This window comes from Athene noctua, chromosome 4, assembly GCF_965140245.1.
Source record: "Athene noctua chromosome 4, bAthNoc1.hap1.1, whole genome shotgun sequence".
NCBI lineage: Eukaryota > Metazoa > Chordata > Aves > Strigiformes > Strigidae > Athene > Athene noctua.
Window position 1 is genome coordinate 49,611,787 of NC_134040.1, and position 287,552 is coordinate 49,899,338.

At 45.5% G+C, this 287,552-nt stretch overlaps 6 protein-coding genes and 1 long non-coding RNA gene across 16 annotated transcripts; 4 read left to right on the forward strand and 3 right to left on the reverse strand.

The window, feature by feature from the left end:
* Positions 1–13,380: 13,380 nt before the first annotated feature.
* CCNG2 (cyclin G2) lies at positions 13,381–20,451 on the reverse strand. Of its 2 annotated transcripts, XM_074905280.1 has the most exons (8): positions 20,198–20,451; positions 19,857–19,994; positions 18,741–18,878; positions 17,529–17,779; positions 17,293–17,371; positions 17,109–17,207; positions 16,015–16,220; positions 13,381–15,519 (listed from the first exon to the last, which is right to left on the reverse strand). In XM_074905280.1, exons 2-8 carry the CDS (start codon positions 19,965–19,967, stop codon positions 15,387–15,389), a joined length of 1,017 nt encoding a protein of 338 aa, XP_074761381.1. In that variant the 5' UTR covers positions 19,968–19,994; positions 20,198–20,451; the 3' UTR covers positions 13,381–15,386. The 2 variants fall into 2 exon arrangements, with proteins under 2 accessions (XP_074761381.1, XP_074761382.1); XM_074905281.1 differs by lacking the exon at positions 17,109–17,207.
* Positions 20,452–36,884: 16,433 nt separating this feature from the next.
* CCNI (cyclin I) lies at positions 36,885–71,049 on the forward strand. 2 transcript variants are annotated; one of them, XM_074905284.1, is made up of 8 exons: positions 49,807–49,947; positions 50,063–50,145; positions 53,708–53,864; positions 63,532–63,666; positions 67,331–67,405; positions 67,559–67,699; positions 68,495–68,725; positions 69,368–71,049. In XM_074905284.1, the coding sequence occupies exons 3-8, from the start codon at positions 53,751–53,753 to the stop codon at positions 69,824–69,826; spliced, it is 1,155 nt and encodes a 384-aa protein (XP_074761385.1). In that variant the 5' UTR covers positions 49,807–49,947; positions 50,063–50,145; positions 53,708–53,750; the 3' UTR covers positions 69,827–71,049. The 2 variants fall into 2 exon arrangements, with proteins under 2 accessions (XP_074761384.1, XP_074761385.1); XM_074905283.1 differs by lacking the exons at positions 49,807–49,947; positions 50,063–50,145 and adding an exon at positions 36,885–37,223.
* On the reverse strand, positions 68,732–136,113 carry SEPTIN11 (septin 11). Its single transcript, XM_074905282.1, has 10 exons — positions 135,975–136,113; positions 106,113–106,227; positions 102,155–102,350; positions 99,497–99,683; positions 97,129–97,290; positions 95,244–95,340; positions 93,258–93,426; positions 88,352–88,484; positions 87,100–87,287; positions 68,732–68,988 (listed from the first exon to the last, which is right to left on the reverse strand). The coding sequence occupies exons 1-10, from the start codon at positions 136,002–136,004 to the stop codon at positions 68,820–68,822; spliced, it is 1,446 nt and encodes a 481-aa protein (XP_074761383.1). The 5' UTR covers positions 136,005–136,113; the 3' UTR covers positions 68,732–68,819.
* A 5,071-nt stretch (positions 136,114–141,184) lies between these two features.
* Positions 141,185–143,341, forward strand: SOWAHB (sosondowah ankyrin repeat domain family member B). The gene has a single exon (XM_074903929.1). It carries the CDS (start codon positions 141,185–141,187, stop codon positions 143,339–143,341), a length of 2,157 nt encoding a protein of 718 aa, XP_074760030.1.
* A 17,093-nt stretch (positions 143,342–160,434) lies between these two features.
* LOC141959698 (16 kDa beta-galactoside-binding lectin) lies at positions 160,435–163,543 on the forward strand. Its single transcript, XM_074903930.1, has 4 exons — positions 160,435–160,564; positions 162,015–162,094; positions 162,231–162,402; positions 162,861–163,543. The coding sequence occupies exons 1-4, from the start codon at positions 160,556–160,558 to the stop codon at positions 163,011–163,013; spliced, it is 414 nt and encodes a 137-aa protein (XP_074760031.1). The 5' UTR covers positions 160,435–160,555; the 3' UTR covers positions 163,014–163,543.
* A 4,165-nt stretch (positions 163,544–167,708) lies between these two features.
* LOC141960221 (uncharacterized) lies at positions 167,709–173,533 on the forward strand. Its single transcript, XR_012633578.1, has 3 exons — positions 167,709–170,058; positions 171,987–172,109; positions 173,427–173,533. It is a non-coding gene; the product is annotated as an uncharacterized LOC141960221 (long non-coding RNA).
* On the reverse strand, positions 172,874–224,820 carry SHROOM3 (shroom family member 3). 8 transcript variants are annotated; one of them, XM_074905287.1, is made up of 11 exons: positions 224,158–224,270; positions 206,185–206,313; positions 203,020–203,200; positions 195,594–195,725; positions 189,320–192,578; positions 186,214–186,290; positions 181,805–182,713; positions 180,236–180,757; positions 179,244–179,394; positions 174,504–174,776; positions 172,874–173,860 (listed from the first exon to the last, which is right to left on the reverse strand). In XM_074905287.1, exons 4-11 carry the CDS (start codon positions 195,650–195,652, stop codon positions 173,501–173,503), a joined length of 5,610 nt encoding a protein of 1,869 aa, XP_074761388.1. In that variant the 5' UTR covers positions 195,653–195,725; positions 203,020–203,200; positions 206,185–206,313; positions 224,158–224,270; the 3' UTR covers positions 172,874–173,500. The 8 variants fall into 8 exon arrangements, with proteins under 8 accessions (XP_074761388.1, XP_074761392.1, XP_074761391.1 ...); XM_074905291.1 differs by lacking the exons at positions 203,020–203,200; positions 224,158–224,270 and adding an exon at positions 224,787–224,820; XM_074905290.1 differs by lacking the exon at positions 203,020–203,200 and having other exon boundaries at positions 224,227–224,331.
* Positions 224,821–287,552: the final 62,732 nt, after the last annotated feature.

Genomic DNA, 287,552 nt, shown 5'->3' on the forward strand with positions numbered 1-287,552 from the left:
CTGAAAAAATTCAAACTGCCCTTATTATTTCCTTTTTTTTCTTGAAGCCTAATTCCCTGAAAATGCTAATGAAACCACAGGATAAAACATATGACTTCCAGTTGATTATTTTCTTTCCTAGCCTCAAAAGGCTTTGTTTTTCTTAGTACAGATAACATGCACAAAGAAAACTTTAGGAAGTTCTTGATAGGAAAGCCCTACCGCAGGATTAGTCACATTCATAGTCACCCACTCCATCAGTGGGCTGCTAGGCTTGGATGTTACATTCGTCCACAGTGCAATACCCCAGATAAATGCAATGCCTCGGTTTAAAAAAATCCCCTTATAGGCTGCATGTAGAGGCTTGTCAAGCCTCAAGTGCCCTGCAGGCTGCACTTTAAAAACCTCTGTCCTAGATGATATGTCTGTCAGATAGGTTCTTTTTTCCCCCAGCTCTCCTTATTTGCAGGTTGTTTTCATCTGTGGACGTTTCATTTCTGCTGATGCTAATGAAGCTGAACCCTGGGAGAGGAGTCTGATTTCTATCAAGCCCTCAAAGTCCCTAGAGATCTGGTGTGAAGTCAGCTAAGAAATCATTTCTCTCAACATCTATTGTCTTCTTACAATTCCTTCTCTTAACAGGCTTTTCTACATGAAAACATTTCCCTATTTCCCAGTAACTGCACATGGAAGAAAAGACTACCATTTCCTTAACCTTTGTCTTGCCTCTGCATTAACACCCAGTCCTCCCTCAAATTAGCCCCCACCATTTAAAAAGTACAGGCAGTCACAGCCCCCTTTTAATGGGATAATCTGCAGCTGCGTCTTTAAACATGCAGGGTGGCTGAATGACTTCTCTTTCCCTTCCTCCCCAAACGGGCTATTTTATTGTGACAGCCATCACTCAGCACTTCTTCCCTATATAACCACTGGCCCTGCAGGTTTGTCTCTTTATCCCCTTGCAGAAGTGGCTCTATTATCAGTCTAGCATGAAGCATAAGCAAACAGGGAATGTCTGCATCTCAGCTTGAGCATGCTGCACTTCACCAAGAGGACATTGTGGGCATCCTTTAGCCAGCTCTTAGCTTGCAGAAGATTTTCCACCTACCCATGCTATTTCAAAATGATGAGGACCGATTTGGCAGAGCATCAGTGTGAGATTACATCAGAACCCTGTTCTCTGGAAGGCACTGACCCTGCACACTTTGTTCGGGTTTTGAGATGAGTTGATGTTGCTGGTGTCAATCTGGCTGAGAAACACATGTGCAAAGTGAATATGATGTACTGTAAAGACTATTCTGTGGGCACATCATCACCTGCTCCTATGAGGACAGGCCAGCCAACAACACAACTGATGAGGGGGTAGGTATGGGTGAAGGAGTCAAACCATCTGTAAAATCCAAAGGGGGGGGGGGGGGATTGTGGATGTAAACTGGGAATCAGGGAGGAAAAGAAAGGTTTCCTCATTTTGTAATACACTCCAAAGTGACTGGCTTGATTTTGCAAAATGGCTGCATCTGAGTAATCAAGTGTGCTTGAAAGAAAGGGCTTGAAAGGCACCCAAGTTACATCAGATTGGATCTTTTGCAGCTGTCAGCAGCAATTTCACTGGAAGACTGTAAATGAACATCCCTGAAGACAGCAGTTGCTCTACGAGGCTAGGCACAGGCACCGCTGGTGGTGTGAGACATGGTTCATCTTGTTTGCTTACATCTTTCTGACTAAGGGAGTAACAGTATCCCATCAGCTTCTATCTGCTGCTGCAAATCACCTGCCACAGGTGAGCAAGGGCACATTAATCAGCAACTACCTAGTGTGTTGATCAACTTAAAACTACACATTCTACCCCTGAGCTTGAATTTCTGTCCAAATCTTTCTCATGGAAACAGTCTGATAGTTTACCCATGGCAAGTGATAGTATTTTGCCATTATCAAGTGATCACATAAATAGCAAAGGCATCCTCTGTTGCTTTTTTTGTCATATAGGAACCTATCCTCCAAGAGTTTCCCAACTCTGGGAAGGTAAAAAACCCACCAAGTTCCCATCTCGCTTCTCTTCATTTTTCTTCATTTGTCAAGAGTAGATCATTGCTGCCCTTAACAGCATAGAACATTTTGAGAGTTTCAAACCACTGGCAGGATCATAAATCATCCTGATTTTTTACCCAGAAGGGTATGGCAGTGCTATCAGGAGGTTCAAGTAACTAATCATGGTTGGATATCTTTTCAAATGTGTATGAGAAGGATTTGCATGCCTTACTTAAGCTAGAAATGGGGGAAGAACTGCTCCCCCAGCTTGGGTTTTCATATCCCATGGAAGCTGCTATAAACCTTAACAAGCCTGTTGCTCAAGTAAGAGCTTACCTGATGTAGGCCAGGGAAGGCAATAGTGAGCTGAGGAAAAAATACTGTACTGGAGGCAAATAGGAAAAAAAAAAAAATACAGCTGAGGTAAAAGAAAAGCAAAACCAAACTATTTGCTAATACTCTGCTATTAGGACACAGCAGAGTATGTTGCAACGCAGGACAACTGACCTCCTTCACAAAGGTAAGCTGATCAGGCCAAAGTACAGAGCTGGAGATCAGGCTCAAGGCTGTTCCACAGGGGTATAAACTGGACTTGTGCAGCTTGACCAAGTTAGCATTTTGCTAAGTCAAGATTTTGGGAACCAAATTCTAGCATAATGGATGACTACATGGAGTAAACTGTCACACTTTCATGGTATGGGGGACCCATGTTTCAAGGATTGGCTTGGCTGCACGCCAGATTGGAGATGAATCACCCTTCATCCTTTAAAATTATTTTTTTTTAAATGCTTCTCAAAACAGTTTATTTTCAGACCTTTATTGAGAGAATCTTATGTCTAGAATCTGACATTCCTTTTCTGGCCTTTCTAGGGCATGGGAAATGGCTTCTCCTAAGCCCCGACTCTCCGGAAATTGTGCTCCAGCCTAGATCCTCGTCCCTGCACAGACACACAAAACAATCAGCATCACTAGTCAGCTCTAAAAATGCTTGCAACTAAAGATAATATGGCAAAATAGTTATTCTCCATCCTATACTTTGTGATCTGTGCTTATATCTGTCTGCTCAAAACTTTCTGTTAAGACACTAGGTCTGGCCAATTACTCCTGGCTCAATGTACTGCAGGGTATTTCTGCTTCTGAAATGGAAATTAAAATACTGGCCCAGTCTCAAAGTGCAGATGTGAATTTCAGACTTCCTCAAGTTCAGGAGCATTCTGACTGTTTTAAATCAGCCCCCAGTAATGCAGGACAGTTTGGCTCGCTTGTTTGTTTTCAAAAACCTGTTACTAAAGATAAGAACTTACCCAAGCAAGCATTTGCAACACTCAGGTGTTGATTAGGTACTTTACAGCTGAAGTTCTCCCTCTGGCATAACCCTAGGATGTACAAGACCTGAATTTCAGAGCTCATGAATCTCTTCAACTCCTTCAGAAAGTAGTGGCAGATGGAAGTGTACAGCTACCAGAAAAAAAATCACCCTCTCAGCACACAGGTGGAAAAATGCTGCTCCTGTTTCACATTCAAATAGAGTCTGTATATCTCCTCTGTTAGGAACTTGAACAGTATTCTTCAAGAGTTACATAGAACATGTATGTATCTTGTTGGAGAAGCAAGCTCTGCTTCAACAGCAAGCTCCTCGATTACAGTCCAGCCCATGTCACTGTTGGAGGAGACAGGTGATCTGCCAGCCTGAGTTTGGTGCTTCCAGGCTCCAATGGAGGTGGACCAGCAGCCAGAATGCAGACTGGTCATGCTTCAAACTTGAGATTTATTGTGAACATGTTGTAAGAACTGTTGAAAAACAAGTCCCTGTAGTTACCTACCTCTGCTTCTTCAGAAACAATGAATCCTGGGTATCCTTGACTGATATAACTGATCCAGTCCTTTCACTATTGCATAGCCAAGATGACACTACAAGACTGAGCCTGACACACGCAACATAAACAGAGGCAGGAGCCTGGGGATGTGCAGCTTCTTTTATACAGAACTAGTTGCCTTGCAAACGACCAGATCAAGTTTTAGATGCAGATGTGTGGGGTTTTCCAACCAGGCAGGAAAGTGGCTTTACTCAGCTGAGTAAACTTCCATAGCATAAACATGCTTCTCAAAAAGCAGCCTCTTGAGGTCAGGTTTGAAGCGGGGACAAGAGGAAGTACAGAGAAGTGTTTGCTGCTCTTAGCTACTTGAAAAAGGACTTTGATCTCCAGAGCTGACAACCTAACACCTCCAAGAAGCAATACATTTCACAAAGCATTTTATTTGCCTTTTATATAATGTCAGGCACACAGGACATCAGTTGAGGAATAAGTACCAGATACAGAGCACTGTCATCTACTACTGCTTATTAAAAAAGGAGTTATTTCCTGCTCACAGCTCAAGAAATAATGCTAAAAGATATAAACTGATCACAGAGCAACAACATCAAGCTATGGCCAGCACAGAACTAAATGCTTCACACACCACACCGTCTAAAAGATTGGCCTGGAAAGATCTAAAGAAAGCAATAACATAAAAGCTTGGACCCCAGTGAAGCAGAAGATGATTTATGACCAGAGCCAGCATGGCTTCAACCCTCTGAGGACTGAAAGCTATACAGAAAAGAGTTCAGCCCTGTGCCTTCAGGTAGACCTTTTGTAACAGATGAATCACAGGGGCATTCAGAAGGCAGGCTTCTATGGCAACTGTGGTCAAAGCCCATTAAAGAGAGTAGGGGAATTAGCAAATTCTGTTACAGAATGTCTCTTTCCAATAACTGTGGCAGTACAAAAAAAATTTCAAAATAAACACTAATTAAAATGTACATCAGTATACCCAGCACAGTGTAAATAGGATTTCATTTAACAGACAAGCCTTTAGCTGCTTTCTGTAGAAAGCTGAAGCCATCCTAATCTCTTTTATTGAGAATCACATGCCAGTTACAGGTTGGCCTCTAGAGCATCCTGTATTAAATGCAACCGCCCTCACCAACCTTCTTGCAACTGCATTTGTGTGTAACAGGTATGCATTGAAGGGGTACATTGCTTATGGAAGGAGAGTTAGGCATGTAAAGGTGGGACCTTTAAGCAAGCCCTCAGTGGCATCATGGAGGACAGCAGGGCATACATTAGTGCTCAGCACCTGGTGAAAGCCCAGCCCTGCAAAACTTTAACAATGTTACTTGGGCTTATTTAGACATAGTTGGGAAAGAGAGAATATTGTCCCCACCTGTACAGCAATCTGCTACTCCGATGGTAAGAAATGTCAAAAAGCAGCAGTAAGTGACCCTGGTTCCCCCTCAGGGTGCATCTGGCAAACCCAGCTCTGATGCTTTTTGTGGATTGCAGCACAGATTTACCCTTGTTCCTGCCACAGCCCAACTTTTCTAATGCTAACATCAGTCTCCATAAACTGAGAAGGCTACAAGGCCTCTTTTTCATTCCAGGGGCACTTCAAAATGCTGGCTACTGGGATTTTTCTTCAGACTGCTGAATTGAAGACAAAGGCTTTCCACACTGCTCAGGTCCTTGATACAGTGGCACTGGTGGCTCATGCTGCTCCCACTGCTCCTGGTATTCCACCATGGTGCTCTTGGAGCTGCAGCCACTGTCTGCTCTTTCCTTCAGGCCCAGAGATGTGTCGATTGGTTTTAATAGCAGGGCATATCTATAAAATTGCACACATCCAGTAGCCTCTGCAAGTACAGGTCCACCCTAAAGGAACTAATAGGACACATGTGAGCCGTTTGCAGTCAGTCTGACAGACATTGTCTCTTTTTGGAGAGGCTAAAGAGAGGGATCCAAAGTGGTTCACTCAGAAGAGAGATAACATCCTAAAGAAATGTTTTCTAAACGCAGACATTGAATAGTAGCATTCTCAACAGGAATGGCTGGTCCTACTTCCTGCTTAACTGCATCTATTTCCCCAAACTTATATTTGTGAATATGTGCTTATTGCATGTGCAGTTGCCAGCAGCCTATCTGATCAGTGAAGTAGGAATAAAAAGGTCCCCTCTTTCCACAGTACCACTCTCTGATCAGACAGGTTAATTGCCTGCTTTTTCTTCAACTACACATCTGAGATCCAATGGTTGTTCTGCTTTGTAACTATGGCCTGGGGAGATCAAAGCTTATCAGCAAATACCCTGGGCCAAATCCCCTGCTGAGTGAAAGCTGCCAGCTGCACCTATGTTATCATAAAACCTAGTTGAGCTGGGCACAGCAGGCTTGGCCCTGCTAAGCCTGTAGTCAGCTGTTTTGATTTTGCTCTCTCTCAGACCCTAGGAGTGCTGAAGTAGTCCCTGGGGAAGAAGGGAAGCAGGGGACAAAAACCAACACTAACCCCAGCTCCTGGTGTCTGTGGTAGCTGAATCTGGCTGGAGGCTGTGGGCCAGTGAGACTCAATGTCCACTCAGACTGAGGTTTTACCTCCAGGACCACCTTGCTGGATGAGCTGAAAGGTGGAAGAGGGTAATACTGGAGAATGCATAGTGACATATAACCAGGAACTGTGGGCTAAAAGCTCTGATGTTAAATCAGCCCAGAGAAGACAAGCTGAAGGATTACACTTCACTGTAGGTGCTCAGGCATCAAGTGTTGCTGCCAGGTTACTTGAAGGCAGGGGTACCATCACAGATTAGACAATAGTGGAAGTTAAAGCTGCTGTTATTTCCCTGGAAGGAAATTAATCCATATTCATCCTGGAGATCTGAGAAGAGTGAGTGCTAAGCTACCACCACAGCTGCGTTCTTGTTTATTAAATCAGCTAGTAGATGAAAGGATAAGAAGCCAGACATCATTATAGCCTACAAAACAGTCCTTAATTATAGTTATCTTTTGTATTTAGCTGTATCCAAAGATACCAGGTGAGACTGCTATATGCAAATGTAAATAAGATATACTATGTACACAGCAAGTAAGCACACAGCACTTGGTTCACTGCAGTAACATGCCAAGCACACAAAAAAAAGATAGGGAGAGATTATCACTCATTTTGCAAATGGGTTGGTTGATTCACTAAATTTCTACAGGGTGGGACAGCAGCTACTCAAAACTCATGCTGAAAACTCAAGACAAAGCTAAAAATCCAGTTATCTTTATGTCAGTCAAATGCCTTAAGCAACCTTTCCAGTCTATAGAAAACCACACCCCCTTAAAAGCCATGGATGACAGCAAAAAAGATGGGCCCTTTTCTAGAAGACCATGGTCACAGCCTTAGTAAACTTGCAAGCAGTGACTGTATCAGTACACAAGTAGTATATACACGAAGATGTTGTAAGCAAGATCCAACACTTAGTACAGCATTCCTTCTCCTTCCCTCTTCCTTTTTATGAGTACAAAGATGTATATCTGCAGAGTGGAAAGAAATTCAACCCTCCTGCCTCAAACTCTGCTCTAGAAAACCAGAATAATCCTATAGACTGCCAAAGGGAAAAAAAATTAAATGGTCTGTTCACATTAGAAACTTGTGGAAGGTCACCAGTATTCACCATTTTCTGCACTGCCTCACTGCAAACCAGGAAGCCTCACAGTGCGCTCAGCACTGGGAGAGCTCTCTTACACACTGACCCTTGTTGTATCAGCTCCTCAACCAAGCCATGTGAAAGAAGAATGGAAGTGCATTTCACCCTGCTGGGATATTTAAAACATGGTAAACACTTTAAGAACAGTCTATAGGCTGCCCATAAAAATAGAATGCCTCAGTCTTAGCTGGTTATCCCAAAATCAGCTTCAACAGCAAATAATGGGCACGTATAAATCAAAGAAAGAATGTTTTTAGTACAGTCACAATATTAATACTACAGCTACCTTATTTGGAACAAGTTGCAGAGAAAAGAAAACGGTACTAATTTTTAAGCATACTTTTGAGCAAGTCCATGAGATACACTCTGTTCATCCAGGTAAGAAAGCATCAGGACCCAGACCCTCAGGTGGAAGCCACCCTCATGCCAAATGTTCACACCAGGGATTATTTTCAAGAGAGCATTCCCCCATTTAACATATCTTGGAGAAAGGCATCTCCCATCCAAATGATAAACACAATAGCTGCCTAGCACTCAACAATGAACAAACATTTGACATGTTCTATGACTGAGCATTCCTCTCTGTTGGCAGGATAAGATGTACATGTTTTTTACATTGAAACAGAAATCCATGTTTTCGTAAGCATTAAGAGCCACACAGTGTACAGATCAGAGGAGTATGCATCATCACCCTCACTTCCTTGATGTTAAAGAAAACAACACCGTAACAGTTTATGTGGAATTAGAGAGTTTGGGGTGCAAGAGAGAATCCCTAACTCAGGCTTGTAAGAATACTACAACAGCTATTTCAGTAGCAATGGTAGGTTGTGGAGGTAACTGATCAAAGCGCATATCCTAGGAATAGAACAAAGCCAGATTCCTTCAACAGAGCCACATTTGATTTCACAAGTGATATAAGCAGCTCACATTGCATTTACAGCACTGAGTGTGTGGCTTATCCTGATTGCCCAGACAGGATAAAGGTGGCAGGATTACATTTAATGGAACAATAAAAGCTTAGAAAAGAAAAGGCATCAGACAGATGACCTCTGGATGCACTGGACAGTGACTCTGGTAAGACAGCACTGCTGAATTTGCTAAGTGGCATTCCAAGAAGAGGAGGGCTTGGCCTCATGAGCAATACACCAAAATTGCTTCTTACAAGCATGGTTTGAGTGAGGGACAGCACACAGCTGCTGCAGGAGCACAGAGCATCAGCTGGGACCTGCAGTGTCCCTCTGCCCTCCTGATACAGCCAGGTAAGAACACGCTACTTTGCTCTTTGTCACAGAACAGCTTTCCCCTCCTGTTTGTCTGAGACTGTGCCAACGTCCTGAGCAAGGAGTTGGCATGCAAACTGTACCTAGCTTCTGATCACCTGCAGCACAGACCATTAGACTACCAGCCTTTGCTTTTGTAATCTTGGCAGGACAGCAAGCCAAAGCCAGGGATCACCTCAAGTCCTTTTGCTCCCTAACTTAGTTAATAATTGAACTCTGGGTGAAAAAAAGACTTCCTAGATCCCTGGCTCAGCTATTTAGACCACAGTCATGTTTTCCAAAGTTCCTTGGAGACTTGGGACTAAAAATGCAACTTTAACCTTTGAAACATTTCACCCACAGCTACATGAAATCCTCAAAAAACAAGCATACAGACCCTTGCAAAGTAAACAGATGTTGCATTTCCACCACTAACTTGCACAACTGCAGCTCTCTTTGGCTTGGTCCACATACCCACTTGTAATGCACAGTGGGCAAAGCTCTAGGCACACACACAAGGCTGTTAAAGAAATGGTACCCTTCAAGGCACAGCACAGGACCTTCCCAGCTAACAGAAGGTAGCTGTACTGGGAAAATGCTGAATACCTTCCTCCCACAGCAACCAGAGCAGATGGGGGATGTTATCAACTGGTCGTAACACCAGTCCTGTTATGCTAGCAAAGGCAACATTACATTTGAGCGTAAATCCCTGCCTTGGCACATCTTTATATAGGAGCACTGAAATGCCCTGCTGGGAAGAAACGGGTAGCCTAGCTCCACTCCCACCCGAGTGCGCAAGCTCAACTTCCTCATGGGCCCATACACATCCCGCCTTCCCACAACAGCTATGCAGTTGTCTGTTTTCAGCTGATCTATCCCTGATAACTGAGAACTACAGCAAGGAGCTATTCCTATCGTTGTTCTGCTGAGGGGGAACAAAGGAAGCGAGAGCTTCAGAAATAGAAGGTCAAGGAGGAAGCGTGTGACAGGAGGAGTTGCATTTGCCTTTCTAGGTCCAGGACAAAATTTCTCACCATAGGCTAGTTCTCCCATTGACTTCACTGGGTGGGAATGAAGCCAGCACCGAGCACTCTGGAAATCCGATCACGAACGCTTCCTTCATTTAGATGTTTTAATAGGGTTCACATCTCTGATGAAGACATACTTGCTGCAGCCAAAAAAAACCCCACCAGCACTCTTTGAAGGAGGAATGAAATGCTTCATTAATTCAAAAATTGTTGAGATTGCAAATCAGGAACAGAACATACAGGTCTAGAGGCAAGATTACTAATAATTCATGAGCAAAATGCTATGTTTATGCAACAGTAAGGATGAGATTTTAATTGCTTATTACTCTAATTGATTTCATTCAGTTGTTATGGCAACTTTCTCCTTTTGGCATATGCATTACACTTAGACATGTGGCTTAAGCCACGAAGTAAGGCTATGTAACACACCACAGTTGTAACATATAAGATAAATAATACTGATTATCTGCTCACATGACACACAGTAGACAGAGACCGTAGTTAGAGCTGTCTAATGTTTTATTATATGCAGTTTCTTTCAGCTGTCCCAGCTGATGAGTTCTGTGCTTATCTCCACCACTATCTATTCTTGGTTTACACTACTTGGCACCCTGCTTAAGCAAAAACAGTGGCCATTTTGTGAAGGAGCTGGTTAGTAATGGCAGTTTTGTTAGCACATATGTTAGACATTATCTCATCTATATTCTGACTCTTTCCAGAAAAGCTTTTACACAACAGGAATTAAGAGCAAGAACACAAAACCTGAGAGTCCAGCCCTGAAGTCAAAACCATGCCTTTTGCTATTTAGAAGGTATGCAGTTCAGTTAGAGAAGAACACCCAGTACAGGCTCTGCTCAGCTATACTTACACATCCACTCCTATTTATTGGTCCTGTCCAGTCTCTTCCCAGAGATGGTGGAACTGCTGCTCATGGGCAAACATAGCCTTTAACTTGTGCACAGCAAAACTGATCTTGCTCTCCAAGCACGTATGTTAGCAAAGCACATTTTGCTTGTCCCTGGAGTTCATCCTTAAAACCTCTTGTGAGTCATTCATCTCACATGCATCAAGTTTTTAGGGAGCTGAAGACAGCAGCTGCAAGTTTAAAAATGATTCAGAAATGGAAACAACCATTTTCCCTTGTTAAAGGTCCTATGCAATGTACACTGAACTGAAAGCTGCAGAAGCTGGTTTCTTGTCTTGCCCCAGTATCTACTGATTCACATTTTGCTGAGCTTCAAAGCCCTGATAGCTAACTTATATCACAAGAATAAGGCATTCACCTATTAGCGCAGTCCCTTTACAAGTAAGCAAAGAAAAGGTATGAGATGGGGGAGCAGCACCGCTTTTTAGATCAACAGTTTGCTTTACCATATAGTTCAGACTTTCATGCTACCATCATGCACAGAGCCCACAAAAACATATTACTTATTCCACCAGAAAAAATGGGGAGCTGTTAAAGACCAGAGCCTGAACACACCAGCTGATTTACACTACAAGACTTCATTGCTCCATGCCGCTTGTTAAGTAATCAAGTGGCTGAGAAGTCAAGTTTCCTGTTTAAGAGGCCATTACCATTATGTAATTATGGAATGACAATTCACTGGGAACATAAGTGGTCCCACTACTGATTCCTTGCGGCTCAGCTCAGCCACAGGAGAGCAGGTGAGCAATACGATAACATCTTGAGATCCTCTCAGAAATTGGGGCTCGTCTACACCGATGTGAACCTTCAGCTCTACATTTTAAATAGGTTAGGCAACACGCTCTCACAAAGGCTCAGGGAGGAACATACAGAAACTGTACAGGGAACTGTCCTAGCAGATGTCTCCCCCAGAGAAGCATTCCCTCTCAGCCCCTACACAAACCAGTCTTACTGACAAGGCAGCTATGAAAATGAGCACAAGTTTAAACTCTTGAGACTGTAAGCATTCCAAGTCTCACCTCATGGTACAAGAAATCCCAAAGCAGCATTTAGAAATCATGCACACCTCTGCTATTAAAAACAAGCCAACCACCAAAAGCCCCATTCTTTGAACAAAGCCAAGCAAACCTCCTTTGAGGGATACACAGCTATCTGACCCGGCAAAAATCAAAGTTGAGTCTAAATTATCAAACCACAGAAGTAAACCTGACAACATTCTTGCAAGCAAATTTCTTTTTGTGCTGGGACAAACTTGAAAGGGGCTGAACAGTACACCTCAAGCTTTATTAAACAGACTAATCTCACAAGCTGTTAGTAAACCCAGGGCCATTGCTCATGGCTTCCTACCTTTGTAACAGCCCACCTACACAGCACACGCATTATCTGCTGACTCCCGAGCAAGGTAGTTGCTGTACTGAAGCGACCCGAGTGGGCACCTTTGAAGTAGAAGCTGAACACCTTTGCTGCAGTAGCTTTCATGTTCAAAGCGGTCACAACAGTCAGCAAGGAAGCCATTGCTCTTAAAATATTACTGACCGTGCTTCAAAGATGAACATGATATAATTGACTTTCAGTGGTACATGTGAGTTATTAGAAGGGATTTCCTGCAGAACTCTTAATATCAAGTGTCCATCCCTCATCTGTTGCATGTGGGAAGTGAGAAGCCTTGTAGCATGTTCCTGTACTTAGAAAAAGTAGCAAAGAAGGCCAGAAAAGACTGAATATTGTTATTACACTCAGAAGATTATTCTAACAGTAGCAGTGACCCTACTCTTCCTATCTGTGAGCAACAGCACTCCTTGCCAGCCCCACAGCACCTTATTTATTCCCATCCCCAGGCCACACACACCACCCCAACACAGGGACATCCAAGGCAGGATTTCCCTTCGCAGCAGCAGTGGCCAGAGCTGGAAGACAGGCTGCCCTGGCAGAGGGAGCACCTTTGTGCTTTCTCTCACTCCCATTCCTTGCACAAGAAAGGTCAAGAGGGAAGATGCATATCAAGCTACAAGTTGCAGGAGGTCGATCGTGATGCCTACAGCCACTGCAGAAGGTAGCTGAGTGCAGGTCCTGGCTCCCTCTTTGTCTTTCTAGGGTTGGGAACATCTTTCCAGCAAGAACCATTTACACCCCCTCATTCCTTAATTTTTTGCAACACAGGCATCATTTGGAAATACTTTGGCAAGATGGGCAGGATGAAACAAAAAGGAAACAAGCTCAAGTTTGCCTTTGATGAGTTACTGTAGGTGTTTTGGATTGCCAAAACACAGACACATCCTGAAACCAGGTTTAGCACGGAAGACTGGGAACACAGCAACCGCAAATCCAGCAAAGCAACACTTTGCCTGTAATGACCCCTAACTTAACCACTAGGTGGGAGCTCCTACTTGCCAGATGTGCAAACGCGCCATTCCCGACACTCATCCCAGCACGACAAAGCCTGGCTGGCTGCAGCTGGGTGATAAGCAGATACCTCACACGGGCTTTTACAACTTAAACGAGCCAAGGTCCAGCAGCAAGCCATACAGAAGTCTCTTTTTGCAAACTGCTTACCAGAACTTCCTGGGAAGCAGGAACACAGCTGCAGTACCATACAAGCGATACAGCAAAAAAAACCCCAAAGCCAGGCAAAAGCTTCAAGTAACCAACCATAACTCACACCAGTTAACAAATACAGCACTTGGTTTATTTTTGTTCTCAACTGAAACAAGACTCAGTAGGTTTGGTACCTGCAATTGAAGCTCTCCATTTCAGAAGGGAGCTTCCAGGCATAGAAACTTGAAGTAGGAAGTCTTCAGATGTACAGTACTTATATAGAGTACACAATAAATTACTATCTACATGCAACATACCTACAAAAAGTTACATACAATGTAAAAAAATACAGTATTTCCTGCTCATTTTGTTTTAAATTTTTTTCTGTACATTTTTTAATTTACATTTTTATATACATTTTTGTAAACTTTTTGTATTTTTATAAAACAAATCACATAACTGTTATGAACTTACATCATTGTTCTTACCATTCTAAAACAATGCTTGCATCTACAAAACAGCCTTTAGCTTGTTTGCTCCTTCATTTCTACTTTGGCACCAACACACTTCACACCATTATTCTGACCTATTTAGTCCACTTGCTACCTAGCCATGTTCTCAATATGGAGAAACACAGTCATATTTCAAATTTGTGCTTCAGTAAAAAAGTTCAGAAAAAACATTACATTAACTACTTCATCAACATCACATTTATCTGATATTACTGCATACCAACTTTTCCTGCACTAACTGCTTTACATAAGCATGCAAACAAGTCTTGATTATGACTTAATAACATGAATATACTGAAAAACAACTACAAGGGTTAAATATTAAAAGGAATGTAGACTTAAAGATTTACCATGTTAATAAGTCTATGCTAATAGTATGGATTGACATGTTAACAGTCAAGATTCTAAACCCACTGAAGCATACAATGTGAATTTCAGTGTAAAAACATCTGTATTAAAGAAAATATGAAATTATTCCCTGCCACACACTTCATACCATCCTTCAGTAAAAACTAGTATTGACTAGAACCCTCCTTCCTGCCATGCATACTACTATTATGAAATAGGGATTCCTGAAGTTTATAAAAACCAAGCTTCAAAAAAAAATCTACTTGGACTACACGACTCAAGATCCTGTTGAAAAGGAGCACATGTGAAGTGTTAAAGCAGTTTCAGTATTTGGCCCATTTGACAGTAAACTATTTCAGCCTGCTACTTTGTATGTGTATCATTCCACATAACTTAGCCAATTTGATCTAATCCCAAAATAGGCAAGAGCGGAGGTGCCCTCAAGAGGACTCTAAGTCCAAGCTCCCACTCAAAGCAGGATCAGCGCTGCTCAAACCAAAGCTCAGGGTTTTGTCATGTTGAATCCTGAGAACCTCCCAGGACAAAGACCGCACAGCCCCTCTCGGTCCACTCCCATGCTTGACTGTCCCCACTGAGCAAGCTTCTGCCATTAACCGAGAAATTCACATTACAATTTAATGAAAGCCTCTCATTCTTGCACCATGCCTCCCAGTGAAGACCCTGAAGTCACCTCCTCAGCAACCTCCTCTTAGATACCAAAAGGCTGGTGGTACTTCAGTACTGTGCCAGGATGAATAAGCTCATGTTGCTTAGCCTCCCCTCACAGGTCCTGCTTAACCATCCTGGCAACTTCCTGTTGGACTTGCACAGGTTGATCAACATCTTGAGCCCCAAAGTAGACACTATCACATGAGAATGAATGCCAAGGAAAGGGAAGAAAAACCCTGCTTCCCTCAATCTACGGCTACACTCCTGTAAACAGAGCCCAGTTTGCTGTCAGCCTTCACTGCTGCCAGGACATACTGCTGGTGTTTAGCTGCTAAGCATTTTGGATCACCAGGCACACAATTATATTCATGCTAGTTGACAAGAGAACTATACATGAATATTTTTGCTGAACTGGGGACCTGAATGGGAATTTTTTTTTCCTTCCTTAAAATTATAACAAAAAAAACAGGGCAGGCATTCAAAGCATTGATAGAGCACAGCAATTCTTGCCTTAATACAGTTTACAGATTACCATCTCATTTATTATTGCCAAAAGACTCCATGGTGCCTAAAAAAATCTCAACCTAATACAATCAAGATTTAATGCTAAGACCGACAGCTAAGAGCTTGCCACTTTGTTTTCGGTTCAAGTTCAAAGAAGAAGGCGCCTTCCAGATCACTTGGAGGAGAACTGCTAAGACTTTCTTCCCCGCTGCTCATATCTTCACAGGAGTCTTCACTAGAAGGAACAGTACAAAAGATAATTCAACAAAGCCCAAGCCCTTGACAGTGGCAAACTATTCCTCAATCCTATGTTTTCCTGCATGCTTTTCCGTTCCTAGTGTTAACATCCCAGATCTAAACACTTCTCAGCACTAAGGCTTAAATCATAACATCCTTTCCTCTAATGACAAAAAACCTCCTACCAAGAAGCCAGTGTTCAAGATGTCAAATATAAATTACTTTAGAAGACTTAAATGCTTTGTAAGCCTTCCTGCCTTAAAAAAAAAGGAATGAGTCCCTCTCCACCCTTTTAAGCACTTGGACTTAAAATACATCTTGAACATCAGAAAAAATGGGGAACTGTCATTGCAGTGTTCAAAAAAGTATATCAGTATTTTCAAAGCTAGCATTTTTCCAAATAGTCATGAATAAGCCTAGTTATACAGAATTACCATTAACATTTCTAGAAAAGTTAGAATTCCCAAATTAACCACCTGGTCTTTTTACTAACCTCTCACTTTCACTGAAACATCCACCCTCTGGAATTGTTGGCAACTCAGGAACACTGTAGTAACTGTTTTGTAGATTCTGGGCTGTACGTCTTGAAACAATCCAAACTAGCTTTTTATGATCAGGCTTGCAACATTCAGGAGAAGAATAATCTGCTAGGCATTTTGAGACCAGTTCCCTCCAGTAAAGTAGGTCATTATCACTTATCTGAAAAGCAAAAAAAATAACCTACTTAGTCTATTACACACTCTAAAGATAACCCCTCCCTCCATTTTACCATCTTGGAAGAAACTTAAATATCAGTTCAAGATATGAGTCATAACTGATACCTTTGTCAAAGTTGGACTGCTTTTGAAGGTGAACTGCTGTACACCTTCTAGAAATGTCCACCTTGAAGTCCGAGTTGACAGTTTGCCTGTCAGCTGCAGTTAAGATTTTTCATTATCACTTCCAAAGGAAAAATGAAACTAAGATTATTCCATTTTAAAATGGTGTAATCTCATACTTCAAGGAACTGCTTCCACCCCTCAAGAAGCCACGTTAGTTCAGTTTGACTATGGAAGTGAAAAGCTTGTTCTAGACCATCAACTGATACAGCACATAGCTAAAAGCTGTAAATACCATGTTAGTTATTCAGGCAAAAAGAACAACCATCTCAGCAGTTATTGTAGTCATATGAACCAGCTGGAAGTTTCTCTAGAACATACAGCTAGAACTGTACAACTTAAATCAGCTGCTTGTTAAAGCATGGATTATGTCGGCATTAGGTCAGCATTTCTTCTGATTTTATACATTTAAGCTATTTTTTTCAAACCAGCTAGGCAGCTGCCAAGATGTGCCAGTACAAAATGACTACCTGACCTCATTCTCTAAGCAGCAGCTTTTTGCATTTGGCATTCTACCAATGAAATCATGTTAGTTACAAGAGTTGCACACAGACACTTAAAGACCCACTTCATTGTTTATTTCAGCTGATGCCAGACAATACCTGTAAAGATTGTACACTGACAGCAGGGGTAGCTTAAATGTAACACTGTACATCGTTAACTGCACCAGTCCCAACAACCACAAAAACAGTCCACAGAAAATATTTACCTTTGAATGCTTTTGAACACGCAGAAGGATCTCAAACAGCTCAACAGATTTCAAAGTCTGAACTTCTAGAGTGAGAAGGCACAGGGCCAAGACAGATGGCTAGAAGGACAAAAAAAACCCCCACTGCTCAACATAACATGAATCAAAACCTACTCAGAAGTCAAAGAAAGCTACTTCAACTTACTTTTGCTTTAGAAAAGACTAGGCGACAGTTGCAAGCTTTTAGCTGTGCTTCCAATTTGTCAAGATTCAATACTTCTTTCCTGTAAGACACCCAAGAGAAAAGTATGTGTCAACAAGCATTCACGTGTCAGGAAGTAAAAACTAAGCTGCCTCCTCTAGAGCCCATGGCATAATCATTTAAGTGGCAAATAAAGAGAAAAAGGGCTTATCAAACCAACAACATGCAACTCAACTCACCTTTCTGAGGTATGACAAAGTACAATAGTATGGTACAAGTGCAAGAAGGTTAAGGCAGTAGTAGCTTTAAATTCAAAGTGCAACTTCTCTGAAATTATCTTCTCCATCCGTTTCAGGTCAGACACAGTGCATTTACACTGGCTGATCCGGATGATCTCATGAGCAGATGGAATATTGCATTCTTCTTCAACTACTTGGGCAGCCAGTTGGAAACAACAAACTCCAATGCAAGACAAATGCTTCGGTTTCACCTAAAAAGAAGGGGAAGCACTTGAATACTTCCCCCTGCATAAACACCACACCTGTCAAACAGCAACACCAACAGCTCACCCAGCCTAGGTGAGCTGTTTTGAATATTCAGTTCAGTAGAAAGATTTGCTTAACTCAGGTTGACCTGATGTCAGTCTACTCATACACCTCACCTAGTCATAACAAGTTACATCACTTAAGTCTCAGTGAAACAGAGCCAATAAAGCAGTATCGATCAGCCATAGCCAAGTCAGAGGAAGTGAAGTTCAACAGCTGAGCACCCTCTATGGAAATTGTTCCACATCACTACACAACAAGGAAACTCCAGTAAGAACTGCAATACCCCGCTTCTCCAAGTGGCAGTGCTCACTTACCCTCATTTAAAGACTACACAAATCCAGCCCCAGCCTGTTCTAGGCAGTCCTATCCCTCCACAACTTGTTCCTACCTCTGCTATTTTCTCCTATGTACCAGCATAGCATTTTGTGCAACATCAAGGACAGTCAGACCAGATAACTGATGCAACTTAAGTTTTTCTGCCAACTTAATAATGGGGAACTGGTTTATGCTCAAATTGTCTACAATAAAGCAGTACAAACACAGAAAGTTCCAAGTGATCATTCGGTATTACTTCTGGCACTAAGCTAAGCTTTAACACAGTACCTACAAAGTTACAAATTGTATTCCTTCCTAATTCCTCCTTTCTTAGTCTTCTATGTCCACCTGATAACAGCTACAGATTAAAGGAAATAAACCATGCCGTTACTTGCCTTTAGAGGTAAAAAGAACTGTACTCAATGCCAAGTTTACAAAGGAGGTCTTCAGAAGTGTTGCTAGCATAGAACGAGTAAATAGCTGCAGTTATGTCCTAGATCACAACCTTCTTTGTCAGACAAGACAGTTCACAGAAGATTGCATATTCTCAATTGACACTATATAGCAGGTACTCTCCCCCCAAAATACCTTCATAAGAGCCAAGAATCTGTCCAAAATGTTAACAGCCAAAACAAACGTTTCAGTTGCAAAACCAAAAAAGTTGGTCAGACTCCAAAGATCTTCCACCTTGGTATTCCTTTGTCTTGGGCACAGAGTATTTTCATTCTATGGCAAAATCAAAGACAGAATTAAGTGGCAGCAGCGATGACTGTGACCACTCACTCCCTACACCACCTTTTGCTTAGATCAAAAGGAAGCAATTCTTTTTTCCTTAAATACTTTATTTCTCTTTACTTAAAAATAAATAATGTAGATACTTGAGACTCAAAACACACCCTTGGTACATGAATTACAGCCAGGTCCTGAGTCTCACTGGTGCAATACCCAGCACAACCACATTTCCAAGTAGGCACCTGTTATTTTAAGACAATAGTACGAAGTGCATACATAGTGACTCCTGACCTTACAGAAAGAGAAATTACCAAACCCAGCTTATTCTCCTCTTTGCCTGCATGTCAATATTTAAGTGACAGAAATTCTGCTTTCAAAACAAACAAGCAGACTGATTTCAGAGACTTTTTCTGTTAAACGTTAAGGTCCTTTCCAAAAACCTCACAAAAAACAGAAGGAACATAAGCCTGCCCTAAACTCTGTAAGGAACTCTAGTCATTAACATGAAAATATTTATGCTTACTTATTGCTGTTAAGCACTGTTTCTAGGTTCATTTCCCTAGACCTTGCTAAGGAAAAGCTGGTCATTTCCCCATTTCTTGTCTCCTTGACATCCCAGCTTTCCTGCAGTGGGTACAACACAGTGCTACAAAGCTCCGGAGATGAAAAGAAAACACTTCTCTTGGTTCGGTGTTCACTCGAAGCTTAAACAATAAATATTAAACGCTTAAGTATTTGACTTGTCCTGTAGGTCATAGTTCTTTGATAATGTAGCCTATGTTAAGAACTACAGATTAAGGCAGAATTAAAACAAAACTGACGTTTACAGGGGAAAGAATTAACTTTCCGAAGTTGACGAACGTCTTTCTTCCAGCAAGAAGATTTCTCTTCTAAAACGCTTCTTTCCTGCCCTGAGGTGGCTGTCCTCCTCCCTCCCTCCGAGTCTACCCCAGCCCAGATCCCCCCCCTCACCTCGGCAGCGCACTCGATGAGGCTGAGCCCCCTCTCGCGGGGCTGAAACCTCCCCTCCTGCTCCAGGTGGAGATTCAGCTGCTTGAAAAGCCACAGCGCCTCGCTGCTCATCTTCTCCCCTGCCTCCGGATCCTTTACCTTCACAGCAGACACACCTCGTCAACGGCCGGCAACATTCCCTACCGCCGGACAAAGGGAACCAGGCGCCCCCCGCCCGAGGCCTCTCCTCCGCTTCCCCCCCGGGGGGAACCACCACCCCTTCCAGCAGTGTGGAGACGAACAAAGGGGCCCGACAGGACGCCTCAAGGAGAGGGCAAGCCCTGCCCTGCCGGCACACTCACCTGCGGAGGTGGGGAGAGTGCACCGGGCACCCCCCGCGGTCCTCACCGCTCGCTTCCTCCGCGGCGGGGAGGGGGAGGCGAGCCCGGCTCCCGTCACCGCACGGACGCGGGTCGGTTCCGCCGCTGGCCCCGCATCCAGGCAGGGCCGCCTGCGCCCCCGCCCGCAGCCGGCCCCGCTCGCCTCCCCCGGCGAGTCACGGCGATGCCCGAGGCAGCGGCACCATCCCCAGGCTCCAGACACCGCCGCCGCCCCAGCCCCGTATCAAAATGGAGGCGGCGCGGCCCCGCCCCCTTGTTTTTGTTCTGGCGGCCCACAGATGGCCCCGCGCGGAGCGCTCCCCGCTAGGCCCGGCCGGTAAGGCGCCGCGGAGAAATAAAATAGTCCGCCTCCAGCCGCGCACCCTGGCGGTGCCCCGAGAGGGCCCGTAGATCAGGGCACGACGCGCCCATCCCACGGCACTCGCGCTCGACGGGAAGCGGGGCGGCACCGCGCGTCCCCCAAGGGAGCGCCAGACACAGGCGGAGGGACACAAGAGCAGGGCGCATCACTCCTTTAAAGGGACGCGAGTGCAGAGCCTCGGTGGCGTCTGAGCCGTTTTAAAAAGTCCGCCCAAACCCTCCCCCGCCCTGATTGGCCCGCGCTCCCCAGCCGCTAATTGGCCAGCGGCGCCGCTTCCCCACCCCGCGGGGGTGTGTTATTGGCCGGCAGCGATTGGTCGCTGACGGAGGGCGGCTCTCTCAGGATTGGCCGGTTGAGTTCTACCTCTGCCCCGCCTACAGCTCCGGGCCTTAGCAACCGTGGCAGAGCCGGGCGCGGGGCGGGCACGGGGCCCAGCACTCGCTCGGCTCCGCAGCAGTGGCTGCCGGGCACCGCCGGGCAGTTAAGCCGCCGACAAGCATCTCCCGTCCCCACAGTTCTCTTGTGCTGTAATAAAGGATAAAGATAAATGCTGACCTACGGCCCGAGTGGGGGCGGCCTGAGGTAGCTCAGCTCCCGTGGGTGTAACTCCGGGTGTCTGTGTAGGACCTTTCTCATACTGTTTTTTGAAGGTTCAAGACGCCCATCTGGATTTAAAAGCTCCATCTCAAAGCTTCAGACCAAGAGTCAACTGGTTTTAGTCTGGCGTTCTCAGTGTTTTTAGGATGTGCGCTTCCAAGCTTCTCTATAATCAAAGTCCATTTCTGTGGAGTGTGAATGCAGGGTCCGATGCTTCAGGTAGGAGATGGCTAATAAGCCTTAATATATAAGGTGTGTACTACATAATACGTATATAAGCTGCCTATCGAGCCCCTAGCAGATCGCTTGTCAGAGGTTTCATCAAAGGGCTTCTCAGCCTGCAGCTTGACAGAGCCCAAATGACAAAATAGGATCTTGCAAAGTAAATCATCGTCTGGAGGATTTGTGGGGCTGTTTCAATGCGTTCCATGTTCTGTCTGTTTTTCGTGGACAAACACAAAGGAACAAATGTCATAGGACAAAACCAATTAAACCACAGTGACTCGTGCTGTGTACATACTGGAGACAAAAGTCTGTAGTGGCGACTTGAGCAGATTAGCATTCAGTTTGATCTAGTGAGGTTCTGCAGTTTCAACAAACAGAAAATGTTTATTAAATGTCACAGTCTGGAAAAATAAGCAGTCTTCTCTACAAAACAGTCAGCAATGTTGCTATGCCAATCTCTATTTCTAGGCATAGTTCCTGTCTGCTATTCCACTGATGACGGCCGACAATTTCTTCAAGTTTATTTTGATGACAAGCGCTCTTAGATTCCCATAAACACACACAACTTCTCCTTGGGATATTCCTGACACAGACCAGCACTTTTCTAAGTACCGTCGGATATATCTGAGCACCCTTAAATACAGCATCCCTGCAAGGTGAATGAACTGGCATAGTGATTTATTTTTTGGAGAGATACAAATAGTTTTAGGCTCAGATGTAAGAGTTGTGGATCTGCTCCAGTTTGAACACCACTGATTGCTGTTAATGGAATTGACTTGTGGCGTCATCTAGGTGATGTTTCCAGGATGAGGCTCTGAGCTCCAGCCTCTGTTATCTAAATGCTCTTGGCAGTCACCACTTCCTCCCTCCCCATTTTGCCATCATAGAGATGGAGTATGGATATTTCTCCTCTGACTGCTGTATTGAGCCACACAGTGGAACATGTTTTGGCTTACCTAAATGGCAATAAAGGTTCACTAAAAATGCTAATTCCAACATCTACTTGAACACATGCATTGCTTTTCCTTTACTAATTTAAACCTAATAGAACACTCTGCAAAATTGTCATTCATATATCATGTAATTTGAGGGGGGAAATCTGTTATAAGAGCATGGCTAAACAGCACTTTCTCTTCAGCCTTGCAGCAGAAGGGTTCATCTTCTGCATTAGGAGACAAGGATCCCTGTCCCATCTTTGTTCCTCTGTTGCAAAAAGCTAAGTAAGATTGAGAAAAAAACTCAACCGGACCCCAAGGATCCTCACTGTAAGTGATGCATTCATCAGCTTTGGGATTATAAACAGGGAAAATTAGCCGGCTCCTTGTGCTGTCTAGACCTGGCAGAACAATCAAGGGTTGTGGGCAAAGAAGGAGTCGTGGTAAGGTCTACAAATAAAACTTTTTTTTTTTTTTAATTATTATTTATGCAAGGAATAATTTTCTTTCAATGTGGCATTTATTTGTGATTAAGGGAAGTGTGTATGTCTGGCAAGAAATGAGAGGCATTTCCAGTATTTTGAGAAAACACAATTTATCTATTCTGTAACATGCTGTGCTTTACAGAATAGCAATTCCTTCCTGACATTCTTTGGGAACGTAAAGATGCAGTAAGTGAAAATAAGTTATAAATTCTGCAGATGCAGATGCTATAGCACTCATTATTTAGAAACAGTGATGACAACCTTTGAGAGGGGAATTCTTGAGTTACACTGAACCAGATGGCTGGTGTGAAATCAACAAAAAAAAGAATTAAAACTGGACGAGAACTCATCTGAAATCTTTTGTGATCCTAATAAAAGTGAAGATTTATACTGAAGCCTTAACATCTGCAAGGCAAATTTTAAACTAAATAAAACTATTTGTTGTAAGACTTTCCAACATTGTCGCATTAAATAGGTATTATTTTAACTAGTCTTGCTAAACTATCTTCCAATATGGCTTGGCAAAACTTATCCTGGCATGTCTGCACAGCAATTCATTGGGAATAGTTATGCATGGCTAATAGCTGTGTATTGACTAGCAGGTGATGATATCAGAGATGTTAATTGGGCCTTGTGGCATGTGGATTTCCAAACTGAAATAGGATTACAAACCCTCATGATTAAGGGACACGTGGTAATTAACACTCTAGACACAAGCAGTCTGCCCGTGTGGCAATTGGACACCCAGGTAAGAACAATAGGGGTCACTTAGAACAATAGTTTCCTTTGAACCACTTAACCAAAGAGCTCCACCCGCTTTACAGCTACTAATTAACCTAAGTGTCCCACTGCTATCCCATTATACTGGTAGGAGGACAGCCACACCAGGAAAGCAGCAGTGCTGAAAACTGGATGGCAGAAGTCAGAGAGTTGTGACTACTCTTCCCGTAAGACCTAACTGCTGCTGTACGATGATTAAGGACTTACGACCTAATTCTGGGGGGAAAAAATGTGTCTAGTTTGGCCAACGTCGTTTTTTTGGTTTTCTGCCATGATGGAAGAGACAACAGCTCATGCGTGAATTAGCATTTTCTTCAAATATAATTCGAGCTCATTTGAGAATATGGGTAAAGTATCAAACATCAAGAGAGCCTGGTTCAAATGAGATTAGCCCCAGAATCCTTTCCCCCCTTGAGAGCTGCTTATTCTTTCATAACTCCTGAAGAGGCATCATATGAAAAAAAAATTATCTCTGTTTTAATTAAATGGGATGATTTGACAGTTGGGTGTTTTCTGGTTAACTGAGGGGAGTAGAAGTAGCTTCTTTAAGCAAATAAAATTACATCAGTGTGTAGATTTTATTTTTATACAGAAATATGCATATTAGAAAACACATATAAAGGCTACTCACATACGTATATGCACACACACATATATATATGTGTCTGAGAAATATTTTGCAGATTCTGTTGCTTTTTAGAAGCAAGACCAGTGCCTGGTGATAGAAGCTATCAAAACTGAAGCCTTTTCATAGGCTTCCTGTCACCAGGCCCTTTGTGAGGGAACAAGTCTAGGAGATGAAATGATTCACAAATCTGCCAGAATTTAAAAACTTGTTCCCCTGACAGAAGCCCCTAAAGAAGAATGGCATTTGATCCTCTAGTAGCCATAGGAGTTAATGTCCACACTGGTACAGCTCCTGTCTTCAGTACAAAGGAGTGTAATTTCACACTTTTCACCTTGTGCTCGTGGAAGCTGGTCAAGTTCAGAATTCATAAATGAATTAATTTATTCAGATTTATGACACACTTCCTAAAAGACAGAAGGAGACCAAGGCTTGCTGATCAAGGATGAATGTAAACATGAGGTTGTTGGGGAAAAGGTTCACTGGCAACATGAACAAATCTAGAGACAAGCAATGGCAGTGCATGTATGTCTTGGTGACCACACCCCCGAGTTCAAAATAGCTGTTGAAATTAGGAAGGGAGGCTGCAGAAAAAAGAAACCCAGCTTGTTTGCTCAGGAGAAGGGAGCTATACTTAGCAGAAAATATTCTGAGCCGACAAGACCCAAACACAAATCAATGGAAACTTAATAAATTTAGGATAGACTGTAAGCTGTTAGAGATTGTGATTTTTGACTTGCTGCTGCAACATACAGAAAACTAGTGCAGAAATAGCATCTAACAGTGTTAATAGGTAGGTGTCGCGGATGAGTAGAATGCACCTCACTCAAAAGATAGAAACAGCAATATGTATTACTGAGGTAAAATAGTAATTTGACTGAGTTCAATGAATTTGATGGAATTTAACAAAGTTTAACAGGGGTTTACCAAGGTTCAGTAAGTTTGATGGCAAGGTTTATCTTATTAATTACTGGATGGAAGAAACTTACAATGGAAAATTGATTTAGAATCAAGTTAGAATGATTCACACAGAGACCAGAGACACAAAGGGTGAGGAAGACCCTGCCGTTGAGTCATGAGGTTCAGAGTGGACTCCCTTGTTTTCTAAACTCCTTATGGAGCTTAGGTGCGGCTAGGTCCAATCTTAGTGTTTGACTTAGACTATGGTTTATGTCTAATGGAATTATCTATACAAAGCTTGTAACTGAGTAGCTACATGGATCAGTAATGTTTCATTAGCATTAATCCAGAACGCTATCAGTCACCTACTGAGGATCTGTTGCGAGTAAGGGGTCTCTCTGCCTTGGGCAAGGAAGGATCTCTTAGTCTCAGGTACAGAATCTCAGACCTTGAGAGGCATCCTGGCTCAAGGGGGGAATCATCTGGAGTTCAGTCCAGCTGTAATTCAGGAAAAGCTCAAATTGGGACCACCCTGATGGTAATATTTATAGAGTGAAGTAGTTGGCTGCTAGTCAATACTATAAACAAGGTAGATGTTTTTGTTTAGGTCTGGTATCTTGTTCTGTACTGTGGTTATCTCGCATTTTGGGGCTTTGAAACCACCTTTTGAAATATTTTTCTGAGGCACCTTCACTTCCTTGTATGTGAGCCAGGAGCTCCCCAGCTCGCAGGTTCACTACAAGGTGTGAGGCCCGTTGCTCTTTATTCAGCTTAAACTGAAGTAGGGGTCAAGTGTATCCATCAAAGTAGGTGAGAGGAATTTCCACGACAAGAGGAAGCTCACCACAAAGGAAAACACAAGTTAGCCTACAGAAGAAAATTTGTAACAGCAGAGCTAGGCTGTATAGGTGTACTGCTTTGTTTTGCAAAGGTAAAGTTTACATGTTTTTTTGATAGGCATCCAGAAACGCTTTTCAGATTCATCCAGAGAGTGAGCCTGGAAGCACCATTCCTTTGTTGGGATCTTTATTAAGCTGCGAGGTCTGCCACAGACGGCTGACTTGCTATTCTGGGACAGGCCAAATGCAAAGAACCCTCGTTGTATACAGAGCTGGTTATATATAACCTAGAACTCCGGTGCATATTTAGAGGAAGCATATTAGAGAAGCATATTCTTGTACATATTATAGATATTTATGTACACATAAAATTAGGTATGCATTTAAGCTGGTATAAAGCTGCCATGTACTGATACCACATACTTTGTTTACTGAAAAAAAAAGCTAATGTATTTATGCCATTGTATGAATGTATGTACCCCTATACCAGCACAGCTGCATCGAAGTCCTGGACAAGAGGAAGTGCATCTGTATAACTTAAACTGGAAAACTTCCTACTATAAAGAAGGCAAAACTACAGCTAACCACCAAGGGAGCAGCATCAGACTTCTAGAGGAGATGAAATATTGATGCAAAGTGCTGAAGGGGACTACTTCTGACTTCCATTTTCACTGCCTCAATTAACATTTGGTCTGTTTTCATCCAATTTATGTTGTTTTAATGAAGTGTTCTCCTGCCCATCCATTTCATCATGTTTCATCAGAGATACTTTTGACATTAAACTGTCTCTGCAGGCATTTCTGAATCCCCTTCTGACAACAGAGAAACCTAACTTCTGACTCCCAAGATGAGGTTACTAGAAGAGAGAGATCAGAAAGTCTATTGGAAAACAGATCTTTCCTAGAAAATACTCTTACTCCCTGTGTAGTAGCTGGCATAAAACTTGTAAAATGCAGCTAAAAATTGAATTGCTTGTAGTGCTAAAAATCTTGATTCATTAAGGAAATTCCGAGTCTTCATTGAGAATTTTCACTGATGTGAAAGGATTTTGTTCCGGAAATAACACCTTGGACAGGCCCCTGTCTATTATTTCATGGCTCTGAGCAAGCCCATGTACAGTGTGTTGGTAGCCACAGATATCCACAATCCGCAATACTGACAGAGTGTGAGGAAATGGCTGGAGAGTGAATGGCATTCTTCAGCAAGCCCGATTCTCTGCCTGTGTTTTCATGAAGACCTCTCTCTACACAGAGCTGAAAAGATCTAGAGTGGTGATAAGGAGCTAACTGCCAAGCTTGCAAGCACAGTATCCAACGCAACCTACTTTTGTAACATCATCAAATCTCATCTTGGAGGCCTTGAAAATGGCTCTGACATGAGAAGAGGAAGGGGGAACTACACCCCCACACCCATGCAAACCCTCACGTAAAGACAGCGAGAAGGGCAAGGCACTTGTGGATGACTTCACTGGTGCCACGTCAATAATATTTGCATTTTGTTGCTCACGGGTTGCTGTTGCCCCACCTTGTTCAAATTCCACAATCTGTGTGCTGAGAAAAAGGAAGGAACCAGAAAAGGCTCCAAATGTGTCTATGACACATTTCGTAACTTATCCAGTGAATACAATTATTATTCATGATTTCTGCATTGGGTGGGTTTAGGTGGCCTTTGTTTTAGTTCCCTTGCAGCTCCTTTGTGAGCCGGCTCAGTCTTACTGTTTTCCATTGCAGCTATTGTCAGAAATCTGTATTTCATCTTCAAGTCTATTAAAATATTGCTTCTTGACTTTTTAAGATAATAATATCAGATGTGTCTATCAGTTTTCTGCAGGAAGACATTGCAGGCAATATTTGTAATGGCAGCTGAAGATGCAGATCCAATTCTGATCCCACTGACGTTGTGCAGCAAGGGTAATCTTTTAGAAGCCAAGAGAATTACATCAAAGGCCTGAACAATGTGCTTCAGTGCTTTTAGGGCAACAATTTGCCTTCAGTGCAAGTTAAATCAGCTGAAAGGAAGCTGTATGTTTCAATAACCTTGTGCTTGCCTAAGCATGACCATGTAACTAGCAGTTTGCTTAAAGGTCTCTTTTAATAACGATTTGTTACTGTAAGGTGCGTTTCATTCACTGTGTATTTTTGTCACTTATTTCAAGTGGGTTCTTTTATTTAATTGACAAGATAATTCTAGGCAATGTTGTACTTAAGGCTTTTTAAAGTATTTTTTTAGAAAGGTAGTTGTGCATAATTTCAGAAGGCATTTTCAAAATCATAGGGATTCTGCATAAATGGAATTTAAATTAGTCATTAAAAGTTAAACCAAGAAAAAAGAGCAGTCACCTTTCTGACTGTAGAACCAGGCAGCTGTTGAGTAAAATGATTTGCTAGGAGGCATTCAGTTACAAGGACTGGGAAGGGATATTTTAAATTTATTTTCAGATTTAACATGGTGCAAATCAAACAACTTGGATTAAATGCTAGGAAGCTGAAAGACCCTTTGCACAAACCATCCATGAAACAATAGGAAGATACTTCCATCCTGAGTTGTGGTTTTTAATCATGCAATGCAAGTATCATGAGAGAAAATAGGTAAAATAGCAAAGTATTTATGTTCTGTACCACAGAGGCCATACATTGCTATTGGGAGATGACGTGGTGGGTCACACATTGCAACTTAGGCCTCATTGGCTCTCAGCAGAAACCCGACCTCGGTAGCAGTCGGTGACAAATTTCTGGCCACCGGTCAGATATCCCCCCACCATTTCTCACCGTGACTCTCTTTGCTGTGCTACCAAAGACTCCTTACACACTTGCTTTTCATAGATTATCTGACCTTTTGAATACAACTGGACGTTACACCTTGTAATGACCCAGGCTTAATTTGAAAGCCTCAAGAGATGAAAGATCCCTTAATTACCTAATGTGCTGTAAACAAAATACATCTCATTGTCCTTTCCCAGGGTTTCTCGAATTTACCTTTGTGTATGTCTTTTGCTAAAATTGAGTTCTTCAGGGAAATGTCTTTTATGCTTTGCATAGTGATAACCATTAACTGTAAATAAGAAATCACGTCAACCTCTATATTCTTCCCTTTATCAGACTATACAAACACAGACTGTCACAAATTATCACAGATGGACCTTTTTTTCCAACTGTAAGTATAAAAAATATCACCCCTCCAGTCTAGTGGACTGGTTATTCTTACTCAAATGACTACCTGTTGGAGTTTTAGAAGTCTCGCAGAGTCTGCCAATCATACTCTATTTCCTGTGCCCGAAACGGAATATTCTTTTTTTTTTTTTTTTTTTTCATTCTTTCCAAATGGTAACTACCTCTAGTCATTTCATGTCCATTGGTGCATAATGTCCTTCTCATATTTCCCAATAATAATTGATACTTTGTTTCACAGGATTAATTGCTCTGTGCTAGTGTGAACAGAGATGTACAAATTTCCATGCACAGTACCACAGATGTTTTCCAAGTAACAGCTGCAGGAACATGTCCAGCATAGTTCTATCTTAAGCTACCATATCCAGGCACATTTCACTAACATACTTTTGATAGTTGCCAGAAGAAATAATTCAGATGTACTTCCTCAGATGTACAGCCAGTAGGTAGCTCTGTCTGGAAATATCTGGGTCTAACTCAAGAGTTCAAACTGCCTAACCTTGTATCGAAGATCACATATCACATGATTCCCTAAATACTTACAGAGCATGCAGAAAATCCTCCAACACCTTGCTTAATCTGTGTCTGCCCTCCTCCTGCTGTCACTGCAGTCTATAGCAAAGCTCCCTTCTCCCTTCAGTGGAAAAACAAGCCAGGCCCCAAGAGCAAGGATTCCAGAGCGAGGACAGGAAGGGAGGACTGCTGTATCCAGTTCAGCTGCCAGGTGATTTTTAGCAAACAGGAGCGTATGTCACCTCTGTAAAATCTGCAACCTTTCTTCTATCCAAAAAAGCATCAGTGAACGTGATGCTGACCCACACAGAAAAGTGCAAGTCACTGTGTTACTGTGCAGCAGATTATCCATTTTAAAAGGCACGTATACAAGTGTCACAGATACACCATATATTAGATACACTATATATTTTTCAAGATTATAAACTCCTACAGTGCTGATATGAACTCTCCAGGACATAGAATATCCAATTCTAGATGTTGTTGTCTATAGTGAAGTATAACCACTGTCAGGTAATTAGCGTGAACTGCCTTTAAGTAGTCACATGGCGAAAAGAAACAGAATTTTTATGTTCTGGAAGGGAACAATGTAAGAAACCCTGTATTAAATGAGTCAGAGAAAATGAGTTTTTAAGGTACTGTTACTCATATTTTCTCCCGTCCTGAAGACCATGATAAAGTTGCTTTAGCTGAAAGCTTGTTTGGAGTAGCTATGCTCAAGAGTACACAGCTGGCGTTGCCTTGATTTTCCTTGATGTCCATTCCCATGCACTTACCCATTGTCTTTGTTACATGCAATGTGGAAAACTATTCAACATCATTTAACTTTGAAGTAAGTCCTGCTCTGAGCCGTAGTTTGGCCTAGAAAACCTCCAGAGGTCACTTCCAACCTCAGTTACACTTCAATTTTATGACTATTTATTGCAGCTAACACCTTTGCATTTATAAAACCCACTTACTCATTGACCTTGGATTGTGAAAGTAGGTAATTCTGCTTCTCCTGTACTGCTGTATTACCACCGGTTTGCTTCTAGCACTATTAAGAAAGGTCATAAGAAATTACATTGCAGTTTAGAAAGCGATTCAAGAAAACACATCTCTTCAAATCAAATTATAAAAGAATTAAACTTTATGCCAGATGATGACCCACTGAAAAGAGTTTTTCAAAAATTGGGCACCCTTTTATCCTTTAGGAGGGCAGGTCAAAAAGGCTCAGATACAGACAGTTAAAGTAAGAAAGATGTTTTTCCCTATAGTAATTTGGATTCAGGCATGTAGATCATATATATGAAACAAAATTAAGGAGAAACGTGCATGAAATACTACTATCAGCGAGATGTTCCACTATATCATTCACGCTGCCAATACTAAAAGGGTAAAATTGGAAGTGCCGTAGAGGAGAACGAACGTACATTCCTCTATGCTGTTGGCGTTCTTGCATGTTGCAACGTGCGTTTCTGACTAGTCATCTATTTTCTAGGAAGAACGACTGATTTACAGGTGTGATCCCTAGGGTAAGGGACATGGTCTGAAGGTTTTACTACTTCCAAGTTAAATGGAATAGATGAGAACGTTTCCCAAACAGTAAAGCAAACGGCAGAAAATATCTGTTCAGGTTGAGAAAATTACATTATGGGGTCATTAATTTAGTAAAAATAAAACAGGTAAAAAGAGTAATTTAGTGCCTGCAGTTCTCATCTCTGAATTAATCACTGAATGTGAAAGAGGTACTTCATTTGCTAAACGTAAGCATGTATTTCACTGTTCTGGATGAAAGCAGAAGTGTGTTTCAGTGTCTCAAGCAGCTCTGTGGTGGGAACAAGCAGCTCTGTGATGGGAAGAGATAGTAAGGGAATCTTCTTCAGCTCAAATAGCAAGGTTTGTTTTCCTAGTAAATTATTTAGGTTTCTGCTGTTAGGAAGAAGTTGCGAGAGACTGTCAGAAAGCAGCGTGGTAACAGCTATGAAGTCCTGAGGGGCTGTGGAGATGTTACACTTGATCCGGCACTCCTGTGATTCAGCTTACGGTGATTTCTACTGTCAACAGACTTCTTTTACCATGTGATTCTGCAGACTTAAAATCAAAACCGAATGGCTACATACCTGAGATTGCCTCTTCCTGCATGACAGGTGATAGTTTCTGATAAGGGAGAGCACTAAAACTGACAGTTGATTCAAAAGAGACAGAACAGATTGCACAGTTGCAGAATTTGTTGTCTGTGCATGCTACACACAGCCATGGCTGCTCTTTCTCTTTATTAAAAGTGTGCAAGAGAGTGTGCAAGCTGTTTTATTTTTTGTTAAACTTTTTTTTTTTTTTTCTAAAGCTGACAAGTATTTGGATAGGAAATTTATGTTGTTTTTTTTCTCATCTGTTTTGGAAAAAGTAAACCAACTTTGAGTACACTGGAAAGGGGACTGGCTTGCTGCTAGTCTCTCTCACTGGCCAGATGCTTCTTCCTGTTCCACGCCAGGACAACAATTTAGCTTCAGTTTCATGCATGGAACAGCTGAATTCTGCTTGTGAAACTGAAGCCAGGGTTTGTCTGTCCAGCTGCAGTGGAAATCTACATTTTAAGCTGAAAGAAATGAAGGAGACTGCATTTAGTTTATTTTTTTCCTTTGCCACATACTTCAGAAATACTAGATAATTTTTTTTTTCAAAGGGCAATTCATTATTGTCTGTAAGAACAAGCATAGATAATGTACTTATAAGGTAGAACAGTCTTATAATTTGCAAAAATAACTAGCGATTTTGGATAGTTCATTTTTCACAGAGGTCAAAGACAGTTCAGTGTTCAAACCCTTTTCATTCCTCTTTGAGAGTTCCTATGTGCTGATGATTTTTATTTGATGATCACTTGCTCCCAGGAATCTGGGCAAAGTCTTGTTAGGTAATTTCACTATAAACTATTTTTTAGGATTCTCCTTGGTTCCTTCTGTTGCGTTTCCCACTGTTCCACAATATTGTTCTGCAAACTGTGCCTCTAAACAAAGAAAACAGAGTGTAACTTTCTTTGTAACTTTAAAAAAATTGCTTCCTGAGAGTCTGTTTCATTCCAGTCTTTGAAAAAAGAAGCTCCCTCCAAGATAAGTTTTTCTGAGCCCTGAGTGTGATATTTCTTTAGTGCTATCAGCATACATATCTTCCTTGATTGCTTCGATGAGCACTCAGATGCTGCTGTGAGGGTTTCCTCCACCAACGCCCCAAGCTCAGCCTGCCTACGAGCAGGCAGCAGAGACGCTCTGGGCCCTTCCTCTTTTGTGAGGAACATGATTTCTGACGACAGCTCTGCTGCTCACCAAATTTCCTGAGATTGGTTTGGAAAAAGAACAATAGGACTATTTATTTTTTTTTTTAAGGTTTTGTGTGGTTTGTTCTCTGAACCAGCGTCAATATTGCCTTCTCTGGGCTGACTGAAACTCGCTCGTTATTATGAAGATCTCAGGTTAGCAATAAATAGAGGTAAATTATATAATGGCTGGAATCATATAGTTGCAGGAATAACTAAACGTATTCTGCCACACTGTACTGAACTTGACCAGCTAAATCCAAACAGCAATTATTATAAAAAGTTTGCATGTCTCTAGCCCCTCAGGATATTCAAATGCTTTACAATAATATTTTAATTTAGCCTCACCACCAACCTGACATGAGGGTAAATTTATCCTTGTTCTGAAGTTGCTGTCTGCATACATATATGAACTCATCAAGCCTGCTTGCCCGTGCTGGACTTTGTGTGCACGTAAGTTGAGTGGATATGAAAATTATTGTTAACCTTTGCATCTGTGGGTTTAACTGGCTGGTCAAAAGTCATGCAGTGAATAGTGCTTGGGTCTCCAAAGCAGAACACAGAGCCAAACCACAAGACCATCTGTTTTTCCCTCTGAAGGGTGTTTAAACAGCACAGACAGAAATGTCTGCTGCAAAGATTCATGTCCTTCCCTTTTCCACATATTGGGATTTGGCTGTGAATCCTGTAGCGTCTCCTCTTTCCCTCCACTCAGCAGTAGAAAAATCAGGCGTTGCGTAAGCTGAAAGGCAGGTATTACAAATGCCTTACATGTGGGATTTTCTTGTTTCCACTAATGTAGATCTCTCACTGGTCTAATATTTACTGGTCTGCCTGTGTAGTTACACTTGCACACGGTCACACTGCCTTGGGAGCCAGACTGGGACACATTTCATTTTGGTATGACCAGAGCAACCCATATTGCCGTAAGTGCTTCTGAACGTCCTCACAGCGAGTCCACTGAATCTGTGACAATGCAGTTGTCCTGTCAGGTCTCTTTAAAACAGACGCGCTTCCTTTCCCCACACAGTGATGAACAGGCCTTCTCCCTGCTACCAAAGTGTATTTCATCTTTGGATGACATGGCACTTGGACTCTTTATACTGTTCCAAGGCATCAGATTTTTGTACAGTGTGTCAAGTCCCTGCATGCGGAACACCTGCGTGTAATGGTGCAGTGGCCTTCCTCCAGGTGTGCTTCATTACACTCACCAGCTTAATATTTTTTTCAAGGTTTAATATTGCCTCTTCTGCTTTCTCCCCAGGCTACAGGCCCAAACACACAGAGTTCTTGCTGGTTGCCTCTGTCTCTTTCTCAGCAGTCTCTCTAAATCCCTTGGCCTTGGCAGCCCCTTACTTATGGCAGCCTGCCCGCCATAACCCTCAGCTGCTCTGGGCACATGCTGTGTCTTTCTTTTTGGAGTGTGTACAACTGTGCTGCTATTTTGACCCCTGGGCATTTGTGTCCAGACTTAGGCCACCTCCTGCAGAGGCTTGAAGTGGTCCTGGGAGACCCTCGCCTTCAACTGACCCCCCTGCTAGGACGACCTGCTCTGGGGTCCTTCTGTGCCAGGTGATTCACTCCTCAGTTTCCAGGATTTCCTTCAGAAGGAGGATCGATCCAGTAGCTGACTAGTTTATTGTGCTCCTTTTAACTCAGTTGGGTGCCGCCTCAACTGTCCCTTCCTACTGTTACTGAGGACAAAGGACTGTAATCCTATGTATCCAGCTGAGGGCATATTCATCACAAGACGAATAAAAGGAGCTCTGTTGTGGTATGTTAGCACTAGAGGTTCCTGCCAAACCATCATTTCCACAGTCTGCTGGTCTGAAGATGTGCCGCACTGCCTCAGGCTCCCAGTGCTGACATGCGAAATGTTCTGGGAAGCGCCCTGATGGAAATCCCTTGAGCAAATCAGTCAGAATATGCAATTTTGTAGCTGCAGAAGTGGAACAATCTCAGGACTGTGTCGGTCAGACCTCCAGCAAGAATTTCCCAGCTAGGAGCATCAGCTCAATTATCTTCCCTTGGTCACTGCCACAAACTACTAGTGGGCCAACCGATTCTGGAAAACCGTAACAGCTTCAGAGTCTTCTTAAACACTGATCCTTAAACAATGAGACCCAGAAGAATTAGAATGAAATTAGGAAAGCTAGATAAAATTCCAGTGGGACTTGCCCTTCTCTGCACCTTCTTAGTTCTGAAAGGCATATTCTATTTCAAGATAAGAAGTAAGAAAAATGGAAGGGAGCAGCACACAGAAAGCTTTGATTCAAAGATCAGTTGCATCCTCTATGCATAGAGGACTCCAGTTGCTACAATAAAAATTCGTTTCAGTCTTATAAATGTAGCCTGAGAATTACTGAAGAAAGGGTTAAAAAAGCTCATGACGTGAATTTTTAGCAAGCTGATTCAGACTTCATTTGTCAGGAAAATAAATAGAAAAAAACCCCATGCTCTCTCTATGCTTGATTTATGTCACTGTGCTTATTATCTCTAGAGGAAATCCTCCTTTGTGTGCTGTCTGAACAGCTAATAACTACAGATACTGGAAGGAGTTTAAAGAAAAGAAGTTGCCTTTGCTCTGAACTTCTTGCTTTTATCTGTTAATTTCAACCTCTAGTGGTATAGCAAGGTTTTGCCACTCATCTTCACAGTGCCAGGATTTTCAGGCAAAGTATTTATTCAGTTCCGGGTCTCTATTGTACAGTATTATAATACACCCCCAGTCCCCTCCAAAAAAACCCCAACTTACGATCCAAAAAATTTTAACACTCACAAGTTTAAGTTGTCTGGTTCTTGAGTGGACAAAAGGAATAAATGGAGCTGTGAGAAAACATCTCAGCTTCCCTGGCACTTCGGACATCTGTCTTCTGCTGTGTCAGTGGCACCACCAGCGCGAGCCTGCCATCTGGAAGCGAGGAGGACAGTGAATCCCTCCTGCAGGCCTTTATGATGGGGAAAGGCCCAAGTAAATAAAGCAAGTAAAGGGTAAATTCCTGGTTACATCTTGCACGGCAGCAAAGCAACTTTAAGGGTGAGAGGGATCTCTGTCCCAGCAAACACAGGCCGGGAGGCAGGGTACGGACAGAAAAGCTGCGAGAACTCGACGCTTTTGCTGAGCATCTGCACAGGAATGTGTTTGTAAATAAACCGCCTTTGCTTATTGTTCCCCGAGTGTTTTAAATGAGACTTTAAGGCTTTAACCTGCCTGCTGCCAAAGTGCCGCTGAGGGGGCGAACTTTAAATCTCCTTTGATGTCGGGGCTGTTGGAAGGAGCAGACAAACGCCGTGGGCACCCACACCCCCGCTTGAAGGGGAAAGGTGTGCGAAGGGCGGCGGTGACAGCTGACCGGCGGCCTCGGCTCCGCTGCCCCCGGGGGAGATCCACTCGCCCTCCACGGCCACCGGCCGGGCAGGGGCCCACGGCTCCGTCACACCCGAAGCCAGGGCCGGGAGCCTCCCGCCGGAGCCGGCCCTCAGCGCCGGCACGGAAACGGCGGCAACCCATCCCCGCAGCCGCGCAGGCGCCGCGGGGAGACGGCGGGCAAGCGACCTGTGTCGCGCTACCTCCGCGCGATCCTTCCGCCGGCGGACCGGGGAAACAGAGTCCGTGTGCCGTGCCCCCCCACCCCCCCTGCTCCCGCACCGGAGCGAGCGGCGAAGCGTGTGCCCGCGGGCAGCGGGGGTAGCTGTTCGGGCGGGAACCGAACGGAGCGGCGGCTCCGTGGCAGCGACCCCGCCGCCCCGCGCGGCGGGGGGTGTGTGTGTGTGTGTGTGTGTGTGTGTGTGTGTGTGTGCCCCCCCGCGGCGCTGCTGAACGCCAACGGCCGCCGCGCGCGCCGCCCCGCCCCACCCCCGCCGCGCGGGAGGCGGGGATGGGCTGAGGGGGGGCTGCCCCGCCGGCCCTTCTTCCTTCCCTCCCCTGCTCCCCCCGGGAAGCGGCTGGCTGCGGGCTGCCTCTCGCTCCCCCCCCCCCTCCCCCTTTTAATTTTTATTTTATTTTATTTTCCCCCCCCCTTCCCTCCCCGCGCGGCGGCGGCGGCGGCGGCCCGCCTTTCCCTCTTTCCCCCCCCCCCCCCCCCCCAATCGCCGCGGCCTCGCACCGGCTATGGCGACATGAGCCCTCCGGCCGCCGCCGCCGCCGCCGCCCCGGACATGGGGCCCGCACGGTGCTGAAGCGCCGCGGAGGAGCCCCGCCGCCGTCGCCCCGCCATGGGGTGCTGATGGCCGGGCCCCGCCGGGCACCCCGCCGCCGCGCAGGGGAGGTGAGCCGTGGGGGGGGAACGGGGGGGTCCCCGCGAAGGGATCGGGTGTGCAAGGCGCCGGGGGAGGGGGGGGGGGGGCGGCGGTGAACGCGTGTGCAACGCAGCTCGTGCACAGCGTCAGTAGGGAGCGCGCGTGCTTTGCACGGGGGTGTGCAAAGCGCGCGCTGCCGCCGCGCATCCTGCGAGCGGTGCATTGTGTGTGCGTGTGTGTGCGTGTGCGAAGCGCCGTGCGTGCAGCGCTGCCGGGCGCTGTGCAGCGCTGCTCTGCGTGCGTGGGGGTGCGCGCAGCGGGTCGGCGCCGCCGGCGGGTGTGCGCGGTGCGCGCCGTGCCCTCTGCCCCCTGTCCCGTCCGTGCCGGAGCCCGGATGGCCCACCTCCTGTCGTCCCCCGGCCCCCCCCTTCGGGCCTGGGGCCGGTTGGGGTCTAAGCAGCACATCTGTGCCCCAGGTGTGACTTCTTGTCACAGCACCGGGCCGGACAGCTCTTCGTGGCACACGTAGTTTGGTTTTTGTTCTCTTGTCCTTCGTGTACTTCGTTTGCAGAGATGGGCTGCGCTCTCCTCCCTTCCTTCCTTGCCCTCCCATCTGCTGTGAAAGAAGTTTCCTTGAAAGAAGAGTGGCGTTACGTTCTGTAAATCTATCTCCAAAGGGCTGAACTTAAAGGAGTGAGGTTACTGTCAATTATTTCATGCAAGTGGTAGAAACCAGACATGCAAAAAATCCTCCTGGAAACTCGTCCATCAAACACAGGAAAACCTGTTCCCTTACCCTCCCCTTTTGACCCTGTGAAGGAGGGAAAAATGAGCACTCCCCTATTTCCCACTCTTAAAAATTAAGGAGTTAGAAAGCAGACCCTTTCGAGCCTGAATTTAAAAGTGATTTTCTGCGTCAGCCTTTGTGTGCTCCTCAAACATACTTTCTGTGGTGTGCTGCAACAGCCTGTACATGGCACAGCTCCTTTTAAAGACAGGAGGGTGAGATTTTTTTTTTTTATTAACTAGATGTTTAAAATTGAGCAACTTGCATGCTGTTGTGAAGCTCCCCTTTCTGGAGCATCTCACCTTTTCCCCGCAGGGGTGGCAGATGTGGCTGATGTGGCTGTGGCTACCCCCTCCCCTGGGGCTACCCCTCTGGCTGGGGCTGACTGCTGCTGGGGGGTGCGTATGGAGCCCAGGTTTTGCAAGGTGAGCCTAGGTAGGAGTTTGTCTCAAAAAGCAAATCACAACATCGTTTCCTTGTCTCGAGGGTTTGATTTTGGAACCTTGCAAATGATTCAGTTTTGTTTTTGAAGTAGTTTGGCTGGCTCGTGTAACTGGGGGACGGCTTGCTCTCATCTGTGCCTGCACCAGACCTTGGCGTGGGATGTGGAAAGCTGATCTTTTGGCTTCTCCCCAGCAGGAATTGAACTTTCACATGGTATACATACAATTATCCTTCACCCCTATTTAGAGCTTGTGTATAGCTTGATATGACAGAGCTGATCTTAGATGCTCCTTTTACTATGTCTGTTCTGTATTATTACCGAGTCCTGTGCTTTGTTTGCTCTGGATCCTTATTTAAAAATACTCTGAGATTGCTTCTGTTATTGCATGATAAGAGCCTTGCTCTATTGGGGCCCTCTTCACAAAAGATCCTGCTCGGGGGATGCCTGCTGAGACGGGCCTTTCCCACTGTTTCATGTTTGGGTTGTCACAGGGCTGCAGCCGGTGTGGAATGAGAGCCAGTGGTGAGCAAAGCAGTGCTCCTGTGGGGTGTTTCTGCTCTGGTCTGGCCTTCGGTGGCCTTTTCTGTATGCAGTTGAGGACACTGACATACCTCAGCAGAGCCTGAGGTTTGCTGGTAGGGCCTACTCAGAGCAGCCTTGGCCCCCCAGGGCAACGAGACCTCCATTGTCGGCCCTGCCACATGCCCTGGCCTTTGCCAGTTGTCCCCTCCTGGGTCTATCAAGGACTGCAGTCGGGCCAGCTTCATGGCTTGTTCAGGCTGGCTGTGCAGCCTTCCCTTTTGGACTCTTCTGCACAACCAGGTGGTAAAGCAGAGTTCGGTTCAAGTGTAGTTTTAGGGAAATGGTTGTAGCTCAGTGGTCCATATTCCTGCATGCTAGAGGCCTGGCACAAACTCTGTCTGAGGGAATGGACAAGTCAGGTGTTGGGACCTGTGTTTTCCAGGGCCATGCAGTATCCAGAGCTCTGTCTGTCATATGAATACTTTGATGCAGTCAACATTTACTTTCTAAAATGTGTTATTTTCCTATTTACAGATTGTTATATTTATTGACCTTTATCAATTTAAATAGCCTTCAGTCCAAGTGTGAGACTGTTCAGCACCACTACCTTTGCTCGTGTCATTGCCCTGGGATAAACTTCTCAAGTCAGTAGGTGGACCTAAGTGTTTAGCTTTTTATAGCTTTGAGCATCTCCCCTGTAATTACAGTCTCTTACATTTTCCCTTCTCAACTTTTCTGTGCTCAGCTGCTTCTTAGTGTACCTGGTGCAGGCCACAGAAATGAGAACGAGTGGTGTTCATGTGGTGGAATGTGCCTTCCCCCAGGGCCTGTGTGCAAGATGCTTTCCTTTGCACACCCGCAGCAATGCGCTGGTTAAAGTAATTAACCTTGACCTGACGCTGAACTGGCTTTTTGGGAACACATATATCCACAGGTTTAATCTTTGTGTTTTTACATGGCACTTCTTTGAAATAAGGTTTGATGCAGCTGTCACACCGATAGAAATTGTCCAGCTAAACAGGATGGTAGAATGGCTAGATACACAATCTGCAGTTTACTTCACACTCTTCCATAGCCTGCCAGGGATAGATTTTTAAAAAGGCTGGGCAGGACCAGTGGGTTCAGGAAAACAAGACATCGTATGTTGACCGCCAAATGATAACCCTTAGCATTCCGTTGCCCAAACAGGGAGCAAAATGTGAATAAAAGAGAAGACATGTCTCCAGACTGAGTGGAACAGTTGTGGGATCTGAAGGTCCTTTCCTGCAGGATGTAAAATGGGCATCGAGCTAACCTACTGAGGAACAAATTGTGTCTGTTTTCCTTCTCTCCCATGACTTTCAGTGGGACTAGAGAAGGTACAAACCCATGTATTTGTCACCAGGACACTTTGATGAAGCAGCAGGAAATCCAGGCTGGGCATTGAGGAGGTAGATTTCAAGGGGAGTTCTGGTTTGAGAATAGTTTCTTCGAGAATTCAGCATGATAGCAGCTGTTTTCAAATGCCAAAAAAGCAAGGTGAAGTCATTCAGATGGAGGGAAAATGAAAATCTCAGGTGTCTTCCATCTCGATATGAAGCAGACATGGTCTGAAATTTTCACTTTCTGTGTGTTTGCTAACTGCAAAAATTATCAGCACTGATTTATTAACTTTAATGGGTATTTGCACTTGCTATGCAATAAATTCAACTAAAAGCTCACTCATGAGTAACATGTTACTGCAGATACTCTATTTTGCTCATCAGCCCAGACATCAAGCATTTTCTTCACTGGGATGATGGGAGGTGCTGGATAAACCCATTTGCCAGAGGCTTTTGTGCCTTTTTGGTGATATTTTGCTGTATACAGGAGATCCTATTTCTTGGCTGGGATAGCTCTTTACAGTTAGACAAGAACTTGTGTCCCAAAACTTCAACCTTTACCTTACTAACAATTTTGACTATAAATCTTAGGGTTTAACTGCTCCTAACTGCTTCCTTTAAGGATGCAACTGCTGTAATCACACAACCGTCAAATGCAGCTTAGTCTCCATTTATGAAAGCACTGCAAATGTGCCAGTACCTGCATTGATAGGAGCAAAGGAGGTCTGCACAACACACTTTGTGGAAGCATCAGCACTCTGCCATTACATACTGCCTCAGACATAGTGTTCTCTCTTTATCAGTACCCTCCCCCCCCCCAAGTTTCCTTCCCTGGTTTATTTTCTTACAGGCTGAGGACTGTTGTTTTCCGGTTGTCCAGAACTAGAGATATCAAGGCTGTTTGTTACACTCATACTGGTTGGACAGGAGAGATCAGTACATAGGGAAGAGCCAGGACTGTGCCTGTGCCATCCCATTTTTGAAGACAATTGGAATTAGGTCCTTTTCTGTATTGTCTCAACAAGAGGCTAATTAGTCAGCAAGCTTGAGCTCCTAGAGGATAATTAAGTTTTATAACTGTGGGTTCTCTTTGCTTGATGAGAAAGAGACAGTACCCTCAGAGTGTAAGAATGCTGCTCGGCAGCTACTGTGCTGTACCTCATAATTGATCTATTGTTTCAACAGCAGATAATTCCTTATTTCCACATAATTATCTCTTTTTAGTGCCTCACACTGTATCCTGATATTAGCTGTAATCACTAATAATTTACCCTGAAGCCAATCTGAATCTGCAAAGCACAATATTGGCCTTGGTGAGCATTTATGCTTTCAGATAAAATTCTCTTTTGTTGTTGTGAAGAGGAACCAAGCCATTGTAGTTACATGCTTTTTTGGATGAGGGTGTTGAACTGGATATAAACTTGTTTGGTTTTGTTGCTGTTCATTTATGTTAATAACTGACTACTGCCAAAAGACAAAAAGAACTACTGCTGAATCCTGTTTCTGTGTTTTTGCCCATAGAGGCATTGTATTTATTTGGTTTCAGGGTATCGTATTACTCAAGAAGTGGTGCATGATGCTTTAGATTCTGAATGCCTGTTGGCCCTTGCCTGTACAGAGTTAGCTTTTGTGAGCTTGAAAGCCTCCGGCCCTATTTTATAAAATTACTGCTCACTCATACTTTGAGCTTGATTTTCCTCAGAATGACTTCCTTCAAGTTACTGTTGATTTATAACAGGTTCTATTGGTGATGGGAGAAGTGAATCATACTCTGCATGTGTTGCTTTTAGGAGACTAGCAGTGAGACATTACATAATGCCAGGTTTGGTTTGCCTTTTTCTTTTACAGCCTTCCTGCTCTGCTTTCAGCATTTGCTGCCTGAAGAACCAATGAGCTGCTCTGGGCATACAGCTGAGGCCTCACAACTGTGCTGTTTTGAGCCTAAATCCCTTAAGGTTGTAGAGTGAGGCTGGAAGGGACCTCTGAAGGTCATCTTGTCCACCCACCCCCCCCTCAAGCAGTGACACCTAAAACCATTTGTCCTGTAGCATGTCCAGATGCCTTTTCAATATCTCCAATAATGGAGACTCCACAGCCTCTCTGGGCAACCTCTGCTAATGCTCTGTCACCCTCACAGTAAAGAATTATTCCTGATGTTGAGAGGGAACATCCTATGTTTCAGTTTATGCCTCTTGCTCCTGGTCCTCTCACTGGGCACCACTGAAAAAAGCCTGCCTCCATCTTCTTTGCACCCTCCCTTAAGGTATTTATATATATTAGCAAGATCCACCCCACCCCCAAATCTTTTTCCAAGCTGAACAGTCCCAGCTCTCTCAGCCTTTCCTCATAGCAGATATGCTGCAGTCCATATTAGTGATTCTTTACTGGACTCTATCCAGTATGTCTGTGGCTGTCTTGTTCTGGTGAACCCTGAACTGGACACAGCACTCGGGTGTGGCCTCAGCAGTGCTGAGTAAAGGGGAAGGATCACCTCCCTCAGTCTGCTGGCAACACTCCTCCTCATGCAGCCCCAGATACCATTAGCTTTCAGTGCCACAAGGCCACTCTGCTGGCTTATTGTCAACTTGGTGTCAACTGGGATCCCCAGGGCCTTTTTCTGCAAAGCTGCTCTCCAGCCAGACACCCCCTAGCATCCACTGGTGCCTGGGGTTGTTTCTCCCCAAGTGCAGGACTTTGCATTAAGCCTTCATGAGGTGCCTGTCACCCCATTTCTCCAGCATGTCAAAGTCCCTCTGGATGGCAACACAACCCTCTGGCATATCAGCCGCTCATTTGGTGCCACCTGCAAACTTGCTGAGAGTACTCTCTGGCCCATCATCCGGATCGTTAATGAAGATGTTGAACAGGACTGGATCCAGTATTGATCCCTGGGGTACACCACTTGTCACCACCTCCAGCTAGACTTTCTGCTGCTGATCACCACACACCAGACACAGTCACTGGGCCAGTTTTCAATCCACCTCACTGTCTACTTTTAGTAGTCTGCCCAGGTTTTCCCTGCCCTTCCTTTCCTTCAAGCCCGTCTTCGACATACCTTGTCAGATACAATTTCAGCTGGCCTTTGGCTGTCATAACCTCGCCTCCAGCTGCTCAGTGTTTCTGTGTTCCTCCCAGGTTACCCATCATGGCTTCCACCCTCTGTAATGCTTACTTCTTCTGTCTGAACTTTGCCAAGAGCTCCACGTTTATCCACACAGGCCTCCTGGCACTTTTGCCTTACTTGGTATTTGTTGGGATTGAACCCTTGAGCTTTGAGGAAGTGACCCTTGAATACTAAGCAGCTTTTTTGAGCTCCTCTTCCCTTCAGGGCCTTGCCCCGTAGGATACTTCTAAGCAGATATTTGAAGAGTCCAAAGCCTTTTCACCTGAAGTCCAGGGTTGTGAGCATGCTTCTGACCTTCCCTCTTTGCCTTTAGGATCCTGAACTCCACTATCCCATGGTCACTGCAGCAAGGCAGCTTTTGACCTTCATATCCCCAAGCAACCCCTCCTTGTAGGAAAGTATGAGGTCCAGCAGAACTCCTCTCCTTCAGTTTCTCTGTCACTTGGGTCAGGAAGGTGTCAGTGCACTCCAGGAACCTCCTGGATTGCTTATGCTCTGCTATGTTACCCTTCCTTCATGTCAGGGTGGTTGGAGTCCCCCATGAGGACCAGGGTCTGCAAACATGAGGCTGCTTACAGCTCTCTGTGGAAGGCTTCATCCACTTGTTTTTCCACCCACTACAGTGTCACCCTTACCTGTTTTCTCTTTAATCCTCACCCATAAGCTCTTGCCTGGCTCCTCATCCATCCCCAGGCAAATCTCCACATATTCCAGCATATCTTTCCTATAGAGTCTGTATCCCTCCATTGCAGCACTCCAAGTGTTGCAAGTCATTGGAGCCACCTCACCGTGTCTCTGTGATCCCAATAGGACTGTAACCTTTCAACTGCACACAGGTCTTTTTCACCATGTTTATTCCCCACACTGTGTTCATAAGCATTACATGTACTTCACAGACACGCCCTAACATGCTTCTTTACCAGAAAGGGTCTGGGGGGATTTCTCTGTGGTGGTACCTCATGGGTGCATCCTTTCTTACATACAAATGCTGGAAATGACCCTGCTTAAGCCTCATTTTTTGTTGACTTTGTGATACCTTCCTGTCATATCAACACAGGCCCTTTGCTTATCAACCCTGTCCATCATTCTCACAGGGCTCTTGGTAGCTCTGTCCCTGCCCTGCCATACCTAGTTTTAAGCCATCCTTACAAGGTCAGCCATCCTTTTGGCAAATACACCAGTGAGGTGAGGTGGATCCCTGCTCTCCCAAGCAGATGCTGCTCCACAGGCAGGATCCCATGGTCAACCCAAAACCCTGTCACCAGCACCAGTTCTGCAGCCAAGTGTTGACCTGCACTGAGGAGAACATCACCAGGGACCCCAAGCCTTTGACTGCCATCCCCAGATGTCTGTAGTCACTTGACACTCTCCAGGTTACCTCTGATGCCCAGATAGAAGAATAGCTGGGGTAGCCATCAGAAGGTTGGATAAACCCAGGCAGTCCCTCCACAGCATCCCAGATCTGGGCCCCCAGCAGGCAGCAAACCTCTCTAGATGATAGGTCAGGTTGGTAGGTGGGTACCTCTGTCCCCTGCATCAAGGAATCACCCATTGCAAACACACCTTCATAGAGATCCTGTGTAGTTTAGAGTCTGGTGGCCCATATCTTTTGCTTACAGGCACATCTGGTTCCTCTTAATAAGTGTGGTCAACCTATTTTGTGGTTATAAGCCTTTAGGTGCAGCAGGAATTTTTCTTTTGTGCCAGAAGTCACCTACTTCTATCTTTCTCCTTCTCTAGAAGTTTCACTTACCTTGATGGTGGGGGTGGAGACGGCTGCTCCTCTATTGCAGATGGGGGCTGAGGCTCTTCAAGTTGCTGAGTCTCAGAGAAGATTCTGTCTGTCTCCCGTGAACTTTCTGTAATGCTGCGCAGCCTTCTCACTTCCTCCTATAACTCCTTCACTTGGCACCACAGCTCCTCTACGACAACTTACCTCCTGCAGGACAGAGCACCATCTTGCCCAGCTTCAGAGAATGGCCCTAGGCACCCCTTGCAGCCTGGGGCTTGGAGGCCTGTGCTCATCATCCAAAGCCCCACCTGCATCAAGACCTCTACCCAAGCAGCGGCAGCAGCTCCAACATCTGCTAGGGGAACTGCCCTGTAGTGTATTGCTACCATATCTGAGTCTGTTTCCACTGGAACAGAACAAGCTGAGTCCGCCATCCCCCTTCACAGTAAACTTCTGTACTCAGGAATGGTGCTTTGTGCCTGGCTCTTACATGGACCTCACCCAAGCACTGGCTAAAAGGTGCTTGACCCTCCCTAATTAGCATGCAGCTGCACCCTGGGTCAAGGGCAGCCGATCATGCTCGCTAAAAGCTGCTAGAGCTTTCTCAGGCCCATTGCCCCATGACTCCCCTTACCTTGTCCTTACTTAGCAACAGCAGCACTTTAAAGTTTCTTCAAGGGTTCTCAGGTGTTCCCCAGTGATCATCAACCTTGTCCCCAAAAGGTCCAGAAGGTGCCAAAGCAGAACCCAGAGACTGCTGTACAGAAACCTTGGTTGGCTGCCTCTGGGACCTCCGCTTGTGCCTTTGCCGAAGTTGTACAGGCGGTTACGTACAGGGCTCAGCTGTTGCTTTCTTGGATTTACCTGTCATTTAGGTTGGAAACAGCATAAAAATAATAGGTATTGCTTCAGCACTCTTTTATATCTGTCTCATGCTTCAGTTCTGAACAAGGAGGTAACACCATCTTTTCAGCATATGATCACCAGTTGTCCCATAGAGGGCTGTCTGCCCTTGATGTGATACCCCAGTGCACACAATAAAGACTCACATTCCTGACCTGGCAGCATGGCTATTTCTGAGCATTGAGATCTCTGTGCTGAATGATAGAGGGGCCCATTCCTGCTGGAATGTTAGCCCGAGTCCCTTGGATGATTTTAATAAAAGTTGTGAGGAGTTTACATCTTCAGGAGGCATCTTGCATGCATATCAGCAGCCCAATGATGAGCCCACAGTGTTGAAAGAGTACAAAATGTAAGCATTTCTTTTGCAAGTGTTCATAAAATGGCATAGAGGGGTTTTGGTTTGCAAGGGTTTTCTTTTTGCTTAATTTAATCCATGCAAGCAAACACCCTCCATCAGTTAATAATTTTTCCTTTGATTTTTAGGTTCAAATAAACCAAAATCTCAAAGCAGAACTCATTAAAGTAGATTGAGTTTCATCTCCTCTTTGCCATCAAACGCATACGTTATGCAGCTGGAGCTGGTCTCCTAGGGCTGGATTCTGAGTTTACCTTTCATCCACAGTTTACTTGGTATGTTGCCACACACTGCCTCAAAAGGGAAAGGAGCTGTGATTGAAACAGCTTGTTTGCATCGCTTGCGAGCTGTGGCGCGGAAAATTTAAGCCGTTGCTGACCAAAGGCCCTTCTGGGCAAATGCTGCTTGGACGGGCTGATCCTGGCAGTCGCCGAGACAAAAAGGAAATGTAAAGCTCCTCTGGCATTTCCAACCTGAGCCATTATAAAACTTGGTAGGGCAGCCATGTGTCTGGAAGCGTGCCTGTCTTGCCAGTAGGGAAGAATGGTGACATTGTCTGAAAGTTCAGTCAGGAGTTCATCTTCTACCTTGTTTTTCAGACGTCCCTACTTTGGAAAATACCATTTAAAGCTTCCCTTAAATAGCAAAACGTAGTGTCAATCATGAGGCTTGGGGAATGAAGTATGGCAGAGATTTCTTAGAACTAGTCTGGTTTATGGGCCCTGGCTGTGGGAGACAAAAGGCAGGGCAGCGGGCATAGATTTTACATAGTGGTGACTGCAGTAAAAAAAAGAAAGAATGGCTTAGGTTGTACCTGCAGAAATCCCCTTAGTGACAGCCATCAGACAGCAGCTTCACCAGTGGCTCTGTGGCACCCTCCCTCCTATTTGAAAATGCCCTCATCCAGGTTTTTTTTTTTTTTCCCCTGAATTGTTCCCCATTTTCTTTGGTGATTTTTTTGAACCCTTAGGGAATACTGTGAGGAACCGAAGATGTTTGTTTTCTACAACACTGCTCTACAAATCTAAAAGTGCTTTGACAAATTCCATCTGAGCTTTCCTTTTTGAACAGAATAGAAAGAGAAGATGGTTGTGGGAAGAGTGTACTGCTGCTGGTCTTGATGCAGCCCTCTCCAGAGGGCTCCTGCTCCTCCTCCGTAGTTGCTAAATAGGCCTTGGGATTTCTCTGTTTCAAAACAAACTTAAAAACGCCTCCTTCCTTCCCATCAAAACATTGCTTTGCCTTCTCTTTTTGCAATTTTTTGCAAGTCCATGTTTTTAACTGCCAGGTTTCTTTAAAATGTTTGGAAAAATTCTTCAGAAAATCAACACTAAAATGAGGTCAACTTTGTTTGCAGTCCCAGGAAAAATCTGGTTGGAGGAAAAGAAGTGGCAAGTGTGTGATGTACACGAGCCTGCCTGAACGATGCTGCCAAAATATATCACAGACTTGCCTTTGTAGCAGGTTGTGGGAGTTAGCCCTGGGTGAGTCATAGACAAATGGCAAGGGCCCTCTTCATCTCCCAGCCTGAATAAAATTACCTTTTTTCCGAATTTAGGTCTGTTGGCTGGCTTTTACACAAGTCAAATACACTGCTTGTTAAAGGTGCAATATCTTATGCTTACCTGTGGCATATTTATGTTTGATACTAACACATTTCTCATGGGGGAACACTTTTAATGTATATTAGTATTCATTCCATAGAAGTCAAGTTTGTTGCTTCAAATACACTCGCTTATATAGATGTTGAAATTTGAAACTATATTCCCAAACATCTTTTTCCCAGTCATTTAACTTGAAAAAGATCAAACATTGTCTCACAAGTCTGTCAAGCTATTTCCACTAACCAGACTACAACATGATTTACTTTCTCCAGGTCAAAACAGTTGATTGTAACCCACCAGGTCCTCTCTTTACTGCTATCACATCAGGTTGTGCTTTGGCAAGTTGAAAAGATGGAAAGCTAAGCATTGATTTCCAGTAGCAAGGCAGTCATGGGAAATTTTACTCTCTAAAGCACAGAAACACAGTCCTCTTAGAACTGTTATGTGGCACAGAAATAATGTAAAATTGTAAAAGTAGTTTATCCCTGCTGCTTTTTTCTTCTCAGATGTAAGCAACACTTTAGGCATTTACCTCTGTCATAAATTTCCAGACTGCTTTACTGGCATGGGGTGAGGAAAGAGTTAAGCTAAGAGAAAGCCCCAGATGCTAAAATTAACATCCATCCCTCCACCCCCCACCTCCCCTCAGCCCACAGCTTTGAAATTTCTAATCACAACTTGCAGTTAGACAATTTCTATTAGCAGTGCAAACTGCAGTTTTGATCATTTGAAATCACAGATGGCTGGCTGGAGCTCGGAGGAATTCAGTCTCCTTCCTCTCTTCCTTCTGCTTTGTCTTCCTCCCCCGCCCAGAAAAGTCTGTTTTCAGGTCATCTGTAAGATTATATTATTTCTTGCTAAAGCTGAAGCAGATTTGGCTGCTGGTCGCTGAAAATACTTACAAGGTCTGCAGAAATGTGTGTGGTGATTAAGCTCTATTGGAATTACCCAACTTGTCCAGAATACCTACGGATTTGTGTGCAAAATAAAGTAAGTAGTTTTTAGGGCTCTCTAGTCCTAGAAATCTTGTTAATTGTTTATGAAATTATCTATATTTAAAAAAACCCCCCCACACCAGAAAAACAACTCACAATCAAAACAGAAGAGGTTTTTATTACTGCCATGAATGATTTCAGTGGTCCTATTTACAATGCAGTTGTATTGGCACAGCTGAACTGCAACTGGAGGCAGAGGAAAATCAGGAACTGTTATGAGCTTGTTCTGCCGGTGGATAATACGTTCCTGTAACTGCATCTTTTGTCTGCAGGAGGGATGTTTTGTTGTAGGTGCGAAGCCTAAAAAAAAAAAAAAAAATCGATTATTGTGCACCCTACACAAATGCACCCCCCCCCCCAACCAAAAAGTATTTCTAGCTAGTTAGCTGTCTGCCCCAATTACTGCAGACACGAAACTGCTTTGGAAAACTGTAGCCTCCAGCACTCAGCAGCCTAAAACTTCTCTAGGGAAACTGAAAGTCCCTCTTTAAGTAAAGTTAGCTATGAACTTGGATCAAAAAGAGAGGTCTTTATGAGATGAGTTAAATTTTATGGACCAAGTCAGGGTATTTTTAATGGGTAAGCATGTGATTCTTTTAATGCCTCTCACAAGTGAAAACCTCACACCAAAGTTTTGACTCTCTAATTTCAGAGCAAGATTCAACCTGCAGCTTGTGACCTCACTCACAGGAGATGTCAAAACAAAGACAATGTGTTGACTTGGCTCACTTCTCCTTTACTAACTTTTCAACTGTTCTTTAAGGGATTTCAGTGCAGCCAGTTGACCTTCCAGTGGAGATTAAGAAACCTGAGGAACTGTTTGACCAGTGGTTTAAGAACTCCCGAAGTGACCACAAAAAATCCCACCACCACCCTGGAGCTAATGTTTAATTTTAAATCGGGGAAACAGAAGCAGAAAGCTAGGGTGAGTTAGTTTATGGTGACTGTCACAGCTTCAGCAGTTTCTCCAGTTGTGCCTTTCGGGCTCAGTATCTTTACTGCTGATGGGAGTCTTGACGTTGCTTTTCTGCGATGCACAGGTTTTGTCATCTTGATCTGAGCAGAGAGAAGAGAGTCCGGTTCCTCCCTGGTCTTCACCTGACTTCAATGTGCTGGATTTCAGGTAGCTGTGCTGGCCATCCTGGTTCTCATCCTCTCTCTGCAGTGGCTCCCTTCACAAAACGTGAAGCACTTCATACATGTAGATGCTGGCATTTTTTTTTAAATGGCGTGCATTTATCTGATTAAGAGCTATGTAAATTTAGATGCAAACTCATTTCAGCCCTCAGGGTGCTTGGCGAGTTGCCTGGTGTGCTCTCGGTGCTGGAAAAGTCTGTGCACCACTGTTGCTCCAAGGGAAACTTTCAAGCGTGTCATTCCTCTTCTTTTTTTCCTTATAAAGGTTATTGTGCCTCAGCCCTCATTAAATTACCTCCCTAGTTTAGAAAGGAAAGGTTATTTTTCCCTCTCTCTTCCTCTTGGCAACTCAAGAAGAGTTGCCATCACTGCTCACTAAAAATGTCCCTTGCAGGGCCACTGGTATTTAAGGGTGCTCCAGGGATGCTCCTGAGCTCTCTGCTGGGGTCACTGACCAGTTGAGGCAGTACAGGGACAACCTAAAAAGGGATCAGGGAAACTTAAAATATCTTTTCTGGGCCCAGAGACCTGTGAACCCATTTGTAGTGTAAATGGGGTGGGAATGTTTGGCAGTCACCACAGGGAAAAAAAGGTGCCTTGAGGGTGCTCACTTTGGCCTGATATTTTTCATGTGTTTTCTCCAGTGATTTGAGGGGTGGCTAATTACTCTCTTTCCTGAAAAACCAAGAAAGGACCATTAATATTTCATATTAGGAGACATTGTCAGGCTAAATATAGCTACTGCTTATTTCTGACAAGCGTGCAGCGAGGAGCTCACTGTCTACCAGCTCTTGGTGCTCAGCGCTGGTCCCCCTGGCTTTGGCCTCTGCACTGGCTTGGCCAAGCTTTGGGTCTGGTCCTAACCTCACCGTTTTTCTCCATGTATATATTTCACCTTGTGCAATGTCAAGCGCTCGTGCACACCTTTAGTTGCCATCTTCTCCAGGTGTGGACTGAGGGACCATAGCTGATACCGTGTTGGATGTTACCCAGTTAGCATTACCTGGTACATAGCAACTGACAATCCGCAGGCTCAGTTAAACAAACAAAAAATCACCCATCCTTTCCTCTGCACAGGCCTGGAGAAACGCCTTTTTTGGGGCTCTTGAGTTGTAGGGTGGGAAGGCTACACTCTCCGATATGGGGTCCACCAGCTCAAGCCCTGTCTGTCCCCCCCGCATACCGGAGGGGACAAAATATTTCACCTGCGTCTGCAGTTTTGGCTGCTTTCTTCCATCAGTGCGGGGGTGCAGCCCTCATCGCTGCTGTCCTAATTTCCCAGGGCTTTACACTTCCTTTGGAAGCGCTGATGGCTCTGGAAATAGTGGGTGATCCGGCCTTGGGGAACCAGCCCAGCCCACACGGAAACCTGTAGTGCCTGATGGGAGGATAATGAGATGCTAATGAAGCCCCCGAGGGAATGAGCTGAGGGGGGAGGCTGTAAACGTGCATCCTTCTTTCCCCTTCAGCTTCACAGGCAGCCCCATTTACGGTGGTAGGAGTGTCATCAGGATCACCCCGGGGGTTAAAAAAGAAATGCAAAAATGAGGAAATGCGCATCAATTGGTGGTTCAAGCCACGGTTCTGTTTAGAGGAACATAGTTTCATATCTTCCCAAGCAGAGTCTCCCTCTTGTCAAGTGAGGAACCATTAACAGGGATTTTTCAGCCCACAGCGATACTCAGCCATTTGGGGGCTGATTGGAAGTGATTTTGAGTCTGTTCAGCACTCTGTATGTGGCCCCAGTCACCTTGGGTCATTACAGTGACAGGCTGGAAACCTTGTGTAGGGGTATGCCAAGCCAGTACAGCCTCTCTTTTCTTCATGGAGAAGCATTTGTTTTATAAAAAATCTAATATAAAAGGGGTTTCTGTTCAGCACTGAGAGGCTTGACGTTTATTTGCCACTTAAAACCTGCTTGGCTGTAAGTGGGACTTGAGTGTGGTTTTATGCCTCGTGCAGGTTCTGTGCTATTTGTGTCCATTAAAAACTCCTGTAAATTGATAAAGAAAAATATCTCTTCTACAGTTTCCCTTAATTCTGTGAAAGCACTCTGAATCTTCATTTAGTTCAGAGCTGCTGCTGTTATTTATAATAAACTGATTGTTTTTATTGTGAATTTTGTTTATTTTCTCTGATTCAGCATGTTGCCTTATTTCCTGTAAATACAGCATAAACTGTTGTGTTAACAAACTGGTCCTTATAAAATAGCCTGCTAGCATTTGGCCAGTATCCACCTGTTGCAGATTTCACAAGAGCTCACAGAAGGAACTCAAAGTTGTAAATAACTTTCCCATGGATTTACCCTTCAGGGTTGAATTGTTTTGCCTAAGTGATTTAATACTGTCAAGAGATTTGCAGCCAGAGTAATGGTAGGCAGCAGCAGAATAATTAGAATAACCTTTTCAATCAGATCATCTTCTACATTTGAAAGCATGTGGTGGAATCTGTTGTATTTAAAATAAATTTTAGAATCTTGCCTCTGCTTTGTTTTTAATTTCAAATTTACAAGTTTCTTGACACATTGTTACTGGTGAGTGAGGCTGCACTAGGGCCAGAACCCCCTTTTTTCTGTTGTGTAGCGAAGTGTTTTGCTTTAAATTGTGTGATTTTTATAATCACTGCTACCAGTGGAAGCAGGTGTTTCTCAATACAGTAGGCCATGCAGAAATTTTCTGTCACTTACGTGGCCTGTAGTCAATTTATGCTTTGCAAAGGCTGTCACTGGGTTTGCCGCATTTTTCCTCCTTTGAAACACATTTCCTAAATCTCTAAAATTAGAGATGTGCCCTCAAGTTTTGTGGGTCTAACGTATTTTCAGAGTGAGTAGACCTGAGAGGAACCTTCCTGAACTCCCTGGTACATTTGCATTGCACATGTAACAGGTCACAGCTTCTGTGAGAAGCTACAAACCATACTGTGCAGAGGGAAAACATTGATCTTTTTGTCAGGCTTCAGCTTGTAAATCATTTAAATTCTCAAACAAGTGTTCCTCTGTTTTGCACAGAACTTCCTGTTGCTGCTGAGAGTACTGGGCTAAGGCTGGCATAAACCAGACTCCGAGGTTGGGACTTCTGAAAAACATTTGAATGTCAGTCTTAATGTACCTTGAAGTCAAAGGTAGAAAGGTTTTAACTTCAGCAAGCTTTGGGCCAGGGTGACCAACTTACTGAAACCCCCTTTATATTTGCCATATTGTTCCTCTTCTCAAGGATTTTTCCTAAAACACCCCTACGTTCTAGTGCTGCTGAAGAGGGAGAGGTCTTACCTGATTGCCTGCCTAACAGAGAGGCAGAAAACCTCCAAGCGGCAGGACTCTCCAGCCCACATAGGTGTTGGAGACCTGGAGACGATTTTGGCCCAGCTTCATCTGAATCTGAGCCGACTGGTTTGGGTTTCCTCGCGTAGGTTTGCCAAGTACCCGATCACTGTCTGTTACAGATGAGCCTGTTCTTTCTTGCAGCTTTAGTCAACTTTGTGCTTTCTTTTGCTCAGTTTACCAGACAGGGATGGCTCAGTATTTCACCAGGCTGTCTTTGGTTTTGCAGGTAGCTGTATCCAGCTGGGTGGCAGGTGGATCCAAGGGTTACCATGAAGTTTTCAGGACCCCTGGAGAGCCAGAGGTTGTCTCTCCTTCTGGAGATGGCAATCTCTAGGGAAGCTCAAATGTGGAAAGCACATGTGCCGAAAATTCAGCCCAATCAGGTAATGTCTCTTCTTCACATCATTCATCTTAGTAAAGGCATGAGAGTATCCTCTGGTGTATTTTGATGTGAACAACTGAAGTTGTTGCATGAGAAGTTACTTTCTGCTTGAGACCTCGGAAATTAGCCTCTGAAATAAATGGTTACTTTTTTATTTGAGGGACATACCTGCAGTCAGGGCTACAGAACACACTGTACAGCATACACTGTTAGAACTTTGCTGTTGCTTGTGAAAGCATGTATGTATATTGTCTTAATTAAAGTAATTTTACAAATTGTGTGGATAATTAGTGCACATTTCTAGTGGGCACCAACTCTGCAACAGTTCTTAAAACAAGCTTCATTTTCTTGGACTGAGTTCACTAATAACAGCATTGAAATGCCGGTTGCTTTCCACTCTCACGTGAACTGTCACCACTAGCTTAGCTCAGGCCTCCCCCTGAAATAGCATATTCACAGCGAAAGCCTGACTTTGCCACCTTTTCCCATGCTGAGCCAGATTCTTCCCTGGTTCCGCAGGGTAGGCTGTAGCTGTATCAGCTGAAGCCAGATGAGGATGTGCCATGGTCAGGCACTGTCTACTTCAGGAAGAACCCCACTGACTGCAATAGGACTATTTATGGAGCAGGGTGCAAGCTCGTGTCAGGGGAAGCAGAGCCAGGCGCTGGCTTGTTCCTGTGAGGAATGTTCTCATAGGACTGGAGAAAAATTCAGGGTGGAAGGAACCCCATGGGATCTGTAGTCCAACCTCCTGCTCAAGTTTTGCAGCAGGGCCAGCTGGGAGGTTGGACCAGGTCACTCACAGCCTTACCCAGCCTGAATTGCTTTTGTGCTCCTTGCAGAGGAGGTGCCTGTCTAGCACGCAGACTCAAAAATGCCTGTGAACTCCACCCAGTTTTGTTTAAAAGAAAATGTGAAATGTGAGGACAGTTGTAGAGTTTCTGGTACTTTGTCTCTGGGTTGGACAGAAATAACCACACTAATGCGCTTAGATTCAGTTCATATGAAATGTTCACACAAATATGTTAGCTGTTGTCAAAGCTAATCAGTGTGGTGTTTGTTTCTTCTCTCTGGTGAACAAGAAACTGCTGTTGCTGTGGGGTTAAACCACAACAAGGAACAAATATGTTTTTAAGGGGCACAGTATTAGTTTTGTTAATTCACATTTAAGTTTCCAAATAAGTGACCTGGTTATCAGAGGTGTTGAGTATATTGTAGCCATGGCGTTCTTTGGGCATGTTCAATTTAAGACCCTGGTTTATGGTAAACCAGCCTGTTATTCCATGCTGGCAGTATTCCTGGGTTTAGTGATTATAATGTAGGGAGATAGGATTACAGTATAACAAGATAGGTTGGGGACTCAGGAGAGCGTAACCAAACCAGATTCTTGCGTGAAGATTTCACAGGAACAAGGCGCTTGCGTTTTTGCCTTGGTGAAGTCAATTTTGGTGGCTCAGAAACCACCATCTGCATTAGACAGACTTCCTCGCAATCCCTGCCTTTGGAGGTGAGGTTCACCTCCTGTGCCACATTCGAGTTGCGGCTGCAGCAGAAGGACTAACTTCAGCCCTATCTGTGGAGAAGAGAAGTTGTCCTGCTGCCAGGGACCTTGAGGGGGTCTTAATGTCACTGGGGTTGAGGTTTGCAGTACCTTGCAAAGCGTTGTCCTCAGTGGTAAATACTCAGGGAAGTTAATGGGGCTTTTGGCAGTGTGCCGAATATGAAACCGGGGAGGCAGCTCTGTTGCCTGCCGTGAAAAGTCAGAGTAGGATTGAGTATGGAGACAGCCTGATGGCTAAAGCCAGCATAAAGTTTGTGCTCAATAGCAGAGTCTCAGGTCTGGCCTGGATGAATACCAGGCTTGTTCTTTTAGTGTGCAATTATGTTATGATGATGAAGGATCTCTTCTCCTGGCTCCTCCCCTGTGCTTTGACAGTGTCGCTGAGGTCTAGGCTTAGGGGTGTTTTCTGTCCCTCTCTGTTTGTCCTCTAGGATTTCTACTCTGGATTTCCAGCCCCAGAACTGTTGTCTTTGTAACCTTTTTATTTTCTTATGTGTCAGTTCAGACATTATCAGCTAGAATGCCATACTATTAAATGTTTTCTAGCAGTAAATAATCATTAAATTGGATTGAAATCTCTGTGCGCGTATGTGTAAAATGTACGCAGGTCAGATTTAAAAGAGAACGTAAACACAGCTGTCTGCTTGCTCTGGGGAAATCCTGACTTGCAATGCCACGGTGCAGCTGAAAACCCTGTATCTGTAGTCACGTATTTCTCTCTGTTCCTACAGTTTGTGACACCCAACTTTTCAAACTGTCACGTTCCTCCACTTCTGCAGTGTTCATTTTGGCAATGTTCCAGTCACGGAGGTTCAGCGTGAATTATCCTATTTTCTGTAATATCTGGAAGATGGTCATATTCCCTAACATCTACCGCCTTCTGAAAACAGCTGCAGTAACCTAAAACCTCACTTGTATGAAATTGTTGTTTATTTCCCATGACAGTCAGGAAATCTGCATCCTTCTGTATCAGACCTGGCACCTCAAAACCTGTGTAACTTTCCATTCCTTGCTACAAACAAAGGTAGACTGACTACAAAAAGGGTTTTAATGAAGTCATCTGGTGAGTGCATCTACAAAAATCTAATGATCAGATTAGAGATAGACCGTAACTATTTTTCAGGAGTAAACTTTCAGTTTTGGGTCTTTAGGAGACATTTTTGATTCTAGTGTTTAAAACCGGAACAAATTAAGTTTCTAAATATGTGTCAGAGTTGAGATCTTTGAAAGGAAGAAAGAAACTTGTAATTGCTACATTTTTAGTACAGGATGCAGAATCTGTCGGGGACTTATGACATATCATAATGTATATGATTTTTTCTGTTTCATTTTTACTTTTTGTCTGAAAACTCCCATTTCCTACTGACATAATTCTTTTAGTTTCCCTCCTTTAAATGTAGGCCACTGGCTCTGGGTATTTGCAACATCTCAAAGCCAGATCTCACAAGGGTTTTTCAGCCTGAAAAAATAGGTGGGCTGAGTCTGGAACCCTCCTAGTGCTTTTGAGTGTATTTGGTCTTTTTTTATTTTTTCTCTTTATTTCCCCCCCCCCCCCCTTGGGTTATACAATATGCAGATGACATTCAGAAGTTTTCATGTGATTAAGGCTTGGAGGCTTGGGAAATCGAGCAGTAAAGACTGGTCAGAGGTTGATTTGTGCACCTTACCAAGTAACTCTGCAGAACCAGAGGTGTGTAAGTCAAGATACATTTTTATAGAAACAGAGTATCCCTTCTATCAATTCTCCTTTCTTGCCTGTTCTGGCCCTTTCTTTCTGTTTTCTCATTTGTTCTCTGAAGAATCTTTTGAAGAATCAGGAGACCTCAGTTGATTTCCAATTTTTCCACTGTCTCACCACATGACCTTGGGTCAATCTTTTAACCTTCTGGTGCCTGTTTTATCCTGTGGGAAAATCAGAGACCGACTTACCATTTTGTAAAATACTGAGGTTAATGCATCCAGCTCTTCTGGTGTGCTGAGCAGTAATCTCTCTGCCCAGTGTTTGTGCACATTACAGTGCAGATGGCAGAGGCTGTGCTGCTTGAGCTCTTTGCTGCACCACCGAACCATAGGCAAAACGCCACTTTTGAAAGGTATCAGGAAAGCACCTCTAATTCCCAACTGCTACAAGTGAAAAGCAACCCAGTGGGTGTCAGCTGGGGGTCGCTCTGGCATAAAACAAGCCATCCTGAGACCCAAGGAAGGACCGATTTGGCTGTGATGTCGACAGCTGCTCTTTTCAGAAGGTTCCCAGTCCTGATAGAGGTCACCTGCTTGCTCTCCAAGAGCTCATACCAGGACCAGGCAGACACAAATAGGGGAAAGAGCAAAACATCTCTGCCTGGGACAGCAGACACTGAAGAAAAAAAATTAACCAGGTAAGGTGTTTTTCCTAGATTAGGCAGCAATAAAATTGAGTCATGTTTGAGTTCACAGATAATATTTTTTTTGACTGCATTTTCCAAAAGCCTCAAGGTATTGTTAGAGGTGATTTGTACTGTGCTTGCACTCTGGAGCCTGAGTGACTGCCTCGGGCCCTCCTAGCTCAGGCAGTGAGCATGCAGTGGGCCCCGCGGCAGGGTTGCCAGGTTGGGGACGGTAACAAGGCAATTCGGCTGTCGGTCAGTGGGAAGCACAACAGCAGCTTTGTGTGCTTCTCACCATCACTGAGGCCTCACAGGCAGCTTTCTGGCAGAATGCCTAAGAAATGGCGTTTGGGGCATTGATTCAAGAATTGGACAAGTAAGATATTAACCATTGCAGATGCTGGAGGCCTCTGGTCTGTGTGTTTTGTATGGGGCACTGTGTTCCCTCCCTTGGGCAAGATTACTGACCTCTGCGGTTGCTCACTCGAGAGTGGTAAAATAACGGACACAGTGAGCGTGGTGCTGCCGTTATTCGGTACAGTCACCTGTGGTCCCAGTGTGTTGGCTGGCCTCATGTCATGTTATTTAAAATACCTGTCAGGAATCCTTCACAGAAGCTTCCTGTTTGCTGAGAGCAGGTTCATCGATAAGAGCAAGTGACAGACAAGATATTTCTTGATAAGGAATCAAGCAATCAGTGGCAGGAAGCAGATCAATGCGATGTACCCCTGCTTTATGCAAGGATGAGAGAGGAGGTGACATCCCTCTACTTCCCCATTTGTGTCTCAAACACATTCCATTAGCTCTGTAGTTCCTGCAAGGTGGCTTATTTGTGTTCATGCTGAAACAAACCTGGTGGGTTTACACAAACTGTTGTGCGCTGAAAAGGTAGGAATTAGCATCACGTCTTCCGCTTGGAAAAGAAGTTACAGGTCTGTTGCTCGCACGTGGATTTGGAATAGCTTTGATAGGTTTGCATATCCGGTGGGCCCGTTGTGTTCTTCGAGTATCCCACTTCAAGCTGATATTGGCAGGGCTCCTCATGGGCACCATCCTGTCCGTTGCTCCTGCTGGCCTCCTGAGGGACAGGGGTGTTTGTGTGATGCACAGGTGGAAGACAGGAAAAGAGCTGTGGAAACCTCTTCTGCTACTTTATGGAGGTGCCAAGCAAGACTAAGCAGGATGGAGAAGGAGGAGAGGAGGAGTGGCTGAGCTTGCACTATGCAGGAGCTTTTACATGTCACTGTCGGTCCCAAGGTAGATGAAGAGATAGCTGTGAGCAAACGGCTGTGAGTGTGCAGGGCAGTTGGTAAAAGTTACTCTGAGGCGGAGCAGGAGCAGCACCGTGTCCCTTCACGCTCAGTAGAACTCTATTGCACCCTTTTGTGAGGGTCCTGCCTGTGTTCTGTGGGTGTTTCCTGCGTAACAAACCAGTTCTGAAATCCCTCATGCTTCATGCAGCTGCCCGCTGGCTTCCTGCTGCAGGCGAGCCAAGTGGCACCTCCTGCCAGTATCTGCACGGGTGTCAGTCCAGAGAAAAGCTCTTGGGCACCTGCGTGGGCTTGGTCTGCGATGGCTGGTGTGGGAGGGGGGCAGGTAACATGGGCTCCCCCCTCAGCAGCAGGGAGTTGGGCTGCGGCTCAGTCAGGCACCTGGGCCCAGTGGCAACACACAGCTGCTAACCCTTGGTGTGGGACAGGCAACCAGATCGGTAGGTCAGGGCTTGCTCTGATCTGGCCTCCCCTTGAAAAAAATAGAGGGGGGAAAAGCTCCAGCCAGAGGAGGTGGATTGTCCATCAGTCCTGAGGATGGTTGTTAGGTCTGTCTCAGAGCAACCTCCTGCTGCTGTGTGAAAATAGAATCTGCCATTGCTGGGCTTGGGTTAGTTTTCCCTAATTAAAGCTGTCATACTAGGCTAGTGCGCTCTTCCACCCCAGGGGTTAAGTTCTGCTAGGGTAGATTTGTGGCGACAAAACAAAAGAGCTGGCCACAACGGACATAGCGAGTGGCAGAAGGCGATGCGGTCTATGGGAAAGTACCTCCACACCAAAGAGGAACTTCTGCTTTCCAGCCCACAGGGACTTTTTTTACTTTCAGCCGCTGTAGTGTCTCATTTTTGCTTTTAATTTTATGTAACTAAGGACTAGCAACCTCGCTGCTTAACCAGTTTTACTGTGCTGCATTTCTCACTTGTGTTACTAAGATGACATAGGTACAGCTTCAAAGGAGAGGATACATTTGTGTGGGAAAATCTTTGCTCTGCTTGGAAGTAGCAGCAGGGTTTGTGGGTGCAGTGGGACCAGTTCTCATTCCTGCTGCCCATCTCTTAAAATGAACCATAAAAAAGTTTCTTAGTGCTGATGGAAGGAGGTTTAAATTCACCTGGTCTTTCCGTGTGAGGGAATTCTCCCCCTGCCCTTGTGCTCCTTTATTTGCAGTTAGAGGGTGAAGTAGACAAACCTTTTGTAGGACTTGATATTATTGCAGAGAAGGGCTGGAGATCCACCTCCTTTCCTTTGCTTCCCCAGCTAGTTCGTCAGAAGCCAGACTGCACTGTGAAGCCTTGCTTCTGCTCTGCATATACTTTGACCTTGCTTTGCAGTTGTCCCTTTCTATTATAGGAGCATGGTGCTCCGAGTGGGGGCTGACTTTTCTTTGATCTAATAACTTGCTTAGATACACTGTTGTGTTTCAATGGTTTAGATTAAAGACCGTTTTCTTTTTCACATGGAAAGGGTCTGAGTGTGCCGTTGCTGTCTTTATGTTACACCCTGGCCATTTAAAGCTAACTCCTGAGGCTGAAATGTTGCCTTTTGGCCTCAGAGTGCCCATGAAGGGTGAGAAGCTGTAAGGACAGATCTTGGGAGGACTGAAGACCAAGAGGCAGCCTGGAAAGACAATCTTACCTTTCCCACCCATGCTGTTTTTAGGAGAAGGCCTAACCTTTTGTTTCAGCAGGCACAGGGAGAACAGAACTGAGCCAGGACAGACATCGCCAGGAGCCATTGAAGCTGAGGCCCATTTCTGCTGGGATCTAGCATGAATGGGATTTGCCAGGAATGGAAAGGGATGGGGAAAATCCCCCCATGCCACTGGGGCCCAGCCCTGCCTCCCCAGAGGGGAGCACAACAGATGCTGTTTTTGCTCCTTCCTCCAGAGCAGCCGTGGCCCGCAGTGGGGATCGCAGGGGAGACAAAGGCTGCTGCTCCACTGATGCAGCCCTGATGAGGCAGCTCCCCCCTTGCTGGCCAAGGGCCCACACCTCTTCCTGCTGGCTTCACCATAAAGCTGTGGCAGGACCAGGGCGGTGCCCTAAGAGTCAGAGGCAGGTTTTTAAAGTGAAGTTTATTTTGTCTGTTGGAGTGGTTTCAGGTTGGCTTTTAGCAGGTACACACAGAGCTTACCTGCTGGATTCACCCAGATACTGCACTTCCAAAATAATCCCTTAAGCTGTTTGAAACCTTTTAAGTCCGTAACATCCTCCAAGCCTGGCTGTGCTTACAAGCCCTTCTGTACGGCTTTGTCTCCTTCCATCTAAAAACAGGCGCAGTAAAGCAATAAGGAACTTCACCTTAACTATCCTCCCTTTTCTGCCTGTTTCAGGTTCAGCCATGCAGATCTGGCTTTGCTACAGAAATATGCTCTATAAGGACAGCCAGTGTTTCACACAGTGGAAGTCTTTTCTCCCCAGATACATTCTAGATCCCTATCCTGCTGTCCAAAAGATGCTTGTAGTGGAGCATTTAATAAAACTTGTTACTGCTGTGTGGTGCATTCATTATACTCTCAGTACACATTGAACTAGCATTTCTGGAAAGAGTGCAATGTGTTGCAGGCAGCAAGTGTCCTGCCTCTTGTGGGGCTCAGATTTCACCCTTATTGTGATATCCATTTTAGAAAGAATTGTTATTTCTTGGAATTGAGAAAACTAATTTTTTATTCTCTCCTGAAAAATGGTTAGTGCTTTTTAAAAAGCCACACTTTTTAAAGAGGCAAGTGGCATCCAGAGGTGCCAGCTGAGACCAGAGGCCTGCCTGGATCAGACACAGTCCTGCTGATGCTGTTGCACCTTCAGGAGAGGAAATGGGGCAGGATTTTTTCTCCTCGGGGGATCCCACACCTGCTAGAGCACTGAAGGCACATGTTGCAGGCAGAGGTAGTATAGCTTTATTAGCTGAGCTAGTACAGCTGGAAGAAATGGCACAACCCTGGGTCTTTAGAGTAGATCCTTGCTCCAGCAGCACTTGTGACTACTGTACTTTTTCTAAGGGAAAGGCATGGCCACAGTTTGGCAGGACATGTGTCTGTGTGCCCCCGCTAGCAGAGCCCAGAATTCAGCCCCAGGGCTCGAGCCCTGCCACCTTCCCCACCCCTCCTGTCCCACTTGGCAGGGAAGGTGGAGCTCAGCACCAGTGAGGAAGTTAAGCACAGAGTAAAGATGTCATGCTGGAAGTAACACCAAAAGGTGTGAAGCTGCTGTCCTGGTGGTGTCTCTGCTGTAATTACAGTTCTGCCTACAACACTGCTTTCACATATGTTCACAACTCCAAGGCAGGACAGGCAGTAGATCTGTAACAAAGCGCATTACTGTCTGTGTAAGGCAGGTGGTAGGTACTTGGGTGACAGATGTAGCCTGAAGTATTTATTTTTGCATCGATGTTGGGTATTTTTATTTTCTAAAATTCTGCTACTTTCTCCCCCCTCCGGTTACTGAGGGGGGACAGCTAAACCCAGCCCAGGAGTGCTGTTTGTTTGTGCAAGCCCTTAGCTTTCTTTTCCATGGCAACTGGTCAGCCAGCATTTCATTTGGTTTCTTTCTCTTAAACCGCCTCAGCAGTAGCCAAAAGAGCACAAGGACCACGAGCATAGCAGAAGAAAGCAGTTTGGTTTCACTTCTCAGTTCTGGATACATCCTTGCTAATCACCCGAATAATCCCCGTTGTAGTGAGACCAGACATTTACCTGGCTGAGTTGAAAGGCTCTAGAAAAGCTGTAAGTACTTTTGAAGAATGTCAGAGAGAAAGATTTTAGATCTGTGACTGATCTGTATGTGTGATTGAAATTCAGATGGACAGTGGTGACTCAGGCAAAAAAGTTTTTAAAAACAACCCTAAACCCAAACTGTTTTTTGCTAAATGGTACCTGTTTTACTACAGTTCAGAGTTAACTACTGCTAAAAGGTCTTCTGTAAGCTGTTTGGAATTTTCTTTTTTAAATGTATACTGAGCTAAAAAATATGCCCATAATTTGAAGGAAAAATAAACCTTTCCTCTCAAAACATCTATTCAGTCCCTCCCCTCTTCTGTTTGTCAGGAGCTGTGCACCCATCTGGCTCCAAGAGCATGTCTGGTTTTTTTTTTTCAAGCTGGACATTTCTCTGTATCTACATGGTTCTAAGGAGGTTAAAGAAAACCCCCCAAACAATCTTAGAGCTAAGCTAGAGCATACCCTGTCAGTACTGAAGAAACTGCAAGACATCCTTCCTCTTTTCTCCACTGTGCAGTGAAATTTGAGTGGTGTTTCAGATTGCTGTAAGGAAAGATGTCTTTTACAAAAGGCAGATTTTTTGGGATGGAGTAAGTAACTGCAAGAACGAAGGAATGATTCAGGCTGGCTCAGGGCCCCCCTCTCCAAAGGAGGCTTTGTTTCCATGCTGAGTAACTCCTGCAGAGGTAAAACGTTTGGTCTTTTCTGACTTGCTCAGCCTGTGTGTAAGAATAGTTTGTTTTTCTCTCTAACAGGATGTAGCCATTTCTCCAAAGCAGAGGGATGAGGTCATTCAGTGGCTGGCCAAGCTCAAATACCAGTTCCACCTTTATCCAGAAACGCTCGCCCTGGCCATCAGCCTTTTGGACAGGTTTTTAGCTGCAGTAAAGGTAAATATTTGCAGAAACATAAACTGAAATAATTTATACTCAGCTCTTTCTGTGTACAGTCCTAGTGGTGCGGCTGTACGGAAATGCTTACTTCCCCCCTTGGCTCTCATGCCTCTTCCTTCTCACATGTGGTTAGGATGGCACCTGCACTACTCCAGGAGCTTAACTTGGGGGTGGGGAACTGGCAGCACACACTGCCACCCGGAGTTTTCAGAGGTAGATTTTTTTCTGCAGTAATTTTTCACCCAGTGAAAGTAGCCATTGCTTTAACAACAACCTGCAGTTGTCAGGGACCGGACCCCATGCTTATTCCTGCCAAGAATATTTTCCCTCTTTCCTCTGTTCTGCCTATTTCCTTCATGTAATGCAGCTCATTATTTTAATGGTATATTAACTGAAAAGAAGCACCCTTCAACTATGTGCTTGCTTTTAACCTGGTTTGAACGTTGAATTTGCCTCAGCAGAGTGCTTGTTCCTTTAAGCAAACAGAAAAAGAGGCTGCACAGAGGTTATGCTTCAAATAAAGAGAACAGTCTCTACCTTAACCTAAATTGTCTCACAAAGCCAAAGGAAATGCCTACTAGCCCACAGTTAGAAACCTAGACCTACTGCCCTCTGATAAAGTGAGGGAAAGTCCTTGCTCACCTCTTAATTTCTCTGGTGTTTTAACTGCATTTAATCTCATTTGTACCACCTAGAACTGCTGAGAGCACCTCCTAGCAGTGATCTAGCTGCAGGTAACATAAATGTTTGAGGACAGGTTTGAGCCTGGCAAGTGTCCTAGTGCAGGGAAATGGAAAAAAAAAAAAAAGGAGGGGGTGAGGGTGGGGAAGATAGAGCCAGAGGGGATCGCTTTCTGGGGGAGTAGTTCACTACGAACCTGCTCTGTAGCTAGTGTGACAGAGAGCTTAAGTCAGACAGACGTTGTGGGGAGGGGGAAGAAAGCAAGTGTGGGGACAGGCTGAAGCGACAGCCTGTCCACTCCTGCTGCACTGAACACAACGAAGAACATATACACCCATTTGGTTTTAAGGCTGTTATGCTGTAAGAACTGTTTAAAACAGATGAGTTAAAAATCAGCATTTGGGCAGCCTGAAACCGGGATCTGCTGCTCTTCTGTCCCTGCACGTCTGCCACGGAAGGAAGTTAGTGCTGTGCTTTGGCCTGTTTGGGACTGAAAAAACTGTGGGTCAGCCTGAAATCTCTAGCCTTGAGTTGTGAAGTCAGGCTTTGGGTCGACTTATCTCTTACCATATTTGCTCAGTTGCATTCTGTGCTCAGCAAATTTGCAGTTTTATCTGCACGTGCATCTGATCTCACCACCAGCACTGTTAGGTAAGCAGTATCACTTGGGAGATTTAAGCAGAAGAATGGATTCTCAGCCTGCACACATATATTTCAGTTTCGTAGAATGCAAGTGACATCATCCGTTACCCTGCTCTTTAAATATTAATAAAGTATGGATAATGTTTTAATTACAAGCCATGGAAGTTTTTTTTTTAAGGAGATCTTAAAGTAGCTGATTTACTGAAATGGGAAATACATTTAAAAATCTCAACAGCTAATGCCCTCGAGTACAGTTTTTCTTTCCGTAATTAGCAGCAGACAAGGAGTCTGCAAAGAAAGTATGAGAACATGAGTCAGGAGTCCACAGCGTGCTTCAGGCAGCAAGCAGCAGTGTGGAAAGGTGTTTTGTCTGGGTGAGCATTGTTCAAACAGCTCAGGGCTTTGTGCTTCCCTCCTCCAGTCACCCTCTCTCATAATGCCATCATTCCTCTGGTGCAGCTTAACTCCTGTTTTTTTTACCCGGTGCTACCGTGTAGGATTTTATTATTAAGACCACTTGTCTCTTCCCTTCACTGTGAACATGCTGTGAAGTTGCTCGGACTGGCTGCCCCCACAGCTGTTACCCTGGCTGCTGTGGATGCCCAGCCAGCAGCGTGGCATGTGACTTGGGGCATAGCGCTTGTTAACCCTCAACAGAGCCAGTCTTGGGCAGCACTTGCCCATGGGCAAGGAGCTAGCAAGGCTGAGAGAAGCTCCTGTAAGACACCAGGATGGGGGACTGTGTTTTAACACACTTTGGCAGTTGTTCCCTCCAGGTCAGTCTTTAGAGGGGAGGCACAGTTATTCTTAAAAATAACAGAATAAGCATTCCCGATGGTAGGAACCTGCTCTAGACACCTGTTCCCTGAACACAAGGTGTCCTTCTCGGCTGTACATTATTTTGTGCTAACTTTACAGTTTTCTTTGAACCTGCCTGCGTGGTCAAGCACAAGTACCAGTCTTGCCCTAAGGGAATTTGTTCTCTTTGCTTTCAATGACCTCTGGATGCCCAAGCAGACATGTGCATGCACATCCCTGCCCCCAAGTGTGGATTATCTACACATTTAAGTTGAAGTTTAAATGGCACTAGAAAGTTAGAGCTCTAGGCAGAGCATGGCCTTTTTTAAGTAACTGAGGCTGAATGTAGGTAAAGATTTTCCATTTGGACACAATCCTGTGTTCTTCTCTGGTTGCTTTCTGGAAACAGCGTTCCAGATTTCGTGACAGCTCATTGCATGAGCATAACGTGCAGCATCTCACCCTTCAACCACCCTGCAGCTCTGTTGCATCTGCTAATGTTTACCTAGCGAGAATAAATCATGGCAGCAGTTCAGGTTGTAAGTAGATTTTCACATTTGGTGCAGGATTTTCACTTACCTTTGCTTTCAGCATCTCCTAACATGGACAGAAGTTGGAGGTGGGGGCACAGCGCAGCAGCTGCCCACTCACTGGGCTGTGACAAGGTCTAGAAAGGTGCCTCTGCGTTTCCCCGGCCACTATGGTGCAGGTGGACACATCCTGCGGTTTTCATGCTGACATTGGAAACACAGTCCTTTGTCAGTCACATTGAGAGAGATGGCTGCTAAGCAAAAACTCCAGCAGGTGCACCATGTTCAGAGCATGTGCCTAGACAGTCCATCACAGGGACTGTCCAGATACGGACAGCCCGTGCAGCCTCCTTCCCTCCTCACCCCCCACAACCAAGGCCCACAAAGGGAGTTTTTGATGCACAGGAAAATTCACCCTTTCCCCTCCGTTTCTCTTACCTCGCCTAAAAAAAAACTGTAGAAGGGACCAGCTCTCCTTGGATAATCCCTGGGCCACAGTTTTGAGAACTGCAGCGTGAAATTATGGGTGGTGATTTTTATTTTATAGGTGTTTTATACCTCCCTAGGCAAGGACAGCATTTTAAAATTCTCTTCTTTTCCTTCCTGTTCTGTGTCTGACCCCAAGCAGCACTAACAGCAGAGCTCTGCTGAAGCAGGTGGAGTGGCAGTGGGTTTTTGCCAGGTGACAACCTGGCCCTTCTGATTTTCTCCTTCCTATTCCTACTGCACTGCCTAAAAATGAGCTCCTCCCACTCCAGCACTGCACATCGGTGGGTGCCAGTTATAATCACGGGGCTGGCAGATCACTGTTCTACCTTACGTCATGGAGGCTGGATTATTGCTAGGCATGGCTTGCCACCGCCATGGCGTAGCGGAGGTCAGCCCACTGATCCAGACTGCGTTGCGTGGGCAGCTCATACCCTGGGGCTCAGGGTGTCCAACCAGAAAGGATTATGTATAATTTTTCTATGACATTCACACAAAGATGTCTCTGCTCTTGTCTACCCTAGGCCCGTCCAAAATACTTGAACTGTATTGCAATCAGCTGCTTCTTCCTCGCTGCAAAGACCATTGAGGAAGATGAGGTAATTTTCTTGCTCTTACTACCTTAGTATACACGCTTCCAGTCCTGCCTTTGCTTGCACATGGTGGCTGATGCTTGCCAGGACAGGAATGAAGTTTTTGTGTGATTTCTATAATGATTGGTTTTCTTCCTTTTTTTGCATTGGCTTTTGCAGAGGATTCCAGTACTGAAGGTGTTGGCTCGGGATAGCTTTTGTGGTTGTTCTCCAGCTGAAATTCGCAGAATGGAGAAGATTATCCTGGATAAACTGAACTGGGACCTTCACATGGCAACGCCACTGGATTTCCTCCATATTGTAAGGAGCTGTTTACATTCTTCTGGTGTCTTGTCAGTGTAAATAACCTATCAAGAGGTACCTAGACAAAAACCTCTACCTGTAGGGGAGCGAAGACCTCAGGATATGTTTGTAATTCCTCTGTAAAAGCAGTCTCTGAAAGAAAACATTGCCAGAAAATTTCAGAGGAGACTTGCAACACTTTGGGTCCAATTTCCAAGATATGGGCCTGCCATCTGACCATCTGGCCTGTTTTGAGGCATGTTAAGACACATGCTAAGATTCATGGCTCCTGAAAACCTTGTCCGAGTCTTAATTGCTCATGGTTTTGCTCAAAGCTAAGTACCAGGCAGCACAAAACCAGTAAGTAGAACCAAGGAGAAAGTACTTGCTGCAGAAAGGCATGGCCAGAGAACCAGATTCAGATAAGACCAAGGGGGGAAGCAAAGCATCCTGAGGTTCTCTGTTGAATTTCATCCCTTCTGCTTGCTCAGGGAGTTTTTGTCTAGGACCCTTGAGCTACCAGACCTGTTGAGAGGAGGGTGGAAGGGGACAGCCTTTTGCAAGCCCTGAGAAGCCTGGTCCCCAGGCAGATGAGGTAGATGGTGGCAGGTCCCACCAGAAAGGCTGTACCAGGCTGTTTTGGTGGGTTCAATGTTTTGGTTTTTTTCGACGGTGTGGAAATTTCCTCAAAGGTTAAGCTGGAGGATCCTTGTGTGTCAAAGATGTGTCACATGCCATCCTTGAGGTCTGACCTGGCTTCGCCTGCGGGTGACACCAGCTGCCTCATGTGCTTGTTTCCGCCCCCCCCCCCAGTTCCACGCAGTTGCGGTGTCCAACAGGCCTCAGCTACTGACCATCCTGCCCAAGCTGAGTCCCTCGCAGCACGTGGCGGCGCTCACCAAGCAGCTGCTGCACTGCATGGCCTGTTACCAGCTGTTGCAGTTCAAGGGCTCCATGCTGGCACTGGCCATCGTCAGCCTGGAGCTGGAGAAGCTGCTCCCCGACTGGCTGGCTCTCATCATCGAGCTGCTGCAGAAGGCCCAGGTGAGGGGGTGCTGGCACTGCGCACCGTGACGGGGAGGGACTGGGGGCCACACGAGGCTGCATCCTGCTCGGTGCTCCACGCTGGACGGGGCTTTCAGGTCCCCAGCGGCTGGTCCCTGCCTGCAGTTAGGCTTTTGGGATGACAGCTGTGCTTCAGCCTGAAGGGACGGGTCGGTGGGACAGCTCTGCCAAGTCTTGATCTTGACTGCAGCCAGCAGGTGACAAAGTGGGGATCTGCAGGCCCTGATGTGTACGGGCTCTCTCTGCACCAGGGAGAAAATAACACACTGGGAAGAAAATCTTAGTTAGCCGCTCAGCCATCCCTTCTAAGCATATGGATTGGTCTGACAAACTCTCAAGCTGCTAAAAATACGCAGTGAAACCTTTTAATATCTGAAAGGTTTTTGCCCCCACTATTCCTGTGAAGTGTAAGAAGGGGCGGGGGTCTGTATCGTAAAAGCCATTGTGCTGGGGGTCTTTTTCTTATCACTTCCTTCCTCCTGCATCCAGCATGCCACTGAGAAGTGAGGTGCGCGGGTGGCTGGTGTGTTCAGCACGCTGGCCCTGCCCCGGCTGACAGCCTCTCCTCGCTGTGGCAGCGATGCTGCAATACCGGTACTTTTGCTTGTCTTCCCCCTGCAGATGGATAGCTCGCAGCTGATCCACTGCCGGGAGCTCGTGGCACATCACCTTTCCACTCTGCAGCTTTCTCTGCTGCCCAATTCTGTATATGTCTACAGTCCCCTCCAGCACACCCTGGTGACCTGTAACAGAGGAGCGTTCAAATGCCAGCCCTCCTCTGTCCCAGGGCCGGGTTTCTCCAAGGACAACGGCAGGCCAGAAGTGCCCGTCACAGCTACAGCCGCGCTCTACCAGCGTCTGCCAGCTCCCAGCGGTTGCAAGCAAGCCTCTGCCAAGCGTAAAGTGGAAGAGATGGAAGTGGATGACTTCTATGACGGGATCAAGCGTCTCTACAACGAAGACATTGCTCCAGAGGTAGTGGCTCTTGAAAACATGGGCTCTGTGTGTGGCGCTGATGTCTCGAGGCAGGAGGGCAACGTTTCCCCTTGTCCACCTCTACAGCCAGTGTCTGTCATGTAGCTGTGAGCATGCACCACCCGCTCCACCACAGCTACTCCAGAAACCACGCAGAACCTGGCATCCTCTGTCCGCAGCGGGGGGAGAAGGGGCCATACCTTGTCAGGCTGAACTGAAGGGAGCCAAAAAACAGAAAAAAAAAAATTCCCAACCCTTTTTTGAATTTTTTTCTTGTGCGGCTAATTATAGTTCCACTATTTAAGCACTTAAAAACACAAAAAAGTATAAAAATCTAAAAAAAGACCCAAAAACCAAACAAAAAAAGTAGCAAAAAATTGTTTCTTTCTAGTGTTGTCAGTTCCACTGTTTTTCTGCTCCTGTGTATTGTAACCCATTCTCCATGTCCAAGAGCTCACATCAGTTGTGCAGAGTTGTTCCAGGTTTCCCAGCCAACTAACACTTCTGATCCGATTTCCATCTGCTCCTTGCTCTCTCTGCTTGCTCCTCTTTTAATTCTCAGCAAGTCTCGTGCATGATGTTCTGTACTACCTGACCTTCACGAACCTTTCTTTTTCATTTTGAAAAAGGCCTTTTTTGTTTTGTTAGCACTTTGGTGTTTAAATGTGATAATATTTAAAAACTGGATTTAAACAAAAGGTTAGTCAGGGAAAAAAACCTAAACAAAACAATGCTTGCAAGCTGCTCCACACTTCAGTGTTAACGTATTCTAGAAGAACACTAGGGCAGCCAGCCACTGTGCTCTGTACCTTACACAGAGGCTTCACCAAGTTAAAACAGTTTGCGTTTTCAAACACAGAAAGCAGTTAATGGATCGTGTATCACTTGAACAAAACTGGTATTTTTTCTTGTTTGCACCAAGAAATGTTGCACTCAGTGTGGATTTCACCAACGCTTGACTCTTGACGTCAAGTGGAAACCTTAAATTCTGCAGAGTCCGTTTTTTCCCATATGTTTATCAGCTTAGCCTGTGACCAGCGCTGCTCCGTGAGGTGCTGGGGCAGCTACGTATGCCTGAGGTTTGAAAGGTGTGTAATTAGCAGCCACAAAACCAAAAGAAAAGACCCTAACCCTAAAGTTTTGTGTTCATGTAACTTCTAACCACGAGTAAAACCTTTAAAAACTTGTCTCTTCAATGTTACACCTCTGTTTCTCAGAATGACCTGTCCCAATTGTAAGCTCTCTCCACAGCCCTGAGGAAGGTATTGTATTTGGAGCCATTGTACTGATGAAAGCCTTCTGGTAGCAATAAAGAAAGTTGTCCTGGATTCTGAGTCTTGTTCTGTGCTTTTCACCCGAGTCCAGGATCAGTTTTTACCTGGTGGCTGCACGAGAGCTGCTCTGTGCCAGAGCTGTGAGAAAGTGGCTTTTGGGGTGCTGGGCAGCCAGGGTGCCAGGGCAGTTGCACAACATGTTGCCTCTGCAACAAGTCCAGCTTTATCCCTGGCTCTGATGCCCCTCAGTCCCTCCCCTGTCCCCAGGCTGTTGGAGTAACCATCTCCTCCTCCGTATCCTGAGCATCCCGCCAGAGAGCCAAGTTCCCCACGCCCAGGCCGGCTGTAGATCCCTGCTTGCCTGACATCCACTGCAGATCACATCTGATAACGAGAAGGTTGGTACACACGTCATTTCTGCTCTTTTTGTAAGCTCAGATTACCAAATGAATTCTGTCATCTCGCCTTCTTCCTGGCTGGCTTTGGTCTCATGCGCTTCAGGAGGAGCCGGCCCCTCCTACCTTGTGTGTTCTGAGGTGCCGCCCTTTTTGTTGTGCATGCTCCACTGGGACAAACTTCCCAGGATTCAGCCCTCTTCCTGCCTGTGTCCTGCAAACCTCTCGAGGCCACATTTCTCAGAGGGGTGTACACCTTCCTTCCCTTCCAGCCCTTCCTGGCAGCCTCAGACCTTTTCTCTCTTGCTGCTTCTCAGTTTTGTCCAGCCAGGCTGCTGTGCAATCCTGGGGCATCACCTGGTGCACCCTTAGCAGAACACCCCGTTGCTGCAGTGTTTCCACGATACTGGTGCTCACTTCCCCTCAAGGTGCACATCTTTTTCAATTAACTTGCACAACATAATGGCTCTAAATAAAAACAACCACCCCAGTTTCCAGCACTAGATACAACAACATCAGCATGGGAAAGATGAGAGCCGGGTAATTTTCACACCCCTTGACAGCCACACCAGGCCCCCGCGGTTTCTGCGCAGAAGGGAGCCTTTGTGCGTGCCTGTGCTTGCTGCGTGCCAGCAGCCCTACAAACGATCCTGCTGATCCCAAGGGGAGCGGCTGCTGGGAGCTCCACCTGTGTGCACACTCAGGGACAGGGGAGCCAGGGCTCTCAACTTCCAACGATACTGGCCTGCGCAGTACAAAACTGTGGAGAGCTTTGTGGGACTGCAGCTTATTTCAGTTGGCTTCCAACAGCGTGAGACATGCTGGGGAAGAAGAGAAGGTGAGGACCAAAGCGCCATGGTGCTGCCATCCCACAGCAGCCCCTTCCACTGGCAGCTCCCCACGCCCCGTTTAAAGGACGCCTTCCCCCTCCCCCCGCACAGGCACTCCTGAGGATTAATGCCCAAACCTCTTTGCAGACATGCACAAGGGGGGAGTTGGCACGGGGCTGGGAAAGGAAGGTGTTCGCTTGTGCCAGATGGCGGGGGCCCGGCTGGAACAGAAGGGAGAGAAGCTGGGCCTATGGAGAAAGATGTAGGTGCTGCGGGAGCAGTTCTTCTCTAACAGATGTGCTGCAGCCATGGCTGCGAGTTGCTTTGTGAGCAGTTTTCCTTCTCACGGCTTTCTCCTCCCCAAAAGTGACAGGGTAAGACCAGGTCCTGCACAGCCCCACACCAGGCACGTCCCCGTCTCCCACCAGCCCTGGCAGAGAGCTCTGCTGAGCCAGCTGCTGAGCTTGTCTCAGCCCCAGGCGCCCCAGGAGAGGAGCCTCTTTTTTCTGTCGTTGCTTTGGATAAAAAGCAACATTATGGCAAAGGGGCAGGGGCATAGCTCTCTAGTGAGAAGCAGCTTGTGAGAGTCACAAAGTTAGATTTACTGTATCATCAACTGCCTTCAGAAAGGTGCCTGATAAACAGCGTTACTTCTGGCTCTTGCAGTACTCCCCCAGAAACCTTCCCAACCTCCCCCTGCTGCACAAAGCCAGCCAAGCCACAGGCCCAACACGACACACCTGTAAGGCCAATACCTACAGGGGAAGGACTCAAAGCCGTCCCTTGCTTCCACCACAGCTTTCGTGCTCCTGAGCCCCAAACACACAGGTGCTTCGCCAGCCCGTTTCAGCAGATTGCCTTTTTATTTCATTAGCACTATGCACAAATCCACACTGATTGTCTTTCACCTGGATACAAGCAACTCCTGACCCCCATTTGACCAACCTACCTCCTCAGGGTCCTGCTGACGGGCTGCTGCCTGGCTGCCCTTGCGTAGGCCCTGGGACGCTCGTGGGCCAGCTCTCTGGCTGTGTTGCCCAGCAGCACCCTGTTGCCTTTTGTTCTCCAGGAGGAAAAGGAAAAATCCCATCTCTACAACTGCAAATGCACCACTTGAACTTGGCTCTTTCCTTTTTCTCTACATTTGCTGTGAACACACTAGTTTTCAACACACCCTTTCAACCCACCACCACGTGTGGAACGCATCCAGTAAGGGAACGACTAGTTGTGCCTGTGGTACCTTGATCCACCCAAGAGCGTGGTTGCACCACGCAGGTATATGGACTCAGCAGGGTACAAGGATTAACTTTCAGAACCCACCAAGGCCCCAGGCATCACTGTCTCAGCTCCACTGTGAGCCACAGGCCAAATGCAGCCAGACTCATGGCACCAGCTTACCCCTCCCGCCCCGGTGCCCACTTGGCCACGGGAGAGCAGCACTTTGAGGACTGGCCAGCCCAGCTCTCGGAGGCCCGGGCTGGCACACAGGCCTCCGCAGGGAACCACAGCAGCGTCACGTGGTGGCTTTCAGCTTTGCTGCTCTCCTGCTGGTGCTGCGGCCACCTGTGTCCCAGGCCAGCTGGGGTCAGTGAGGAGCCCAGGGAACACAGGTCTGCATTGCTGCCTCACAGATTTACAGTATTTTGCTGCTGGAAAGATGATGCTCAAAGACAGCCTTGCCTTTGAAAATGAGGCACATCCCAGCAAGATCAGCTCTCCCACGTAGCAAGGTCCAGCTGATTTGGAAATAACCTGCATTGCCAGAGAGAAAAAACATTTCCCACTTCCTACGTTTCCTTCCCAGAAAAAAACCCAGGCAATGACGCAGACCAAATGCAGCCCCCACCCACTGCCTCGCTATGACAGTAGTGGGCTGACTTGTAAGCTGCCTCTGCTGTCAAGAGCACAGGACTGTCCTGGGGCACTGCCAGCTCTCCCCAGTGGCCACAGGAGGATATCCCCTGATGCCTGTGACTTCTCATCATAGTCATGGGACCTCCCCACAAGCTCCACAGCTGCCCAGTGCTTCATGCCACAGACCTGCCAAAGGCACTGAGCACAGGGTCTGCCTGCTATAGCCATCCAGCAGAGGACACAGGTGAGGTGAATGGCCAGCTGGAAGGGAAACCAGTTTCAAATTGCAGGCTCAGTTCCCTGCTGCCTCAGGTTCCTCAAGAGCACTGGGATAAAACCATCACATTCATAAAACCACACGTGCTACTACTCAGCACAGTCCTCCAAAACCCAGGGAGCACCCGAGTGCCTGGCAGCCATGTTTTCACAGCACACTGCTCCTTGTTTCAAATGTCTTCCAGCAATAATCCCCACTCACCTTTACATGCTGCACGGCCGTTATTCTCTGACTGTTTTGCTTTGAAGATGTGACAGCAGTAACCCCTCTGCAATTTTCTCCACAACACTGCCTCAAGAGATACCGATACGCCTCCTCCACCCACCCTACCTTGCCTGGAGGACCATTCATGAAGTATTTATCTCTTACACAACACCTGCAGGTACTGAACAGGGAGGAGATGGTCGTTTCTTGAATAGCTGGTAGGTCGATCCCTCAGACCCCTCTGCCAGGCTGTGAGCCAGCCCCAGCCCATGGTGGCCAACAGCAGCATGGCACCGCACCCCCCCAGCTCCTGCCATGGGGCACAGCCAACCTGGAAGCTGTTCCTAGCTCTGGGTTTGGGAAACCAAAGTTCCTTTTTCCTATCCAGCAGTGACAGGAGGGTTGAGCCCACAAGCATGATCTTAAACTTGGGCACCTTCTCACTCCTGTGTATGAAACAGCTTTCCCGGCTCTGCTGGGGACATCTGGTGACACTGAGTGACAAATAACCTCCCCGGGCTGTCCAACAACAGGTTTCATGCTGCCTTCCCCTCCCCACGCCGACACCTCTTCCCCTGACAGCTGCACACCAAGGAGGAAGTGAGCCAAAGGGCACTTCGCCATCCCTTCCCCCGCACCACACCAAGGTGTGGGAAAGTCTGTGCCACACTCCCTCAGCTCAGCCCCTTCTCCGACCCGTGTGTCTGGCTGCAAACAACACTGGCAGTGCCCGTACGTGCTTTCTGTTCTGTTCCCTGCCCTCTGCCTCAAGTATCCACCACCAGATTATGGATGTCAGATGTTTCATCCTGGTTTTCTGCCTGCCCACCTTTATAGTTCTATTCCCCCATAAATTCAACATTTAAAAAAAACCCCAACAAACCAACCCCAAACACCCTTTTGCTGACACCATCTGCCTCAACAACCCGAAGCAACAAATTTCTGAAGTTTATTACCTGCTCTGTGAGAAACTTATTCCATGCTCTGAGCTGATTTCCTTCTAGCTAAGTGCCCCTCTGGTTCTAGTCCCAATGATTTGGTAACTAGCAGGTCGGCATCCACCGTCATCACAGCTCAGCCGACTTTCTAGTGCAGAAGCACAAGTAAATATAGGCTGGAAGGGACCTCTAGAGGACATCTGCTGCAACCTCCAGCTCACAGCGGGGCTGATCCTCCCTCTCATCTCAGCCTTTCCTTCTCCAAACTGAGGCCTCCAAGCCTTTGCAGTCTCACCTGGCAGGCTGCTGCTCCATCCCGTTTACCATTAGTGCCCTTCTCTAACTCCACTATGTCCTTCTGGAGACATGAAGGCCAGAGCTGCATGTGGGACTCAAGGCACCAGCACAGCAACACTCTAGAGCTGCAAAATAAAGGCAGTTCACGTAAGTGTTGGCATTTAGTTTGTGCCTATGTTTCTGCTTCTCTTCATATAAAGCTTTACAAAAAAATATTTGTATATGGAGTTTAAAAGTCAACCAACAAAAGGGTTTTGCCCCTCTTCAAACCTTGAGGCAGCAGCACTACTGGTGGGTCATCTAGCCCTGAGCCCCTCCAGCTGACGAAGGATCTCCTCCTCCGGTACAGCCCAGCACTTGCCAAGAGCAGAACTGCCCTAAAAGTCAAGGTTTTGAGAGCTGCTTAAAAAGCCTAGGGCTGACCCGGTGAATGAGAATCCATCAGGATACTCCTTCAGTGCTGTCAATCTGCAGATGTGGTCATGACTTCCTACTGTCACACACAAGATTTCAGAGTCACAGGGCACAGCTACAGGGGTAAGATGGGGCTAGCAGCACTTGCTATCTATCCTCTTTTTAGGTACGGGGTAGAAAAACCCCACCACCACCTTATTTTTTTCTTCTTACTTGCAGTGAACAATGCCCAGCCACCCATGATCAAGCCTGGGTCCCAAACCACTGACATCAGCACAACATGGGTGACCTGACATGAGGTAGAGCCCCGCAGAATAGCTCTATGCCCATGCAGGAAAATAATAACAAGTGACTGACTTGTCAGAGCAAGAGAGAGGCTATAGCACAGTGGTGGGATTTTACACACTAGACTCCTACCACCAGATAAACCCATGCTACAATTTTTAAATGGAAAGAAAAAAAAAAGTTGAAGGAATGACCGTCACATAAGGAGAGGATTCCCCGCTTCTGTAAACAGGGGCGCTGGGGAAGGTCTCACCACGCAGAATGCTGCAGGAGCCATCCGACGGGTGGGCTGGCCTCTGGGCAAGTAACCAGCAGGGTATTTTAGCAAGTTGGAGGCTACCATGGAGAGGACTGCAGGGATGAGCCACAGCAAGGCCCCAGGGCCTGAGGCAGCGGTTCCTGATGCTGCAGATTGGCCCAGGCACCAACACAAAAAAAAAATAGACACAGCACGGGTAAACTGTGCATTTTAATGGGCAAGACATTTTCTCAGTAAACAGCGACCACCTTCATGCGCAGAGACCCTGGACTGGAGATGACACTTGCCCTGCATGAGGAACAGGGATGGCTCTAGGACCAGCATGCCCCCAATCTCACAGCAGCCCTTGGCTGCAAACTTAGTGACTGATTTCAAAAAATACATGTCTCAACCCATTGTTTTTTGCTAAGTATGAGTGGCCCAGTGCACATAGAGCACCACTGCCTAAGCCCTGTCAGAACAAAAAGGATTCCCTTCTGCAAGTAGTGCAACCTGTTCCCAGTTAGCAAAGCACCCAGAGTTTTGCAGAATAAGGAGAGGAATTAACACGGGCAAGGCTTAATTCAGCAATACCCTCAAGGCTTCAACCCATAAAGCATTAGCTACTCTGTTTTGTCCTCAGAAGGCTGAATGTCAAGTTTTCTAGATTCAACTACCTTGTGGTAAGCACTGGCAGGTGGTGAGCAGGCCCCCGGCAGGTATCCCCTGAGACCACTGAAGCCTACAGAGACAAGCAGACTCCCTTTTTGGTATTAATGCAGATTCTGTCCTAAGCTACATTTGTGCAAATATTCATATCCCTTCAGTCTGGGCAAGGGTCAGAAATTCCATTTGCATACCAGGTAAATCATTACAGTATTCGCACAAGGCCAATATTTAATAATTTTTCCAACTGTATAAAGTAACTGGTTGCAAAGATTTCAAGGATAAACAGGTGTTCTGCCACTTTAGAAAAATAGCTACCTGGCTGCAGGGAGCTTTTGTTGACCTAACTTGTCACCAAGAAGTAAGTGCTGAGAAATATTGTGCTTTGCAGAAAAACCCAACTGATTTCAGCAGAGACCCATGGCATCTTGCACTTCGTGCACAGATTGGAAGAGGCAAAACCCAGACATTTTAACAGTACCTTTTCCATGGGAGGTTAAAGGAGACAAATTCCTTGACTAAGGTTCATGGATGAAAAAAAATAAAATCACTAGTATTTAGTTAAAAAACAAGTGCATCACCCCATATGAAAAAAACATCCAAAGAGGATCAGGCTGTCTCCTTCCATCCATCACAAACCAGCTAGAGGTCACTACACACCAAGTTTACAAGCTTTGTCTTTACCTTCAAACAATCTCCGGCACTTCTCAAGCTTTTTATCTGAATTCACTTCCAAAGTAAAGAAGTTAGAAAGTTTAACTGTTATCCCACATCCAGGATTTTAAAAAAAATAATCGCTATTTAGGCTTCATGAAAATAAAGTTCTCAATCCAAATACAAGTCAGTGCAGTTCAGTTGTACAAGAAATATCTACTTTGCTCATACAGAGGCAGATCAGCCAAAAAATAATAAGGCGGTGACCATCCAGAACAGGCTGCATCAGTGCAACAGTACGCAACATCGGCCATCTCCACTTCATGCGACTGCGTACTGAAAACAGTCACCTAGGTCTAAGGCCTTATCTTCAGCACACATTAGAGGAGCACAGGACATACTTGTGATGAAGTCGGGGTGTCCAAACCAGCCAGACTTGATCTTTAGAGGCAGAAATGAAGTCCTCCACTTAGGCACATTCACCCTCAACCACAGTCTGTAATTCTATTTGTCATCAGCAACACGTGCATATTATGGCAAAAGAAAAGAAAATGGAGATGGAGGAAAAACCCCAAACACCTAACCCAGTGCAGTATCTCACATTACGGCCAAGCTCTCTCCTCCAGCCGTTACCTCTGTCATTTCTGGTAGCCTCAATTCTGTCGGAGATAGGCCAGGAGCAGACAGATCCCACACAGAGACACACAGCACAGCGCACCCTCAGACGCACAGGTGAAAAACAAAAAGGGAAGGAGAGAAGGGCAGACGTGATGGAAGAATGAGATGGCTCTTCTCCTGGTGGAGGTGCCCACAGCCGCAGGATCTTCCAGTGCCCTACTGCCCACTGGGAGAGAGGGTGTGGGGGCTTTGGCAAGATGACGGTTACATAAAGAAGAAGCTACAGAAAAAGAGAAAAACAGAAAAGAAAAGAAACAGACGTTCAGAATTTAAATGAAAAAGTGACAGAGAAAAAAAAAAAAGGAGGAACAATATTTTAAAGAAAGTAAGCCATGAAGGGAAGAGTGCACTGGGGAGGTGTCATGCAAACCAACTACACCAACGAGGCCCAGACCTCTTCAAGACACTGACTGATTTGGAGAACAAGATTACAACCACCACAAAAAGTGACCAAACACCAGCACAGACCTAGAGAGGCACCTCAAAGGCACAAAACAACCTGTCAAGAAACCTCACATTTCCTCAGCCCCTCCTGTCACATCGTTACAAAATGGCAACAGTAAAACAAAGTCACAAAGGCCACGTGAAGACCAAACCATTTGGGTAAAAATATATTTCTTCTCCCCACTTCACGTGTTGGCACTACTTGTATATGTAACCTAAAGCATATAGAAGAAACAACTGAGCTTATGCTATAAGGTTATTATTCAATTTGTAATTCAAAAACGGAAATATTTTAACATCAAATAAAGTGACAATATCTAACAGATGCATACATATAATTTGCATTAACACTGTATGTAGGTTACACAATTATTTAGTTACAAACATGGGTTATTTTCAAATAGCAAGGTAATAAAGTTCTACATCTATAGTTTAAGGCAATCAGGATATTAAAAATGTATACAAATACAATATTTCTATGGCTGTTCACAGCTTTATTTTCTGTTAATTAAAAAACCCTTCATATTTGTACAGTCCCATGCTGACACACGCTGATGAGAGCGTCATGGATATCATATACTGCAAATGCAACCAGGGTCCTTGGAGAAGAAACAAATACGCTCTCTTCTAACATCTTAGAAGGGCAAATGGTAACCGGATTCAGATGGACATATCTGATATGATCACACACAAAAAGACATTTCCATTCTTACTTCGACGTTTTTAGGAGAAGCAGAATGAGAGCTACTTGGAGAAACACTGGTCATGTTAAATAAAGACATGCTTAAAGAGAGACACAGAGATACACATCTCCTTGACGGGATTTCAAGGTGTCAAAAGCACACAGAGGGGGTGCCACAAGTTGCAGTTTTCAGGCTGCAGAGGAGCCCGGGGTGGATGCTTTCCCCCTCCCCAGCAGCACCACATGCCGCAGGAGATGGGAGATGGCCATTAAACACATCATCTTGCATGAGCTCAGAGGGCGCCTTCCCACTTACAGCCCTCCTGGAAAGTAACTGTGCAACCCCAGTGAGGTTCTGGGGGAGCGAACCCTTATTCACCTCCTCCTTTTTGGCTGGCTGCCAGACACACACATGCCCAGAGCAATCGCAGCCCCTCTTAGTGACCTCCATTTTGTTTGTTTTCCCATTCTGGGGGTTTGTTCCACTTCCTGGAAACCCATCATCCCAGAAACACACATTACAGTGTGCTTTCCTGCTCCTTTATATTATTCTAAGGTTTGGAATCCACCTTGTCAGGGACAAGCAGCGTTACCAGCTAGTTACCATCACTGTCAAACACACAATAAAGGCTGCAGTGCCTCTCAAGCAAGGCTTTTTACCTATGCAACTGTCTGTCCACAGCTTCAGTACTGGCTTGCTAGCTCCAAGCGTGCAGAGAAGCTGTGCAGGGTTGCTTTAGGTATTCAACAGGAGCTGGATGTCATGTTCCCTATGGCTTCTTCTCAACATCTCAGCAAAAGCAGATTATTGCAGGAATTTTTAAAGTAATTTTAACTGTGCCACTTGTAAGTAAGCGGACTTAAAGGACCCCCCAGAATAACACAACTGGTTTCATATCAGTTGAGAAGCAGAAAAGGTGAAGTCTCTTTCTACTGTACTTACATGCAAAGGTGAAAGCATATCCAACTAGATTTGAGTGTATCATTTACTCCATGCAGAATCAAGGGCTACTGTGAAAAAAGGCATAAGTAAAGAAAAGAAAGTAGTGCAGCAGTAACAAGCTAAACATGGCCCAGGGGTTTAAGGAGAAAAAAAATAAAAATCATTAACATCTCCTTTGGCAAAAAACCAAAACAGTACCTTTAACATTTGCAGATTTACAGTTTATTCCCAGTTTCTCCAAAACAGCTTGCTTTTTGCTGGAGAAAGAAACCCAACCAAAAATACATTAATGCATTTGGCCACAGCTTTCTGTCAAAAAAAAAAAATAAAATAGCTAAGACTCAGCGGATTTCCCCTGCCAAGTGTCCCTTGAAGGGCTGTTAAATGAAGCAGGACAAATAAATGTTAAAATTAAGTTTTTCTACTTGGCACCAAAAGCTTGTAATTAAGACGAGGACATGCATAGAGGCAGCTGAAGCAAAGCATACCGCCACAAGCATTCAGTGATGTGCATATGATGTGACTGTAAAAAACTCATGCCAAAAAACAAACTTCTTCCTTGATAACTCAACATTTTAAAGTTGGGTTTGCCAGAAGCTATAAGAACCACAGTTTCATTTTTCCAAACAACCCCCTAGCAAACCTCTTTAACTGGACAAAAAGTTTGTTATGGTTGATAAGACCAGTAGGTGTGATTTAAAAAAAAACCCAAAACCAAACAAAAAAAACCCCTAACAAAACACAACAAAAAAACCCAACAATTAAAAAGAAAAAAAGAAAAAGCTCAACTATTTTATTTGCAACTCATTTATCTCAAACCAATTTTTGCTGGCTGTCCAAGACATTGTATTTAGATGTCTTCTTCCCAAAGCCATGTTTAAGTAGTGAGGGTTAAAAAGCAAGACAACCCACATGCTGACCTGCAAACACATTTTCCCATCCAACATTTCAGAAGATATGATAGTTCTGCCTTTTTTTCCCCCCTTCCCCAGAGAGGCAAGAAATCCCATCCTGGAAACAAGCAAAGAACTGCAGTGCGTGAGACTGAGGTGGAAAGAGTTATTTTTAAGAGTGCTTTAAAGAAAGAAACAGAAGACTACCTAGCTAGGAGCAGTGGAAATGATGGCTGTACATCAGCAGAAGAGAAAGAAATCCAGAAGTCATAGGGTAAGCATGACTTGCCACTTCTTGGGAAGGAAGAGAAAGACTCTGTCCGAAAAGCAATGGCATAGAAAACACACATTAAACAGACCAATTTCCACAGAGCGAGGCCTGGCTTGTGCTAAATCTCCTTTGCACGTTCAAGGGACGTCTAAACGGGATATTGTCCCTGGTGCAGGAGGGCTGGGGAGGAGCACAGGGAATCTGTGTCCAGGTACTTTCTCTCCCTTGACATGAAATTTGGGATCCCACAGCTTTGAAGTCTGTATTTAAGTGTGTGCAGGAATCCTCTTGAAGACTCTAAAAGGATGCTGAAGGCTATGCCTTCCCCTCAGGCCCAAGTATTTGATTCCATAAGGGCTGCTAAGTCTTGCTACGATCATGCATATTGGAAACCAGGTACTATTTCAAGCGAGGTTTCAAAGGTTATGGTTAGGCAAGTAATACATGGAAAGCAGTAATGAGAAATGGTCCTTCTCCCAGGCACCTGCAGCGCCGCTTGGCTCCCACCGCAGCATTCAGCAGGTAGCTACTACACTGAACGGGAAGGGTGGCTGTAAAAATATGCCAGCACATGACAATAAATCCAAAGCCAACTAGTATGATCAAGTCAGACAACAAAAACGGCAACTAATAAAAAATATCATGCAAGTGTAATAGCATGCAAGGTCAGTTAAACTTTTGTTATCTACACACACACACCCCCCTCCCTCTCCCCCAACAGCGGGACTCACATTGCTCTAACACATTAGCTATTGAAGGAATGTGGGTCGGACTGAACTCCAGGGTTTAGCCATGCTGGGGACTGGGCTGTGACCCTCATAGAGCAGTAATTCCCTGAGGCTGGTTTCTGCAGACCCAGGGACACCTTCAGCACAGGGCTATTGCAGCCAGCCCTCTGAGAGCTGGGTAGGCCAGCAGCACTGAGGACCTGATCCAGACAATGATGCTCACTTGAGCTGCTGGCATCCAGCCCTGACACTCAGTTCAAATTTGGGGCCAAGAATGATTTACTGGTGATGGTTTTGATGAGAAAAATATACGGTATCGTTACCTTACCCCTCCACCCTCCCCTGAACTTCCAGATGCATACAGTCCTGTACCCAATCCTTCTTCCTTCTTGTTCCCACTATGTTATTAGATGAGTTAATAGTTATTCATGTTAAAAAATGAAAAAAAAAGAAAAAAGAAAAAAGAAAGAAAACAGATGGCAGAGACACATTACTGCAAAAGCAGGTGAATGCAGGAACATCCTTGGCTTGACAGGCTTTATGTGAAGCTTGCACTGCAAGTTAAAAAAAGAACAAAAAACAAAAAAGTTAGCAATAATTGAATTCAAAATAAAAAAAAAAACAAAACCAAAACCAAAATCAAAGAAAGCTGGGAGAGCCGACACCAGCAACCCGCTCTGGTGGGTGGGCATGCAGATGGATTATGGAATTATCAAGAAATTAAACCTCAAGACTGGGCTCTACTGCAGCCTATGACAAGCAAAAACAAAAAGAAAATTTGAAGGGGCAAAACAACCAGCCACATAAGTTAGTCAAGGTTACAGTCTGTAACCACAAAGTGGTTGGTGTCTTTAAGCTTCATTTTTTGGAGTGTACGTGGCTGGAGGGTATAGCTGCAGGTGTCCAGTTTGGGTTACTTTACACAGGCCCTCCTGCAGAAGGCCTTGTGCTTAGCCTTTGCCCAAACTTGTGTATTTCATCTCCAGGCACCACGATGTCTCCCAGCACTTCAGCCTTCACACCCAAGTCAGATCCTTCAGACATCAACACACCCCTCTTTATACAGGGTGTTGGGCCAGGCCCCGATATAAGTGCTACAGCTCAGGATATAGCTGTGTGCTAGAGCTTAGGGACTGCCCTGGGACTAAGCATGGTCCACGATGGCCAGACCAGTCACACACTGGCCTGGAAACAATTATACAGAAAGGAAACCAAAAAAAAGTTTTTCATCTGGTTTTCAGAAGTAGCTTGAAATAAACAGAAACAGAGCCCAAACAGATGGTCCCGGCTCCTGGGGGGGGTTGAGGGTGAGCAAGTAACACAATGGCATGTGTTGAGGCATGCATGGGGCCATCTACCAAACAACAAGCAAGCACCAGAAGGCTATTTGCTGTTCCTATTTGGTTTTGCCAAGTCCATTGCCAGGAACCATCTCTAGATTGTTCAGATTTGAAACAGTCCCATCCCAAAATTATGGCATGGGCTTGGTAAGTATGCTTAGCCCCACATTCGGGAAAGTACTTGAGTACATGTCTACTCTACAGTCACACAAGTGTCTCGGGTACACAGATGTGCTGTCCTGAAAACAGCAACACTTCTGTTATCAGGCCAGAGCTGCAACAATTTTAGATGAAAAAAAGCATAAGCTACAGGAATCTGAGAAATCCATTACAAAAAAAGTATAAAAAGACAAGTTGCTCCTATAGGAATAGTCTGGAAATCAAAGTGCCAAGATCTCCCTCATGGAGCTTGGCCAGCAGCAGATTTCACCCCGAGCCTTCCCTCCGGCTTGCACAGCGCAGTGGAAAGTCTCTGTTGTTCAACTTGGAGAAATCTGATCCCACCCTGAGAAAAAAGCATTTCTGGGGAGGCTACAAGGATCGTGCATGGCAAGGATTTCCTCTGGCAACTGCACAAGAACCACCATGTCGGCACAGAGAAAAGATTGAAAGCCTTACCTATACAAACTGCAGCTTTTCATTAGAGTGCAAGGAGAAACTTAAAGCCTTTAGAAAAACCAAGGTGTACTACAAGGCAGAAGCATCCGCATTTCCATTTAAAGCCTCCGTTAGTAATTCAGACACTAAAGAACAATTAAAGCAGTTACAGCACCTGGTGTGGAGCGACACTGAAAGGACACACTAAAACACGTGCATGTTCCTCATGACTGGATTTCTGTGAATGCATCAGCAAAGCAGAGACTGTGTTTGTCATGGTCGCTAGAAACATCCATGTATCACACCCACAACATTGTGCATGTGCCAGCCAACTTCACAGAAGCAAACAGCTAACACTGACTACCAAAAGTTACAAAACTCCCCAGACCATTATATACTGCACTGGTCTTAGATATAAGAGGTGAAAAATCTGACTGCAGAGTTCTTAAAAATATTAAGCTATCAACTCCATTTAAGAGATAAGAAAAAGGGTCTTTAAAATTTTCCATTCTGTCTTGGAAACAGGTCACCATGTCTGAACTCTCATGTGAGAGAAGACTGGTGTTTCAGCCTATCCTATTTACAGGCATCGTCAGAGAAGGGTATTTCAGCATGCTTGGAGGTTAGCTGCCGACACTTACTGTTTCTACAGTTCAGCATGACACTGATCGGTCAAATGATTTCTTTACCCAAGCAGAGCATGCAGCACACAAGCACTCTGTATTTCAGCGGGTGCCAAAGGCCAGGTTCTCAGTTAGCATAAAGCAGCATGGCTCCATAGGAGCTACATCAATTTACATCAGCTGAGGAACTAGCCCTAGGCCCTCCCCACTTTCCCTGGGGAAGCCAGGGGCAGAAGCGACAAATGGGCACCGAATCAGCAGCAGAGACAGGGAACATGCAGTGAGTGTCAGCGAACTTCCCAAAGTATAAAAATATACTAGTATATATGCAATACAACAGAATCTCATAGGCTCACACACTGTAAGACAGCTCAGACCTGACTTAAGTTCACAGGTTAGCAAGGGAGACAAAAGTGTCTGTACCATATCCCTACTAGCATTTTGGTTCTTTCAATAGTGACAGCATTAATTCAGTAGATTACTCTGCCAGAGTCTATTAAGGAATGCACCCCTTCGCTATTGGCTATTAAGAGAAGCGTGGAACTGTCATTTTTGTGTGTGGGTTAAAGAAGCATTTTCCAGTGAGATTTGCTGCATTACCATCTTTACAGCTTTCCCGATTGCAGTTATCAACTACTGCCGTTATCTCAAATGACCCAGACAGGACTTGCAAAAGTACCCCCTTACTAGGTACGGCAAAAGCAAATGGGAATTACAACAGGAGGCCTCAAAGAAGCCTCTGTTACAGTAACCTGTCTCGCTGTGCTAAACAGTCTACTTCACCTCTGCAGGGTTGGTCTGGCTTTGCTGTACATATATCTATATATGTATAGATATATGACCTTGTGTTCTGGTTTTTAAAGCACACTGAAGTAGCCAGTATCATGTAATAAATAGGGGGTCTCTTGCACTAATAGCAAGCTATACATAGCCAGCTCCAACTATAGGCTGCAAGAAGGAGACTGCATCAATTTGGATCAATCTAGAGCTCAAGGTTTACAGTGGAGCTCTGCAGTGACTTAACTCTGAACTGAAGCCAACAGCAATTTCCTCCAGTTTCAAAAGAAGCAGAGTTAGGTCCAAACTGAGCTCATCTGAAAATCCTGCCTCCAAACACTGACCATGGGACAGACTATGTCCACAGATGCATTTGGTGCCTACTAAGCTGCTGGAATCCCAGAGTACTGGAGGCTATAGGATTATACTCCTAGCATACAAATAGAAAATAGTAGAAAACAGCGCCGTTATCTTTACTAAAAGGTAAGGTTTCTTAGCTTATTATGTCAAGTCGATGTAACCACAAATGCCGTTTACCTGAAATCACAGTACCATAGTAGTTTGTATTTTAAAAAAAAAAAACTAAACCAAAACTTCTTGTCTAACACAAGCTTCCAAGTACTCACTTTTGGCACTGGCATTCCCCATGTAAAAAACCCATGGTGGTTTTAGTTTCTAATCTACTTCTACTTAAAACTATAACCTTAAGGAATGAGAACAGGAACTGAAGACTACTCTTGGATGAAAGAAAGGACAGGTAGACACCCCCTTAATTTTGGCTCAGGCAGATAAATCTGAGTCCAGAACATCCCAGAGCTGTTCCAGAAGATGCTGGACAGATCACAGGTCAAACCCCCACCATCCGATTGCTCTCCCATACCAGTCAGACTTCAGCATAAAATTAGATGTCCCTGGCCCACCCTTTAGAAAAAAATATTTTATTTGATCAGGCTGATAAAAGCCCAGTTTCCAGTCTGGTAATGGGGAAAAGCAAATACAGACATGCAGCAAAAAAGGAAAAACAACCTCCCAAACTGTAATAAACCCTACAAAGGACGTGGGTGACATCCGCTTACTTTTTCTTGTCCTTGTCTTTCTTGGTTTGTTGAGAACCTGCCTGCTGAGCCTGTGACTGTAATAGCTGAGCTGCTGCCTTCTTCTTTTGAAAGTTGTTCAGCTCTTCCTCAAGTTCCTTCTTTTTGTCTTCCACTTTTTTCTTCTCTTCTTGGTGAGTCCTCTTTAGATGGTCAAACTTTTCATGAAGCTGCAGAGACAGAGACAATGATAATTGGACGGGAAGAGAAAAATGTTTCACCCTGATTACTGGTAATGATGCCTGAAGCGGTTCTGCTGGCACTGAGGCCCCACTGTATTATTAACAAGATTTTGGCCTGCCTCAAGCATACCTGACTGTGAGAAAGGCCCTGCAATTAACACACACTTCACACACAGATGGCGGGGGTTTAAGTTGCTGTAGGAATATGACAAGTCTCTGGACACCTTCAAATCCCCACGTTCCATCCCTCATTGCTTTGTACCTAGCAGACTCTCTCATGCTTATGCAAAGCAAGAAAACGTGGTCATTCAGGGTGACACACATCTCTGGGGCTCTTTGGACCTCTGTAAAAGTCCACTCTCCTCCATGAGGCCCAAGAAACAGCCCCATCCCCTAGGGAGGCATGTACATTTTCTCTGTCCCCCAGTAATCACTGCTGACCTACACACACTGAGCAAGGTGCTGGTAGGGCAGCTCTCAAAAAGTTCTGTCACTCCCTCTACAGCTATGCTGAGAGGGACTTACTGCCCTCTGGGAAGTCCTTATCTGCTTACTGAAAGTCTCCAGAAAGGTGTGACTGCTAAATGGCAGCACTGGCTATACCATAGCTGAAGATCCACTGCAAATTGTAGCAAACCTGTTCTCTCCTTTGGGTGGGACTGAAGAGGTGAGAGAGCAGAGAGGACTTCTACAGCACAAGGCTGGCATTTCTGTGGGATATGCAGCACCTGCCACTGTTACTGTCACAGTGCAGCACCTGCCACTTGCTCCATGGTATGTGTCCTCCTCCAGCTGCCCAAAACCAGGGAATACTCCTGCTCCTTTTTATAGGCACAGAAAAGTGGCAGAGGACTTGTGTGATGGGCTCACACCACAAGTCCGTGGCAGGACTGGGAACTGAGTTCATATCTGCTTCTTGCGACTGTTTATGCACAGCAATCACCTTTGCAGGCTTGATGTTAGAAATCTAGATGCCTACCTTCTCAGAACTCTCTTGAAGAAGCCCCAGCCTAAACCCTCACACACAGTTCTCTGAGTTACAATATACTCACATCTTTCTCTGCTTCCTTCAACTCTGCTTCCTTCTCCTTCACTCGCATGACGAACATCTGCCTCATTTCATCCTCCTTCTTCTGGAGTTCGCCCAGGAATTCATTCCTCTTTGCTTCATAAGTCTCCTGGAGACTGTTAAAAACACAGAAAAAACAAACAGTCAGAGCTGCGTTTCAAGCTGAGTCATGAGTTTCCAGCCTTTGGGGATCTTACTACATTGTCTTGTCACAAAACATTGTCAGAGGCCCCTGACTACAGCAGAGGCATGATCACCTCTAAAGAAACCAGTCCTAGCTTGCTAGGGGGCAGCAGTGGGAGACAAACTGCCAAGAGAAAAAAAAAGCACACTGGTCAGGACCCTGTAAATCACTTGGCAGGCAGAAGGACTGTCCTCAAAAAGAAGCAGCCACTACATAAGCATCTACAGCAATCCCTGATGCTCACATGGATTGATCTGCTTGAGTTGCACCTTCTCACTTCTCCCACTGTTGGTGCTGAATCTCTTCATTTGAAGTGCAAGATATGTGGAACAGACATGGGCATATCAGAGTGTGAAATCTGGCTTCATGTAGTTCATTAAGCGTGACACTGACCCAGAGCAAAACTAATTTTCACTACTCATCGCTAATGGATTCAGATCAGGGGCTTTATTTAGATAAAGCCACTTTGGGAGACCTCTCTTTCTCCTTTAGCTGTCAAGGGAGGCTAAGCCTTTGCGAACGAGCAGCAGTGTTCCTCCCCCAAATAACCACATTACTGGATTCCTTCATTCATTTTTTTCCCCCTCTACTTCTTGGCATTCCTTCATTTCCCCAGCACTGAGATACTGCAGCAAAGATCTGGGACACAAAATATGTGGTCCATGCACCTCTGAGATTTTCAGAGCCTCTTAGGAACTCTGGATGCCAAATTCCTCTTCATTTTATTCCTTAAATGGATTTGGATATTTCAGCCATAATGATAGTGTGGGAATGATAACTATTTCCCCCTAGATGTTTTTTTGAAAATGCCTTTTTTTAAAATGAAAACTTCACTGATATCCATTGCATCCATGCACCCAAGGAACACATAAACCACTGGGCTAGTACAATATCTTAATCTCATTAAAGCCAAGCTTTTGCCTTTCCTGGCACATGGTAGAGGTTTTGGTGGCTTTTTTGTTTGTTTTCCTTCTTTTTTGGGGTGGGGTGGGTGTTGAGCTTGGGAACAAAACTTGACAGATAAACCGAAGTATTGGGTTTAACACTGCTAATTGATGGGCACTTCAGTTGCCTCCTAAAATACTCCACAGACAGGACACCCAGAGCTGCTCTTGCAGAGCACTGGCCACCCTGGAGGAATCACACAATTCCAGCTGACCACGCCAGCTTTCCACATGTTGAAGCAAAAATGCTGATTCTAAAAATGACAAAAATCTTTTCATGGGAGAACAGGGCAAGAGGTATTTTGGATTCTTAACCGAATCAAGGACCAGAACACTCACAGCAGATACACATCAAGATAGTCGAATCAGAACGTCCCTAAAATTCAGTCTTGGATTTAATCCTCTGACTGTGGACACAAACTTAAGAGTCATAAACCCTTCTGAAAGGTCTGGCTAGCACCTAGGAAAACCCTAAGGGCAGATCAGTGTTCACTGCTCAGTGAGCAAAAATTACATCTGCAATTAGTGACACACTATACTAGGGAGCAGCAGAGCTTTACAGACTAAACCAGAAAACTCTGCAATACAGGATATGATTAGCAGTGTGCAAACAATTCCTTGCAAAGTTCATTTCCAAAACCACAATGTTGGGTGAGGGGCAAGCAGGAAAAGGTTGGCAGGAGTGAGGTTGGCAGGGCTTGCTGTTAAATTGTCCCAGGTTCAATGCTAATCCCAGCTTCAAGCTTAAAAATTTACCACTAACCTAAAGCCAGAAAGCTTAATTCTCTACTGAAGTGACTCTGACTTCCAGAGAAGCAAAGTTCTCAGAGAAACTGGCCCAGCAACTCCAGTCTGCATATGAAAAAACCCACTTAGAGCCCTAAGGAATAACAGTCCAAACCAACTGGGATGCCTGCAGCTTCTCACAGACAAAGACAACAAGGGAATTTGCTTTTTAAGTATACAAACATACGAAACTAGATTACAAGAGTAACTGGATTCTCCAACACACACCCCCACACTGAATAATGCCCTTGCAAATAATATTCTTTTAAAAGAAGTATTTTGAGTAAATTAACCTGAGCAGCAGAGAAACCAGACCGCAGATGAAGGACAGCAGAAGGTTCTTCGTGCAACACAGGACTCCATTTCATGGAGCAGATGCCTACATGGGCACTGGTACTCCCTCCTCATCTCCTGCAGCTTGAACAAGCAGTGGGGGCTCTGGCAGCAAGGTGGGTCTCACAACTACTGACAGCCACCCTTTTTCACACCTCGCACAAGCATCCACACAGCACCAAGGGTTTGCTGGAGTTTTTAGCCCTGCTCACTTCGAGATTTACAAAAGGCTCCCTGCTCCTGGCTAAAGAGCGGCGGTCCCTGTGGCTCCCAGGGCCCAGACCCAGGGAAAGGCATGCTTTTGATCCCTGGTCTCAGAAGGAAGAACAGAAAGAACCAAACCTACTGTTTTCCTCATTTCAGACATACATCAGCCTAGGCCAAACAGCTTGGGATCATGGGTTTTGTTTGTTTATTGGAGGGAGAAGGCACCCAGAGAGAACTGTTCTGAACTAGCACGTACCAGATGGAGAAATGCTGTACATTTTCATTTCCTTTCTACTTATAGCTTGGTCAAAAGAGGCCTCGTGTACAGGAAGCAATGGAAATTCCTCAGATTCCTCAAAGGGAAGGGCTGAGCCCATCTTAAGTCATTGCTCTCCAGAAAGGAAATCCAATAAAGCTTCACACTTGGGCTTTGTAACAGAACTGGGCTCGACTGCTTCCAGAATTTCTATGCCTCAAAAGAAATGCAGCTGCATAAACTCAGCAAATCACAAATAAAACCCTGAACTGATGCAAACTCCATGTCATAGCACAGACCTTGCCTGGCTCATCATGGAGTGCTGTGTTCCAGAAACATGAACACAAGGCCCCCAACTCTGCCTTCTGCTCTGAAGCCCACCTGGCTTTCCCCTATTGAGGATCAGAGATGAACCATGTCTGCAGTGATCTGTACAAGACAGCTGCGTGGCTGCTGTCTCAGGGATTGGCACACCAATTCCCAATATGCACGTGTGTTATGGGGGTAAACCCACACTGGCGCACATTTCATTCTGACCGCCTTCCCCTGGGGCAGAGAGGAGCGTGGGATGCTGCTAGGGCAGCGGGTGAATTTACTGGGGAAAAGCTGAGGAGGAATGGGAAACAGGAAATGAAAGGAGAAAACAAACACTCCCTCCCAAATTCCCACACAGCTGTTGTCTCTGGCTAATGACTTGGGCTTCAGACCAATAAAACTGTCGGACAGCATAAACACTGTATGAAGTGAAAAGCCAAACCTCAAGCATCAGACCACAGCACCCTATTCACAGCACACTTTGGACCAGCTGTGAAAAGCTCTAGGAGGGTCAACAAGAACATTTATCTCAGGATCTTCCCTTTGGTAACCAGTGATATACCTCAACACATGAGTTACTGTCACCTCAGCATGGACACAGCTGCACTTTTCAAGCCCAGCGATTTTATGTGGCCCTGACTTGCAGTCGAGCAAGCTGGTTGCAAAACACAGTTAAGTCTGCAGTGGAGGAAAGGGGGCACTAATGTATCACCTGACCATCTCAAGCCCTGACCTACTTCAAGGGCAAAGCATTGAGTGGAATTTCTGAAGTGAATAACAAACTCACTATTCAACAGATTCACTCAAGTCTCCACAAGGCTCGCAGTACTGCCAGAAGGAAGAGGAATGCAAGCTTCACTTCAGATTGGATAATTCACAGGTTTTAGGAAAGCAAGAGCAAGGAAAGCAAGAGCAAGGGTGGAAGAAAAAATAATATTAAAAAAGTCAGCTTTCCAACAGCAAAATTAAAATCTGCGACTTTAAAAAAAATTACGTCAACAGTGTGAACAGTTAACTGATGTTAACTGTTCCCACTAAGACATGCCTACAGGCCTTAATTATATACTACAACCAACTCTCTCACTGCATTTTACAGAAACTTGTCCTCTTCCATGATGCTGAGGACACAAAGAAACTAGGAAACAGTAGTGATCCTCATGGAAGGCTCTGTATTACAGCAGCCTCTCACCCATGTGGAGCAATGGACAGTTTCAAACATGGACAGCAAAATCAGTTTGAAGAGTCCAGTGATGAACTGCCCTCCACACCGAGAGTGACAGGAAGAGCATTTGGAAGTCAATCCTTTTGACACTTTTTAGTACGGGCTGACAGATAACAGGTGGGAGATAGACTGAAAAGCACACACTTGTGAGGGCCAGCAGCTTATATTTAACATGGCAGAGCAAGGGATGCTCAAACAAGGGCACAAAGAAAACTGATACAACTTAAGCAACAGGGTACAGATAGATCCATGGACATGTGCTTCTTCCTGTGAAGCTTTCCAAGTTGATCTGAAATGGGTCATATTCTGCCCTCAAAACACATCACCTTCAAGCACCCTGGTGACATTTTACAGGCTCCAGGAAGTCTGTATAGCCCTGCTGCAGGGTTGAAGGCATTTTCAAAATCTTAAGGCAAGAATCGGCTTTCTCAGCCAACCACCCAAGCTTTTCCTGGGCTGATCCTGTACAAATTCTAGGCCCCGAGGGCAAGATTGCATTGCACAAGGTTTTCTTTCCCAGCCACACTTCAGATCTCTGCTGCTCTAAGTGACCATGGCTATTCCCTCCCTGGTTCCTGAAAACGTTGGCAACCCCAACCCCAATCTCTCTGACTGTACAAGACCTGAGTTACACCTTCCTACCTGAAAGGCTTGCTGTCTGGATCCGTGTCCTTGAACCCCATCTCTTCAAGTTTGCATCGCCTGTACAACTCATAGTGTCGGGTGTGCGTCTGCTCTCTCAAGTCCTCCATGTTCACTCGGATCAGCATCTCCCGCAGCTTCACAAAGTCACAGTGATTTTCATTTTCAACTGCAAAAAAAGACAGACCATCCATAGAGAGAACGTTAAACCCAGGGTACAGGCTTCCCCTCTTTCCCTGGACTTGGGCCCTGGTTTAGCAAGCCCGAGAGCTCTTCAGGCACACATGCAGAACTCCAAGTCAGCCTGTACCAAAATGCCTTGCTGATCTGGGGGTGAAACTATCCCATGCCAGCACACAGGCACCAGTTCAAGACCCTTCAGAGGATATGCAAGATGTCTGTGTTGCCCATCTATCACAGAACTCCTGTCTTCCTGTGCACTTCTGCACCAACAAGGTGATGATCCACTTGCACAGAGGATTTCACTTCCCACTCAAATCCACTGTAAATCCAAGTGACCAACAGTGGGCATCAAAGTCTCAGTTTGTAGCAGTGGTGAAAGGAAAGCTTATGAGACGACCCCACCAGAGAGGCTGTACCCTTTCCATGCCAGCTAACCTTACAAAAGAGCCCTAAACCCCTGTTCCTGGCACTGAAGGGAGGCAGCACAGAGCATAAGATAGCTTCCCATAACAACTTCTATTCAGAGCAGGGTCTGGTGTGCCACGGTCAGACCCTGGCTGAGGAGGATGTTCAGCCTGCAAAGGGCCTGAGGCCAGAGGGCTGCATGGTTCAGTGCAGGCAAACGGTCTGGGTATGCTTAAAGACTACGGGTGGAGATTCCATTTGGGAGGCAGTGGCAAGCAGCAGGCATCTCTGCTGCTAACCAACAGCTTTGCAGCATGCCTCCAGGGACATGGCGAAGCACTCCAGCTGCTCCCCTTCAGACCACAGCAGCTGTCTCTGCAAAGGGGCAGTTCAGGGCCAGATCTTCAAAGTCTCTCTGGTACTCGACTAAATCTCTTCAACTATCTGGTCCTAGTTTCCTGGGAACAGCAAGTACCCAGCAGGGTATGTGTCAAGTCCAAGACTTCCCAAACATACCAACTTCTTTCCTAATTGTGAGTTATTCCCAGTATTATCCTCTGGTGTATGAAGCTAAAGACAGTAAGTCTGAAGCTGCTTCAGGATCAGCTCGTACTATTGAGAAAAACTCAGTTGGTTTTGCAGAACTGAGCTGCGAATGTTCCTCTGCAGCTTGCTGGGCCATTCTCCAACTGGATACACAGCTGAAGCCACAAGCAGACCACCACCATCTCAACCCTGTACTTCTCAGCACTGGTTGGGAAATCAAGGACCAGCTCTATCTTTGGCAGCCTCAGTCCAGCCTGGGTTGCAAACACAGCCCTAGCCAAACTCTGCTCTCTGACAGAAAGGAGATTTTCGTTGACTTTATGGGGGGTTGCTACTTAGGCTGTATGTCTTGTCCTGGTATCCTAAACTGTGGACATGCTAAGGAGTCAGGGTTAAATTAATTCCACTCCCACTTCAGGCTGAGAGCTCAGAGCACCTCCTGACCTCCCTGGAAAATCCCCCAGTTCCAAGTCTGCCTTCAGGCTTGTGTGCAAGGTCCAAAATGAATTACTCTGCTACCCAAGCCTTCCCTGTTGCTCATGCTTTTTTGCTGGTAAAGCATAAGGAACAGAAAATGGCAAGTTTTTATTTTTCAAGCTAGTTATTTAACATCTAGTAATGCCACCCTGCTCTTTCCCAAAGCAATGGCTAGGTTGCCATCAACACCCTGACACCAAACCCCCTCTCTGTCTAGATCTAGATCGCAGAGCCCTGATTTTATAGAGAAGTCTCTTAGAGCTGTGATCTTCCTTTCTCAAGACAGATTTTGGTAAGGACCATTCAGAGATCAATGCATCTTTCATCAGAATGAGACAGGATGACAAGGTCTTATTTGTGCTTTTAGTAACATACCCTGCACAACACCCCAGGGGTACTGTCTGGCTTTTGCCATCTTATTGCCAATCTTCACTTCTTCAGTGCTGCCAACTACAGCAAAAGGAAGGTGGACCTACAAAAGGAAAGGGACAATGAGGTTAGGGATTTCCTTTGTTGCCATGCCAAGGATTGTTTCTTAAAGCAAGCTGTTTACTGTGGCAGCTGTGCTAGATTTAAGTTGCTTCAACGTCTTTGCAATTTATCTGGTGTTTTAGAAAGACCAGCAGAACAAGCTGGATGGGAAACCTGCTTGGACTTAAAGTCCAAAATTCTTAAGCCCTAAAAATACAAGAGATGTGCATGTTTTTCATGTAATTACAAAGCATGACTATCTCAAGCACATAAGTCATTTTATAATCTGGAATTAAGTTTGAACACTGAGCAAAAATAACTGTCAAATAATAAAAAAAGAAAATAAAATACATCTTCCCAAGGACAGTAGGCTAAAAATTCAGGGGGTTTCTGCTGCTAGAAATAACTGCTAGTGCTTCCTCTCAAAAAGGGCAAAGCTGTGAGCAAGGGGAAGAGTGGAATCGACCCAGGCCTGGGCCAAGACATCTGAGTCACCAAGCTGTGCTACGTCCCAGTCTCTCCATGGGTGTGGTGGCGACAATTGGGGATCTACTCCCAGAAGCATGCCTGCTGCCAGGAGAGCGCCTTCCTCTGCCACCAGCCCACCCCCGGCGGTGCTCTCCCTTCTTTAACGGCATCCAAAAGGGCTGGATGCAAGCTCTGGCAGTGGGTGCCATGTTGGCCACGCTGTGGTCACAAACTGGGCGGGAGGGGAAGAAGCCAAGTGGCAGAGGAGATGTGATTAACTGGCCAAGGAGTTTCTCAGCAGCTGGGCTGCACCACAGGAAGCCAAAACACACCCTGCACATGCTGCACCCTGGCAGAGCCATGTCCTTCTCTATGTCAGCTTCTCTTTGCTGAGAACACCACCAGACAGGGAAAAGAGGTAATACAGAGGTCTGGAGAGGGTTTGATATCTGGCTGGATGGGACAATTGCCCTTCTACAAGCAGTTGTGCAGGAAAACTCATAAAAACCTTCATGTTGTAAGGAAATTGCTTAACGCTGATGTCTCTGTTCTCTGCAAAAGCATGGATAACTCAACCTTGTCCTTGCACTTGCTTTTGAGTGCACTTGCTTTGGGGTTGGGACATCCTCTCGGGTGTTATGTGCCCTGCTAAAGCCACTCAAAGGCCCTGTCAGCACTGCTGTGATGCATGACACTGCCAGAAACCCTGAGCTCAGTTTCTTCCCCTTGGGCTCCAAGTTAGTCCCATGGGAAACAGCTGTTTCCCTCTGTAAACCCCACTAAAACATTTGGTCTACCCCCACCCTGCTTGCACTCAAATCCCATTCCTATTGTTAGAGGAAAGGGAAAGGAGGTGAAAGCCAGAGCCCTCCCCACCGATGGCCACTGGCCCTACAAAGAGCTGGAACATCACTGATGACACCCCCTCTCTCATCGGAAACTGAAACAAAGGCAGAAGTGAATCACCCCCGCTAAGCAACAAGTGGTCGTTTGGGACAGGAAACCGAAACCCCAGCCCTTTGCCCTGACCCCACTGGGGCCCTGCCTCCCATCCTCTTCCTTTCCCAAGATGGGAATACTGCAATAAGGAAGGATATAAAAAACGCTCAGAGAAGAATCATTTGTCAGACAATGAAGTATATCAGGCCAAGCAGCCCACATGCGACAGGTATCTCCAGCTCCAAAAGCCTTCTGGTCAGTCTAATGTCTGTGCTTAAACTGCAGTTTTAAAGCCAGAAAAAACATGGTACAATATGCCCTACCATCAACAACGGGCCCACGCAAACCAAGGCAAGCAAAACCCCATCAAAAAAACCCATACACTCATTGTGGCATTTATCTCAGCCACTGTCTCTTCATCCGTTGGGAACTGGTAGATCTGGACACCGTTGCTGACCAGCTCACTCATGATTTTGCTCTTGAACTTGTGCAACTCATTTTTTGCAATGGTGTCAGCCTTGGCGATGATGGGGATGATGTTCACCTGCAAGACAGAGACAGCACCTCCACATACAGGACTACACATGTTGCATGAGTGGGAGAGCACAGAGAGCAGCACACATCCTGCGGCAACGGCCCTATAAATGCCACCAGCCACCACCCCCGCAGCAGAAGACCTTCCCCAGGGCTGCTACTGACAGCACTGCTGCTTGCACAGGATTTTCAGGCAGCAGCAACGATGGCCTTAAAAAGAAGTCAAATGCTCTTTTCTGTCTGTCATGTTGCCCTCCTCATCCGAATTGGCTGGACAGGAAATGCCGTCATAAATTATTATAAGCTGTTCCAAGAAAAAAATTTAAAAAGGGTGGGGGGGGATATTACCAGCTAGGCTCTAGGCACTTCTCCATGCCAAGAAGTTACTGCAAGAAGCACACTCAGACAATAGCCTCTCGTGGGTGTTTGCTTGGGTGTTGTTATCAGGCACACCTGGGTGGGCAGCGGTGCTGCGGTTACCCCACTGGAGGTGGGAGCAGATGGTCATATCCAGCCAAGCTGCACACAGGGTGGGGGCTGGCAGCAACACAGGCACACTTCCTCCACCTGCATGTCCTCACATGCTCCCATACATTACTGTACTGCAGGACTGGGGTTGATTTATCCCTGCACAGCTCCAAGACAATCATCCAAAGGAACCGCACGATGGTGTTAACACAGAAGTGAAAGATGAGTTACTGACTCTCTTCCCTAGACAGGCTGTTTGCAACACTGGCAGCAGAATGACTCTCAGTGTAGCTGAGTGCACAGCAAGCACTGCACAAGCACCCACTTTGCTGGGAGAGGGCAAGAATGCATTAGGAGGAGGAGTCCTGCTTTCTTTCCCTTTCTACTCCCCACAAAGAGACCATTTCTGCATTTGATCTTGCAGGACTTGCTTTTCCTTGCAACAGCAGAAGAAATTGTAGGGAGGAAGATGTTGATATTGACCTATATGAAGGGATTTTAACTACAGTACTTGAAAATCCTCTTACATTACATCACTTAATGATATTCAGAGGATGGCCTGGAGTTATTAAATTCCCCTTTGCCAAAAGACAGAACATGAATGTCAATAAACTCACTTTACCTAAACCTCCATAACCCTATTTTAAGTTGAACAGAGCAGGGATCCTTCTCCATCACTGCATAAAACCCAATCGATAGGTCATGCCAGGAAATAAAGGACCATTGTCATCATTTATCTTCTGCAGAACCAGGGTCCAATGAGTCAAAGGCTAAGGTAGACTGATTTAAATTGCTTAATCATGATGTAAAGAAGCACAGGGTAAGCTCAGTTTAAATACTCAGGTTTTACATTTGTAGTTTGCTTATTTTCCCAAAAAGAAGAAAGATTAAACCTTCTTGCGAGTATCTAGTAAAACACCATGGTTTAAGCCAAACTCAGTTCCCATTCTTGCTAGTCAGAAGGATGACTGAAAAAGCACATGCTGAGTAACATATTTATTCAGATTCTTCTTGTTTATCAGATCATGGTTAGAATAACACTACATTTGCCATAGAAGACCAAATCACTGTTTGTGTCTAGCGGGATGCAGTCAGAGCATGCAGATGCAGCATTTTGATTTGTTTTTCATTGATTAGTAAGATGATCTAAAATATTTTAGATGTACCTCTCATCTCATACACACTTACCAAATCAGGTTTTGTACAAGAACCTAATTAATCTGTTGGACAAAGTGAAATAGAGATGGCAATCATGTCTGAGTACTAGAACTAGTTCAACTTTAACCTCTCATCTCTATTTATGCATTTAAAGAGGAAAACACACTTTTCTCTCTTTTTCAACAGCCAACCAATCCTTCAGTTGTCAACAAACCTGTCACTGAACTTGGCTGAGTTAACCCACAGGAAAGCAAAAAGAACAGTAGTCTTCTAGCACATACTCATAAATACAGTTTCCTGCTCTCAGATTGCTAATTTCATAGCATAGCTGGGGAGCAAGCAGCCAAATTTCCCGGCCCAAGATGGGACTGGAGAGGGTAGAAGCGCAAATTCTTAATAAATCTCTGCAGCATGTCAGTGATTAGTGACATATTCTAGCAGCTAGCCCAAGGTGAAGTTTTCACACAGCACCTCTGCAATTCCCTGCTGATAAAAACAGTGTTTTTCTGAACAGGTTTATCTAAGCCTGTGGCAAAATCATAAAATCACTAGTAGGGCCATGCAAGGGTCATAACGTGAGCAGCAAGTACCTTACTGTCGAGCTTCTTCATGGTGACCAAGTCTAGGGACTTCAATGAGTGTCCAGTTGGTGCAATGAAATATAGGCAGGCGTGAATCCTGGTGTCATGGTAATTGAACAGGGATCGTTTGATCTTCAGCTCTTCTTGCAAGTAGGCTTCAAACTGTGCATCGATATATTCTACTATAGGCTTGTAGCTGAAGAGAGAAAAAACAGCACAGAGAAAACCAGGGCATTCACTGTTGGGACAACAAAGGTCACTGATCAACACTCGGGAAGCTTCATGGGTACTCTACATTATGGGACAAGCACAGCTGTTAGGACCCTCCCTGCCCAACCTAAAGTCCCTCCTTAGCAAGCATGTGTTTCCACTTGGTACACAGGGAGAGTATTATGGACGTATTAGCAAGATCAAGTGTCAGAGACCCTGGACTTCAGGTGCATGGAAACCACACAAGGCTGCTACCCTGGAAAGAATATATTTTGTAGTCACTCCAGTTAAAGTCTGAGCTGCTGCTCTGTCAGTCTGAGAATCATCTGATACAAGAAAACATAAACTCAGAACCACCACCTACCCTAGCTTATCCAAAAGATTTTTTTTTGTGATCTTAGAAGAGGGAAGGGAGATTCACAGGGGGATAAAAGGAACTTTTTGGTAATTGAGTCTGTGAGCAAAGGTCAGGAGACAACTGCACTGTTCATGTACTCTGAGGGGACCACTTTGCTGGAGAAGAAAAAGCTGGTGCAGTGTAGCATGCCCTGATCTAACCGATTGTGGTTCTGGAAAGGCAACTTCTCAGTTTGTTTCTCCCTCCACCAAGGGCAGCCTCAGGATCTCCAGCCCAAGGAAGCTCTTGAAGGGGGGCACTGAGACCAAGGCATCAAGAGAACACTGCTACTGCCTCAAGCACTGGATTCACAGCAGTGTTTAATGCCCTCCCTCAAAAGCAGTTGTGAGGAGGAAATAAACCATCAGGAGTTTTCAGGTCTTCCAGAAACACCCTTCTGACAGGCAGCCAGCAAAGCTCTGGTCTGGCCCCTCTGCTTCGGATGCCAGAGCAGCTGTTCCAGCAGTTGCTCAAAACCCTTGGTGAAGCAGAGCAGACTCTTACTTGATTTACCAAGTGAGAGCTATAGCAAAAGACAGCCAGTGCTGCATGAGGGCAGACAACACCAGAGACCCCGCAGGGTGCTACCGCACACAGTTTGTTAATTTGCAGGCACAGAGGGTGTCATGAATATCACGGTGGGTTTGTAACACAACTGCTGCTCTCTTTTTTTTGCTTTTGGAAGTTCTGTCTCTGACCACGAGATCCCAAAAATCTCAGGCAGGGGCATGTTGTAAAGAAAGCACTGAGGCCTTACATGGGGAGATTGTACTAGAGAAAGCACTGTAAAAAAGCAGAGCAAAAAAAGGACTGGGAGGACTCAAACCAGGAGCACAGAGAAAATCCCACCCACTGCAGCCACACGTGTCGGCACACAGCAGGAGGACAAAAGCTGTCCCTAAGCTCTGCTGCCCCGTGACTGTCCCTCTCTCCAGCTGCCCAGGAGAGAAGTTGGAGGGGCTTCACCACCAAGACTGTCAGCTCTTCTTCTCTGCTGAATGAAGCAAATGCAAAGTGACCCGACAGTAACAAGCTGCAGAGCATCCCCACTCTGAGCACCTGCTCCTCCTCTGAGCAGCTTCTGTTCTCGCCCGAGAGCATATGGCAGTGTCTGACGTGCAGAGCTCACCCTCCAGCCAGCACGTGCCCCTTGCCGTTTTGGCTCTGTAGCATTAGTTAGGAGCAGGAGCCACAGTTACATTTTGATGTCAGGTCAAACAGCAAAGAAGCATTACAGAAATAAAGCACTGTTAAATCTTTTTTTAAAATCTACAGAGTCTTCCTTACAAAACAGGAAGCAGAACCTGCTCAATCTCCATGCTAACAGGGATCCTGAGAGCAACTTTGATGTTAAGCTTACATTCACTGTCTATCTACCTAGTGTTCTAATAGCTTTTGGTCAGCATGCCCCTCACTTGGCAAGGTGCAGAGAAGAGAATCACAAACAACCCTCCAGAGGGAGCTGGGATTACTGCAACAAGGGAACGTATGGCTCTAATGTATAGGAAATGTATTAATTAGCACATTAGCCATGACCACAGAAGGACTAGTATTAACACTACTGCACGAGTCCATATGGATGGACACAAGGGATTGGGTAGGCTGCCCAGAATATTTACTTTGTGCACACAACATGAAAATCAGCATCTAGGTACAACATTAAAGTAAAACCAACTCTGACTTGAACATTGCAGGATGGTATGAACAGTAACTATGATCTGAGGTCCAGCTCCCTAAAAGATGCATGTAATTGCAATTTGAATTTGTGATTTCAAATATTTACATGTTTCAACTCAAGCAGAGACTTCAACTAAGCTGCACAGAGACAGGAGGGCAGAAACACAGTTTCTGTTCTGTAGCCTAGTTGATCTCTTTGTTCTTCACTTCAGTTTCCCATCACTTCTACCCATCTCTTGGGGTGAGTGATACTAGCTGCCACACTTGGATCAGGAAACACCCCCAGGAACAGTGAGGAACCTACTCCCCACACAGGGTCAGGCAATTCTGATCTAAGAGCACATCAGCATAAGGATTCCTGCTCCTGACAGAAATAAATTTACCTGTCATCTTTGTTAATTTGATCGCCAAATCCAACCGTGTCGACAATAGTCAGCTTCAGACGGACATTACTCTCCTGGAGTTCGTAACTCCTGGCTTTCAATCTCACACCAGGCTCGTTGTGCGTCGCAGGTTCACTTTCAAACTTGGTATTGAACAGAGTGTCCATCAACGTTGACTTGCCAATGCCAGTTTCGCCTAAGCAGAGAAAGTCAACATTAGTATGGTCCAATTACTCACCTCATTCTCAGACACATTCACCAGGCTAAGGAGTTATTCCATTTGGGTAGCAATGGAATCAGACTACGTGCACACAGCTAGGCAAAACAATCCCTGCAGGAACAGATGTCTTGAGACAGTCCCCATCTTTACAAATCCCCCAGGACTGAACCAGGGACTCTGTGGACATTGGGAGGTGACAGCAGCTCTGCTTTCTGCTGCTGGGCTCTGACTAATTTCCTCCGCAGGTCATAGTGCCTGGGTCTCTGCAGGACACCTTGCAGATATACCTGATTAAAGCACCACACGCTGGGGATGCAATCTGAAATGAGCCCCTGCTATGTAAAATCTGCTACCCTGACAGACACCGTGATAGATCAAATGCCTTCAGAGCTAAAAGTCATCACCCACATGTGAAGAGCTAGGCTGCTGTGCTGGGAATGGCAAGAGAAATTTGTGGGCTGGGTTTTCAAGGGAGGTGTACCACAACCACAGGCCAAAAGGGGCATGACCAGAGATACTAGCACCACTGACCTCAGGGATTTTTCATTATTTCAGGGAAGGAAAGGCTTATTTCACACATACAGAGAAGCACACAGTCTTTTCCGGTAATATTACTGTTAACATTTCCCATGAGAAATGGAGGAATTGGAGAGGACAGTTTGAGGCTTATGAGAGTCCCTGAAGAGAAGGTACTAAATGGGAAAGAAGGGGACAAAAAACAAATTAAAAAAAAATTTTTAAAACCTCCACCATAACAGTTTAAGAATAGTTATTCAGACATTTGCTGAGTGAGCCCACCTCCTCAGAAAAGGGAAGAGACTCCTGCCATGACGAACCAGCAAATGCTGGTAACTGAACCCTGTTACTGGACTTGCTATACTGGCAGTGCAAGAGAGACAGTAATTAATTTCCCATAAAAGCATTTGCTTCCAGCAGTCTTCAGCTGTTGCCCATGGTTTTCACATTGGTATGACGTGACTGATGATGTAGGCTCCCTCCTGCTTGATGGCATGAAGAGCCCCAACCTCCTCACTTTGCAAGTGACATCAGTAATCAGGACAGCAAGAAGCTGTTCTTACTCAAGAAATATTTAATTATCTTTTTAACAGTGTAGGCTCTGTCCTAGTTCTGCTATAATGTTCTTTACAGAAGCAAGTTGCAAATCCTCTGAACTCTGAGTTTGATTCCCAAGAAGATATCTGATTCTCTATGTGGTTTTATGCCTTTTTTTTTCAGCTCAGTTTCCATTCCTTTTTTCAAGAGGATCACAAAAAAAACATAGTGCAACTTGGGCAATGAAAGCTTGAGTCAGAGAAATACATTAAAGGTGTAAAAAAAAAAAATAATCTAAAATAGCATACTGCTTAAACACCAACTTTAAAACTATTAGAGGCTCACTAATCCCCAGTGCAATTAGTAACATGGATGAAAGCATTAGCCTAAATCCCATTTTTAAGTCAAAAGTGTTTGGTTAGCAATTACACCCTCAAATTGCTACTGCTACCTATGCTGTGAGTAGCAGGGGCTGAGGTAACATCCTGAAGTTGCTCCAGCCAAAGCGATGCTGGGATTTGGGACAGACCTCCTGGACAGCAATATGCAGCTCTGGCATTTGCAAAGTGGGCTTCTGAGGAAGTCCTGTCCTAACCCCCCAGAATATTAAGAAGTGGTGAATAATAGAAAAGTAATGCAAAATATCAGGTGGGAGAGGAGAGCTTGCAGCTGGGATTGCCCTCAAGCACCTTTCTGGGTTGTATACAGCTCTCCTAGCATGAAAATCTCTCTCTCAACGTATGCAACCCCCCCTCTTAGAAAACCTCAGAAAACCATGTAGTCCACAGAAACAAATATGACTAATCAGCAACTGCCTGTTGCTCTGTGATACTCGACAGTTCATTTTGCTGGCTTTGACCGTTTTCATGCTAGGGTCAGGAAGGTAAGTGATTACTTACAGCCCAGTAAAATAATCAAGCAGAGATATGCTTGTCACAGCATTCCTACCCTGTAAAGCGGCAGGACATAAAGCAAGCTTTAAAAAAAAAAAATTAACAAATGAAAGAGGGGGAAGACAGAAAGTATACATCGACGTTATAGCTCAAAATCTATGCCCACATAGAGCACAACCCACATGAAAAGATCAGTCCTAAACTGATGGCACAGACTGTTAATCTCTGAAGCTACATATTTTAGCGAGCTCCTGATGTGCATGCAGTGGTGCTGCATGCTGTGCTAGATGGGCTTTGCAGCGTTCTACCCATGCACACCACAATTAGAAATTACAATGCCAAAGTTAATTATGTCCTTTCTCAAAACACAATTTCGAAAGTTGCTTTGTTGTTTGTATCTTTTCAAAGGGGGAGATTTCTATTCCTTGGACAACTGCAGCAATTTGTGTGAAATTTTAATTTGGGGCAAAAAATGGTTGATCAGCACATTTTACAAGAGAAAACGAGTTAGACTAAATTGCTACGTTAATGGAGACATATCAAGTCACACTAAGAGAGGAATACTTATTGCAAGATAAAAAGGCAATTAATTTATGCCATTTTGGTCAAAGAGCCGCCTGCTAATCAAGCTGTTCCCTGCTAAATTTTAAATAGTTTCATGCTGCTAGGAGAATCACGTGAGGGTTGGTAGCTCGAGTGTGCAGAAGTACAGCTATTCTCTTGTCTCGTTCTTCAACATGCAAGGCTACAGAGACGAGTCTAGTTTGTTTGCCAGATTCCTTTTCAAACAGCTCACCCTGCACTGCAGACAGAAATTCTCAACTTACTGTAGAAAAAAAAAAAAAAAAAAAAAAAAAAAAAAAAAAAATCACAGTCAGAGGGTTGTGGGTTTTTTCCAGCTAATTAATGTAACTAATTAGAAGGGACAATACTCCCTTCTTGCAGGCTTAAATGAACAACGAATGGATGGATGACATTTGTAGACTGCTCTGGCAAACTAAGAGTAAAACCCACAATTTCTGTCAATTTACAGAACCACATTCTGGGGGCATCATGAAGAGGTGTACCAATAGGTCAAAGCTGTTCGGGCACACAGCTTCCCAGGGCTCAGCAACAGACTTCCAATCGTATAGTATCCATAGAGTACCAAGACAGCAGATATCTCTCTACAGCCAAGAGAGGAAGTCACCTCCCCATATTTCACCCTCTGAACAATTTGGGAAAAGTAACACAGTGAGTCAGGCTATAAAACCAGCTTGCAGCACCCAGATTAAATACAGCAGAGAACAGGTGACAGGCTTTGTTCTCAACTACATCATTTGGAGACTAAAAATGGCATCGCTTCCAACTGGAGAAACTAAGAATATAACGAGACAGACTGGCAAAGCCTGGAAGGGAAGGAATGCAATTTACTGAGAAACAGCCTCCGCACCCGACCCAGAGAAAGGCAGATTTAAGTTAACGTTCTTTTAAAAATACATTTAGTTCCCAAGTTAGCTCAGTTTCCTTATGGACAGCCCTTAAGGAAAGCAGAATTATAGGACGATCAAAGGGTAGATTTTAAACAGCTAGAATTTCCATGCTTTGACTCAGGGGACAGGGTAGAGAAAAGGAAAAGAGGGATACTAGATCTCACCCCGAGGCAGCTCTGGGAAGAAACTGTCACTTCCCTGCCACGATGGTCCCCACTGGCTCAGATCTTACCCTTTGCAGGAGGGAGAAGGTGCCAATTTGTAGAAACGTATACCCTCCTTGGTGTGAACTTACTGCCCAGCAGCGCAGGATGACTTACCCACACAGAGGATGTTGAAGCAGAAGCCCTGTGATGTTGACTTGTTGACCAACTGATCAGGGAGGCTGTCGAAGCCCACATGGCCGGAGAGGGACAGGTTCCTAAGGTCATCGTTCTGTAAGACCAAGAAGAAAGGCATTTAACAGGGTTGCCACACTCCTGTCAAGGAAGAAGGTTGTGCCTAGCCCTGTTAGAACTGTGTAAAGATGCACGAGTTTAGGGACACAGGATCCTTCTGTCTTAGGTTTGCCTCCCAGACGTGTTCTCCTTTTACTTCTATCCAGCTCTCTGCTGTGGGGCTCAGGAGCTAAAACATCCCCAACACTAAGGCATACAAACACCACCAGACCATCTCCATGCCTGCAACTAATAAACCATGATTCTGTACCAATCAAACACCCAAACATTGTTTCTGAGGCCTCAGCATCACATATCCCTAATGTTATCCCAAGATTATTTAGGCAGATACCTAGAAGGGACACAGTCAAACATGGTCATAGCTTCAAGCAAATCCATTCCTGTTTAATCGGTTAAGCAGCTGACTCTGCCTCCTCCATGTCCGCTGTACAGCTCTACAGCGGAACCCAGCCAACCTTCCCTTTCAAACCTCCCCAAAGCACTTCCCCAAACCACACAATAAGGCCAGCTCTCACAAACAGTACATGAAAGAGCAACACAGGTTGCAGTGTCATCCTGGTTGCAACTCCAAAATTTATTCCTAATAGAAATCTGTGTAGGCCAGCAGAGAGCCAAGCTCGTGCTCTTCTTGGCTCAGTTTGTTAATGGGAAGGAGCAGCTCTCTTGAACTTGTTCTATCCTCCCAGCAGAACAAGGGAAACACCATCACTCCTGCACTTTTGCTGCAACCCTTCAGCCTGACTACAGCAGGACATAGCTTAGATGGCGACACTGTCTCTAAAGCCAGCTAAATCTCTTTCCAGCTTTTACAGGCCTGGATCAGAAGGGGGAAAAAAAGCGTGCATGCTGCTCTGCGGATGCCCTGGTTTACAAATAGCCTTATCCGACACGAGGTGAGAAAGCAGGACACCATTCCCAGCATTTCCTGTGTGACCTACAAAGCCCATGATGCTGCCTCTTCAGCAGGAAAAAAAAAAGACAGACCAGGCACCCGGAGGTGCAAGTCACCCCTCATGACCTGCACTCCTCCTCTAGGCTGCCCAGGGGGCCTAAGCTGATACCATCAAACACCTCAAAGCTGTTTTGTGGAGGGTAATGGGGCAGCACAGATCTCAAAAAAGAGAGGTTTGAAACAACTCCAAGATTAACTTAGGACTTTTCCACAAGAGCTGTACACTAATTCACAGACAGGCTTGAAAAAGCAGCCAGCCCAGTTATCTCTTCCTCAGATTGGCAAATCAGTTATGCCAACATCCTGAGCACACATAACAAGACAAAAAAAACCCCACCAACTCCGTCGACCTAGAGCAGCTCTGCTGTTACTTTACGCAATGTTTTTCTCCAAAAATTTGTTGCCTTAAGATACTAACCTTTCTCCAAACCCAAACATTTCCAGCACAGTCATTCCACCGAGGCCATATTGCTGAGCTAAATTAAAGTTGTGGGCAGTCTCAGCCTGGTTTAAAGACGCCAGAAGCACCAGCTTCTTTTCCACAAAATCAGTGGGCTTTGGACCAGACACGGAAAAAGACACTCTCTGGTTATTAAAATAAGAATCAGAACTGGAGGACAACTTCTTACTCTCTGCAGCACAATTGCTGAGCATCTCCACTTCCCTCCCCAAAACACACAGGCCAGCCATCCATTGCAGGAAGCAATGAGCTACATCTCGGTCAAGTACTGATAAAAATACCGCTCAAAAAAAAAATTATTTGAGAAGAACAACATCTCAGAGTAAAAACGTCTAAGTCTGTGCCATCACTATAGGGCACAAAGGGGCAAAGGGCTCCTTTTTGCCATGCTGGGACACAGAGCTCGACACCTGTACTAGATACCTAAACCTTCTCTTAACATCTGAACTGGGCGTGTCTAAAGGCTTAGGGCCAGTACACCAGACTTCATCCCTCCATTTGCCAGACAGCTCTTCACCAGCACTGTATCACAGAAGATTAAGGTGATTAAGAGATGCCTCTCCTTCACTCAGGCTAGGTAAAAAAAAACCCAACCAACCAACCAACCAACAACACAAAAGAGACCATCACTTCATTTCCCTGCAACTGCGATTTTCCTGGAAAAGCCCCAGGCAATGGAAGGAGACTGTGGGATTTACACATGATGTGAATGGGTTAAACTAAATATTTGTAACGTTAGTATTTTTAAAATGCCGGTGGGCTTGAGTTCATGATTAAGTGAAGGTAGCTCAGAGCAGATCCCAAAAAGCAATAGGTGCCCATGATTCACAGGCTTCACAGAAAGTGGTGGGTGTTGAACATCTTTCAGCACAGCACCAGTATCTCTTTCCCTGATATATTTTGGGAAAGCAAGTACTGCCTCATCATCAGTTACTCAGCAGGAACAGGAGTTGGACTCATCTCTTGCATCTGTGTCGGTTATTTTTTGCTGCATACCTTCTTTGGTTTAGATGCCTCCCCCCCCCTTTTTTCCCCCCAGTAAGTGACAAACATCAACAGTAGAAAAAAAAAATCAAAAACAATCTCTACACTTTTCAATGCCAAGTATTTTTCACAAGCTGTGCTGCATAACAGGAGGCAGAAGTGTAGTCTAATATCTGCCCAAAACACCAAGACAATCATGAAAAGCTCAGAGGCCCAAGGCATGGGCAGAGATGAAATGCAAACCCTTGTCTCCACCTCCTTCAGTATTCCCCAGACTGCAGAACATCCCATTGATTGGGGCAGAAAGAGAAAATATGTGCATTTCTCCAGAAGATCACAGATATGCATTTTGGACAAGGCAGGAGAGGCCAAAGGGACTAGAATTTCAAAATATCTCCCTCCATTCACAAATGAAAGCATCATGCAACATAATGGTTGGTTCCAGCACACAAATGGACTTGGAGAGACGGCACTTTTTGGGGGGAGATGCAGGCTGCTTCTCTTTGAGAAGGATTAAAGGGAGGTGTGCACACCGCATAACCTCTTGCCACTGCAGCCAGGCCTCTGCTCTTGCTTTCACCCTCTTCAAGGGGATAGCTTACTCCCACTCAGTAACTACAGGGATGCTAACAGAAGGAGAAGCAGCCTGCCCCATTTCTCTGCTCTCCCCATAGCAGAGCTTTGGACAGCAGGCTGGAAGCCGCAGGACTCATGAAGCTCTGGGGCCCCTTTAGCTAAGGCACAGGTATGCCAAGGATGCCAATCAGCAAAACCACAATGGGCAATTTTACCAATTAGCCCGATTGCATTGGACTGGACAGTTCTGGCTTTATGAGCTCAACAGTGCTACAATCTTCAGCCCTGAGGCTGCCTGGGGAGGGGGCAGGGACTGAAATCACTGCAAATTCAAGAGCAGCTCATGAGCTCAGGTTTTGTCCACATGGAAAGGAAACCTCTGTTGGAGAGCAACAAGCATGATTAATGCTCAGTGTATAATTAGCAGAACAGGCAAGTGATTCACACACAGAGTCTGGCAAAACAGAAGTGTTTTAAAAACAACGGGATGCTAAGTCAGATGGCCATGCTGCACTGGCTGTGAATTGCTGTGACAAGCTCCTGAGAAGAGTCAGTGGGCTGGGTTTTGATCTCAAGTGAGTCATCCCACTGTGAACTGGGTGCCTTCAGCTCAAGAGTGATCAAAGGCAGACATAGGTGAAGGCTCCTGCCCCACAGAAACAAGCCAGAGCCCCTGTGTGCACCCAACAAGCCAGGGGAGAAATGCTACAAGTACTGATTTATCCCTCCTGCCACAAGGCTCTTCTTCCAGAGGAAGGCAGCAGTGCTGTCCAGGCACTTCACCCCCGTGGAAAGACATCAATCACCCTGACTCACCGGCTTCTTCCCAAGGGTATTCCTCATTTTCCCTCAGAAGATGAGCAGAGCTCAGGATGCCTTTGAGTTCAGCACAACTCCTCTCTTCCCCAACAGTGCATCTAAATACAGCCCTGGACTAAAACAGCTCCTCAGCTGTCACTCATAGTAACAGTCCTAAGAGACGGCTTATTAACACACAGGCAAGTCGCTCTATCTGCAAGCACTGACCTTTTAGAAGCATGCTAAAAGAACAACTGTTTGCCAAGCACCCCTCCTTGCCTGCAGCTTCAGGAGCAACAGACAAGATTGGCATGGGTAAAACTGCAGCTTCGCAGACTTCTATAAAGATCAGCCAATTTGCACCAGATACGGTGCTAGACTTGGGTGTCTGAATGTTCTCAGATTTCAGAGTGCTTAAGACATCCCAAGAAAAGTCTTTATTTTTAAACTCTTCTTTAAAATAGTCGTGTCTCCTTTACTGAACGCCACATTATAGACCAAACCTTCCTTCCCTTTTCACATACCATCCACATGATCAGAAAGCGATTCTGAACCTCCATAGCTGTATGCTAACCCCTACAAAAACTACAGAGTAACACAAACAAACAAATGCTTGTTTATTGGGAAAGATGCTGATGACTTTACTTTTCTTTGCAGAGTGACCTACAAAGCATCCCACAGTTGATATTTCTTGGGTCAATAACAATCTTTCAGATGCTGTTATCGCAGCTGCTGGTTTTAACTCTAGCAGGGGAAGGGAAGGGGTAAGTAAAGCAGAGACAGGTCTCCAGAGGCACAGCATCTACTACATACCATCACTATAAAGAGATTAATTACCAGGACCCCATGTTCTAGTGCTCTTAAGGGGAAGAAAAATGCCTTGCAAAAGACAAGAAAGGCTTTGCAATCTCAGAGCCCTGTCAAGTCTACTTCACATCTGGTTTTCTTCATACATAGCTCCTGGTGGCAAAGGTTTTAAAGGTCAAGCAATGCTGTAACGGATGCTCTGTGGCAAGCTGTGGGTTTGCCTGGATGTAATTCAGTGAAGCTTTATAAAACAATTTGGCTGACGAGGCACGTGCAAGGAGAGAATCAGCTCATTCCTCCTAAGCCACAGTGGCTTGGCAGAGCTGGCAGGAATAAGGGGAAACTTATTTTCCTCATTGGAGTCAGCAACAGTGCGCCTGTGTGCGGATGGGGAGGTGGATATAAAGGTGGGTCCCACGATTAGAAGTGCATCACTTCTCCATAGACAGCACAAAGCAGAGCCACGTCCTTACACTTCAGTAGGTGTGTGGTAGCTGATCTGAGGAAAAGCAAAGTTGCTTTTCTCCTGGATAGAAAAATAAAGTGTCACTCCCAAAAGGCTGAGGAGAAAGGGTCCAAAAGGACACCTGCTTTTATTGCCCCTATCTGCTCTCCTCACTCAAGACTTAACTATGATGATGGCTGTTCCCTCAACCCAGCAAGCTTCTGGCTGAGCCCCTTCTGCTTTAAGGCTGCTGGCAAAATATTCCTCTTCAGCCCCTCCTGGCCCACTACTCCTGGCAGCTGGGGTCAGTTTCACACAGCCTCCAAAGAGTTAAAGAAAACAAAAACGAGCCTCAAATTCAAGAGGGGAAAAATGCTGGTATGCAAAATATTGAGCTCAACCACAAATATGAAGCAAGTGTTTAGTTATTTGAGGCCACACGACTTAGGAGGCACCTTTTAGAAATTCTGAAAGCTTTTATTGTTGTCAGCAGCTCAGGCCAGCTACATTTTTGCCCCGTTACTAGGCTAACCTTCCCGCGTTTTTGAAGTAATCTTAGATAATGCATCCAAGCCAGGGACCTCAGAGATACTTTAGTCTGCTCAGGCAAAAAGGTGGCTCAGAAAAGAGCAGTGAGCACAGAAGCAAAGAGTAGCTGGCGAGAGACAGATCTATCATACCCTCTCTCCCTGGGAGCTGGAGTCCCTGCTGGCAGGGCATGACGTATTCCCAGCACCTACACCAGAGCCAAGCTCACTGTTTAAGCTCCTTGAAACAGCACCCACAACTCCCATTCTTTTCCTTATACAAACTTAAGTGATGGTTAAACCCTTAATTCTTGGACAGAGGAACTCAAATATAATAGTATGGGGGTAACACAAAAAGGAAGAACAACTCCTTTCCCCTCCTTGCCACAGCTAGTGCCACCACGGCACAAGAAAACAGTCCATAGCAATCAGTCCGTTAATCGAGAAAGGAAGGACTTCTTTCTTGTTGTTTTAGGCTAGGATAACCATCAGTGTCACCAGCAGAGGAGGGGGAGTTCCTGTCTCCATGCTTCTGCTGCTGGCTGGCTGCAGACTCGGGCAGATGTCTCTGCAAGCTACTGAAGTCTGGGAGGTCTTTTTTTATTTTTTTTCCCCTCTCCTTTTTTCCTTCTCTCTCAACAGAGAGAGCAGACCCCTTTGGAAGACATATCCTCATTATGTAAATAAATGTGTCAAGCAAGCCATGAAGATTCATCAGAGCGCTAGGCAAGCTGGATGGCTAAATGCCTCCTGCCCTGCCACCAACCCACCGAGTGACTCACTGCTGCAGCTATTGCCCTGAAGGGCTGGACCTCAGTAATCTATCTTGTTCTTCCTGGATAAAAGCTGGCACCAGCAGTAGCTGCTTAGGAGCACACAGCTTCTCCACAGAGTGTGCTTCATTCCTTAAGTCCCCTGCCTCAGCCCTCCAGCAATGTCTGAAACAAAAGCAAGGAGCCAGGTCTCCCTACTGCCAGTAACAAGAAATACTGTCAACAAAGTGTTATGCCACAGCTGGCTCCCTTGCTCAGTAATCATGGAGGTCACAGGGAATACAAAAAGGCTCTCCTTAAATGTGCTGGGTTTTTCCTTTTAATCCCAGAGAATTGGGATAGCAGAAAATGTTATTTTCTGGGAGGAAGGGTGGAAGCAATTTGGCCAACAAAGCAGCTGCAGCAGCAGATGGGGAAGGGTAGGTGTGGGTCTTGTGCTGTCCCTCCTCACACAGAATATTGCTCGACAGATACATGAGATTTTATCTGGGGAAATCACCAGCCAAAGGCGGCTGTCAGAGAAACAGAGTAAGGGGTTCCCCTGAGGAGACAGCCTCAGAGACTGGGTGATGCTGGACATGCTTACGTAAGTGCCGCAATAACACGTGCAAGAGATGGGAAAAGCCTCTCTCCAAGGCTGGCTCCCTAAATCTATCGCAGGATGACACCGGGGACAGTGAGCAGGCATCACAAGCCAGCTCCTGCCCAGGTGCAGCCCACACAGCCCATGCCTGCCAGAGGAAAATCCGCCCCAGCAAAACCCCTGCCCCGATCCCAGTTACCCCAGCACGGATGCAGCACAAGGCCCATCTCCCTGACATCTAGAGCCAAGTATCCTGGTTGCCAGAGGCTTGTGACTGCGAGTCACAGCCCCTGCCATGTGGCAGGGACACGCTCCCAGCAGCCGAGAGAGCCGCTGCTGTTCCCGCGCCTCCATGGCACACTGGCAGGGAGGCGCGGGGAATTGCTTACATTGGCAAGCTGCAGCAACTCAGCGGGAGGATGGAGAAAAAGGATACAGTTGCATTCTTCTGGGAAGAGGGAAGTCAGCAAAATCTGACAATTCAGAAGTGGCTGTAGAGAGTGGGAATGAACATTTGTGTTCCAGGCAAAATGTTTGGCTAAAGGTCAGCACAAGCTCAGAGCACTAGCAGTACCATTTGTGCCAAGAACTAACATAAAAGACATTTTCCTTCACAGGTTTCCAAAAACCACGGACCTTTCTATTTGGAGTAAAAGTGACTAATGCCTCTAACAGCCCCTGATGTCACAAATTGCTAACCAGCAGAAAAAAAAAAAAGCTGGACTTTAGGGATGATAAGGACCATATGTGCATTCCAGCAAGGCTTGTAAACTTACTGAAGGGAGAGGGGAAGGGAAAAAAAAAAAAAAAAAAGGAAGAAGGAAGGGAGGGGGGAAAAGAGACAATGTGACAAACAAGAATGAAGACCATCCAAAGGCAGAGCCCAATGAGAACCAGATGTTCTTTGCTTCTCTGGCCAATCTCTCTCCTGCCAGGAGGATGACATGTAACTAACTGCCTTTCTGACCGCTCGTATGAGGTTGATGAAATAAAATGGGAGTCGTTATTCAGTGCTAGGCTCCCCAGGCTGAAATGCTCCACTCCTCCCATTTCAAAAAATGGTGTGCTATTTACTGCAATTTCCCCACATTTTGTCTTCTGAGGTGCCACATGTGGGGAAAGGCAAATATATTCCTTTTAGCATCCCCAGCCATCCTCTCTCAGTCAGGCACAGCTGAGAAAGTTGGAGGATCCTTCACACCAGCCCTGAGCAAAATGTTTTCGGTGGGGACGGCTGCCCGGCAGACCACCAGCTGCTGCATGGCAACACGGCATGTGTATTGGTCTGTGACACTAGGCCAGTTTACACCATCAAGTATTGGAGAAGGTTGAGTTTCCGTCAGTCTTGAGAACATGTAATCTTAAGAGTGAAAAACAACTTCTTGCCCTACTGAAATGAATTAACTGGGAGATGGCAGGAAGGCATGTCACTATATGGACATTAGAAATATTTTTTTTTTTCCCCCCCAGTCCTTTTGACCTTTTCCAGCGCTTCTGGCTAACACAGTCCCACACCACCACAGATATAGTCCAGCAAGACATCAGAGAGGAAAAAACCAACAACAGCCATTTCCTTCTGTATACCACTGTCATGCACTTAAAATAGCCTTGAAACAGCTGCATAACTGGCTGTTAAATAAGTGGATTTATACTTTGCTAAAAGCCTTTAGCTGGAGGCACAACACAATATGGGACTCGACACAGATGAAAGTGTGATATATGAACTCGGCAAGACTCCCGGTTACACTAACACAGAGGCCGTTTGCAGGGAGCTCTCTGGGACACTTACCCTGGGCGCAAGAAGGCAGAATTAACACAAACCTGGGAACAGAGCAGCTGATCCCATTGCCAAGTTTTCCTCAAACCTTCCCCAGGCTTCCACCAACTCCAGTCCAGTTAGGGGTGTGAACACAACCAGAGCAAAAATACAGAGATTTTTAGAAAGGAAAGCAGCCCATAGGGCTTGCTTATAAAACTCTAACAAGGCAGCACTGTTCCAATACCTGAATCAAATTAAGGGCCACTCCAAACATAAAAAGCAGCAGCTTTCCTTGAGAGGTGGCGCAGGCACAGCCAAGCAAGGGCTGGCTTGCAGTTTCTTAACCCTGTGTTTTCTTTCCTGAAAAACCGTAGCTGCACATCAAGGGCACATTTTGTCAGCTCCCATTCAGCAAGCTCCAGGACTGAAAGGTGCCCCACATCGTGCTCTGGATAATTAATTAGCCCTGGGACTTACTACCACAATCTGCATTAATACTGTGCCCTGCTGGCTTGCTCAGAGGCAGGTGGGGGACACCAAGGCATGGACATGCTACAGTTGTCTGCACAGACCCAATTTCCAAGTAGGGCAACAGAGCTGTGTATATAAAGACATACAGCTTCATCAGATCATTTATTCTCTAGTTCTCTTAAGTCTGGACTTAAAGTGTTCAGATTTATCACAGTAATTGTCTTCCTATCAAAATCCTAAACCAACAGTGATACACACAGATACACGGTTTCTGCAATGCCCACGTACAACAGCAGTGAGTATGAACAGGTCTCGACTTAAAAAATAAAAAGGATCATCATTCAGATATATGATTTCCCATGGTCAGTGCACTGGCAACTTGTCTTGGGCTTGAAGTTACTACAGAACCTAAAAGAAGCTGGTGCATCTACTCCTTGGAAAATCCCTACCAGGACTTTTAGGGTCCCAACAAGTGCTAGATAAACACTGCAATTGGTCAGGGAAACTTTACTGGTCCAGCACCACTAAGGAAGTGTTGATCCACTATCAACCAGACTGAAAGAGCTGGCTCAGACCAACTCCTCTTAAATTCATATGCAACATGTACATGCACATAGGACACTAAGGATATTAAATAAAAGGCCAGAGAAAACATTTCAAATTTAGACAAGGTCCAGTGTTTTTAGTCTCACTAGCAATGTGTACACTTGAGCATGGTTCTGACAAAGTAATGCAGACAACAACAACAAAGCAGGAAAACCAGATTTTAACGCATTCACTGTATGGTCTACTTTTCTGGGTGTTAAGTCATAGCCCTCACACCTGCTTAGAAAAAGAAAAGGGAATGTGCATAGCCCCTTGTGGTACATGAAGCTCTTCTAGGACGCCACAGAAGTCATTGATCATGGATAAGAAAAGGTCAACAATCAAAGAATACAGAGGATTACAAATAATGTGTTTGCCTTAGTGTGCAGTTTTCTGTCTTCAGCAGGAGCAAAAGTGGAATTAAGTTGAACTGAATCTGCGTGCAGAGGAAAAGGTCAAGGTTTATTGAATTATTTAGATGACAGTTTTGAAACATTAGTCCATAGACTTTAAACTCTCAACTGACTCAACAGCAACAATGTTCCCTACTTCAGCAAGACTTCGTTTTCCTGCCTTTAACAGGGAAAGCCTATATAAAAATTTTCATAAATAGGACTTAGGTTCAACAAGCAATTCCCCATTTTATCTGAAGTACTTCCTTCCCTCCGCTTCATTGATTCCAAATTTTTGTGGTTGCCTTGAAAGACTGTGTTTTGTCTTTCCAAAAATATTAATTGGCCAGAGTTCTTCCAGAGGAAAGCACATCTAATCTAAGTCTGCAGCACAGTCATAACACTGGCATCATTAGGAGGAGATGAGACTAGAAGGCCACTCTACACCAGGCTTTTTACTCCCCTTGCGTTTTGCTGTGCTGATAGACTGCTACAGAGACTTAACATTTCTGGACTCAATAGGCGATGCAAGACAAAACATTTTTCTCACATGCAGCCAGCAGAGAGGAATGTTCCCACAGTCCTCTCCACATCCATCACTTGCAAAGGGGCAGGATCACAAAGGCATCTGATGACCACTACAATCCTGGTGAGGCTCCACATCATAAAGAATCCCTGGACAGTACACCAGCAATTGCCCAACATACACTCAAAAATGTTTGAACTCCATAGACGCATAAGAGAGAGTGCTAAATAAACAATTACAGCACCAGAAGAAAGGATTAACTCTCTAATCACAAGGAATCCAAGGATGAGCTTTACAACTCTGTTTTTTGGGTTGTGGCAGACATAAGCCTTTTATTCCAGAGATCCAAACCAACTCACATAAATACGAAGCGTCCCACTCTGCCCCATACCTGTTTTCTGCACTGTTAAGCTATTCCTCCACATGTAATGCCAAGGGAGAAGGCCTTCCCTTGCACTCTAACTGCTCGAGACTAACTACAAGTAAAACAATCTAAAAGATGTTACAGAACTGCAAGTCCCCACCACAGCATTAGGCCAGCAAGGCCTCTTACGCAGCACAGCCAAACTTCATTCTGAAGCTGAACATTTCTGTTCTCTCCAAAACACATCTTCAGTCTCCAGTGCAAACACACCAGCAAGGAAATCCAGTTCCCAAGACTATTTTTTTGCCTGGACCAGAGGAGCTAGTGACAAAGTCAGAGATATTCCACCAAGCGACTGTCTCCAAGAGGGAAGTGAGAGCCTTGAAATCACATCTCTCACTGGAGTCAGCCTGGGCAGTGTCAGCTAGCACCAAAGGAGTAAAACATCCCTTTTTCTCCCTGTACTTCTCAAACCCTAATATATCAGGCCTCCATGACCGCAGACAGCAAAGCACGGGTACCATCAACTTCATCTGCTAATTAACTCAGAAGGAGCTCATGTCAGCAAGCAAGTGAAGACAGCCCAAATTAAGCCCGCTACCTACCATCTGGAACAAGTCAGCCAGAATGAGGTTTTGCAGACACTACAGCCAAGGCAGAGAAACCTCATGCCGCCTCCTTGCCCTGTGCCATGCCACAGCACAGTAATTCAAGGGGATCTTGGTGTTGCCAACCAGCACCAGCAAGAGACTCTTGCAGCCCCAACTGTTCTCACCTCATGCTTCACTGGCTGCAGGTCATCCACAGACAGGGATAAAAAGGAGTGGGCTGCCAGCGAGGCTGAATCCCTCTGAAGGCACTAAAAAAGCGGAAGCTTTTTCATCGAAACATCTTTACACCATTCACAAAGCAGACAGGCAGCAATACTGTTTCCTCCCCCCTCCAGACCCTCCAGGTGCTCTCACCTCCAAAGGTGGCTCAGGCACACACCATCACCCTAAAACAAAAGCAGGGTTTTCCTGCAGGAGACAAGCCTGGGAACTTGGCCCAGCAGGGAGGGATCTTTCCCCCAATTACAGACATCCACACCTAACATTAGGCTTGTCTAACAAGTTTCTTTTGCAGGGACCTATTTTCCAAACACTTCTATTACCGAGGCAGGAATTCCCGGGGAATAAAATAAATAGTTTCACTGGTGCAATTGGGAATATATTATAAAGGCAACGAGGCCACAGCACAGCTCATTGGATGTACAAAGGCTCCCAAACTGAGCATAGCTTCCACCCTGAGGCTGGATCCTGGCAAGAGGCAGTGGGTCTGTGCCAGCACAGAGGGTAGAGCGCTCACCTGCAACCCCCAGCTTGCTAAGATACATAATAGGAAGGCAGGGTCAGCACCAGACCCCTGATTCCTGCTGTATGCCCAGCCCCAGCACACAGAATGCTCCCGGCAGAGCCTCTGAGACTCCCCTAGGTGCCCCCTGACCAAGGACACACAGCACCTCCATGGCTTCTAGCTGTATTTTAGCTTGCCAACAGCCTCTTTCCCACCAGACCAAGCTCAGAATGAACTTTGATTCCTGTAGTCACCCCAGCTTTCCTTACTCTTTTTAAACAAGCTGCAATTCCCTTAACACAGCTTGCTTTGCAGTGAGGTGCTCCTTAGCAGGTGAGGTGCTTCTTAGCAGGAGAAGATATGTTTTAGGCCAGCTGCAAAACTTCATTTCTGAAGGCAACAATTTTATCACCCTGAGTGAAAGCAGCAACTTTGTCTGTGTGAGAGATGTCTAGAAGGGAAAAGCTGCAGAGGTGACAGGACCTGGATAAGCAGATAACTCCATGGCATTCAGAATAAGAAAGAGCCACACAATTTGCCTTTATTTTCTTGTGCCTTTACCTGTAATCAGGCAGGAACAGCTACTGAGACAACTGAAATTACAAAGCCTACCCAAGGTGGGGGAAATCCAGGTCTTCTCAGCAAAATGCTTGAGCACAAACCTGTCATTTTAAAACTGCAGTGGCTACACACCCACCTGACTTGAGTGCTATAAGCAAGCCTGGCAATCACTAAGAGGTTTGGTATCATGAACTAATACGAGTTGTGGCCTCAGCTAAAGCTTGGAGGTGACTTGTACCCTTCTCCCTTCCTCTGTCTTCTCTCTTCCTTTGCCAGAGCTCACACTTGCCCCAAGACACTAACAATTCCTAAGAAGCCAGGCTCAAAACAGAGCCTACTGCATGTTCTCCATGTCAGTCTCGAGTATATTTCTGTGGTCTCCAAGCAAACACGTGCACATCGGACAATTTTGGACAACTGAAAACTGCCTGCCAGCTGCCACTTAAAAAAAAAGCCATGTAACAGCATGTCTCTGAAAGACAGACAGATGGGTAGTGTCTTCAGCGGTGGTACTTAACTAGGAAATCACTGCTGTCTTCTGCAACAGGACTCAGTCCCTTGCCCACTGACTATGCAGTATTTGGAGAGAAGACAATAAAGCACAGTCTCAGTCTCTGCGGGGAAGACACAACTCGGAGTGGATATGTGTGTGTGCAGGGGTGTTCACCCAGTCAGGCTGCCAAGCAACAAGTCAAGCGATCAGGTAGTCATGCATAGGTCAAGGGCAGCTTGAAGCCTAGCACGTCCCCAGTCTCCCTGGAAATCCCAAGACACTGCCTTGGCTGTGAGGTTAAACTCAACACTGTAAATGAAATTGTCTGTACACAAATGCAAGCCAACAGAACAACTTTTTACTGAAACCTATGCAAACTCTCCAACAACAATCCATTTTATAACAGACACTGTTACCAACATCTCTAAAGCCTGCAATAAAGGCAGATGCCAAGCTTAATATAAGAAGCTAAGTCACAGGTGATAGCCCACCAGGAAGTGATGGACAGAGCATGAGTGGGTGGTACAAGCTTTGCAATCTATCATGCAGATCAGACACCCAGCCTGGAGAAAGCCTTTCCTCAGCAACAGCGCGCTGGCAAATGGCAATTTCCCAACATCAAGGATTTAAAGCAGATTTATTAGTTTAATCCTAATAATGCAAATAAAGCCAGATGCAAAACTGGCATAAGTCCCTACATGTGGAAAAACCTGCCCATGACCCCCCTTCATGAATCTCTCATAATAAAGCACAAGCCTGTACAGTTACCCTTTCCTTCCTTCCCCATCCTCTGGAAGCTGAGCCAGCCCGGTGCTGCCAGGCTGGGTGTGCAAGGGGGACAAAGGCTGGCATAGGTCCCATTTCAGTAACTCATTTCTCTCCCAATCAAGGTGTTTCTGCACCTATATCTATCTGGATGTCCTAGCACTTGAGACCAAACTCAATGTCTGCATGCAGGGATATACCTTAAGGGGTTGGAACTTCTTCTCTCTTAAAATTCATTCCCTGACAGGGAAGCTCCAAGTCCCCCTGTTAACTGCAAGAGCTTCAGAGGCTCAAGTGATACACCCAAGTCACACTCCATTTCTCTTGCTTCATCCCACTCTCTGGGGTCAGACAACCAGCAGTTAGGATCCTGCTCACAAAGGCAAATGCAAGGACACTGATTACTGTTGGCTAAAGGATTGAGAGGGGGGCTGGCACAAGCAAGGAGACAGCAAAGCCTCTCATGGCCCAAGCAGCTGCTTGGTCAAGGCCAAATGTCACCCCCTGCCACCACAGAGCACTCAGGAGGCTCAGGTGCTCTGGGCACGAAGCGCAGACCCATGGCATTACCACACCAGACCTAGCAGACACCAACTATCATTAGAGGTTGTTCTTGCTCCAGGCAGTTTCATGTTTTACAGCCTGAATCTGCTTGCACATATTTCAAGCTCAGCAGTGTTAGAATCTTGCTGGGGGTATTCACTAAGAAGCATATCATCTAGATTTCAGGGGAGGAAGAACATTCTTTAAAAAGATGAGACGAATCCTACATTCAGTTTCCCACAAACACCAGTTATGCATCAGCGTTGATGAAAAGGCCCCACATTAAAATCCTGGGGCAAGAAGGGGAAAATCTCTCCAAGACTGTACAACATGAAATGAAAAATAAATAAATAAAACCTCAAGGTCCCACACTTTCCCTCATGCAAGTAGGTTCAGATGCTACCAGGCCCTGACCCTTCAGCCAACTGGTATGCTTTCATAAGCTTAGCTTTTCTTGGTGGACCATTTTAATTTTTGCTCTAGAAAAAGCAACATACATACCCCAAACCAAAAAGCCCGAATGGGAATAGTGTGCAAATCCACAGCATAAGGAAATAAGCAAGGAAAAAATATTTTTCTTTTGGCTGTTGCTAAGTTTTATTAGCACTAAGTATTATTTTGAACAACTACATGTAGAAAACAAAAACTCTAAAAGGAAAATACTAACAGCATTTCTATACACAAATTTAGATTAGTGGCTAAATTCCAGACACTCATTAAATGAATCCTGTAACCATAAAATCCTATTTTTACTTATAAATAATTCTGAGCCCTTGATCCAAAACCTACTATCAACTTTAGAAGGCCCAGTGCTCCATCAGGAAAACAAAAACAAACAAAAAAGGAAAAAAAATCCCCTAAAACCTCAGGAAGCATAGTGCACACTAACCTGACAAAACACACAAGTGTTTTCTAGTACTAAGAGTCCGACAGTCAGCAAGTCTGTTCTCAGAAAACAGTCCCAGGGTACACTGGCAGGAAAGGAAATGGCTCTGTCTTCCCTGGGCTTATTCTTGAATTTCCCCTCAAGTCAGCAAGGAGAATCGGCTCCTGCTGTGTACTCCAAGAATACATCCAGTATCACCCATGCAGTAAGCTGCTGAAAGATGTTGCAGTCACATATTTAATGGCACAGAAGACTGATTTATAAACTCAGGAGGGGAAGCAGCTACTGATGTATAAACTCAGGAGGGGAAGCAACCATGTGTCAACACTGCTATATACACTTAATCAAATTAATTCATTTAACGATGAGTAACTGTCTAATAGACCCAGCTATGCTCTGCATGGTTTCCCATGACTATTCTAAGATCCCTCTGATAAAACAAATGCATGTCCATAACTTGGCAGCAGGTTCATCATGAAGGCCGTAATCCTATGGGCTCTATGAGTGATTTGCCATTTTCCAGGTGCTTAAGAGAAAGCGGGTCCTATGGCCTTTGGCCAGCACCCAGGAGCAATGTACATTAGCAGGCACAGTTCTCATTTGGTAGCTCTCTAAGAATCTGATAGAAATCCCCTTAGAATCTGTTACAAAATGTAATACACTGCTTTATACTTTTTGACCTGATCAAAGTATGAAGACTTGTATCTCTGAAACAAGAAAACTTACTTCCTAGTCATTGGATGTTTTCCCCACACCTATTAACACCTGTAAGGGGGTTTTCTGTTTGGTTCCCCCCACACCTCAACCATTCCAGAAACAGCCATCCTACATAGCTATCTTTTCAAAAGCTCTCTGTCCCAGCAAGGTCCCTGGCAGAAGAGCTGCATGTTCAGTCATCTCATGGTATATGCCAAAGCTCCAGAACATTTAAGGACTATGTGGCATTTCAACCTGGCCACTAGAAAGACCGACATTTGTAACAAGAGAGGCAGCAAGCAATCCCTTACACACATAGCAGGAACAACACTTCGCCTGGAAATGAGAGGGGAGATGCTTTCATGGCAGGCCAAGTGATAAGCTCCATGAGGACAGCGAACAAGTTATCTGAGGCCTCTGAAAGCAGCAGCTGCCGGCGTAGCCAAGTACACAGCACCCCTGGTTCCCACAGCAGGGAGGAGCAGTGCTCCTCACCAAACACAACAACTCTGGACCCAGTCTATTTTGCCAAAACTATAGGGGTAGCTGCAAATGTAATTTTTCTTCCTGTGAAATGGAACGTTTACTGGCAATGGTCCGCTGGCCATAAACACTTCATCGTGCTTCCCAGCACCATGGCTCTGCCAGGAAAAGGCCTGCAGTAAAAATATGGTTTGGTTATCAGTCTCTTTCAAGAGAAAGAGAAGACCCTGTGTGTTACAGCCAACACTTACTTAAAAGATTAAACGCTTTATGGGAACACAAGGTCTTTAACCAGAGAACAGTGAACTTGCATTTGAGCTGGTCACTGACCCCATACAGGCAATGCAGAAGTTCTCACTGCTTCAGTGGTGAGCTCGCACCACCAGCATGGCCTCACAGAGCTCCGGCAGCCTCAGGGTAAGGTGGGCAGCACTCTGCACTGGCCCTTTCCCTACAGGTGACAACTACAAGTTGAGCTACAAAACTGCCAAGTGCCCTGTCTCAGGGAAAACACCTTGTCAGACCCTGCGGGTTCTCTAAGGAGTTTCTGCTTGGCAAACTGCCATATCTGATGCAACTGCCCAACCTCCATGAACAAATGCGACACAGGAGTTTCACCCTCCTGTTTAAAGGCTGTGCCTCCTCCATCCAGTAGTTCAGGCAACGAACCACAAAATTCCTGGGCTCTAACACCACCAGAATACCCCTGCGGAAGGCAACTGCTCCAGCTGCTCAGACAAGCCCCACTCTATCGTGTGACAACATCTGGAGGCATAAGGTACAAAGACACACCAGGTAACACAGATTAACTACAGCAAGTCTCCTTGCAGCCTTCTGTAGTTATTCTCAAAGCAACAAAGATTCTCAGAGCTAAATGGTGCACAGGAACTGTTGCAAAAGAAGTGAGACACTCTGAAGGTCTGCAAAGTGGTAGCTATCATCTAAGGTGTCCTCAGGTGTGAGGATACACTTTATTATTAAAACCAAGATGAGGGGAAAATGCCAGACTTCAATAGTGTGCTCAGCCCTGCCACAGGGCAGCTGGATGAGCAGAGAGCAAACAAACCACCATTAGTGGGAGGCAGGCACTGGCCCTGCCCTCAGCGCTGTCAAAGGCTTCCCATCCGCATACCAAAGGTTCACAAATGCCTTTGTGAGCTGGACCTTTGGCTTCTGGTATCTGGGTCCTGCTCCGCCTGCAGTGTCGCGACAGTTTAATTAAAAACAGGAGGCTGAAAAGCTGGAAACAGACAGGGGAGTGCTGCTGTGTTCACATCTGGCTTTTGAGTTTGATGCCAAGGCGAAGTTTCCATTTCTTCAGCTGCGGAAAAGGTGCCCAACACCAAGCTCCTCGGACAGGTAACAGGTCTGTAATGGTACCAAGCTGCCTTGGAGCTGTGAGATCAAGCAACCTGGCATTTGCCCAGACAGTCCAAGTACCTGAAACAAGGGAATTTTCTTCCCAAATGACAGAGATATTGCAAAAGCTGCTTGGGAGAAGCCAGTAGCTGTAAGTGTCTCCTTGTGTTGCTTCCCACTTCTTGTCTGATGCATGAATAATACTCACATGTAAGACATTTCTGCTTTCTTCAGGATATCCTGCCTATAGCCCAGTGCTGCTCTGCAGAAGGGCCAGTCTTTAGGAACTAAGTATGATACTTCCAAACATTACCCTGAGCTAATCCAATGTTATTTTTCCTGCAGCAGGCTGCTGCTTACAAGATCATTGGCAGAGATTTGCGAACCACTGGCATTCACCCACGAGCTCGCTGGAATTGTGTTCTTTCAAACACAAATTATTCCATACACAGGCTGCTGCAACATCTATTAGCTGTCAATGGAGCCCTGCTAAAAGGTGAAACTGGAGCCAGTAACCACCCTCACAGATGAATTACTGTTGGCCACCACATTCTGCTTTGACTGTCCACCCCTGTCGGGTTTGTGCTTTAAAGGAAAACAAAAGCAGTGAGATCCAGACTTAATTTTAACTTCTGCCCTCCTGTCAAGACTTGTGCTGTAGCACTCCATGCCACTGCTTGTAACCCATACATCCAATGTTATTCCTTGATACACCCCAAAAGTGAAAAAAAAAATTCTCTAGTGTACTACCTATCCAAACAGTCCAGCTGCTCAAACTTCTCCCAGACAGTCAAGCTAAACACATACCTGGTAGAATTCAAAGTCTTGCAACATTATGGGTACAGATAATACGCATTGCACTGCACTTTGTTGAAATACACAGCTCAAGGACAAGTTTTAGAAGGGAAGAATGGAACATTTTGCAAGGCTGTTTCTTTGAATAACAATAATAAGCAAGAGAATTTGCCATTAGCTTGCATCTCCCGCAGTTTATGCTTTAGCTTTGTATACTCATATTACTCAGACTTCTCATCTTTTTCCCCTGAGAGGTCACTCCAAAGGACACCGGCCACCTCTTCTCCCACTGCCTTGGCAGGTGAGTGCAGAGGCAGCTCACGAAGGGCTGCTCTCCTGCAGCGAGATTTGCAAAGGCAGACTGCTGGGCCAGCACACAGCCCCATTAACTAGGGGCTCACCCAGGTGACAGGCTGACCATACTAGATCCCATTTTCTCAATCTCAGTTCCTTTTTTGCTTCCTGGAAGCACCAGGGTAGACAGCAGGGCATGTCAGGTACGCCTCTGTAAGCAAAACACTGAACTGTTTAGCTTGGCCAACTATCGTAGCCAACACATACCACATAACAGCTAAGCACGAGTCAACCGTGGAGCAAGAACGACTGTGACAGACAAGCAGCGGTGCTGCTGAGCGAGCAGGCTCCATTGCACTCTGCTTCATCTCTCTGCAGCAGGAAGGCTTTAAAGACCTAACAGAGCAGGTAAATCCTGTCACAACTTTATGGAGCCAAACCTAAGGATTCGGGAAGACAAACTTGCCCAAAGGCAAATCCAGCCTGCTCCGAGCAAGCATTTCTTGCAGAGGACTGGGCAAGATTAGTTCACATGAAGGAGCTCCCTGCTCTGACACGCTCTACAACTCCAAAAGCTGCAAACCTGCCTGTCCCAAAAATGGGGCACAATTCCCATGTGTGGCACACTTTTTTACCCTTGGCTTGAGTCGTTTAATGAGAGATACCAAAGCAAGTGATCTGCTGCTACATATTCCTTACTAACTGCAAAGGCTGGAGACGCGCACTCTCTACCTCTGCATTGCTCAAAGCAGTAGGTGTGTGAAGCCACAAGCAGCACTGCATGGGCTGCTTATACCCTAGAGCAGCCAGGGTCTGCTGACTGGTAAATAACTGCTCTGGGAACTTGGTAAGCCTTCAAAGAGGCAGGCTGATGCCCAGCTCTTCTTTATTCTTCTCATGACTGTCCAGGAGAAAGAGCTGGGTTTGTACATGCAGCATTCAGGCTCCCACTGTGTACACCACAAGAGCCTGGTCCCATGGCAGGCCAGCACACGTTGACCCCAGGAGCGTCAGTGCACGCAGGACAGCAGCCCTTCCTCAGGTGGGTGATGTTTTCATCTCCACTCAGTAGCCCCTAAGGGTGCAAACTGGAGCATAAATCTCGAGTAGACTTGCACACTCTTCCTACTTGTATAGAGGCCAAGAGGACGGCACCCATCCAGCTATCTCCATCCTCCTTCCTACCATTCAGCATCACTGAATCTGAGATGCTGGGCCATGACCCTTCTCTGCAAGGCACTGCATCAAACCAGAAATACCACGTCCCCTGCCCTGAACAGCTTCAATTGCCAAGATATTTCAGCACACAGTCCAGAAGAAGACCCATTTACCACAGTTAGTGTGGATGGGGACAGCATCTGCACGTTCCTCTCTTGGAACTCCTTACTGTCTATTTTACATAGGGATCAACCACCTATTTCATGCCAGAAACATCAACCATTTTTTAGCTTGTGTGAACTTTATACTTCCCTTCATTGCATGTAAAGCTGTACCACAGCTAGCCTGCCTGGATTTATACTTCCAGTTTTCTGGCTCATCCCACTGGAAGAAATCATCAGGTTGCTTGGTTAGGCTATAAAAAAATACTGCTTTCCTTAGGTTATATCAAAACCAAGTTATGCACATCCCATGGAAAAAAATGCTTTTCTGAGCTCCATTCCTGAAGAGGCCAAACCCGAGGGGAAATGTAGCTGTGTTCAGTAACAGACAGTAGTCACACATCAGACTGCAATTTCAAATAAAGTTTTTGTTTGAACAACAAAACCAAAACACCTCTGGCTTTGATGTTTAAGTGGTTCTGGTCTACAACAGAGAAACTCACCCTGTCTTAGGAATGCTTTACATGAAAATCGCCCTCAATTGTATTTACATAAACCCAGAGAAACAAGGTCAGTGGAGTTACTCACTCTGCTCACTTTTAAACCTTTCTTTATTGAAATTACTTGTTAAATCTCCTTGAAAACATAATTTGCATAATACCCTATTTGAATAGTTATTTTCTTGAAAGTGCTTTTAATGAAAAGCATTAGTCTGGTAATGCTTCTGTGCCATAAGATCTCACTGGATTTGGTGCAATAGGGCTAGGTTTGTAAAGGTGACTATGGCCATGATATTAATTCCTTGATCACAGCTTTGCACTTTACAAAACAAGAAAGGGAATTATCATCTGCTTTAATCATGGAGAAAACAAAGGCTTACCAAAACGAAGGTATTTGCCCAAGACCACCCAGCAAATCAGGAGCTGAAACATTTGCAGCATGCAGGCCACACAAACCCTAATCCCAAATGGCTCCTGTAATTAGTAATTGTGTAACTCCAAATGCCAAATAGCAAATGTGATTTCTGGCAGGATGAATATTCACCTACCTGGGACACACAACCCAAGGTCCCCCATCACTACTACTTTTTGGAAATTATATAATTCTAAACCAAACTAAATTGTTCGATTGTTCCGTGACCATCAACTGTGCACCCCAGAAGGTAAGGCACATCTTTGAGAAGCTGTTTATGCTCAACTTTCAGCCCAGCTTCTTTGTAATTCAGAGCATTAGGAAAGGTTTACCACTGCCTTGCTGAAAAGCTGCCCCAGGGCCAAAGCAGACTTAGATGTAGGTTCTCCCCAGCACGAAGCAGATCCCCAGATCTGGTGCCACTTTCCACCTCCACCAGAATCAGGGACTTGTGCTGAAATCACCAGAAACGGCCCCCCTCCCCAAGTGCTCCACAAGAGCTCACTCAAAGCCAGGAAGGAGGGCTGCCTCCAGACTCTGGCCAAGGACGCATTTCATGACTTCCAAAATGAATCCGGCACAGTGGAAATGCACCTTCCCAGTGCAGAAGCACCACCCTCTCATGGCAGGTCCCTGTGGGGAACCCTTGCACATCAACCTTGACACTGACCCAGGGAGCACCCGCAGGCCCCCAGCAACCCGCTCCTCCTCAAATATGCTTAGCAACTCTCACTCCCACAGATGCTCAGAGGACTGACTGGCACCAAGTATCTTCCGAGCTGAAGGCTCAGAAATCCTGATGACTAACCAACCTCCAAAGACAGATATGAGGGGGCAGAAGGAGAAAAAAAACCATAAATTAGGTCAAATGCTCCTGGAAAATGCCAATTACTTACATATAGCAGATTGCACTCGGATGTCATTTAAACTCAGTTTGCCGTTGTCAGATATTAGCTGAAATTCCCTACTTTGCTTCGGCTGCCACATTAAAGTGCCATGTATTCAACATTAATGAGACAGATGAAAGAGAATGAGAGCTGGCATTTTCTGTGATAAAAGATACTTTGTGACAGAAAAGCATTCATTTAAATGCATTAAGAATTTTTCTTGGGTTGGAAATCACATACAACAAACAGGAAATGAATAAAACCATTTTCAAATGTAATTAAAAATCTTAATCTTCTGATTCTATAAGCTAACAGAGGCATAATCATTCATTCATTGTTTCCTCTTTTTAAAAGAGCAGCGGCAAGTTGGGTTACCTGGCCACAATGAGGGAAGCTTTACATATAAAATTGCTGATACAGGATTTGAAAAATGACTCCTTCCCTCCCAGTGTCTGCACCCTTGCACTTACACACAGGCAAAAAATTTCAGAGCACGGAACTCTGACTGAGCAAGAAAGAAAAGGCACAGTGAGACCTGCCATAGCTCAATGAGGACATGAAACAGATTTGGGGGAGGAAAAAGCAGCAGCCAGGAGATGTGGTGGTTAAGTGGCGTGATTTACCACTAGAGCAAGTCACCAGATGATCTAGCAAAATCCCTGCTCCTCTTGGGGTCTCGACATGAAGATTTGAGGACTGTGCATATGTTCAGTCCCAGATGGCTGCGTTAAATCTCGTAATCACTGAGGGCATTTACAGCTAGCAATATACCTGCTCACAGTATGACAACCTAATCTTTTAGCTGTTAAAGCTGAGAATAAATGAGAACTCTTTTGGATTATTTAAATCAGCAGTTTCTGAAAATATTAGTCTTGACATTTCAAACCAGGAACAAATAAAAGACTATTGAAAAATCATTAGCCATGCTGTTTGTAAGTTCATTCTGCAGATATCCAAGAATTTTAATTTTACCAATTAAAAGGAGACAACAGACAAAAGAAAAATCTTTAATCGTATGGAGAAGCAAGAAACGGAAGACGCAGCTACGTTCACGCACAACCTCTTTATTGGCAACCCTGTACATTTCTTACACACATCTGGAGGATGTGGGGTAATCCACGTTATTGCAGAGAGATGCCAAGAAGCATTGTCAATGATAACCAGATACTTTCACCTTTTCAGGTTGCACATTTCTTATTCCCAAGCCAGGCTCTTGCCTGCCAAATTTTGTCCCAGAAAAATAAAGCCGGGACCGTCACTGTGATAGTCTTCATTTATCTGAAAGCTGTCAAAAGCTCCTAGGCTGACTCAGACTGAAGTAGATGGGTTTTCATGGGGGCTGAAAGGAGATGATTTGTGTGCTTTGAAATACACAGATTTGGCTGTGGCTACAAGTGGGAACCTCTATCTGAAAGAATAAAAGCAGACTTGCAATTTGATCTCCATTGCAGTCTGCGCTCCTGTACTTCACTGCAAATCAGTCATTGCGCGGCCCTGAGGAACAGGGAAATACAAGCTCGCGCTGTCACTGAGCAAGCCAAGCAAGCTGTCTATCAAACTTGCTCCTCTCCCACCTCAGTTTTCTTTACAGACAAAACCAAAGGCTACCACCACAGACTGTCAGAAACTTAATTCAAGCCATTTTTATGTGCTTAAGCAAAGCATTTTGCTCACTTGGTGCATTCAACACATCTGGCAAATAGATTCTGTTGAGTCCTTTGCTTACACAGGACATCGTTTGTACTTTACTTTGCACCCAGTTAACCCTGCGGTGAAACACCCAGGCTTTGCAGAACACCTTCAGATTCACAGACAGACCCAAACAGTCCCGCAAATCATTTACAAAGATCTCTCTCAGGATTTAAAACACTATTTCTCCGCTTCCACTCCCATCACGTGAGAGAGGTTAATATAACTTCTGAATGAAATACATGAGATGCACGCAGATTTCCAGAAATAATCCACATTAGAACTACTGCTGTGCACGGGAATCGCAGGAGCCACTGGCAAAGTGGGCAACATCTGTGGCAAAACCAAAATGTTTCTAAAACAAGTCTTTTTCTATTGGCTTGTGCAAAGTATTCATGACCAGATCTGGTAAAGAAATAACCCCCAATTACAGTACTTCAGTAACATATTTCCAGCAGCTAGATGCCATTTGAAAATAAATCTGGGATGCAGAAATGGTAACAGAAAATCCAATTAGAAAATAGAAAGATCTAAAGAAGCTATAAGCTGACATGGAAAAAAACCCAAAAACAAACCCCAAAACCTGGTAGTAGTCTTCTCTTTGACAACACCTTATGTGAGATGCTACTAATGAAAACAAAAAGCCTAAGCCTGCAAGAAAAATATTCAGCTCCTCCATATTTTCAGCAACTTCAAAAGCTTTAATTGCAAACTCAAATCCTAAGGCTACTTAGCCACTTTTCTAAACACAGGCACAGTCTGTATTTTTAAATGAGGAGTCCCAAAGATAGCTCAAGACATATAAATTACGTAGCTCGGCAAAATAATTGTACTACTAGTGAAAAGCAGTAATAGCCTTTGGACTATGTTTCATGCCAACAGTGGGTATCACTTATATTGGACAAGCAGAGAGTGCAGCCAGAGGGGGAAACCTTGCAGAAAGGCTGGGTATTGCTAATGGAAAACCACAGGGAGCTTTTCCTTCTTCTCACAGCTCTTTCTGCACCACCTCATGCAAGGCCAAGTGGGCCTTGCCTACACCCACGTTAATCATACCTGCCCAAGCCATGCATGAAAACAGCTCTGGTGACTCCTGCAAGTCCTGGCCCATGTACGTCTAAACCAGGCACCATGGCATAGAGGAGGGGAAAGGCATCCTGAGGTAATGAAGCAGCCAAGAAAGAGCATCTCTTATTCCCATCTCACTGACTGCATCACATAGCAGCATGCAAACTAGCACTTATAGGGAGAAAGAAGAATATTTGGGGTAAATTTATGTTACTACTGCTCTTAGCTAAGACAGCAAGACCCTGAACTTGGTTTTCTGTCTCTGATCTGGAGCATCCTCCACCAGTGTTAATGCTGAATGCTAACAGCACCGTGGTGTTTGTCCGAACCATTATTACACATCACTTACTACAGTAGGCTGGAGAGCTGTTCACAGAGCTGGAAGTGAAGGCAGCTAGATAGTGCACCTAAAAGAAGCTTGAAGTACTACTGTGGGGCTTGTGTTGGTTTCTTTTTAAATGACATGGTTGCACCCAACTGTTCTAAGATGAAACTGCTTCAGTATCTTTTCCTGCAAGAGCCACTGTAGCTTATGGGAGTGAAGCCTAGAGCCAAACCAAGCCAACAAAGAGGCTGGACAAGGCAGAAGTATTTGCCAAGTCAAGAGAAGACACTGTCTCCTTGGTATCTCTCTTGCAAAGCAAGCCACAAGGTACTGAGCAGCTTTGCGCCCATGCTCCCGGCATCACCTCAAGAGGAAGAGGTGTACCAAAGGCACAAAAGAAGCAACAATCCTCAAATCGCTCCAGAGGGGGCAGCCAGCCAGCAAAGCCATCTCTCTCAGGGGCTGCAAGGGTGGGAAGGGGACATATAAAACATGCCTCAGCTCTGAGTAAATATTTTACTTCTCAGATTCACACTGCTTACTTAATCAATCCCCATCATTATTTCAGAGGCCCTATTCAGGACACTAAAATTTCCTGTGATCTCATCTACACAAAATAAGGATTTTCCAAGTATCTCCATCAGATCCTGACTCCAGGTCAGCTCACACTGGAAAAGCTAGAGGCCCTGAGTTTGTGGTGGGCTGAACACAGAACCTGCCCCATGACTGAGGCTATGCTGAAAACAAGGCAAGGAGGAGGCAGGTTCCCACCATTGTTAACATCAACGGGAGCAGCAAGAATTGTCTGAAAGAATTTCCTACTGCAAACAAGGCACTGAGGTGAATAAAGGAAATTAAGAGTTCACAAAATAAAATACAGTCTTGTGTGCACCGCCCAGGCCTGCTTCCCTAGCACAGGCAGCTGAGCCAAGCCAGGCCCAAAAAGCCACACTTCACAGCTGAAAGCAGGCAAGGAAGCCAAAACCCACGCCCCTGGCCATCCCAGCAGCCCCAGCAGTGCCACTCCAGCCCACAATACTGCCAAGCCCACTGAGAGGAGTGTCTGCAGCACGGTGATGCTCCCCAAAGGATACCCAACAGCAGGGACAGCTCAGCCTCGCAGTTAACTCAGTGACAAGCTTCAAAGCAGCCAGGGCACTGCTGACCTGTGCCGGGAGCATAATAATCCACTCCCTGTCCCGGGGTCCATCCCCAACCTGCCTCATCCCCAACCTCTCTCAGTCTCAGCTCTACACCTGCAACAGCTCTTCTCCCACTCCATCACACCATCTTCAGTGAAGACGACCAGACACTCACAGAAGCAGAGACAAAGCTGTATCCCCTTTCTTAGCGCTCATCTCATTGTCTACAATCAGAGGTCGTGGTTGCCCTTCTCCGCCCACCAACACACTGTGGCTCTTGCTGACCCCAGTGGGTCTTGATAGATCTGCTGCTCAGAGGAAGACAAAGCACAGAGTCTTCAGCTCCATCAGCCCCGCTCTACCTTCTTGCCTCTCTCTTTCATTTCCTCCCCTCCATGGAAACCGTCAGTCTCTCATTATCAAGTATTTTTAAAGCAGATGGAAGAATACACTGTATCAGTTTAATCTCTCAGAGAATGTTTTCTATGGTTCCCATTTAAAATTGTACTCCAGTTTCATTTTCCATCAATTTTTGTTTGACTTGGACAGGAGTATACATTAGTGTATACACGGGAGTAAACGTTAGGTTTGCTCCTTTAACCAGACCAAGCTATGATTCTGTAAACACTTAGGATCGACAAATAAAGAAAAGGGTTGGGAGGCCAGAGCCCTCTTCCATGCTCTGAACTACTAAGAAACCATCCAGCCCAGGTCAAGATACCGGGAATTACCCCAGGACAAGGAAGAGGGTCCTAGCACATCTCAACAGTTTCCAGACTGGAAGTGGCTTATCTTACACTGAGTCCAGATGATCATATGCATCCTTCTACCCTGATGTATGTTTAAGCATATGCAATGGCTTTCATCAGCTGAGAGGTCCCATGGCAGCTCTTGGCACCAACCCTGCCAAAACTTTGCTTATGCATGCCTTTATATTTACATACCAAGATCAGTCTCTATTAAGCCAAATGAAATTACAGGCAGTGCATTACACATGTGCCTTCACATCTGTGGGATCAGGGCCTTAAAATGAAAGCCGCCCATGCTACCAAAACACGCCCTACTCAGCTACAATTAAACACAGACACTTCAGAGCAGTTCACTGCAGTTATTTTTTATGCATGCTTTTACAATTAACATAATGTCATATCCTGCCAGGACGTAGAAGGTTGTGACTCAGGAATGTTATCATAGTTTTAAGTCAAACTGACTCGCTTTTTGTTTCATTCCTTTTCCTTCCCCCTTCCTTTAATTCTACCCCCATGCTCCCTCCAACAAGATGCATACCACTCAGGGCCCTTGTAAAATACGATTATGTTGTTGGAAGCTTGATAGGCAAACGTTCATCAGCCTTGTCTTGCTCTACCGTATAAATTAACTATTTCTTCAGACTCCCTACCATCCCCCCAGCAACACAACAGCAGCATGCAAAGCGGTAGCAGAGAGGATTAGATAAGAAGGTATACCAGAAAAAACTCCCCCAACATCTACTGAATACAGCCCGCTGTCCTTTCTTCTCTTATCACCCCAAGATAAACAACTCTTTTCTCCAAAAAGCATCGATTCTGGAGGATGAAAGTTCTGCCCACCAGCTGCTTACAAGGAAGCTGACTGCCCTCATCCTTCCCTCTCCCACACTCACATGCTTCTCACCCTGAAGGATGCTTTATTCTGCCATCAGTCCCACTGGACTGGACTCAGCAACAGACACGTGAATTTAGTTTAACTGGTGCGAAGCCCTCTGTGGATGCTCTTTCGGGTTTGCTCATAAACTTCAATTAACCAAAAATGTGAGAGGCTGAGTAGTGGCATCAGTTTAATATAATGACAGAAAACTAAAGCAAAACATATACACAAGAATGAACGGCAATCACATCTTTCAATAAGCCACGTTTCTGAGTCTATTCATGTTGCGAGCTTGCTACTTAACGCAAAACAGGTCTGCTGGGCAATACCCTTCAGTCTGCCCTAAAAACCAACTGAAGTAGTGACTTCAATTCACCTTCTTACACTGAAAGACAAATTTCAATTTCCAAGCATGCTTTAGACCTTAAGATCAAGGAATCATTTCAGAAGAAGCTTTACAAACAGCTGGTATAATTTATAGGTATTCTGTTGACAAACATCAGCTCTTATTTTGCTTAGCAGCATAACTTCCCCACCTCCAGTAACACCATTAACCCCATCTTCATACATTTGCTCTGCCACATCAGAGAAACAATACAGCCCTGCAGATCCATAAGTGCATACTAAAAGAAACTGTCTCAGCCTGGTCACATCTTGAACACAGACCATTTTCTCATTATGAGAAGAGCCACATTCAAGTCCTCTGCTTGTGGGCAACATCTGTTTTACTCCCAAGCACTGAAAAAGTTACTGGGAAGTCGGTCAAGTCTCTCTCCCTCCCCCGACCAATGATGCACAAAAGTGCATTCAGCCTGGTCATGGTGGAGTTTCATTCACGTTTCTGCAAGCTGGATGCGAAACTTTTTTTTTTTTTTTTTTTTTTTTCCGGGAACAGCATCTGTTAGTTTTTGTGGGTTTGGGGTTTTTTTGGTTTTCCCTTTCTCTCTATAAAGGAGAAATCTTTTGTCTTTCTCAACATGGATGTATAAAACTCCCGGCACCACACCCCCAGCAAAACAGTCACGCTGGAAGATGCAAAACACGCGTGCCCCTCGGAAGACTTTCACGCCGGGATTTCCATGACTGTTTCCCGGCGCAGCCCGGCGCCCAAAGCCTCTCCCCGGGGGCTGCGGGCCCTTCCCCGCCCGCCCGGCTGCCCACCCAGTACGAGGCACAGCCCGCCCCACTCCCAAGTTTTCCCACCCGCGGGAACGGCGAGGCAGCGACACGCGCGGCAGGGCACCGAGGGCGGCCCCAGCCCGGCGGGGACAGCCCGGGGACCGCCCCTGGGGTCTCCCCGCCGCCCCGCGCGGCTCAAAGCGAAGGGCTCCGGCAGGAGCTGCCCGGCCCCGCTGCAACAAAGAGCCGCGGCCCCAAACCGGGGCGAAAAAGTTTTGCGCGGGCCCCCCGGCCCCGGGCAGAGGCTCCCGGGTGAGCCCGCCGCCCCCTCCGGCATCGCGCCCCCGCGACCCTCCCCGTTACGCGCCGGGCGCTGCACCCCCCCGATCCCCGGCCCCGCGCCCCCGGCCCGGCCCCGCACGCACCGCCGCCGGTCTCCCCACGGCCACGGCCATCGCGGTTGCAGTGCGCTGCGCTCCCGGCCCGCCGCCGCCTCTGCGCTGCCTGCTAGGACTGCAACATGGCCACCCGGCGGGGAGGGCCCATGCGCAATGCAAAGGGGCCGGGCGGCGAGGCGGGACCCCCCCGGCCCTCCCCCGGGGAGCGCGGGAGGGCGGCGCCGGCCCGGCCCGCTGCAGCCCCGCGACCGCCCGGGGAACCCCGACAGGAGGCTGGAGCCGCGGGGGTGCGGCGGGACTGCGGCCAGTCCCCAGCAGCAACTGCAATTAATCCCTCTCCAGGCGAGCCCCGCTGGCCTGGGCAGGGGGAGCTCGGCCTGCTCCCTGCCCGCCCCCTCGTACCCAGCCCCTTCACCCGAAAGGGGCACCCTGCGACCCGCCCCACAGCCATGGGGCACAGCCGAGAGATCCATCTGCTCCAGCGGCTCCTGCAAAGAGATGGCCAAGCAAGCGACTGGCAAGGTCCTCCCGCTACCAGTTTGGCTAAGAAGGAGGATGGGGATTCGGCGAAGAGAGCTTTGTAACGGGGAGTCAGAGAGGAGCTCCCCCACCTGCGGCTGTCTGCCAGCAGGAGCCCCTAAGGCCCTCCTGTAACGAGGCAGAGGGCAAAACCAGGCACCTCGTTCCTCTTGTTTCTCCAAGCTCTTCACTCTTGCCAAACACACCCCTGGTCCGTTTCTTAACAAACTGGGTAAAGCCGACAGCAGCCATGGTGGCCAGTCGCTCTCCCACTCCAGTAAGGGATTTCCAGGCACAGCTGGCTCCTTGTCACTCCAGCCGGCAAAATGCTTAACATCCCCATGTTCAGCATGATACCCCTTTACCTGCAAAGGCAGGAGTCTTAGGGCTAAACTTAACACACCTCCTTCGCAAGTCTTCAACCAAGGCAGCAAGGAAGGAAGGGCCCTGCTGGGCCAGGTCCTGCAGTGTTCTGCAAGGCATAAAACCCTAAAAGCCTATGAAAGACAGAGACCTGATTCACCACACGTGAAGGACATGTTGAATTACAGACATATGAGAGCTACCCCCCATGTGAACATCCACAGAATCAAAAGCCGCAAGGATAAAAACTGAGAGCACCTCCTACAACTAAATGGCCCAGGGTAGTAAATAAACAGACCTCAGCTGTACACTTACCCTTGTACACCCTTCAACCTAAAGCTTTTACCTTTTCATTCCAAAAGGCATTTTTGTACCATTATGAAGAAACACGTGACTGTGTGTAGAGGACTACAAAGTGCAGGCTCTTCCTTCTTGCAGCTCTTTTTATCATGTTTTGAAGGACTTGAGAGCCGGTATTTTAGAGTGGTCACCCACGCCTGCTCCCACAGCCCCCAGACTGAACAGGAACCGAAGGAAGCAGAGGAGCAATTCCCGGCGCTGCTCCTCACCTGGGGCTGAGGATTCGCCCCTGTGGCAGCAGCCCTTAACCAGGCACAGTGCAGCCACCATTAGCAAAGCTGCCACACCAAAAAACCCTAGTGGGGTTTCTACCAGTACAATTTTGCAAGCATAGTTGACGCAGAGCTTTTATTACACTAATGTGTTAGGCGTTACTGCTGATATTCCAGGGAGGCTGCTATATTAAACTTGTGTTCTTGCTCTTGTAGCAAATTCCTCCTGGATGCATGGCTCCAGGTGAGGAGGTGCTGAGCGTGCCTGTACTGGGAAATGTGCTCGGACCAGTGCAGCCTCTAGTGGAAACCTGATGATCATATCTAAAGAGTTGCCCTCGTTGAACCTGTAGGTGAGGCATGTGTGATACTCCTGCATCATCGTAACTTAACTAATGCAAAGATCTTCTGCCTTTGCAAAACCCTGATGTGACTCACCGAGTCCTTCCTTGGCCTGAAGCTGGGAGAGCTGTGGCCGAGTTTTCTCCACGATGCTGATGCATACAGACCTTCCTGGGTATGGCTGTTCACGCTGAAAGAGTAGGGGAAAAAAACACATCAAGATAAAGAAATAATCTGCAATCTTTCTAGATCTCAGCTAGTGTAGTTCCTTGCATTCCTGGTGTTCAGCAGGCATAAGCAGACCCCTCGCTCCTGAAAGTTTCATAAGTGCTACTAACAAGTCAGTATCCATGCAAAGGCAATTATCAGTCCCTCATTGCAGAGACCCTGCAGGAACTGTTTCCATTTCTCCAAAGCTGTTTTGCATCATTTTGCAGATATGGCACATCAATGCTTTAATAACCTTTCGTGTCAGCTGCGACAAATCAGTTCATTTGTCAGATCATATGAGATGACAAAATACACATGCAGACACAGAACTTGGGCTAACTTACCTCTTGTTTAAAAAGAAACACAGGTATATAACTCCCTAAAGCAACATCTTCTTGCACAACAACAGGAAGCTACAAGGCTAAGTGGTGGGCTTATTTTTTTTTAAACGTTGAAGTAATGCTTGATCCTGCCTCCATTTTGTGATTAGCACCACTCACAACCTACACAAATTTCACCCAAAGAATCAAGAGACCTGCTGTGTCCAGAACTCCCAAAGAGGGAGAGACCGGGGTAAATTCAGCCATTCTGAAGACTCCTACCCACAACCAAAAGTGACCAATTTGCAGACAGGGTAAATCATTAGAGCATAAGGGGAAACAAGATTCTTTTTAAACTTCTTAGCATGAAGCAGGCAATGAAGCAACTCCAGGTAGCAGGGCTGTGCTTCTCCTTGCATGCATGCAGCATTATACCCCCTTAATCCCAAAATGTGATTTGCAGCTCAGGCTGTAACGGGAGAGGCATGTGCCAGCATTTGGCCCGCCCCTGAATCAGTGTGAGCTACTCTTTCAGCAGGCTTCTGCATGTGCCTCCAGACAACAGACAGCCATAACCAAACAGGTTACAACCAACTGCCGTATTACTGTTTGCCATCTGAGCTACCCTGTAAGCCAGTAGTGACTGTCAAGTGAGACATGTTAGTTTAACCCATTTCACTTGAACAAGCTCAAGAAGGCTTTTCCAACCTCAGCAATGCAGAAGCATCAGCATTCAGCACCAGTCTCAGTCCTGCAGATAATTCAGCAGTCATTTAATGTTACGTGAATGTTTCACTAACTTCAAGAAAAAAGTTTACATTTCTCAGTTGAAAAATCTCTAGTTTTTTAGTCAAAGCTAAGCTTATAGTAAGCAAGATAATATCTCCAAAGGTGTGTAAATGAAAATAGAATATTATGGAAAGCCTCTTGCTTACACCTTAGTTCATTAAAACAAACCAACAGTCCTGTAGTGGTGTTGTCATTTACCACTGTTATTTACTTGGATTTTTTATCATCACAATCTACACTCCTCTCTTCTTTGTGATCACAATTATATCATTATGCTCCACTCATTTAATCTCAACCGCTTCTCCTGAGAGTGTGCTGCTATCAAACACAGAGTTATGACTGCAGTTCAGGGCTCATCAGAAGAAGAGGGAGAAACGTATTTATGTCTTGAAGAACTGTCCCAAAAGCAAGTGCAAAATGATAAAATATTAACATGAGCCTTACCCTCTTCGCAGCACCTGCACCCTACTCAGATGAACACCACTGATGGGATATAGCCACACTCTCCTCCAATATACACCACAGGGAAATCCAAAAGCAAGATGTGGCAGAGCATGCAGCACAGTTTCTCTTGCTGTGCCAGGCAAGCAACCCAAATCTTGGCACACTGGAAGAGGTTTCTGATACATTGCCTAAATTGTAACTTCTAACCTAGAAACTTTACAGTTTCTTTTAGGGCTGCTCCCACCACTCCAGCTGTTACAGTTTAGCAGTCCTGCAGCTCCACAGGACAATGTACTCTGCAACTGGCAAGATAATTTACTGCGGCAGAAACAAACAGTTCAGAGCCAGCAATCCGAAAGCAATGGGCCTATGTAAATTTGCTTACCCGAGAGCAACACTGCCACACACATCCACTCCTGCACATGTTTGCAGCATCTGAACCTTAAAAGTTATCCTAAGGTTTTGTGTTACCTAAACAATTTCTGTTGGTACCAACCTGTACACACCATCTATTGCAATCTCTGCCTGGGGTTTGTGAAGGTTGCATACCCTTCTGGGTTTGCAGTGGGCTGGAGGATATTCCAGCTGCCTAGATGACAGGCAGCTAAAAATATTTATGGATACCCTGGAGCCTGCAGTAGAGATGATTTCTGGAGCGTGACTTATAGCCTGATCCAGACCTCTTTAAAGCCAGTGAGCCTATATTGAACTCAGTCCTTCTGTGCCCCTGTTCCTTGACCTTAAGACAGAAAAAGCAGCACACCATCTCTCCCACACTTTCCACCCACTATTCACTCCCCAAATTCCTTGGGGTAGGCACTGTTTTTTGTTTGGTGTATACAGGGCACGTTGCCTACCGGGGCACTGATCTTACCCATCCCTCTGACCTGTAATGTACACACTCGTGATAATCACATTAGCAACACAGAACAACATCAGATCCCCACTCCAGCACATGTGTCCAGCCTACCTCAGCCACACAGTGAATACAGAGATGACAGGAGATATAATAACTTTGGCACTCTTAGTATTTGTGTGTGGTTGTTGTACCTGGATACAATCCTACGCGTGCAATATCAGCTACCCTGAACCACATCACATTCACGTATCTTTATTGCCAGTTTTCCTAAGCCACAGGATCACAGAGCAATTCAGGTTGGAAGGCATCTCTGGAGATAGCCTGGTCGAGCCCCTGCTCAGGCGGGGTCACAGAGATCAGGGTTGCGTCCAGTGCAGCTCTGAATGTCCCTGAGGATGGAGACCACAACCTCTCCAGGCAGCCTGCTCCAGTCCTTGACCTGTTGGAGTGGTGGTTGGAATTTCTTGCATTTCAGTTTGTGCCCATCGTCTTCCTGACGTGACGACCGATAAAGCGCTCCTTCTCCTCGCCGCATGCCAGCAAATCAGCCCCGCACTTTCAAGAACACTAGCAGGCTCCTCCACCCCTTCTACCCTGCTTCCCTCCTTCACCGCCGCCGTTCCTCACCGCTGTCACCCCAACCACGCGGCCCCACGGGCCGCCACCCCGGGCAAAGGCAACCGGGGGGTGGCGGCCCGGCCGCGAAGGAGGAGGAGGAGGCGGCGCAGAGGCTCGGCGCGGCAGGAGGCGGGTTTGCCCTGGGTGCAGCGCCGAGCACCGCCGTGCACAGGGAGCACCGAGAGTCGGCTGGCCCGGAGCATGGCGCGGGAGCTGAGCCAGGAGGCCGTGCTGGATTTCCTCTGCGGGGCCGGGGGCCGAGCCCCCAACACGGCGCTGCTCCGCCACTTCCAGCGCTTCCTCCGCGACCCCGCGCTGACGGAGCAGCAGCGGCAGGAGCGCCGCGAATACTTCAAGAGCCTCGTCAATTCCCTGGCCACCGTCCACCCCGCCGCCGCCCCCGGCGCCTCCAAGGACGTCGTCCTCCGCCGCAGGTACCGCGACCTCCTCGACGAGGAGCTGCCGCCGCCGGAGGAGGAACAGCAGGAGCGAGAGAAGAAACGGCACCCCCGGCGCGACCCCGACCGGCGGCGCAGCCCCCCGGGGGAGGCGGCGGCAAAGGGGCGGCCCGGCGGGGGGCAGCCCCCGAGGGCCGCCGCGGCGGGGGGCTGCGCCGCCCAGGGCCGCGGCGGACCCTGCTGCGAGTGCCGCCGCGCTCGCCGCGCCGCCGCCGCCGCCCCCCGGCCGTGCCCCGGGGCGCCGCCCCCCGCCGGGCCGCCCGGCTCCCGCTCCCCGCCGCCGCCCCCCGCCCAGCCGCCCCCGTACCGGACCCAGCCGCTGTCCTCGGGCCCCTGGGCGCTTCACGCCGCCGGGCCACCGCGCTCCCGGCCCCCGGCGCTGCCGTCGGGTCCTGGGGTGCTGCCGTCGGGTCCTGGGGTGCCGCCCCCCGCCGGGCCGCCCCCGCCCCGGCCGTCCCGGTGCCGGTCCCCACCGCTGCCTCCCACGGGCTCAGCCCCGTTCGGGTCTCCGCCATCACAACGCCCTGGAGGGCGGCCCCCAACACAGTCCCTGCCACCGCCATCGGGCCCCGGGGTGCTGCCCCCTGACAGGCTGCCACAGCCCCGCTCTCCGCCACAGCCCCCCCCCGGGGTGCCCCTACTGAAGGCCACACCGCCCTCAGCGGGCCCAGGGGGGCGGCCCCCCGCCGGACCGTCCCAGCCCCCACTACTGCCATCGGGCTCTAAGATGCTATCCCCCACCGAGCCCCCCCCATCTCGGGTGCCGCCGTTGCTGTCTGCCCCAGGGGGGTTGCCACTGTCCCGGTCCCTGCAGGTGCTCCCCACCACCCCATCCTCACCGCTTTTATCGGGCCCTGACATGCCACCCTCCGCCAGGCTGTCCCCATCGCAGTCCCGGTCCCTGCAGCAGCTCCCCACCAGGCCATCCCCATCCCTGCCAAAGGGATCCCGGGTGCTGGCCCCCAATGGACCAACCCAACCTCGAGTCCTGCTGCTGTACCCAAACCAAATCCTGCCACTGCTGTCGGGTCCTGGGGTGCTGCCCCCCACCAGGCCACCCCCATCCCAATCCCCACCGCTGTCCCCCACCCAGCCACCCCCTGCCAGGCCACCCCCATCCCAATCCTTGCTGCCAGCAAAGGGCCCCACAGGGCCTCAAGCCCCAGAGAGCAGCCCCCCAGCACCACCGCCTGTCTTCAGGAGCATCAGACGCCAGCTTGCTCTGTTGGAGGCGCAGGGCGTCCCCCCATCGCTGCCAGATGACTGCGGGCAGCAGCCCCGCACTGTGTCCTCCAAGACCTCCCCTAGGAATGTCCCAAGCCGGGGGCTGTTGGTGCCACTGGGGCAGCGGGAGCACGCCTGGCTGGTGGCAGTGTCAGCAGGGTGCTGGGCTCGGGTTCGGGGGCTCTTTCTGGAAGAGCCGGAGCTGGCCCTGCAGCGGGACTTCATGTCAGGCTTCACGGTCCTTCACTGGCTGGCCAAGCACGGCGATGGGCCAGGCCTGCAGGAGCTGGCAGCAGCAGCACGGCAGGCTGGGCTGGCCCTGGACGTGGATGCCCGCACGGGCTGTGGGTACACTCCGCTGCACCTGGCTGCCATCCACGGCCACCAGCTCGTCATCAAGGTGCTGGTGCTGCAGCTGGGGTGCCAGGTACAGGTGCGAGACAGCAGCGGGCGCCGGCCCTGGGAGTACCTGGGCAGCTCCACCTCGGGGGAGATCTGGCAGCTCCTGGAGGCACCCCGTGGCACAATTATGTTCCCCACACAGCCCCTGGCTTGCAGCGTGTCCTCTGTCAGCAAGGTCTCACTATCCGCTGGCAGGGCAGCACTGCCTGCCTGCCTCAGGCCACAGCACGGCCGTGGGGCAGCATCCCACCACACCGGCATCGAGAGTGACTGAGAGATGGCTCCCTGGCATCCCCAGCCAGTGGAGATGGGACCTTGGTGGCCATACCTCAAGAGGAAGACAGGCAGGCAGAAAAAAGCTGTGAAACAGATTGAACCTACTGAAGAATGTACTTTTAAATTAATGCAATGAACTGTTGTCTGAGCCTTTCTGCCCTTCCTCCCATTTCTTGCTTTTCTACCAGTGAGAGGATGCAATGACTCTGCTGGAAGCATATCTGAACCCTTGGTAGACAAGTCCTGCGCACCACTCAGGGCAGACACCAGCTGCTGGGTAAAGCCACAGTCACCAGCACTGGTGGGACCACGGGTCTGGGGTCTCAGACTCCCAGGTGAAGCACACAGCCTGGCCCCAGCCAGGGCAGAGTGCTTGCTTCTGCTTACAGTGACAGATTGGTTTTGGTCCTAGGGTTTGCAAAACACTTGCTCACACCACCTAAATTCTGGGGAGCAGCTAAAACTCCATCCCTTTTTAATCCCAGCAAATTAAGGACAAATCCCGCTTTTAAAAATGCAGTTGATCAAGGTCCAGCCTTCCAGCAAGAGTTCTCAGAGGGGGGACTGGCTATGGCAGAGGGTGGCAGCTGGAGCGCTCTGAGTAGAGGAGGGTGTAACACACCCACCAGCCCATGCAGAAAGGAATGCAGGGCAGCTCTGCAGCCCTGCTCCTCCCCAGGACTGCCCCGGGCTGCCCGGCAGCACCGATACTGCCCCCTCCTTCCCTCACACCGCAGGACTGGGAAGTGGTACCCACGTTGTGGCTAGAGCCCCGTTCCCTTGCCTGGGGACAGAAAGCATGGCTGCAGGAATCTGCGTTGGGTAGAAAAGCTGTGCTGTGGTACAGCTCCCAAGCTTGCAGGTGGAGGGCAGTTTCATAACCAGAGCTTGCATTTCCCCCGAGACCCCAGCCCTAAATTGCCTCATAGCTGTTTCTGTCACAGGAGTGGGTGGGACTGGGGTCCAGGTGCAGGGAAAAGATGTCCAGTACAGTCATTTCTGAGAGCTTACAAACAACAAGCTGCTTTAGGAATCTCATTCGATTATGTGGGTCCTATAATACTCTCTGATTTAGCATAAATAAGCTTCTGAACAGTCACAAACTGCACCAAATTCATCTTGCACCTAATCCGACTCTCCTATAGATCACTTATGAAGGCAGGAAGAGACCTAAGGTACATGAGACAGGGTACATCAGTGCCTGCTGGATGCTCCTGCTGCTGGGTGACCCCAGATATAGCCCCAGCGGGTGTCATAGCTTGAGAAACTAGGGCTGCCAGCACTGCTCCAGCAGGACACTTTGGGGCAGACCAGTGCAGTAGGTGGGACTGCTCATGTATTTGAGGCATGTGCCTAAATGCCTGCAGTTTCGGGGAGGAACAGGAATCAGGGCAGCAGAACCTGGCCCTTGCATAACACGCATGCTGGGGAATGCCTCGAGTCCTTGCTCAAGCAGTAATTGAGGTCTCCGCTTTGCTTGGGGTTTATTTGAGGGAGGAACTCCTTCATGCAGAAGAGAAAATACTCTGCCTAATTCTGCGGCCACAAAAGGTTGTGCCCTTTTCCCAGGCTGGTTTTCTCCTTTTACATGGGAAAGAGCTCAGTAAACCAAGGCAGTATCCTGAGAATGACCATTCCTCTCTGAGAGGACAACACAAGCTTGAACTCACAAAAAATTATACTCTGATGTGGTCTCTGAGACATTGGCATGGACAGCTGGAGGACCCCCCTAGGGCTCCCCCACAGCAGGAGGAATCCTATGTACATCCCTTCCCCATACATCCAGCTAGGGGTTATAGTCTAGATCAGCACCAACATGCAAAGAGGACGTTGCCCAGTAAAACACTGAATTTTCCAGCACGTTCAGAACCATCATCACAATTCATATCATGCACCAGGCTCCCTCGGGAAGGGTCTCATTAAAGCCTTCCATGAGCCTCTGCTAGAAGCTCTTAAAAGTAACCTGTTGATGGGGGGTATCAGGGATGCCACCAGAGCCTTCATGTACAGCAAGCTTCAGGGAAGAGACCCTAAATGAAAGAAGTTTGAGCTGACTCAAGCTGTCCAGTGGGGAGCATACTTCTGCTCCACAGCTTCCAAAGAATAAGGTTTTCCCCTTACGGTCTCCAGTGTTGCTAAGACAAAGACTGAGAAGGACGGTGCCACCTTGGGATTCTCATTTTACAGCCTTTCTATGACCTTTCTCCATGACGCAAATCTAAGTAGTGCTTTTTTTTTTTTGTTCTTCATGGTGTTGCAGACCTTGTCTGTCATCTTTTTCAGAGCATTTTCTCTCCCTAGCAGTATTTAGTTCAGCAGTCCAACAAGAAGTTGTGAGATAATTTTGTGACCACTGTTTGCTCGCCTGTTGAGGTGACACAGACAAGCTGCTTTCTCCAAGTTTTAAATTATTAAACAACTCTTAGGAAGTCTGAAACTGCAAAAACACTTTCTCTACTGGATCCAGTGTGCATTCACTCTGGTTTATCACCCTAGGATTACTTAGGAGTTCTGGAACCACTAATACTGGCAATACTGCACAGCTCCTACACCACACTTCTGAAAAGCAGTCAGTCACTGCTTGCAGGAGTAACTCTTTTAACCCACAGAAATCCTCATCCTCCAATTTTTCTGCCGGTGAAATAAACAACAGACAGAGGAAAATCCATCTCCATCACACTGTGGAAAGCAGAGCCAGATCTTTCATCAGCCCTGCCTGGAGGAATCACACTGCTGCCCTGAAGCATCAGGCAGGCAGAGCGATGCAGGTATCATAGGTCCAGTTCCCCAGGAATAATCCACACCTTGATGAACACACCTGCAACCTGAGCATCTCTGTTTCAGAGTGCTCCTGACCTCCTTACCATTTACCTGTCAGCCTGCCTGGCCCTTTCCACACCCGTGCCCACTGCTGTTTCCTCATTGCAGGTGGACTTGGCTCCTTGCCTCACACCCAGTCCAAGCATCTGATTTAGCACCACCCTGAAACACAGGATATGTCATGGATTAATGCACAGCAGGACTCTGCCCTCTCCTCTCGTTGCTTTCGAAAACACACCTCCCACTTGACAGCTGCTAACGATAAAGTCCACCCCTCTGCTCTCCAACGCTTATATGGAGCATATAATAATAATATTTAATGCTCAAACCGATTGCTTTTTACTCTGAAAGCCACATCCTTCAAAGGAGGGGTGTGTTTTCTTCATGCAGTAGCCTTCGCCCATCACATACAGCCAAGCCTGCAAACTCCAAGCCTTACAAAGTTAGGCAAAGCTAACCCTGAAAGCACAGTTACCCCCCTTTTCACCCCCTCCCTGCTCCTGTGGCACATGCTTTTGCACCCACTCATTAGACTGCTAAAAGCAGACAGCACAGCCGAGCTGGGTGTTGATCTTGATTCACACGGCTTCTGTGAAGGTCTTGATTATGTTCCCAAATTGTGGCTCTGATTAGACTAATGCCACAGCCTTTACTAACAGAAGTTATACAGGTGAGCTGCCAGTCTGATGCCATTGCTCAGCTATTAACAAAGTCTCTCTATTAGTCACCAACTGTCCTTTGCCTAGAGGGTGTTTGGCACTTAAACCCAACAGAATGGCTTCTTAAACCAGAGGAGTTTGCAAGCCCAGTGCTTAAGCTAGTAATCGTTTATGCTGAATGGGGTGAACCCAGCACAGAAGGGTGAGTGTGTCAACTGGAGTCCCATTTGTGGCAGAGCTATTCTTTGAAGATATAAAGCTCTTTCCACCCAGCAAATCAGAGCTTCCCATCTACAACCTTGCCACATGTACACCAACCTTCCCTATCTGAGAGCATCAAGCTGCTAACAAATTGCTATGCTTCAGGTTTGGTTTTTTATAAGCCTCTGGACAAGGACCAAATGCTAGAGCAATGCTAGACCAAAATGCTAGGGCCATCCCAGCTCAAATAACTCAAGATGCTTTCATACAAGTAAAAAAGTGCTCTTGGGCAAAGCGGATGAACAATACAGCAGAACATTGGTAAGATAATAGTCAGGACACCCTTCAGAAAGCACAGTACTTTCTGAAGCAATAAGAAAGAGAACATTTAGAATTAAGAAGAGAAACATATCCAAAAGTCATCACACAAAAAGCGGTTTTCTTCTACTGTGACAAATGCTGTTTGACTTACATAGTTTATATACAACTCCACAGTAAGAAGAATGTCTTTCACACTTTTAATAAGTAATGAAACAACCCCAACTGCTACCAAATGTCATTAAAGCTAGAATTTCTCATAACTACATTTATTTCAAGGAATATCAGATGACAGGTTAGCAGGGTGACTTCACCAAAAAGAAAAAACCCAGTTATCTGTACAGTTTTCTAGAGCCTAAGTTTCCCTATTGAAATAAGAATCGCTAGCTATTCAGGAGAAAAACAGCGTTGTCTTTGGAGACTGAGTCACACTAGACAGAAAACACTAGAAGTTGAAGTCTCAATTTAGCTAAATTAATATTCCTCATACCTAATGCTAGACTATTAAACAAAACTTGCTTCATTATTAATAAAAAGAAAAAAAATTAATGTTCTAGCAAAATATTTAACTATATCAATACAAGCTACAAAACACTTTTATTTTCCACACACATGAAAAAATATTTATTAAATAAAATTGTATTCATTCAAAAATAAAAACCATTGAAGCAAACAACAATAGTCAAATCTCAAAAACTTCAAGAATACCTAAGAATGCTTTTCTCTGGCTGCTTCTTCCCTAACCTACAAATCCCCAGTCACAAGTATAAGCTCTACACCTGAAGAAAATAACAGTGCCTATTCCCTTATATAGCCTCAGTGCTGGGTGAGACCTGCTTAAAAGGAGGCTGGGAAAGCCTCTGTTTTCATCACACATAGTGGTTTTCTTCTGAGGTTAGTCTTATTAGAGCTTAATTAGAGAGTAGCAGGCTGGGGGAAAGGAGAAAAAAAAGGTAATTTTCTGGGCATTGTTTTGTGCTTGAAGGAACATGGTTGTGTTCTAGCTGTGTTTGGTTTTGTTTTTTTTTTTAAACCAACAGCTTTTTATTGTACTTTTAAGGAAACTTTTAAAAAGTTAAGTGTAGATATAAAAGACTTTTAGTGCAACGCATTTAATTGTTGATTTTTAAAAAAGTGAAAAGGAGAGGAAAACTTCAAAAGTTGGAAGGGAAACAAGTAAGGGGAGGTATTACAAAGGAAAGAAAAAAGAAGGAAAAAAAATCCTTAAGTTCTTGTAAGATGTGGGGAAAAAATAGTGCAGTTCCTTGTGTGAATTAATGGTTGGTTTTGATCTTAGGAGAAGTGTGGCAGCCTTCTGTAGGCCAGCAATCTAAGTGCTATAGATGGGAGGTTTGGTGCTGAGGCATTGCTGTGTCACATACCTAACCAAGCACAGCAACCTGTAGTGCAATAGCTTCTCTGTAAAGACACAGGTGGGTGACCTTGTATGGGTTACACTTTTTCCATTAGAGTAGTTAATCTGACCTGGTAGAGCAACTGCTTTCTAAACAGGTTAAATAAGCCTAAAGCCCATAGTGCTTTAAATCTGTATTAGACTTTTAGTGAAGTAGAGACACTTAACCTCCTAATGTCTATCAGTACTTCCCCACTGTACAGCCTGTTCATAAAATATAAGCAAACAAAATCTGTATTTGTTGAATACACCTTTACTCTTCTATTAGTTTTCTTAGCTCTAATGGCACTGAAGGAAAGCACAAAACTACTCATGGCAGATTGGTTTGATAAAGGCCTCTGATGCTTTTGTCTCTGTGATAGTGTTTCCTAGGGAGATGTGTTCTATGTGTTCAAGGGTCAAAAACTATTTAAAATGAATTTTTTAAGTAGTCACAGTTTTTGTTGTGAAGGAGGAACCCATCAAAACAATTCCCAAGTTCTTTCGCAAGTGTTAGTCTGTGGGCACTGGCCTCAGTTCACATTTCTGATGCTGCCATGGGAAGCAATGACTGAAATCCAGCAAGATGTCACAGCAGCTTCCCCCTTGCTGCTGGGTCTCTCTCAAAATAGTTATTGCTTCAAGTCTTTTCTTTCCATTTTCCTGAGACACAGCTCCAGGCTTCATGAAGATGAATCTGGTACCAGAAGATGTGTTTTATGGTCTTTAATGTAGCCTAGAATAGTCTAGTCAAAGTGGGAATTAGAAGAATTTTTGTTAATGTGTGTCTTGGCCCTGGAGTCCCATAATAACTCTGCAGGGAACAAAGAACTTTGCACAGCCAAGCACAGAGCAGGTGTTATCACAGCTTGTCCAAAGTCTGCAAGGGAGTTGCATGCCACTGGTAAATAGAAGAGACTGCGTAGGGGAAATGGGAAGCTCTTAAGTCTTGCTTACAGAAAGGAAAAGAAATACTTCTCAGGTCTTAGTGAGGAGTGCTATTGCCACAGGGATGCAGAGCTGTGCTCCCTCCAGTAACAAGTACTTTGCCTTCCTTATCTCCCTAGTGGTTCTCACCCTGCCTGGTGATGGTATCTGAAGTGCAAGGATGTGGGCTTATGGTTTAAGTGCTTTAACCTCAGCTGGCAACTAAGTATCAGGCAGCTGCTGGCTTGTTCCTCTGCCATGGGATGGGGTGGGGAATTTGAGAAAAACAAAAAAAACTTGTGGGTTGAGATAAGAACAGTTTAGTAACTAAAAATAGAATAAAAGTAATAATAAAATATAATAATTAAAATTAAAAGGAATATAAGAGAAAAATAAAACCCAATAAAAGACAAGTGATTCACAATAAGTTGCTCACCAGCTGCTGACCGATGCCTGAGTAGTGATCTGCCCCCCAGCCAACTCCCCCCAGTTTATATACTGAACATGACATTCTGAGGCATGGAATATCCCTTTGGCCAGTTTGGGTCAGCTGTCCTGGCCCTGCTCCCTTCAGCTTCTTGCACACCTCACTGGCAGAGCATGGGAAAGTGAAAAATCCTTGACTTAGGATAAGTGCTACTTAGCAACAACTAAAACATCAGTGTGTTACACATTAAGTCCAAAACACAGCACTGTACCAGCTACTAGGAATAAAGTAACTATCCTAGCTGAAACCCGGAGAGGGCTGCTCTCTTCCCAGTGGTAAATGGCTGCATGGGACTGCAGCCTTTTTCTAAACGGCTGATGGCAGCCTCGCTGTTTTGGCACCCTGTCCTTGGCTACCAGGAGCCAGCACTTGGTACTGTGGTTGGTTTCTTCTCCTGGCCCTAGAACAAACCAGGGAGCTGATAAGGATGGGGGCAGAGTTTGTCCTCAGAGCCAGGTAGTTGGCAAGCCTGTTAGTGACTAGGGAAGACAGTGGGACTCCAGAGCAAAAGCCCAAGGGAAAAGCAAATGCTGCTGCTCCCTTGAGGCCTGCAGGGCTTTGGTAGACTGCTATGCAGAGCTTGGGGGCAGCAACAGTCCCTCCCCTGAACCATCACTGGTTTCCTCTCTTGCAGCCTCAGTCCCCCTGTGACTTTACCCGAGGGAAAGCCTGCCTGTCACTGTGGATCGCTTCATATCCCTGCCTGGCTCTGCCAGCATCTCTGGTTCAGCCCACACACGTATCCATGTGCACAGGCTGGGCAACAAAGGTGGGACCCTATGCTCTGAACCTGACTTGACCCCCAAAATTGCACTACATCCCGTGTTTGAGTAAGACCATGTCTATTACCCACTGTCTGTGCTCATGCCAAGTGCTGTCATCTCACACCAAAGGTACAGAGACCTTGGCTAGGCACGTGCTGAATGTTATTGAAGAGTGTAAAATGCAAATCCATGCAAACACTGGAAGGGGATTAACATATATATAAAAGAAACCATGTATAAAACAGTCCGTGTTAGGAAATAATCGTGTTCTTTTCCTTCCTAGATAGCTTCTTGTATTAAAATACTTCATCAGCTGAGTTTCCAACTCTGTGAGTCATAACATCAGTGACAAAGAAGATAAAGCCTGAATCTTGTTCTAGCTGCATTTTTTTTTTTTTTTCTGTTGGTTTGTAACCCACAAGCCTATTAAGTTGTATTTGTTCTCCACACCTGAGTCCTGGTCATTACAGTCTCTAGGCAAAGGTGAAGAATATACCACATCAGTAAAAAACAGTATTTCACAGCAAACACATGAAGCTGACAAAACCAATCAGAAATCCCTACAGATAAAGTCACTTTTCTGGAGAGGGGAGATGAGCAATGTTGTCTCATAACACATAGTATGTATATATCAAAACACATCTGTTTCCAGAAAAAGATGAGCCACTGCATGGCACTGTACAAAGTTGTACATCTCATTGACTAGATGTGTCTGGTGGGGGGGAAGCAATGAAATGCTCTTGCCAAGGCAGGGAAGCTTCCAGGCAAGTGGCTTTTATGAATACCATCTACAGGAGGCCTGTAAGCCTGGCACTCTTGCCTCCAGGTTAAGATGCACAGATGGGCATAGTCAAGGGAAGTCACACTTTTTTCTTTGCAATAAACAACAGAACTGGTTTAGTCATCTGCTGACTGGCATGCTCAAAGGAAATGCAGATCTTTCAGTTTAGGAGTTATTTGCATCTGATTTGGATTTTTTGTCTCTTTATAAATACTGAATAGATGATTTAAGTGAAATAACTTGTAACCCTTCCTTCTCCTTGGTTTCTCACTGCTGCCTCATAATGAACCCAAGGTTGCTGTTCCCCATAATGCTTGCCTATTGATTTAATGCTGGATGGCTTTTTAGCTGCTGGATGGTCTGTGCTGGAGATGAGCAGAACTCAGTCGTGGATCTGTATGTCCATGCACACAGACATAGCATCCAAGAAGTCCTATTCTTCCTGCCTGTGGTCAAAGGTGAGGGTAGATGTAGTGGCACTTCCCTTGGATTTTGAGGTCTTAAAGCCTTTGGCAGGTGTGCTGCTTGCCTGTCCTTGGGCTTGAGCACTTCCAAAGGTGCTGTGGGATTCTGTGCAGTCAATCTGTCAGAGCTGACTATTTCCTCTCTGGTGCTGAGCACACCTGGCTGTGGACTCTCATTTACCATGGTAGGGCAGTGCCTTAGAGTATGCCTCAGTGGAGCCTGCCACCTTTTGCTCACTAATGTGGTGGCGGCTGCATTAAAGTAGCCAGTTTGCTCACCCATGGGACTGGAGGGCATGCTGCAACCCGTGTCATGAGTCACACTTGCCCAGTTTCCTCCTTCTTGGCAGTGTGAGAAATCCTGTCTGCCCTCCTGTTTCCTTGCATCCTGCAGTGCCCAGGGCTCCCCAGCACTGTCTCATTTCATTATGCTGTGGCCAGAATCTTTTTCTGGACCCACCGGAGAGCTTCAAGCAAGAGCATCACAGCCTTCAAGTGATTTAGGACAGGGGTTTCTGCTCTGCCCACAGTGCTCTATAATGATGCTATTGCTTCCAAGCAGAACTTACTGATATGCCACTTATATTTCTCAATATGTGTGTTTGTGCGTATTTCTAACTGGCTCTTTCTTCTTTAGCTATCAGCTGAGATGTCACCTTCCAGCCACCTGAGAAATGGCCTGCTTTCAATAATGGAAGGCAATCAAATAATCTGCCTGCATCTGATATTGATTTACAGCTGCTGCATTAAAAGGATCCAGTCATGTTAGTCTCAGACCTGAGTCTATCTTTGTTTACTGCACTTCAACAGCCAGAGAAGATCAGAGCTTGTTTCTGAAGCGAGGAAGCCCTTGTGGCCCAGGACTCATTTCAGGTAAACCTGAACACCGAGGAAGGAGGTAGCAGGAAGGGGAAGGAATTTCACTCCAAGTAGAATAATTCTGAAGGCCCTTCAGTATCTTGGGGCTCAGAATGGTCAGTGTTAATGTTTCTTCAAAGTTTGTTACATTTTTAATCAGCTTGTTCTTTCCAATAAATTTTCCAAATACTTATTGGCTATTTTATTTTGCCTAAAACTGAATTTGAGAAACTTGAGCCAGCTTTAATACAATCCCTTCTCACTGTGGGTGGCTCAAAGGAGACAAATTCTGGTACACACATGTTTTTGTGGGAAAAAACTCCAGATGGCTTGAGTTTCTAAACCATCCTGACACATTGTATGTGCTATATGTCAGGCTAGAAGAGAGCTTTTCTAAATCAGTCCAATTTAAGGTTGCTGGAATGCTTTTGTGGACAGAGGGCTGATGCAGAAGGCTTAGTCCCACCCTCTTCAAAGTCATTGTGAGGTATTTTCTTCCACTGATTTGAGCAAAGCTTCAAAATAGGAAACTACAGTTCTTTCAGTACAAGGGACACGTTTGCTTTTCAGGTTTTGCATAACTAGAGTGACACAAGGAAAATTAAACCTTAGTCATAAGGAGAAATTATAAAAGGACCAACATAGAGTATTTCTGTTAGTTGCTGAGGGGGGTGGGAACCCATAGTCCATGCCCTCTGCATGTCTGATACCCTCTCCACCTTCTCAATGTGACTTGGCTACTGCTGTTCTTATCTGCAGTCCAGGTCATGCATGGCCAAACTTCCCTGCAGCTCTCATGACAACTTGAGGAGGCGCAGACATGGCAGTGTCGCTGTACCATGAATGAGCCTCTGGTTAGTCACACTGGCAGAACAGTTTTTCACCTTTGAGCACAGCCATCTTGCTGTTACAGAGCAGGTAAGTGATGCTGGCCTCTGCTGCAGATGACAGTGCACCAGGGGAGCAACAAACTCCTTCCAAAGATGGCTTCTGCATTTGCAGATGCCTTGGAAGGTGCCAGATCTACTCCAGCGACCTTCAACTTTTTGTCCTGGTTTCAGCTGGGATAGAGTTAATTTTATTCCTAGTAGCTGGCACAGTGCTATGTTTTGGATTTAGTGTGAGAATAATACTGATAATGCACTGATGTTTTAGTTGTTGCTAAGTAGTGCTTACCCCAAGTCAAGGATTTTTCAGTTTCCCATGCTCTGCCAGCAAGGAGATGCACAAGAAGCTGGGAGGGAGCACAGCCAGGACAGCTGACTCAAACTAGCCAAAGGGATATTCCATACCTCAGAATGTCATGTTCAGTATAAAAACTGGGGAGAGTTGGCTGAAAGGGACAGAATGCTGCCTGGGGACTCTGGGCATCTGTCAGTGGGTGGTGAGCAATTGCATTGTGCATCACTTTTCTTTGGTGTTATTTCTCTCTTTTTGTTATATTCGTTTTCATTACTGTTATTGTTATATTTTTTTTCAGACATTAAACAGCTCTTAGTAAAACCCATGAGTTTATTTTTTTTTTTCCAATTCTCCTCCCTGTCCCACTGTGGGGAGATGAGTGAGAAGCTGCCTGGTGCTTAGTTGCTGGCTGGGGTTAAACCATGACAATCTTGCACTCCCTTCTTCTGACTAGCCAAGACTAAGTGGTGCAGTGTTGCCTCTGCCATGCAGCCCCGCTGAAGTCACTCCTGTGTCAGACAGTAATGGAGGAAATAATGCTTCCCAATGTGTCTACTGTGGCAACACAGATTCAGCCCTTTGGCCTGCAATGGGGCAAATCTTTCAGAAGAGCAGCCCAGGTTTCTTGCCAAAACGCAGGAGCTTTAAGCTTATGGCTGGCACTAAGTGATGAAAGCTGGTTTGTGAATAGGAAATGAAACAAAGGCTAGACCCCAACCTGTGTGCAGTCACCATAATTCAAGATTAAAACTACCTAGAAGGCATGCTCCAGGGATGACCCTTCTCCACAGACACCCCTCCTTTTATTTTTAACCAGAACAGGCTATGCTACTGGCAATCTTTCTCCTCTTGCTTCACTTACATAGGGTCCAGACCTGGTATCCAGCTCTACTGCCTGAGTACCTTGACGAGGGCAGTGCAGTGCAGATGCACTCCCTTCCAGCTTTCCTCACCTCTTGCACACCATGTAAACAACTTCAAGGCCTGTACAGATTTTATTCAGCTAGTGAAGGATAGGGAAAGGCATAGTTCCCCATCTTCCCCAAGTCCCCTTGCAGCTGATCACAAACTACAAATCAAACCCAGTCTGTCTGGAGCTAGACCACAAGAATATATAAGGCTTGGAAAGTGCTGCTATCCTACTGTGAAATCCCAGTGAAAAGTGTTCCAGGGTCTGTTCCCTGTTGCAGAAGTTTGCAGTGTGGTCATAGATGTAAAGTAAACAAGGTTGTTAAAAATAAATACTTAAAACTACTGGAGTTGACAGACCTCTAGAAAATGTGCACTTGAAGGGTCAGTAACCTGTGGTTTCTGCCGTGAATTCATACTGCAGTAGCTGTGCTAGCCTCCAGCTTCGAGGCAGCATCTTGCTGTTGGGGGCATAGTGTCCCAGGGGACATAGGTCTTGCACTCTAGTATGGTAAGAAATGTGAAACGGAGTGGCCTGTCAGGTGGAGGGGTAGCAGGGCAGTGTACAGCAGCAGGGCAGCATGCTGCTTTTTAGTGTTTTCTTGCAAGTGTGGTGACTTTGGAGGAGAGATTAATCTTCCTGCTGCCTGGTAAGCTGCAAGGAGGAAGGAAAGATGTACCTAGATCATAAATTGAGAGCAGTGGGGACCTCCAATGAGGAACAACTGCAAACAGCTCCTTTGAGATGAGGCAATGACCTTTGAGGAGGGGTGTCTGCCACCTGCAAACTCAGAAGGTATGGGAAGAAATGCTGAAGTGAAATGAGTTCAAAATAACAAAGCCCCAGTTCTCCTGGGTAATTAACAGTTTGCTCTAGTTAAATCAAATCCACTGAGAGAAACACGGGGATTGCCAGCATGGGTCAGTGTTAATGAGGGAAATAAAATGATGAGACATACTGTAAATCCCACTGAAGGGATCAGCAAATTCCTTTCATCACTTTGAGATAGTGCAAGAAGTTCTTTATAATTAACTTTATAATTAACCTGGAATAGAGGTGCTTCCCTTTTAATGTAGGGAAAGCCAAAATCAGGAAACCCTCTGGGATAAAAATGCTGTAGTGATGTTTGGCCACGCAACTCCAGCTGGCATCCAGGGAGGACTGGACCTTCAGCCCTTCTTCCTAGCATAAACTTTCCTCTGAAGCAGTGCTTTGGGAGGCTCAGTGCCTTCAGGCTTTGGGAGGGCCTCTCAAACTCCTGCCAAATTGCACTGTGGCTCCAGAGTCATCCTTTGTCTTTCAGGAGCAGGCTAAGGATTTTTCTTGGGAGTCCAGCTCTATTCCTCCGTGGTCTCCAGACCAACCCTTAATTTCCACGATCGAAAGCACAGGGTTGGAAGATACCATGGTAGTGAGAGCATTGTTTTAACCAGCCATGCAAGGGATTTGTGGTGCAGAAGGGTCCAGAGAAACTGTGTGCAATAAAACTCTTCAGGGGGTTATGACTACTCAAGCAAAAAGGCAGAAACTTCTTGGATGAGACTAACATGCTACAGGAGAAAGAGGAATAATCAGTCACTTCAACAGCAGTAGCAAAGGATCACTTAAGTTAAAGCTCCCAAGATATTCTAAGAGGTAGAAAACAGCCTTGTGTGTGTATGTGTATATCTATTATGCTATAAAAGCATCGTGTTTAGGTTGTAAGAGTAACCAGGGGCTATTGCTGAGACCAGGATCCCATCCAGACAGTATTGTCAGAAATATTCCCTAAAGACGGTGCAAGAGAAAGATGCTGTCTTTGCTTGATGAACTGAGAATGAACTTAGAGACAAGAATCAGCCTTCCCTAAAGAAAGCACAAAACACCCCTGTCACACCAGAAAAGGGTGAGGAGTTTTTCTTTTCGTTATTTTACCAGTACAATCCTTGCATTAGTGCAAATTACTTGGAGCAGTTTTTCTCCCTCCCCGGCCAGCCTACGTGATCTAGGGTGTGTTCCCACTGGCACAATGGCTGAAGCAGTGGTGCCCTCCCAGGGAGGCACATGTACAGCACCGTTCTGCTGGAGCTGGGGCCAGGTGCCAGCCCCAGATGAGGAGAAAACTACTATTTTCTCTTGCAGCAAGAAGTGGGGCCTCTTTCTCAGCTACAGCAACGACTAATTTAGGATATGTAGAATCAACAGCTACCAGTGTGCATATGGGTTCAGTGCAAGACAAGTCAGGGACAGGTACTGAAGCACCAGCAGCGCTGGCCTCTGCACCCCATGTCATGCAGGCTAGAGAATATACCATGGTCCTTGAGGTAGCCAGCAGCAGAGGTATGTTCTCAGACCTTCCAAACACAGGGGTAAACCATTCCTAATGACAGGAGTGCTTACCCAGGGATATGACTTGCCAAGGGCTAGGGTGTATTTTCTCTCATGAAAGATTAAAAAGAGTAACAATCATTATGCTATCTTCTTTTGGTATTTACATTTTTCTAAAGCAAATATGGGGCATTTCTGGGGAGTTACAAGAAAATCAGACTGGCCAGTTGTCTGGCTTCAGCCTGGGCAAATCAAGAGATGAGTTAAGAGTTTGGGCTGGGGACCTGGTGCTGGGCAGGGCCCCATGCCCTCAAGTAAGCCTGCAAGGCCAGGTGCTGGGAGGGCACCCTTAACTTTCCCTGCAGGGGAAAATTCCTCTGGATGTCACCCTCTGGATGAGCAGGAGATGGCTCTTCTTTCCCTGCTTCTGCCAGAGCTGCAACACTCTTCCTCAAAAGCATGTGAGAGAGCAGTAACTCCTGGAAATGGGAACACATACACTGTGTGCACCCCAGCTACACTCTCTCCGGGCCTGTACATACCCCAGTCCTGTGCTACAGGCCAGACCAAGCTAACTTGAGCTCTTCTCTGCACTCTCTTCTGCCCAGGGGTTCTTCTCAGAACACCACCTGCTGGTCCTGGGGTGTGAGAGCAGCTTGCATGAGGCAGCACCTCTCTCCTTCCCACCCCGACCTTAGAAGCACACCCTAATCCTCCACCTACCTGCTGTGAGTTTTACGTTTTTCCTTAGCCACAAAAAGCTTGGTTTGCAGCCTGTCTCCCTTTACAAACCCTCTGAAGGGGAAGGAAACCCACTGGGGAATTTTTCCCACTTTTTCACACTGGAGGCTGCAGAAGGGAAGATGTTTTCTCTTCCACCTCCCCACCATTGGCTTTAATCCCTAGGAAGAATGGAGGACCGTTGGGCATCTCGGCATTGTAGTCTGAGAATAAACACTTTACTGATTTCACAGGGCTTGAGACTAGGAGTGCTTTAAATCAGGGGCAAGACTGGAGGCTTTGTCGCTGAACCTACTAGGCTGCCAGCGCAGAGCACTCCAGGAAAACAAACAGTGCAGCCTCCACTCATTATTAGAAAGGTATTTCCCTGTCTGAAGGAAAGGGTCAGAGGAGGAGAGTTCAGGCCAGAAAAGCAGCTCACAAGAAATGTGTCTTTCAGAAGGGGAGTCAGAGTGGCCAACGTTATGGCACTGCACAGCCCCAGCACCACAACTCCCCTCACCAGCAGCTCTTTCTCCAAAAACGCTGCAGAACTGAAAGGAGGAGAGAAGTCACTGGGGATTTCACAGAGCTGAATGGAAAATAAACACAAGAACCCAACCGACTAAACAGGATTTGCTCAACCCGTCACACGTGGCAGCAAACAGGGGAATAACCGCACAGTAACTCAGGCTCACAGAAAGAAGCAGGCGCCTGAAGCCTATCGATAACACATGATCCCAGCTAACATTGTGCTAGAGACTGGCGCAGACTTAAGGTGGAATTATTTGGTCTTTCTCTGAACCGTCTGTGGAGGGGTCTGCTCTCGGTGGCGTTTGCTACCTGCACCAGCTCTGCTCCTGAAGCTGACTCCCGACTTCAGTGTGGCTCTTCTGTGTGTGTAGGATGGTCAGGAAGTTAGTCGGAGGTGAGAGCATGTGCAGGATTTTCACTACAGTACTTTCAGTCAGCATTTTGCCCTCTTTTACAGACCTCAGTCACAGGGCTTCAGTTCAGGCTTGTGACTTTCTAGTTCAAACACAGCTCAGCTTTGATTCACCCAGAGTCATACGGGATGCTGAAATGCTACGTGAATGTTCAGAAATGGGTGTGGGGGATATCAGGGGCAGAGGATGGTTACAGCAGTCAGGATGCTGTTCCTTTATAGGACGCATGCTCTGAGGAACTTCCAGCAGCCTCCTTTGGGGCATCAGGTTTCCTCCTGCTACCTCGCCATAAATTCCTGCACTGTTTTGTAAGCTGCCCTGTGCAGCCCTTCCTGAAGTTATCTGCAGATAGGTATCTCACAGGCTAGTCATGGCTTAACCCACATGTAGTACACTGCATTTAGCATATAGTAGCTCTAACTGAAGTTTTACAAGTATGATCATGAAGCTGCATGTCATTAATGTCACTTGGTGTATGAGGGAAACTGAGGCACCGAGGCCTGAAGACCCTGCTCAAGCCAATCCAAAGCTAGAAGCAGCACCCAGCTGATCCAGTCACACAAACCCTCAAAGCACCGCAGCTTCTCCCCTTCTCACCTCCCTGCTCCTCAAAGACCCCCAGGGCTGTCACGCTGTGTGCTTTTAAGGGACACATAGTAAAGGGGAAAAGCAGGTGCGAGGGGCTAGCTGGGAAAGCAGCCTCCTTTGTTGCCGGCTGCACTCAGCCCTGCCAGGCCTTCTCCTCTGCTAACAAAACATCTCTCTTTTCCCACTGGAGTCTTTTGCAACTGGAATGGAACCAGCGAGATCATGCTACTTTGCAAAAGCTGCAGTCTGAATTCTCACATCTAGTAGTTCATCACACAACCAATTTTAACTTTCAGGCACTTTTAAAGTACTGGCACAGAATATAACAGACCCTTGGGTTTCCTTTAACTGCAAGCAGTGATGATTTTGGACCCAGGGGCTCTCGTCAGTCCAGGCACCTTGCAGGCATGAGGCTAGGCTGGGAGGATGCGTACACACATATTCTCAGAGGCAGTCACTTTGCAGCACTAACACGACGACTCCAACCCTGATTTTAGTCAGGAATTGCTTAACAAAAAGCAGGCACCTCACCGCAGGCACAGAGCCACACTCGGGCTCCCGGGATAAGAGCCAACATACACTGCGTAGCAGCTAGAAGAGCTTACAGTAAGGATTTCTAGGATCACGCAGACGCAGTCATTAACTTTTAAAATCATACACATCCTGCCGGCAAAGAACAATATCAATAGCGATCTCCCGCTGCCCACTTTAAATGGCTGGGAAAGCTCCAGCCCCAAACAGCTGCAATTGATCCCCTTCTTCGCCCCCCCTCCGTCATGTGATGGTCCTGCCCAAGTGATTTAAGCCGCGGGAGCTGAGCGCTGAGTCACGCCGGTTCGCGGAGAGGGGTCGGGGTGCGCTGCCTGGTGCGGCTGGGCTCTGCAGCATGGAGCAAGTGAGTGCCGCCTTCAGTCGGGCCGCTGTGCCAAGCAGGACTAGCGTTCGGTTGCCTGTGGGTTTTGGGCTTCGGGCCAGAGGTAGGAGGAGAAAAGGATTAGCTGGGAGGAGATGCTAGACTGATACATGGCTGTGGGAGGAAGAGTTAGGGTTGACCAGCCCTTTTTCTTCTCCTTTTCTAGCACATAATCTAAGTGGGGAAGCTGTTCTAATATGTTTACATTCTTGAGTATTGTAAAGCTTTGGGACCATTTGCAACTCTACAGTTTTAGTATCCTTTTAACCTTTTCTTCCTTAAACTTTGTATTTTTCTTCTGTAAAAATGCCTGTTGGGTATAGAACTGATCTAACTCTTAATGCGACAGCACAGGAAAGCAGGATGGCAGGGTGCTCTAACCTACTTCTGCCACCCTAACTTTCTTTTCTTTGAAAGACCCCCGGGACTCTGAGGCTGTTTTCCAGACTGTGCTCTAGCACTGCACTAGAAGTAGAGCCAGAAGGTAGCATTAGTTCTGTGACGATAAGTAGTTTAGTGACTGGGAGAAATCTGACCTTAGCGGTCTGTGTGTGGGCAGAGCAGGGAGTGGGCATAAGTACTGCTGGGGCTGGGTGTCAGCCCTGGGGGAGTGCTGGGTTCTACAGCACCCTGTGGCTGCTGGGCATGGGCCTGCACAAGCCAGGCAAGACCTAGCCCAAGTAAACAATATAACTAATTTGAAATTAGTCTCCCTGCCTCATCTGGCATATGGTTAAATGGAGCTTAGTGTCACTGCATTTGGGCCTGGAGTACAGGCAGCAAAGCATGATTGGAGTTATGCCTGACCTCACCAAACAGCATCATCTTAGCTGAGGGAGGCTGGTGATTTTAAATGATCTCTTGAGGGTATGTGGCTGGGGAAGTGAATAACCTGGCTCTGAGGAAAGGATCAAGCCCTCTTCTCTGAAGTGTGAACTTTCCAGGGGGTGTTTGTTCTGCTTTACTGAGCTGCAAGGCAGAAGTGGGCTCCAGTGACCACTCCCTCAGTGCGTAGGCTGCTTTAAGTCAAGACAAGAAACTTTCTGGGTGGCTCCTGTTGCTTGGAGTCCCACCTAGGGAAGGGAGGAGACCTAGTGTTGGAAAAGCTTTGTAACTAGTTATAGTACTATCCTGATGGTTCTGGCCACTGCTGACTTGAAGTGCAAGGTTGCTTGCAAAGATATTTTCTGTAGCAGCTGGTAAACCAGTGCCTGTACCCTACTCGTGTTGCACTGGCTTGAATCACCTCCTTGTCAGCTAATGTTGCTTAGTGGGATGGGATACCCCAGTGGGGTGGTGGCTGTGAACTAGAATTCCTGGCAGAGGGCTGAGACTGGCAGCTGGCCTGACTTAACCCTTCCTCTAGCTTGGCCCAAACAGCACTGGTAGGCTTGCCTTGGGACAGACTAACTCCTGTGGTTTGGCCCTGCAGGGACTGGTTGTTACTCAGCTGGACATCCAGCCTGGTGAGTGCATCAAAGTCAAAGGGAAGATCCTGCCTGATGCCAAAGGGTGAGTGAGGACATGGCAAAGGGATTGGTGTGGCACTGGGGGAAGCCTGAGCACCTGCTGTGCTCAGCTTGCCAGCACTGGGTAGCTGGAGCTGCTACTATGGAGCCTCCTTTGCACTGCCTCTCTGTTTCCCCAGGTTTGCTGTGAATGTAGGGAAGGACAGCAGCACCCTCATGCTGCATTTCAACCCCCGCTTCAACTGCCATGGGGATGTCAACACTATTGTGTGCAATTCGAAGGATGATGGCACATGGGGTGAGGAGGACAGAATAGCTGACTTCCCTTTCCAGCATGGTGACAAGATTGAGGTGAGGCCCTGGCACAGAGGACAGCTTATTAATGCTGCCTTGTACCTCTGTGGAGGAGAAGGAGCAGGTATGGAAGGGGGAATAAGTAAGAGGGGAAGAGTCTCACAGCTAACCCAACCTAGACCTGCTGTGCTCAAGTCAACGCTCACATGGGTTAGGTGCTCCACTCTGGCCTTCCTTTGCGAGCCACACAAATAAGAGCAGTTAAAACCCTGGTGTGAGATACGGACTGGGTCTGTCTCACCCCTTCATTGCAGAAGCTCAGAGCTGACCTTGGGGCAGAGCAAACAAGCTTCCTCTCCTCCATGCCTCTCCTGGGCAGGGAGGAGGCTGAGCTAGTGAGCAACGGCCTTGATGCTAGCAGTCACCTCATCTGTCCTGCACCCAGACTCGAGGTAGTGGGGAGTGAGGCTTGCGAGCTGTGATGTGTTAGCCTTCCTTCTTGTGGCTCTCTACAGATTTGCATCTCCTTCAATGAAACAGAGGCAACAGTGAAGCTGCCTGAGTTGGAGTTCCAGTTCCCGAATCGTCTGGGCATGGAGAAGATTCAATACCTGGCTGTGGAGGGTGACTTTAAAGTCAAAGCCATTAAGTTCAGTGAACAGCTATAGCTTGGTTTCTTTTGTTTTCTGCCCCCTGCATAGTAAAATAAACCCAAACTTGCAATGGCTGCTTCCTCTGCTGTTTTCTGCTCTAATCTGCTTGCTCCCGTGTGCACTACAGGGGTGTGTGGTGGGAAGGGGTATGTGTCCATTTATGCGCCTACTTACACTGCAGCCTTGCAGTTAGATCACAAACTAGGCAAAGCATGATTTACTGTGAATAAAGCTCCTTAGCAGCAGTTGCTCCCTTGACCCTGTTTGCTGCACTGAGGGATCCCTGGCTGTTTCTAAACTCTTGGGACTAGTCCCAGCCAGGGCAGCTCAAACAGGTACATTGGGCATGCATTGTGCCATCTCTGACCAGGAAGTGCTGTTCCCATCTCCTTGCTGGAGATGGGGGTTGCTGACAGGGAACACAGGGCATGGCTTGTGCTCTTGCAAATAGCTTTGCTTTCCAAGAACATGCTCAGTTGGGTGCATTGCAGGCTGGCTCAAGTGTAGTTGAGAAGAGCAAGCAAGACAGGCTAACTGCATTTGCCAGGGGAAAAGATATGGCCTGGAAGGGAAAGCCAGACAGAATGCTTAGGAGTGAGGTCATGAGAGGATCCAGGCTCTCTGAGCTGCTTCATGAACTGAGGTCTCAACACCGTCACAGACCCAGTATCATGGGGTACCATGAAGTCAGTGGCTTAGCAACATGTCATGTATAGGTGACAAACCATGTAGCAGCCTCTGGGTCAGCATCTGTAATGCTTGTCTGCTAAGCTCCAGATGCAGCCTGAGGGCTGTACTGAACTTGGTTACTAGAGGTATTAAACCCTGACTGCACCAAGCACAACTAGTTGCAGTGAGGCAGACAAAAAGGAAAGAAGCTTAGTAAACAATCTCTTCTACTTAGAACTTCTTTGCTCTGCTTGTGCAAAGCCTTGGAGTGTGTCTGCTACTGCTATTCCCCAGCTGCCTGCTAGCCATGCCTATGCAAGACTGCAGTGGGGACTACTGCAGCATTTGAGGACCTGATAACAGGTAAAGAAGTCCTGCCTGCTGTGGAGAGTTGGGTGCCTGGGCAGGCTGCCCAGGTGTGGGGGCTGGCTCTGTGTCTGCTGAAGCTACAACAGTGCTACCCCAGTGTGGCTGAGCTGGTAACTGACTGGGCTGGTGAGGTCTTCCTTAGCCAAATGCTGCTTAAATGGTGGAATTCGACTCCTGTTGGCTAATCTTTTTCAGCAGGGCTGTTCTAGACCAGGGCTGCATTTGCTGCTCCTTTGAACAGCTGAGTGGTTGGGCCAGCTGCTTTGGCAGGGCCAATACCACCCTGAAGAGTTATTTCAGCCATTTGAAGGCTTTTTATGGAGAGGCTGACAGGCTGCAAGCCTGTTGACACCTTGTCAGCGCAATTGCTGCATGGCAGTAACGCCGTCCAGATCTGTACTGCAGCAGCTGCCTCAGAGCTGGGCATCCCCATGAGCGATGAGAGGATTTGCTTTGGAGGGTGGACCTTCTGGCTTTACCGATGTCCTAATCTCTCTGCTGGAGGCCTTCTTGCTGCTCTGCCAGAAGGGTGTGAGTTGTAGCTGTGTCTTGCCAGTCACCCTGTGGGCACAGACACGGTGACTGGGTATACACAGGGCTCTTCCTCCTTGTTCTCCAGAGCTGACTCAGCTATGGTAGCAAGGGACTTGGTGTGCAAATAAGCAGGATGCTTTTCAGGCACCCATCCCTTTGGGGAGGTGTGTGTGTGTCTGGGGAACACACCAAAGGGCTCTGCAGAGCCGTGTTGAAGTTCAGCAAAAGTTTCCAATCTGCACCTGCTGGGAGGGTGGGGAAGGGGTTGCTGTAACTTTCCTCCTGTGCGGGAGTAGGAGAGGTGCTGTGCACCCTGCATGGCAGGAGCCTGGCCGTGCTGCAGGACCATCTCACTTGCCATGGACAGGCGCACAGGTAATGGTGCTTATAATTCCTGTCCTGCATATACTGCATAATTTACAGGATAGGATGTGCTTACTAGGCAAAGGGTGAGACAAGTCTTGCTAATGCTTTGCCTTGTTAAATAAGTCTTGATTTTTTTTTTTTTTTTTAAAGGCTATTTATACTTGGGGTTGGGGGAAATAGTTTGGCTTTTGTCTTCTTTCCCCTTTCATCCCTGTGTTATGTTACCAGGATGAAGTGTACAAGCACTTAATGTTACAAGGCCCTTATGTTGCAGAGACACAGGGGAACTTACAGCTGGTTCATTTGCTGCTTCTGTTCCTGGCTGCTCTGATTAGATGAGATATGTGTCTCTTGGCACTGAGGAGAGTAAAGCTCATCTCATTTCAGCCTGTTAAACTGGCAGTCCTGATTTCTAGGTAGGTTAGCCACAAGTGTTCCTGACCACTATGTTCAGGGTACAAACAGTGCCTTCATGGGGGCTACCCCCCTTCTTGTACTTTCCACAAGAATTAATTAGGCTTATCCTGCTTTCTAACGCTGGTAGTTATCACTCAGGAGACCACAAAACAGGAGAAAGGGTAGGAAGGAAGCATGCCTTTGCCAGCACTTCCTGCCTCTTGAGTTTTGTTCTCCTCAGTCCCAGAGCTATAAATTATCCTGTTCCTTTAAGTGACAGTGGTAAACAGGCAGAGTAAATAGACTGCCCTGGCTGGCTCCTAGAGTCATGACAAGACTTCTCTTCTGCTACAGCAATCTGGAAAGTAAGAACGTTTTGCCCTGCTGCAGGCAGAGGGTCACTGAAAATAAAAGCAGGGCTTGTCCCTGCCAAATATGCTCTCCTGGAAGAGCACGGTGAACTTGGCTTGTTAATATCTTTGGGAGGATCCTGAGCCCTGCTTCCTTAGGGGAGGAGCAGAAAGCACCACAGCATGGCCTAAGGGTGTGGGCTTTCTTTTTTTAAACTTAAATTCTGCATAGTGTGTAGTCAGTCTTGCAGTCCAGCAACACATCCTGACAGGAACCAAAAGCCTACAGGAAGAATGTGCCGCTTGGTTGCCTGAACAGTGATACTGAGGTGAAGGGGGAAACAATACTGATCCCTGTTGAGAGGGATGCATGTGCTGTATCCTGCGCATTTGCTAATCTGTGCTCAGCCTCTATCCCTGGCTATTCACCAGGAATCAAAGTTGCATGGCTTGATTTCCTTACAGCATCATGCTGAGGGAGAATTAGACCTTGAAAACACTGCAAAACAGCTGTGAAGCTTTGTGTTAGAACATGGAGGTTTAGGCTGGATATTAGGAAAAAATTCTTTGGGGTTGTCAAGCACTGAAACAGGCTGACTGGGAAAGTGGTTGAGTCACCATCCCTGGAGGTATTTAGAAGACATGCAGAAGTGGTGCTTCAGGACATAGTTTGGTAGTGGACTTAGTAGTGTTATGTTAATAGTTGGACTTGATTTTAAGGGTCTTTTTCAAACTAAATTATTCTGTGAACACAAGTGATATGTTATTACCTTCTGTCTCGGAAGAGGAGAATGAATACTCAGTTGCAGAAGAGATTAGTTTGGAAACAGTAGATGTGACAGAAATTAAAATCTCAGGTAGGACCTAAAAGAGTGGTGGTGGCTAAGACAGAACAGCAGCTTTGTATTCTCAAAAAATAAGTTATCCCTGAGCAGTTCACATTAACTTCACTTGACAGAAATAGGCCATCAAAGTGACTCTGTAGTCACATGAGCATGGATGTAACACTGTTCAGCACAGTCTCAAAAGACAGTTGCAGGACACTGCACCCAGAAACTGTGCATGGTGTATGTACAGAGTGCAGAAGGAGGGTGTGAGGAAAGCTGATGGGCAATCCAGGTTGTGGTGGGGCATGGGAAGCCAGCTGGGTCACTTGCCGCTGGACTTTACAAGTAAAATGGTACAAGACAATTTCTTTCAATCAATAAAGAAATTAACTGACATCTGTTGCATGAAATGAAGAGTGCACCAGCCAGCTTTGCAAGGGCACTTAGTGTGTGAACAGTCATGTTCTTCCTTCATCTCCACATCTCCTGTTCCATGGGCCTCAGTTTCAACATTTACAAACCAAAGGGAACTTCTGTCATGTACTTAAGAAAGTCAGCCTCAAACTTTAAGCTACATTACCTGATAACTGCCCCCTGTTCTGGAGCAGAGCAAGGGAAACCTTAACTACACAATTGCCTTACCTGTAGTGTGATGGAGGCATGAACACAAGCTTGGTGTGGGATAGCAGGCCCTTGGGGTCAGACAGGTACAGGCCATGGTGAGCTGTCTGTGGACAGGAGCCAAGCCATGCCACTGGGGGACACCACTGGGCCTGCATGTCAAGCCAAGATCCCCTGGATGTGCACTGTCACATCCCCACGTGTGGGGGCTGTCTCTCTGAAGACACCTCTGTGGAAGCCAAACCCCAAACATGCCCGCTTTCCAACAAAGTGGGACATTTTTCCTCCTTGACCCTCCACAGCGGATGCAAGCAGCCTGATACAGGCTGCAAAGCCTTCTCACATGAGGGGAAAAAATGTATAAAAATATTTATGTACTCACTTTTTCTCAGCAGTTTTCAGGCTGAGATTTGCATCCTCCTGCAGTGCCTTGTGTGTGGGCCCCTGGCTGGCTGCCTCTGAGCTCTGCTGTCCCTCGTTAGCCCTGATTATCACACAGGTGTGAGCTGTAAAAACACATCTGGGGAGTGGGCAGCAAGCCCTGCTATAATTTTTAGAGATTTTAGTGAGGTATGGGCTCTGGGGGAGTGTCCCCATACCCCCCCTGCTGCACAGTGCTTCCCTCAGCAGTGTGTGGCAGGGACAGATAGCGAGGCACTTTTTTTTGGGGGGTGGGCGACTGTCTCCTTTGTGGGGTAAAATGGCACCCACCACAAAACCAGCTTGGAGAGCCAAGAGAAAGGTCTGTAGAAAGCCACTTCTCCTCCAAAACCTCCTGCAATAGCTTCTCATTTTCAGATGCCATCCTTTCTAAGCTTGCCTGGATACTTTTTTTTTATCACAATCTTATTTTAGCTTAGCAAAACACCTGTGCACAACAAGCTGTGCAAAAGCAGGTCACTAGTAAGCCATTTCGTCAGTATTTGGTCGTGCTGTCACCACCTCTTATTCTTCCCAGCAGAATTATGTGGATTTTTTTTTTCCTTTGCATTTCAGTCCTAAAAATTCTTTTAGTGCTAAAATGAGCATGAATGAAAGAAGTATTTCTGCCTTTCTTTTTTCATTTGAAGGCGATCTGCTTACAGAGCAACCCTAGCAGAAGGACCTGGTTTCAAACTGGAAATCACAAAGGAAAAAGCTGTCTGGCTCACATGCACCAGGTTTTCTTCATGGTGTAGCAGAAAGAGCTCTTTTTGCTAATTTCAATCCAGGCAGAGCTGCACTGACACCCGCCACAAACCCAGCTGATGGTGCTGAGCCTGGTTGGCTCCAGCTCCCTGTCATCTTGCACAAAACCAAAACAGATTTGTTGCAAGGACTTTTTAACACTGAAGTGCAGAAAGCTGCACAAAAACCAGAGCTACAGCTGGAGAGGCTGTGTTACTGTAGACACATAAGCAACAGCATAAACTGCATGCCTATAAGTGTCTGGTAACCACCCTCTGGACTACTTGACACCCTGAATTCAGCCTATTTCTGCAGTTTGTATCGAAGAGGGACAGCAGAGTCTGTCTAAACAAGGCAGGAAAGGATCATGTCCTAGACTGAGACCACTCTGGCCACATAAAAACATTCTGTTGCACAACACAAATTATGCTTGTTAGTAACACATTGGTAGAAAAACCCTGTAATACATAAGAGGTGTATGACACTTAGTTTATGTGCAGAGGCACAAGCAACAATCCTGTAGGAACACAGCCAAATCATAACACTATGCCATGGTCAGCATACATCCTCTCTGGAAAGGATATAAAGGCAGAACCAACTCTTATATGACTCAAGCCCAGATGTAAACACTGGCTTGGTGGATGGCTGAATAAGGCACAGAGAAACCTGAAGATTGGGTCTCTAGATAGGCCCCTAGTTTGCTCATACTGATTCAAAGCATGGGCTCTGCTGTGAAAAGTTCGTTCTGTTTCCCATTTTGCAAATGACAAGTCACTGCTCCTGTTAATATGTGTGGAGTGAGTATGAAATGCTATCCCGTTCGGTTTGCCTTCTCTTAATTACCATCTAAACAATCATGACAGCAGCTGAGTTGCAGAGATGATGGATCAGGCCTGACACATAAACTGTTTTGGTGCTCTGCATTTGACCAATTTTATAGCTAACCTTCATGAAAGATCTTGTGTATAAACTTACAACCAACAGACCCTAGCATGTAAACATACTTTAGTAGATTTAGTCTTGAGGAAAGCATCTGATGTGAATTCCTTGTGATCATTAATCCCTCAAGGGCTCTGATAAAAAAAAGCAAATGGTAAGGAAGTTGGATGACTAGATTTTTCACAGCACTTGCATCACGTGGCATGGCATGGCGGAGCAGACTGTAGGCACAGCATGTTGCTGAGAGCTAGATTTAAAAGACCTGCTTCAATACCTGCACAATAGACAGCATCACAGTGCAAGTGCATGCCTCCACCTTTTTCTCTTCCCCCATGCTGGATGTGGGTGCTAAGACAGCAATGCAGTTTGATTACTTTCAAAGCCCAGGAAGAGTGCACCCCAGCTCTCTAGTGTCATGGCTACAGCTGAGGAGGCAGCTGTTGAATGATGATTCGTATCTGCCTTTTTCCTGGGAGGTCCCTCAGAAACTGGCTGGAAATTCAAGATCATAATTTAAGGAATGCTGACTCATGAAAAATGCTACATTTCTAACTGTAATGTGCAAACACAATGTCACGTAACAGGCAATGAGGCACCCTGTTGCTTTTGTAAAACTAGCTTTTACTTTGAACTGGCAATGTATGTCAAGAGTGTAACTGCTTTGTCCTTACTAGGATTTATCCTCAAACTAGTGAAGAGAGACCGTGTGCTTCACCCTGTGCTAGGCATTGACTGTAGCCAGCTGAATGGGCCAGGCTGCAGGATCTTTCAACCATCAACAGAGTTCTCCGGAGACCGCTTTGGAGAAGGCGCTTGACTCAGGTACTCTGAACCAGCTTGGAGAAGAGTCTCATCCACTGTCACCTACAGAGAGAGGCCACACAGGCTGGCTGACAAACTCAGCCAGTGCGGCTGTCCCCGCAGCAGGGTGGGAGCCAGTGTTCCATTTCAATATCCCAAATAGATGTTTCAATTTTAAGAATAAGGCTAATTTTTATCAAAAATGCCCACCTGTTGAGAACCACTGTTTGTTGCAAGATGTGTTTTGAATCATTTGGTTTCAACACGTTGTAATGTTTAGCCCCTGCTGCAGTTGCAAGGGGAAATAGCCCAGCTCTGGGATGCACAAACACTGCATTTTGGGAATGGGGTAGCAATGCAAACCAGGGTCACTTTAGCTTACTGGCTTTCTTCACTGCAGCTACATAACTACAGGTTCAGATCTAAAAATCTCATGTAGCAAGGCCCAAAAATCAGGTTTGTTTCAATAAATTTACAAGGACTAGGCAATAAGTGTAAAAATCTGTCCATGGTATTCCTGTCTCATGAAATCATGTCATCACTGTGAAACGAGTTTCCATTATAGTCTAGTTTTAAAACACAAGAGAAAAGCAAGGTGGGATAAGGAGCGATGAATAAGTTCCCCTTTTTGCCAGAGGTGCTGAGAAGTAAATCTACTGGCTTGGCCAATGTTAAATTTCCTTTAAATACATGTCAAGATGTACTTCTACCAGACTCAGCAAACCCTGCAGTTAGACCCATTTTTGAAAAACCTTGTGCAGACACTTTACCTAATGATAAACTTACCAGCACTTATAACAGAAATACGGGCTTTAACTCATTTTTCACCTGAAGGTCTAAGCTGTTATAAAAATGTAAATAGCTATCACTTTATCACTTGCTTCATTAGCTGATGTTTGTGTGTACAGTGGGAGCACATGTAGGACTTTCATCATCAACGCCCAAACTTGCTGGACCAAACATCTGAATTTCCTATAAACCACTATGAACCCTTAACCTCAAAATTTTTAGCTGGAAACCTGACAAAAGAAACTCTTTTATACACTATTTAGTAAAGCCTTATATGCCATCACCACAAAGCTGGCCGACTGCCTGCCACTTGGAAACACTTCACTTGCAGTGTTACACCAGCATGCAGTGACGACTGCTGTCAGTCATGCATCCCGTGAGGGTGAAGGCGACAGCAGGAGGTGCTCCCCCTCAGTCAGTACTGGTTCCTGGAGCAAACAGGCAGACCCTGTTTGGACCTGAGACTCTTCCTGACCCGAGGGTAGACTGCAGGGCTTTCTTTTTCAGGAAAGAACTTACTAAACGGAAAATGCAATGCTGGCTGGTCTCAGGCTGTTCACAAAGGTCTGACAGATTTGCCAGGTCTTTCTGGTTTGTTTTGGTAACTGTAGGATGGACGGGTGGCTGCAAAAATAAAATCTAAATTAAAACAACTTTTAAATATAATAAACTGAAGTACTGTGTAGGATTTTTCTTTAGGACAAATTAATGTTTTGGTTGGCTTTAAACAGCTTCCTCCACTGTTTTCCTGAAACTTCACTCAAACAAATAATTATTCTTGAGTGACCCTAAAATACCTTTTCTCCAATTTTGTTTTTCATTTGGCTATTAAGGCATAAAAATCAGTTTCCCTGCTTGGAGTTCTCATGAAATGTTGTATGAGCCTGAACAGTGTTCAAGTTCAGAAATAATGAAAAGGATATGTTTGCTGTCATCACAGGTAATTGGCTTGCTGCTTCTAAAAGCATTACAAAATCAGGTAGATATTCTTTTGGACACTGGAGAATTGATGCTTGATATGACAGAAAGGCCTTGCATTTTCTTTAGTCTGCCAAGCTGCTTGTAGCTAGAAGAGCTATGATGTGAGCTGTTAAAAAACCAAGGGGCTTCAAAACCAGTGCTGAGAGCAATGAATGTTGTCATTTTCTGTCACATGCTAGAGTTGAAATTCAAAACAAATGGACTTAAAAACTGCACGACCAAAATCTCTGCTCTGGTCCTGGTGGCGAGATAGGATGGAATGAACAACACCCTGGAGAAAGAAGCTTCAAGCACTGCTTTAGGTGAGAAGAGAGGCAACCTGAATCTGGCTCATCAGCCACGGTGGTAATCTGTTCATGCAGCTTCTAGCCGTTTCGTTAAACAGTGACGTTAGAGAGGAAAGCACATTCCATACAGAAAAAGGGAGTCTGCCACAATCTGCTTTGCTGACTGCGAACTGGTAGCAATCCTCCAGCACTTGGTAAATTGACATGGTGAAGTTGAGTGCGGCAAATGTAGTTACTCCAGGTTGCCCTGACTAGGAAATAATCCAAGAGTCTTTACAGTAGGCTCTTGTCTATCTACCCAGGGTGCACAACATTATCATTACATGTGCATGTTTTCAGAGGGCAGGAAAAGATATCCAGATTTCAAGTTAATGCCTCTTCTAGCCTGTAAAATAATTTCTGATGAAGTGGGTTCAGACAACAGATGTATTGCTATATGAAAGAAGTCCTAGTGTACATCATCCCTTCACAGAAACAAGCACGTAAATTATTTCACTAGAGATCCCTCTCACATCTCACAGAAAAGCATTCAGCCTGCAACAGTAACACAGATCACAAGTGAGATTATTCAAAACAGACTTCCCCCCAGTGCTCCTGCCCTGAGTCCAGACCTGAGTTCATTACTTCGTGCTGACTTGAGATGCAGGTTCTCATAAGAGTGTGTTTAAACTCCACAATCAGAGGATCACAAGATCCAGAAGAGGAAAGATTGTATTTTCCTGTTCAAAATCTCCTTTGTAAGGCCACTTAATGGTATATTTACCATGTGTTGAAAAAGGTTGAAGCTTCTTCTGGTAGCCCTTTATTATATTAAAAAACAACAACAACAGCAACAAGACCATGAAGAGATGTTCCAAGGTAATGCATGACTATCTTTGGGGTTCCCTCTTTTTGTTAAGGTTTTCACAAAATACAAAATTAAATGTCTTTTCTACACAGAACAAAGTAGAATCAAGTAACTGATTAGAGTATGTACAAAAACTTACACATTCTGTCTTGTTCTTTAAAAAATATAAATATCAATAATGTTCAGTAGAATGGGTTGGTTTTATTTTTAAGGCTTCATTCTTTTAGATCCTTCATTATTTAATGAGGTGCCAGGTAGGCAGGAAAGGGAGGTAAGAGAAGAGGTCATGTTTTTTATTAAAGGTAATGTGTTTAATTCTCGTGAGACTCTTCCTCATCTCTGTCAGGAGAAGATTTCCCTCCACATTGATTTAAGTCCCCAGGAAGCAGAGGTGAAAGGAAAGGAAAATAAAACCTTTATTATTGCTATTTTTTTCCTTCATTAAAATCTTGTTTCAAACCTGTCTCCGTTCATTATCTTTGTAGAGAACCATCTGCCAAGTACTTGGATTAAATAAACTCGAGGAGGAGGACTGCATCCAGGGTCCACCTGGGAAAGGTTAGAGTGAGGAAGAGGCTGCTGGAGGTGTTTTACCACCGACCCCGGTGGAGGTAGCAAGTGCTGCAGCTAGGGCAGCTGCTGCTGTTGCATCCCTAGGCTTGAAGTCTGTGGGGAGGCTTTCCATCAGGCACTTGAGCTGTTCCTGGCCCAGTTTGATTTTATCATCTAGCTCTCGTTGCTCTATGAGGAGTGCGGACTTCATCTTTACAAAGTGCTGGTAATCCTGGAGCTGTTCCTCAGAGAGGTAGTTGCCCAGGATCTCCAAGACCACCCGTTCTCGACGGTCAAGGTTTTCCTTCAGTTCCCGGGCATCTTCGTGCTGGCCAGCCAGCAGTTTCCTCTTCTCGTTCAGTGAACTCTGCACACACCAGAGAGAGCGCTTCAGTATCAGCAGCACCAAACTCACTCATCCCCCTTTTCCTTCCTCCCAACACCACCTTTGATGGAGGCGGGATGGCTGCTAAGCTCCCAGACACACAGTCAAAAGCCTGGGGGAGGAGGATGAATTCCTCACTACAGACTGAATGTGAATCCCACAGAATCAGACTCTGAATGTTCTAGTCAATGTGGGGCAGAAAGCACTCCAGGAAAGTCAGTAAAACTTACTTGAGAGCAACAACTACCAAGAAAACTTGGCTTTGTCTCTCACAACTACCCAAAGAATGTTAAGACACATCTTCAACTGAGGCAAAAGGCAGTGGGGTCATTCCACGACTCTCACCACAATAGAGCCTTTCCTCCAGCCATGGGTTGCAGACGTGCTGTCCCGAACACAGCCATTCCATTTTGAGACAAAGCTGCAGGATCTCAGACGTTTATATAAACCGGGACCAAGATTCCCAGAGACAGAACTGTGTTCACTACTGCTTATACATATGCATTAAGATACCTGCCTTCCTGCGAGCCCATGGAGGTCCTAGCTTACACAAGCACGTTCTTGTGACTGCTGCTGTCCTGCACCCTAAAAAAGGCCAAGACCCTGTGGCTGTGCAGATACATACCCGCTCTTCGCTGTTGGCATTTTCCCCCAGACTATTCAGAACGTTCTCTACGCGGGCCAGGCGTCCCGAGAGGGAGAGCAAGAGGTTCACCACCTTATCCAAATCGCCAATGAACATCTTGTACTTGTCAAACTCGTTAGGTTTGCATAGCTTGCTGATCAACAGCTCCACCTCCTCTCCAAGAGCATTATTCATCTTAATATCTGCTAGCAGGCCCTCCTTGGCTTCCTTCAGGATTTCCAGTTTGTGGGTCAAGCTCCCGATGAGCTCAGCCTGTAAGAAGAGAAACACATTGCCACATCGGTCATTACCATGATCACCCTGGTCATACGGATGATGACAACACGAGGATATGGCTATAGTTCCTGAGAAGTGGGATCAAGTCAACAACAGGTGACAAGACATTAAGGAAGAAACAGAGAAAACTCTGAAATTCCACATCTAGGTGATAATATGAATACCCAATCAGATTGCATGAAGATATATTTGTTCTACCATCAACAAACATTTATAAAAGAGACATCTGCTTTGGTGTACCATATTCTGATGCCCAGCTACCTACATCTGAAAGATGTAGGTTCTTTCAGGTCTCTGAGTGAGAAGAGCTACAGCTACATCTCCTGCAAATTCCCCACTCCCTGCCTCAGCCTTTTCTTGTTATAGTTTTTATGACCCAGAACTGTACAAAACAACTGGCAGAAAAATGAATTTAATGGCATGACAAGAGGCTGAGCTGACACTTACTAATTACATATGGCTTAACAAGAAAGAAGGAATTGCTACATATTTCCCGCTCCTATAGTACCCTGAAACTACTGATTACTCCTTACTCAGCTGCCTCATTGTTGAGGTACAAGCCTCAAATTCAACCGTGACCAAAACTTCCTGCCTGTGCAGCTACTGCCTCACACAGTAAATGCATCAAGCAAGCATTTACACCGAAGATGTTCTAAATTTACTTAGTGACTGGGCAAAGACATTCAGAGCACATACCCATTTTGTGAAAATGCTAGCAATTGTTTCACTGCTGGAGAAAAGGAGGCCCCCCCCCGCCCCCCCCCCCCAGGTTCAGTTTACTCCAGAAACAGCAGTGCTGCACGTGTGATGGAGATCCTTATTTCTGTTAGGATTTAGGGGAAAGACATATGCAAAAGCAGAAGTCTATGGCCTAGGGCTTGCGATTCTTGCTTCTGTTTACTTAGGGCTGAGAGCACAGAGAGCAGTAAAAGCTCTGCATATGAGGGCTGGGTATTTTCAGTCTCTTTGGTTTGTGCATTGCTGAGGGACCATTACATGTACGTTAATCTACTCTGCATACAAACACTGCAGGATAGAAGTAAATCACAAAGTTGCCTGAAAATATTCTCTCAAAGTCATCTTTCCATCAAAACTCACAGTCATTTCAAGTAGGAAGACAGTCTACTTCAAAGGAGAAAGGATCTTCAAACCCAGGTCAGGCTGGGGGTTGCTCTGAATTGGCCCTTATATGCAAGGGCAGCCTGTCAGAGTGGGGTTTAAAAGGTTGGTTTGGCAGCCAGGAAGCTAACGGCACCATTTAGCCAGACGCCACTAGATGGTACACTGCCTGCATCCTCTGCAGTGTGTGGTTTTGTGGCTGCATTAGAGTCTACTGTCAGCTTCCACCTACATGCAAAGGCTGAATAAAATGTGAGTAATGTTCTCTTGAAACAAACATAAGCTACCAGGCTTATGCTGGAATAACTGCTAAATTATGCTGTTTGTTAGCAGGGTAGTTCAGGGGGAGAGGAGAGCAAAAGTGACAGAATAAGGGACAGCCAAAACTCCTTTACTTAGATTCTCCCCTCAGTAGCACAGGTATCACCCAGAGACAAGAACCAACACTTGCCCTTCCCTGTGCCTATGATGCTAATGTCACCTTCAAAAGAAAGATCAGAGGTCCTCACCAGTTGATTGCTGGATCAAATCCTGAGGAGCAAAAGAATGGAACTGTTTTCAAGTTCCATTATAAGGCCAGTGGAGAAAACTCTATAGCAGGACTGGACACAAAGCCTGGCATTCTCGACAGGTTTTCAGGAGAACCAAGCTGCTCAGAACTGCCAGTTGTTCCTCCCTGCTCTGGTAGCTTTGCTCAACGTGCAGACCTGCCCTCCAACCATAGCAGGAGGCTATGGGAGTGCTGGGAGTGCCGTACCTTTGTTGTGAAGGCATGGGAGCTGGACAGGGGACTGCGAACAAAATACTTGCTTTGTGTTCATTAATCGGTGACTCTCCTGAAATCCCAAATGCCAACCAATATACCTCCTTTGCATACTTACAATGGAAATGAGCTTGGTTATCCAAATGACCTCTCAGAGTAGCTGCCTTCTCAGATAATGCCTATGCAAATGTTCTTTCACACAGACCATGAACAAACATGCCAGGCAGATCTTGCTGTCTGGGCCTAATCACTCTCATCTACTTCTGTTTTTCCATGCAAATGTAACCTTTGAGGCCTGGGACTTGTCCTCCATGGCAGGCTTACCTCTACTTGCAAGCCTGTCAGATGCTTGCAGCATGTCCACCAACTCCTTGGAGCAGCATCCTCACCTTGTTTAATCACTGCCTGCCATTCACGTTGGTATAAGCAGGCAGACGGGTTTGAAGTGAACAGCACCCCAAGAATAGATCGAATGCTACAGATGCAGAAGGGGCTGCAATTACCTTCCAAGCTGGGTGCTCTACAACCCATGGCTTGGGACAGATAATTAAAATCAGCAGACAAAGGCCTTAGGCAAATGCTTTTGCTTCACAGCACATGTATGATCTATCTGTGTAGACATGCTACGCAGAATCCATGCTGGACCACAGAAATAAGAGATGGCAGGCACGTGAGTGTCTCTGACCCATTCCAGTGGCCTGGTCCAACAGCTCCTAAAGACTTGACAGGATCCTACCTGCACCTCAAATCCTCCACAGAATAGTGCTCATCTACCCACTTAGTACTCCTGATTTGTGTTACAAAGCACTCTGATAGAGGTCCCATTCTAGCTGTCATTAAATCCCAGTAGGGAGCAGATTTTGCTTAGCAGATAAAAGCTGAAAACAGACACAGTAAGGCAATATGAAAAAGAGAGGTGAGCTCTCCAAGTCAGGGCTGCAGGACAAATTGCATGGTTGCAAATATCACTCAGCCTCCCGTCTTCTCTGTTTTACACGTGGCATGAGGACCCAGAGAGAAAATGTGGAGTTGTGCTAGACTCACATGTATTCTCTGAACTTTGACAGAGAGGCTGAGTTTGGGAGCCTTTCTTTAAATCCATGCTTGGTTTTAGTGCAGGAAGAATTAAGTACAATATTTACAGCATATGGAACTTGCACAAATATTTGTACCCTTCAATATGTTTAAACTCTGCTGTTGGACAAACAGCATGAACTATGGACTGTGCTACTCTGTCCAGTGCAATGTAGGATGTTTTAAATTTACAGACAGGCACAGCTGCTTTTGACATAAAGTAGTAGGTGTGTGAAGGGAAGCACAGACAGGCAGCTACCTGCCTGTGGCTCCTCGGGATTTGCCAGCTTCGCAACATGTCTGTAATTACCAGATAACAAATGTTAGACAACCACAGGGGCAAATTAGAAGGCCCTGCAAAAGCCCTGGAAGACAGAGCACCCAAGCCTACAGCAAGAACTGCAGGGGCCATTCCTCAGTGAAATGTAACTGCAATAAGAGAGGAAAATGTTTTCTCCTCTCCTGCTCTGCTCTCCTCCCACCCATGTCATCACATTGAGGTTGTGCTAACTGAGCTGCTGAGGTGCACATGGCTTTCAGCAGGTCAGTGAAACAATGAAGTGTGGGGGGGAAAAAAGAGTAACCAGTGTTTCTTTGGAGACAGTAAGTGCAGACAGAAGGTAAAATGGTTAAACTGGCTTCACTGAAGAGGAAAATCCTAGGGTGAAACCTCATGCACTCTGCAGTCACTAGCTGGACTCTGTTCCTGTTTCTAATCCCAGCTGTCTTTACCATAGAATAGGATTACAGAATGGTTTGGGTTGGAAGAGACTTTAGAGATCATCTGGTTCCAACCCCCCTGCCATCACCAGGGACACCTTCCACTAGACCAGGTTGCTCAAAGCCCCGTCCAACCTGGCCTGGAACACTGCCAGGGAGGGGGCAGCCACAGCTGCTCTGCGCAACCTGTGCCAGTGTCTCACCACCTTCAGAGTAAAGAATTTCTTCCCAGTATCTAAATCTAAATCTAAATCTAAATCTACCCTCTTTCAGTTTAAAACCATTACCCCTCATCCTCTCCCTACACTCCCTGATAAGGAGCCCCTCCCCAGCTTTCAGCAGGTCCCCTTTAAGTACTGGAAGGCCGCTATAAGGTCTCCCTGGAGCCTTCTCTTCTCCAGGCTGAACCCCAACTCTCTCAACCTGAAGTCCTTGCTCAAGTCACTTCATCTTTCCCTTTTCCTTGCTTGCAGTGGGATAGGGACTGCCTCTTACAACCTGTACACTCAGCTCAGCATTTGGCATAATACAGGCCTGCCTCAGGGTTGTGCAAGATTTGTACTCAGATTTGCAGTAAGTACTCAGATTAGCTCTCTTCATTCAATCTGGGTCACCAATAATGAAGCTCTGTAGGTGGCCTAAATGTACTCAGCCCCTAAGCAACTTGAGACTGCCAAAAGCTGACATCAAATAGAAATGCACTTACTTAAGGACTTATTATTATTGCAGGAATGTAACCAGCAAATGGTGGTGTGTGCTGAATTTACCTTCTTCTCATTGATGTCCAGCAGGTCCTCTTCCTCACCTACTTCTTCTGGCAAGTCCTTGATTTTATTCAACAGTTCTGCTTTGGGTGCAGAGACACTGTAATAAGCAGGACAGGTGACCAGGGTTACAGGAGCTTCCTTTTCTTCTCTCCTACACCACAGTGAAGAAAAGGGAGTTCAGCCTGAGCCTGACTTTTTGCCGTGCCTAGATCTATGGTTCTCCAGCACTCCCTCTTTGGTACCTTCTCAGTGTTACGAACTGCAAATGAAATGGCCGATTCCTGCCATCAGAGGGTGCATGTCAGCTGCTTTCCCATCTCTCCACTGCACAGAACAGCACCGCTGCTCTCTTTAAATGGTGACTGGTTAACAGGATCAGATACAGGATCAGATCCTTGCTGAAGGTAAACCAGCACAGCTCAGCTAGTGATGGCTAGATTGATCTGGCATGAAGTATTAAAACTTATTTCTATATGGTTCTCCAGCTGTCACTTGGGAGTCTCTATCTTAAAAAAAACCATACTGGAGGACTTGGGCTGATCTTTGCATCCCCCTGTAATAAGTAGGTGCCCCCATACCTCCTTCCAAAATTTGGTCTCTTATTATCTTTCTGCCCACCACTGTTTTGGTCCTGATTTTACTCTCATATTTCTGTTACTTTGCTTTGGACTGAATTGCTTCAGATTACAAAGGTTAAGATAGCAAGATCAAATAACATCTCCAGAGATGGTTTATTTCCTGCCCTTTATCAGGCTCAGTGTTGATTTCCACGCACAGCCAGAGAGGTGAGCTCAAAGGCCATACATGCAGCCAAGCTCATGAGAAAGGGCATGGAGAAACGCACTGCCAGTCCTCACACCTGAGGAACTCACTCTCCGCCAGCACCCACCTATACAGATGCAGAAAAATTCAGCACAGGCTTGTCCTTCAAAGCAAGCAAGCAGCGAGTTCTGCTGCAACATTGCCCCACAGCCCAAATAAGCAGTGCTTACATGTCATCTTCGACTGCTGTCCTGCTATCTTTCTTTTGCGTCATCTTCCTTTTCATGTTGTTCTCCTTCAGCAAGCTGGTTCCACCAGGAAAAAGCCCTTCCATTAAGTCCATGGTTGTCTTCATTTTGGAATCTGGATCCAGGATATCAGCCAGAGACTTGTCTTTATGGACAATTTCTTTTGCTAGAGCCTCTGACTTAATATCCTCTGGGGTCTTTTTCTTTGTCTTCACTGGAGGTGCTGCGCCGAGTAGTATCCTGGAGTCCGAGCTGCCATTTTCTGACTCTCTGGTGATGGTCACTGGCTCTCTGTGGTTATCTTCAGGTTGAAGTATGGGCTGTCTATCAGCACTTTGAGGCCCTTCAGAAGAAGCAGGTAACTGGTGCTGCTTACCCACAGCAGATGGAGAGCTAGTCCTTTTTGATGCAGGTGGCAAGAGGGGCCACTGATCTTCACCAATACTGGTGCCCAACCCTGTTATTTCCCTCTCGGCCAGGTCTTTGGGAAAGCTTTTGAAGCTGCTATGGACAGAAAAATTCTGTGAGATGAAGATAAACTTACCACACAGGACCATTGTGAACACATGGTGAAAGCCTAAGACAAGTAAACTTTCTTTCTCACTTATTTTTGTGTCTTACTTCTCATTTCAACAAGGAAAGGCCCACATTATGAAGCTACTGGCACCAGAAGCATACTGTCTCCTCAACCTGGACACTGCTGTTTTGTTGTTCCAACACAGAAAGAACTTGTAAGAGACAAGACATTTTGTTTTCTGCTCACAGGCTGGGGACATTGCATCTCACCATCCTGAGCAGTCTCTACCCGTTGGAAAAACCAATCATTACTACAACCCTGGCCAGGTTCTTCCCAGACGGAAATAAGAGCAGCTCCTTGGGAGCAAGGGAAGCAGTTAAATCAGCTGGGCACCTAGCCCGAAGTCCTATCCTTCAGGAAAAATTTACTATAGAGTGTGACTGTGACATATTTGTGTTGTCAATTCTTGGCAGATGGTCACTGTTTCATAACAGCATTATTTTGTGCCAGGTCTAAAATGTATTCTGGGAAACTAACTGTTTGGAAAAACCATAATGGATTTTCATAGTTCTCTCTCAAAAACCAGTAACCAGAAGCAGCCAGCAGCCATTTTAACTCTTCATGCTGGAGCGAGCAAGAAGCAAATCCACTGAAATCTACATGGTAACTGGAGGGAGAATGAGACCAGGATAGCTTCTCACCCATAATGCCCCTTGCCCTGTCGGCTAAGCACCTGTCAGTGCATCTGCTGATGGGCTGCAAAGCTTTTTGCCTTCTTGCTTTGTCTCCTGCTCTGGCCACACGATTTGACACCACTCTTGGCAGCCAGCAGAGCCAAGCAGCACTGAGTCTGTCTGTCTGTCCCTCTCCCCTTATAATGTGTGCACATGAGCTTCCCACTCAGCCGGCAGCTGCGGGTGGGTCATTGTGGCACGCAGAGCTGCAGAGGTCAGTCACATTTGTCTGGAGACCCACATATCTTACTGTATATGGCCCTACAATGCCTGAGACACTGCATTACAGCTCTCCCTTACCTCATTTTGGCCTCCTGTGAGAGCCTGGTGGATTTGTCTCCAGCTGCCCCATTCCCCTCAAGCACCATCAGTGGGGGAGGAGGTGGGAATTCCTCCTTGCTGTTTGCAGAAGTGCAAGAGCTCAGCTCAGGAAAAGGACGGGATGGCAGTGGGGGTGAGAAGGGTGGAGCAATGACACCGGGCTGGGAAGGCATGACAAAAACCTCGTCATCTTCATCATCCTGCAACAATGGCGGGGGCGTGAGCTGCAGGGCTGACTCTGAGATCCGGAGATGGGTTGTCCCCTGGGGAGGAGTCTCTGGGTCAGAAGAAGTGCTGCTCTGTGTTGGCAGGGACTGCCACCTCTGGGAGAACTTTGGCCCAGCTGCTGGAGGAGACACCGTAGTCCTTGGGTAGCTATTGTCTTTGACTGAATGAGCCCACACCACTTTGGGTGGGAGTGATCTGTGAAGCAGCCCGCCTTTCCTTCTCCACATAATTTCTTCTATGGGAGTCTCGGCTGATCTATCCTGGACAGCATCCAAAGACTGTGCCTGAATATTACCGTTGCCCTCAGGGGGAACAGCATCTCGTTTGGCATAGTGCTGTCTCAGAGCCTGGCCATCACCTGTGCTCTGGAAGTCTGAGGGACTCTGGGTATTAGGGGAGGTCTGGCCAGATCCAGAAGGAGTAAGGTTAAGGAACAAGGGTTTAAAGCCTTGCTTTTGCTCAGGATAGTGACCCCTTGCCTCTGTTGGGGATGGGACAAATGCAGAAGTCCTGCTATCTGGTCTGGGAAGTTCTGAGAGCTTGGGGTTCTCGGTCAGTGTGGTGGACCCAGTGACAACCTCACTGATGTGGGGAGGATGGGGATAATAACTTGTAAGCACCATCTTTTCTGAGTGGCTTCTTTCTTGCTTGCTGGAAGACCTAATACCAAGAGACAGACCATGATAAGATTAATAATTAATCAATGAGCCAGAAAAACACCTCCTTAATGAGCAAATTACGCAACAGTATCTGAGGCCTGGGTCAGTGCCTGCTGATCTAGGTGAGGTGCAGCTGTGCTTTGAAACTGGTACTAAAGTCCAGTCTACTAATGCTAGGGACACAGAGCCAGATCCATTCCTGCTCGCCATCTCACGTCATTTTCAGTGTGTGCTAGATCACACACACACACAGGTAGCACACAGGTAGTAACATCACAGCAATAACTTGACAGAAAAAATTTTCAGAAAACCTAAGTGCTTTCCACCCTTGCTTTGAATTCTGTTTGTTACAGATAAGGCTAGTAGCAACTACTGTAAGACAGACTACTAGATATTATCTATCATCAAACTCCATTGTCAATTGCTGATAATTTTAAGAATTTCAGCTTTATGGGCCAAAAATTCCCATAACATTATCTGATCCTTTCAGAAAGGTGCCATTAAAATGATTCAACTGTCTCAGAGAACAAAGAGAAGCCAAAGAATTCACTGTTTTGACTAAGGAGAAAAAAAATCCTCAAACTTTTACAACCCTGGAATCCTGTTGGAAAAAAGAGCCCCACTCAAATAGGCAGGTGTTACAATAACCAAAGCCAAAACACTTCAAATGCAAACGGATGTTAAGGCTGCAAGGCCAGCAGATTAAATTATTCCTTCCAGGTCTTTCTCATTCTCATGTGGGTCTGAGAAACAGTGTCTGGCCTTTGAAGTGAGGATCCTGCTCAGGGTACATAGGCAGCCCTACTTGCCTGTATGGCTGTTTAGCGGGAAAACAAAATGAGCAGTAATAATACCATTAGCAGATGCAAGAGACGACAGCCTTAAAACATGAGGCCATATCATAAAACAATAGAATACAGTAAAACTCTACTGCCAATATATTTTCTGTTCTTGAGATGTACTGTTCAAATAAAACAACAATGCCAATCTCTGATGTTTGAGACATGGGTCCCAAATTTGCTCTCAGATGTACTGGTACAAATTAAGAACAACTTTGTCAAAGACATTCTGGCTTTATTCTGGTGAAACTGAGAATAGAATTTGGCAGCCTTTGCTTGGGGGTGGGTAAACATCCCAGACAGACTACTCTTGGTATTGTCTGTGGTTCCTGGACAGTAGCAATGTGTATTCCTTTCAGATGCTCCGTGTTTCTCAGAAACACCAGATGGTAATTCTCTAATTGAAAGATCTCTCCTACAGTGGAAGCAACTGTGGATTCTAAAACTGGTGGAGCAACAACTGTTTCCAACAGTGTTTACAAGACAGCTATTGTACGACACCTGGGGAGTAGCATAAGTCATAGAGCACGTGTGACTGGACCAAGTGATTGGTGACCAGTGTTTCCTTAACTTCACCATTTGACAGTTTCCTCCATGCGCAAGAGAGGTGGTGGGGATGATCCCATGTCCTCCCCAGCACATTAAGCCGCTGTGTCCCAAAGAAACCTAGACATGTAATTCCTACTGCCTGCTACTGCCTTCCCTGAAGGGCCTGTGCATGGAGTCTCTGTAGATAGTGGTAGGATGGTGATGGTTAGATGAGAGAGGACTGACTAGAGAACCAGCTATTTTGGGCTAACAATCACAGGAGAGACAAAGACTGCACCTCTTAAGGGATGGATGAAAGATGCTACAATAATCCCTTATGTACCAGACTGTGAAATACTCACAGTGGGGCAGGGAACATTCAACAGTGTCCTAATAGTGGAATTCCTTCTGTGAATCACTGAGACATGGGTAAGGTCCTGGTCTACTTGTCCCTTTCAGTCTGCAAAGGATTCAGATCTCCTTCTCACTGAAAGTTAAATGTAAAACTTCTGCAGGATTCAGCAGTGCACAGCCAGAGCCCTCTGGCTTCCAAAACTCATGTCCATTCTCTTTTAGGTCATTTCAGGTGCAGTAGCACAAGAAAAATCACTCAGCAGCTGAGGCTCATAGGGAGTGATTTGCAGGCTGTGTAGTGGGACCCTGTGTCCTCAAAGCCAAGGGCTTTTTCCTGTCTTCTCCCATCCTTCTGTTTTATCTTTTGGGAAATCCAATTCTGACTGGGAAGGGAAAGCAGCCTCACATCTCCCAGAATAAATGTGCTTGCAGAGTGTGCTGCATGCCTATGCAGCAGAAACATCATAAAACTGTTAAGTTAATATCAATAATCTTTGTGCAGTGAAGCATAAAAATGAGAAACCTACATTTCGTGCCCCAATAAACTTGTTTTCAGCCTGAGTGTTCAATCCCATTATTTGGAAAATAGGTTGGGGGGGATGGGGTGGGGAAACAAGGATACTGCAAGTAGTTATTGAGAAAAATTATGAAATGCTGTCTCTAGAAGAAATGGAGAGGCGGGATGAAATAAAACAGCTGTATTGTTCTCTTAGGCAAAAAAATGGAAAATGTTATTCCAAATCCAAGTAAATGGGTGTGTTTTAAATAATGATAAAAAGGATGTGCCTGAAGGCAGATTGAGTTCCTCTAAAACAACATTTATGTCTTCTTAGGGGTAAAAATGGCCAGCCAGTCAGAAGTAAGATCCAGCTAGACTAGGAGCCTTCCTCTACTTCTTACAGTCGCTTCCTGATCCAGAGCTCCCTGGTGAAACCTTTGGAGACAGCAGTGTTAATTCCCACTGTGACAACAGAGACATTTACTGCAAGTTTGTGAGAAACAGAGCTCCTTTGTGAGTAATTCTTTTAGTCCCTCTTGATGGTTTTTACTGTAATATGAGTTAGCTGTTTGGGCACTCAGAGCTTAGGGCAAACATCTATTTATTATTTAAATGTAAATACAGCAAGATGAACTTCATTTCTAGTTAACTTCAAAACAATCCACTGCTAAGTGGATAGTTACATAAGTCCTAATGTTTCCAGTTTTATGATTACACTTTTCTGGTTTTGTTTTTTTTTTTTTAAATATCTCTCCCCTGTTGCTGAGCAAAATACCCAGCCTGCACAAAGGAAAGCAGCCTGAACGCAAGCCCCCAGTTCAACAAGATCAATTAAATCTCCTGGTTTTAGTCCATGCAAATGTTCACTTGCTTTTGGGGAGGTAGCATCCTGGACTGGAGAAAACCAGACAGCGTGGGACATCAAGGTATTTTTTCCTTCAGAATCCTTCGGTTATGATAGTATCTGGATGTGAGTTCTAACAGCAGATCAAACACATTTTGGAAGTTACGTAACTGGAAATTTGCTGCAGAAACATGCTCCAATATGACATGAGGATGACTTGGTAGTGAATTAATGTCTATAGTGAAAAAAAAGCTCACAGCAACTTACTCCTCCTACCTCTGCTGGGCACAGCACGCCCAGAACTGTGTCTGTGCAGATGTTTTCTTTAGTTTGTCATGATCCATCCGTTTATACAAACAACACATGACAACTGCTGCTAGCAGCAGGATGGCAAGAGCTGACCCTGCCATGACAAAGTGGACATAACATATACCCACCTGGCTCCTGCGCTGACCACATAGAAAGGATCTCTCACCATGGGGCCAAATTCACTGCTTTCCCTTCTCAGCAGGTCCTGGAGTGCAAAGACAGTATTAGCAGTGAACAGAAAGCAAAACAAAATAACAAAACACTGATGCTTCCTAGTAAGAGAGCACAGCACGTGCCATAGACAGATGGGAGGAAAACTATCATGGCATACTGCTCTCCCTACTCCTGCTAGAGGTCCTGTCTGCCTTTTTCTGGATGGATTGTGGACCAACAGGCAGACTTACTTGGAGAAATGTTTTTTAAAAACCTCTCAGAAAGTCCTTGCCTCTTCTAAAAACATGCTCAATGGTGTCAGTGGGACCTGGGCATTCACATCTGTTTTATATGCAAGCACTGAAGCAGCCTTAACTGGGGAAGCTAAACAGCGAACAATCTGTGCCCAAGCCCAGTGCCAAAACAGGACTGAAATGCAGAGATGCTGAATGCCACAAAAGCTGGAAATTCCAGCCACAGGCAGAGGTGCTGAAAAACATCACGAAGTCTGGCACTTGGTTCTTTTGAAAACCATAGCGCAGGAACTACCTCCTCTTTAGGCATTTATGTCATCTAAAACCAGATAGATTTTGCAGCTGAAATACCTTTGTGAATCTGACTCTCTGCCCTAGAGCTCCCACCACAGGACACCAGGCTATTACTAGACATGAAAGCAAACCAAGCCTGCTTTTGAAGAGGTGGGTATTTTCTCCCATACAATCTCTCCAGCAGAGAGCATTCCAGGGCCTCCTTGCACACACCCTTAGTAATTTGGTTTTTTGGTCAGCGTTGCTGCAGAGGGACGGTAAGTGCAGATCTTGATATAAGAGTCTGGGAGCTGAGAGATATGCAAGCTGAGACAGACTAAAAAAGCAGAGAGGAAGGAAAGCTGAGAATGCATTCTGAAGACTGAGAGCTAGTCATTCCACATGGCTATCTTTAAACAAATTCCTACAGTGACATTGCAATGTGATTTATATGCAGCCTGAAAGGAACATTAGACTGTACACAAGGACCCTAGAAACATACAGTGAGGCAGAGAAGTCTGCTGCTAAACTGGAAATAAACATTTCCCACAAAAAATCGGGGGGGGTGGGGGGGGTGGGGTGTGGAAATCACCCTGTTGCTTTGGCTTTGTCCCCTGCTTTTATAGCTGTGGTTTTGTATTGGAGACAGATCAGAAACAATCCTAATTAAGAGAGCACTTAAACATATACTTCCCTTTCAAACAGACACTTATGGATTGGTGTATATGCTGGAAGTCAAACATGCTTTCTTGCATTAGGATTTAAGTGCTTTGCTGCTGCCTACGGGACTAAATTCTCATTTCAGAAGCAGATACAGCTAAATCACTCTGGGAAACAGCAGTAAGGGCTCTCCTCTTCTACACTTGAACTAAGACCCTGTGAGCAGGTCTGCAGTGCTGTTCATTGTCTTCCTCAAGCCAGCTTCCAGCAAGCAGAAACTCTGGCTTGGCTGCTGAATGTATCCAAGATTAAAAATGCGCCAACAAGGGGGAAATAAGGATCTCAAAAACCACCCTGTATGTCCCCCTGCCTGAGAGAGGGGTTGGGTAAAAATGAACTAGGGTTGCTCATCGTGCAAGCTGTCTTTGAAAAGTACATTTTAGTGATTTTTCTCTTTCTGGTTGCCTGTTTTTGTTGCCACTCTGACTGTTCCGGGAGGCAGAGAAAGAGTTGCAGCTTGGCCTCCACCCTAACTCTTTCTTAAGGACTGTCCTCTTACTGAATGCAAGGCTTCATGATCAGCAAGCGTGACAAAATTGCACAGATGAGCCTGATGTCTGGCTGGTGTGGAAAAATAGTGATGATGGGATGAGACAGCAGTGGTTATGGAAATGCATTCCAGTCACTTGATATTCTAGATAAATTCTATTTAAAAACGTAGTGTAGGATCTGAGGTCTGTCCAGGGAGGACATTTAGAATGAAGTGCACAACAAATCTGTGAGGATGGCTCCTAGCCCCGCACCTTGGTTTGGCCTGTTTCTGGGAGACGCTGCCCAGAGACTCCTTGGCATTACTTGACTCAATACCACTTTGTTGCACCTAGATAACCTATTCTGGGCCAGAGCAAGTGCAAGAGTAGAAGGAAATGTCCTGGATCTCAGCTGCCCTGTAAATATGGGAGACTGTCCAAACTCTCAGACTATTTGGAGTGAGGAGCCTGTCCACACGTTTCGGTTGTTTCCTCCTTCTCCCTGTGGTGAATGGAGTCTGGCATGGAAATGGGGATGGAGCAGCAGACCCACCACTGCTGTAAATCTGCACGGCTTGACCAGCTGCAGTTACCTAAATAGGTCTGAAAAGATTTCAGCCAGCTGAAGAGTTAAGTTGTTAAGTTCTTAAGTTGTTCTTTAAGAAGTTAGCCTGTTCCTACTATTTACCATCACGGGAGTCAGTTGAATTCCCCATTTGTGACATCAGTGCAATGTTCCCAACTGCCAAGCAGGGGACATGGAAAGAGTGGCCAGTGTCTCCACTAAGTCTTCTCTGCAGTGTTGCCCTCCAGGGCTGGAGGCAAAATATAATAGTTACTTGGCAGTGCCTTCATTGAGCATTTCCCAGCACTGTCAGGCACAGTGGAATCCAGAGCAATTTCAAGCAGCCTTTAATCTTCTCTGCTTTGCACCAGGAAAGTGGGCTAAGGCAGAAAAGCAGCAACAGCGTTATCACCACCTTAATGGTACACCCCACCAGAGAGGTGCTTTGCCAGTGATGCTGATAGGTAAGAACAGGACACCTCAGATGGGATGTCCGGAGCAGCAGTAACACACGCACACTACCAACATATGCACTGAAATCCCAGCACCTCTGAAATCCCTGATACAGCCCCAGCAGTAAGAAAGCTGTAAGAAGCAATACCCCACCAGCAAACGTTTAAAACAGTATCCTGGTAATTTAAAGGCAATGAACTATTTCTATCTCAACATGCATTTAACCTCTCTCTAACCAATAGAGTAACTGCCATGACTGAACGTCAGCCTGTTCTCCAACACCCCTCCTCATTCCCTGGTTCAGAGCGCCCTGCTTGCCTGCACATATGATCTGTTTTCCACATACCTGGTGTTTCTTATCCGCCGTGGGAGACGATCTGGAACGTATATGCACGGGGACTGTCTGATTGCTGTACCTATCAAGCAAGTCTTCCACAGACACTGATTTCCCAGATTTCCTGGTGGTAGAGGGTGCTTCAAAGACCGGCTCCTGCTTCCTGTAGCAAGGCTGGCCCTGCATGCCCAGAGGGTCTGTCTGCGTGCCTTTGGTGAGCTCTGTTTTGGGTCTGTAATCCCAGCATCTCTCCGTTTTCGGTTGGCTTGTGATAGGGCTGTCCAGGTGCCCTGTCTTTTTCTCATCTCCACTCATATCAAAGCAGCCCATCAGCCCAGGAGGAAGTGTAGAAGATATCCGCCCCATCCTCGATATCCGCTCTACCGACTCTCTCCGGCGGTAAAGGTTCTGGTCCTGGAGAGAATTCATGCTGGAGGCAGAGGAAAGGCTCTGGCTGTCTGGGCCGCCTGTCTGTAGGTAGGAGCTGTGGGAGCGCTCCCTCAGCAGTCCAACATCTTGCGAGGATGGCCGTCTCCCTGTTTTGCGCTCAATGTAGTCGGCGAGGGCGTTCTGCTGGAGTTGCTTGAGCTCCGGCTTGGAGAGGCTGGCTGTGGAAGAAGCTTTGCCGTCCCTTTCAAAGATTTTACGCCGGTCAGCCACTGTGTTCTCTGGGAAGACAAAATGGATGCTTTTCTTTTGGAAGGAGAAGGGCGATGGCTCCCCATCAGAGATGCCCACCTCATTCATCTTCTCCGGCTCGGAGTAAGACCGTTTCTTCTGCTCTGCTGTCAGCCGCTTTCGGCCCCCGATGCGCAAGATGTGCTGTGTCTTGGCATAGTCCAGGGTGGAGAGGCTGCCTTCTGTTGGCGTGATACTGTGCCTCTCCTTTGGGGTGTGGGGAGACGCCGCTGTGCTCCTCATGCCCACGTGGGCTGAGGCAGGCCTCTGGGTTGTCCTCTTGGGTGCACTCCCGAACGGGGGGCTGATGCGACGGAAGGAAGTGGCTCTCAGCACCCTGGACTGAGCATCTTTAATGCTGTTCCTGTAGGCCCTGTTAAATGGTGTGTCCAGCTGTGACCCATGGGCATCCGGGACATTATCCTTCCAGAGGATCTCCTTCTCAGGCTCACCTCCCAGTTGGAATGTGCTTTTACTCCTTGGTAGATGAGCTATCCTTATTTGCCCCTCATTTCCAGGACACAGGCTGTAATATTCACTGGGTCTTCCCTGCTTCACTGAAGCTGCCATCTGCAGCTCTACAGGGCGCCAGTCAGCCTCTTCCAGCTTCCCATTCCTGATGGAGGGGCTGGAGACCCTGCTTGGCTCACTGGGCAGCTGGCCAGGCTCATGGAGCTTGCTCCGCATGTCCTCCAGGCTGTGCAGAGAGCACCGTGCACTGGAGGGCTGGCTTGTCCTGCTCGACCCATAGTGCTGGCCGAAGCTGGGAACACCAGCACTCTGGGGCCGGTGAGTGCTTTGCTCTCGCTGCTCAAACTTGCTGACCTTCTCCAGCACTGAGCAGCGGGGCTTGCCAGCATCTGGTTTGCCATAGGGAAAGCTTTGGGTGCTGCTAGAGCTGAGCCGGCTCCTCCCAAAATCAGAGGTCTTTGGGTGCTGCGGAGAAGGGGGTTCTTCGCACTTTGTCTCAGCAGCATGGAATGGAGTCACACTTGTGCCCTCCTCCTCCTGCCTTGCGAAGATCTGCGGGTCCATATCACTCCACTGTTTGTGCCCCTGTCCCCTGTGATCCTTCTCCTCTTTACTGCTGCTGTTCAAGAATGACAATTTGGTGTTGGAATAACCTTCACCTGGCTGCATCTCTTTTAGCTCGGAGCTATTTTGCCTCCTGGAGTTCTCTGGGATGTTCTGTGGGGAGGAGAAGCCATACTGCTTGGCCTTGCTGTGACCCCACTGGTGGTGAGCAGCAGCATCTCTCTCGTCTCTCTGTGCATTGCCATTTTTGTCCTCCTGGGATTCAGCCGTCCAGTCCTCTTTGGGCTGGTAATGGGGTTTCCTCTCACTAGCATCCTTCAGCTGGGGCTGTGGAGCTTGAAAACTGTGTTTGGAGGCTGGTGCAGTACTTGAGGTCTCTCGGTTGCTGTGTGCTACCTTGTAAGGTGGTAACTCCTCCTTTCTTGACATGGTCAGGCAGACTTCTGGGCCTGTCATGCTAGGAGATTTTTGCTGGAGAAGTTTTGCTGCAGCATCATGCTTTCTCTCAGCTGCTAGGGGCTGGTAGAAGATGGTTGATCTGTTTGTAGTGCTTTGGTTTCCATTCTCATCAGAGCCCAGGGTGCTGCTGGCTACAACCTTGTCATAAGAGGCTGGAAGAGGTGGAGAGTACCCACTTTCTTTGGCCAGAGCTGGGTAAAGCGTCCCATTATTGCTTGCAGAAGGCTGGGGCACCTGGGCATAGTGTGGCTCCGGGGAAGGTACTGGGTAGACACCAGTAGGCAGCAGGGGCTGCCCTGGATGGGCTGGCTGGGAATAGCTCTGCTTGGGCTTCATGGTAGGGCTGCTCTCTGGGCTCTTCTCCACCACGGTGTGCAGGTGCCCTTCCCCAAAGGGGGTTTTCAGCAGCAGCCCCTGGGATAGGGTGCTGACAAGTGGAGGCCAAGCCCCTTTCGGCTGAGTTCGACCAGGTTTGTTCAAATCAAGACCAGCGCATGAGCTGGGCCTTTCATGATGCCTGATGGCTGCATAGCTGTCGCTGCGAGTGGGAGGCAAGGGAGGCCCCTTGAGGGGCTGGCTCTTGCTGTCCAAGGAGGCCTGGCCTGGCTGTGCCCAGGAGGGAGCTGCATTGTGCCGGCTGAAGCCGTGGAGCCTGCCATGGCCATGACCATCCAGCGAGGCCCGGGCCTCGCAGCTTGGAAGCAAGGCAGAGGACTTCACCTCATACTCCTCGGAGATCCCTCGTTGGGCGTCGTAGACTGTCTTAACGTACCTGATGTCAGCTTGCCTCATCCCCTCCTGCAGGCCACCTCGGGACTGCATGCTGTCCGTGGAGCAGGAGTGCTCCTTGCTGAACGGAGGAGCAGGATACTCAGGGATGCTAGAGTTGGTGGAGAAGGAACTGTAGGCAGAGTCTCTCTTGCTGTGGAGGTGGGAGAGCTGGTCGATGCTGTTGGTGGATTTGGCTGGGGACAGGTGACAAGGGTGGTAGCCAGGGGAGGAGTGGTCCAGGCTCTCCATGCTGCCCCGGGAACTGTACTGATCAGGACTTCTCCTCAGATAGCCATGCTCATAGCCAGAGAGATCGCTGGTTGAGGAGCTGGGGAAGAGTGAGAGAAGAGTAAAAACCCACTGTCAGCAGAGAGGCACAACAACTTATAAGTGAGCTCAGAAGCAAGATGTTTAGTTTTGAGAAGTGCAGATGAAAACCCATATTTGGGCCTTACTCCATCCCCTGTTTGCAGTCATCCCAGTTCACAAAGAGGAACTGCTTGACATTGCAACACATGGCTCTTATTTACCACAGAAGGGTGGGAGGGAAATACAGACAGAAAGACAGTGCGTCTCTGGAGCCAGGGAGGATCAACCCCACCCATCAAACCTATCCAAAGCACTTGGAAAGCTGAATGAGCACCGACGCCACCGAGGAGGAGGAGAGGAGCACGAGAGGCGTTCTCGTGGGGGGAAATCTAATCACTTTTTTTTTTTCCCCCATTTCATTTCTTTTTATGGAGATGAAGGCTATGTCCTGGCAGGCTTCCTGGAAATTCAGCTATCCCAAGGATAGTTTGTTTGCTGCAGAAAAAACAAACTGACAAGACAGGGAAGAGATGCATGTGTTTGTGCGTGGACGCAAGTGGGGGTGCAACAATAGAAACAGTCTGAGAGTGCCCCAGGAAGTGTTCACAGCCCCCTCCTCATGTAGGTCAGCAGGTGCAGGTACACCTTAGCACCTGCTCCAAGATACACACGTGTCAAAAGAGGACTCGTGGCTGCTAGGGATGTGTTCAAAACCAAGGATATTCAGACATCTTTCTATCCGTGGGAACGGAGTTCCTTGTGCCAGCCACGGCTCTTTTTACACCTCACAAGGAGATATCACAAATCTGTGTGGAGTTTCCCTTGGCTAATCTCTCCTCCCAGATTCAAGCAAATACACTGAGGACCAGGGAGCATAGCCCGAGGATTTCAGTTTTCTTCCCTCTATTCCCAGCTCCCCTTCCTTAAATTTCTCTAGTTGCCTGTGCAACTATATGTGCTGTCCTGGCAGAGCCACAGGAAAGCACCAGGAGAGGAGAATGCCGTCCCATGTGAAGGGAGGCAGGGCAAGTCTCAGAACTGGAGGCAGGAATAGAGAGGAGCCTGCGTTTTCCAGGGTGCAAGTTGCAGCCTCAACTGGCACAGGGAAAGGCAAGCGCCATTTCTGCATGCTTTGCTCCAGTGGGATAACAAAACCAACCCTGCTCTGTGCAGCCAGGGAGCTGGGCATGAACAGCAGCCCTGAGAATCAAGGAGGCAGCAGGTGTGTTTGGTAACCTCCTTCCTAACAACCGTTGGCTGTAAAGCCTAAAGCTTGCTCCAGATCATATCCCAGCCACAGTCACTTCCACCCTGCTGGATTAACACTGACAAGCCCAAAGGACAGATAGAGGGGAGAAGGCTGCTAAGGAAGAGAAAAGGCAGAAGGAAGCCTTCCCGCAAGGGAAAAAAGCAGCAGCTCTGCAGAGAGATGTAGAGGAACACAGAGACAGGCAGAAAGAGATATGGCAAATGTCAGGATAAAGCTGGTTTACTCATTTAAATGCACCACTCTATTTTAGTTTCAAATGAATGCCTCTGGCAATGCCCAGAACAGCCCTGGCCAGCCGGCCACTAGATGTTCCCCGTGCTCCTCTTCAAGCACCCAGGAGACGAGAGCTGTGCTGCCAGAGGCTCTGCCAGGAACTGCTGCTTGGAAGCAAAGCCCCTCAGTGGGAACTGAATATGCTACAGCATGATCTGTGCTGAAGGCCAGAGACAAACATATATTTTTTTCTGTAGCCATCTCCTCACTTTTTTTAATGCTCTGTTTTCTTTTGCCTCCCCTCTGCCAAGGCTCAGTCTTGCCTGTAGAAGAAATGATGTTTAAATCCCAGTGGGTCTAAGGAGAGTTTCCTGCTCCTGAAACCTTTCTACACTTCCACGGAAAATCCTCCAAGGGCAGAATTTAAATTTGCCCCCCTGCAAGTTGCCCCAGGGCTTCCCACCAAGTACCTTTTGGGACTATTGAGGGTAGCTGAAGGGTATGCCTGCCCAGGCAGCTCTCCTCCACTACTCACCACACCATGTGGTCTCATAGAAACAGCCCCAACTTGCTGGGACTGTATCACTACTTGGTCCATGGCCAAAACCAGAGGCGCCTCATACCACCTTCTTTTAACAGCACTAAGGTTAGTAGTTTATAGTCTTTTGGGGACTGATAAACCATTGTACTAAGTTAGAGGAACAGTCATGCACATACAGATATGCTATAGCTGACCCCTGCAGAAAGTGTTGCCAAAACCAGGAAATCCCTCACTGAACTCACCCGGGGAGTATCACTGGTGATGCACTACTGTCTGCTGCTCCTGAGAGTGGCTCAGTTATGCTGACAGGCACAGTTGCCCTGCTACCTACATCCTTGTCTTCCGTTTTGGTTTTTTTTTTTTAATGCGCTAATTTTGACTCAGGATTTCTTTTCCCTTGCTGGGGAAACAATGCTCTGTTTATATGTGGGGGCAGTTCATGGGATGCAGAGCACGACTCCAGTTCCCACATCCAGATCCACAGAAAGTTGCATTAACTTCCTTATGCTGGGCTCCCATCGTGATGGGAAGGGAGATTTTTAAAGCAATTCATTTCCTAGCTGTTAATCACCTCACAGAGCGCTTCAAAGAGGAAAACATGGGCACTTTATTTGGGTAACCAAACAAGAACCAAAGCCTTCCTAACTCTAATCCTAACATTGGCTGTTTGTAAACCTGTCCAGCTGTATGGAGGTGACTGGTAACATTTTTCCACCACATCTTTTGTCCCCTGCCTTCACTCCTCTGCCCTGATCTTGTAGTCAGTACCACCAAGACACATCATTGGGCATGAGGCAGAGCCTCCTTGAAGCAAGCATGACACTGGAGACAAGGAAGGACATAAGACTGGAGGACTAGTTTAGAGGCATGCTGGCTTGGGAGCCTGATTTCTACACTCATGAGAGATACATGAAAACTGGACAAACGATACTAAATGAAAAACTAAATTAAAAAATGCTGCTTTACATCTCTGCCTATGCAGCACAGGACCACAGCTGTGTCGAACTTACCTGGAGTGGTAGGACTGATGCCATGGGGTGCCAAGCGTACCCTGAGATATTTGCATCATGCTGGGATCGGGTTGGTTCTCCACAAGTTTGGTTGAATGCCAGGAGTGAGGTCGGCCTGGAGTTTCACTCCGCCTAGGTAAAAGAAGAAGGATTTTGCACATCAGCAACAGGCCAGCTCTTTCAAGGAAGACGAATGTGAAGTAACAACAGTAGTCACATTTAAAATTGCTTGTGCTGACTTCTGTTTCACTGCTATGTTCTTGTCTCTTCCAAGTGAACCAAGCAGTAATCATGTACCATTCCTGACATTCACACAACACGCTCCCCCTCATATTTGCAAGGCAACAGGCATGGGCAGACAAGCGGATTATCACTGAATCCGGGGGTCTTCCCCTCTACCTCCCAGCCAGAAGCCTTACCCCTCAGGGATGAGCCTGGGGGGGGGGCCCATTCACAGGGATCAGTTTACAGGCTGGGCTGTGTGTGAACTCCCACACAATGCACCAAACAGGGCAGCCACATGTGATTCTTACGGATACTGAAGAAGCGCTTTTCTCAAAAGGTTCCCTTCATTTTGAAGTGATGGCTGGATCTAAAGAATCAAATACTGTGAGGGGGTGGAAGCCTGCACAATGCTGTTTTGATCTCTCCTCAGTGCTGATAAAAATGCAGGAAGAGAGACATGACAACCAGGTGCCAGCAATGTGTGTCCTTTGCATCCCTCAGGGCCTTGCAGCCGGCCAGCTGTCCCCCTGCAGCATGTGAGTCTGGGTGCATCCCCAGGCACAGCACAGCACAGCCCGGCTGGCCTCTGGTTGCTTCAGTCACCACCACTAAGGAAGGCCTCTATCAGCTCTTAGGAGAAAAAAAAAACCCGACAACCTTATTTAAAGCACATGGAATGCAATGGAAAGTCAAAGCAGGGGATTAGCGATCAAGTACCCTGAACATGCCACACAGACTCTCCTTTGCCCCAGACTTTGGGTTTGTCCTTAATCCTCCCTCTGCTTTCCATGGGGGATCTCTCCCCCTTGTCTAGCACTCTAGAGTCTAGAAACTCTCCACTGTTTCTAACTCTTCCTGTGAGAACGAGGAGCAGCACTGTGTACCACTGAAATCCTAAATATGACAGTCTGCAGGACAACCATGACTACCTATAAAGCATAAATGCAAGAGGAAGATACAATGCATCTTTAAAGTCTTTGTCTCACTGAAAATTTCACAGTACAGCATGTCCTAAGTAAGTCACTAAATAGATTAAAATGCCCTCTGCAGCTGTAAACCAGACACCAAAAGAGGACTCTGGTAGTACTGCTTAAGACTGTGAAAGAAACGATACAGGAAAATGTACCAAGTGAAAAACGACTGTTAGGGTCAGATCCGTTACTAACACAAGTTAACATTGGCACCGGCTGATGCTCTATGACATGGAAAAGCATTGGCAGAAAGTGAGAGGTAGAAGCATTTCACGAGTGGTTTTTCCATACAGACTTCAGAGTTCACAGCTCACTCTCTCAGCAGCAGCTAAAAGAAAAAAGAAAAAGGGATATTCTTTTCCTTTTAACATTTGTTGTGAGAGGATTGTCTTAAGGAAAGCTGAACTGAAGGTTTACAGAGGGTGAGCTGAACCATGCATTGTTTTACCATTACATGTGTAGGTGTGTTTTAAACAGAGCTCTTTTGTTAAGCTCCTTGCCCAGAGAAACAAGGAAGCTGAACACTGCTGGATGGGAAGTTGACAAAACTGTTTATTAAAAATAACCTGCATTCTTGCCTTTTCTGTTACAGGGATTTAAAGACTCTTTGCACTTTCAAGTAGTATGAGCCCCCAGCATTATTTTTTGGCTTGGGAAGGCACACGGAATGATCAGAAGTGAAGCATGTTATCCCTTGATTTGATCAGTAAAAAGCTTCAAGGAAGCTGTGTAGCCAACCTTGTGAGCCACAGGTATTTTAAACCCTTCTGGTTGATATCCTTGTAATAATACAACACGTGGACAGCAAAGCTGTGAATTTAAGTCAGAAGACATGTCTTACAAGCTCAGTGAGGGATAACCTTGCATTGTTTCCACACCTACCTGATCCTGAAAACGTGGATTAAGGGTAACCAAATCTTAGCTGAGCTTAAGCCAAAAGAGGAAGCGCTGCGGTACACATGATCTCCAGCTCATGTTGCAGACTCACACAGGTGATCTCCAAGGAAGCAGCAGGATGGAAGCATGGTGGGTCTCTGTGCACACATGTGCACCGAAAGGCAAAGAATGGGGCCTGATGCAGTCTCCACTGAATCAGCCAGAAGACTCCCCTTGAGATGGAGCACTGAGGTTGTGAAAGAAAGGCACAGCCGAGGCTGCCAGGCTGCCAGTGCCTGCGTGTGGGTGTTCAGGGAATGTCAATAAATTCCTAGATTCAGTCTTCTGTAACACCTGAAAAGAGCACCTTGCTTCATCCTACTTCCTTAAGCTTAGTTTATAATTATTATTGCCTAATTAGGGAAAAGGACTGCAACTGGAGTGCAGCACAGTGTCTAAAGGAGAACAGCTATCTCCTGTTACAGATGGAGGAGGAGCTGAATGTGGTTAATCTGCTAATTTTGCAACAGCTTTTGGTTACCCTTGCTTTACTGCAGAGCACAAATTTCAGGCAGCAATAAGAACCAGTACAAGATTAAACTCTTTTTGGCAAGTGGGACAGAAATGTTTTTGTAAACCCCACAACATCAGATCCCGATTCATCCCAGACAAACTGACTGAGTGATAAAACTTGCAAATGAAGCAGCTAATTCCCAACTTGAGTGAAGACAAATAAATCATTAGATCTTTAACTGTTCTAAACTTGGCGTAGATCAGTTGTCTTCAACAAAACCAGGAGCAACAGCTGACACTTTGGTTCAGGAGGTTGTAGGATTTCAAAATGCAGAACTGTAATAATAACAACAGCAATAACAAAATTGCCTCATCCCCTTATCCTTTATACTCATTCCTCAAGGGCTGCACCTGTACTGTACTTGTGAAAGTGTCTGGACAATCTTATTACTAAAAAATTATCCACTTCAGATAATGGAGAAAGTGATCCCTCTGTTGTAAATGCCAAAGCTGGAAAAGAGACTCCCAGTTCCTCATGGACACCTCCAGTGATCAGATAACCTGGGCATCCAGGTCAGGTTGGCATCACGACAAATGCCTCGGAACGAAGATACCCAGGGAAGACAGTGGACCCTGATGCAATGCTGGCATCTAAATAGGCTCCCCAGCAGCTGTAACACTGATTACATACCAGATACTGCCAAATTCACACCGTAAACTGGAAAAACAAAGGGAAAAGAATAGTCTTTAATCTTGTCCAGCTGCTGTTATCTGGATGCTCCTTGTCGTTATACTGGTCACAGCATTTTCAGACAGAAACGTGAGCGGCACATTAGCAGTCTCCTCTAACGCAGTCTGGCAAAGAGTTGATACAGTCTGGGCTGCAAGGACCATACTGACGTTTCTGAGGCCCTTTACCATTAATAGCTCTGTACCTCTCTCTTATTAGGAAGAGCTGAACACGTTCTTCTCTGTATTCTGTGTAGATTATTTTTATGCTTTGTATGCAAAACAGTAATGGAACTTTTAATAAAGATACCTTGGCACTAACTCTACAAATGAATCAGCGTCTAAAAAACAGCCATCTGAAGCTTTCTTCACAGTATAACCAGAAGTTTGATTTATCTTTTTCCCAAGGTTTACAAAATAAAACTATACAGAACAATGTATTTGGTCTAATTTCCATTCTTTACGTATTGTTCCTCACCAGTGCCAGAGTACATACAAAACCTGAGCGCTTTGCAATCCAAATGTACTCCAGCAGGCCTATCTTTAACCAAAGCAAAGAACTAGCTTCTTCAAATTGTCATTTTCATTTTTTCTACATATGGGTAGAAAAATTTCCCTTTTCAGAAAGAAGGGAAAAGGGGAAAGCCAGAAGGGAAAAGGGGAAAAAAGGGAAAGACAGAAGGGAAAAGGGGAAAAAAGGGAAAGACAGAAGGGAAAAGGGGAAAAAAGGGAAAGACAGAAGGGAAAAGGGGAAAAAAGGGAAAAGGTCACCAGTGGCCAGCAGCACACTTTGGCTGAGGCCGGGGAGCACAGCAATACAGCCATACCAACCGCTGCTGCCACAACAAGAGCTGCAGGTGGACGACTGTCATTACACCCAATTTATGGGACCAGTTTCTACATTGGGAGGAGAAGCAGGAAAGAAGCAGTTCCCTCCCCTCACATGCCACGTCCTGGTCTTTCACTGAGCAGGATCCTGGGGCACATCATGGGATGTACTTGCTGTGCAGATTAGACATTGTGTGAAGGTATCAAAGCAACCTGCTGAAGCTGGAAGAGAAGGATTTCACAAGGAAAGCATCTTCTATTAGGAAACACAGACTGAATTTTATCCTTGCAGACAAAGTTAATGAGTGAAAGTCAGGGAGGGGTTGTTGTGGCTGATCAGTTAATAACTCAGAGTCATCAGCGCCCCAATAAACTGATCTACTGCAACACACACACAGAGCTTGCGGGGAGTTAAGTTTTCATCAGCTTCACACCTCTCAAATACATCATCCAAGATGGCTGAATAGAGACCATTTGTGAACAATTCTTCTTCTAACACTGATGCTGTGCTCATTTTTTCTCCGTGCCAGCAAACTTCAAAATCCTCCTCAGCAGAGATGGGAAACACTGAAGATAAATGCAGCAAAACCTTTCAAGAAAAAACATCTCTCTCCAAGGAGCAGAATCCACCTGTGGATCCAGGCAGGAGCAGTCGTCACCAGGACACATTTTCCATGACCTGCAGGGATGGTTTTGACTACCTGCTGGTGTTAACATGCCCAAGAGAGATGGGAAGACACAGAGACCTAAGGCTAAGAGGGTCACTCTGTGCCAGTGCAGACAACCGCAGTCCCTGTGGTTGTGCTTTCCCCAGCAGGCATGTGGCCCACGTGGCTCTGTGGGAGGTTGCTGGAGCTGGAAGGGACAGCCATGGCCTGGCCCATTCATCTAGGGAGGTGGGAAGGGATGGGGACCCTGCAGTGGAGAGCCTCCTCCTGTAGAAGAGGAGAAAGATTTGTACACAAGTGCAAAGCTAGTACCTCTCCGATCTGATCCCAGGCACTGAGTCAAAGGAGAGAAAGTCAAGAAGGCAGCTGCCCATCCTTACCATATCATTCTCACAGTGGTTCAGATTTTAAGCTAGTGATATTTCTAAACTAACAAAAAGTATGTGGCAGAGGTAGTATGTCCTGAGCCACACCCCACTGCATGGTGCAGCAGGCTCTTTCTGTATGGAGAGATCCTGATCACAGCAACTCCTGTGTACCCTCCCAGGGTGACTGTGTACCTGCATCAACAGAAAGCATAAACAACAATCTGAATTTTCATTGGTGCAGACCTGTCTCCAAGATGGCCACATCTAAAAGGAGCGCTAGCATAACAAGGATACGTTCTATAGACATCCTAACGCGCTGCTACAGTCCCTATGCCTAGCTATTAAGCAGGAGATGAAGGAAAAACTAAAGCACTCAGAAGCCTATTAGGATTTCGACAGAGTGAGGCCACAATCTACTCAAAGCAATGTCGCTCTTAATTAAGGTTCAGTCATGGTTCTAAAAATAAGCATAACAGACGAGGCCAATTAGAAAGAAGTCGGACCATAATGGCGTCAGCTTGATGTGTGTTTCACTGAATCTGTCTTTTTTAGGCTCACAGAGCCCTTCTGGTAAATTCTGGAGCAGGAGAGATCTGGAGTGAGCTCTGTCCCTTCAGTTTTGACTAAAAAGGAGGACTTGTTAGAAAGACCTCAAGTATAGGAAATGGTATTTCATGTCATGAATCCTGGGCAAGAGTGTCTTCTCACCTATAAAGGAAAGGGAAAGTGGTGCCCCACACCTCTATGTTCAGATTAAAGCTTTCCTTAAGTAAAAAACACACTGAAAAACCCCTCGTTTCAGAACACTTAGGTGAAATGTGTGAATATTCTCATACCAGGACACAACCTTCTTTTCCATGATACGTTCATCTCTGCAATTTCTAGAGGACAACTCCCTACCCAGGGAATCCCTTCAGAGTATCTCACAGTTTTTAGCAGTCTCAGTGTTAAACCAAAAAAAAGAAAAAACCTTGAGAAAAATACACCAGCTGAGTTCAGGGCTCTACCCCAGATCAGTCTGGCCTCCTTTCTCTCTCTGGCCCCTTTCCCAGTGGCACAGGCAGATGTCATGCCTGCGTGTTGTTTCCAGTTGCCATGTCAGACACTATTTGTTTTTTCCCTTTGACAAGCATCACTTGGGATGTCCGGGTTGCATCAGACCAAGTCCCGAGTGCCACGTCAGAACTGGAAGACAGGTACTGAGCTCTCTGGGGCGAGGAAGCAGAAAATCAGAGGTTTCTGCTCAGATTTCCTACACTTACCATTGTCAACCCTTTGGGAAAAACTCCTCACCATACAGCTGGAAAGAAAAGCCCTGTGTGAAAGTGGACATGACAACCATGTATGTGGATATACATAAGATTTGTAATACCATTCTTCTCAACTCCACATGAAGGAAACAGCCTGTCTCTCTTCCTCCTCTTCGCTCCCTGGCACCAAAAGTAGGCAGCGAGAAACAGTGCAGTAAGATTATTTTGTGGATGGGATGTTCATCATGCTGCCTCTGGTAAGGGACAAGGTGCAGAAGGCTGAGGACAGATGAAAACATCAGGTGCTGCAGCAATATTTGCCAGAGTCTGCAGGAGACTAAAGATGGCTTTTCTTGAAAGAAAGGCTCTCTGCCCCAGCCTGCAGAAGAAAGTACTGGGATTGCTCAGAGGTGATGGCAGCTGTGAACAACAGTCGCTCCTTAGTTGAACTCAGGAACAGTCAAACATTGTAATTAATGATTATTGGTCTTGCATGTGACACCTCTGTGTTATCACAGTTCTTTAGTAACCTCCAGGCTGTCTTATCCAAGAAAGGGGTATTTATCAATTTTCCAGAAAAGGAAACAAGGGCCTCGAGAGGTGAAGTGACTTACGTAAAAATCACCCAACGGGCCTACCGCAGAATGCTGTGCTAGGAACTGGGCTGTACGCTGCCGCTTCATTTTCCCTTTGTCCAAGCATATGTGTGACAGGCAATATTTAGATCGAGGACTTTGCCCTACACAAAGAAAGGGTCTCACTGACATTCCCTGACACTAACCAGACAAGAAGCTTGAATAGGAACAGTGGGGCTCTGGTTATTAGTGTGATGTATACAAGCTTCATTCTTATTGATTACTGGATTCAAGGACTTTGTCCTACTGGGATCTTCTGACAGCTTTCTTTTTTATGGAAAGCATTACCAAGCAACATGATAAGTATGATTTGAATTGCAAAATAAAGAGTATTTCAGATCTTTATTTTGAGAAAGTACTTGCCACCAGGATAGTCCATCTGCGCCGTTCACACAGGGCCGTGGCTTAGACACATGGAAGCCAAGACAGCCTCCTGACTGGTACTTAGAGCATGTGTAGGCTAGAATGAGGAGTTGGTGAGCACTTGATTAAAGACCCTCTGCAACTTTCCTCTTCTTGCTACAGTTTTACTCTGTTCCCTTTGCTGGAAAAAGAGGAAGAAAGAACAGACATGGAAAAGAAACAGCTGACTGACTCAGAGTCTTTGAGAAGGACCCTATGATTTCCTGTCCTCTCCAGGCATTCACATCATCTCTCAGAGCACAGGCAGAAAGTCTTAGCAGCTAGACATTACAGTGGCCTCCACTGCCCGTGGCTTTACAGAAGTCACAGAGCTGCATTGATTTATCCGTATTGATAAATTAGCCCAAGGGGCTTAATTCAAATAATTTTTCCTCATTCTTCTCCAGTCAGTAAATTCGTTAAAAAGACAGAAAAACAAGCATAGCTTAGATTCTTTCGCACCCTGATATCAAACACACAGCAACTTGCAACAGGAGAGACTTAGAAACAATGGAAGGAATGTGTTTTCCTAGTCCTGTTCACTGCTTAGGAGGAACTCGGTGGCTGGCAGCAGAAATGCTGCCCTGTGAGCCCGATTATCCAAATGTAACGTGGACAATGAGTCACGGCAGGTAACCAAGGGGATTTTCAGGGCAAGCGTTTCAGGCAGTAGCTGGGTTCTCCTCTGAGTTACAGGGCTACAAATCACAGGCAATGCTAATAAACTCAACCCCAAAGGCTAATGTAGAAATGATAAACGTGAGAGAAGAAGGTGGTCCTATAGGTGTGTGTGCTGAATGTATGTGTACCTATATACACACGTTCATGTGTGTGTGTGTGTGTGTAGGATCTGTTCACAAACAGACTGCTTGCTGAGGTACTGCAAGGCAAAAGAAAAGGCAAAGGGTACCAAGGAGAGTTTAAACTTTTACCTAGCCAAGTGAACTCATGATTTACTCCTAGATGAGAATTTACCTTCCCACTGTTCCTGCAGAGAGTGGGTGAGATAAGTGGCCACACAACAGCTAATGAACCTGTCCTCTCCCTCAGGGAAACTTTTAATCACTTTGGTAATAAACATTTTTTTTTGTGAAAGGTACCCCTACATCTGGATTTTTAGACCTAATTCTTCCCTCCTTTTCATCTCAGATTGCCCTCTACCGAAGGGTTGAACGGCACTGGCTGGCAATACTACCCTGGCCTTGTTTATTTCGCACCATGGAGGAAATGAGGCAAGCTTTGGTGAGCAATTGTTAAGTGTACACTCAGGAAGGTGAACTGCAAACTGGTGCTGTGCTGCTCCTTCCCATAGATGCTCAACTACGACACCTGAGAAACCAGTCCTGAGCTGTGGATTTCCCTTGTGACTAAGGACATTCACTCATCACCCCAAATTTCAGAAACCGATTAGGACTGCTGACAGCCTGTTGCCTTCATTGCCTAGGGTGAGTCTGCAGAAAGTAAACAAGCAGGTGAATTGCACCTGGTGCTATGGCCAAAGCAAAGGCTGCTGAGTCCGAAATACCCTCCCACACTCAAATTCTTATACATTAAAGCAACTTCCTGTTTGTAATCAAAGCTTCAGCCCGAGTTATACTGAGATATGCAGACACAGCCTCCGACACTGCTGGAAAATTGAAGCAAAACATTGGCTCTGCATCCAAAGACAATCCAAGTGAAATGCTAAACTTTAGAGCTTCTGCAAAGATCTGCTACTAGATCGACAGGGATTTATAGAGGGCATATGCTGAATAACTCAATGCTATAGAAAGGTGGTGGATGTATGGGAACTCCTTTCCTAAATTTGCCGGGGGTCACGTACCTCAGGAACTGCAGTCTCACACCCCAGTCAAAGATAAATCTCTCCCTGATAAAAAACCTTGAGGAGAGATTTCAGCCTCTAAAATCTGCTTGAACCGAGAAAGATCTAATTTATGGTGCAAATCCTCATCTAGGGGAAAGTAATACAAATTTAGTGAGGTTACATACATAAACACTGGCAGAAGGGCTGAGCCCTTTCTCTTTCTTTTGCAGCCACCCAGGTGGTGCAGGGTCAACATCCATAACTCTTTGCAGTGGCTAAAAGCTGGAGCAACTCCACTGAGGTCAGTGAGTTTGCTCCAGAAGTGCATCCTTGCTGATAAGATCAGAAGATGTCACATTCCCTTCTTAGCTGCTCACTAACAGGCGCTGGGCCCTGTTTCTTCCAGCTATAGGAAATCAGTGTAGTTTCTTGACTTCAAATAGGTCAAGGTCTGACCTGAATGCAGTGTTGCCAATGAAAGCCACTGCTTTGACTTCATGGTGCAGAGCTCAGAAGACAGACACAAAAATCTGTGAGGTCATCCAGATTACCATCTGACTGATCTAAGAGGCTCTTTTGATGCCAGTAAAAGCTTTGCCTGAGTAAATGCTGCAGGATTTGGTCCTAAACTGCATGGACAAAGGAAGGAAATTGGCCTCTGCCACAACTCTGGCTGATCCAGAGCAATTCAGGAAACTGACTTCTGAAGACATTTAATCATTAAAAAATCCAGATGAGCACTCAGCAGGGTTGTCATGAATGCCAAACTCCCACTGAAACTCACAGACTCAGAAGCAACCAGGTGATTTTGGAAAGTCAGGCACCTAAAGCTGGGGAGTCACAGCAAGCTTACACCACTTCTGTGGAGATATTTTGATTCAGCCTCTCTGATGACCTTTACCAGCACTGACAAAAATTTCTGAGGAGAAAGGACACCTCTTGCTGGACTCCTTCTCAGCGAGTCACCCTCAAGCATATGGGCAGCCAAAACAGTAACTATTTTACACCCAGACCTATGTAGATGTTACTGACATCCAGCAACAGGGAAGCTTGACTCAAGGCCCAAAAGGTGAATTAATTTCTCTGACACTGCGCTGAGGGTCAAGGAAGCCTTGGGAAAAGGTGATTGTGAGGTTAAGAAACTGTCCTGGACCTCTTCCTCTGCCTAATGCTGCAGACACTGGGGATTTTCGTTGCTCCAATCCAGCATTACTGCTGTCCTCACTACCGCAAGAGTTAAGTGGAGTTTGCTAGCCGCTCTCCAAGAATAGCAGCCACAAAACACACCCAGCAGATAGGGACAGAGATACACGAATTCTAACCTGGTCTTCAGCCGTAACTTAACTCCTCCCGACCACGTGGTTTTGCTGGGCTGAAAGTCAGTGGTCACACAGTTCGGACTCAGTGGGTTGGGAGACAGGTCTGTGCATCCCTTTGCTGCATGTGTGTCCCTGTCAAAAGAAACCAAGGCCACATAAGCATTGACACACAACACCCTCAGTCCTTGTATCTTACATTTAATATGGATTTTAGGAAAGAAGGCAATACACAGATCCCAGGGGCAAGGGAGGGGTATAAGTCTCATTTTTAAAAAGTGCAAAGAAAATGGCACAGAAAGCCACGTATACCCCTTTTTCTTCTCCATGTCATTGCCCAAGCAGGCTATGAGAGTGATACTCTGTTCTACTTTATACCTAGGCAGTGCTCAATCCCTGTGAATGCCCCTCACTACTGTTTTGGAGGAGCTGCACAACACCGCAGAACTGCTTCTTGGCACACAGAAGTGAGATCAGATGCAGCATCCACGGTACAAATAAGAACAAAACAAAACACCATTATCCTGAATCTGCATTTTGGAACTCTAAATCCCTAAGTGTGGAGTTCAGGGGTTCCATTGTGGGATATGCCCTTTCCACACGTTACCACCTCATGAGAGCTCAGGGAATGCTCTGAACACACAAGGGAAAAGCTAAGAGAAAGGTCCACACAGTGAGAGCAAGAAAGAGAAGCCCTCCCCCCTCTCTACTGATATTTCCACAAAATTAGCAAACAAATATTTACCCTGCTTCATCATATGCATGCAGAAGTCACACAAACATTGTGTAACCATCTCTTCAGCTCCTTCCTTCCCCCAAGCACAGGAGAGCCTGAAACGATCCAGCATTCCCACTTGCTTCCACTTTTAACACTGAAACGCGGGAGTGATTTGAAATTTCTGCTTGCTCAAGGAACCCCCACGCTGAATAGAAGCGCGTCTGAAAAGACCCCGTCCGCGCCTCCCTCGCCCGCCGCAGGCCGTGGCCCGAGGTGCGCTGTAATTGCCTCTTGTTGTGTGCTTAGCAGGCTGCAGGCTGAGCGCACATGTCGGCATCTGGGGCTTTGGATAGCTGAGATGGCTTGGATGCCATTCCGGTGAGAGGCCAGCCGTCTTTGTGTCCGGCTCGGTCCTCCCCCACGCTCCCTCCCCAAGCCCCCACGTGCCAGGCAGGAATGTTAAGCCTCACATTGCGGATGAGATATACCAGGGAAGCGCAGCAGTACTTTCACCTAGATTAGGGAAAGCGACTGGTCCGGAACGGTCTTTTTGCTTGCCCTGCTTATCTTCATCCAAATTTTACCCCAAATCCTGCCTTAGTTGCCTTTTCTTTCCATGTGCCAAATCCTGTTCTGCTTTGTCTATGCAGCCCTCTCCTCTGAGATGATGTCAAGCCTCTCATCAAACTAGAAGGATCCTCCTCCCTGCTCCTGTACCAGCCTTGCTATACACCAGGAGCAAAACCTCCTTTACTGCAGCTCTGTGAAGTGCCAATATGGTTAACTGCTTTAATTCTCTCTGCTTACAAAGTTTACTATGAAAAACTACTAATTTTTAGAGGAGATTTCACTGCAAGATAGAAAAAAGATGAAAGCTTGCTACAGATGAGATTTAAAAATTGTACATAAACAATTTATATACAAATGGGTACACAATTTTCTAAGTAAAATATATTTCTAGCAGTTGTGTTTAGAGGACAAATTCCTGTTTAAGGCTTTGTATGGAAACACCAGAGAGATGGTCCCAGCCACAAAGAATGGCACTTCTGCCCCCACAACACTGCCCCTGAGAGATTTCTGTGACAAGGGGCCCCACAAAGCCCCTGGGAGCATTTTAAACACAGCTCAAATTTACAGCGAGGCTGCTGCGTATCATGCTAAAGCCTAATGAGGTGTCTCACTGACAGTACCGTGGCAGGATCCCATTAGAGGAGAAAGGATGTCAGCAGAGGCACCTGTCTTAACTCTGGGGCAAATCCTGACCTCCCTATTCAGGCCTCCTTTCCCACACAGGGAACTACCATCACTTACACCTCTCTATTTTACTAACGGGACCACAAAGGGCAGGTAGAGTTTGCCTGAAGATCCTTCACAGGTAGTAAGTACCATGTTGGGGTAACACTACCTTAGTATAAAGGGGAGAACAGGCACTTGGCTGTGACCATACCTCCCTGATTTGGGGTAACACTTGCACAAGTCAGAACTAGTGGGTTGCTGCTGGAGGCTGACCTAGCAGCCTTATTTGCCAAGTCGCCAATGTCTGTGGCTCCTGCTGATTTGGAGGGGCAATGATGGTGCTGGGCACTTCTGGAAAAGGCACCTGGATGTCCCAACGTGCTGCCAACTGCCACAGCACTATAATCCTCATCACAACACCAAGACACAAAGTCAAGGCGATTTCTCTAAGACAGTTCTCAGCATGCTGTTTCAGCCTGTTTGAAAGCAGATACTGACACAGTAAAAGAACACCTTTGCCATGTTTATAGGAGATGCCTCAGATCAGCAATGAACTTTCCTCACATACCTCCAGCAGTGCTCAGTTGTAACTTCCTTATTCATTTTCTAAATAGCAGACTTTGGCTCTCACAGGCTACACAACAGCTGTACTCCTGCAAGCAAGAAAAACTGCTCATGTCTTCTCTCTGGTCAGCTATCTCCAAAGTATCCAGTAACAATATTTAGGACTGGGAAATTGCCCCTGTGCCAACTACATTAAAAAGAATAATCAGCAGCCTGAGAAACTGATATAAAGGAGTAAGTGCCTACAGCTTCCCAGTCACCACAGCCTAGTGATCTTTCAGCACTTAGGGTCTTTTTTTTTTTTTTTTTCAAAAAAAACCCCCAGCTTTCAAAACACATGAAGAAAGCAAGAGACAACACAGACTAAACTCTGCTGCGAGGAGAGCTTTGTGAGTAAGTCACTTCCAAGCATTCCCATATGGATCCACACAGATCCGACCCTCACAATTGGCAGCTACAAGCAGCGGGAGGGTAAGCAGCTTGGGTGTTCCCCCTTGCACAGTGATAAACCCGTGCTTGCCAGCATGCATAACTTTGGGGTTTACCTCACAGAAACAAAGAAACGTTAATTAGTGTCTGCATGGGCTCCGGGGTTGTTGTTCAGGGGTAAGAAGGAAATGCAACGGAATTTTTCCCGAGCCTCTTAAAAAACTATAATTACTGAGCTCTGTGTGGAACGGCAGGCTCAATAAGACATTGAAAACTAATCAGCCAGCCTATAAATAAGACCATTAATCAAGCCCAGTGGGGAACAAGAGATGAGGATCCTTCCACCAGCAGAAGCACACACACATCAGGGATGGAGCACAGCAGCTCTTCAGCAGCAGCCACCGCCGGGCGTTTTGTCAAAGAGGCCAATACCCATGCAGGGGTGCCTCTAGTGAGAGCACAGCTGGCTGAGCAGGGAAAATACCTGAGGGCAGCATCAGGGCTGCAGCTGCCAGAGGTAGAGACCTCCCCCAAACAGGACCCACAAACCCATCACCTTTCCTCCCCTTGCAGTTTCCTGCCTCACACTCAGTCAAGCAACCTGACTGCTTATGCCAAAAGATTTTCTAAGACATTTCTAAATCATTTTCTAATGCAGCCCAGTCTAACATCAGGAGTGTGCTAATCTCTATAAAGATACTTCTTCAGCTGTAACATGGAAGCAGTCACTAGTGCAAAGATGTTGAGGGCCTACCTTGAGTCTTGACTGTCACCACCTACGCCTTCTCCTTAAGGCAACTGTTTTTCCCCAGGACAGCACAGCCTGATGGCTCTCTGCATCAGCACCCAGACTGCTGGGATGCTCTTTAAGGCTGGGGCTGGGTTTTATTTTGGGATGTTGCAAACTGCCTCACAATTGCATAGCCAAAAAGTATCTGTAGCTTGCAGTTCTTTTTGTTATCACATTGTTTCCAAAGCTTGCAAGTGGGAGACAGGAAATCTAGTGCAGTCTATTTAAAACTCCTCTACCTCCCACCTGAAGCTGGCAGCTTCCTCTGAAATATTTCCTTTTCTGCAAAGTTTGTGTTTAATTATGAATTGTTATTTATACTTGCTGCTTCCATGGTGCCTTTGGTATTTAATATCACATGTTAATGAGTAGCTGCACAAAGACACTCTGCTCAGCTCTTCCCTCATCTGAAAATATGGCCTGTTAGGAATTTTTTCTTGATGCTTGCTCAACAAACAGCAAAAGAACACCGTAGTACAGATTTAAGCCTTTTTTTAAGAAAAGTCTGCTCCTCAGAAATTTGATTGCCCCACAGCTTCGTTGCCTCTGCCTTGTGCAGAGAGCATCAGTCACCAGAACAAAGAGGCATCTCTTGACCCATGCGGCAGCATATCCTCTGCACATCCAGCACTGCCTTTCTGAAGCAGACACCTTCAAAATATTTCCTTATTCTTCACCACCCTCTTCAGAGCTCTTCAAGAAAGCATGAGTGGCCTTATTTTATATTAATCAACTCCCTACACAACTGGTTTGCCTATTGCTGTCACCTGATATCTCACGTCCTTCCCAAGCTGCCTCGATCCCTGCAGAACTCATGCACTCTTTTAGTAAGATACTCTGCTTCTGACCATAGATGACTCTAATCTCCTCTGGCCACTTTATCTCCTCCTGCACTGACCTCCTGTTACCTGCATACTTGAAAAGTTTCATAGCATTTACCTTAGCCTTTTGGGCTCTGGGCTCTTCTTTCTCATTTTCTTCGTTCTTCCTTATCCTTATTTATAATCTTCACATTCCAGTACAGATTGGTTTCCTAAATCAAGCCTAGACAATAATTGGGGGTGTGCACCTCTGCCCAGCAGATCCCCCAACAATTATGCCCAAACTGGCTGATCAATTTCAGCCAGGATCTGCAGAGATATTATTCTCAATGAATTAAACTCCTTGTTTCATGAAAATAGCTCCCTGAGTAATAGAAGTTGCATAAATTACTGCTCTCATTGAGGAAACGCTGTGGTGTGAGCTCAGTTGCTGGTCTACAACTCCCAGAGGAGAGAAATTTTATACAGGGAAGCTGTACAAAACCAAACTTCTGAAATTTTGTCTGCTCATAGCATTTGTTTTCCAGCACATCAGCATTACACTTCTTCTGTCTGCACTACCATCCTGTACTCTGCTTTTCTGCTTAGCTGTCTGTAGTTCCAGGTATGAGTCTATGATATGGCTGACATCATCCATAAACAGCACCTGGAACTGTTTAAAAATTATTAGTTTTATTTTTAAATTTTCCAAAATAGGTATTTTTCTAATGGTTGCACCTCTGGGAGTCACGATTACTTATTTTAACCCAACACCAGGTTTGCTGCCACAGTAATAGAAGACCTAAGTCCCAGAGGATCAAACCCCTAAATGTTAATAGGTTTAGTCATTTTTAATGTCTCATTACTTCTAAGCCCAGTATTATTCCCAGAAGAGAGGATGGAGCTTAAATTCTGATTTTTAAATCATTCAGGATCAACAGGAGTGTTTAAAACCACTATCAGAATTAAAAGCTTTCCTAGAAAAATAACTGCTCACACACTCATGCTTCTGAAATTGAGATTAAAGCAAGGAACTCCTATTCCAAGTTCTTCAGTGATTTGTAGGCACTTCCTGATATTTTTTCCCTTTGTCTTAAACCAGAACATAAGAGGCAACCCTCCTCCACTACAGAAACAGCCAACCGCACAGCACAGACACAAAAATAAGCAGCAGCAAAAGCAGAACTTGGCTCTGACCACCCTGCAGGGAGGGAGATGGAGTTAAGGCTGCCGTTTTATCCTCATAGCACCCCATGTTACACAATGTCACAGGGCATCCCGAGATCCCCAGCTCAGATAAGTGACATAAGGAAAGTGTGGCAGCTTCACCTCTGGTTATCCGCATCCTGCGGGCTACAGGCAAGCTCTCAGCAGTGGATAACGTGGAATTATGTCTCCTGTGAATGAAAATGCTGCCTCCACGACAGTCCCCCATCTCCTGGCGAACAGCAAGCCTTCCTGCCTCCTCCATGCTGTTAGGGAGAGGGCTCCCCCGGGCAGGGTTGCAGAAGGGGAGAGAGACCATGTTCACCGTGGGCACTGACATGGCATCCATCAGTGGGCATGCTGCTTTGCAGATCCTCCTGTTCCGCCTGAAGTGAAAAGACTGGATTGCTTACGTATTTCTTATTTTGTTACCTCCTGTGCCTGGTCCAGAAATAACCTGTAATCCACGTATCTGTCACGCTCACAGAATATCCTTCAGATGAAGTGGAAGTGCCCTGTGTGTCAGAGCATAAAGGCCCAGGTTCTCTCCTGGACAGAGCACATGTGGGTCTTAGCTGGTAGCAGCAACGTCTGCACAGGTTTGTTAATCTGTGTTCACAGGACCCCTGAGCCAGATAAAGAGCCAGGACCAGCTGGAAATATGTGGACAAAACAACTTCTTAGTCAGAAAAAATCTCATAAATTGAACTGAAACTTCTCCTTGGAGGGATGCAGTTTGGAATAAAGTTTTTGCTGGGAAAAGTCTCTCAGTTCTTGAGCAAAATCTCTAGCCTGCCACTTAGGACACTCACCTGAGAGGGGGAAGAGCCAGGTTCAAGTCCACAGTATAATAAGGCAGATGAGGAATTCAAGGCCATTTCATGGACACTTCAAAATGCAACAGGCTCCACCTGTGGAAACCCCTGGAAGGACTTTTTTATCTGAACGGCAGAGCAAGACAGGTTTTGAAATCTCAGTGAGGCTCACTGAGCACAAACTTGGGGCCAAACTAGGTATTCTTCTCAGAGTTCTGTACCAAGATCCAAGTTGCAAGTAGAAACAATAATATCCACATCTTAGATTCAGATGGTTCAGTAAAGCTCAGGGGAAAAATCCCATATAACCCAAAACTGCTGCATCTTCTAAGGAACAGGACTAATTTTTTTCATATGCACCACAGCAATCCATACTAGTAACTGTTAGGGCAGGATTACTAGAGCTTATCTCCATATAAGCCAATCACCAAAAGGGAAAAGAAGAAATTTTCCAGGAACAGTGCAGAGGTAGTTTGTGCTTTTCTGAATGCACAGGTCATTGCTTGAAGGCAAATTAAAGGGCTAAGAAATTAAGGAGCTGTCTTAGGATGGCAAATTTTAGATAGATATATCTCACATTCAAGCACTCATCACTTTCAGTCTAACAGCTCCTATGCGGTCATGCCAAGCAGGCGGTATTTCAGGGCAAAGAAACACAGAGGGTCAGAAGTCACTTGGAATTAATTCAGACGCACAGCTTTCCTTCTAGAAGGGCTCTTCACTTATGCAACTTCAACTTAAACAGCTTCAATGAGCACTGACCTTCAGGTCCACTGAGAAAAAACCTGGAGAAGGGAGACCGCATTTTGACCGTGCAATACTGTCTAGTTCTACTTGTCCAGTGTTTTTCTGGCTTTCCCTTTCCTCTGAGATTGGATGGGTTTTATTTGACCTGACCTCAATCCCACAATCTGGCTGCGCTGTGCTTGCACAGAGCCCACAAACACACAAACAAGCTGCTTCGGCGCCATACCTGTTTGCAAGCAGAGATCTGAAAGGAGTATTCGCATTCATTTGGGTTCCTCACTTCATTCGGTATTGGCCAAGGGATCTTTGAGAAAATGAACTCCCTCTTTGTCTGTGAGAGAGACCTAATCCTCGTTTTGCCCTGGAGGATTACTGGGTACTTAGAAAGGCACTCACATGCACATTTTTGGTTTGTGCCAGCTGCATTTGGGTTCACAATATGTAGCAGTTTGCTTTGGTCTTTAGGTTTGACAATAGGCATTCCACTGCACCCAAACCTCGACCCCAGAGACTGCCACCCTTTTAAAGGACACCCTAAATAAATGCTTTCTGAAATGTGGGCCTTCCCCTGCTTTGCATGAGTAGTTTGCCTGCAGACAGTGCATGTGAATTCAGCGTGCAGGCAGGCAGCTGGGCATGTAGCCCTGAAGTCTTTTCTTGTGATGCCAAGCCAGCGGCCAGAGTGCACGGCTCCCTGCCTGGTCCTGCCAAAAAAGACCTGGACCCTAGCTGGAAGGAAGAACCTGTAGGGCTGAGAAATTACCTTTTATCCCGAGTCAAATTCTGGCTTTTTGTAATAAAAGTTTACAGTTATACTCAATTATAGCTTACTGTTTGTGCCACAGTACCACCCAGAGAGCCTGCCTGTTCAGGCACTGGAGCCCACCATTCCTGGGTTGTACACACTGATATAAAATAAAAGGTCATTCCTTTTATTATAGGAATAATAATTCCTATAGTAATTCCTATAAAATACCCGTGCCACAGCACCAACTCTGTGCGTAGCTGGGCTTTTACTGTTGTCTGTGCACAAGGTGTGCTGGCCACTGGCCATGATTTTGCTTTACCCACCAAGCTCAAGGAGCCTTTCCAGCCTACTGGTGTTCCCAGACAAGTAAAGCGTGCTCTGTGCAGCTCTGACCCAAATCTTTCCAGGATCATGGCTTAATTCTCTAAAGTAGTACTTTGGGATGTAATTCAATGGGAGTAAAGGACTCTCATCTTCAGCTGGTGTAAATTAGCATCGACTTGAGCAGCACTCTGCCTGCTCAGGGGAAATCTCACCTTCTCAGGAGGTGAGACTTGAGAGGTTATACCTGCCGTGGTCTGTCCAAAGGTACCATCACAAAAAGTGAGGTGCAACGCGCCCTGCATCCTGGCTACTTGTAAGTGAAATGCTTTCCTGCACCTTTTGCTCAGAGAGTTTTAACCCCCTTGGAAAACAGGTCTACCTACTTATTGTGACGAAACAAAAGTAAAAATTCAGATAAATTACATTTTCATTCTATTTTACCCCAGGACTAACAGGAGTATCTATAGACTTGCTCTTGACCATTATTGAGAATCTCTTGAGTTTCTTCAGAAACATCAAGTCACATTGGCCTTTGGGGATGCTGTGGGATTTACTTAGGGAATCAGAGCATCACCCTTCTTCACAGTCAGTTCAGGACCTGGAGGCCACTAGGAACAATCTTTCAGACCTGGCCATAAAAGATTAAGATCAAATCTCCCTGAGGTGCAGAAGTGCTCAGATCAGGTAGTCAACGTGCCCAAAATGAAGACAATGTACTACACAGCTCATGCAAGCAGAAAGATCATTAACACATCTGTCGCTTTAAGGATCATGACTACAGCAGACTGGTAAAAGTGTTACCTTTACAGGTTTTGGGGTATCCCAACAAAGTCATTCTGTATAAATTACAACATTTAACTTTTCTTACGTAACACAAAACAAAGCACAAGCCAGCTCTAAAGGACAAGTGTAAATGAAAAAAAAAAAAAAAATTGCAGCTCCTACAAAGAAAGGTAGCGTAAGAAGTAAGCAAAAGTCAAACATATAAAATAAGGACCGGTTTTCATTTTAGGATTAGAGAATTCAAACGATTCCATGGGAAAAGAATACAAACCCTCCATGGTGAAAAAATACTTATGTTCACAGAGAGACACTCAACAAGCAGAAGATACTCTTTTTACAGAATTACTCTTTTTACACTCACCCTTCAGAACAGTGATATTTTCCAGATACAAAAGGACCATCCTAGGGAGGGGTCTGAATGTCAGGCAAGACGTGTCCCATCTGGGACCTGGCCATGGGTTGCAGACATGAGACCTGAAAGGCAAGACTAGCCCTCACTGGGAACCTTTTCTAACAGCACACAGGAGCTGGGGCCAGACTTGATCTGCTAGTGCAGTGGTTTGCGTGAGCACTTCCTAATATGTTAAACGCAAAACAAACTAGGTCAGTTCAGACCAGCAATTTAAATGGTTTAAAGCTAAAGATTAAGGGAGTGCTTACATGAACTGCTCCAGTGGCAGATGGATGAGATCTCTGGCACTGATGAGCATGTGAGAGCATTAATCTCTTCTGCCAGCACAGCTGGATCTCCCTTCCTGGACTGTATATGCATTGGACGTTAAGGAAAACATCTGAAATTTCACCCTAGCAGCTCTCCTCTGAGAATATGGATGCTACTGACATGCTAGAACAGTAGTTCAGCTGTTTTTTGAAAAAAATCGGTCTCAGTGGTTGGTACTGAGTGAGTGATAATCTGAGCACCTATTCTGAAGGGGCTGAAGAAAGCCCCATATTCACATTTGTCACAGGCATGGTGGACATTCAGCATTAAGAACTGACTAAAGTCTGCAGCTGAGTTGTCTCTGCTTTCTAATCTGATTATTTTGCAGCGTTTCCTGGTATGCCAGATTTTAATTGCAGTAACTTGAGGGGTGGGGTGCATTTTACAGGTTTAAATCACCTTCATGGGTGTAGCAATGCCTAATCCCCAATATATGAGCTACTTCTTATGAGCTGCTTCTCCATCCCACTCACCCACTTCTTCCTGAACAAATTCCTGAATCTTTTACTCAACACAGCACCCATTTACTTCCTCAAGACTTCAGCAGAAGATTTGCTCCAGTGTGAGATTACTATAGATTGAGTAAGGAGATAATGATTTGGTCAGCTGCTTTACAAAGCAATCTCTGCAGTACCTGCAGCATCATTTTGCAGAGTTAGAGACTTGTAGCTCTCAGGGACTGTATAGAAAAGCAAAGAGAAAAATACACTTACTATAGAACCCAGCTATACCTGTTAGTTGTCCATCCACCTCCGAGGTAAGAAATGCTGTTGTTGGTTCATCATACCTCCTCTGCACCATGTTAACTGGACAGGTCCAGTGGAATGTACTGGTCCAGGGAGGGCACAAAAATAGCCTGGCAACAGCGGAAAGACTTGAACTTTTCAGGTACATATGGAGTCCACAGAGTGTGGTATAAGCACCAAGCAAACAAAAGCCTGCTGAATACAGCAGAGTTGCAATCTGGCTGATCACCTCCTTGCATTTTTATTTTTAAAGAGTTCAGGGAGTTTGCTGTGGTTACTGACCCCTGCAGCAGTGATATCACAGCTTTTTTATAGTTTCAGCCATAAATGCAGTTGAAAAACCAATGTGGGCAGCGAAGTCCTCGGAAGTGAAGCCACTTGAGTTACAACAGTGTGCCCAAGCTAAGGCTCTGCCCTCTGAGCATTTTGTGATTCTCTAACTTTCAATGAGAGTGCCCAAGGTGAGATCTAGAAATGCTGGCTGCTAAGCTAAAAAATAAATAAATACCTGTTTGTCACTCAAATTATTTTTAGCATCTGCCAGAGATGAGAGCTATCTGACAAGAGTTTGGAAAAGGATGAGGACTGCAGCTATGACAAGACAAGATGATGAGAGAAGAACCCTTGGCCCCTCTTGCCTGGTGCTATGCCTCAGTGCATCCCCACTGTGCTCACACAAACCACCAGCCTTCCCGACTCCACTCCCACCCAGCAGTGACAGAGGCCCCCGGCATCTGCGGCTCCTCCAACAAAAGGCAGGGCTACTCTTGCCCTGCGAAGCCAGCTGGAGTGTGGGGCAGTGGGGGACCAGACACCCTGAGCCCAGTGCCCACGGTGCAGGAAAGGCGGCCTCACCACGCCACTGCACATTCCTGCCACAAGTAGTGAGGGATATGCCCAGGGGATGTACACAAAGCAGCTAATTTTAAAAAAGAAGCGGGAGGGAGGTGAAGAATAGGGAGGACTGTAAGCAACAATAAAGCAATTATTCCAGTTTCGGCAGGCTGGGGAAGCATTGTAATGGTGGAAAAGACAAGTGGTCTCAAGTCTCATGATTAGCACCAAACAGAGATGGATGAGAAACTAACACCAGAGGCACAAAAATCTTTGCAGTTGCCAGCAGCTGGGTCTCAGCCCCTGGTGGGATGCTGCCTGTCTTTGCACAGCACAGCTAAGTAAAGAGTTAACTTGTCTCTGCCTGCATAATGAAGTCTTATACAGCCTACATTAGAAACAGGATTAGTAACATCATCACTGATACATGAACAACTGCTAAGAATGAAGAAGTCATGAATGTTTTTCTTTCAGAGGATTGGATAATGTAGAAATTTTGGGCCATTTAGAAGCATAAATAGACCTCTGCCTGCCTCCTGCTGAAAAGATACTACAAGCATCTTTCTTGTACACAGCCCTATGTCTTGGAGCTCTTCTATGTGCCCTGCCAACAGGAAAACTCTTTCCCATCACCTTGTCTACTGTGTTTTGGTCCGACGATCCTGAGTCCAGACTCAGATCAGTCCTTGGGCTCAAAGCAAGATCTAACGTTGGGACTTGGGATGTTCTACTGCATGCACTGCAGGGCTGAATTTTAATGGGACTTTCCTCACAAGACACTTAAGACACATCTTAAAAATCCACCCAAACCCACTCTGTTTGAAACAGTATGAACTGCTTTTCTTAGAGCAGCTCCAAGCACATTAAGAAAGCACGGAGGAGATGTCCAACCACTGTGGCACCAACTTCAGGTCTTCCACAGCTAAGCAGAAGGAGGCCATTTACAAGTTAACAAAAGACAGCTCACATGTAAATTATTATTCCCCAATGTGAACACGAGCACCTACTCAAAGGAAGCTGCATCTTTGCTAGGGACATGCTGTGATCTGTAGTCACAGTCTGGAAACCTCTGTTCTGCTTGGCAATAGGAAAAAGGAGAGAAACATATCCACAATCTCAGCCTCTCTTCATACGCAGGACATGTTATGACCACCCTCATTAAAGAAAAAACACTCCAAAATTAAGTCTTGGTGCAGCCAGGCCCAAACACAAATTGTCATTTGAGTGAGAAGTGCCAAACTCTTTCACAGAAACCCAAATCCTATTAAGCAGCCATCAGTGTCAATATTTATTCCTCACAAATCAGGGACAAGTAGCCTAACAAACTGTGTCAGACTGAGCCTGGTGAGTTGGAAGAGGAAGGGGATAGCCTTGGGGAAAGGACATGACATTAATCAGCATCACCCCTGCAAAATCCTTGACAGAAACAAGGTAGTAAACTCATTAGCCACTTAGAAACTAAGCTCCTTTTTTGCTTCGTACAGTGATAGCCCACAGTTTCCAGCCTGAAGGTTTGGCATCCTCACAGCAAAGCCACTGGACACCATAAAATCTTTTTCTTTCTATCTACCTCTCAACACCTCTCTCTTGCCCAGAGAGGCTTTGCTGGCTTAACTGCTCTCTTACCTGATGCAGAGCAGCATCGTCCTAAGGTCTGGACCACAGTGCATTAAGCACTCAAATTAGCATAAAGTAAGAGACCTCCCAGGCAAAAGATGTCTGCACAGGAAGACAAACAAATAAAACGATGATTTCACAAGGCAAGCTCCTTGGCTGCAAGAGCCACTTCAAATGTTGCAGCTTCTCCTTCTCCCTGCGGACCATTCCTGCCCCTGGGTGGTGGTATACACCGTCTCGTTGAGTGTGCTAACAGCACCGTGTATGCAGCTGCACCGCAAACCAGGGAAGGGAACCAGACCAGCTTAACTTCTGCTAGATGACTCTGCTGAAGGTGCTTGTGCCAGAGCCTGGACACAGACCCAGCTTTCCTCTGCACCTCATCACAAAAAGGAGTTCATGCTGGGTGAAACACAGTGATGGTGCCAGGTCTTTTGACTGATGTACCTCAGTGAAGATATTTGGATTTGTATTTGCCCCTTGCTTGAGATACAACCAAAATTAGGCATTTGCTGATATGTTGTTGCTAGGCCTCCTTTTATCCCTGCATTTTTTCGTTTCTCTTTAATGCTTGATACTCTATTCTTTGTCCTCTGTACCTGGGATCTAATAATCTGCTTGGAGCAGCCAGGACCAATACATTCCTTTAACAGACAAAGTGCCGCGGAATCCACTTAAGAAGAACTTGTGAGCTGCGTAACAATATGGTTTCCTTCTCTCTGTCTAGATGGGAAAATAGAGTATTAAGACAAATACACTCCAGGCTTGATGTTTCCATCAGGGCTGTAGCTTAGGTTTTAGAGCTATGCCTTATGGCACATATTTGCTCTCATCTATCCAGAGAAACTTAAGCTGCCATAGCATGATCAGGATGCAGCCATCTCATACAGGGGGCCCTGTCCCCACTATAACTGTACTGTGCACTGGCCATCAGTTATCATCACGCACTTCACTTAAATTAGTCTGAAATGGAGTCTGTCTCCAGCCTGGAGCCTGTTTGTAACCGCAAAGGAATCTGTGCCCTCTGTAACACACGAGACGGGATCAGGTCACTGCTGGAGAGCACTTGGCCTGGCTATTTTTATTGTCTGCCCAAATACTTTTCTTCAATGCCGGTTTAAGTTACTGAAAGAATAGAAAAGATGAGATTTTTTTTTTTAAAAAAAGCAGATACACTGATAATCCATAGGAACTGTGTCCTTTTAACTTTTGGACATTTCTCAAATCTTTGTCCCTGTTGCCAGGATGCTAAAGGCATTCTGAAGTCACAACATGATGAAATCTAAGCAGGGTGAAGTGGGCTGGTTTCATTTTCATCAGATTTCTTTCAAAGGCACAAATTTACCCTTCTGATCCTCATCCCTACTACTAGAACTGAGCTGATACAGCAACTACTACTACATCAAAAAACCCTCTTCCATGAAGAACAACTGATGATTGAAATTCTTCATGTTTCTTTAAACCCAAAGGACAGTGTCACTAATTCAAGCACTGCTGCAACTAGAATGTAAAGGATTAGAGAAGTGGCTCTCATCTAAATAGAGGCAAGCATGCATCACAATACGGTTAGCCAAGTTTTTCACTCAAACTTGGTAAAAATCCCCCTAAATCATCGCTTTCAAACATACACAGTCTTTTCTTATGTGTCTCTTCTTCCCACCTGGGTATCACAAAGTTTTAGATATTTATATTCTCCTGCAACTTTGGGTACTTTGGAGTGAATCATCTATTTTCCACACAACACTTGCCAAGAAAATGGAAATGCTTACGAAGACGAGCATGCAAATCAACAGTTTGCATCCTTCTTGATCTCTCTGCAGGACAGATGACCCTCAGGGAACATGCCTGTTGCATCCACAAGAGAGAGACAGCCACAGTGACAGGAGAAGGGTGACCCCCTCTCTGTTTGATTGCTGCTGTCAAAATGAGGGACGCTGCCATCCTGGAGGCTGTCAGACAGGATGACTGAGACAGCAGGAGGCTGTGAAATCCTACTTTTGGAGTGGAGTCAGGGCCTGTCTAAAACTGGTACAAGAATTAGGGAAACACTGTCATTGTCTCTCCCTTGGTTTACAGGAGTTTAGCTGAGCTCTACGTATTGTTCATTCGGGGCAATACACTTTATCCCCACTGTGCAGCTTGCTTGTATGCCCGGTGATATAAAGGTAGGCTTTGTGTGGCAAAACTCAAGACTCCCAACTGCACTCTTACAGGAATCCAGAGCACAAATAAGCTTCCACTTGGGGACAATCATGAATAAGCATTTGTAATGGGCAATTAGTACTTCATTTCAAACGTCTGACCTGTCACAGATTTGGGGCTAGGTCTGCAGCTAGCAAAAATCAGCTTCATTTCATTTCCATGTCGAAAACAGGCTTTCCTTCCCAGCAACCTGTGCATCTGATATGCTGTGAATAGTGTGGCTACAGCAGGCCTGATCCTGCTGACAATAAGTCATTCTCTACTCCCACATCCATTAAAGTCAGCCAGCTTGCCACTGCGAGCATCAAGAACTCATCACATCAGTCCTACCGAAACTCATGCTAAAGGTGAAGTCAGCCCACCCCAGATTTAAAATTGAGCGTGTGTTGTTGAATTGAGACCCTCAAAACAGGGGTTCAGCCTTCATCTCCTACATCCATAATGCCATTCTAGAAGCAGAGGTACTGCAGTCTTCACCTGAATGTCCAAAGGCCAGACACTGAGCTGTGGTTACCAAACACCCAGTGCCAGCCACAATAACTCATTGTCTAAACAAATATTAGCCAAGCTAGAAACACTGGTGGGAATCACGCAGGGCGAGGGAAAAGTGGTATTGCATTATAAAATACCCTGTTTGATATATCCAGCTTATTTATTTACTTATACCACCACTAAGGTGAGGAAGCCCTGGAATCGACCAGGCCCCACTGTGCCAGATGTTCTGCAAACACCACAGTGAAGGACAATTGCTCACTCAGAGGGCTTACCAGTGAAGTATGGTCCACCCTAACTAAACAAATGCAGGAAGGATGTTTTCCCTGTCACTGCTGTTCCCTCAGCACCCTTCTTGAGTCCATCTGCTCCCCAACACCGAGTGCATCCTACTGCAAGGAGCACAGCTTTTCTCCCATTGTTGCCAAGAGCTAGGCCACTACGCAGAGGGAGAAGGGCTCTACATCACACTGCTTTTCTTCTCATAAAAAATCCAGGGTCTGCTTGTTTGCCAGCTGCTGAACACAGGGACATCTGATGAGGCTTTTGGATGCTGCAGAATCACAGTTTGCCTGTCTCCCAGAGGCAGGAGTCCCACCTGCTGCGGTAGCAGCCCTCTCTGCAGAGCAATGCCAAAGAGGCTGGTGCTAACTGCATATGTAGTGTGTTGGCTTCTTAGCAATGTTTTATACCTAAACTTCTGGCCTGCCGACCCCTGGAAGAAAAGCCTCTGTGATTATTAAATGACATCCTGAACTTTCCCATAAAAATTACAGTAATCCTTATTTCAATCAAACTGAACTTCCCTCTTTGATTTAAGAGCCACAGGTGCCAAACACCATTCAATATGGGTCAACAAGCTCTCGATCCTCTAAATCCCCGTATTACGGACCTGCAGGAGCACCTCTCTCTCTCCCAAGTGTAGGCTGGCCTGGACTTCATCTCTTTTAGCCAAAGGAGTTTTAGGGCATTGATTTTTCCCTAACACTGTTCCTGTTAGAATCGAGGAAAACCTCGGCAAGCACCTAGCAGGACCCAAGTCAGGACTCTACTGCTGAGAAAATACACGGGGATGCTGAGATTCAGTCCATTGCTTACTGGGCAAAAGAGGGCAAAACATGACTGAGGTTTGGGATGAAAAATGCATATGCTTCAGCAGGTGATGCTGGTGTTACCTAATGGGCAGGAGGCACTGAATGGATAGAAAATGTAAGGTGGATATAAGCAAAACAACATGCAGAGGTCAGTCTTTAAAAGGCATTATAGCAGGCAATGAGAAAAGGGGACCTCTGGGCCTTGTGGGCAGAAGCTGAGGAGAAAACTGGAGAGAAGGCAAATAGGTAAATGAAGTCTGTGTGTCATATTCCTCCCAAATTTACAAATAAATGTACTGGTTAATAAAGTTTCATTTGAATATAATTCTGCTCTTAGCTGTTCTAACAAGTTTGTGGGTCATTCCAACCAGGTGATAAAATTTCTCAGCTTCTGTCCCAGTATCTCATTGCAAGGTGCCTGCCAGCAGAACCACCTCCAAGAACACTACACTACTTACTAAAACATGCAACAGCCACGCGGCGCCCGCCAACAAGAAACCTCCTGCTGCTCAGATGCCCAGCAATTTCCTCGAGAGAAAGTGCTGTAAAGGGACTCTTCAAACTCCGCAGCCCGCGGCCAGCTGCAGCAGGGGCAGATGGGACAGTTCAGCGGTGTGGTCCTAGAGGTGTGCACGCAGTCAGGGCAAAACGATGGGGTTTAAATCACACCCGCAGAAGCCCGCCGAGCAATGAGCTTTCACGTGTAGACAGGGGGAAGCACAGCACGGCGGGGTCTGATCCTACACCCCTTCCCTCCCTGAGGGCTCCCTCCCAGCATCCACAGGTTCCAAAAACATCAAACATGAAGATCCCACCTGGAAAGGGAGGGGGGCGACCGCCTCCAACCGCCCTCCCCCGGGAGGCTCCGCCGGTACCAGCCGGGCTCCGGGGCCGCCGCCCTTTGTTAGCCCGCCCTGCCCTGCCCGTCCCCGGCGCCTCTGCCCTTGCAACGGAAGATCCCCAGGCTCCCCCCTGCACCCCGGCTGCCATGCAGCCCCCTCTCCGGCCGCTCCCCGCGCACCCCCGCCGCCGTGCCCCCCCCGCCCCCCTTGCAGCCTGCTGCCCGCGCATCCCCGGCCGCCGTGCCCCGCCCGTACCCCGCTCCCCACTCACCCCGGCCGCCAGCCCGCTGCCCCCACCGACTGCTTCTCCGGCTTCGCCCTCGGCAGCGGCCGCACTCACCGTGCCCCGGGGCGCCGGTAGCTCCCGGCAGTGGCGTTGCCGCGCTCACAGCTGCGCCGGGCGAGGGCGCCGAAGCCCGGCGGCGGCGGCGCCTCCGGCCGTCCCCGGCAGGTGCCTCGACGGGCAGCCCGCCCCCAGCACCGCCCCGCCGGCCCCGGGTCTGCCGCGGGAGAAGCGGCCTCGTAACGAGGCGGCCGCAGGCAGGCTGCAGCCTGAAGCCTCTTCCTGTGAGCTCTTAGTGCGGGACCCCCCCCAGCCCGCCCCGCCTCCCCTCAGCGCCCAGCGCGGGGTGCGGGGCCGAGGCAGCGAGGCCGAGGGGCGCCCCGCAGCTCTGCCCGCCGCATCTTGCCGCTGCACCCAACCGCCACCAGCTTTTTATGGCCGCGATGGCTGGGCACAAAATCAGCAGCCTCACGCTGCAAAACTTGGCGGGGTCCCCAGCTCTCCCTCCCCGCACGGCTCCTCGAGGGCTCTGCCACCAGCATGAGCTCCCGTCCGGTGGCGGTGTGCAGACCCCGGAGACCTGGGCTCCCCCAGAGCACTGCCATCCTCTCCCTGACCTGTCCCGGTGAACGTCCAGTCCCACCGTCCCATAAATCAGATGCCGTTGGGCTGCACTCGAGAGCGAGTGTCACCAGGCACAGCAAGCCACGTTAACGCAGGGGTGGCTTTAACAGCATCTGCTGTCACCTACTTGGTTTGTTTCGTACAGGACATTTAATCAGCAAACGAGCTACATTAAATTAGTTTAAAAGCTACATGAAGCTGAACTGTCTCATGAATGAAGATGATAAGCGGAGACAAGACAAATAAACACTTGTCATTTCTCATATTTGCCATGAGTAACTGAAAAAAAAGCTCTTCAGGCTGTGGAATGATTTATGTTACACACAGGGGAAAAAGTTAAAGCTTAAAGCAGGAAATTGTATTTCTAATGCCCTGTTCTTGGCTGGTATAAAATGAGCAGAGTGCTGTTACTGAGCTGAGCTGGTTTATGTCTAGGAATTAAAGTGGCCAGACTTCGTGTTGTGGAAGTCTTCCTGGCTGAAAACTGCAGGATTTCACTTTCCTGTTCCCCGTGATGACAGATTTTGCAGGTGAAATTAAATCGGTTTCTACTTTTTCTCCCAGCCACTTGCCATGCACCTTCCTGCCCTTTTGATGCCTAACCCTTCCTCTCACTTTCTGCACTGTATCCTCCTTTAGGATTCCTTGGTTTTTGTCCAGTAGCTGCTTCCTCTCAAGAGGTCGCCCCATATTCCCCCTCCTTCTTTGAATTTGCACACAAATGCGAATACAGCACCAGCTCCTGACACTATGGCCTTGAACACCACTTAACTCCAACTCCTCTGCAGGCTGCTGGGAGCACCAGAGAGCCAGGCAGAAGGAAGACGGCAAGTCTGGGGTGGGAACATGATGCATATTCACTGAAGGAAAGAAGATATCTTTTGACCCCAAAGAGGTGACTGAAGGAGATGCTGGAAAAGCTGCTCTTCACAACATCAGTATCCTGCCCATAATGAATCTTTTATCCATGAATGTCCAAAGGCCATCCAAAAGTATTCCTATATTATAGAGGGAGAAATTAATATTTATAGAAGGAGGAAAAGGGATGTGCCCTTTGTTTGAGTGGGAAAGTATCCCACTCCCCAATGTGCTCCTCACAAGAAAGAGGCACTGGCTTCCCTGAAGCTGTTCATTCACCCACTGTTAAGCTATCATAAAAGGTTACATGGAGAGTTTTATTTCAGTTCATAAGTAACTTATTCTGTCTTAGCTTAAAATGGTTCCTGTCGGTCTTATTTGAACTAAAATATTCTACTCTCCCAAAATAATAAAAGTGGTTTAATGGCCTTTTGCATAGGTACATCTGTATCAGGTTAAATTATGCTCAGCCAGTGCTACTTTTCATGCAGACATATGTTCTCTCATAACCACCAGCCTAAAATGCTTAATGCTTAACAAGATGCATAAATAGTAGAGCCTGTGATAAACCAGAATGTGAGATGCAGACGAAACACCTGAGGTGATGTTATAAAGGCAGTAAGCGTTAGCTATGAGTCTTAATTATGAAACCCATCATGAAGCGGCACCTCTCACAGCAGAGTAAGTACCGTTTCCCATATTTTTTTCACTTGTGCTTTCCAGTGAAAAATATATCTGTCTCTATAAAATCTGGCATGTTATCACACACCTGGATGTAGCCCCAGTTTGTGGTGACTTTGAGCATGCTACACAGTTAGCACGGCCATCACAGTCAGATTTCCATCGGGGGACAGTAACATACTACTCCTGTGCATGTGCCTAAGAGGATGCACCATCAAAATGGATTCATCATTTCAACATCTCTAAATCGCCATTTTATGACATGAAAGGTCAGGTTTTGGAAACAGGATTAAACAGCCTGGTAATAATGGTGAGGAAAGATTACTCAGGTGACGCCTGCCCTGTGGTTCCCTTTCCGGGCAAGGGTTGCTTTCTGATCTGAACCAAACACACCCACCGCCCAACTAAAAAGCCAACTGCTTTATCCACAAGTCAGCATGACTATCTGCTGCCAGCAGAGCTCCTGCCTGCAAACGTCATTCAGTTAAAGGCATGACTGTTACCACTCCCGAGCGTGATTTCTCTCTCTGACTGGAAAGCTACGTGGAACACTGTATATTCCCACGGCATATACAGTGTATGTCACCTGTTCAGGATCATTCCATTAGGAGCCAGATGGACCCTCAATAATTTGCTTCATGAAATGATTCCAGATGGTTTTATTGAGATTTTAAACTCTTTAAATATACTTTGCATCTTGGCCAGCAACTCTGAGAGATAGCAAGTGGTAAACAGTTTCCCAGAAGTTACCAGGCAATGAAACAAAGTCCTTTTTTGGATGTAATCATAAAAGCTCATGAACATTTGTCCTTCTGTGATAAAAACAACAACAAAAAAATTACCACCTGTAGCATAAACCTGAGGCTCCCCATAACCTTTGAGTATTTATTTAAGCATTATGTACTTATGATAGCACAGGTACTCACCCTGAGGCAGATGAAGGCAGCTAGTCCAAGTGGGAATTAACTATGAGGGATCATAACAAGCACATACTGCTGACAAAAGGAAAGCTTCAACCCAACTTCCAGCCATACCCCCCTGGAATGATGACCACAGCTTGCCTTCTAGACTAAAAAAGCATGAGTCAGGCAAACATTCACGCTGGGGAGCTGAGGTGCTGCTGGTAGCTCTGGCTGCTGGACAGCCACATCTAGGAGGTGCTCAGTGTCCACAGCTCACCTTGTGTCTCCTTCATCAGCAACACTACTTCAGTTTTGGGTTGGACTGCAATATCTTTCTAAAATGCACAGACCGTTCTCCTACAGGATATAACCAGGGGAATGTGCTGACCCCCTGTACCATCACTGGACCAGTGCCCTGCTGAGTGGTGGTGGTGGTGTGTCCTAGCTACGATGCCTCATTGGCCTTACACAGCTAAACCCATGCTGCTTACATCTAAAGCCATGTTCACATCTTCCAGGGTGATACCTGCTCCTTCTGCCAAGTGCTAGCTTGGAAAACTGCACTTTGGCCTTTGTGCAATTCTCTCCTGATCCTGCTTCAACAGAAAAGTGATTTTTCACCACATGGTCAGAGCAGCCCTGGATGGCGTGCTGTCCTGTACATGCTTAAGCAGTCGCTGTGTCACAGGGCAGTCTGTGTGCAGGTCAGCATGCAGAGTGGGGCCACCTCTCGGCACAGCTCAGCTCCCACTGAACTACCTCCATAACTTTTTCTAGCAGGGACCAGGCTAAATGCTGAGCTCAGCGCTTATTGTGGAAAGAAAAGCCCTTCCATATAAACAAATGAAAGAATATACATAACAAAGCATGATTTCTCCACCCGGTGACTCTTGTGACACCAGTATCAAATGATATATCCTGCAAGGTGTAAGAATCAGGGGGAGGACTCAGAGGGGGTTTTTTAACATTTTTTGCAGGATTTTGGTTTCTTGCTTGCTGTTTGCTTCTGATGGCAGTTTAATCCTATTTAAGCACAAGAGTAGATATCATACAGTCTCCTTCAACAAACTACAACCATCAGTACAGTGGGTTTTCCTCCGTCCTGCTGGCGTTCTCACTGCCTTTGAAAATGTATGTCCTTTGACTTAAAAGAAAAACTGAAGAAACTAGAGCTGGACTCTAGTTGGCTTTCTGATGTCTTTCCCCCAACTGTAGCAAGTTGCATTAGAAGCTGAGCAAACTATGGCAGAGAGAGATATGAGTACGTGTTCAGTGAGTGCCCTTCTCACTGCCCCTTCCCACCTGGCAATGGCAGGACTCAGATTGAAAGCAGGCAGGCAATTTCATTTTAGCTCCCATATCACAGCGAACAGCTGGTGTATACACTGCTGTCATCAAGCCCTGGAGTCTGCCAGCTGGATCTGGAGCAGGGGGAGATAGCCCAAGAAAAGCTTGTGTACACACCACCTTGACAAGCATTTGCTGTGTTTGCCTCTGGGAGTAGATGAAGACGCCCTAGGGCTATGTTTGCACCATTCTTGCAAATAACTGTTGGGAACCAGTTGCAGGAGCCAACACAACTAGAGCTCTGGACAGTAAGGGGAGAGCTGACCCATGGTGGTGATGACTTGAGGGTCAGGTTACAGCGGCCCACTTTGCATGCCATATATTTGTTCACTGTCAGTGGCCACTTTAAAATAAAATCTAGCATTCTGGTCAGTGGACCACACAACACAAGCTGCACACCTTGTCAAATGCAGGTTAGGGGCATTTCTAAGGGTCATGGAGGCTTTCAAGCTATTACCTGCTTCCGTTCATGTCACTGATGGACTTGGTAATAGAAATGGAAGAATAAACACAGCATGTTTCCTCGAGCTGAGGCTAGTGTGTATTAGCAGGATCAATGCATGTAAGTGGGTAAGTGGGTACAACTGCCCTAGACCTGCAAAGCACTCAAGCACATTTTTCAATTTGATGCCATGAATAACTCCACATACCTCCTGTTCCCCATGTATTTCACCAGAGATGACAGGAATACCTGTGCTGTGGGGAAACATGTATCTAGGAGATTTTATCTTTTTTCTAGTAGCCACAAAAACCCCTTCCAAATAAACAGTAAAAAATCCAAAGGGAAATAAGTAGTAAAAGACTCATCGTCAGAGGACCGACAACAAATTAAAGAAAGATACAGGGTAACTGGCCAAACAAGAAAGCCCAGGTAACACAGAGAACGTGAGTGCCAAGTGCATTTTGAGGAGGCTATATTCACCCCGATGCACCTGGGCCCTGCATCATAGCAAAGCTCAACAGTGCTGGAGCCAGCTCCTGTTCTCCACCTCCCTGGCCCCAGGCTTCCTGGCGCCTGGAGGCCAGATACTGCCATGCTCCATGAACAGCATGCTCCCACGGCACTGGATAACTGAGAAAACTTCCTCCTTCCTGTTTAAATAAAGCTGCGCCACATGCCCACGTGGCCCCAGCAATGGCACTGGAGGAGCAGCATGGCACTGGAAGAGCACAGAGCCCCAGTTCCTTGCATTCCCTTCATCCTGCATTCCCCTGCCTCCCTGTCCTCTTGTTTCTTGCAACACAAGCTGCTGGACACAGAGCTGGGCTATAGCTGGTTCACAGAAATGGAAAAAAGATCTTATTTGAAGGATGAAAGGACAACGTCAAACGCCCCAAAAGGAAACTGTCTTGTGCCTGTAATTGATGTCACTGGCTTGCTGGCCAATGCAGATGCCAGGCCACAGTAAATTTGGACCAGTCTGTGCATTTGCTCAGGCAGCTGGTGTGAAATGCGAGACCTGTGTCACGTTTGCTGGTGGAGGAAGGGAAGGCGTGGGATGGACAGGGGAAATTAGTTTTTGAAATAAGACATGGGCTGCACTGAAGAAGGATGATTTCCTTTGAGGAGTTTTTTGCAACACTGAGCTGCCCACAGACCATGAAGAGCGAGAGCAAGTTGGGGCTGGAGCCAGAGCTATCAATCGGAGGATAGCAAAACTCCAGGGGAGGTTCAGGTTTTGCAAAACGTGCCCAGTCACCCTTTAGATTTGCAAACCTGAACCACAAATTGTTCAGAGTCAGGACTGTTTGAATCTAAGCCCATAAACCTGGGAGAAGTTTAGAGAAAATCCCTGTCTTGGCTCATCTCCAATTCAAATTAACTCCTGGAAGGTGAGGAGGTGTTCAGATAAATATCAGAAACTGCTCTCTAATGGGTCAAGGCTGTTTTTTCCAGTGAACAAAAGTGATTTCTTTTGGAGCTATGTTATACTGCATATCTCAGACTGAACTTAAGATAATTTTGAAAAAAATGAAGAAGCAAGGAAGTCCAAACACTGCAGCAATGAACAAAATCTATTATTACATTTTCTCATGGAGGCTTCTCCCAAATAAAACCTGTGAAAAATTGGTTTAAGATTGAAATGAATCTGAATGCAAGAGATTTGTAAGGAAGTTCACTGTTAGGTCAAGGGGAATTTGGAAAGAAATTACATATTCACATGTGCCGACTCATTAAAGTTAATTCTTAATATTTTTATCCAACTATCTTGTCCTCTGCACTGAAAAGCTGTCCCTAAAGCTTTTCCCCAGTTTTTGGCATGGCAGTCACTGTGAGCACCACTCTGTGAGTGGAGATATCCCTAAGACATAAATGATGCTATAATGATAGCATAAAGAGGAAATAGAGGAAGCCTTCTTAAGCATATCAAACAGACGAAAAGGGGAGAAAATAGATGTGCATCTACTTTTCCTCTAGAATCCTGGAGAGGTGAAAAGAAGGCAAAGAGAATGGCAGTTTCTTTTTGCTGTGAAAAACCTCCTCTTTCCTTCTGAGCTACTGACAAGCAGATTTAGGGAAAAGATGAGGAAAAAAGGACATTTGTACAGCGAAGAAAAAAAGGAGGAGGCTTTGAAGACCTAATTAACAGACTCTGTCCCAAGTCACTTCAGTTCAGCTGCATCACAAAAGTCTGACAGAGATCCATGGGACCACAGCAACCTGCCTAAGAGAGTAAGACACTGTAAACAAAACCAGTCGCTCCAAAAACCCACCCCCCTTCAAATTCAGGGGGCTGGGAAGGGAAGGAGGCTGCAGCTGAAGGCCTGTTTTCCTGCTCACTAATAAATTTAGTTTACAGAACCTTTTGTGGGTCCCTTTTAAGGTTGTTTGTTGATTAAAGCAGCAAACAACAAACTTAGCCTTAATTTATGCTTCTTTTAACATTTCAAGCTTGGGGGGGATGCTTTTTATAGGAGTTAATGAGGCAGAATAGGTTCTTTATGGGGAAGATATTTTCTCACCAAATTAAAACCTGTATTGAAAATAAAATAATGAGATGAAGGTGGCTTTTCTTTCAGGAGTAAATAAATCTCAGAGTAGGAAACTTCTCACGCATTTGGAACTGTCCTTATCGGAGAGATCTGAGAACAGCAGGTTCACAAGATGTTCTCTCCCTCTTTTTTTTTTTTTTTTTAAATTTTGCCTTCTTCCTTTCACCAAGACAGTAATAAAGCATTATTTGCTGAAAACATGCAAACAGCTCCATTGTGTGATAGCAAGGAAACACAGGGAGCTCAGCAAAAGAGAAAACATCTAGTTCCCCTTTGCTACAGCCAAGTCATGAAAGCCCAGAGCACAGACTTGTCCCTACCATAACCATCAAGGTATCCCAGGCAGAGCAGAGAAATGGGCAACATCAAGCCACCTTAGACACCCATGCAAGTCTTAAAGTAGCTCCTAGCAGAATCCCATGTAAGATAGAATTTTCTGAATTAAAGCTTCCTTGCTTCCTCAAATCTACTGCATTTTGCCACTCTGGTGTAGCAGCACAAGCAAAATAAAGTACCTGAGTGGGCAGTACTGGAAGCTACTGTGTGACACCAGCAATCAGCACAGGATGTTATTGATTAGGGATAAACAGACAGAACAAGGTCCCTATGTGATAGGAGAACATCAACCCTGGTTCCTCTTAGACACAGGAAAGAAAGCCTTCCTTTCATTGCAGGCTACGAGCACACTCGAGAATGATAACCCTGTTTGTCTTCACCGGAAAGACTGAATAAATGCAGGCCTCACAGGTATAAAAACTGGTTGGTGCAGTCTTTGCTGTGTATGGTGCTATACATGCAATTGCACTTTTGGGGTATTCTGTTTTTCAATGAAATGTCAGTATTTTCTCTAGAAAGAAGACTGCCTTTTGGTTTATTCACTACCAAAAGGCATTTGGAATTTTTTTTTCGCTAAATCATACCTACTTTATGGGTAAGAACAGGGCTAAGCCTGCTCTGGAGTGCAAATATGATATTTTCCTTTCCATCTTCTGAAATCTGCAGACAAGACAGTTTGCAGTAAGCAGTTTGTAGTTTCCTCCAGGACACCGGGAGCTTTGCAGCAGTGGCAGGAATGCTGTCCTTATCCACCCACTGCTGGCAGGCTGACCCAGGACAGTGCACCTGCAGCCTGTGGAAAGCTGTAGCAATGCCAGTTGCCTTATGCAATCGAGCAATAACCCACCTCAAATTTCAAAGCAGTTATAAGACCCAGCACCGTCACAGAAGGGTATGAATGGGGCTGTTTTCATATCTCTTATGCAAATGTCTGTTAGCACAACAATGTTATCCGTTGTTATCCGCAAACAGCAGGATTTTATCAGGCGCTCGCTCTTCCTCCTTGATCATGGAAAATGTATACAAAGTATAGTCAAAGAAACTTGAGCCAACAGACAGCCACTCCCTGTGAAACCACATACTGCAGGAATGAGAAAAAGAACTCAACAGGCATCAAGTCAACACCCAGGGAAATTCCAGTGTTTAGTAATGGTTCAGGAAGATCAGCCCCTGCAAACCCAAATGCTGTATGTAGCTGACCCAGAAAGCAGCCGTGTGTGTGTGAGAGAGAAATCAGCCAGAGAATGAGTAAGAGAGCTGAAAAAAGAAATTATGTGCTCTTCTTTTGGTCCATGAAAGCATAGCAACAGTGCACTGGCATTAGCTACAATCATTCACCCATGGAGAGGCATGGAAGCACTTCAGAGGGAGTTGGGAAAGCAAGGAAATCATCTGCAAATTTCCACAGAGAAGTCCCCAGAGTCAGGCAGGGAGAAGATAAGATGTCTAAAGGGAACAGACTGTCTGGATTGAGCTGTGTAAGATAGCAGTTATCTAAAATACCCAGCAGAAAGATTTGCAAGCTGTGAGACCATACAAAGTGGCAATGCAAGAGATGTGCAGGTAAAGGAAAGATACTCTTAGGGCTAAAATCACATAAACTGGAAAAAATAATTTCCAGCATGTTGTAGTTTGGAGGGACAGCAGGCAAAGCTTCTTCACGAGTTTCCCTCCTGCTCACTGTGCACACATTCACAAAGTCCAGTCTGAAATTCTCTAATACACTGAGCATCACCTGGAAATGATTCCTGGGCTCTCCTGCTGGAAATAATCATCTAAATAAAAGGAAGATCCCTCTTCCAGGTGCTGTGGACATGATGTCTGATCCAAAACTGCTGAAATGAATGGAAGACCTTATGCTGAGCACCTCTAGCTCCCCTCAGTTATGATCACTCCAAAGAAGGATGCACAGCGCTTACAATTTCCTTTCTAATTAAGAGCTATGAACTAGACTCCAAATCAGACGGCACAAATCAGCGTAACTACTTTTTTCCTCTATCTCTGATGATGCTGGAAGGGAAAAACCATGTGCTGACCTTGCTGGGTAAAAGTTCCAGTTGTCCCAGTCATGAGGGAAGAGGCTGAATCTCATTGTAGATACAAACTGCCATAGCTGCACTGTGCTATGGGGCAACGAAAATGGGCCCACAGGCTTACGAGTTTGATCCTCCTTCTCAAAGAGACTCCCTTTCAGAGACAGGTTGTTTGACCTTGAAATGGGATTGTAACTATAGCTGGTCAAAAATTTACTACAAACACTGGTGCTGTTCAATGAAACGTCTGCAGGAAACATCTACTTATTCACTTACAAGGTTAAAAATAAATTGAACTGTTTTCAGGTTTTTTGGAATGAAATTAGAATCCTCCAGCTCTCCCTCTCAGATGCATATATTTTTTAGTTTTGATTTCTGCAACTGAATCCTTTACCTATTTCTGACTTTGAGTCTTTCATCCACTGGGCTTTTCTTAACAACCCTCTGGATGTCAGGTCTTCCACCACATGTCCCCGTCTCCCCCACTTCTCTTTTCTGTGGCCCTTCGAAATCTTCTTGTCTTCAAGAAAGGATGATGCAAAAATTTAACATATTATCACCAGCAAATAAGCTGAAGCAAAATTCTTTTAACTTTTTCCTACCTGTGTTGGTTCTCCAGTGCTGAAAATTATTCAGAGAATTCAGTGTTTTATAATCTCTCACATGCAGGGCAGAAAGGTCACTGCACCAGCTCTGAGCTGCCACAGTTCTGCTTTCAGGATAACTGCAGCTTAGCCTCTATGTGTCCTGTTATCTCTCATGAAAAGGGGATCCTAGGTTTAAGCTACATCTTTAAAAGTACATTTTAAGCATCCTAGCAGGAATGAAGAGTCAGTATCTGAAATGAGGATGCAAACAGGTTGCTAGAGAAGGAGAGAGGCTGTTGTTTTGGAGAGCAAGCAGCTGCTATTTAAATGAGAAACTGTAGTGCTGGAGGCCTCCAGTACAGCCCTCCACCTTGAGTAAATACATGTTGTATGTACAGTATTTTGATTAGCTTAATAGGCCAATGGATGTCACTGTTGCTCTACATAAACCAAAATGGGAAAGCAAAGAAGATAATGAAAACAAAATAAGCTTATAGGAGAGAGTTTGCAAGGGCTTACATTTAACACTTTCTAACTTGGTGTGTGCCGGTTAGGTTGGACAGCTTCTTCAGGGGCTTCATAACTGCATGTCTAACATATCATATTGTTAACTACAGAGATAAGGCCAGGCTAATAGCTGTGCGTAAAAAAGGAAGTCTATTACCACACCTACCATTACAAAGATGCAGAATGGAAATCAGACATCCGTGTACAGACAGACAGGGCTTGCATAGCGGGTAGACTATCAACTTCTGCTCTACTCCACACTCCGTAACTTCTGCAACTCCCACTTTTGTGGAAGGAAACACTGAGAAATTGCCCCAAAGTCTGAAAGTCAGGGTAGTTTTTCATTTGGATTTTGCATTTTGAAAGCCCTTATAATATTTATGTGGTTGGAAGAGCAAACTGCACAGTAGATCTGGGATTAATAAAAAGATACAAGGTCATACTTCCCAAAACATCCAGCAATTCTGGTGTTCACAGTTTCAATGGGTTCTGTGTAATTTGGGCTGAGTCTGAAAACTGGGACTTGGTCAGTCAAATTTGAAGCCGCTGTTCAGACACTTTGAAAAATTTCACTCACAACTAAATGATTCTTGCCTCTGAGGCTTTCTAAAGCCAGATTTTTCCAAGCAGTTATAAACCTCAGAGTTCCTCCCATTTTGCCACTTCATTGCAACCTCCCCAAAACCTCAGCAGCAAGAAGCATTCATTGATTAGTCTACTAGGAAGGATACATGCTTGTGCTGCATGATGCTCACTGCTAGGAGAAACTAGGTCACCAAAAGGCTATTTTAGTGATTGCCACGGATGCAGCTGCCATATTTCTAGGTCAGTGGTCACTTTTGCTTTAATGGCTTTATAAAGGTTTAGAAACAAATGGAGTTTTAGCTTATTTCTATGTGCAAGTCAGTAGCCTAACATTTAATGAGAGGCAGCTTTCAGCTGATTCTTACTGTTTCAATCAGGGGTAATTTACACTGAATTACTGACAAACCTCAGGGAAACCAGTACAGGAAGGCAGAGCCACCAGAGCACAGAAAATATGTCCCATCCTTATGCATTTGCCCTTATAACATCTTTAAGGGGAGGAAAGATACAGGTCTGCAAAGAGCCCCATTAAACACAGTACCCAGACTCCAACTGTTTTAAGTTGCAGCTGCTTGTTTGGGGCAGCCACAGAGTGAGCTGCCCACATGCAAAACTGCCTCTTACAAACCCTCTGTGAGTCCATGGCCTGTGTCCGGCTGATGAAAACTTCTGAAACAAACCTCAATCTACCCAAAACAGCCATCTTCTCAACTGCATCACAACCTCTGTGGGCTCAGTGTCAAATTTATTACACAGACTGTGTCATGTTCCACATGTAACATGCCCTCTTGCTTTGCTCTGCCTAAGAGTTGCTGCCATCTCTCTTCCACCCTCCACCAAACTCACAAAGAGGTGTGTAATCTAAGAGCAAGTAAGAAGCACTGACACTTATCACCTAGTAATCTGCAATTAAATACAGCTTGCACAACTCTGATGTAAATTCATGATGATGAGGTAGCCACCCCTTCTGTAGCTTTTGGCAGGATCCCAGCACCCTGACCACCAGGCCTGCAGGGTCACTATGATGTCACCCAAAAACCAGACAAAATATTTGAATGGTTTGAGAGAAAACAAACAAAAACGCTTTGAAAGGTATCAGGAGTGTGAATCCTCTGATCCAGATCTAATTATGACAAAATGTGGGAGCTGTGATATCAGTTGTCCCATGTATACACGGACCCTACCTCTGTGGCAAGGGTTCAAGTCAACTGGAATTTGTTTCCTGAAAGGAAGAATATTATTTAATCAATAGGGAAAGACAAGTGCCTGAGTTTTGCTCAAATTTAATTGGTCTAGATGCCAAAATACATTACGGATCCCTCAAAATCTTGGTAAGAAGAATAATTCAATTTCCTCCACATGCTGTTTCACAAGTAACCACTATGCAAACCGATAAAACCAAAAAGGGAACCTCAAATGCAAATAATTTTGCAATGGGAGCACAGCAGAGCTACAAGCCACAGAAGTGAAAACCTCTAAGCTAGCAAAGGTGGATTCAAATCTGCAAATTATTATCACCAGGTTTGTAGGCCAAGTATGTTCTTGTAAGAGGTTTGACATGCCACTGACCACTGATGTGCACAGAACCACTGAAACACATTACTCTGGTCTGCTCTCCAGCAATGAACTTGGTCTGAAACATTTTCAAGATGGTGATGAAATGAATTCATTTGTTATCCTATGAGATCCCTTGGGAGAGTCTTCTTGCTGCATCTCCAAACAGGCTGAGCTCATTTAAGTCTCTCCTGAGAACAAGAATCCTGTGGGTTGTCTATTTGTAATAAACAGGAACAAGCCTGTGATAAAGTCTGTGTCATGCACTGCTAGTAGTTACTGTTTATGCCCACTTTGAGGACACAGAGCTATTTCACAGAACGATGACTCTGTCTGCTCTACCCTGTTATTACTCCTATATGAGACATCTTACCAATTATTTTCTGAAATGAGAACTACACTTACCATATGCATAAAGGCACACTTAAATTAAGCTTTATTTTTTTATCTTTCAAAACCTCCAAACTAAAATTTTAAGTGCCTACATTCCCTTTTACAGTTGGATAAAGTTTTGCTTACTCTGTATGAATCAAGTCACTACCTGCAAGTCAACAGGTCTAAAAAACCTTCCCCTGTGATTAAGAATACAATGTCATATATAAATCTTGTGGCTACACATTATTGCTGAAGTTTCGGAGAACAGAATTTGTGCAGCTATTTCTCCAGACTGAGGGATGGAGAATTTGGCAAGTGCCAAATGTCAATTGCAACACGTATATATAAGGGTTTATTTCTGCTCCTAATTAGGTCAGCATTACTTGGTGAAAGCTGGCTTGGAGGCTTTCTTCCCACCAATGCTGTCCCAGGTGGTACAACAAGGCATGACTGGAAACAATTTCATTCTTCCCAGTCATCCCGTGGAAGAGCTGGCCCCATGCTCTGAGCACCATGGAGGGGTTCAGCATTACATGGTTGCCACTGAGCAACTATCCGTCCTGGGCTGTTTCATCCACCGGTGGGAGGCATGAGCTCAAGACTGCCAAGAGAAAATAACAAGGATGTGGCCTGCAAAAAAAAGGCCAAGGTTCAGTTCAGTGGAAGGAAACTCTTTTCTTTAGCATCAGTCTCTAAGAACAGTTATAGGTCTTGCCACTTTGTGCTGATGGATTTTTTCAGATTTTTTGCACCAGCACTTTCAGAACCTCCCCTGTCATTTGCGATCTGTTATTCAGCCCTGTGGTCTGACAGCTTTAACAGAAGGAAAAGCCCTCTGCTATGGCCACCCAGGGAGCTGCTCAGCATCGCAACACCAATGCCATGATACCATGATGTCAGTCACCCTGTGCTGTCGTACAATTAAACTCTTGTTAGCTTCCATCACTAAATGAAACTGTAGTTTATTTACATTAGAAGAGGGCAAGTAGAGGAATTCACACTTAACTCTTAAAGTAAATAACAAAAAAGAAACACTTGAATCTCTAAGTGGTAGAGAATGTCTAATCTAGAGTTGGATAAAACACCTAAAATCTTAGACATCTAAATAAAAATGCCTAGATTTAAGTATGTCTAAGCTGGAACTCATGACAGTTTCCATGGGTTTGTCATAGATATTAAGTATTTCTGAGAAGCCAAGCCAGTTATATTTTAATACCCAAACACTTGGACCCCAAGTGAAGTAACCACTTGAACAGCGATGTCTTCAGGAATCACATAGTAATTCAAGACTATGTGACAACAGAGCTCTGAAAGAGTGACCATTTAATAGCTGAGCAGCAGTCATTGAAAATGAGCCCACGCCCTCAATCCACTCTCAAGAAGAGAGAGTCCACCCTACAAAACACCTCAGAGCAATTTGCTGGTAACACTGTCAGGCAGAGTGCCCTTGCAGAAAAGAAAGGTGTCCTGTAATTTTATAGGGTCAGGATTAAATTATAAAGTATGCTGTTGCTATAATGCAAGGCTGCTCCACACCTGGTATTGTTAGGTCCTAAATCCTGTTGGGCAAAAGTACTCAGCGCCACCATGGTCATTTCTGCCTCTGTGCAAAGGCAAAGCAGATTATTTTCTAGAATCAAATCTGGAAGATTTCAAATTTAGTGTTGCGGCTGGAAAACAGCTCTCTGCACTCTCTAGTACTTCAACTAACTACCGAATCTCATACCCCACCCCTGAATAAACAAACCAACAGGAAAGGAGCAGTTATTATGCACTTCATACGACTACTGAGCAAGCATGCAAACCAGTGAACACAGGACTTGTCTGAATGACACAATGCCTACCTGCAATTAAGCTCCCAGTATGATATGATGCTATTCTGATCAAATTATCATCATCTATAACAATACATTCAACAACAGGAACTTACATTGTCACAATATAGAGATCGTATAGAGTCTTTGCAGGGACTGAGCACAAGAGAAATGAAGAAAGCAAACCAGCCCTTTGACAGCACCATTCACAGGTTGCTGCTAGCCGGCCTGGGGTAGGCTGGAACTGTTTCACAGCCAAGTGCCATTTCCTACGCACAGCTGGTTGTATTAGCATAACAGATTCAACTGTGTTGACCTATACAGGTTCATGCTTAAAAGAAGAAAACAACATGAAACAGAATGAGAGGTGGCAGCAAAATTCAGAGTCCCAGCTCACCGTGTCTCTGAGTGTCCAGTCCCTCACAAAACAAGACAGACAAAACAAGTGAACTGCCTTCAACTGTCACCAAAGGGAGCAAAAGTTTTCGTAACAGACAAGGAAGCCACAGCAAAAGGCCTGCCAGGGAGTGCTTCACAGAAGATCCAATGGGCCCAAGTAAGGTGTAGAACACCAAATTGACTAAAAATTGCACAAGCTCATCAAACCCATGAAGCTGGAGTACGCACCGTCGCGATGCAGTCCAAAAGGCCAGGATCTTCTTAAGTGCATGCAGATTTGACTGCATCGTGAGCTCTGCCAGGAGGCCGTTCTCAGCAAGGAGGGTAAAGTACCTTCACCATCAGCACTGTGGGTTGTGATGGGCAAGGTGAGGCAACACATCGGAAGGCAGGCCAGGGGCAGGAAGAGAGAAGGAGCCAGCCTTGCTCACCCTTTTAACAGGCAGGCAGTAATAATGACAGAGCTCCACTTACCAGCAGTCAGCCAGCCATAGCTTGTTATATGTTCACATTGCAGTAATTGCTATTGCTCCAGGCACTGAACTGATGAGAAGAGTTAAGGAGACCAGGGTGACTAAAGTGCAGAAGGAAAAGCAGAAGGGATGCAGGAAGGAAAAGCTGACCCCTTGTTTGTCTCTTCTTAGAAAAGCACTGCTATCCACTATGAAGCTAATGGCAGGTCCCCATGTTTTAGTGATCCTGAGCTGTCAAAGCTCAAACAAATTAGTGCTGCTGCACAGACTTGCACAAAAGACTGATGATTTATCTCAGCCCCATACTGACACCTTCTTCAGGCCTGAAATGTTCTTATAAATAACTATAAAAGCTCCTATTTCAGATTCATGGAGGGGAGTCATGGCTTCTTGGGAAATGATAATAAAAAGAAACAGAGGCAATACCAGCAGTTCTCATATCTTTTCTCATTTTGATCAGCTACCCTGTGTGATCTCTAATACAAGGAGAGATTGGAAACAAATTTTACTGCCAGTTTCACAACCACGCCTACAGGTGCTCTCAATCCAGCCCTTACATTAGGAACTAAAGGCTGTGGTTGGGTAATAGCCTGGTCTTTCCTGGCTCAGATAATGCCTCTTCAGATATCACCTTGTCTCCTCCAGCAATGAGAACCAGTTATGGGAAAGTCCTTTGATTCCCTGTATGCAGGGCTGATGACTGGGGAAAAGCTCTTGTCGCACAGATGCCTCTCCTCCTTCTCAGTTGCTATTTCTCACCTGCCCCGGAGGGGAAGAGAAAGAGATGAAAAAGGCAGGGAGCAGTATAATAAGGGAACCCAAAATTAAATGACAGAGAAACCACAAAGAAAAAGAAACCCAGAGAAAGGCAGACAAGGGAATCCTTATGAGAAAAGGTCACATTACTGAATCGCACAGAGTGACCTTTTTGTGCATATTTTGTGCCATCCTGTCAAATTAAAGAATTTATTTTCTTATAGAGGGTACTATAAAACATTCATTAAACATTTACAAAAATTACTTAATTCCTTATTATTTTCTGAAAGATAGGGGCTCAGTTATGTCCATCATGTATCCATCCACATTAAATTAAGTAAGATTTTCCTATAAGGGCATTTTTGCCTCACTCTCCACTTCAGACCCTGAAGAAAGCAATAATTATTTGACCTGTCATATAGATAGGGAAGCTGAAGCACTGCTAAATTTGTAGATAAAAGATCTTGAAGAAGCAGGTGCCTAAATTCATGGCCTGAGATTCAAAAGCACCAAGCAGCTTGCAGACCCCACTGACTTCAAAGAGTCCTGCTCAGCCATTCACACACAGTTTTGGAAAAGAAGGAAAAAGATAAGAATCCCTTTTGATTGAAAGCTTGGCCTGTAGGTCAGGGCCAGGATGGGAAGCAGGGCTGAGCAAAATGAAGGTGCAAGCTCAGCACGGGAGCTTGCTGTAATCCACCAGTTTACTGTAATCCGTTGTGCTTGCTCTGGGGGAAGTTCGTTCTGAGGGAATGGGCTCGTTTTCCCAAATGAGCTCTGCTCTTCCCTCTGCCTGTCCTGGTACAGGATGTATTTGCTAAATTTATGGTTATTTTCCCCTTCCCATGCAAGGGGTCTACATCTTCTCACTGTATCAGTAACAGGAGATCAGTCTACCTTGTGCTTCATTAATGATGTGCTGAAATTCAGAATGTTTTCTTTAAAGAGTACACAAGCAGCAGGGCAGTGCTCTCCTTTGATCTTCAACCTGCTCACACCGCTTCCTGCTCTGTTCTTTCCCCGATCACTTCTGATATTGAACTCCTCCAGCCGTCCCAAAGAACATGCCACCATAAAACAGGAGGACCAGAAGCAAGGAAAGTACCAATAATCTCACCCCCAAAACAATATATCCACTCAACATCTCTAATTACAGACAGCCAGGACAGATTCACAAGCCTTGTGCTGGAGACAGGAATGTTTTTAATTACATTCGGTCACTAGACTGCCAGGTAGCCAATTGCTCTGTCAAATTATCCATGTATGGTTCCTCCCTCCTCATCGTATACATCTCTGAAGCTGCTAACAACAAATGCAGCTACACCCTGGATTAAAGGTCACTGTGGACGCCAACCACGGCCTTGCTAATACTTCACAAAATGGCTTGCTAGATGGGCTCTCCTCAAACACTGTGGGCGTTAAAAGATTTTGCCTTAGAATTTGTCTTGATTGGATTAACATCATCTGTCCACACACTTGTGAGACCCCACAGGGGCTCTGTGTAACACTGTAATTAAACAGTAAGACACAACAGGGCAGAAAAGGCAGGGTATTAATTCACATCTCATATTTTGAATATAAACCCTTGTTTATGGTACTCCTGAAAGGGAAACGAAATGTCTCTAATTCTTGCTCCATGGTCAGAATTTGCAATCTTCCATAAAACATGGGAGGAAAACCAGAATCTGTCTCTGCCACTGGTTTCAGTTCAGGTAAATGGGCAGGGTGATGCTAATACAGGGCATTTCTGAGCACATGCTGTTCTTCAAAGTTCATCGAGCCATCATTTCTATCATAATAGAGAAACCCTTATGATGTCAAGAAGCAGTTACAAAGGTAACTGTGATGCTGAAAATAAAGTGTGGATCTTGATACACATGACATGACAAGGAAATGCATTGTGTGAGTCCAAGGAATTAAATAAAGCCAGTGAACAATGATTGAAGCAAAAGCACTTCAACCACAGGGAATGTGGCAGAACATTTTAAGGCAATGTAAACTTCCTTTTATTGCAAAATAAAAGCTGCATTTAGCTTCTTAATCTGAATTATTCTGCATGCAGAAAACATGGTCAAGCTCTGATTCTGACAGTGCTCATGTTAAGAAAAAAGAGACCATGATCTCTTATAAATGTTGTGACATGTCTTTCAGAAGAATATCCTACTTAGGCAAATACATCAGTAAGCACCTCTATTTTACACCCAGCTGAAACCTTTCTATTCCTTAATGGATAAAGCATGGGTTATTATAAATACTAATAGCATTCAAGTTACCTGACCAAACAGAAGATACAAATTGTCCAGAAACTCTAGCAAGCTATGAAAGAAAGCTGCATTAATTAGAGAACTTTCAGCCACCCCCTTACTTTTAATCCTAAAGCAAAAGGATTCTGAATACAGGACAGACTGACAGCCAGAAGGTCTTGGGTGACCAGCTTCTTCCAGCTGGGCATAAATCCCTCAGAAACATCTTTCATCTTGGTCACTGGGTTTTCACTGCAGAAACACTTGGAGGATTTCTCCAAAGATACTGACTCAATGGCTTGATAAACAGACAACTTTGAGGGAAACTCAAATTATGCAATTTGTAATACTTGAGAACTTCTGTATTTCTAAAGAAAAAAGGACATACTTATAACACAAGCTTTCACTCAGTTATCCTACATGCAAAGTAATTTACTCATGTCCAGCACTCAGGATCCTTGTGTAGATAAGTTGATGCAGCACACAGAACAGAAGCATGATCTTTCTTATAAACCTCCTCCAATCCCTTGTCACCCTGAACATGGAAAGAACTACCAGCTTCTACTTTTGAACCCTAATTTGGGAGGGTGCTTGAAGCTGGCACTGGCTGTTGAGCATGTCCCTACATTCTGTGCACATGCTTAAATTGCAGCATGGTCTGAAGTCCGCTATAACAAGATGCATGCACAGGCTTGGCATGACGGAGAGGCTTACGTGCTTTACTGAATACAGGTGTCTGAGGTGTCTGACTGAAAGGTACCATGACCTAACTTTCTTTGTACAGGGATCTGCTCAGCAAACTGGGTTCAGCAGCCTCATAAATCATAGCCAGATGGAAAATCATATATTTTCTTTCTGAAAGAAATTCAGGTGTTTGCTGAGAGGCCACAAAGGTTCCCATCCAACATTCTGCTTCCCTCCATCAGTAAAATCCTGATTCTTTGGAGGCAAAATGATTTCTGAAAGGAGGGCATCTCAGTGACAAGCAACTTGTTACTTCCAAAGATCAAAACCAGAGATTTCTTTAGTTACTAGATCTCACATAAATCTTTCTCCTGTAGAACTGTCTACCTGGATGATGTATCTTGTTTAAAACAGTGATACTGACTGATCTCCACAAGCTCCTTCACCTCTTGGAGACATTTAATAATGAAATGTGAAGCTTCACAATGTGACATCAAGTAAGTTCTTCAAAAGTTCATTGGATATCATAGGATAAAACTCCTGCTAAGATTTCCTTGATGGCTTTCTTCAGTCTGCCTTACTTCCACTGTGATAAAATATATTCAGGAAAAGGTTCCAAGTTACCTGTCACAGCCAAGTTTTTTTATGTTTAAAGCAAGTTCGGGGAAAAATAAAAGCAACTTGGCATTCATCACTTCCAAGACACAACACAAGAAAGCACTTGTACTTATGTTAATCTGAAGTGCATGCCCAAGAGCTTTGTTTAAAGCAGGACTGTGATTCCTTCTGCAAGTATTCATACATAACTGATGTTGTATTAAAACCCTGTCTGTTAATTTGTCATATTATTAGCGATGAACCTTCCTGTTTCCGATGGCAAAGATGCTGCAGAATGACCTTTGGCCATGCTGGCAGGAGCTGCCAATGTGTTGGTAAGGTTCATGAAAGGCAAAGTCAATGTGTATGATGGGACCTGACTGCTAAATGATTCTGTTCCAAAGTTTTCCCATGTTTCTAAGAGGAAATGAAGTTTCAATCTAAAAAGTAAATGCTTTCTTTTGAGCAGAAAATTATTATTATTTTCATGAAGAAAGCCAGTGCCATCCAACCGCTGTCATGGGAGTGGAAAATGACACCACACTGCCCTATGAAGATTGCTATTCAGTTACCAGGTTTGGTCAGGCAACATCTTTCATGATGGCCTATCTCTTCTCTCCAGGCAAATTAACTGTGGTGAAATGTGTGACATAACATCCCATCATAAAACACAGGCTTCTAAAGATAGTGGAACAGTGAGTCACCTAGAGTGGAAATAATTTGGCTTTTAGTCTTCAAATTTCCATGTGCTTGCTTCCCCCCCCACCTCCCCCCCCACTGTCCAAAAGGGTTGAAGGGACAGTTTTCACTAGATCCATCACAGAGATCCAGCCATGGTGTCTTCTTTTGCTGGCTGAGTTCTGGACTGCCAGACCCACCAAGGTTACTACTCATTTACTGTTGGTTATAGATAAATGATGTTTACAAGAATAAAAAAGTGAAAATACAAGATCTCAGAGCCTCATCAAGGAAAACAGCTCACCTCCAAGCCTGGGGGTTTGAAAAACTAGGGCTTTGGTTCAGTTCCAGTATTTTATTTAACCTGTTAAGGAAATGTTCAGGGTTTTTTAAAAAAGTTTGGACCTGTGACTGAATATTTCCAAAGTTCAAAACTGAAGCTTTTTAATTTCTACGAGAAGTGATCCTGGTCTTTGAGCTAGGGCTGGGAGCAGAAATGCAGTATGTCATCACTGAAGCCAACACATCAATACTAGCAGAAGATCTTTCTGCACAAGAAATGGAGTAAAAACTAGATAAAATGACTGAGAGTATTTGGAGTGGCCTGGATCTCCCTTTGTAAAGGCCAGACATTCAAAGTCTTATTATTCCCTAGCATATGCTGAATCAAGGGAAATACACATGTGGTGCACACAATTATTTCTTATTTACTCCAGAATAAATGAGAACAGAATCAGACTCCAAAGTAATTGCTTGAGAACTGGTAGTGAACTTTCTCTGTAAGTCTCTGTAACGCCTTGAGCCACCCATCATGCATACAGTATTAATTTAAGGGGATAAATAATGCAGAGCAAAGAAAAAAAATCCCATGCAGTCAACCCACAACATTCCAAAGCTATTTACTGGATAGGTTTTTTTGTCATTTTATAGGTTTTTTAACAGTTTTAAACATTCTCCTGCTTGATTCATTAGTTTGGTCTTCAGTGAATAACTGGAGGTTTTTACAAGTCCAGCAAACACTCTGCTATTATATTATTCTAACCCAAGCTATAACAGTAGTGATCTGTGACAGTTTGATAGCTGCTATATATACAGAGCTGGGGCTTGGATTTTTTTCCCTTTCCTCCTGTTTTTTTTTTTTTCCTTTTGGTGAGAGGTGGGGGAAGGCAGCAACAGCCACTCTTGTAACGTGCTGATTTGTTCTGTGGGTTTCTCTCACCCTCCAGCTTGTCAGATGTATTTTTCAGCATACACTAAAAAACTAATCAAAACAATCCTGCAGCGTAAAAGGTGCAGGCAGCGACTTTCTGACACTTTTCAGGAATTGCCATCACTGGGAATTCTCATGCCCCACCACCCACCCTGAGTAACCTTCATAACAAAACAGGGCTGAATGCCTTCAGAAATGATTCAGGTCAGAGCAAATGTTGCTCATGTTTTATCACCAGGGAAACTCAGAAACTTTCCAAGAATGAAGTTATGGGAGCCGGGCAAGCCAGGGAGCTCTAATGTACTGTCTCTTGCAGACAACAAGGCCTCAGTGTCAAAGCAACAAGACCAAGGGCAGAGAGAGCAGAGAAGAAAGTCGCCCTGAGAACCTGCAGGACACTGGTTACAAACAGGTGGCTGAATACTAAAGAAAGACGCACAGAGAGAACAAGCAGCAAGACGCAGGCATGAATGGAATATATTTTACAGCCTGGCATGAGGAATTTAAGGAATTAAGACAGTTCTTTTTTGTTTCCCAGCTTAGCAGAAATATTCAGGCTTTAATTATTACTCATCTTGCTGATGGAACATAAATCCCCAAGAATCCCCTTCTGGGGCACTCTGCAGTCTTTGACTTACCTGACACCCAGAAAGAATTTGATTTTGTGCCTGACATTCCTGTCAGCAAATAAGAGAAACTGGTGTTAGAGGTTTTAGCCTCCTTTGTTGATCTGTGCTTGCACACTTTGAGGACTTCAGGCAGATTGGCATTAAACAAAAAAGTCCAGTGTGCTTTTGCCCTAAATTCCAGAGTGCTACTCTGTGACAGGAGTGGCGGCAGTCACCTCTCTCCCTTCCTCCAGCACATGGCCTCTCTAGCTACGGGCTTGATCCTGCAAGGCTGAGCATGCTGTCCCCACACCAGCATGGGGGTAATCCAGATCATTTCAGTGGAACTACTCACATTCTTAAAGCTGATCACGATCTTAAAAGCTTTGCTGGATCAAACCAGAATATTTGGCAGTGCATGGGACTAAGTCACTCAGGAACCACATATGTTGGTGAGCCTTCCTATCAGGTCTGCTGATCACCTTCATGGTACCACTGCATGCAAAAGGCATTTCTGAAGTGATTTGCCTGCACTTTCCTGATTGCAGGCAACATGTCATTTTGCTTGAGCAGTGCAACAAACATACCCAGTAAGTGAAAGGCAATGAAATAATGAGTGAAGCAATTTCCAAACTCTGGAACAGGTCAGAGCCAGACTGAAGTGTAAATCATGCATTTTTGGCTTGCCTTTAACTACGTCAGTACTTGTGAGTAAAGTCAGTAAAGAAAACCTTATGACCTCCAGGCCTGGAGCAGCTCACTGAACTTCTGGGGACTCACCATGAAAGGCATGTTGCAGGTCTGAGCCCAAGGTGAGTATTAACATCCTGAAGGCTCTTCATCTCAGGTTGCAAGAAAAATCTCCCTCTTCCCTCACCTTCATTTCTGTTAGAGTCCAAATGGATTAAAGACAATGTTAGGTGAAAGATCTGCAGGGAGTTAAAGCCCTTATTGTCTGTCAGCCTGACTTTAATCCCTGAGTGGTGCGGAATGTGTTTTGGTCTTTGCTCTGGAGCTCTAACTATTCTAACCACATTGCATGAGCTGTATTTTGCTCCCGTTTCCTCCACCGGGGTCACAGGAATGTGACTAAGAATAAATTTATCAGCTAGAGAGAAACCTCCTCTTTAAATCTCTAAGGCCTGATGTAGTTTATGCCCAGGATTTAAAGCAACTCACTCTGTTGTTCCTGTGCCCTCTGGCAATCCACATTCAATGGCAGCAGCCAGGTTTTATAGCATAAACAAAGCAGGTTGCTAAACAATTGAGCTGACAAACTGGTTGGAAAGGTTGTGCTTCCAAGCCGGCAAAGAAACAAGCTGGTCCCCTGACCTCAGGAACAAATCCTGCCCCTGCTTTTAGGGAACAGACATCACCCTGGCCCTCCGGTCCTAGCAATGTGTCAGGCGATAAAGATAGGTGATCGATATGTATGGCTCTTAGAGATTAGGCCCTGAGACATCAGGAATCCTGCTTGTTTTAACCTTAAAACATACAGACATACAGGCTAGCAGTCAAATAATTGCTTGCTTTTTTTTTTTTTTTTTTTTTTAAGGCACAGGCATAAGATGTGGGGACAATTCCCAAGGATTCTCTTTCCAGCCTCTACCCCATTCCTCTCTATTTCTCCAGAAAGAACTAGCAAGACGTTGGGTATCTGCCTAAAGGAGAAGGAGGCAGAGCTCAGGAACTGGGAAGGACACTGCAGCTGCGCACCATCATAGTGAAATCTTCCTAAAGGTAATCAGTGAATGCTTTTCCTGGAATACTCCTATAAACTTTACTCATTCCTGCCTTACAGAAACATAGTGATGTATCATCTCCAGCATGAACTATGATTACTTTGTTCAGCCAGCAAGCAACCACAGCAGCTACTATACTGTATTCTTAATTTCTCTGGAGGGAAGCTGAAATGGCAGCAACACTGAAATGTAAAAATCTTCTCATCAAGCAAATTTTATCCTTGGTGAACTCATCTTTGAACACTAGCCACTAAGAGCAAATGTGAGTAAGGAACCTGAAATGTGACAGCATGAACTTAGAGATGGCATAAGATTTACACTAGAGTAATTTTCATTAAAAAGATAAGATCCTTCAGAATTCTTAGGCAGCTTATGGTAACTACGAACCTTTATTCATTCTTTTAAAAAGCCATTTGTTAGAACCTCTCATAAGCCTCCCCCCCCCCCCACGCCCAGGGGTAAGTCAGATGAAAGATGTCTGCCCATTAAGTTCCATGACAGAAAATATTTTAATGACTTTGAAATTAAAGTGAGATCCTCTTACGTATGCTTTAACTGTGAAAAAATAATTATTAGCTCTTAGGTCTTTTCTTTAGGAAAATGTAAAGCACAAATCCAGTGCCACCCCGGAGATGAGTGGCAGACCTGGGAGTGAAATGGGTTCTCACATGTCTGAACCTAATGGAAAGACAAATAATCACTGTAGAGCAGATGAAGGCTGCAAGATCAGTTACACCACCTCTGATGAGTACAGAACTGTAGCTACTGATGTTTGTCACTGAACAGCACACTTTGCAAAATTTCTCATTTCTGATTTCTTTCTCAAAAGAAATTACTGTTTTTCCGTAACACCAATCTGTTGATGCAGATGGGATTAAGAGAATGCAGCTCAGTGCATAAATGCATAAGAAAGAAACCACATGACTTTCTGGTACTGAGCATTGCTTTGAGAACTAACCTCACATACCTAATAGGCACAAGTGATACCATACATTCAAAAAGAGCTGCATTCCTACTTAATGAGGTTATTAAAATGGCATCTCTTCACTTATTTGTGAATTAGTTCTTTAGAAATGACATGAAAAGTGCAATCACCACAAAAACATTCAGACATCACATTTGCTTCTTAACACGAATGAGAAATAAGAGTGATTTTACAGAGGATGGAAAGCATTTGGTAAAGCTCATCTATTTCACAAGACAAATCTCTTGAGCAGTTCATGAACTGCAGTGGTCTCTTTCAAAGCAGCTCTCAGACCAGCCACACTGCTGTGCTACTCAGTGCTTTTCAAACACAAAAAATTCATACCAAATGTCACTAATCAAATAAATGTATTTGGGCCAAATAACACCACCCTGTAACTTCACAGACAATGCAGTTCTGTCACAAATGAATGTGACCTGCTGAATCAGCCCTGAAGGTTGTAGTGCCACAGTGATGGCAGTAACGCCCTCCGGGCTGATGAGGACTACCTGATACCTCAGGGCATACTTGGAGATTTCTGCTGCCTGAGGGCCTGACTCTGCCTTTTGCTCTGCTTTTATGGCAGCAAGCACTGCTGGTTCCTAAGCCACAAGCAGGGCTTGTATGAGATACAACCATGTAGATAACAACTGGCAATAATTAGAAGCCAGCGTCCAGATTCCAAAGCCAGTGCTGTACCCAGCACACCTTACTGCCTCCAGCTCATATGCAGGGGACTGTTCAGTTATTTGAAAACTGTTTTTTCTTAATCCCCTCATTTCAGCTACTTCATTTCAACAAAGCATTACAGGACTAGACCTGATCTAAAGCATCCACTGGATAGGAACCAGGTCATGAAGTTGACCAAGCCATTTATAAAAACAAAGACACAGGACATTGCAAAGGAGTTGCTCCATGCTACCATCTGCTAAAACAGAAATTCAGGTTCAGTCATTAATGCCAAGTAAAGCTGACATTGCTGGACCTTTTTCCATTATCTGGATAGCACACTAGCTCCTCAGACTATCCATTCCTCAGAGGCTCAGACAAAACTGGGACAAGGAGCAAAGCACCTTTCACCCCAGACCATGTTGTGGGTCAGAAGGTCATAAGACAGCTCAAAGTAACTTTGTGACTGCTGCTAAAAAGTTCAAAGCCCTGGAAAATACTCTTCTGTATATCTCCCAGAGCATGGTCAATGCTGGGAAGAACAAACTTGACTGTGGGCAACACTTGGCAGTTCAAGCCTGCAAGCTTTTACTCACATGAGTAATCCTTATTGTCTGATTAGTCCCACTGCAGTCATGAGGGGAAGGGGTGCCCATGTAAACCTGCAGAAGGAGGAGAAGAGGCCTTAGCAATGGAAACTCTGCTGAGACATACATGGTGGTATTTTTGCATCCCCTTCATCTATTGTGACTTTTCCACATTTCCCAGTCCATCCCTTCGGTTTTTTGTCTTTCTTTACCTCTAGTATTTGTCCTTGTCAGTGACGCAAAAGCCCCTGGAAAGAACTGCCAACAGTTTCCTGGTGGCCCACGCACATCGCAGGCTGGATGTGCTGTGTAGCAATGTCATTGTGTGGCACTGCATCACATAGGTGCACATAGGGGATGTAAAGACATAGAAACACCCTTAGGAGAGGCTGGGAGTAACAAATATATCACAGGAAAAGCTGTTTACAAGAGCTGTTCCAACTCAGTGTTACAGATCCATTAGCTGCTCAGTTCTGTTCAATCTGCACAACAACTCACAGGTTTAGTCCAGCGCTTATTGCTGCCTCCTTAAACAGCATGTGTAGGAGAAGAGGCTCTTGCTTCACCATTTTCATCAAAGGATAAGTTGTACCTGCAACCTGCTTTTAGTGACTAGCTGCACTTATGTACATAAACCACAAAACAAACAAAAAAAAAATACTCCAAAAGACATATGGACAATTTGCAGAGCAAAACTAAACTGCCTGTTCTTCCTCACCATTTCTATCCCAGCACAGTTCTCTTAAACAAGTGTGCAAAACAAATATGGCTTACTTTTTGTTTACTCTGAAGCAATGCATGTGCCCACACCCACACACACCCATTCCCACACAATGAGCTATAAAATAGCTTCCAGTCCTGTGGCTTATGATTTATCTTCAACTTCAAACAAACAAAGATATATGTAAAGGAAGGCACAAAGCTGCATTTCCTTGGGTTCTCCTCTGTGGCAGAACAGCTTTATGGTACTTCCTGTGCCTTGTCATGTGTTCTTCATTTCTGGTGAACCCTGCACAAGCTGAAGCACTGCAGAAACCTTGGGGGTAGGGAAATGCCAGAATTATAAGTGTGAAGGTAATTTTCAGCAGAGATCCTGAGTTAAGAGGCAAGACTTTCAGCCAATATCATCACCTATGGGGATGGCAGGGAACAGACCACAGACAGTGTCAGCTTTACTTGTGAAATCCTATAGATTCTAACACTTGTGGAGAGCTACAGGTACCTGGGGTGCTCTGGTTATTACACATACTTTCAGGGACACTGAAAGTACAATCCATGTTTGTAGTGCTCATGGCGCCAGCCCCACCACAAAGACAGAACGACCAGTTAGGCAATGGGGAAGAGGGGAAGCAGAAAGGTGAAGGTCATACACTGGCCCTGTGACCAGGAACCCCATCCTTTAAGCGCTGGAGCGACATCACAACTACCTGCCTGGCACTGCAATCTTGGCATCCTTCCAGCTGCATGAAGCTCGAACACTACTTCTCACCACCACCAGCAATGTCCTGCCTGCCCTTATAACTGGTGGCTTCCTGCTCCTGGGCATGTGGGGCTGAATATATAACTGGGGGCTCCCACAGGCTGGATGGGAGGGAAAAAGATGAAGAATCTGTTTCCCTTTTTATCTTCAATAGGTTTGCTCTTGGGTGACCGAGGCTAAGGAAGGAGATATTTTTCCTTTGCAGTTGTCACCATCTACTTAGCAGGAAAATCTCCTGGGTTGTGGCTACAGCAACCAAGTCAAATTACAAAGACATTCCTTTGAAAATTAGAGAGAAAGACCTTATTTTTTTCCTTTTAATTGCTATTTCATACCTTCAGCAGTGCAAGGTATTTTGCAAAGTGCTTTGCACACGGTAATTAAGCCTCATAACATCTTAGGAAGGACTGTCACACATACTGCCTGGACAGATAAATGCAAATATACACAAAAGTAAACATCTTGCCTCTCATCTCACAGTGAATAAGTGGCACAGGCAGAAATGAAACCCAGGCATCCTGGCCCTCGAGTATTTGAGCTCATCTCTCCCTGACATTTCCAAATAAAGGAGAAAACTCTTTGCTGCTGAGCAGCAACAATCTGGTCCCTGTTCTACTGCACTCCTATCAGCCAGCCCTGCAAGCACAGAGGCTGAGAGCAGAGGGCACAGAGACCAGGCCATCCCTTTAGCTCTGTAGGTGCTTCAGCCTAAACAGAGAGGAGACAGTAACACTGTCAGTAAGACTGATATAAGACCTGTTCCATGGGGAAAAAGGGACTGTCAGTTTGCAGACTGGCCAACTCGATCAGTAAGATACAGATTTCTCTGCAACTCTAAGGCCAATTTATCCTCAAAGGCCTGTTTATGCACTAAGCAATTGCTTTTCTGAGCAGTGGGTCCCTTTCCAGAGTAATGGAAGTTGACGGGGGAGTGATGGGATTTTTTACACATCGCCCTCTTTCTTGAGGAGCCACCATTTTGTATTTCTCCCTTGGCAGTGTCACGCAACCTGAAAGACCAACAGGCTAGTGCTCTCCCTGAGTGCTAAGCTCCTATGTTATTTTGATGAAAAGTGTGAGACAAAAGGAAGAATGCTGACCAGCATTTTACTCTAGGTTAAATGGACATTGCTTCACCAAAGTCACAAGATTTCCACCCCATTTGCTATAGGACAAGCTCAGTAGCATGTCTTTGCATTGCTAAGCTGCCTGTGCACTGTCTTTTTGCTTCTAGCCAATGCCTGCACAAAGCAAAACACCAAGTTGCAAAAAATTGCCCCAAGAGGAAACAGTTGCCCATTATTATAGCAATCCAACAAGAATCTGAAATTGTATACCTAGTAATCAGACTTTATACAATATAACTACAGGTCTTTGTTTTGATGTTTTCTATGAGGAAAGAGGTATACTGCTGATTTTTTAGAAGTAGATATTGGTTAATCATTCTTTACTTAAGCTTCCAAGGGGATTAGATATGGGTAAATAGTGAAGAATAATGCTAGCTGCCTTACTCCCAAATTTAGATGATGTTAAGTGCTGACAGCTTGTAATTTTCTTTGCCCCTAGACATCATATGAAGGCGTGCTGTCTCTTTGCTGAGCAACAGATATGCACATGTACTAAGACTGCACACAGGTCTTACTGAAGGGCTCGATTTCAGACACATCAAAATGCTTCCTGTCCTCCATGGTGCAGAACTGAACTGCAAAAAGACGATAGATGTGTCCTCCTCAGCCACTCACGGGCTAGGCTTAAGCTTCAGACTCTGCAATAAAAGGCAGCATGAAGCTTCCATCCACATGACTAGCACTAGGGAGAGCTGGGTCACTGACAGACCTAGTCCTTGTAAACCTTCTTCAAAGAGATTGGGAGAAGGGGGCCATTTCCTCACACCTCCATTCACACCTTGCTAGTAATCCAGAAAGGAAAATGGGACAAAGTCACGGCCCCCATGTCTCTCCAAGAAGCTGAAGCAGCAGCATACAAAGATCTAAGAGGTTGTATCCTACACCACAGACAAAGCTAAGCTCCTGAGACACACACCACAGCCAACCCCTCTGGCTACTTATGCGTACAATGCTACCTCTGCTAGTTGTTCCTGGAAAACAGTCATAGTCTGGAAAAGGTTAGTCCAGATTATCAGTCAAGATGTCTTTAAAAAGAGACAGTTTTATGATGTATCAGCATCTGCTTCCACATTGTTAAAGGGACAGGGCAAAGGCTACATTCATTGAATGCATTTGTTTGCTCTGAAATCACTTATTTGGCTCTGACAGGGTCTGATTCCTTCAGCATACTTTCTTAAAACAATTCAGGGAATTCTATTTCTTCTGCATAGACATGACCACCTCTTCTTCCTGGTAAACTGGTACCACACTTCAGTTTGTGTTTATGTATAATAAATATCCAGAGCTGAAGTCACTGGTATTTGTTTCTAGAGGGGTAAGGTCACTCACTGTCTTGATTCCAGGCCTGGAGCAACATCACTTGCTCTTGTCCTTAATGATATCCTAAAGCTGATGCCCTCAAAAGACTTCTTATCAGCAGCAGAAAAAAAAAAAATGCCTAGAAGGTTCCAAAAACTCACGTCTGAACTCTTAATAGGTTGATTTATGAGTCTGGGTCTCTCCCACCGTGGTTCAAAGTAAATGTTCAGTTATGATTTTGTTAAGGGCTGGCCAATCATTTCCTGCTTTGTCAGCTTTACTCAAAGGAGCAGCCTCTGTTCCTCTTCCAAATGCACAGCCTCTCTGATAAGAATAACTTTAAAAAACGAGAGCAGTTCAAATTCCAATAGCACTAATTCATCACTAAGCCCAAACTCCTTTTTGTTAGATCATTTTTAAAAAGCCTATGCCGGGCAAGGAATACAGAGATAAACAACATGGAATAAAAGCGCTTGGATCCCAAATGAAACATGAAAAGTGCTGTGTTTGCATTTGGTCGGGGAAAAGGTCAGCTGACATTAGCAGCCAACCTGGCAATTTCCAGGAAGGACAAGGCAGAGGGACTTCTCAGGTATGCTATCAGCTGAGGATAAACATCAGGTACTTCTGAGGTTTGAGCACATGAAAGTGGCAAAATGCTTTGTGCTCTCTATAAATTTCACAGCTCTATTTCCAAAGTGTGGGCACGTGTGACCCGTGAATAAAACTTCTACTCTCAGTTGGACACGATGTATGGGAGGCACGTCCTGGGATGGGATATTCATAGTAAATCAAAGGACAACTGGGCCACAAGCTCTAGATGGTTAAAGGGAGGTGTGAGAAGTGTCACAACAGCTGAGGCAGTATGTATTTTGCACAAGATCTCCTAGCATGAAAGCTGTTTTTTAAAACATCTCAGGGAACCTCAAGCATCCATGAATTTACCAGCATCATCCAAGAGGCACTTAGATGTGTAAATAAAGTAGCTGGCTCCCAGCATGTAACCCCTGGGCAGGAACCAACTTTGTCAGCTCTGATAAGGATATAAGCTGGTTACACAAAAGTGAGTGGCCCCACAGATGGCATGTTATGAATCAAAGAAATACATCAAATGTTTTAAGGGCACTAACCTGTTGTACTAGATGTCAGATCTGAGGTGGGTAAACCAAGCCTAAAGCAATTCAAATCTACCATAATCCAAGGAGTTTTTGTTTGGATATGCTGGATGCACACATGGTTCTTTGGGGGACACCTCATGTTGACTTTTAAGAATTCCCGCTAGTCAGTACAGAAATGTCCTTGGAAATTGTTGCTTAGTGCTCAAATGCAGAGATGACCAGGCCAACAGGTAGCCTCTAAAAAGTAGAAGCAAAATTAAGCAAATATTCCTTTATGAATCACTGAAAAAGTTGCATATCCCAACCAGTTTAGGAACAAAAATGACAGATGAAGTGACGCCAGTAGAGCGTATGGAATACAAAAATATGAATAAACTGAAGGACAAAGGACTGCAGATAGAAGAGTGTGAAAAAGGTGTGGAAAAAGGTACAGAGCAAGCTGGTATAGTTGTTGCTAACCTTTCCAAAGAGGAATCACTATTGCTAAAATTAAAAAAACCCAAAAACCTCTTTTTCTCTGATGTCCAAGTATCCAAGAAATAGAACTTGCTGCTGCAGAATGATATTGGGAAAAAATCCTAAAAAATGCAAGAGTGAAACAAGACTCACAGAAGCAGTCTCCAGGGTGTACTGTTTGCCAGGTACATTACTGAAAGGAGCTAATTCTATGTACTCTGAAGCTTTCTTTGTTAAATTACACTAGAGAAAAAATGCTAGGTTAAAAAAAAACCACTGATCTTTTTAGAAAGAGTCATTCATGTGTTGCTAAAGTACTATTAACCTTCAAAATTATTTGTATTTTATATGGTCTCTGCTATGTAAATTCAGTGAAGACATTTTTCAGGGCCAGGCCCAGCCCCAGGTTGCTTAAGATTAACTTGTTGCTATGCTGGGAAGAAACAAAGCCAGTAAGGGACTTGGGAAAGGAGGTACTGTTATGTGAAGGTACCCCATGATAACATCCAAGGTATCACAAAACCTGCTATTCATCACCTGGGCTCTCCTATAAAGATAGGAGAAGTTTGGTACAAATGGAGAACATGCCTTAGGGTGCCACTATCTGTGGTGAGCACACCAAGGGGATGCCTGTGACAAGAGTTAGTGTGGTTGGTGCTCTGGAGAGCTGGGGTCACACACTGTGTGGCTCCAGTGGCAAAGTTTATGTTGTTCTAGCTGGTTAAAATTATTAAGGTGAAAAAAATCTTTAATCAGTGTCATTGTATTCCCATCAACAACCACTGCAGCATCTGACACAGACTGACAGCTTGAGGAGCAAGGACACATTCCTTCAGCTCCCCTTCAGACAAAGAGACATTACCTAGGATCACACTTTATATTTTTGCTACATAACATGCCACAAACTGTGTAATTTCCTGAGGCTAGGCTCACCTCTTTAATGAAGTAATTCCACAAACAAGTTTGTCCCCATATAGAAATGTGGCACAATAAAAAGGGACCATTTACTTTTAGCCTACACCAGCCTCAAATGATTCTGAGTTGTGTGAGTTAACTTCCTCTCCTAATATCTTCCTCGACATACTGGAAACATGAGGCTTCCAGAGCAGCAGCTTTTGTGAGCTACCTTGTGGCTTGCTCTCTCTCTCTCAGGCTGTTCTCACTCATATTTGCACGTATGCACCACATTATTTTCTCTCTGGCTGAAACACACCTCCTTTGTGGGAGACATACTATTAGAGTAGAACCTGTTGTGTTCCTTACCCCAAACGGTCCTATTGACCCTTAGAGAAAAATATACAGAGTGCAATCATGCTAAGAAGAAGGCTTAAGGACACTACTGTGCAACTCCCGTGTCTCTGAAATTTGAACAGATGTTTCCACGAGCAGGTTTTGCTGCCCAGAACTGCTCACTCAACCTACAGAAATCTGCAGAGTCATATGATCAAAGGGGCTCCCCCCCCCCTGAAGAAATTGGACCGCTAGAGTATCCTATTAAGGAAACACCATAAAAAGCAGAAAGCTGGGTGTGTCTGGGCAGCTATCTGCTTCTTTTCATGCTATTATGCTTGCATGTAAGTGAGAGACAAAAGGGAAATCTGCAAGTCCACAATGCAAGGATTAGACAGGTCTTTTGCTAAATCCAGACCAGAAAAAGTAAGTGGAGACACCCACTGCTGCTGAGTGCTCGGAGTGCTGTGCTGCCACAGGCTGCACGTGATCCATGTGTGTGGAGTGAAACAGCAGCATTAAGTAGAAAATACAGGCAGAGAGGAAAGGAAGATATGTCACATGTTAGTCCACAAACTCTCCCCCTTCTTAGTGATAACCATGAACAAAATACACCTCTCTTTCCAAAACAGGTTAAAAAATAGATTTCTGCTGAAACGTCAACATTTGCCATGTAGATAGCAACTGGTTTTGCAGCACGTTTTCTCTAAATGTTTCCTGCTCCTATGGCATGTGGGTAACTCCAAGTGTGACGGAGTTTGTATCTCTAACACACCTTCAGACAATGGCATTTATTTACCAATGCGTTGTCTGATCCTGCCTAGGAGATGCCTGGACGCACAGATCAAGACACTGGAGACCACACTACTAAGCTTACGGCAGAAAGAGTGTGCAGCTCTAGGGACAGCTGTACTACCATTAGGGTTTTTTGGGAAAGGCTCAAGAAGAGTCCAGTCTAGCATATGTTATAATGACCGCTGTGAGCTGAAGACAGCAACTTCACCTTGTTGGTATTTATGCTCTCAAGGGACAGCTACAAAGATGAGAAAGGAGCTTATGAGCTCCAGAGCCCACACCAATACACTGTTCACTGCAGGGATACAAAGAAACCAGAGTATGGTGCTCTCTCTGCTTCATCCTATGCGACATGGAATCACAGGTAATCTTCAAAAGCAGGCATTTGAGAAAACATATTCAATTAAAGAGCACAAATTAATGGGCTCCCATAAAGATCAACTCCCAGCACTACTTGTCTGCTGTGTGTCAAGGCTTGTGCTGTACTCTAGAACTCTTTGTACAGAACTGTTAAAAGAGCATAATAAAACTGCAAGCAAGCTTATGACACCACTTCCCAATTTTTTATTAAAGCAGGAGTTGCCTACATTGAAAATATGGGACATAAGTTAGGCCAAAGAACTAGACCAACAGTGAGACAGAGTGAGCTAATAGGTTTGGAGACTAAAGTTCCCTCAGGGCTCACAGCAGCTCTCTAATATTCTTAGAGTTCCTCCCACCACCCCAAATCTCAAAGCATCCATCATGCTTTGGAAAAGCCAAGTTCTCACTTGGGCTTTCCTGGCCACAACTGAAAGGACCATATCACACAGTTCTTCTCAAGGTGCTCCAGGGGAACTGGAAAAGCAGCAAAGAAATGGCAACATGAAATCAAAAGATGAGAATTGTTCACACTAAATCATCTCACTTCAGTTGTCACCCCCAACCTCCTGCTCCAGCAAAGCAGAGTCAAAAACTGCACTGGATACAAAGCCCTCTCTTTGTTCTCTAAAGACTAGAAGCCTTTTTATATTTAAATGAAAATCTGTCAAACTAATTAAGTGAATATGTAACGGTCTCATTTTGTACTCATTAGAGGACATTGTAATGGCCATAAATTCCTCTGACGGAGCGTGTATGTGTGAACATGAATGTCTGGTAATGTCTCATAAACTTCAGGCTGGACTACCTCTTTTGTCTTTAGGTTAGACCTTGTAAGACAAACAAAAGCCCCAGTATTGCTTAAATTAGATGCAAAGTGCTATGTTACAGCAATATTATAAGCATGATTCTTGTGCACACAAACAAACTAGGGGACTCGAGTGATGGTTCCCACCATGACTGCAATGTGGCCTTGTGTAGGTCTGTAATGTGATGCATTGTCCAAGATGATGTACAATTTTCTGCTTGAAGATATATGGGCAATACAGCTGTTGCCGTGGATTGCTCTGAATATACTGTCAGTATAACTTCAATGGGATGTGACATTCTTGGCATTTTTTTGCTTTTTGATATCCGCAGATAAAAGGAAGGAAAAGAAATAAAGAAATATGGAGAAGCAGCACTAAAATAAATATGTATGTATTTTATCTCATTTATAATTCACATTCTTTTTCACTCAGTTGTCTTTAGCAAAGAAACTTTCCTTATGTACTGATGATGGATAACTTTTAAAATAAAATTGGGCTGGAATTAAAACAGATCCCAGACTGAATTAAACAAATGAAGGGAAAAAAAACCAGCATCAAAGATCATCTAATGCTACATATTGGGGCTGAGACAGAAAAGATTCAAGAACATTAAGGACTCTGGAAACCTGCTGCGGTGCAGGAACAGCAACAACAGCAGCTAAATTTTATATAGAGAAATGGACTCCCGGGCAACATGAGACAAGAGGATACAGACAGCTTGTCTTCTCATCTCAAGCTAGAGGCACAGTGTCTGCATTTAAATACAGATGGTGGGTAAACTCTTGGATGGGACCAGGCTGCTAGAGCAAGACTAACACAGATCTGGTGATCGTTGTGGTCCCCCAAATCTCCAGCTGCATCTGCTAGGAAAGACTTGGAAGTTTGGACCAGCAGTTCTCCTACCCTGGAGCCAGCTTCAACGTGGAATCACCATGACATTTCCTGTCACAAGGGTTTTGTCCAAGTACGTGTTTAAGGGGCTGCTTTCTGAACCTCCTTTACCAGTCACTGGCTGAAGCAAGATCTCAAATCGGGTGAATCAGTAGGATAGTCCAGTATTACATGATGCCTTATGAAGCTAGGAATTGGGAAACGTTTCTGGGGAGGTCAGATGCAAGGAACAGGCAACTTCTATAGCCTCTTCCTTGAACCAATCAGCAGCTGTTCCTAGAACTGAGCAGAACAGAGGCTTTAAATCTTCTCAAGATTTAACAACTTTTGTGGCCAGCCTCTTGTGGTGTGAAGAAAGACAGACTGACAAGGAGGGAGAACTTCCCCTTCAGCAGGGGGCTTCATTAGTTATTCTTCTGCAGATATTTCTCCTCTCCACTCTCAAAACTGATGCTTTTGGGGTGGAAGAGTTTAATGAAATGATGCCAAAGAAAACGATTCATTTTCCTTCCTCGCCCATCCCCAAAGAAGTTACTATAATGCAATGATAAATGATGCTGTGCTATTGCAAAAAGACAGATTTCTGCTGGAACAGCCTCATGTAAAACTGTGAGACAAATGGATGTTCTCTTGATGCCATGAACTGGATTTTCAGGGGTAACACGGCGCCAGGAGTCGTGATGAAAGCAAGTGATCTTTATAGGAAGGAGAAACTTGAATATCACGAGGCACATTTCTCTGCCCCTTGTGTTATGCTGAGGCATTATGTTCCAATTGTATAAAGCATGAATACGCCCTCCCAAATCACATGAGCAGGTTAAAATATCACAATTAGTATATGTAGAATTTTGACTTGTTTTGTAAGCTTTGAATCATGAGAGCTAGAAACTTGAAAAGCAGATAGCTTCACAAATCTCCCAGGTCAGGAGCTGGAGCTTGAAAGCAAGTATTACATGTCACATAAACTGGCAATAGCATTCTGTCTCAGCAAAAAATCAAGCCTGCATTCCTGGTTTCATTTTAAAATGTTCTTCAGAATGCTGCAAAGTACAGAACTCTGTAATAAACACTGAAGAGAGAGAATGAGATTGAACTTTAATAGTGCTCAGTCACCTACAACCTTCCTTTACCGATTCCACTGTCCAGAACTAAAACAACCCAACTGTGATTCTTTTCCTTACAGCTGGGGGATTGTGAGAGCATCCATGCCTGGATGAAGGATCTTATTCTACGTTGCAACAGCTTTCAAGTAAAGAATACAGCAAACCAAAGAAATTAAAAGTTATAACCTGATTCTAAGGTATAGTTAAATTGAATCAGATTTTGTGTCTACACAGTGCAGCTTACAACATCCACGCGCAGCTTGCTCTTCTTTGCTTTTTCCAGCTAGGCCAGAAATTCTAAAACAGCCTCGTGACTGTAGTTCAAGCTGGCAACTAACAGACCATAGTCCCCAACTGCTGAAAAAAGGTTTCTGGTGAGGAAGAAGAGTCTAAAGATGGAGCAGTGTGGAACCCATAAAAATACTCATGCTGGCTCACTGAAGAAATAATCATGTCTAAAGATACCAAGTGCTTGATTTCAAGTATTGTTTTCTGTGCCTTACTCCCTTAGTTCTTCTGCAGATCGTTTACTGGAAAGGGTGTACAAGCATGGTTATGAGCGAGTAAGCTCCTGATTAAAGCTAAAGCCCAGTTCTCTTATTGCAGAAGCATTGCCGTTTTTCCTGAATGAGATCAAAAGTAAAAGAAAAAACATATGAGGAGGTGAAAGGCTAATGGCTCCTGAAAATAGTTCGGTGGTGATAGGGCTGAGATTATTTCTTCAAACAACGTTTCTCTCATTAAAAGCAGGTAGATATCAGATTTTAATGACTTGTTTTTTCCCATCTCGGTAGGACCAGAAAGACTTTACTTCCCTGTTCTCCACAACTGTCTTGCAGAAGAAACGCTTTACCTGTCTTCTTATCATGGTTAAATGACACCTGCACTTGAAAGCAGGATTTTTATCCTTCTCTGCAACCTTAGGCAAATATAGCTAGTTCTCAGAGAGCTGACAGGAAGGTAAATCACCTACTGCAAACTGACAGCTGTCAAGTGATAATAAATACCTGCAATAGGGAGAGCTTCACCACCCCACCCCACCCCCCCCCATGTATCTATCAGCTTTCACTGAAATTATACCCTCCTCCCTGTGATCAAGCCACTATAGCTGTGTGCCCATCTTCAACACAACCTTGAGCACTGAGGAATGCTGTTTTTCCTTCCCTCTCCTTTTGCAAGTCATCTCTTTGCAAATGGTATGAAAACTCAAGAGGTTTGTTTCAGTTTGCCAGTTCCCTGACTCGCTCTTGTCGGTGGGGGCTTCTCTGAAAGTTTCCATATTTATTGCAAGCTGTTAGGCATTGAAATACTAAGGAAATCAATGTACTGTTTGGAAAAGTTAAATAGTCCTAATTTCTGAATGTCTCACCTCAAACCTCTTGTAAAAAACTCTCACGTAAAATTACAACTTACAATTCTTTTTCTTAAAGGAATTAAAACACTTGTTTAAAAACAATCCACTTTGCTGAGTCACAGCAAGAGGTTGAGCCATTTGCAGAAATGAGGCCACAGTTACTTGACAGCAGAATAAAAGGTTAAGGTGTGGGGAGAAAAGAAGTCTGCATTTCAGAAGTGAATTTCCAGGGGAAAGAAAGGAGTGGAACCATTCACTCAGACAGACAGACAGTTCCTACCCTTGCTGCCTGAATAAAAGTTCTTTCAGCATTAACCCTTCCCAGCAGCATGCTGTATCAATGCTGTTGTCTTTAGGAGACAGAGTTCTTATGTGGCAAAAATCTTCCCTGTCATAAAAGTTTGCATCTCTCAGTAAAACCAGTTACGCTGAGCTATCTATAACCTCTGAGAATCTGGTCTCACCACTTGACTGTGCAGCAAAGCCCCTTAGCTGGAACAGAAGTGTTGCAGGGCCTGAAGAAAATGATAGTTACAACAAACCAATACACTGGGGTTATTTAAACTGATTATAACCTTGATTCCTATAACAAGAAGGCAGAAGGGGTCCCTGTTTTACCATTAAGGACAATTGAATGGTTACACATCCATTGGAGACTTTACTGAATATACTTCATTGCAAATACAGATCCACTATTGATTTGAATAAAATGAGATTTTGGCAGTTAACAATAAATTCCACACACTGGCTCATGTTCCTAGAATGTCACAGCTCAGAAAGGAAAACTCCCCAAACCAAACACAAGCTGAGCTCTAAAAGACCCTTTTCACCATTAGCATGCATCACTGTAGCAGGAATCCCAGCCCCATTCCCATTTATTCATGAGTATGCGTATGCAGGAGTAGGGAAGAGGGCAAGGAAGAATTTCTTTATGAAAAAAAAAAAAGCATCCCCATTCCTGAGACGCTGTTGCTATGGGCCTGCGGGGTTCACAACAGATGGCAGCGAGAGCCATCCCCGAGACTCGCTCTGAAGCTGTCCACTCAAGCATACCATTTGCATTCCCCACATACCTCCGGCCCGCTGCTTCGGCACAGGGCAGCCCGCACCCCTCGATGCCCCACCGACCTCTCTCCTCGAGGTGCCTGCACCAAGCTGCAGGGCCGGGATGCAAGCAGTCCTCTTGGCTGACATTCAGTCCTCCCGCCTCCTCTGCCTTTCACCATCCCTCTCCATCTCTGCATTTTCCCACAACTGAGCTGTGATATACAATTTCAATATTTTATCTTCTGAGAGTTTGAATTGCTGGGAGAAAACAGTTTGTTAACCAGAGGCTTAGTCCTGGACACTGCCGATTTCTGCATTCACACCCTGGTCTGAATCAGGGTGAGAGAGAAAACAGCTCCTTAGGGCCTGGTCCAGATCAGGCCCAGGCATCTTCCTGCTCCCTGGACAGAGAAGGCAGCAGCCTTCAGGATAACAGTTTGAGGTGAGGAAAGCTGGACTGAGGCAGAGACATCCTCGTTGCTGCAGAGGACATCATCACATCTAAAACACTTTAGGGGAGCACTGTTCAAAGCTATGGTCGCTGCCAGAAAGGATACACTGTCTAACAGATGTTACTAACAGCTAAAAAGTGTGAAAGTGTGCAGAGGGAAAACAATGCAAATATGGAGTAAGAGAAGTACCAGGTGGAGAAAATCATGATTTAAGCAGCAGAGATGTCCAGGTATATAGAACCAGGTCAGAAGACAGGCACCAGAAGCAGCAGAAATGAACTCCAGGTACAGCATTCTAGCTTGGTGCTCCACCCAGTCTAGTGTAGAGCAAGATACCTGCAAGAGCCCACAAAATATGCAAAACCCTGTTGAGAACTCCCCGTTGCTGGGGAGTTCATGGTCTCAGCATTCCTCTCTGCACCCTGCAAAACCCTGCCTGAGAACCAAAGCATGCTTCCAACCGCACAGCAAAGCCTTCCCAGCTCCCAGGGCACAACCAGGCTAAAGAAAAGTCAACCCACCATCACTCCCACACGTACATTTGACACTTAATGGTACCGTTCTGGTCTCCTAAACCCAAACAACAGACATGTTGGCTCTGCAGTAAGGAACTGGAATGTGATTTGCCTGTCGCTTGCTGATCACACATAAGAGGGCTCTTTGGGGCTTTATTTGCATTTGGCTCCTGGAGTCACTGTTTTTTTCTTTTTTTGGGGGGGATGGGGGGTTACAACAACTATGGAGACAAAGCGGCAGATGCTGTAGGCTAACCACGAAGAGCAGTGCTGGACATGTGCAGCTGGGTATTTGCATTGTGCTGAGCTGCAGGGCTGCTCCGAGGCAGCCTGGGAAATGTGCTCACTGCTTGTCGGCAGGTTCAACCAAAATCATTAGCCACTCTCCTTTATGGCTGTGACTTGTCTGACCTTCCTAAATGTTGTCTTTCCAAAGCGCCAGGGGATAAAGTTATTTTCTGGTTCATTTTTCTTCTGATGCAGACAAGGAACAAGCATTAAGTTTCAGAAAAGAGTATGACTTTTGCTAAAAGTTGGTTTGTGTGACTGCATGTGCAGTCTTTTCTGTGCAGGCATGCAGGAAATTTTCCCTCCCTCTCGCACACACAATGGTTTAGATTTGGTATTTATGAGCTTAACTTAGAAATAAAGGAGGAATGAAGTTTCCAGGTGGCTCTTTCTTTCTTTAATCTTTCCTATGTTTCTCCCACTCTTTCCCTCTCTTTTCTATCAGTCTTTAATCAAATTCCTGCTGTTACTTTTATTGAACAAAGGAGATGCTGGCACAGCCCAGAAGTGCCTATGCACATGGGTTGCCTTATAACAGCCAAATTGCTACGATTTATTGTTAAATGGTTCCCGCAGGCTGTAATTTCTAAAAAGCAGAAAGAAATGTCCAGGCTTTGGCAACTGAAGTAAATGTTAATAACTGGTATTTCTTCAGCCACTTGGGTTTCTATGAGGTATTGTCTTTAACCCTTTGAAGGCTTCAGAAAGACTTATATTTAAGACACTGTGTAACAGACCAGAGAAAACAGTAACATCGCCTCTAGATGACTTTTTCAATTCACTTGAAGGAGGTGATCACCTAATCTCTTTAATTCAGGCATCTCTTCAAATTTCAGATACTACATACATCACCTTTCTTCACATTATATGTGACAGAGCATTTAATCACTCTGATCAAACTGATCCCAGCAACAGAGAAGAAATATATGTCTGGCTCTTTTGCCACCTGATATGAAGACAACAGAAGATGTCAAATCACTCAAGCAGGTAGCGGATTAGGACCCAAACTAATCCCTTGCCTGTACCTGACTGTCCATACTAATTTATAGCTGAACGCTTTGTTCACAAAACTGCCAGCTTGCAGTCCACCTCAGGAGAGTCACAGAGTGAGAGAGATGCAAGTGGGGGGAGAGTGACACTGTCCTCTGCAGAGCTCCCTACAGCCTCATGGTGTACATGTATGGGTCCTCCAACGAAGGAGAGGAGGTTCCTCACATCACTCCAGCCTGGGAACATGCCCATTCGTGCAGGCACCAGCCTGTGCCTCAGGGTGATGGGATCTGTGTTGCATTACATGCTGTGGATCTCTGTCAGCTCCACTGCCTCCCTAGGGCTGCTCACATGCTGACTAATTTTGCCCTTGATGGCATGTATATAGCAAATGTGTGCTCATGGGACCAGACAAACACATGCAGGCAGGAACATACACATGCTCACCACACATATGTGTTCCTCAGATGGGACAGCTGGCTTGTGAGGAGCCAGTGGGGTGCTCCAAGGACTGAAGCTGACAGCACATAGATGGTCCTTCCCTGGCCAGACGCTTCTTTGGTTTTAAAGAGCTGTCTCAGGCAAGGCAAAAGGAGTAAATTTGGGGCAATCTAAAGGACTAGGAATTTGCTACTGTAACCAGTTCCAGTTTTATTGTCTAAATCTCCCTGCTCTTTAAATACTGGAATAATGAGTGCATATTAGGCAAGGTAGTGTGCTGTACTCACAAGTCATGGCTGCATCTGTACTTCAGAACAGGCCATTTGAAGTTGATTTGCTTAAGCAGATAATCTACAGCCAAAAAATACTCCATTTTACATAGATAGGACACAGACCTCAATATTCCACTAGCACCACTTCAGTTTGCTTTCACCTGCACTGCCAACTTTCACTAAACAGACTGTATCACCACACTAGAAAAAACACAGTTAGAACAATTTCAGACAAAGTGCACAGCCAGAAGTTTGGCCCATATTCACAAAAAAACAACCAAACCAACCTAAAGTTAAAGATAACCTAATAGCAATGAAGCAGGTAATGAGTTTAAAGATTAGTTAATGGGTTTACTAAAGGAGTTAATATCTCAGGAAATAATCAAAATCAAAGTTCAATGAACTTAGTTTTATGATTCACCACTAATCTAAAAGGGCGTATAAGTGTGTATACGGTAGGTCTTCAATGAATGTAAGTTTCTGCAGGCCCATACTGGAGCTGTACTGATTGCCATCTCTTAAGAATCAGTCTCTTTCACATTCCCTTTCTGTTGTCTGCAATGTTACCGTATTAACCAAACAAGAATATATCTCAGACTGTATGGCTAGCCCATCTGTATTAAACATTGATGCAAAGTGCTGGTCTGGTTTGACACCCACTTTAAACTACTCTCAACTTACAAAAGGTGAAGGCCAAAAAGAGTGTCTCTTACTTGAGCAGAGACTCCTCCAGATGATAAAACTGTAAAATGCTCCCGAGACATCATGGTGTGTATGTGAGTCAGATCCTTTGCTCACGAGACTCAGCTTCCCAAGTGCATGGCATTATTATTAGCACCCTTTGACATCAAGGGAGGGAATGGCCTTAAACATGCTGTACAACTCTAGAGGCTCTCTGAAGTTCACCTCTCCTGAGAGCTTCTGGCACTTTTCTAACATAAAGCCCAATAGATTTGCTTACAGGTCTCAACAGCTTCACAGTAACAGAAACTGAGCAGCAGCGCAGCCCTGGCTCCCTGTTTGCTGTGAGCTCGCTTAAAAGAGCAGCTGAAAAATCCCCCATGGTGCTGCCTGGCCACTCATTTGCTCTGAAGTTTATGATGCTTATGATGTTTAGGACCAACAGGGTCCTTAAGACTCCTGTCCTCCCTCTCCCAAAGCCCTGCTGCAAGGTCTTACTGCCTCCACAGGCACAAAGCCGTGCCTGGATTGTTTTGCTGTAGCTATTGAGAGGCTGCTTACCTTTTGAGACACCAGACCAAGTCTCAGGTATTCCCATTCTTGAGACAGAGACAGCCTGCTATTTGTTGAGCGTAGTCCTCGGAGGAGGGAATGGCACTACCATCTCAGAAAGTGGAGAAACAGGAGCATAGTGATTTAGATAACAAGTTGCAGATACAGGTGCTGTGCACAGAGGCACCTCAGGACTAATCCCGCAGTAAAAAGCAGGAGGTTTGCTCAGCAGAAGCAGCTCAGATTACTGCCCTCCTACCAAGCAGTCGTCAGCAGGCCTGACAGACAGGAGCAGAGACCGTGAGGAAAGGGGGAATTTGTTGAGTGAAAGTGCCAGTCAGCTCTGCCCTGACTCCCCACATATTGATGTTTGCTCTCTATTATAATTAACAGTGGGCTTTTGGGGGAGAGAGGAGAAAAGAAACTATATCCAATAAAGAAGTGTTTTCAGCCAGCCAGGAATTATTTACTGTTTCTCTTGAAATTCATCACTCAAATTTAATTTGAAAAATTTAATTAAGATTAAGGGTAGAGGATGAAAACCCACAATGGAGGAGAGGTGTAGCGGGGATGTTGGTCTCTGTTGCTCACTGGCCCACAAATTAGGGCACAGCAATTTGACTGTAGGTTTAGGGTTGAAAAAGATGACCACAATGGTTCCCTTCTGCCAGCCATCAGCTCTGTGGGTCCCACTGCCTCTTCTCCTGTGCCAAAGCAACAGGCCAGAAGCCCGGCAGAGGAGAAGGCTGTGGGCACATGGCTCTGTACAAAGTCCAAGGAAATATCACAGAAAAGCATGTGGCACTAAACACACTAGACTCATACAGAGGATGTCAGCCTGATGCAACCAGGGAGGTTCAGTTACCCTTTACCCAGCCAGGCTGCCTTAACATCCAAGAGAATGCTAAAAACCCACATTAAATATATGCCACACACATTCACACGCTTTTCCTATGGGGAGCAAAATGTTTAACTTCAGGCCAGACAGAATGCACATTTCACATCCCTTTCACCCTAAATATGTTTTTTTCCCAGTCAGGCTCTTAGATCAAAACACGTTATTCACAATCTCACCCATACTTTTTACCATACTTTCTCCACTTCACAGTCTCCCTTACCTGAAGAGTCTGAATGCATCGTCCTCTTCAATGCAGTTAACTTCCTAACACCCTACAGGCAGGAGAGCCCTTTTATGAGGGAGAAAGTATAAGGAGTAATGCCACATAAAAATATCTATCAGCAAGTGGAACCAAACCCAGTGCCCCAGGCCAAACACCAGCATACTGGATTTCCCATCTCCTCAAGACAGAGAACAGCACTGACTGCCTCCACTCACCTCTTGCAATTTCACCTCATGATAGCAATAATTTTTGAAAGCCTGGTAAACACAGAAGACTAAGACATAACTCTGAGCTAACTGGCTCTTTTCAGCACCTGAAAGATGTATTTTTTAACCAATATCTCTGATTTTAATTAGCTTAGGCATTGTTTAATAGAAAAAAAAAAAAAAAAAGGTTATGGTCTACTTACGCAGGTATAACCTCCATGAAAATGTTTTACATACAAGTACTGAAGACTGACCCTGTCTCCCGTCTAATGTCGAAGTCAAAGAAGGTAGAAAGCTGAAGAAAGGGGTATTGTAAAAAAAAAATAATCTATATTCTAGAGCTATTGGTGTAGCCAGTGTTTTGGCTAGGTGCATACACGTGAATACTCTTTGTTCACCTGCATTTGTGTGAGTGAGTTAGGCTGCCTTTCACTACAAACATGAAGATTTGTGCATATAAAAGACCATTTGATACTGTCTGTGCAGTTTCTGCCCCTCATTATTCTTTTGACTGAGATATTCCATTTATCCGGCCACAAAGGAGAAACAATACCAAGGGATTTGCATGACCCATACAGGTACATTCATGAAAAAATGTAGTCACAGTGACCACTACACTCTAACATCTGTTTTACTGAAAAAAATACAGGCAAACTCTATTTATATCAGTAGGATTACATCAGTGTTCATTAGACTTTCCTGACCCCACCTCCCTTTCAGAGGAAACCTTGTATCAAGCAGGAAAAACATGGAAAAGTTTTTGTGGAATTGTTGTATATTCCTGGGTAACTAGTGTAGCTGAGCAAAATAAACATTTAACCTGGCTACAGATATGTATACATCAGCACATAACAATGCCACACAACTAACAAATCCCTTATAAATCAATATTGATAGTCAGCTTGTGAAATTAAAGCCATGTAACTACAGCTTCTTACACTGAAGATGATGAAATTCAGTTCTCAGTTCTCCCCTGCAGCTGTCCTGTGAAGCTGTCATCCTGCAGTCCTCTGCACCTGTGCAGGTAACCAGAACCTCACGCAAGTCCAGGTATTTGCCCTATCGACTAAAGGTCAGCACAGACACAGTCACAGATAGAGAAGTGAGGCCAGATCAGTCAGAGAACACATGCTTGTTTGTTCCAGTTTTCATACTATCATGATCTGATCCAGCTCCAACTTAATCCTCAGGAAATTCCAAGAGAAGGAGATTCACACCCTAAAGAGAACTTTGTATGGTGCTGGCAGAGATTTCCCAGCTTTTCCAGTGTCACTTTCTGACAAATCAAACCCCAGTTTGATTATTGCCTGAAGAAGGCAAACTAATCCAAATGCACTTGGTGAAAGAAGCAGCTAATGCAGAGTGGCAGTGGCTAGAAATCACTGTGGCTCTAATGCAGTTTCAGGTGAGGGGTCAGTCTTTAACGTCCCATATAGGATAACACATTGTGGTGGCTGGCTTTTTTTTTCCCCAAGGCATTTTCCCACTGTTCTCATCAGTGGCCTAAATCTTTTTTTCAAAAATCGTATCTAGATCTTCTTCACATTTACTACCCACTGTGGGAAATTTCCTAAAAGCCTGGCAATCCCAAGCTGTAGCAAATTAAATCCTAGACAGTAGGTCTGTTGCCAGTGATTTCAAAATTAAATTCGATTCACCTCTTAGCTGTCTGTCCTGTATTTCCCAGGGACCCTTCCTAATGAGATAGGAACTGCAAACATTTTGATGAATGCACAGAAAACTCCTCTAATGAAAATAATGATGCTTGAGAAAGTTATAGACCTACCAGTTTGATCCAACACACAAGCAAATTTTAAAGCATTTGCTTACCTGGGAACAGGCTGTACAGACCTTGGAAATACCATACAAACAATAGGTCAGGACCTGGATGGGCTTTGGCTGGTCCCACTGCTGAGGAGCTGTCTCCTCATGTAAGGTTCCAACTGAAGGCTCACTTTTTTAGAGTGTTAAAAAGATGCACTTTAAAAGATCTCCACACTGTCTCAAGATCTCACACAACAGAGCATCAGTGACACCTGGTAGATGGGGAGCTGAGAAACAAGGAGACATGACCAAAGGCACACTGGAAATCTGTGGAGGAGTTCACGACCAAATGTACAACAGTGCTAGTCACAAGACCAGCCTGCCAGACCTCTACCAGTGTTAATGCCAGCTTTGGCCTCTCAAGGTGTCAGTCTTAAAACTTCCATGTGCATGAAGCCTTCCTTTCTCTCACTTCCCCTGTCTTCATCACTGAACAAAAAATAACTGGACTGCATAGCAGCTCTTTGGAAACATGCTCCTGCACTGTTACAGAGTGAGGCAGGAGCCAGTGCCTATTCTAATTAATTTCATTCACAAAACTTGGATTTATTCGATGCAATTTTTTGGCATGTTGTCAAATACGACACAAAATTACATTAGTGTCATAAGAGGAAAGGATTAGTCCACAGAGTTCTTTGAAGAACAGTGTTGGCACTTGCCTTTTTGTAAAAATGCCAGCAGCTTCCCCTCTCTCTAGGAACAGCCCATTTTCTCCTGGTCAATGAGGGAAATCACTGCTCAGTGAGGGTCTGAGCCAAAGCCTTTTTGAGTCTGTGGGAATCTTTCCACCAATTTTCATGGGCTTGAATCAGCTCTGAGCCTCAGATGTCAGTCATATTGACATCTTCCTCCCACACTTTGACACTTCGATTGGGTCATTTATCGGGTAGAGTGGAAGACTATTTTTTAAAAGTCTTAGTTATAGCAATTTGCTAACAAAAGAAGAACAATACTGTAGCTATGGCATATATGTAAGTATTCGGGATGTGGGTTTAATTCCTGATCTTGCCACTGAGGTTTTTAATTAGTTGATTAGAACAAGATTTGTCTGAAAACATAACACTGGCCATGCTGTGGCAGAGCAGAGACCCATGTAGCGCAGCATCTTCTCCCTGACAGCACCTGAAAGCAGAGATGTCAAGAAGAGGATAAGAGCAGAACAAATATGCCCACACATCCAACGTCCTCCCAATCCCAGCAGTTTGCAGTGCAGTGACTGTGTAAGCGTGAGATGGCCCCTGGCATGTAGCAGCAGGTTTTCATCTGCATACTTCTCCTGGCATCATCCCCCAGTCTCATCATTCAAGCAAGGAGGCCCAGAGACAAGGATGTGCCAAGAGAATAAACCGAATAACCCAAGTGACGCAGGGAATCTGTAGGGAAGCATGAAAAAGAACATGCAGATTACAGTTATAGCCAAGGATAAACTTAATCCCTTCTTTTTGTACAGTTTTTTAGCACAACAGGAAAATGAGGATCATGTTTCTATCCCCACTCCTCCTTTATTTGACTTGTATTTTTAGACTAAGGCTTTCTGAGATGAAAAAGATCTGCAGGCACTGCTAAGCTTGAGGCAGACACAAACCACCAACTACTAACACTGAATTTAGAATATCAACTGCCTTGAATACTGATTTTTACTATGTTTGTATCTCTTTGTTTACTTACACCTCCCTCCAGATCTGCCCCAGAAAGAGAGAAATGATACAGTCAAAAGTCCTCCACTCTACATAAAACATACTATGAGAACTGGGCAAATGCACACTCTTGGGACAGGTTAGCAAAGTTGTTAGTAGGTATCAGGAGCAGCAGCAGCCACATATTTTAACTGCAGTATCTATCTCAACAGTGATGGTTAGCCCCAAGCCCAAAATACCTGATCCCCATCCAAGCTACTGCTGATTTATATGAGCAGAGGATTTGCTCATGGGTGGCTTTGGAGAAGAACAAGATTGAGTGGTGGGCTTTTACTGTGGTGATCTTGGAAGCACTAGGCTTGTGTGCCTTGAGCCTCGAGTGTGCAACAAGATGTTAGGGCAACTATATCCTATAGGAACAGAATGTACTTCATCTTTGATATAATATTGTATGTACCACATAAATAATACTGGAACAGGCTTCCTATGGTCGCTCGTACCTGTATGATTGTATATATACTAAGATCGCACATGTTGTGTGCTTTGGAGGTATGCAGTTTTGCTGTAAACCATAGCTCTTTTGAGATTCGTACTTCACTCAGTCTCAATGGCTCTGAAAATGCAAAGGTCACCATCAGAGCCCCTCACATCCCAAGGCAGAGCCTATGTGCTGGCCTGAACCCGAAGAACAACATCTCAGAAGAGCTCTGCATCACTCCTGCATGTCAGTGTATACAGAGTAAGGGCCTAAAACACTGGTAATTCTCTGCAGAAAATTTTTACTTGCCGTTCCACTAGCAAATTTTAATAGAGCTTTGCATTTATTAACCAAGACTGATGCTGGATCTAAGAGTTTAAAGAATCAAAGGACCAAATTCTGACTTGAGGTTACTCATCTGAACTCCATTCAAGTCTATGGAGCTGCTTTACACCCACCAAGAGCATGGAGCAAACTGCCCATGGCAAGCTCACTTCACAACATACTGTCGTCTCAACAAGAATGACTTCATGTTCTCACCTCTGCCCTCCCTGCACCAGGCAACAGTGAATGCCACAGCAACTCTAAGGAATGGCTTGTAGGAGGCCTTAGTCCAAACAGTGTTTGTGTTAGAAAGGGTGTCTGAGAGTTGTTGTCCCTGTGACTGTGGTTCCCTTCAGCATGATATTCGCAGAACAGCTACATTTGCCATCATGCCTCAGTGATCTAATTGCTGCTGTTACGAACACGTTGAATGTAAAACTATGTAAACAGTGTGACGCTCTGACAGCCATTCTTGCTTACTGACCTGTGGAAAAGTCTATTTTTGGCAACTGCTGTAGGCCACTGTGGTCGTTGTAAAGCAGACAAGGCAATGCCCACATTTGGAGCCTTATCTTCAGCCGGTGCAAGCATGCACAACACAATTAGATCGAACTGATACCACTGAAAAGGCCTGGGTCTTGTTTTAATTGCACCCAACTCTGCTTAGATACTGAAGTTGGAGAGGAAGTGACAGAAAAAACAAGTTGGAAAAAATAACCCGTCTTTCACAATTAAACAACTCAGCCTTATTTGTGTGGCTTATAGCTTTCGTTTTCAAGCACTCAGTCTCCTCCAGCTGGTTAAAGATCAACTGTGTATCAAAAACTATCTAAGGTAGTTTGCTGAGGACAGTAGGCAAGCCTCCCGCTACAAAATTCAAAAAACTGGTCTCTCCTAGTGATTCTCCTAGAATCACTCTCTCATAGTGATTCACACCTACAATTCTTAAATTGGCAAATCATGAGCAAAAACATCTCCCCAGCATCAGCCTGTGGATTCGTCAGCCTTGATGGAATTGGTTCTGCTCATACCGTCAGTGAGAGCCATTTGTCATTAGCAGTGATATGGACACAGTGAAGACCATCACGGGGAATATTTGTGGAGACCTCTCTTCTGAGGACCTTGCTTCTTGGCTCATTCCCATAGTCTATTACCAGTGGAGCAATACTTGTTTGTTCTTTCCTGTAGCACAGTGCTATCTTGCCTTTTTGCCCAGTGATGTTTTTAAAGGCTGGTCCCCTCACTCATTCCACTTACCTGTGGCAATTTAATCCAGCTAGCAGGACTGAACACTCAAGTAGTGGTATGCTTTTTGCCTGATTGCTCAGGTCTGAAATATATCGGAATGAAAAGAATGTGCTTTCTTCTGGGTCAGCAGAGGAAAATGTACTCAAAAACCCTGTATTAAAAAGTGGGGAAGGAGAAAACAGGTAAATTTTGTACCATTCTAAAGAATCAGATGGCAGAAAAAGGACTAGAATGAACCATCAAGTAAATCCACCTTGTCAGCAGCAAGCACACAAAAGCTACTAGCAGCAGGATATGTGAGATAGGAGATTGTAACTCAACTTAGCAGGGACTGGAAAGCACACCTCAGGTACACTCAATAAGGTTTTGTAATTCCCTGACATGCAGAGTAGCTCTTCCCCTAGCTTATTCTGGCTTCAGCACAATGAACTGTCAAGTATCAGCAAGCTTCCTCATCGCACACCAGTTGCAGACCTGAGGTCTACAGGAATGAACAAATACATGCATGTCTGTGTCCATTGTCCTGGAAATGAATGGACAAAACAAATACAGGAAGGTAGCAAGGAATGGTCAGAAAGAAAGGAATTGGCTTTAGGACAAGTTAGGAATGAGCAGCCCTGTTAAAGAAGCAGAGAAAGCTGGACATTTGTAAACTGTCGTTGAGGGCTCCTGAGCTGAGGATAAGACAAACGAAATGCAGCTAGAGAGCATCCATGAAAAAACATTTCACAGTTATCTCCCAACTAAGGATCACCTTAGGTAACAGGCACAGTATTTACTCAACACTACAGTTCATTTGGTTGTTCTCCGGCTCTGCCCTACCGTAAATCCATGAGCATGGAAGAAGAAAGCATATAAATGTACACTTGTACATGTCTCTCCTACTGCAAGTTCTCCCCTGATATCAATAGGATGTTGGATGCAGGAGTAAAAGGCAGACTATGGTCCTCATGTAGTAACTACTCTGGCACAGGTTGTTTATTTATAACCATTCATATTTATTAAGTATCCTTGTGAGATACGTAGTTTTTCTCAACTCTATTTATTTTAGTCTTTCCTCTCACACTGAATTTTCTCTGATTTTCCCTTCACGTTCCCTTCATTGAAACTATTTCCACACTTTTCCTCCATTAAACTAATCAATAACAGACTGACAATGACACATTAATACTGAGCTTTGCAGATGATGTTCCAAGGGAAATAACAAATCATTGCATCCGCCTGTTTACAGATCTAGCAAGGTGTTGTAACATCAATTTTTGCTTAGTAACACAAGTAGAGGCTCACTCTGCTGCCACTGGTACTAAAAGCTTACCTTTGTCCTAAAATAAAAACCAAGATTAAATAGCAATCTGAGTATGCTATATGGACTACTCAAGTGTATGGAGTGGGTCAAAGGTATTCTGTTGGTCCTCTATTTGATTGTCTCACTACAATATATCTGAATTTAAAAATCTGTGCTTTCTGTCCATTGTGATGTCTGGTGTCATCATCACACTGCTATAGAGAGCTCCTGAATTTTTAATTTGAAAAATAATCAAACCTTCAAAAACATGCTGACCTTAAATAGTTTTGAAAAGAATCAAAACCGCATACACCAAGCAGACTTTGCTATTGTTTGCATTTGACTTTTAAGGAGTAAAGTCCATGTCAGTGTGAGTTTGTGTCACTCCCTAAGCAAGAGCTCTCATAAATACTGAAATCACAGACTAAAAATGCAGATCACAAATGACTGGTCATTGACTTTTCAGACCACTGGTATTTTCAGCAAGCAACCCTAATTCACTTCAATTAAATCATTATGGCAAATTTACAAAAATCAGTATCTGAATAGCTTCAAAAATAATTTATTTTCAGATGATGTAGTACTGCAAAACATCATCTTATTGTCCAAGAAAAAGCAGTCCCAAGTGGGAAGCACACTAGTCCTTCCTTCACCAGTCTTAATGGCTAAACTCCGTATGTCTGGCATAAAGATAATCTGCACATCCTTGGTGCTGTATCTTTACCTCAAAACCGGCTTGCAGACCTTTGTTTGTTCACATTTCATCATTCAGATATGCTGCCTATCCAGCAGCATCCCCCTCACTGAGATGCAGGTTCCATGTGCCTCACGTTCTACACTGAGCTGCTTTTCTTAATTTGTTTATTTTGCACCTTGCCTCATTTCATATCGTACTCTTGAAAGTTTTATTTAATACAGAAACTCACTTTCCCCTCGCTGCTTTCTTCTTTCTCACCATTCTCCTCTGGGATCCTTCTTTTATCCCTTCACATCCACTTTCCCACTAGCATTGGAGACAAAATCTTTGTTTTCTACCTTGCCACCAGCTGGCCAGAGTGCTGAGTCTCACCACCTTTGGTGATGGAGAGAATTCAGAAAAACTTGTGATCCAATGCCTGCAAAGCAGTCAGGACCTCACATTTTTGTTCTTTTGCTACTTTCTTGCCAGCGCTGCAGGGTCAGCTGGGACTGTGTCAAATTACCTGAACTGAAGGCTGGGCTCTTAACTCTTAATTGCAGTTTTTCAGTTCTAAGTTTATGGATTGTCACTGAGCTTTAAATGTGCATGAAAGGCTTAAAGTACCTTGGCAAGGGAATAGTATGTGAATGTAATACCTCTTAAAGTTAACGTGCTTGATCTTTCTAGGGGTGATGAAATGAGACCATGAAAGGCTCCGAACCAAATTTTCTTCAAGTTCACTAAAGTATTCCAAGCCACGACAACATCAAATACCCTTGCATACTCATTAAAAAGGAGAAGAAAGGGTGAAAAGGTCTTGGGAACTTAAAAATAACGGAGAGAGAAAATATTACATTACACTGTGAAGTGTAATTTCAGAACATAAAACACTGGTGTCTGATTGTCATTTTTTTCAGAGGTGGATCACCTCCTCTTTCCATAACTCATCAGCTGTAATGAGAATGATGTGATCAGTACCCACTGGGATTGTTCTGCCTCTCCTGATCCCTACTGCATGAGAAAAACCAGTCAAGGAAATGAAAAAGTTGCTCATTTTCTCTTTTAGCTTGAAGAAAGAGGTCTCAAAGCCTAAGAGATGTCCTGTGATTCATGCACCTCCCAAGGAAATATAGGGAACTGCTGAATTTTGGCCTGGCTATGACACTGCTGACCTTGAGTACATCACTCCTCTGTGTATGAAGACATATATGAGTATGTGTGCATGTATGTGTATGTGTGTGTGCATACATATCCAAGCAGAGAGATAGAGTGCTTCTTCACTCCTGGTGTCCAGTTTGAGACACACTGGAACTGATCTCCCCACTGTACTTTTTCCAGTTTGTAGGCTGCAAAAGGGCTTTTCACAACACAAGCAGGTTTTAGTCTCCACCAGAAAATTGCTACAAATGAAAATATCTAAATGAACTGGAGAGGAAGAATTCTGGGACAAAACAACTGCAGTGGGACTCCAGGCTTTGCTTGTCTATCTTTTTCTCTTTCCTTTTCTTTTTACCTCTTACGTGGACAGATCAAACACCAGAAACAATTCTCAATTTACACTAAAGAGAAACAGTTATTTTACTAGTTAATCTTGGCAAAATGACATTAAACTGTGACAAAAGAGCTCTATTTTCACAATTTCACTAAGTTAGTTGGAATTAAACATTTTCTTCAGTCAGTACAGTCTATATGGGCCTTAATTAAAAACCATTTATTTTTGGAAAACACCCGAATTGTAATAACTCCTTTTGCAAATACCCTTCCAATGGCTACATAAACCATCTTTCTATATATGAATATTCAGAACTTGTCATAAGGTCATAGTCAGTACCTAAAGGTACTTCAAGTTAAACAACAGAATATAGCCAGCAAAAGCACAAAATATACTCCAGAGAGCAGGAGAGTGTCTGAGCTGTTCATACCTGACCTACTCGGACATCCTCACTCCGATGTTAGCCAGTTGTTCCAATTTAGCAACTCAAGCTGACACCTTTTGTTTGGTTAATGACATCTCCTCAGCTATGCTGATCTTGACCCAGATTCCTTTCTGGCTAAGTGTGGAAATTCAGGACAGAGCACTCCATAAAGTGATACCAGCTATCATCTAACTAGCACAGAAAAAAATGGACACGATCACAGTAAAAAAAACCAAACCAAATTCTAGACCTAACCACCTCTGATTCAGAATGTGCATCAAAATTCAAGTTCTGTGTCCTGACCCTGACAAACCTATTTATTATTCATGTCACCAAAGAGGATCAGTTTAGCTGAGTTACACTGAGCACTCCATCAAACACAGCATGCTGGCATCACTGCTCATTACCGTTTACAAGGCCTTTGACAGCCAGGGAAACAGCAACATAGATCATGTGAGAGATCCCTCATTTGGTGATAGCATGGAGGCTGTTGATCAAAAGACGCAGGTGAAGTGGCTGCTCTTCCCCCTAGATCAGATCCTGTGCACAATATTGGTCTTACTGCTCTTGGTGAGCACAGCCACTCTATCACTCACCTGCAGAACATGAAACAGCTCCAAATCTTGCTGAGGTCAGTGGAAATCTTTCTGCTGTCACAGCAACACTGATAACATGCAGCGAATGAGGCAAGAGCTATGTACAGAACTGCCACTCTTTCACAGGGAGCCCCAAGCACTTGGAAGGAAGATGAGACTGAAAAATCACTGAACAGGAATCCTGGATTGTCATGTGGCAGGAGAGCAGTGGAAGAGATCTGGATAAGTATTTCACATACTTGGACATAACAATGACAAGGGAGTCATAGAAATGCTGTCTGAAAAGAACAAACATTTGCCCTTGGGCTCATGCCTGTATACTTAAAACAGGGCTTTTGCCAAGATCAGGCCAAGCCATAGGCTTTCAGCTGGAGATGTGAGAGGAATTGGTTGCGACACCCTGCAGGGCAGCAGAGAGGAAGGGAAGGAGTGTTGGATCTTGCCTACCTGCGGACGACTAGCTTCAGTTTCTTGTAGGACCCTTTAACCAGGGAGATGGCCTCTCTCCTGGAGCTGCTCAGTTCCACCTCATTAATGTTCACCACTTCATCACCAGCCTGCAGCTTTGAAGGCAGGGAGTCCGCTTTACCTCCCTCTTCGACCTGCACAGGAAAGAGAGGAGAAATGGTGAGACATGCCTGACACAATTTGGCTATCACATGCAGAGCTGAGCACGCATTTCTGTTGAAGGAATTAGGTCTACCAGCCCCGAACTCAGCTCTCTGGCTAAGAAACGTTCTCTCCCTTTGTCAGATAGCTTCCTCAAAGGTCTGTGCTTGCCTCCCCTACATTTCATATAGACAGAAGCAGGGGATCATCAGACAAATTAATTCTGCCAAGAAGCATTGTTTTAAATAAGCCTGAAAAGTCTGGTATTTGGAAGCAATAAATGCCAGCAAAATGACCATGGAATGCCTCCTGATAAGAGCACCCAGGCACAAGCTCAAGGGCAAAGCTGGGATTAGAAGAGCTTGGATGTGACTTTTCTGTTCAAGCTCCTCTTCGTGATCTAGCTAATTAACAACAGCTTCTTGCTTACTGGCCAGCAACAAAGCAGATGCACATACGTGTATGCACTTAATGACATGCAGCAAATCCATAGGGTTTTTCAGCTAGGAATTTAAAGAAAGTAGACAATTCTTTTAATTTTATGAGAAAGTAAGCAGCCTGCTCAAGGCCATGTAGTGGCAAAGCTAGAAGGAGACTCCTAGGGCACTTTCCTCTGTTTTGTATGGTCCACCATGTACATTGTGTACTCCTTCATGCACACTGATTCTCCATCAGTGTGCCAGCAGAAATATGCCAATTCTGCAAAGAAAAAAGTGACAAAGCAGAGGACAGAAAGCTTGCCCCAGAATCTCTGAATCTCAGCCTTGTGCACTAACACACTACCTCTCTGCAAAGGTATAGCAGAGGGCAAGGTTACATATGGGTTAATGCACTGCAAATCCAGAGTTTCCGGACACTCAGAAGTGCCACTGGTTTAGGAGTGCAACTGATACAGCTTTTACTAAAAGAATTGCCACCACAAAATCTGATATTCAAAGCACCTGGCAGTCAGTCCCTGTTCAACAGAAGCTGCAACCTGTGTTAGCAATTGTCATGTGACTCACTCTTAAGTATAACATCTCATGGCACATTAGAAGTATATTCTCTTCCTTCAGGCCTTCACCTTCCCAGACATTATACTGAGACAAAGAAATGTATCTGAATTGGATTAAGACTCTGATCCAACCAGGGGAAAGGGCTGCTATTTGCACGGGTACCATTTTCTGAGCAGTGAAATTGCACACACACTTCTGGAAGTTACTTTTATTTCAAGTCATGCCAGTCAAAGCGTAATTGAACCATAACCCAGACGTGTAACTCAGCACATGTAGATATATTACCCAGATTTTTACCAGAACATTAGTTTCAATGTTGAATGGTGACATCTCACAGGCAAAGCCAATCTGTTCTTCTGAACAACAGTATTCCAGCTCATGTACCTTCTAAAACTTAAAATCTGACTTCCACAAACATTAGCTAATAAATTCTCTGAACTGCCTACAAAGGTAGGTAAAAATCGTTGTCATTCATCCTACCAGGAAGACATTCCATTGATGAATGAGTTTTTTTCTTTTCTTCTTCTAGAATGGACAAAACCACAGGAATGAGACTTCATATGAAACGCCTTGCATCACAATTACCAGGAAGGGTGAGAGATGAAACATTAAATCTTACTGCCAGCATAAATAAATAACAAACTAAATAAGCAGTATTGCTCCAGTTTGTTGCTGCTGTAAGGAAAATCAAGTGGGTATCATTTCAATGAAATACAATAGAATGGGATACTATGGGTTAGATTAACTTGTGATATAGTCAACAGAAGGGATTTTTTGTTTGTTTTTTGTTTTGTTATGTTAGATCACATATAATGGAGAAAAGGCATTCCTGAAAAAATATCTTCTATAACAAATATCAGCTACTTCAAAGGCTGAGAGACTCATCAGAATCATTTGTATTAACTTCTACCTTGATGAACCCTGACCTTAAAAAATCAACAAAATTGTGATCTGTGCTTTAAACTCTAATAATTCAAATTGTATTTATATACTCTAGTTTTTTTCACTCCACAGGATCACTGTTTTAAGGTTCTCTTTGCAACCATGTGTGTTAGACATTTGTTTTCTCCTCTTTTTCAGTATAAACGGACATTTGGATAATTCCATAATGGCCTTTATAAATAATGTGAAATCAAAGACTTTAAGTAAAGACTAAATCCTGCAATACTTCTGATAAGGTTGCTAACATGATGAACAGCTCTGAAAGAAAACTTTCTTCAAATCCTGATATGTTCCAGCTTACACCTATGCCAAGGACTCTTAAACTGCAGCATGCAAGGCCATGTAGTCACTCACAGTACCATGATAAAGAATGATTTTAAGGAAAGCTTGCTAGCACAAGTGCAGAGTCATCTCTAGATAATTCCACAGGCTGAGAACGATCTGATTTGCTCCCATGTATTTAAACTATCCATGAGCAAGACCTAAAACAAGACCCACTTTTTGTGATTAGAAGCTTTTGATGGCAGCATCAAAACTGTATTATTTACGTAACTAGAGAGAATATAAATGGAGGTATGGATTGATCTTTTGTTGTTTACATAGCTATCTATTAATAACGTTAGCCTTCTCGATTGTCTATTGCTTAGGTACAGTTGTGTCATCAATTCAGCTGGGGTTCCCTGGATGCAATTTCCTTAAAGTTCCCGGAGGAGAACATTCACAACAGGCCTGTGACCTGGCACTACCACTCAGAGTCAAAAGAGGCAAAAAAACACTCCCAAGTTTCCATCAAAAGTCCAGAAACAAGGCACATTCTCCCAAAGTAAGGCTCAGATGCTCCACATTTTCTCTCTTAATGCCTTTGAAAACATTTGTATTTAAGGAGTGGTGATATTTCAAGGAAAATACTGAATGATTCAAACAAAATAAGCTGCACTATAAACACAAAGCTCTCTCTCTACCCAGTGTAACAACTATCAACAAAGCAAACAAACCTCAGCATACATGTAACCTATTTAAATGAACACCTGCTTCACTGGACAAGGCTGAACAAAGAAAGTCAAGGATGGGCCTCTGCTGGGTCTGTGATGCACTGAGCAGTTAAGGGTAGAAGATGCTTGCAAAGCCATGTGCACCACAGCAGACAAATATGCAGGCAGGCCCCTTCTGCATATGGTTACCTTCTCTGAACAACCTGCCTCACCCTGTGGACCAGGTCCGAAGTTATACAAAATAAGAAGGCAAGTCTTTCAACTGTTCCCTAAATCTCAAACGGTTCTAAGTGCTGTCAGTCAGCAAGGGCAGAGCCAGCGATACAGTCTGTTGTATTAAGTGTGCAAGTCATTCTGGAACAGTTTGAGCAGCCACGGCATTGTTAAAATCACCCTCAACAGTCACTTGCACCTAGCGTAAGAGGTCAATCAATAGCCAGTAAGACCTCTTATGGTTTACTTAAACTGAGAAAACCAAGGTGCTATGCAGCCAGCAAACCTGGGTCTAGGATTGTCACATCCAGCAGGAGCAAGAGGAGCCAGCAGCAGCCAGACAGGGACTGAAGTTTTTTTCCTTTTGGCTGGATTGAGCCAACTGCTCTGCCAAGTCGAGTTATGAGAGGTGATTCTGACAAGCACAGGGTGGAGGCATATCTAAAAAACAGGCTGGTTTTGACCTTCATGCACTGGGCTAAACCTTAGGGGGCTTGATTAAATGGCTGATCTTACTGGAGGTGCTGTGAGTAGAGCCAGCTGCCATGTGGGGAGAACTCCTCTCTTTGAAATCAGCAGGAGCATCTGTACAGAAAAACATTCCTCAATAGCATACAGATTCTTGGTTTCCATGCCTCAGTTTCCCACCTGTAAAATGGACACAACCGTTACTACCTTTGTCTGTCCTACTGTATGTGTGAGCTCTCTGTGGGTGGTGATGATCCAAATCTTGTCTCTCACTCCAGGGGCTCTCTGTGAATCCCTCGTTCACAGGCTCTGACCCTGGGGAGAGTCCATGCTGATTAGAACCATGCAGCAGGGAAGTATCGCCTTCCAGTGGGTGTTCCAGCAATCTTCTACAAGATGGCTCCTACTTCCTGTGAAATCCCATCAAACTTCTGTGATTTCAGCATCTCCCACACACATCTTCCTTTCTTCTGTTTTCCACAAACATATCTAGCCCATTCTTTCAGGTTCTTTCAGAAGAAGAGAACAAGATCTTCCCTGCCAAGCTGGCCTCTCCTGAAATACACCCACTTCAAAATGCCTCAATAGTCTCCTCGGGCTGACGCAAACTCAAGTTCCTTCAGTTGTCTTTACTGCAGTAAACCCTTCCATGCCCACTGCCCTTTCCTGAAAATCCCAAAGGCCACCCCTGGTCCTGCTTTGCATTAACACTCCAGTCCATTTTCTTGTATTAGAGGAGGCTTCCTGCCATTCAACAGATCCTGCAACAGACTTTGAACCCATCTGTTCTCCCTTTTTTGGCTTACTGTAAAAGCAAGAAGTTGCTTAAGCAGATCACCAAGGATACATAAGACTTATTACTACTGTCTTTTGTTTGGCTCGCTATGGTTACTGTAGGTTCAGAGAATGCTCTCTAACTGAGATCCTTTCTTGATTATTTTAAAGAAGTTTTCTTTATTTATTCCTCTTTTCTCTTCCCTTTCTTTGAGGAGCTTTTGTAACAACAAATTCTCTGTAGCTTTTAAGATGGATTATTCCATCTTTGTGTCCTTTATATTATGAATGGTGCATGTGATTCCTAAACCGTAAACTTGCTGAAGTTTCTAAAAAAAACTAAAAAAAAAGCAAGCACGCAAATATGTATGCACAGTGTATGCAGTTACACAAGTGAGAGCTGTGCCACGCAGCAGGTTAGTACAACTGCTGAGTGACACTCAGAGATGCTCTGGAAAAAAACAGTAAGCCGGCATAGCTGGGTGTTGACAGAAGCAGCAGCAACTGAAATGACAAACTACTGCCCTTTTCGTGTCAGGTATTATAATGATGGGAAGGCAAGCATCACAAATGAACTGCTGGAGATGGCTGTCCAGAATTCCTGAGCTGCTGAAAAAGATTTTATAGGAACTGACAGGGTGAGAGAGGAAGAAATTTTGCTCCATGAAGGAACTGAGAGAGGTAGCTTCCTCTGCTGCAAGGAGCCTGTGACTTGCCCAGGAGAAGCATTACAGAAAAATGTTCTCTGCTTTAGAGCTCTTGTTTTCAAATATTTTACTGGAACCATTTTAATTCTTTCCAGTGGAACAATGCATTTCCAGTGAATTGGGGGTCCACCTCGTCCTTATCCCTCACGAGGTCATTAGCACTAGTGCAACTTAGGAGAAAGGGTTAAACCAGCTGTGCGTTTGAAAGAAAACACAGGAAAAGTGACTGTATCCATTTCCAAATTCAACAATCAAGGTTTTAATCACTTCTCAGTGACCAGACTGGAACACTGACCAGGGGTGTTCAAATGACTGGGGTCATTCATTTACCTCTCCACTATTAGGCATAATACAGCCACACCAGATCAGTCACATATTGCACCCAGTACAGAGAGCAGTGTACACGGGGCCACATTTGGCTTGCTCACTGATTGATTTAGGCTTCATGTTGGAAATGGAGATTTTTAAGCCCCCGTAGAGTTCAGAGATGGTTCTCAAATCTAAAAACAAAGTTGCAGAACAGTTGAATGACTCCCCAGAATATGCTGCTCCCCTCATTCAGACTTAATGCCATGTCACAACTTGGGGGCAGCCACTGTTTCCCATGCAGCAGACAGAAATGCTTCCCCATTGTCGCCAACCTCTGTGTCAGCATGATGGAGCAGTTAAGACAATTCAATCAAAACCAGTTAAGTCAAAGGTCTCCCCCTGGAGCTGTGTCTCTGCTGGATTTCCCCATCCCTGATGCAGACATGCATCTCGAGAGAATTTATCTTTTGACATTTACTCTAAGTGTTTTCAAATTAGTTATTGTTTTATTCTGCAGGGAAGTAAGGAATGTATTTTTTCCCATAGTGCTCTGGATCGTTTCTACAGTAACATTCTGCTCCCAAGTACAAAGCACAGCAGTGGAGAGACTAATTTATTCCAGGTAGTCATATTCACATAGAATGAATTCATCTTGAGAGGCTGAACTTTATTCAATAGAAGAACGAGTTAAACTACATGGTTTTGAAGGGTTAGCAGTGCTATGAAATCTTTCTGGCACTTTAAAAAAAAATAATCTGTTATTTAATAAAGGCAAAACAACATGTTTTCTTCCACACTCAACTGGAACCATGTTAATGAATATACTTACTTGGCTTGAAGCAAGACACCTAGCAAGGAGAACTCCAGCCCCTACCATTCACAACTCTAACACTTCTGGCATCTCCAGGCTTATTTTCCAGATACTACATCAGGGAGGCACCACTATAAATCTAGAGGGACATCTACTCACCGTGTTGGCAGTGACAGTCACCAGCTCTGATTTTGGCATGATGACCCACATGAGAGAAACTCAGCAGTATTTGACCCCATACAGAGAAGAGTCATGAGCTCAGGGCTACACCAGACTGTCACGGACAGCTCACGTCTTCTTTGCAGCATGTGTGTGTGCATGTGCTTCTGGGGACAGCAGATTCATTTATTTCCTACCTGTCAGGAAAAAATCAGCTCACCTGACTCTACACAGAATTCATCAGCTCATGCTCTAAGGATAGATAAAATATGCTGCCTTGATTCTCAGAGGTGGTAAAATTCCACATCAAGGCTGTGGCACAGAGCTTCTCCCAATGATGTACCCTGCCCAGGTGGTTGAGGAGACCCAGACAGCATGAGCTAGGCATCCTCTCCGAGCTTTTTTGCCAACACCTGGTGCACTTGACTTCAGATAAAGTGGTGCAACTAGCCCTGGCAAAAGTGGGGTACCAAGGACCACAGCCAGCTCCCAGGCCCTTTCCTCTCCTTTCCCCTCTGCTGGGGTGGACTCCTGACATCAAAGCTGCTTTCCCCACTTCCAGGCGGCCAAAGGTAGGTGCTGCTCAGAAAGGCCATCTGTCCCTCACTGGGGCAGAGGAGCTTCCTTCAAGACATGCTGGGAGAAATCATTCCTAGTCCCTGTGACTTTACTCCTCTCCAGTTCCCCTGCTCTGCTGCCTGAGGAAATCTTTATTTTGTCTGTGCCTAAAAAGCTGAAATGAGCTGAAAGCTGAAATGAGCAGGAACTGCTCATGTTTTTTTCAGAGGACTGATTTCAGGCAAGCACATTCTATTTCACCCAAACTGGAATCTGTCCCGGATGCTGCATGAAAATGGTACAGAGCCTCTGATACAAAGGGAACCTGGACCTCACCTTTTATGGATATTCCCAAAAGCTAATATGAATTACATCCAGCAGCAACAAATTGTTGCCTGTTCCCCACCAAGTGTAATAGATCCAGATGGGAACCTGCTACCCCCTTGATGACTAAGCCACACCCCT

Excerpts from the sequence above, each read along its gene's own strand:
- CCNG2 (XM_074905280.1), bottom strand. The coding sequence starts at position 19,967 with ATGAGCAGCGAGGCGCTGTGGCTTTTCAAGCAGCTGAATCTCCACCTG. Across the intron at positions 17,372-17,528 it reads CTTTGTCATACCTCAGAAAG|GAAAGAAGTATTGAATCTTG; the intron begins GTGAGTTGAGTT and ends GGTGTCTTACAG. Across the intron at positions 15,520-16,014 it reads TGTTTCAGTGAAAGTGAGAG|TGAAGACTCCTGTGAAGATA; the intron begins GTTAGTAAAAAG and ends TGTTCCTTCTAG.
- CCNI (XM_074905283.1), top strand. The coding sequence starts at position 53,751 with ATGAAGTTTTCAGGACCCCTGGAGAGCCAGAGGTTGTCTCTCCTTCTG. Across the intron at positions 67,406-67,558 it reads AGACCATTGAGGAAGATGAG|AGGATTCCAGTACTGAAGGT; the intron begins GTAATTTTCTTG and ends TGGCTTTTGCAG. Across the intron at positions 67,700-68,494 it reads CACTGGATTTCCTCCATATT|TTCCACGCAGTTGCGGTGTC; the intron begins GTAAGGAGCTGT and ends CCCCCCCCCCAG.
- SEPTIN11 (XM_074905282.1), bottom strand. The coding sequence starts at position 136,004 with ATGGCCGTGGCCGTGGGGAGACCGGCGGCG. Across the intron at positions 106,228-135,974 it reads CCGTGGGGAGACCGGCGGCG|AACGATGACCTTAGGAACCT; the intron begins GTGCGTGCGGGG and ends TTGGTCTTACAG. Across the intron at positions 68,989-87,099 it reads AAAGACAAGGACAAGAAAAA|AGAGAGCCCGTACACATCAG; the intron begins GTAAGCGGATGT and ends TCCCTGGTGCAG.
- SOWAHB (XM_074903929.1), top strand. The coding sequence starts at position 141,185 with ATGGCGCGGGAGCTGAGCCAGGAGGCCGTGCTGGATTTCCTCTGCGGG.
- LOC141959698 (XM_074903930.1), top strand. Across the intron at positions 162,095-162,230 it reads ATCCTGCCTGATGCCAAAGG|GTTTGCTGTGAATGTAGGGA; the intron begins GTGAGTGAGGAC and ends CTGTTTCCCCAG. Across the intron at positions 162,403-162,860 it reads AGCATGGTGACAAGATTGAG|ATTTGCATCTCCTTCAATGA; the intron begins GTGAGGCCCTGG and ends GGCTCTCTACAG.
- SHROOM3 (XM_074905291.1), bottom strand. The coding sequence starts at position 195,652 with ATGATGCAAATATCTCAGGGTACGCTTGGCACCCCATGGCATCAGTCC. Across the intron at positions 182,714-186,213 it reads GTGGTCAGCGCAGGAGCCAG|GTCTTCCAGCAAGCAAGAAA; the intron begins GTGGGTATATGT and ends TCTTGGTATTAG. Across the intron at positions 180,758-181,804 it reads TCACAGGAGGCCAAAATGAG|CAGCTTCAAAAGCTTTCCCA; the intron begins GTAAGGGAGAGC and ends TTCTGTCCATAG.